Below are 288,358 nucleotides of genomic sequence, written 5' to 3' on the forward strand. Positions count from 1 at the left end.
TCACAGGGGTGTTTGTGTTGTCTTTGCTTTCACTAGCTGGGTCGGTTTGTGTTGGGAGTGACACACTTGTCTCACTAAAGGCATGACCCAGTGTATCAGCACTGACGTTAAAGAAGATGTTGATGCCCCGGGTATTTATAGTCACTAACTTGCTTGATGTGTTTAAAGCTACTTCGGCTGACGCAGGTTACCTCACTTGTTTTGCCTGTAAGGTCTGAGTGGGTTGTTAGTCGGACCTCTCTGGCAAAGAGGCAGGCTGTGAGTAGGATACATGATGAGATCTGTTTTAGTGAACTAACTGAAAGACCATCCAATTTAAACAAACGCTTGGCAGTACACACCACTGGAGCAATTACATAATTAAAAAGGTTTCGGTTTGACCTGCTGAATGGGCTCAGGCCAGAGGGCTAATACGGGAGATAAGATGAGTTAAAGCAAGAAAAAAAAATGACTGCTTCTGTTTATGTGTCAGGCAATAATGGTGCCTTTTTTAACCTGAAAGATGCTCTGTGTGAAAGAGAAAAAGCCCTAAACTGATATCTGAAGTTGAATTTGTTCCCGGCTTACAGCAGACACAAAGTTTCACTGTGTGTCTGCCAGATTTCTGACTCTGTGTATAATGCCAAACTTGCAGTATCTGATTTGGACAACACACAGGAAGTTAAGCCCAATTACAAGTCTAAGACTGGCCTGATGTAAAAATCCAGAGCAATTCATTCAGATCATGTGTTTGCAAATGATGCTACATGCAAATCAAATAAAATGTGATTATGAATGTTTGCATAGGACTGTATGAAGATAAAAAAAAAAAAGAGCAGAGATGTATGAAGTCAGAGCCCAGCACTGGCCTGACAAAGACCTTTTCACTACAGGAAAAAAAAACAAAAAAAAAAAACAGAACATGTGATTCAAAGTAGAATAGAAAAGCTACAGTAAAAGCTCCACCGGTGGCTTATAAATGCGCCTATATACGTAAAACAGCTTCAGGTGGAGATATTTAGTTTCCAGGTCCTGTGTGTTTCAGAGCCGCTGCCAGCAGCACTAATAATGAATCAGCTTGAGTTTGTTAGTCAGCTGGGCGCTGAACTGAGAGGGCTGGCACAGCGGGCTGGAAATGTGACTGACTGGGGAGGTCACTGGTTCAAATCTCAGGTTAATGAGTAACTTGTATGATGCAGATCACACACGCACGCACAGTTTTTCAGCCAGCCAAATGTTTTTCTTTGCCAGTGACTGTTTTATATATATATATATATATTTTTTGCCAGTATGTACTTTTTAAAGCACACACTGGCATAGGTGCCCCACTGAAAGCCATGCACTTCGTTCAAAGTTCCCTACTGGCTTCAACATTTTGGCCTCATTCAAATAGTCATTTTGTATCACACCTTTGTAAACAAACAATTTGCATAGCAAGGATATTACATATCACACACTGCAAATAGTGTTAGCGCTCACATGCGTTCCAGTGCTGATCCAATCATCTTGAGTGAAATCCTGCTGAAAAAATAATCTCAGGACTCTGTACACGGTAATCACGATCAATTTCAAACCCTGAGTTTATTTTGGAAGTGAAGTGCATGCGATGCATATGTCCACACTGTGTGATTCATGCTGAATATCCAGGCCGTTTTTACATGATAGTTTTTGAGGGTTAGAGAAACTCTGATTGTATATCCTCTGTGGCTTTATGTTGCCGTTTGACATCAGATCTGTTTGTCTTAAATGGTTTTAATTATGACAAGGCAGCCAATTAAAATTCTATACAGCTTCATGCAGAGTTGCACTGACTGCAATTTTCTTTGTTGATGCCGATACAGTTTTTTTTGCCAATTCTAATTTGCTTTGTAAGTATAACTGATAGCATATACAAACAAAAATCTGCTTTTCTTCAATGGAAACATTTATTTTCATAGTCAAAGAAAATATTAATCTTTACAATCCCCCCCCCCCCCCCCCCCCCCCCCCCAAACTGCAGTAAGTTACAGAATCATCTCTCACTGAAACAAGTGAAAATTATGTGCTCTGCTACTGGGGAGAGGTATAAATAATTACCTGAAAATTTTTGCTTCCCAAACAAAAGCAGATGCAGCAGATTTATATAACAAAACAAATGTCAGGTACTTGCGTCATTTTCCAGTGTGTTTATAACTTCACCCGATAACAGGACATTTACCCTTTCCTCTTTTTTCCTTTGCTCATACTGAGGCTGCTGGCTTTTGGCTGGCTCTGAGCTCTGGTGAACTTTAGTTTTAACCCCTTTGACTCTGTTAGCTTCCTTAAAATATACATGTTCAGCTGGGTGAATGTAAAACACAGTGTTGGTCCCATCATGGTTTACTTTGGGGGAAAGGTAAATGGACTAGTTCGAGCTCTCAAAGCGCTTATACAACACGTTTGCATTCATTCACACAAGCACTCATTCAAACATTCACACACATTCATACTCTGCCCAAGGATACTTTGGCATGCAGACTGGAGCAGCCAGGAATTGACCCACCAACCTTCCAATTAGTAGATGACTTGCTCTGCCTCCTGAGCTACATGATATTGCCAAAAGTATTCACTCACCAAAATAAATCAGTGAACTCAGGTGTTCCAAACACTTCCACGGCCACAGGTGTATAAACCAAGCACGCATGCAGACAGCCTCTGCAAACATTTGTGAAAGAATGAGTCGCTCTCAGGAGCTCAGTGAATTCCAGCGTGGTACCGTGATAGGATGCTACCTGTGCAACAAGTCCAGTCGTGAAATTTCCTCACTACTAAATATTCCACAGACAGCTGTTAGTGGTATTATAAAAGAAGTGGTAGTGACAGAGGTCACCAACTTTCTGCAGAGTCAATTGCTACAGACCTCCAAACATCATGTGGCCTTCAGATTAGCTCAAGAACAGTGCACAGAGAGCTTCATGGAATGGGTTTTCACGGCCATGCAGCTGCATCCAAGCCTTACATCACCAAGCACAATGCAAAGCGCTGGATGCAGTGGTGTAAAGCACGCCGCCACTGGACTCTAGAGCAGTGGAGACGTGTTCTCTGGAGTGACGAATCACAACTCTACTCCTGGAAATCTGATGGATGAGTCTGGGTTTGGTGGTTGCCAAAAGAGCAGTACTTGTTTGACTGCATTGTGTCAAGTGTAAAGTTTGGTGGAGGGGGGATTATGGTATGGGGCTGTTTTTCAGGAGTTGGGCTCGGCCCCTTAGTTCCAGTGAAAGGAATTCTCAATGCTTCAGCATACCAAGACATTTTGGACAATTTCATACTCCCAACTTTGTGGGAACAGTTTGGGGATGGCCCCTTCCTGTTCCAACATGAAAGCAAAGGTCCATAAAGACATGGATGCGCGAGTTTGGTGTGGAAGAACTTCAGCGGCCTACACAGAGTCCTGACCTCAACCTGACAGAACACCTTTGGGATGAATTAGAGCGGAGACTGTGAGCCAGGCTTTCTCGTCCAGCGTTAGTATCTGACCTCAAAAATGTGCTCCTGGAAGAATGGTCAAAAATTTCCATAAACACTCCTAAACCTTGTAGAAAGCCTTCCCAGAGGAGTTGAAGCTGTTACAGCTGCAAATTAAGAATGGGATATTACTCAAGTTCACGTGTGTGAAGCCAGACGAGCAAATATTTTTGACCAATAGCATATTTGTCTTCACTCACAGTGAGTTTCCACACTAATGGCATGTTAGCATGTGGCTGTGAGTGTGCAAATGACTATTTCCTTCTACAACTTTGCACACACTGTGCATGAGTGAAATGGATTGGCTGTAATCGGACATGTGACACTCACCATCTGGTGATCGGTCTGGGCTGAGAATGCTGGAAATCGGACATTTCTCGTCCCTGGCCAGTCAATCAGTGTGTTACAACTACCGTATTTTTCGGACTATAAGTCGCTTCGAAGTATAGGTCGCACCAGCCAAAAAATGCATAATAAAGAAGAAAAAAACATATATAAGTCGCACTGGACTATAAGTCGCATTTGGGGGGGTGTTGATAGAATCCGAGACCAAGAGCAGGCCGAATAGGGTTATGCCTACGGTATGCTAATGTAACACATTCAGCTACATGACGCACAACAAACTGAGTACATGTCTGGTATGTTAACTTAACATTAACAGTTATTCAGATAACTGTAGTATAAAGAACATGCTAACAAGTTAACCAAACCATGAATCCATTGAATTCTTCATCCTCGGTGTCACTTCTAAACAATTCCGTACACTCCGTAGACGAAGCGCCGCTTCCTCTTCTGTGTCGCTTTCGTCAGACTCGTCGTCAGCTGCAGTTCCAATTATTCCGGCCTTTCTGAATCCCGACAGGATGGTTTCGGTTGTCACTGAAGCCCATGCTTTGTTGATCCATCCAATGATTTCCAGGAAAGCTGGGTGGCGCATTCTTCCGGTTGACATGAAGCTGTGCTCTCCATCATCCACTGCACCCACAGGTTACGCAAGACTGCCTTAAAGCTCCGGTTCACGGAGATGTCAAGTGTCTGAGTATTTTGGTTAATGTGTTAATAATTTCACATATAAGTCGCTCCGGAGTATACCGTATTTTTCGGACTATACGTCGCTCCGGAGTATAGGTCGCACCAGCCAAAAAATGCATAATAAAGAAGAAAAAACATATATAGGTCGCACTGGACTATAAGTCGCACTTTTTTTTTGGGGGGGGGGGGGGGGGGGGGGGGGGGGGGGTGATAGAATCCGAGACCCAGAGCACAAATTCCATCTTGAACGGCAATTTAAAATAATAATGGATTAAAGAACAGGACGAACACGGTTACACCTACGTTATGCTAACGTAGCACATTCAGCTACATGACGCACAACGAACACGTGTTCGGTATTGTAACGTTGTAAACACACTTCCAAAGTCGGCGATATTCACAACAAAGGTCGTCTTTATTAACAGAAAAACGGCTGCTGTAGGCCACAGCCACGCCAACCACAACTACAACAGCGGAACAGCAACACACACACAGGCAAGCTCTCGGTCTTTTTCTCTCTCTCCATGCTGCCTTCACGAACCTCCCGAACAGTCCGAAATCCCACAACATCAACACGCTCTCTAACTAAGAGAATCGCTACAGTATGTTAACGTAACATTAAGTTATTCAGATAACCATAGCATAAAGAACATACTAACAAGTTAACCAAACCATCAATCCATTGAATTCTTCATCCTCGGTGTCACTTCTAAACAATTCCGTACACTCCGTAGACGAAGCGCCGCTTCCTCTTCTGTGTCGCGTTAGTCAGACTCGTCGTCAGCTGCAGTTCCAATTATTCCAGCCTTTCTGAATCCCAACCGGATGGTTTGTCACTGAAGCCCATGTTTTCTTGATCCATCCAATGACTTCCAGGAAAGTTGGGTGGCGCATTCTCCCAGTTGCCGTTAAGCTGTGCTCTCCATCCATCATCCACTGCGCCCACAGGTTACGCAAGACTGCCTTAAAGCTGCAGTTCACGGAGATGTCAAGTGGCTGGAGTATTTTGGTTCATGTGTTATAAATGTCACATATACGTCGCTCCGGAGTATAGGTCGCACCCCCAGCCAAACTATGAAAAAAAGTGCGACTTATAGTCCGGAAAATACGGTAATCTGTTTTTTCTCTGGTTTAATTAAATTCAGTTTTATTTATATAATGCCAGATCACAACAACAGTTGTCTCAAGGCACTTAAGTTAGAGCCCCTACAACACTAGAGAGAGAATCCCAACTATCAGATGATCTTTTATTAGCAAACAGTTGGCGACAGTGGGGATGAAGACCCCTACTTTTCAGTAGAGACCTCCGGCAGAAGTGGAGGGGGGGATAAGGAGCAAGAGAAGACTTGAACATGAACACAAGAGAGGCCACGAACAACAAACAAGACAAAAACACAAACTTGTGCCTCTGTAATCTGTGTATGCCTCTCATTTAAATCATGTCTGTTTACCACTGTATTTAAGTCAGACATAATTCTTGACCTGTTCTTGTCTAACTACAACCCTAACTCTGAACACAAACCCTAATCCTATGTTTTGGGGACAAAGGGACTTTTTTGGGAAAGAAATGTAAATATTTTTTGATACGTGTCAGTTAGAATGATTACTTTCTTTGTATATTCTGAAGCATTTAGGGTTAAGGATAAGGTTAGCGTTGACTGGTTTATTGTTTTGTTATCTTACTACATTCACTGGTTGAACAATCGGCCCTGTTACTTCCATAAGGAGAAAAGTGCTATATTAAGAGCCTTCCAGAATTAATCCATTATTTTTGGCAGTGGGAAGCACAGACTATTTGTTGTGGCAATTTTTGACTGGCCTAATGTAATAAGTGTTGGCACCCAGAGCTTTAGGACTGGATGAGCAGCCAGCTTTGACAGGAGGGGCATTTGGGTTTCTTCACTTTGCTGATTCATAAAAGAAATAAACCGTGACAGAGAGGGAAAATCTAAAATGTTGTGCTGCACTCGCACACGATAATTCCACAAAGATCCACGGTAGGGAACATGTTCAATTTGCATTTAAAACAGTTCTGCAGAAGGCGAGCATATGGAGTGAATAAACCTGTACACTGGGAGACCTTTAGAGGCTGCACAATACATTCAAAAACAAATGACCTATGTTAAGCTACATCATGAACTAGCATGCATGATCACAGCTACATATGTGTGCTCATGGCTTAAATAGAATAGTGTTCAAAGTAGGAGAAACATTTTCTCAAGGTGCACATTTGGACTAATGTACTCATCACACACTGGAGTCACAGAGTGTGAGTGCAGAATCTCCTCAACGTATTTCCATTTGTTTTGCAATTTTTGAGTCAGATCATGCTTTAAATCTAGTTGCGCAACTGACCTCTGTTGAGTTCATGAGGGGTCCTTCCCAATGCATGATTTGCACAGGTGGATATGTTCCAGAATGATCAGGGCTAATGTTAGCCTCTTAGCCTCGGTGGGGTCAGTGGCCTCCTCGGTCATGCTAAGCTTTAAGCCTTAACTGAATCACTAGCTTGAGCTTGGTTGTCAGTGCTGATGTGGGTGTTTGACCTCACAGTAGGGATCATTTATAAAACACAAGGTCCACAAGTGTTATTCCTCAATATTTCATGTGCTAGAAACACCACGTGATATGAGTTCGATGTGGATACGTTATGATCTTCTTTACAAAGTACTTGTATTTATATAGCACGTTTCTGGCCATATTGACAACTGAAAGCGCTTTTTATATTAGAAGTCATATTCTTTTAACTATACATTCACACACTCTCAACATGTACACAGGTACAGTAGTCTGGTAAATGTAGCTTTTATTTATGCATGTTAGCCTTTTGTATTTCGTGCATTTTTAAACAGTGTTTTAGGTCTCTGAAATCTGAGCATTTGAAAAACTAATTTCAGGATAAAGAGCTTCAAAAACATTGTTACTTATGGGCAAAGAAAACGTGTGTGCGTTTATCTCACGCAGCCTGATGCTGTTGTTTACAGGCTTCAGATTTGCCCAAATGATGTGGTTAGGGTCACATTGGCACCTGTTATTAAAAAAAAAGATATAAAAAACACATTTTCTTTTCTCCAGTTCTGATAAAGACCTGAATAGTTTAGAAGCAAATGTGACTGAGGGTTTTGATCTGAGACTTTTCTCCACTTTCAGCAGGAGTATCTGAATGTATCATTCTGTATAATTGTACGTCTGTTTTTATTCATTTGTTGATTTATTTATTAGCTTTTTTGTTGTTACCATGTGTGTTAACTTTTGGAGCAGGCAGTGCTGGTATATGCTGATGACACTAAGGAAGTGTCTACATCTATTCATGCCCCCCCCCCCCCCCCCCCCCCCCAAAAAAAAAAAAAAAAAAAAGAAAAAAAAAGAAAAGGGGGAGAAATCATCAGAATCAGAAATCTAGAAATCAGAGTATTAAATTCGGAAAGATTTATAAAGGTGACAACAAGCAGTAAGCAGTTTTCTGCCTTTGTGCATAAACAGGTGATGAATCTGCTCAGTTTTATGCATCTGGCTCTGATATTTATGTCAGTACATGCACTATTAATAAGTCTCATTTATTACTGTGAGACCTGGGTTGTTGTCTGAATATGAAATTCGCTATTTAGTTTCAATATCAATGCATAATCGAATTTGTACAGTCAGGCTAATTGAGTGTGGAAAGGCATGAAAGACTTAAATAAACTTAGATTTAATAGAGTCTGACTTTACTTTAGACTTTGTAATTGAGGTTTGTCTTTATCACTGGAGCCTTGTATCCCCAACAGATTTAATGTGTCAGAGCCGTCTTTTGTATCTCAATCTTGTGGCTGCCAAAGTTGCAGCATTTTCTGAACCATTTCTACATGCACTAATTCCTTTTCACTCAAAGATGATCTTTATCTATTTGTTTTATAGCTTCGCTGCTATTTTCTGAGCTCCAAGAAGCTTTTGGGAAATCACAGGCCCCAGGTTAGTAACTTTCCAAGCCTGGCTCAGTGCTTGTACTGCAGGGTAAGGAATGCAGTGGTTGTTTTAACATTACAATGGCCTGGCAGGACTCAGCTGTGGTAAACCACTTGGTCCCAGACACCCTCAGACATGCCCTGCAGGGTGCCTCCAACAGCGAGCCTCAGAGATTGGAGGCAATCAGAAATGTACAATAAGATATGTTTGAAAATGTTCCCGAGAGGAGGTTCTGCTGAAAGAAAATCTGAAATGCACAGCGGGGCATCCCAGAAAGTGTTATGTTGTGACAAAATATCATAGTGATACAACTGAGCAATTTATGCACTGCTTCTTGCAAAACTGAGGAAACACACTGCAGGACATTTGATAAATACTGTATTTTACAATATGCTAAACACGCAGCAAAGCTCAGGGCTATCTATCACACACTGACACGACAACAAAAAAAGCAACAGATGTTTCTGAATCGTTGTGACACAGCTGATAGAAATTATACCTCATATCTGTGAATTTATCTTGAGTCATATACAATATTATTTAGTTTTTAACCTTATTGACCAGGAATTGTGTCAAGTTGTCTCTCAATACTTACCCTACCCTATCTGTTGGTGTTTGATGAAAATTATTAATTTTAATTGTCAATTATCCACTTGTTACTTAAGCATATGGAGACCTTGCATTTATTGGGCACTACTTTTAACAGTGGAGTAATACACTTAATACATGGCAGGAGCACAGACTGTATTAAAGAAAATGGGAAAGCACCTTAAACTTGCATTCTTTCTAATGGCCTGCAGGGGGCGACTCATCTGGAAGTCTGATTGCATAGATGAACTAAGGGAAAAGCCCCAAATAATCCCATCTTTCTGCTCTATGTGTGCATCAGATCACAAGCTGTCCTGGGTAGTGGTCAATTTTCTTCTTTATTCTATATAATTCTACTTTTAACACACACCTGAATGCTCCAGATCAGCAAATTATGAAAACTTTAGCTCTCATACAGGAGGTCACACTCTCAGTTGAGCAAATGCATTTGATTAGCAGCAGCTGGCTGTGGAAGCAATGAGGGTATGAAAACTTTCTTTTTCACATCAATTTAGGTGGAGTAATCGCACAGTTGCTCAATCAATTAATAGTGGCATTGCTGTAAAAACATTAGTTTCTCTAACTCGTGCAACACAAACAGTGCTGCTCCGTGGTGTAATACACAAGTACCAAATTAATCTCAAGTACTGGAAGATTGCCCTACTGCTCACTGAAATCTACGAATAAACGCTTTCCTGATTAGTTTAGAATCACAAAAGCAGGATCTTCTTTAATGTGTTGCTACCTTGTGAGTTTGTTATCCTTGGTTATATCCAGATTCCACACACTAAGGTGTTGATACACAAAATCTTCATCTTTAGGCTTCAAATGGAACTTTACTTTACAGTGATTGTGTGCACATATGGGAGCATATTTTGTAATGTTTTGTGCAGACAATAAACGCTGTGATCTGCTCCTCATTGGTTTTGTTGACATTAAATTAATTATTGTGACAGCGCCATGCTTATCAAAATAATTCCTCTCCTTTGAAGAAGGAAACACTGTTAATAGACGAGGTTAAAAGAAAACTGACAGCTTGGCAAGTTAAAAAGAATTAAGCAATGAGTGTCATTAGCTATTTGTATTACACACATTAATGGGGCTGTTATAGGTTGTTATGCAAAGGTTTTATTGGACATGCCCACTCGACTGAGATTGAGCTATATAGTACAGTATGTGGCCCATATACTAGAATGAGTTTAACCCTCCTTCTGCTGTAGCATTTTAACAACTTTTGGATTCTAACTTTTTAAGGTTTAATATTTGGAGTTGGGGTTAGGGTGTCACCAGTGATGACTTAGATCCCAGAAAGTTAAAGAAATGGTTAAAATCTAACTCGTTTCTACGTTGGTTGTGATTGTGTATTGATAATCTTTTAGCCATGGGTGCACATGCAGAAAAATATCTTCAGTTTCTTATTTCATTCGTCTGAGTCTCTGTCACTTTTATTGCCCTTTCTTCCTCCTCCTCGTAACCTGCAGGACATTCTGCAGATAGCATCACTGCCCAGAACAGTTCCAACCTCATTTTAAAGAAGAAGAACGAGAAAGATGCAGCAAAACACAGGACAGAAAAGAGCAATAGCTGGTCTTATGAAAGTGTTTCCTCAGCAGTTTTGTCAAAGCTCCTCTTTATAAGCATTCAGTCTGAGGATGATGTTTTTTCTGTGCAGTTTTTTTGTGTTTGTTTAGCCTCCTCTGTATCCCCTCCTTCCTCCTCAAGCCATTCCTCCCCAGCCACAATACAAGCCTGTTTACTCTCCAGAGGAGTCGAAGATGTTCAGAGGTCCAATTTTCAGATTCCAGTACAAATGCTATGGTGGCTGCAAAAAAAAAAAAAAAAAGAAAGAAAAATGTTCTCTGCCTCTCTGTTCTCTCATTTTCTCTCTGCCACGATGTTGCATTTATGGTGTCAGAAACAAAATACAGAGCTGATGAATGATTGATGAAAGCCTGACTAGTGAAACATAAAATCACATTCTCGCGGGCACAAAACGAGCAAACAAAGGCAAAGCCAAAAGGAAAGGAACCAACGGACTGCTTTTTGAAACATCTCACAGAGAAATTAATGCCAGAGAGCATTCTGGGTAGACCGTGTCTCCGACAAACAAGTGTTGATATGAATTACTGGCAACAGACTGCAGCTTCAGTTATATAAACAGATGGCAGAAATAATCTCATTTTTTGAGGAAAAACAACAAAAGGCAGAGTTTCACACATTTCTAGTCTGACATGTTTTGCCAATTATATTTTCTATGATTAAGATGTGTAGTTGTTGCCTTGATTATTTTGCAGACAATAGCTGTTCAAGTCAAAAGTCATTTGTACTGCATGCAAGTTCCAGGTAGGAGTATGAAGTGCTGGGTTCTCACCATGATTTTAGTTAAATGCTGCTCCTAGCTTAGCTCCTACTGCAGAGAAGACAGAAGTCACAATACACAACAAACGTCTTTGTAGTGAAGTGAAACAAGGGTTTTACACACACACACACACACACACACATACACAAACGCTGCAGCCATTGTCTGTGCTTTTCACAGATGTCTTCTGAGCATCTTCCTGTTAAATGCTTTGGCCTTTTTAAAGCCATGCATGCAAGTGTGTTTCTATAGCGCCTGCATTGGTTGAATTCCCACAATCCTTCTCTCTGTGTAGCCAAAGAATTACATAAATAAACATCAACGTTGCACCGTGTATCTGGCATGAAAGGCTCTTGAAAGAGGTCATTATTTTATTTTTCATCTTTCCATTGTGGGTTCAAAATATGTTATACAACCACTAACGCACTTTTCGAGCTACTAGCTCACAAAAATTTATGATAAATTGATTTACCATAAAATACTTGATAACACAACATTAGGACAAATAACCATCCATCCATCCATCCATCCTCTTCTGCTTATCCTAAGAATTGTCTTTCTGTACTAAGAATGCACCAATCCGACTTTCTAAAGTTGCAATCAAATACTAATACCTTGGTTTGAGGCAGGGTTTCTCAAACTGTGGAGTGCGCCCCGCTGGTGTGGCGCAGGGTCATGAGAGGCGGGGTGCAAATGACCTGGGAGAAAAGTCATCCGGAACAAATGTTGAACACTGGATTAATTTTCATGGTGGAACAGGGAAATCATGTTAGCATACGTTAGCCAGTATGTTAGCATACCGACTAGCTTCACATCACCTTCTTTTGTGTACACAGAGCCGTCGTGCTGCTTCGCCACCATGTTAAGTTAATTAGTTGTATTCCTCTCTGTGAGAAAGTAACTTGGTAAAATAAAATGTAGCAAATGAAAACATCCAAAAGTGTCAATTTATTTATTTATTTAACTATTTATTAGCAAGATAATAAATGGCAACAGGACACAAATGAATAAAATAAAACAAAATGTTTTCATGTTATTCACCTTATGCACTCGTCTCATTTCAGCTGGGTGAGGGTCATAGGTTACTGCATACTTTGGTTATTTACAGTCACGCTAGTTTCTAATTTCCTCCACTCTTTTCCTTCTCTCCTCTGCGTTGAAGAAAGAATTTCTCACACACACTCCGTTGTGTGTGGAGTGGAGCTGACAGAGACAGATGAAGTGAAATAACATTAATGGAGTTGGCGACAACGCACTGTGTTGCCATACGTGCAGCAAAAGCTTCCAAACATATGTTACGTCTAACATAATGAGAGCGATAAAGATGGAAAGCATCACAGTCAGAGCTTTTCAGTCACGCCACCGGACCACTGCTTTAATGAAAAACTATCGCAAACATACTACATAACAAACATTCCTTTTTTTTTAATACCTTGTGTGGCACAGTGATGCAGCGGTTAGCAATGTCACTTCCCACCAAGAAGGTTCACGGTTTGAAGCCCTGCTGGGGCCTTTGCTGTGTTGAGTTTGTGTGTTCTCTCTGTGTGCATGGGTTTCCTCTGGGTACTCTGGCTTCCTCCCACAGTCCAAAGATATGTTAGGTTAATTGTTTGTTCTAAATTGGCTGTAGATAAAAGGCGTTGAGCATATAGAATAATATGGTGTTTGCATGTCTCATTGTCACTACAGATCACAGTGCTGCCTGCAAACATCATCATAGAGGCTCCTGCCTGTTTATCGCCATCGCAAACAAGAAGGGGCTCCCAGCCGATCCCTGATGTAATCCCACCCCCACCTGGATCTGCACACCTCATTTATGCGGTCCTCATACATGTACTGCACCATCCTCATATGCTTCTCTGCCACTACTGACTTACTCATATAGTGCTGCAGTAGCACCACATCAGTTCTGATCACCCGATAAATACTGTATTTGAATATGGTCTTAGTTTAAGGAGAATACAATACATAAAGCAGATTTATAAAAGAGCATTATTATAACTGTTCAAAGTTATTATATTGTCTCTTAAAACAACATCCTGTTGTTTTAAGAGACAATATAATAGAAGAACAAGACATTTAAACAATCCTGAGTAGAAAGCTATGAGAGAATTGCATGGCAGTTTCAACTGTGTGGTGGTGAATATATTTATTTTTTACTGTAACTGTAGATAATTGTAAGTAGGAGTCCTTTTTCTTGGCCTAATGTATCCATAGCATGAATTATCAGGCCATTTCTTAGTACTTTGGTGGAGTGATCCATATAACCGCTCAAAGATGCTACGAGATGGTTGCTAAATGGCAATAATCCATAACCCATAAATCTAACACTGTCTGACAGGAGTAGCTTCAGTAGTGCAGTTCTGCATTTTTGCTCATGCATCTAAGTTATGTGTATGTGGTGTGTGCGTACTATACAGTAACCACACAGCACATCTGTTAAGCTGTAACAGATACTGGTGACTGTTGAAATCAGCTGCCCACATAATCCAGGGCTCCCCAGAGGGGCTCATCTGTTGGACTGTGATCTTCTTTTCCCACTTCCTCTAGAGCACAGTTTAGGGTAAAATAACTGTACACAGGTATTTAAAGTAGTAGTTGATAGTGTACTTTAAGTCTGTCTTTAATTCCTTTTTCTTGTCTAATTCTGTTTTATTTGTTTTCCATAATTTGTCTTCAGATCTTGAGAAAATGATTGCATAAATAAGTGTGTATCCAAGCATGTATTTATATGACAGCAGCAATTCAGCACAGATCAGCAGATGGAGACAGAAAAGCTGAGAAATCTAATGATGAAAGCAACTTTTGCTCTACGATGAATTAACTATGCACAGTTTCCTTCTCTGCTTTTGCTTCTGCTTCTTCTTCTTCTTTGCGGTGGATACCAACATGGGATACAGACATTACAGTATTGTCATTCTTCTAGTCTCACACATGCACACAGACTTTATCCTCTTGTAGCCGACCATACAGAAACAAAGGCGGCAGGGAAAAGTTTCGCTGACAAGAACCACAATCACCATCTTCTCCACACGACGCAAATGGAAACCAGATGCTGAAGGTATATGGTATAATAATGGCAGGATCTCTGTATGAAAAAGGGAGGAAAAAATGTGTTGCCATCATGGCAGCATTTCAGGATGTAATTTACTGCTTCTTTCTTTTTAATTACTGGAATAGCTGGGTTTGTGTGCTGTTGCGACTGAGCCCATACTGTGTTTAGAACAAGGAGGTGATGACTTTCTAATCAGCCTCAGTCAGCACTTTACATTTTTATGTTTGTTGTTTTATGTGGTGATTCAGTTTGCTGCTCTGGAATGTTTCTAAAATCCAACAAGATGAAAACATTTAATGAAACTAGCAAGTTGTTGACAACTTTGGCTAATTATGTAAATATTGCTTTATTGTGGCTTTAGAGTAATGACTATCCATAGAGCTGCTGAAACTAAATGTAGTCTATGCAACCTTTTCATGTATTAGACTTTTTTTTTTGTTTTCGTAAATATATGAATGCATTGTATTATGGCTAAAAACCATAATCCCGCTCCAGTGCCACTAACATGCATCTGAGTGTCATTTCTCTCTTTAGCTACCAGTATCTTTGGTTCACTAATTCCAAATGCCAATAAGCAGATGGCTCCCAACAACACAGAAATTCTGTGTTGCCAACTTAGTGACAATGACTTTCGTGACTTTTGGAGAGAGCCCAGAAAACCAAGATCCTCCGCTGTCAGCGTGTTTTGTGTGCATACAGCTCCTGCTGTCCCCCTTGCTTCGGCACCGAGGGGGTCCCCCCATTAGTAATTTCTAGCAACTTTAAAGACAGCCGCCAGCAAGTTTTCTTACAGAAAAGTTGTCAACAGTGCACCGAATCTGGTGTGGTTCCCCTCGATGTCAAAGCGAGGTTGGGGGGGGGTCAGTGGCAAAGCGCTGGCCCTCAGTGGCGGAACGGATGGTGGAGAGTTTCATTAGTCGCTGTGCTAATGTACCTGCTAACGTTTTGTTGTTCCGCCGTGAGAATTAATCCAATGTACAACATTTGTTCTGCATGACTTTTCTCCTAGGTCGTTTGCACCACATCTGTCATGACCCTGCACCCCACCAGTGGGACGCGCCCCACAGTTTGAGAAACACTGCACTAGCAGGCAAGATAACATTAGCCAAAAGAAAGTCAGATTTATCTGATTAAGCCACTCTAGCCAAATGGGAATTTCACCAACATCAGAGGAAAGCATACGGTTAACATCAGCAGAGCTTTTGATAAATGGAGGGACTGCTTGGTTTTGGGGATCAGATGTTATATATACAGTAGCTGTTTGTTTTCCTGGCTAATGATAGCTAATACTAGCTTGCCTGCTAACACAGAGCTATTTCAAGCTATTTTATATAGTCAAATACTGTCTTGAGTAGATAAGATCATCTAATTTTTTCAAACTGTCAGGGATGATCTGGTAAAATAAGATATTGTTTATTTGTCACATATGCAGTTATACACAGTACAATGCACAGTGAAATGTATTTTGTACCTGCAACCATATCTACACACCAGGGTTATAATAGTTTTGGATTTTACATTATAGTTTAGTTTTAGTTAGTTTTTACTTTTTTTTCTTTAATTCAGTTAGTTTTAATTAGTTTTCAGAGTGGTTTTTCTCATTTTTATTAGTTTTTATTTTTGGTTTCATGCTTAGTTTCAGTTAGTTTCAGTATTAGTTTTACCGTATTTTCCGGAGTATAAGTCGCACTTTTTTTCATAGTTTGGCTGGGGGTGCGACCTATACTCCGGAGCGACGTATATGTGACATTTATAACACATGAACCAAAATACTCCAGCCACTTGACATCTCCGTGAACTGCAGCTTTAAGGCAGTCTTGCGTAACCTGTGGGCGCAGTGGATGATGGATGGAGAGCACAGCTTAACGGCAACTGGGAGAATGCGCCACCCAACTTTCCTGGAAGTCATTGGATGGATCAAGAAAACATGGGCTTCAGTGACAAACCATCCTGTTGGGATTCAGAAAGGCTGGAATAATTGGAACTGCAGCTGACGACGAGTCTGACTAACGCGACACAGAAGAGGAAGCGGCGCTTCGTCTACGGAGTGTACGGAATTGTTTAGAAGTGACACCGAGGATGAAGAATTCAATGGATTGATGGTTTGGTTAACTTGTTAGTATGTTCTTTATGCTATGGTTATCTGAATAACTTAATGTTACGTTAACATACTGTAGCGATTCTCTTAGTTAGAGAGCGTGTTGATGTTGTGGGATTTCGGACTGTTCGGGAGGTTCGTGAAGGCAGCATGGAGAGAGAGAAAAAGACCGAGAGCTTGCCTGTGTGTGTGTTGCTGTTCCGCTGTTGTAGTTGTGGTTGGCGTGGCTGTGGCCTACAGCAGCCGTTTTTCTGTTAATAAAGACGACCTTTGTTGTGAATATCGCGGACTTTGGAAGTCTGTTTACAACGTTACAATACCGAACACGTGTTCGTTGTGCATCATGTAGCTGAATGTGCTACGTTAGCATAACGTAGGTGTAACCGTGTTCGTCCTGTTCTTTAATCCATTATTATTTTAAATTGCCGTTCAAGATGGAATTTGTGCTCTGAGTCTCGGATTCTATCAACCCCCCCCCCCCCCAAAAAAGTGCGACTTATAGTCCAGTGCGACCTATATATGTTTTTTTCTTCTTTATTATGCATTTTTTGGCTGGTGCGACCTATACTCCGGAGCGACGTATAGTCCGAAAAATACGGTAGTATTTTCATACCTAATCAGGTGCAAGATTCAAGGAGCAAAAGTGACTATTGTGTAATGAAAACTTGACAAAAGATACCGTTTAAAGAAATATATTCAACAACCAACTGTTCACAAGACGTGCTAAATTTGTGTAATATTAAGGACACACATGAACATCAACAGGGAGAAACAAAGAAAAACATGAATTCCCAAACTCAATAAATTCTACAATAAACTCCACAATAAAGTTCAGCATCAGTGCAGCAGATTAACAACACCTACATGTGGTGTTTGACAAAAACAAACTCTTTGAAGGAGTCAAAGCTCAAATCCAGCTGCATCCTGATGTTCTCACCACCTGAAGCTGCTTCTGTTTTGGAGCTAGCTTGGTTAGATGCTGCTAATTAAACTTGCAGGGTCTTTGTACACAACCTACGGAAGTGTCCGACCTCATGTCCACATTTATGCTTGTGTAGCTGGATTGTGTGTGTTAATTACCTTGTGGTCGTGTGCAGGTGTTTTATATGCAGCGCAGGCTGGGACTTCTTTTTTGGTCCTCGCTCTTTGTGCTCAGTTTTTTGGCTGCAAACATATTTGTCCCTGTTTTTTTTTTTCACTTTCTTCATTCCTTCACGTCCATCCTGATAGTTTCAGCAGTCTCCTACCAGGAATTTGCTGACAGTTGTGAGTCCTTATATTGATGCTTTGATTATTATTCGTGATTGTTATTCTCTCACTGATAAAGTAGCCGGAAACGCACAAGGACTAAACAGTTTAGTCACAACTTTCTGGGCTGCGTGGACCCGACAAGTAGTCCCGTTTCTCAGAGGCGCAGGCCAGGTTACCTGGTAGGATCAGAGCGGTTTCTGTAGCCGCTGTGCGCTTCTCAGCTGGACTTTGATGTTGCTGGTTTTTCCTGACTGAGAAATGTTCCACACATTTTTCATCATCCACAACAAGACTTTCGATTCTATCTGTGCTCTTGTACTCAAAGAACCTCCATACGGGCTTTCTCGGCAGACCGCAGCCATTACTTTGCGGACCAGCGCGGTGAGCGCACGCACATGCGCACACACTCACACAGTTGTCCTGTGGCGCTCCAAGCTTAAACTCGGAGAGCGGAAAAAATGATTTGATATCAATCCACAAGGTTTTGAAAAAAAAAAAACAAGTAAATGAAAGTCAGTTTATCGATAATTTCAGTTAGTTTTAGTTAGTTTTGTAAACTCACAATTCAGTTTTAGTTAGTTATCGTTTTTTTCCTTTAATTATAGTTTTTATTTATTTCAGTTAACGACAATGTTTTTTCAATTTCAGTTTTCGTTATTTCGTTCGTTTTCGTTAACTATAATAACCCTGCTACACACACATATAAATAAGAATAAAAATAAGTAATTCACACTATACACTATATACTATACACACTTTACATGGAATTATAGAATATTATAATATTTACATTGTGCAATAATGGTCCAGTTAGGACTCGGAGTTGAGCAGACGGATGGCTTGTGGGTAAAAACTCTTCTTCAAACTTTCAGTCTTAGTCCTCAGGCAGCGGTAACACCGGCCTGATGGGAGCAGGGAGAAGAGAGAGTGTCCGGGGTGGCTGGGCTGTTTTAGGATCTTCATGGCCCTCAGCCTGCACTGCTTGGTGTAAATGTCCTGCAGGTTGGGGGGGTGGTTCTGATGGTCCGTTCAGCTGAACAAACCACCCTTTTTAGGTCCATGAAGTCCTGCTTAGTGCAGTTTCCCATCCAGGTGGTGATGCTCCCACGCATGATGCTTTCGATGGTGCAGGAAAGGTAAATTAGCTGTCCAGTTACAAATTACTTTATCAGCTAAATTAACAACTTAAGTGCGCAAAATTATATCAAAGGGGAAATGCTAGCCAAATTACTTCGCTAGCTAAAGCAACTAACTTAAATATGATTAAGTATTATCTAGCAATATTGAGTTTAATCAACAATAAATTACTTAATGGGGACAAAGCAAATATGTAAAACTAATATTTGTTTTGTAAGTAAACACATAGCTCCATTTAGCAAGAGAGGTTGTGAGTGAATGCAACTTACAGAGGCAAAGGGAGAGTCGTGGCAGGCAGCAGTTAAGTACTGAATGGTAGGGATGAGGGCTAATTTGCATAATCATAGATCTGTGACAGCCTTTTGTTATTTGAATGACTACTTAAGGTTTGATGCAAAAGTAAATCAGTCTCCAAAGACGCCTTTGTTAAAATGCCCATCCTTACAGCCAAAATGAATAAAGACAATAAGAAGCTGTCTGTTCAGTTTACTTTCTCAGTAAACTTTAATTTTTGATCACTGTGAATTATGGATGTACCTTGCTTACCAAGCTGGCTAGCCGGTACTGTTAAAAAAAGTCTAAAAAGTCATCCTTTAGAGAGTATAAAAAGTTAATGATATTCAGGAAGTTAAGGTATAGTTCCAAAGATATCTGTCTGTGAGAGGTCTGGTTTAGCCATGGCTAGACTAAAAGGGTAATTTTTCTCCTATTGTAACTACTACTGCAAATGATTGTTTTTCTTCATAAAGTTAGTATAGTACTTCATAATAAGAAAAGAAAGAATTTAATTATGTAACATTGTAGCTCATAAGAGTAGAATGTTGACTGTGCAATCAGAATGTCAGACAAAAACCATGTAGTCATTAAACTACACTGTACATCACACAGCCCCTTTGTAGCATTGCTCCTACTCACAACTTCACAAAATCCTCCACACCACCTTCAGCACCTTTAACTGCAGGGTGGAAATGTTTGACCAAGGCGTCAAATTCAGTCTATGAAAATCAACCTGGGAGGCTGTGTGCTGTAAACCCAGAAAGTCAACTATTAACCTGAAGAACAGAGTAGAGTGCAAATCCTGTTTGGGAATTATAGGGCACGGCAGGACATTGGTGACACATTCTGTGAGAGCTGGACCTTTACATGGGGCAAATGATATGGTCATTATTTCTGAAGATACACACAACCTCACAGAATGTCAGATTTCTACAAATCCAAACTATAGTGCTTTGTTTCCCACAATGGGCTCGTTTCTTGTAAGCATTTGGGTTTGATAATATTAGCAATGTTGTGTACAGTGTGTAGGTGTGTGCGTGCATAAATATACAGCCAAATAACTACACCACAGTGAAGTTGACTGTGGCGCCAATAACTATTTTGCTGGCATGGTTCCACCTTTTTCTACCCCCTTTTCTTGGGGGATGTTGATGCATAATGCTACTCTGGGCTGTAGCCCATGTCAGCTGCAAAGTACATAGTATATAAAAACAAGGGTTATTTTGTTTAGTGTGCTTCTAAGTTTTACAGTAAGCCCCAGAGTCTCTGTAATAAAACCTATGATAACAGCCCCAAAGCCACAAACCTTCTGTGCAAAATGTTCTGCAGTGTCTGCCTGTTTACTGTCATTCAGCTTAATCCACTGTGCAACATTTACATTATGTCCAAAAGGAACCTACAGTAAGCCATACCATTCTCAGCAACATGCTATGCACACAATGGCGCATGACCCACTGTCTGAGTAAATAATGTTTATCTATCTGTTAGACACAAATAGAAATGTATTTAAAAGACTAAAGTATATAGGAGGGACAGGGACCGTAGCAGGCTAAAGAAGTATAGTGGGACGTTTTTCACTGCAGGATCTCAGCTATTTTAGCACCACCTGTAGGAGCCATCCAATAGCTCTTCCAGTGGTGTTTTCAAGAGAGGAAAGGGTATCTTCTCCAGGGTAACTACAATTATGTCCAAAACTGTTTTAAAAATTAAATATTTTGCAATTTTTCCTCTGTACGCCACCACAGTGGATTTTAAAGCAAACAACCATGATGTGAAAATCCCAAAGCTATCAGAGAGAACAACACTTTACGGGGATGGTTGTCTAAGTCAGGAACACTTGAGGAGGTATCAACGTCAAAGTCTACAATCGGAAATGCCTTCATGAATACAGAGCGTTTACCACAAGATGCAAACCACTGGTTATACTCAAGAACTCTAAATCAGTCACCACGTTACTAAAAGAATAACATGTTTGAACAAGGGATGTGTGCGACTAGACGACTAGTTGTCGCTATGGTCACTAGCCAGTACCAGGCGTACTAGTCAGTTAGCCTAATTGTTAAGATTTTAATTGATGCCCGGTGTCGTAAATGGTTGTCCTAAATGTTACGCAGCCATCTCCCACCAGACAGAGCTGCAGCTCTGATATCATTATAGAAAAAATGCCAGAACTCTGTTAATCCTGGCCTGATGTTTTACAACATAACCTGAAGTGCACCTCCCCCATAATTTCCTTCCATGCCTTTCCGGATACTTCCCCCAAGTTACAAAGGACAATTGTGTTTTCTCCTTCAAAAAAAAATGACCCAGGAGGGGAATAAAGTCCCATTTTATGTTTTTGTTGGCCAGCACGGCATGTAAAACACTGGGGCACAACCAGATGGCGCAAGCATAAACGCAGGTAGCAACATCGGTCACTTACGTGGGTTATATCGTAGCAAGGACCCAACACTGAAATCTGAATCGGGCTTAAGCTGGAGGAGGCGGCTGGGGAGAGGGACGTATTATCTTATTATCATTTTAGATTTTAACTTTTATTACATGATGTGATACATGATGTGAATTGTAGAACAACGAGCACTGTTTGTAATACGTGGCACAATGCGACACAATTTGTGTGGTTTTTGGGTGTTATTTTCTGACATTTCAATGATGCATAACCATAATTTGCAGTTTCATGTTTTCATACAGTATATTTAAGATCAATTTATTTGAAGTTTTTTTCTTCGTTGTCTGTTTGGAGCATACTGTTCATAATGTACGGTACCACACAGTTAAGCAGCATATAAAGTACAATTCATTATTGAGGAATGCGGTTAATGGTTTCAAAGGCCTTTGTTTAGACAGTCCCTCTTGGTACCAAATGACTGCTGGCTAGTGCTAATTAATGGTCATGCCACTAGCTGTGACGATACCACTGTCAAATATGGTGGATATACAGTGGGTTCGGAAAGTATTTAGATCCCTTAAAATTTTTCACTCTTTGTTTCATTGCAGCCATTTGCTAAAATAAAAAAGTTCATTTTACTTCTCAATAATGTACACTCAGCACCCCATCTTGACAGAAAAACAAAAGAATTGTAGAAATTTTTGCAAATTTATTAAAAAGAAAAACTGAAATATCACATGGTCATAAGTATTCAGACCCTTTGCTGTGACTCTCATATTTAACTCACATGCTATCCATTTCTTCTGATCCTCCTTGAGATGGTTTTACTCCTTCATTGGAGTCCAGCTGTGTTTAATTAAACTGGTTGGACTTGATTAGGAAACGCACACATCTGTCTATATAAGACCTCACAGCTCACAGTGCACATCAGAGCAAATGAGAATCATGAGGTCGAAGGAACTGTCCAAGGAGCTCAGACAGAGTTGTGGGAAGGCACAGATCTGACCAAGGTTACAAAATAATTTCTGCTGCACTTAAGGTTCCTAAGAGCACATTGGCCTCCATAATCCTTAAATGGAAGAAGTTTGGTGACGACCAGAACTCTTCCCAGACTTGGCCGTCCAGCCAAACTGAGCAATCGTGGGAGAAGAGCCTTGGTGAGAGGGGTAAAGAAGAACCAACAGTGAAACATGGTGGTGGCAGCATCGTGATACGGGGGTGTTTTTCAGCTCCAGGGACAGGACGACTGGTTGCAATTGAAGGAAAGATGAATGCGGCCAACTACAGAGATATCCTGGAAACCTCTTCCAGAGGGCTCAGGACCTCAGACTGGGCCAAAGGTTCACCTTCCAACAAGACAATGACCCTGAGCACACAGCTAAAATAACAGAGGAGTGGCTTCAGAACAACTCTGTGACCATTCTTGACTGGCCCAGCCAGAGCCCTGAACTAAACCCAATTGAGCATCTGGAGAGACCTGAAAATGGCTGTCCACCAACGTTCACCTTCCAACCTGACAGAACTGGAGAGGATCTGTAAGGAACAATGGCAGAGGATCCCCAAATCCAGGTGTGAAAAACTTGTTGCATCATTCCCAAGAAGACTCATGGCTGCACGAGCTCAAAAAGGTGCTTCTACTCAATACTGAGCAAAGGGTCTGAATGCTTATGACCATGTGATGTTTCAGTTTTTCTTTTTTAATAAATTTGCAAAAATTTCTACATTTCTTTTTTTTTCTGTCAAGATGGGGATAAAATGAACTTTTTTGATTTTAGCAAATGGTTGCAATGACACGAAGAGTGAAAGATTTAAGGGGGTCTGAATACTTTCTGTACCCACTGTAGTACTGTGGCATGGGCATGTATGGCTGCCAGTGGCATTAGGTCTCTAGTGTTTATTGATGATGTGACTTCTGATAGGAGTATCAGGATGAAGTCTGTACAGGTCTACACTCTCTGCTCAGATTCTCAGATTGATAAGACAGAGCTTCACAGTATAAATGGATAAATCCAAAGCATACTGCAAAAGCAACCCAAGATTTTCTCAAGGCAAATAAATTACCAACTTTGGGCATACTTTGGGTTTGCTGCTGTTAAGTTTAACCCTGACCAAATCAGCAGCCTGTTTGAAACTAGAGGAAGTCCACTTTAAGTAGCAGTCTTCTCCTCTAAAACAGCACCTGGTTCTGGTTTATCACCTGGATTTTCAGTATTACATCACCTTGTGAGTGTGACAGATTCTAGAGTAGAAACCGAGAGGCTGAAAGAACAAAACGAGCCCTTCCTGTAAACATTTGTGCCGCTTCATGTTTGCCCTGACTTCCTGCAGTGGAAAAATAGCTGCGCGCATCCAAAATTATGAGGTCACATAAGATATTTGTTATATTTTCTTGTAGGCCTTGAAATAATCACAAAGTCTGAGGATTTTGAAACACAATAATTCTATGTCAGCAGCAGGGTTATAATAGTTTTGGATTTTACATTATAGTTTAGTTTTAGTTAGTTTTTACTTTTTTTTCTCTAATTCAGTTAGTTTGAATTAGTTTTCAGAGTGGTTTTTCTCGTTTTTATTAGTTTTTATTTTTGGTTTCATGCTTAGTTTTAGTTAGTTTCATTTAGTTTCAGTATTAGTTTTAGTATTTTCATACCTAATCAGGTGCAAGACTCAAGGCGCAAAAGTGACTATTGTGTAATGAAAACTTCACAAAAGATACCGTTTAAAGAAATATAGTCAACACCCAACAGTTCACAAGACATGCTAAATGTGTGTAATATTAAGGACACACATGAACATCAACAGGGAGAAACAAAGAAAAACATGAATTCCCAAACTCAATAAATTCTACAATAAACTCCACAATAAACTTCAGTGTCAGTGCAGCAGATTAACAACACCTACATGTGGTGTTTGACAAAAACAAACTCTTCGAAGGAGTCAAAGCTCAAATCCAGCTGCATCCTGATGTTCTCACCACCTGAAGCTGCTTCTGTTTTGGAGCTAGCTTGGTTAGATGCTCCTAATTAAACTTGCAGGGTCTTTGTACACAACCTACGGAAGTGTCCGACCTCATGTCCACATTTATGCTTGTGTAGCTGGATTGTGTGTGTTAATTACCTTGTGGTCGTGTGCAGGTGTTTTATATGCGGTGCAGGCTGGGACTTCTTTTTTGGTCTTCGCTCTTTGTGCTCAGTTTTTTGGCTGCAAACATATTTGTCCCTGTTTTTTTTCACTTTCTTCATTCCTTCACGTCCATCCTGATAGTTTCAACAGTCTCCTACCAGGAATTTGCTGACAGTTGTGAGTCCTTATATTGATGCTTTGATTATTATTCCTGATTGTTATATTCTCACTGATAAAGTAGCCGGAAACGCACAAGGACGCAACAGTTTGAGGTGGACTTTGATGTTGCTGGTTTTTCCTGACTGAGAAATGTTCCGCACATTTTTCATCATCCACAACAAGACTTTCGATTCTATCTGTGCTCTTGTACTCAAAGAACCTCCATACGGGACTCTGCCGCTTTCTCGGTAGACCGCAGCCATTACAGCGCGGTGAGCGCACGCACATGCGCACTCACACAGTTGTCCTGTGGCGCTCCCAGCTTAAACTCGGAGAGCGGAAAAAATGATTTGATATCAATCCACAAGGCTTAAAAAAGAAAAAAAACAAACAAGTAAATGAAAGTCAGTTTATCGATAATTTCAGTTAGTTTTAGTTAGTTTTGTAAACTCACAATTCAGTTTTAATTAGTTATCGTTTCTTCCTTTTAATTTTAGTTTTTATTTATTTCAGTTAACGACAATGTTTTTTCAATTTCAGTTTTCGTTATTTCGTTCGTTTTCGTTAACTATAATAACCCTGGTCAGCAGTCAGTGTTAAGAATCGTTTGTGGCAGTAACCAAGTTGATTCTTCACACAAAAGCTCCTTTGACTGAAGCAGCGTTCAAGTGATACTCATGGCTGGGGCTTTTGTTTTCAACAAAACATGACTTACTCAGTAGCAATATGAAAACATTTTCAGGCGTCAGTCTAAACAAAGAGGGACTTTGTCAGCATCAAATCCAAAGTTAGACTCAAGGTTTCTACCAAAGTCTTTCTCCAAGCAAATGTTGCCCCTTGGCAGCCATCTTGTTAAATGCCTCAGGGTAATTATTTGGGCAAATATTTAGAGTCATGATCTAAGTCAATTAATTTTAATGATCACTGTGATGAACATACTGTACCGTATCTATAGAATCACCAGTAAAGCTTAAAACAAGGTTTTAAAATTGAATTTTTTTTAAGAGAAAAGAGCAGAAATCCAGATATGCCTTTTAGGTGCCAGGCCACAAAGTAATATTTCAGTAATATTTTTTTCCTCTGTGGGATTATTCTACAAAGTGGAACATTGCTTTTGTAAAAAAAAAAAAACCAAAAAGAAAAAACCAGTGTGTTTATTTCCCCATTTTCCCCCTGGAAGGGGGAGCTATACTTCTACCACCTTCTGTGTCAATGCAGATTCAACCTTAGATTTCTTATAATGTTTCCAAGGGGGCAACGCATTCGCCTGACACTACATTATTTCCAGGGCATCCCATTTCCTGCGAGAAAATGTGAGAAAAGACGACTGTGGAAAACATCCCGATTTTCCCGAAACTGAAGTTCTCATGTGAAAACCACTTAAGATTCATGGCAGCTTGTGAAAGGTGTGTGTGATAAAGGGACAAAGAGATCAAATATAGAAGTGTTTTGATTACTCTGGAGTTGGTCTCCTGCACTCAGTTAACTCCACCTTGAAGAAGGAGAAGTTCCTCAGAGGTATACTCCACTCATTGGTGAAGCACTCTGTGCTGAAGGAATTACTGTGAAGCAGGACAATGAGCCCAGACCTCAGAAACTTGTCATCAGAGCTAAAAAAGAATAATCAAATACTCCCTCAAAAATATCTGCATTTTTCAGACATTTACTCACATTTCTTCTGAGTCAAAATTGTTATGCTGATTTTATCATTTGTAACAAAATAAAAAAAAAAAAAACAACAGTGTGTTAAATTCGAAACATATGCAAAATAGAAGTATCATCATTAGTGGTCTCTGACTTTGGACCCCACTGTATATATCCAAAATTCAGAGAGGCCAGCAATAATAGCTCAATTATCCCCGAGGAAAACTGTTTCCACAAGCCTGAACACAGGAAATGTTTCCAAATCTGGGAGAGCATGTGAGTTTTCAGGTGGTCTTTTGCCAGTACAGCGGTTTGATTGAAATAGTGAGCATGGCTTTTTCACTTTATGCTATTACTTTATGTTATCTTATTTTAGCCTGTTTAATTTTACATTTTCATGTCTCACAATGATTTTTATTACCTCGAATCTTAGGAACACTCGGTGCAATGAGTCAGTGTATCACCAGAGGAAGGAAACACTTGTGTGTGGTTGAAGCCACTGCCCTGTGGGTGTGTGTACTGTAGTTGTTCTGCTGTAATGCAGCATCAGTGATTTACTCACATGTTGTTTTTGAGTTCAGTTTTGGAGAATTCACTTAGTTAAGTCCAGTGTGTTTCCAATTACCTTCTGTTACAATTTACATTTACTTTGCAGTTTGAACACTGATGGATCTATGGATCAATAGATTCTTTGATCAACGTAACAACAACAAAAAATGTTGATGAGCTGAATATGACATTTTCATGATGAGATAAAAGGTTCTGAAAACACCAAAAGTCTGTATCAGTTTATAATGATAAAGTTTGTGAGCAGCAAAAACCCAAATATTTGGCCTTTTTTTGTTCATTTTCTTTTGTGAATGCATCAAATTAGTTATAAGTGAACTAATCATTTCATATGAACAAAACAGAAGCTCCAAATAGATTTTGATGCACTATATATACTAAGATATGACTTTATTGATTACCAGTAGCTACATTAAAGTTGTGGACAAATGGGTAAAATAAGATTTTGATTCAAATAATTTGTATTTTTGAGCGAAAGTCTGATTGTGGGATTATTAATCCCCACTTTCACCCCTTGCTGCTTTTTCATTCTGGCTCAGATGCGCACACCAGAGCTGATCACGCTCATAAAGGCAATTCTTATCATTCCACCAGAGGTGTCCCAGTAGCGGCTCTCCACTCCGTGTTGCTTAAAATAGCCTATGTTGCAGGAAGGGAGACAGGAAAAGGATTGAGAATCTGTTCAGTTTTCAAAATAAAGCTGTTTCTGAAACATTACAGCTGTGAGATGATGCCACGTGAAGGACAGAACAGAATCACATCAGAGACAGCATCGCACATACACATGGTGCATTCATGGAGCAGAATTGTGGTAGTCATCTGCAGCAGTGTGATACCTAAAAAAACAAGGGCAGTGTGAAAGGCATTGTGGGAAAAGGCAAAGTATTTGTAAAGTAAAATGCAGATTTTAAAAGAAAAATTCTCAGTGACTCTTTGGGGCATCCTTTAAGGTCGGATAAAATGAACTGGGACAAGGAGGGTTATAGTGCGTAAACTGATGAAAGATCATGCACATTCACATGATGGGAAATTTCCTGTAGCCCATTAAATATGATTAATATGGCCACTGTGTATACTGGCAGGCTGCTATGTGGAAATGTGAATGTGTTTTCTTTGTTTCATCAGTAACTGGCTCTATCTCTCCTGGACTGGCACGAGTGCTGCTCTGTTCCTGGCTGAATTACAGTGTCACTAACCTGGTGGAAACACAGCTGAGCCTGCCAGTCTCACACACACACACACACACACACACACACACACACACACACACACACACACACACACACACACACACACACACACACACACACACACACACGTATGGACACCTAGCAATGAGTGAATGCACATACACCACACACACAACTGTAAATCTTTAGATGACATTATTGGGCCATGTCTGCACATTTTATTTTCACAACACATAACGTTTGCTGTCTTTTCAGCATCCACACTAATCCGCTGTTTTAGGAACCCTTTAATTAGTTTTTGGGAAACTCTGATGACACAGAAACAGCAGCTTTTAGGAAAGATGACACAGGCATGTTTGCTGCTTTAGCACTTACTACATGCCCTCCCTTGATTCGTCATACCTCTATCACATGACCTTTCCATACAAAAACAAAGACATCAGCCTAGACTACCAGTGGTTAATTCAACAAGGATGGCATTGCCGACTGTGCTGTCTATGCTAACAGCACAGTCGTGCTGTTGTGTGGTAAGCTTTTATTATGCTATATTATGCTATCATGTGCACATTCCTCCAAAGTTGTACATATTGGATGTGATAAAAGCCCTGGCTGCTGCTCCAAAAAAATAAATAAAAATAATTAAAGGAACACTTTTTAATCAGAATTCAGCATCAAGATAATTAAACCTCTGGGATACCGATATGGCCATTTCAGTTCAGCTGCTTTTAACAACAGGTGCGCTAGAGGCGCAGCAATTACACAACCCACAAAGCAGGAATGGTTCCACAGGTGGAGGCCACTGACAATTTTTCCCCCCTCATCTTTTCTGTTGTTTTTTTTTTTGCTAGTTTTGTATTTGGCTAGGGTCAGTGTCACTGCTGGTAGCGTGAGGCGAGGTTGCACAAGTAGTCCAGCTCCTCCAGGAGCTTGTGCAACCTCGACTACTTGCATTGGCACATGGCACACATTGACTACACATCAATGTCACACCAAGCAGATTTTACTAAAAACGTTGAAATTCAGTAAATGTGGGCTGTACCATGTGCCAAAAGGTTTTAACACATGTTAACACTAATACAGGCACTAAACTGTATAAAACAATCAGACATCCTTTTGACTTTTTCTTCGGGCACATCATTGAGATAATACAGGAATCAGTTTCCTCCAAATCTACAGCTCACTACACCCAGAGATTCTCTGCTTCACCCTCGATTACTGTGACATGCTTTCAGCCTCCAAATGGTGTAGCTGAGCCAGTGCAGCTTACAAGAGAAAAGATTCTTGTGCTTCAAGTGGTGAATAGCTAAAAACAGCTTACACTGAAATACTTCTCATCATTTTGCCAGATTTATCCAGTGATTAGCCCAGAGTGAAGCTGCTTTGAGAGTCTTTAATTCTGTTATGTAGCCCCTTAACTGGCAAGGGCCCGGTGACGGGCCGTTTGTAGTCCCTTTTATATGGCAGGCTAGACCCTCCCATTTTTATTGACACGTCATTCGGCCAATCATGTAACTGGCTGCACCAAATCACCTGACAAAGCTACGTGACGCCCTCTGAGTATTATTGGCTCTGGGAAACCCATTTCTTAACATGATTGGCCGAATGAGGTGTCAGTCAAAATGGGCGGGTCTAGCCTGCCATATAAATGCACTTCATTCGGCCCGCGGACCAGACGCAGCCGATTAATAGGCTATGAAATGGGTTGTTCAGAGCCAATAATGACCAGAAGGCGTTATGTAGTTTTTGTCAGGTGATTTTTTTGCTGCCAGTTAAGGGGTTAATCTGTGCATCTATTGAATGTTGTACCAACGCATCTTCCACAGCAGATCTCTGAATAGAACCAAGCGCATTTACATCTGAACAGAATCAGAAACACAGCCACCGCAACATTACACTGTAAAATTTGATAAGTTAGCTTTACTCAAAAAAAAAACTTATGCAAACTTGTTTAAAAAATAAGTAAATATCAATAAATGTCAATTAATAATACATTTAAAAAAGAGTATATCAAAAGTAGCATTTAACTTGCAACTTAGGAGGGACAATCCATCCATCCGTCCTTTTCAAGTTCTTATAGAAGTCCACATTTCTTAGATCTTAGATTAGATGGACTTGTTGCCCCAGTTTCTTTTGAAAGTCAAAAAACTTTGAAAGTATGTGATGCAGAGAAACCTGTGTCATCCCAGCCTTCTGCACTGGTTCACTTTGATGCAATGCAGTAGTTCCACTTTGAGTTTCCAAAGCAACTGAATAATCACCATATAATTATGTAAAACCTGAAAATGTTGGATCTCAATCAGCATTTAAAAATCATCAGAGAAGACAGTTTTGCTTTGTTACTTACCAAATGTCCTTGTGATGCTTTCTCTCTAAAGATATTTCATTTATAATTAACAGAGAAAAGCGCAACGAGCGTTTAACTACCCCGATTAGTTAAATGCTCGTTACATCAAGATCTTCCAGGAAAAGCTGAAGAACATGGCTGGGCTGGTTTGCAAAGAATGCAGCAGTTGTAGGCCAACCCCTGATTAGTACCTGAAAATAGATAAATGAGTGTGCACATTCACAAAGTACTAAACAGGATTATTTTTATCTTAGTGTTTAAACAAGTATTTGAGTAATGTCACAGATTCCTGAGAGGACGACATGCACATGGGTGGGGTGAAAGGCAGAAAATTGAAAATAACTATCGTTCTCTGTAATCACAGTAGTGTTCATTTACCTGTCACAGTCACAGTGTGTGTATGTGGTTTTGTGTGTGTGTGTGTATTTGGGTGTAAGGGCTTGAATATACTACTGTATCTGTATATTTAGATTACTACTGTATGTGTATGTTCAGCCAGCCCGTGGTCACTAATGAGATTGAGACAGAATGTGAGATCCCAATAATGACCTCCATTATTGTAATTTCAAATAGTTCTCCTTCATTTTAGGGCAAATAGCTTCGAATAAACACCTCAATTATGGGGCGCAGCCAACCGCAGGAGTTTTCTTACAGATCTGTCTTTGGTTGCTTATGTTCGGGAAACATACTGTGAGAGAAACTGTTCAAATGTTGAATGTTAACTAAGAGGTTCAAGTCCACTCATAAAATTATCAGGCTTTCAGAATTTAAATATTTAATTAAATTAATTACATACTTTTTGTATAAATATGAAATCATACAAAAAAAGGAAATTTTTTGCTTTTGTGCATCATGAAAAGAAGTTCCACAAGAGGCTGTCTTAAACCCCTTCTTGTTCACTTACTCATCACTCTCTGAAATGGACAGTTAATTTTCACTCAGTAGTATGCAATAAATTCAGATTTCAGACACTGTTGTAATTTTGTTGAATCTTTGAGAGAACTATTAGGTAAATAAATCTATTCACTCAGAATTTGGACGCTTGGAAAAAAAAATGGCCGTAGATGTTATATGGTGTAATTATAGGATGATTCTGTACAGTCTGTAGCTCAAAACATTTTATGTTTCTCTCATATGTTTAACTCACATACTTATCATACACATAATCACCACATAACTTAGTGCCATCTGCAACTAATTGTCTAGGTTTTCTGACTGCAGTTGTGTCTGTGACCAGTGAAAAAAAAAGAGTACACCAAATAGCAGGAAGACAGATAACGTTAGCCACTAGCTGTTAAAGTTTTTGGAGCATAGAAGCTCAAGAGCCAAGGATTTTACTCAGAAGTTGGTGGGTACAAATAATGGTGCTAAATATTGGTCTTACATTCATTAGCAGCATATCTTTTCAGTTGATATTAAAAAAAAAAAAAATCTCATGATTAGTCATCAACTAAGACCAGTCCACCTACTGTCACAAGCCATGGCTTTGGTGTGTGTGAAGAGGGCAAACAAATGAATAACAAAAATCTGACGTGGTTTTGATTATTTTGATGTAAAGTGTGACAAAGTGGTTGCTCAAGTGTATTTTCACTTCTCTCCCTCATTTTTTTTTTTTCTTATTCCAGAAGTAGCTGTTGGCTGCTCAGCCGCTTGTATTGTAAAGACGATGCTTTCCGAAGTCCTTCATATCAGTTTCAATCACACCTATTTTGCCTTTGATCTCTTATTACATGTAATCTTCATGCTGTGTTCACTCCGATGTAAATCAGCCCAATCTGAATTTGTGTGTTTATATTCAGTTGTTGCCCATGTCAGCCTTGATAAAGACATTTTTTATCTCAATGACATTTACACCAGGATAAACAAGTGATTATGTAATAAATTAGTAATATAACTTTTTAGCGCAAGTTTTAGCACGTTAACATTTATATTTATCAGGTGATAATAAAAATATTATTTTTGGTGCCTATCAGTTTCCCAATATATATTAGTGCATATTTGAATGTGTGAATGAGACCCATTAACTTAAAGAACTTTGTAGAAACGTGCTTTATGAAGTACAGTGGATTTACTTGTATTTGTTTACATCTGCCACATCCAGTATGGCAGACGCGCTGACGTATCACAGCAACGGGCCAATCCTGCTCAACGCGCCATTTACGTATATATGTCTATGGTGTTTGCTGCTGTATTTGTACGTAATTGTACTATGTTCCAGTTTTGATGGGTGAAATTTTAGGATTTATTCATATAAATATTCACTTAGCACCAATTAATAGTAATCAGCATCTGTTTTATGCACTCAGCTTGCTTGCTGCTTAACTTCACTCTCTACTCACTCATTTAAAAAAAAAAATTCATATCTGGCTACCAAAAACACCAAATTCCAAACACTCCAAACACAGTCGCTTAGGCCTCAGTCACACAGGACCAATCAGCAGACCCCTGAAAACCTCCCATCACAAGGGAAAAATGTTTTTATTGCCTGAGCAGTTGGTGAGTAGTAGTCGCAAAGCAGTATATGGTGCTGCACCAAAAACCTCTTTACAGTTACTTTGGTTACTAGCAGTTTGGCGCAGTTGCCCGTAGTTTATGTGGAAGTCACCAACTTGTCTGCAAACACTCACCAACTGCTCACTCAAGGCTTGAAGCCAGCCCCCACTGTGACACAGGTGTCACAGTTTCACGTGTTCTGGAAATTTTCTTGAATACGTTTTTAATTTAAAGGATTTTTGAAATTCTGAATAAATTTTCCTTCAAGGAGAAATGAGTGTGGGCTCTTATGGGTTAAGTGGTAATTTGAAGAAGATACATTTTTGACTCTTATTTATGGGCTTAGTTGTTCAGCACTGCTACCTGCTTTCATTTGTTTCCACTGACACCAAGTGGCCAGTAAATAAATAAATAATAGAAATTATGTTTCCTCACAGATATAAATGAACCTCGTTTATTGTTTTTCTTGTGAAAACAAAAGCCTTCTGTGTGCAAGCAGAAAGGCATTTTTTTTCCTTCTGTAGTTGTCAATAGAAAGAAAATCAGTAGAGAAAATCATTTATAGAAATATTCATCAAAGATAAACCAGCTTACCCAACTCAGATGGAAACTTCACTTCAAGCCAGTGACTAGTAGTAATCTTTTTAACACAGACCAGAAGAAATACATAATCCAGAGGGGAGAAGGAAATACATGCTGTAGCAGCACAAGCTGCTGAAAGCAAGAAAGAGGCTTTCAGCAATCCCATGCCACCGATGCTGATTTGATGAAAACGAAATGCTAGCATGTGTGTGGATCAGTATGACTCATCCTTCACATGTTGTTTTTGCCCTGGGCTGTTTCAAACGTTTCTCACAAATAAGAAGTATTCACCTGTGAAAGTCTGGCGTTCTGCTTTGGCAGCGCATGTGTAACTGTGGTACTAGTTACTGAATAAATTTGCAGTAATGAATAAAAACAAACTAAAAATTCAGTCGGGCTTGACAAAGTGACAGCATTCATTGTGTATTTTTCTCAGTCCACAGAGACGCGTGTAACCCTCGCTTTCATGTTAAGACATGAAAATCACTGAAAGTGGTTTCACAAAGAGAAAGGGAGCGCATCAGTGATGTAAGACAGTCCATATTAAACTGCTCAATTAGCCTCATGCTGCTACCCACAGGCAATATTTGGAGCCAAAACATTACATTACATAGCAGCAAACGATTTAGCAGAGTTTCCATTTGCTTTATTTCTTGGAGCCCCACTGATTTCAGAATAAAGACTCCTGCTGATCAGTTCTGGAGTCACATACTGTACATTTTCATCCTTTTGTTACTTCTAGTGCTAGCATATCTGATGTCTCAGTAAAGACTTCTTATTTCTTTATCTTCACTAGGTCAGTAGAGTAAAGTCACCCAGATGTGATTAAGGTTAACATGCTTCCTTTTTTTTTTTTTTTCACACAAGTGAAAGTGTGTCTGTACATATTATTTCAAACTGCCTGCTGAGAACTTTGCCCACCACCACACATGCATGAAGACACAGCTCTCTGTCTTTGTTGCAAAAACACACAAACATGTAAGAAAAGTAAACTTCCCAGGGTGTTCTGTGAAAGAGGCTTGTGTTCTCACTTAATTTTCCACCACACTCGGGTTCAGTGAACACAAGCCAGCACTCATGGAAACAAGTACAGCTGGAATTCAAGGGGGAAAAACTACCCCTAAACCTGATTTTGTTGTACTGCATTGACCTTTGTGGGGTAATTAAACCCCCCCAAAGGATATCAGAGGGCAGCTACAGAAGGGGAATTTAAATGTCTCATCAGTAGATCTTATGACTGACTTCTTATACTACATTTCTTCACGCTGACACACCGTAAAGGAGTCCATTTTTGGTCCTCTTTGCTGGACGAAGCTTTGATTATTCACTGTGGATTAGCACCAAAGCTCAAAAATTGGTATCCGGGACAGCCCTACACTAAACCAGAGCCAAAGCTAAGTTGATTTTCTTCTTCACTGGTTGCAAATTTTTAACGAATTTACAGTTAATCAAACGAATCTAAAAAATAGCTTTTTTGGGCAGATGGGGTGGAACCACTGGATAGACTCCCGCTTTGCCTTGCTGGTAATCCAGCTCTAAGAATCAGCCCTGTTCCCGGCCCTTGGTTGTCATTCAAGTTCTGTCTTTGAATCACTCCCAAGTTATTCATCCACAAAACCTAACAACAACTTTGGTTTGCACAAATCACAGGGGGACTATATTTTCAACGAAAATAACAAATTTTGACAAAAGACAAGAGGATGTAATCACTGCCAAATCCAAACTATGCAAATAATTGGTTGCAGGTTAAGGACTAAAATCATTTTTAAAATAACGTTAACATGGCCCGACTGAAGCGTTGCCTGATGGCAGTTGCCTTTTGTTAGAAAGTGCCAGATGAAACCAGATGATGAGAAGCTGTTAAAGGTTTACTTGAAAGCTCTCCTGCTTTATGTGGGTGTGTGTTCTTCTGCATATTTGGACATTATTTGCACACATTTTTTGCTTTGTCTGCGTTTGCACGCACTGATGAATCAAGTGTGTGCATGCGTGTGTGTGTGTGTGTGTGTTTGGTTCAAAAGCCTCCTGCCGGCTGCACGTGCGTGTGTGTGACTTTGTATTGCACATCCCTCCATCTGCACAACAGCAGACGCAGCACTAGCAAACAGCTTTTTTTTTTTTCCCTCCACCCCTCACTGTGAATTCCTTACATTCACAAGACCTGAGGGCAAATGGGAGTGAGAGCACAAGTGTGTTGTGTTTCTCCTGCTCTCCTTTTTTACAACACTCTCCTGTGCCTTTCAGAAGTGTGTGAGTGTGTGTGCCGGCCTCTAATTCATGCCTTCTTTTCTCAGAGTGCTGGTAGAGTGAGTGTAAATAAGTATAATGTAGCCGCAGAGCTTCTATGTAGCCATAAATAACGTGTGGTAAAAAAGTTACAAGGGCGGGAGGGCGGTGAATGTATTGCTTTTTATATGGCTCCCAAGTGTAGGAATATGCACACTGCGCACGCACACAGGCACTGCACATGAGCTTTACATACACGTGGTTACATAAGACAGAGACTGTGTGTATGTCAAGGGGAGGGGTCACTGCTCTAACTGTGACTTTTAGCTGTTTGACACACTGCAGGTACAAGGTGACAAACTTTAATATCTTCTTTTTTCTTAACCCTGTGAGGTCATCACTGGTGATGACTCGAGCCCTAACCCGGTGGTTTTGGAGAAAAGCAAAACAGATCTTTCAGGTAAAAATGTGAATAGTTTTTGTGCATGTCAGTCGGAATGCTCATTTAATTCAAAGCTTTTGTTTCCAAGACTTGGGAAATCTTTTTTTTCTTCTTTTAAACATAAAAAACTGTCATATTCTGGTTGCCTAGAGTTTAGGATTAGGACCATCACCGATAATAACTTACATCTCACAGAGTTAACAGAACTTAATTTTTCTCTTTGCGGTCCCTAGCATTACAATGTAATTTCTCCCCTTACTGTTACTTAAACCTTTAATCCCTTAGCTGCGTCACACTAGAGTAAAAATAGGACGGCGGCTTCTTTGCAACTAGGAAAAATGAGCTTTTTCACGGTGATTGCATTGAATTCTTTTGCATTTGGTGACTGATTGCAAATAGTTGTGGTAACCAAGTGGCTGCCAGAGGTTGACTGTTCAACACTCTTAACCTCTGGGCAAACGGTTTCAATCACAAGGTGACTGTACCAGTGTCTTTGTGGGAGGCAACCTGTCAACTGTGGTCTGATTGCAATCACTCTCTGACAGATAGGTGAACGTTTGCAACCAATCAATAGTGCCTTGAGGTGACTGTTGTGATTTGGCGCTATATAAATAAAATTGAATTGATTTGAATCTGAGTCAGTTTGTGACTTGACTTAACTGGTTGTCAGCTGATTGTTCATCCATCCATCCATCCATCCATCCATCCATCCAATCATGTCCAATGAATGCATTTTGACCTTACACTCCTCGTATTAACATTGAGGTGGATGTAAGCCTAATTCTAAAGCTCTGGTGGATGTTAAAAATTTAAACATGCCTTTAGCCTGCTAAGCTAACTACACAGTATCCAGCATTCATCTGTGTATTTCTCTTTTATTAAGCTCATACTCTTATTATGTTAGAGAATGGCATATGAGCATTTTTCTGCTAGATTGTGTTGTTCTCATGAGCTCAGTTTTTGTAGTTATATTATTAACCTGACATGTTCCTATTTCTGGGTAATTATAAGCATCTTTGTGAAAAGAAACAAAAACAACAGCAAGGAAACGTTTGGCATTAATCAACAACAACCAAAGGCTTTTCTCTCTCGCTCTCTCTCTTTCTTTTCTTTTTTCCTGGCTGTAAAGGTGCTAGAATTTTTATATAACAAATAAGACAAAAGTGGCTCCATAGAATAGTGGTTTATAAATTTGCCGAACAAGTCAAAGATCCCTGGTTTGAGAATGCTTTAGGGGTTTTTTTTGTCAGGATGTGGAGCTACCTGCTGTGGTAGAAGTACCTAAAATAACAAGCAAGTTTTTTAAAATGTAATTTCTGATTCCATGTCTTTCTTTAACCTTCACTTATCAAATATGTAGTCAAATCAGTTTCTGTCTGTCAACTGATTAATTGACTAAGGACACTCAGCTTTACACAATGAATAATTGTCTAATAGAATTCTGAAACATCTCTTAAACTAAGCAAATAAGACTTTGCTGAACCCGATGCCCGATGTTGGACAGGGAAAAATGAACATTTTGACTTTTCCTCAATGCTTTGCCTGGGGAATAGATAGTTACTATCAGATGTGCCCACTAATGGATTCAGCATGCTCTAAACAAATTACTTCCTATGAAGTAGCATCTGAACACCTCTAAAGACGAGCATGCTTATAGCCTCCTGTCCTGGTGCCAAGATCTGATGAATCCTAGGTACAATGGGGCAGATGTGTGGAGAGGCTTCCCTCAAAGGCATTCATGGAAGAAGCTGAGTGAGAAATAAAGAATAACAGCCTGACAGTGAAATTCAAATCACCCCACCCCACCCCCACATGGCAAGTTGCTGCATGAAGTGTTAAAATAAACTTAATGGATGCAGTCTGTCAATTCCGAATGTTGGAAAGACCAGAGGGGGTCTGCTGTACTGACACTTTAACAGCAGTGACATTTTGAAAATGCTGGAATCATTGAATCCAGAGAAAACATTCAGTATGGTTAATGTTTATTTTTGTGGCTTTGACTAAAACACACAAAAAGTGTCTCTTTCTTTTTTGGAAATCCAAATGTAAAGGCTTTTAATGACCTCTGGCAACCAGCTCCAGGCTAAAGCTCACATCTTACCTCAGATTCGTTTTCGTGCGTCATTGGTTTAATTAGGCTTTTCAATCAACGGCCCTTAGGCCAAATTCGGCTTTTCAAAACATTCTTATTTGCTCCTCCAAAGGGTTTATGAGAGTGATAAGGCTTTCCCTTCGTCTGTGTATAACATTTTTAAATTATATTGTGGAATGACATCACTTAACTTAATCTAGTTACACAAAGGCACAAAGAAGTCACTTTGAGGACGATGAGAAGTGGAATGGATACTACATAAAAAATAATATTTTTTCCTTGAGTGGGAACAAAGAAACAGTCTTTGCTTTTCAGAAATGATGCTTCCACGGGCAGTCAGTTATATTTGATGGAAAATGTTGCAGCAAGACCCGGCACAGAACAGAGCAGGCATCAGTGACAGCAGATATGACATGAGTCCGAGAGAGCATGAAGAAAGGCCAGGTAGAGGTGGCTTTCTAAGCAGTTCACAGATGTGCAGCAACTGTGGGCAGGCTAAGGCAGCTTAAATAGTACACCCCAAATGAGATAACCAATTGGATGTGCAGAAAGATATCAGCTGAGCCTTCAGCTGATGTGGGTTGCACTGAGATAAGCTTGCTGGTATTGTAGCAGAGCCTGATGTTGTACCTGATCAAACTCTACTCTTGTTTGATGTTCTCACGAGTAAACAAGGACACACCCTCCAAAAACTTTAGATATGTAAACATTTCCCCGTTTTTGGATGCGATCAGGGGTATAGAGCATAGTTTTTTCAAATACTTCTCAGTTTTTGGTTATGATCAGTAAATGGTTTTGCTGTGTGGATCTCCTTTTTTTGTTATGTCCTAAATGGACTGTTCAGACCATTCACCATTCTTGGTCTGCTGCTAGAGTTTCTCTCCACAACTGTCTACAACAACACTGACACACGAAAGAGATACTGTTCAAGGTCTGTTTATTATTAAATATTTTTTGTTTGATTCTTAGTTTGCTTATTATTCATAAGTTTCCTTAGTCTAGTTCTTTGTTAGTTTATTTTTTCCCTTTGTGTTTCCTGTCTAATCCTATTGTGTCAATTTCCCTACATTAAGTGTGTGCATGTGTCTATTTTTCACTATATGTTATGGTTTTCACTTCCTGTCTTATTACAGGAGTTAGTTTTCTTTTGTACCTTGTTTATATGCTGATAAAAAAATGTTTAAAAATAAAAAAAAACACTTTTTAATCAGAGTATAGCATCCACTTCTGAGATATTGATCTGGTCAGTAAGTAGCAGATGAGTTTGTTAATCAGTTTCAGCTGCTTTGGTGTTCATGAAATTAACAACAGGTGCACTAGAGGGGCAACAATGAGACAACCCCCAGAACAGGAATGGTTTTACAGGTGGAGGCTAGACGTGAAAGGGTCTGGAGAAGCCGTGTGGACCAGTTTGGTGGTGGGTCAGTGATGGTCTGGTCCAGATCTGGGAGGAGATCACCACCCTTCGTCTCATTAGGAGCATGCCCTGATGATGTCTGGCATGCATACAAGCATGTGGGGGCCATACTTACCTTAGTCTCCATTTTCCCTCCCAGAGTGTTACAAGCCAGTCTTAGAGTTTGTTGTTTTTCTCTGAGTAAACTGAATACACTTTAGTTCTATTCTGTTACCTTCTGCTAACCAACCTACCCTCATATGCTCCCTGACTTCCTGGATTCTGTTGGCTTTCTTTTGTGGACTTTTTTTGGACTGTTTCAGCTACCTTAAGTTTCACCTTGCCTGCCTCCGATGGGTCTGCATTTCTGTATGTGTTATTCCTCAACAAATGGCAGAATGCTCTGACCAAACCATGGACCCCACAGATTCTAACATGGAGAAGCAAGTGGAGCATTTTGAGTGTGAGTTAATCATTTATTTCAAGAGACTTTAATGGACTTTTGCCCTGAATACACTGACACAGCATTAAGGAGGACATGAACAGTAGCCACAGAAAAATCCTGGCTTGTTGACTTTCTTCCACACTGGCTAAGGGACTCGGTTATTTCAACCATCCATCCTCCAACAACAACTCAGAAATCCAGACCCCAGTGTCTCGCTTCACCTGTTATCTCCAGCTCTACATCACTACAGCGTCTCAGGTCCCCATCAGCACTGTAGCAGCCCAGGACCCAAGCCTTGCCACTGCATCTGCCCTGCTCGACCTCTGCCCGTCCTCTGGCTGAGGCTTCAGTAATGAGGGTCACCTATTCTCCGGCCCTACCTCCAGCTAATTCCTCACTGCTGCAGCCAGCTTCCCACACTAGGAAGCACGGTTCTTGGCAAAAGAATTGATGTTAACAGCCAGTGACCTCAATCACCTAAGATGAGCCAGCATGTGCCCTGTTAGTCTTGGTTCTGGGGCTCATGGACTCTCTTCTGCCCAGCCTTCCAGTCTCTACAATGCTGCTGCCCAGCCCATCAGGTCACGTGAAGCCCAGCCTCTTCACCGGCAGGACTATAGGTAGAGGATGAAGAGCCTGCAGCCTTTGTAACGCATGCTCCCTCTTCATGGAGGAAATGGGGCTCCTGTCATCACCTCTCCTTAACCCAGCCAGGGCCAGCTTCTCATGCCACGTCTGTGGACACTGGACCCTTCTACCGACATTTGCGTTGCGTAAGCTTGAACTAATCGCCTGTGACAGAAAAAGCCACCAATAAAATTGAATCACTGCTAGCTGATCAGCTCAGACTGGAATTTAAAAGAGTTGTGTTATTTTTTCTGAGTTGGCAGATCATAAGACTGTGTGTTCTGTTCCCAAGCCTGACAGTATTGAGACTGCATCATTTGTTTTTGAATTACTAAACATGAGTTAACAAACTCTAAGGCTGTGTCACTTGTGGTGAAAGCCAGTCAAACTGTTGCTCTGCCTGGGGGCTGACATTGTCGGCACCACGTGAGTCTATGCAGGCCACCTCAGAAACTGTGCCTCAGCTGGTGGCCCCTGTGTATCCTGAGCCTGAGCTGCCAGGTCCTGGGACAGTGCTGGCTACATGCCCTGCTGAACAGCCCCAGTCAGAAGAGACTGCATGCTCTGCTGCACAGCCGCAACCCCCAGAGCCTTCAGTAGGTTTTGCACAGCCCCATCCACCAGAGTGTCCAATGGGTCCTGTGCAGCCCATGCCTGACCCTGAGCCTGTGTGTCCTGCTGAGCAGCCCCAGTCACTGGAGACAGAGCCTGAGTCTGTTGGGCAGCTTCCAGGAGGGGTCACAGGACTCTCCTTTGTCACCATCGTCGACCTCCAGCCAAGCCACCGGATGAGTCCCACTCCGCTCACTATTGCCAGCCTTTAGCCAGGCCTCCTGAGGTATCCCACAACCTCTGCTGTCACTGGCGTCCAGGCTGGCCCCCAGAACAGCTCCATCGCCATCATTCCCCAGCTAAGACTCCAGGAAGACTTCGTCACCACTTTTGGCCTCCAGTCTGGTCACTGTACAGTCTTCGCTGCATCCGCTGCTGGCCTCCTCTTTGACCTCCAGAGAAGTTCTTCCAACGTTGCTCCTGTGCTTTGTTCCATGGCTGGGTCAACCTCCACAAGTGTACTATTTTTCTCCTTTTTCACCTCTGGACCTCTTCCGGTGCTGCTCTTTGGAAGTCCTGTTCTTACCTTTGCAAATGTGTCTGCTATGAGTGTTGGAGCTCCTCCACTTTTTCTAAACCTAGACTGCTTTAAGATTTGGAAACTGCAGGTTCTTCTTCTGACTACCAGATTTTGTTCACCAAAAACAGTTCCTTGACAGGAACATTATTCAAATATATGAGGGGTGATCAATTTAAGGAATATACCTGATTTCAGTTTCCCCTTCAACATCATCTTGTATCAAAGTGACTCAACCTTTATAACGTGGATCATCATTAGTGATAGCTGGTTCCCCGGCTATGGCAGAGACCAAACAGCTTACAGTGGAAAAACATGCAGATTCCAAGCCCAAAGGCAGTGCATCTGATCAAAAGCATGACCAGGAACATTCACAGGGTGGTGCACTGTGAATACATCTCCCATGGTCAGACTGTCACTGTAGAGATGTACTGGAAAGTCCTGCGGCATCTGAGGGAGAACATTTTGGGCAAATTACCTCAAACATGGTGCCTGCCAATGTTTGAGCATACCAAAGTGCCCATATTTTCCCTGGCACCTCCTTTACTCCTCTGCTCCAAAACAAAGCCAAGTTGAATAGTTGTCATTTTGACACAATGAAATGTGAACATCAAAGAAGCAAAGGTGCAAGTAGTAAGAAATGGACTTTTAGAGGGTGATGCAATTTTCATAGCTTGTACTCTGCCACGGTAAGTTAGAATGAAATGATCACAGTGTAACTGAAGTGAAACTTTACGGGTTACAGACGTCTGTCAAATAGAGGTCTGCAAACAGAAGATGCACTAGCTACATCTAATGTTACACTGCATTCAGCACAATTGTGAGATATGGAGTTATCTACAAAATAAAAAAAAAAAAAAGACTGTGTAAAATTAAATACAAACAATGCAATGATTTGCAAATCCCATATTTTATTCACATTAGAACATAGAAAAATATCAATTGTTTAAACTAAGAAGACGTACAATTTTCCAAAGACAAAAAAAAAAAACAAAAAAACAGTTTATTTTAAATTTTATGCCAGAAAAATATCTCAAAGAAACACAGCAATGTTTACCCCTGTGTAACACCCCCTCTTCTTTTAACAACTGTAAACGTCTGGGAACTGAGGAGACCATTTGCTGGATGTTTGGGGGAGGAATGTTCTCCCATTTTTGTCAGATAGAGGAGTCTATCTGCTCAGCAGTCCTGGGTCATATTTTTTGTTTTGTGATGAGTCAAATGTTTTCAGTTGGTGAAAGGTCATGACTGCACGCAGGCCAGTTCAGCACCCAGACTCTTCTATTCTAAGTCACGCTCTTGTAATAGGGGCAATATGTAGACAGAAGCAACTGCTGCTCTAAAAACGGTATATACTTGTTAGCATCAGAGGTGGGAAGTAATGTAGTACAAATACTTCATTACTGTACTTAAGCTGAATTTTTCAGGTATCTGTACTTTACTTGAGTATTTATTTTTTTCTGACAACTTCTTACTTTTACTCCCTAAATTTTTATACAAATATCTGTTCTTTATACTCCTTACATTTTCAAAAAGGGCTCATTAATTTCAATTCAATTCAATTCAATTTAAGTTATATAGTGCCAAATAACAACAAGCAGTCGCCTCAAGGCGCTTTATATTGTTAGGTAAAAACCCTACAATAATTAGAGAGAAAACCCAACAGTCAAAATGACCCCTATGAGCAGCACTTGGTGACAGTGGGAAGGAAAAACTCCCTTTTAACAGGAAGAAACCTCCAGCAGAACCAGGCTCAGGGAGGGGCTTTAGCTTTAACATATGAGGAAAGGTTTTATTTCCAATCACTGAAACAAACATGAAACTGATCTGAGCCTAAATGGAGGAACAATAACACATAATGGACAATTGTACTGGCGTATCCATCCCCAGGGCTTATCACATACAAATATGAAAGAGTAAAAACCATACAATGTATGCATCATTTATAGCGCTGTACTCAGGGGTTATTACAGCGGGCTGGAACGACGTCTTTGGTCTGTAAGTTGTGGCCGCAGTACCAGAGTAACGTGTTGCAGATCATTTCAAATGCAACATTTCTAAACACACAAAAAATGTCTGCAGTTTGTCACACAGTGTGTCTGCTAGCTAAAAGGACAGCTGCTGTATTTCCAGGAAGAGAAAAAAAAGTTCACTCAGAGATGGAGGAAGATTTAAAGGTAAGGACTGCTCAGTGACATCTGATAAACTGGAAATTTAAAGCTTACATTTTTAAAATCAGATATTGGATCTGTACATAATGTGAAGGTATGATTTTTCATATTGTGAAACGTCCTACAAAACAAACTGAAGTACACTAACTTTGTGTTATTCAAAGGTTGCATGAAAATACTGCACTTTATTTACAGTAAAACTGAGCCGCTACAACTGATCTTAAGGTTCCCCCTCCTGCTGTATTCCACTGCACCCCCTGACTGTACTCATTTCTTTTTGTTTAGGTGATGAGTCCCCCTCTACAATGCAGATTACAGCAAATGGAGCTTTTTTCTCTGCTCATGTTCTATATAACAGTGTTCAAGCTGAGTGCATTCATTAGAATTAGAATTTAGATTGGAATAACTTTTGTATTCTCATGTTTTATTGTTACATTAACATAACAGGTTCAGTTAGCTTTGCACAGAAATAGGTGGCAGAAATGTCCTCCAAAGAGCTACTTTTCCTTTCTTCCTTTGAGTACATTTCAGAGTCTTTTACTTGAGTAAAGAAGTTGAATCATTACTTCAACTTTTAGACACAGGTTTGGCTGTTTTTTTTGGCAGATTGGTGAACATCTGCCCATCTTTCTGAGAAACTCTGCCTCTCAAATTTGTTCTTTTTATACCCATTCATCTTACTGACATGTTGCCAGATGACCTAACTAGTTGTTCCTCCAGCTGTTTCTTTTTAGCACCACTTACCTTTTCAGCCTTTTGTATCTGTTGTGAATAAAATCACATTTGCAAATCACTGAATTTGGTTTTCATTTACATTTTCCAAGGGTTACAGCACTGGAGCAACCTTATAGGTAGAGATACTGGATGATAATAATAACATTCTGTGTGAAGACTTTTAAGTAAACTTCTAAAATATCCCATCTTATATGATTACGTTAATTGTGATTTGATTGAAATTACACAACTTCAAGCAACCCACCTCGCCTAAACTGAGGATTAGTGGAAAACCTGCCCATCCATCACCGTAACACCTTCCCCAATTAAGCTTTTGCTTTCTCTTCTGTAAATAAAAGCATGCGGCTTCCTACACTGGCAATGAGCACGGCAGCCCAGGTTGCCAGAATGAGCATTAGTGCTTTCGTCTTTTACCCCCACAATTACTTTTTTTTCTTTTTTTTTTGTCATCCATCCCACGTTGGCCATGAACTCAGCAAGTCACATTTGAAACACATCAAAACTTTTGGACCTGCTGCTTTTGAAATCTCAGAGGTACTTTTGTGAACCACTTTGCAATATTTGACCACTTGTTCCAAAGAGGCGCTGTATGAATAAATGGACGTGCAACAGAGAGAAAAGTGTCAGTGCTAAAGTGCCAATTGCGACTTAATTACTGCAAACACATACGCAATGTTTTAAATTGGGTTAAGACTGGAGGTGAGGACTTTTGCTCCGTCAGTCACAGTAATGCTTTGTGTAATGTTACAGCTGATAATACTATGCAGGCGTCCTGGCACACTAACACATCTGTACATGCTCATATACATATATATTATAAAAGTACATACCCCACCCACATGAGCGCACAAACACAGACACACACTCCGTTCAGACAGAATGAGTGTCTTTGCAGATGCTGTCAAGGATAGACTGTGGTCATTATGGCCTTCCCTCAGGGGATATGACTCATTAGACAAACACATGAAGAAACCAGAGCTCACTTTGACACCTGACATCACAGTCTGTTCTGCATTTTCCCACAGTGGATAGTACAGCGCTCACAGATAATGATTTTCTGACTAGCGCACCAGTCTTCTTTAAAGGTCCTTTTAACTACTCCACTTGCTCATGTTTTCGATAGCACATAATGACCTGGAGTTTGCTGTTGGCAGATTTCATCCTTTCAGACAGCCAAGGATAAAAAGAAAATCTGACGGTTTGAAAATGTTAATACATTTATTCACACAGAACACATTTGTTTACAGTGTCAGATCAACTGGGTAAATCTACATTAAATCAGCTGTGTACAAAACGACTGTAGTCAGTCCATTCCCCTAATGCATATTCTCCAACATGTTGCTCAACAGTGTATAAATCATTTACTGTGGTGCTCTGCCACTGTGTCATTCATTCCAGTCATGGAAAAGAAAAAAAAAATGCTTTAAAGTGTGTTATCCTTAGAATCGCTTGTTGAAGATATTCTGTTTTAAATATCCAGCGTTCACCCCCTGTGGGCTTAAAAAGGTGGCTTTTAAAAGTTTATAGATGTCTCTTTCACAGAAAACAGCAGCTGGCGCTGGCTTTATTCACAGCAGGTACAGTGGATTCCAACTGTGGCCAGCTTTAATGGCAGGAAAAAAATGTGTCAAAACGTCAACAGGACCCACTCAACCCACTCCGGCTGCATAATAAGGCTTTTTCACTGCAGACATTTTGACATGGCGCAGTAGGAAAAGCACACATGTAATGTGTGTATATGTATATGGCTGGATGATGCATTTAGTTGCTTTGGTTTTGGGGTCCCAGTGTGCATGTGGCTCATTGTCACATCCTCACGTCCTGCAGTGACATTTGAATGGAGACATTAGTTAAATTTAACTCAAATCCCAGAAATTTGTCCAATGAAAATTCTTAATTGATGCACATCTCAGCCGGACCTCCCATAATACCATAAGGCCCATATGTTGGTTCATCTAGATAATCAGCTGCTAAGATTTGAGCTGGGTGCCATTAAAATATTGCAGAGGAAGATGGTATGACAAATTATGACTCCAAACAGCAAACGTGTTTAGTCCTCAAGTAAGTCAGGTGACGCTTCACTGGACAATCAAGATTCATTTATTCACATATCAATTAATTTTATATATATATATATATATATTTATATATATATATATATATATATATTATTTTTTTTCAAATATGATGAAGTAAAAAGCTTGAGTGTGGCTGCAGAAACAGTTGTGACCATGTCTAAAAATGATGCTCAGCTACATCATGCAAATAACATTAGGGGCACATCAGTTTACTTTTTTTATTTTTTTAAATAAATAATCAATATTTCTATGAATATGGGCATAGGCACACTAGTCCTACAGACACAGGTGGGTATGGACCACCAATGACTGTGCACCAGATGTTGGACAGATAAATGTTGAGGCAGCAGATTATCTGTGAATCCTTAATTATCCTGAATAAATGTTTATATAACAGCTATTCTTCATGTCATCACTGTTAGAAATTTAAAGTAAGGAGACCAAGCTGGTCTGCAAATCCTTACATTCCTGCATCTGAGGGACAAAAGTACTGCAGCCATCTAGCTGCTGGCTGCAGAAGCTGTAAGGTTGCTTGCAAGCTGCAAGTTGAAGACCCACAGATACTAGTCATGTTAGAAGATGGTTCTCAGTGGTACCAAGTATGGCACCAGCAAGTGCTCAGACCAGTCTGGCCCTCCCAAATAATCCCAAACAGAAAAATGTTTCCCCAAATTATGTTTAATGTTTATATTAAATTCATACATTTTAGACTTCTGATATTTTCTATTCTCAGTTGCCAAACAGACAAAGTTAAAACTGCAATTTATGCTCCCCCATGATGCCACTACAAAATGTAACACCAGTTAAAAATGCTTTTGAAAGTCTTTAGACGAGGTCTGGCGGTCACGCTCCGATCCCAACCTCATGAGCCCCTGGCCTCTCTGGCCCTTTGCCCAACTCTTAGACAGCTAGGGGTGATTTTAATGGAGCAGAACAAACTGGCAAAGAGAGAAATAGGAAAGGAAGGGCAGGAAGAAAAATGGTTTCTCTCCTCTACTCTGCCTTCACTGTGAGTCACTACAAATGCCCACAATATAAAACATATGTTGATGGTGACAGATAGGGGGAAAAAAGAGAATAGAATATAAAGAGACTGTGACAGGTGTTGTCTCGAAAAATTTGTATCATATTGTGCAGAGACTGTGATATAGCCAAGAGTTTACCATTCAGTAGATGGGGGTTTATGTGTGGGGATGACCCTTCATAAAAGAGCTCATAACATATATTTCTTTGTTTTACTTCTTTGTCAAGCCCAAAGAGTTATAGGTTGGAAAAGGAATAAGTGCGGATGAAAAGAAAAAAATGTAAAGGAGATTTCAAGAAAACAATTCCCTCCTTCTATATTTCCTCCTCTCCTCCCTTTCCATGTAAATTAGGCACAGATAGTCAGGGGTGGATGGAAACAGTAATTCGTGCTGCCATGCCACACACTGCTGCTAACTCTATGTGCTGATAGGTCTGGAGGAATATCAGTTTTTCTCAATATCTTTATCCTGACCAGAAGAATTCACCTTAATAATATCATTGCGATATTTACGATAAAATTTTTGTCAGTCAAACTCACAATGAATGTGTGTTTTTTCCCTCTTTATTGTCAAATGAATTTCCCCTCGGGTCGCTGAAAAGTGTCGTATTTCTCCTGGTGGGCAGGCAAGCAGCACGCTACCTCATAGCCTTACTGCACAGACACAGGGTCCTGCATTCAAATCCAGAAAAGTTCCTCATATGTGGAGTTTGCATGTTTTCTCCAGGAGCAAAAATGCTAAGTTAGCACTTAAATAAAGGGCTAAAAACAGTGCTTTAACTGGATTGTATTTATATGCTAAACTGCAGCAATGCAGTAATGTTTCTTAAAGCATAATTTTATCTCTAGCAGCATCGAGCCACTGTGATCTATTTAGAAAACCACCTGCATGTTGATTATCTGCATTAATTTACAGGTAGTACTGAATTAGAGGTTCTGTTGAACAATCAGTGCTCTGGCATTTGATGCTAGTATTAGAAATTGAATTGAAAAGTTATTTTCTTTGGAAGAATTCATCTGAAACATTCACAGAGGTCTAATGGTTGTGTGGATCCTGAAAATAACTGGAACCCTCTACCCTCGGGAAATTTTCCATGTCTTTACTGCATGTTTTTGACTGTGATCATTAGTTATACAAACAAGCACATAATTCTTGATAAGCCATGCCTGACCTCATGCTGCAATGACTTACTTGTGTGAATATAAAATGTGTGTTTTAGCACCAGAGCCAAACCTATGTGTCCAGCAGATCTTTCCTGTGGCGTAAAAAGATCAACAGAGGGACGAGGTGCTGACTGTTGTGTTAGGATGATCTATATAAACATTAGCGATGACTTTGCCAAATACTGTCAGGATCTTCCTCATGAAAAAGGCAAAAGCAGCGCTGAAGTCAGCTATGACAAAAAACTCCAGACCGCTGGTTTCATGATTAGGAAGGTACTTTGTGTCCACCCACTGCTTGGCGTCCTGTGTGTGTGTGTGTGTGTGTGTGTGTGTGTGTGTGTGGTGGTGGGGGTATGAATACCCAAATTACTTGAGAATGGACTCCATCCCCTCCTGCTGTCATAAACTGGGCATAATGGTGGCTTGTCAGCTTGCCTTTGTTGACATGTACAAGAATTCTCCACTCCTGCGTGTGTGTGTGTGTGTCACACACTTTGTGACCTGTCTGTGTCTATGTCTGGTGTACAGCGTGTGTGTCAGTCTGTGCTGCTTTTCTTAAGTGTGTCTTGGCATGTAATTGTGTTTGAATGGCTTTTTCATGTGGTCACATAGAGTGTACCTTTCAGTTCAGTTGTTAGAGTAAATATAATGAAATGAAACGCTGGTATTGTGGGATCCATCTAGGCACATTGTGCGGTTGTATGCGTGCTTATGTGTATGCACTAATCAAAGAGACTTGAGATGTGGTTACAAACATGCAGACGTTGGTCTGTAAAAAGTCCAAACAGCTTCTTTAGCCCAAAAAGCAAATATCAGCATGTTAACATGCTGTGCTTAAATAGGGGCTCCATAGTGAAGTGGTTTTCACATTTACCTAACACAGGGGTGCCCACACTTTTTCAGCTTGTGAGCTACTTAAAAGATGACCAAGCCAAAAGGATCTACCCACAATAAAAATGCAAAATGCATATTTATTTTATATTATTTAAATTATTATTATTGCATATTTTGTGCTTTTAGAATAAAGTATATTTTAATTGAATTTAGATTTCATCTATAACACATATTAGTTTGTCTTGCATAACTGCATTAAACCCACATTGCACAATTCAACTGTGTACATTCATTTTTGTTACCTTGGTCCGATGAGGAAAGCCACATGCGTAGAGTGCCGAGCGATCTACATTTTTTCCCCAACTTCACTGGGAGTTCCATGCGATCTACCTGCACTCGTCTTGCGATCAACCAGTAGATCGCGATCGACGTGTTGGGCACCCCTGACCTAACAAATGAGAGATTCCCAGTTCATTCCCAGCAGTTGACACAAATCCCTTTGGGATTGTGTAATGAGTACAGGCACCCAGTGTAAAAAAAAAAAAAACCTTTAAAAACAACCCAAAAAATTTTTTGTAATATGCTATATTTAAATGAATATGGTCTTTACCTTTTTAATATAACTGGTGTTGTGATTATCTGGTATAATTTTAGACTTGCTTCTACAAAAACATGCAGCTTTCATTTAGATATTCACGCACTTCATGCAAAGTCCCTGTTAGTTAGAGGCCACAGTGTTTGAGCTAAATGGCAACAGCATTCGAACATGATCAAAAAGTCAGTGCTAATGTTATGCATGACAGCACGCTCGCATCAAGCTACACTGACACTAGGAAAAATGGTTTGGAACATGACTAAAATCATTGGGACTGTATGCAATGAACTTGCAATCTTGCTGCCTTTGAAATGGTTGCTTGCAAGGTGGGGACCAGGTCTGCAACCACTTGCAGTCAGTTTCCATCAGTCAAAGACTCTGGAGCCGAAATGGTAAGAAAGTGACAAGAACGTGGAGTCGGTCTGCTATCAGTTTGCAACTGAATGGGGTCAGTTTGGCAATCATGTGCAATCTGTGACAACACATGATTAACTGTGAGAAACTGTCAAAAACCACAAACATGTTGCAATCTACAGACACAGAAATATGCATTAAACAGAACTTCACATTAACTACTTACATTCAGAGTACAGCCAGAACCTCATAGATTTGAAACAGAAACTTAGAAATTCCTCCACAAATAGTGAAGTAGTTGCTGAAGTACAGTGATTAGGTGCTTGGCAGCCTTTATCTTTAATAGGAATATAACCAGAATCAAACCAGCTGGCAGCCAGTTGTGTCAAGTTCTCTATTGCAACGAGACTCATTGCACTCATTGCTGCTGACAGACTTACTGTCAGTATGAGAAATACTAGTCCAAACCAAACTATTTACCACAATTAGGAAATCAAGAGAAAGTTCAACACAACTTCTAAAGGCTTTTCAAATAAGTCCACTAGCACACTGAGAAATTTAACCTGCACACAAGTTTCAAATGTTGAGTAGTACAAACAACACATGCAGTAAATACTGAAAGCACATAAGGACGGTTTGATGACAGGATCAGACAAACTCATTTCACTGATAGTGCTGCATGTGTGTTACATGTACTCCTCTGTTTGTTTCACATTTTATTTAGTCCACACACTGACTCTGCGCTTGGCAGAGTCATAAGCAGTTACATAACAGTTATCATCTGATCTCACATGTCAAATCAGCACATGGGCTGCAGTTTGCTATGGGGTGACGTGCCTCTGACCTTCAGATGTGTGTACAGTATCTGTTTCCCTGCTCCCTTAAACAAAGTGAGACAGTGTCACGAGTGAAGTTTTTAGGAAGTGACAAAAAAAATTTACAGTACACATTTTTTTTTACATTTAAATGTAATTTAATTAAAAAAAATGTAAACATGATAAATGCATTGATACTCAAAGGTGTTCTTTATTTTAATTAATTGATGTTTGCTGAGAAAAAAGGACAATACTAATTTACATTTTCATGCTTAATTATGAAAAACTAGAAAAACAAACAAACAACAACAACAAAAGAAAGACATTAAAGCTGCATTAATCTATTCTTGTCCACTAGGGGGCAGAATACAAAGCCATGATCCCATCCCAAGCATGCTGTTACAGCTAACCTGTACAACTCAACTCAAATTTATGTATAAAGCACATTTAAAAACAACTTGCACTGACCAAAGCGCTGTACAAAAGACAGAATGGATACAAATCAATAAGAGAATAGATAAGAAAAATACATAAACATACAAAAATACATACACAGTCATGGCAGACAAAGGTACAGGACACAGAATGAACAAATCAGACAAATTCAAATTCCAATGAATGAAAATAAGATTTACGCCTAGTTTCAAAAGCGGGAGGATGAGCTTGAAATCAATCCTAAACCTCAATGGCAGCCAATGGAGAGAAGCTAAAACAGGTGTGATATGATCTCTTTTTCAGGTGCCAGTGGGGAGCCTAGCAGCAGCATTTTGGACAAGCTGGAGACGGGACAAAGAGGACTGACTGAGACCAGTGCAAAGTGAATTGGAGTAGTCCAAACTAGAGGAAATGAGGCCATGAATGACAACCTTGAGATCTCTCACAGAAAAAAAAAAATGCTTAATTTTTGATATGGAGCAGAGATGGGAAAAATTGTTTTTAACCATTGAATTCATTTCCTTGTTGAACATAAAGCCAGACTGCTGGTTATTACAAGTGTGCGTCTCAGGTCCTGATGGATGCTATTGAAATATTCGCTCTTGTTTAAGCTCTCCTGGTTAGGTTTTCATAAAGTCGAAACGGAAGCGGCTGAGCAACCAGATGCACCACTCACTTAATCAACATACATAAAACTTCTGAAATTACAAAACATACTGGGGCATTTCCTCTGCCATTAGCTTAGCTGGAGTTTTAGGATGGGTATAAACCCTTGCTCTAAGTCAGATGATCGCTTAATTAAACCATCCAGAGGCACAATTTAATCCTTGCCTGTGGCTTAGTTTGAACCCCCTGCTATTCTGGACTTAACGTGCTACAGACCTGTGTTATCTGGGACACATTTACGTTTTACTGTAATGTTAAACTGAAAACTAGTGTCAGTCCTTTAAAACTGTGCTGTCACTTGGATGAAAATGATTTTATGATTCCAAAAAAGGTTTCATTTATATTCAGCAAACACAACTAATAATGCACTGCTCATGCTGTGTGACTAAGGAGAGCCATTAGTGACTATATCAACAAAACATATAATTGTCAGACCAGTTCTAACAGCAGTGATAATTGTTACAGTGTAAGTTAAGATGTATTAATTACTTTGCAAAAGTACAACATCGTGTAGATTTAAACTGTATCTATTCTACTTTTCCTGATTTTCTGCCACATAAATATTGTGACAACGATGAATGGATTACACATGGCCAAAGTTTAAAATAATGAAATCAGGGTATGTACGAGAAACCTTTATGAGCCATCTGCTCGTACTTCAAAGAGTTTTTCTGCTCTTGGCTCTGTATGATATCAGTAGGAGCAGAGCGCACACAGCTCTGCTTGTGATGTTCATTTTCCATAATCTGGATCAGGGAATGTGCTCCTGCAAGAGATTTACTGTAAACATATGTAATTTATTAAAACTGACATAAAATCAAACAAAGGGGGAATGTTGTTCAGCACCGTCACCACTGGATATAGTGCTGTGTGGATGATGGGGGTGCTGAATGTGCAAACTAAAAGAGACTAGATGCTAAAAGAGCGCCTATGTGCCTGTTTGCCCAGAGACGAGATGAGCTCACTAGATGAGCTGACAACACTCTACTGCCAATTGTCTGCTGTACTTGTCCAGAACAGCCCATTGAGCAAACCACACCAGCCATAAAGAAGACACTCTTTCAGATCATGCCACATCAAATATAGTTTTTCTTCACTTTGTTGGTACGTCCATGGTTACAGCACAAACAGGAGCTGGCATTAGCTGATGTGTGGCCCTCAGCTAACTCACACGCTACACATGTTGCGTGGACGGCAGTAACTGTACACACGAATCACAAATAAAAATACCTAAATTGAAAACCTGTGAATAATTAGGTTTTAAGTTTGTTGACATTACTCAGAGTGTCTCATGAATATTGTTTACAGCTGGCAAACTAAATTATGAATTTCTGGGTAGTCCAGCTTATCCTGAAAATAACAATATATGACATGCTTAAGCCTGTAATCGAAGGAAGTGGAAGCCTAAAGGTGGCCCGAGGCTCGAAGGGTTAATCTGGGCTACAAGGTTTTGTGAAAGTGACTCAGCCGCAGGCCCACATTCCTGTTGCTCATTACAAATTGTGCATAAATTAGATTTTCAGCTCTGAAATTTTCATGTGGCTAGCTCCTGTACTTATGAATTCACCAAAGGCAGAAAATAAGATGAGTGAAAAACTATTTCAACTCACCCAGTTAGACAACAGCAATATATAATGTTTGAGAATCTTTTAACTGGGAAAATATTATTCTATTAATATTAATTCATATTTTTAATAGATATTCTATCAAATTTTACATGTCTTCATTAGCTATACTAAATTTATTGCACATAAAATCCAGCTGATTCTGAGAGGAGTCAAGTTGAAACATTTTCAGTTTTGATTGATTTTAAGTGGAATGGCCCTTTTTGGTCATCTCTGTAGACTGCCTTTGTCTGCTTGCTTTGTAAATTCACTACTAGATTGTTTATGTTCTTTTCTTTTCTCATCTGAGCTCTGAAGTAACTTGTGTCTAATATTAGTTAATAACAGGACCCTTTGAAGAATGTGATTTATTCAAATCAATCTAAATTCAACTTAAGAAATCCAAATTCTCAGTATCAATGAGCGTGCGCAGCAATGTGTTCTTATTCTTTTTCTTGCTTTTGTACATTTTGTTTTGATACAGTATCCCGTGTTAACATCATTGTCTTAAGTTATCGGGTGAGGCAGTTCGTACATCCTCAGGGTTGCATTTTAAAGCAATCTGTGTTTGAGCATAGCCTACCTGACATGCAGTAACTTAACTAGCCTCCCAGTTTTTTCTTCTCTTCTTTCAGAAAAATGTTGGAGCCATCAACAGAAATGGGAGCCTCGGTGCTAAATCTCAGCAGACGAGCAGCCAGGGCCTAGTTCAGCTCCAGATGTGTTGAATTAAATCCTCCTGCTGCATCCCAGAATGCCTCTGAGACTGCACCAGCTCATAAATCAACACAATCTATATCTAGAACAGACACGACACAGACACAGCTTGTTTTGCTGCCTTTTTTTTTAGCACCTATATCTTTGCTTTTCACGCAGTGACTCAGCAAACATGCCAGAAAACATCCATTCTATAAAGTGTTGTGAAGAAGGAGGGGGGTGCATGGGAGGGAGTAAAGGAAAGAGTCTGGCTATACGAGCAGAGGATGGGGGTATAATTTCCATGTAAATTTGCCATGTGGTACAAATCTTAAACTGACATACCTCACGTTTCCCAGCTTTAGGTTTCTTATGCAACTTTCCGGGAAACGTTTTTTTTTTTTTTTTTTTGGATCTCTCTTTCTGAGCTACATGTGGGTAAAAACACATCTATAAACTATATATGTGAATAATACCTTCACACAGCCGTCGGAATGATGTCAAAGCATGACATTAAATGTTTGTGAATTTTATCCTTGCTATGTGGGATCCTATTTAAACTTTTAAAACAAGAATTGTCACAGTCCTGCACTTTTCTGACAGAAGTCAGGGACAGACACACAGACACACACACACACACACACATATATATATATATATATATACATATATGTAGGTACATTAAAAAGCAAAATAGGGCATAGCTTCACAGCAGCTAACAGAGCATATTTTATCAAGACATTATCCTGCTAATTTGATACATAATCATAACCAGTGGCGCCGGCAGGACAAAATTTCATTTAACGCACGTACAGTAACCACTCCGCTCAGGGGGAGTGAAATTTAACTTTGTTAAAGTGGTGATTAAGAACCAGAAACATGCCATGGCCTGCAGTCAGTGATGTTAACATTAATTATCTATAATATTTTTGTCATTAGTGCCATTAGTGATGAGATGCAAGCACAAACGCATTTTAAGCACATTAATCAATTAAAGAATCTAATGATTATATATAAAATTCTGGCACGAATTAGAGAATAATTTAATCAAACTATTATTGCTTATTTATGTGGACTTCTGGCACACCTAAATATTTGTAAATATTCTGTCTGATTTTATCTCTGTAAATAATTAGCTTTTCAGCTACCAGATGCTTCATACTTAGCTCACTGTCATTGCCTATCATTTGGTTTTTGGCAGATTGTGTATCACCTGTGCTCAATAAAACCAGGAAAATAAGCTGAACAGAACAGTTTGACATTTTGGGGAAAAACCTTGTTCGCTTTGTTCTATAATCTGTCTGATGTTCATTTGAACTGTTCATTTACGATCCATAAACTTGTACTATGGCTTAACCATTGTACAGAAATGTGCAGAAAGATATATGAGACAAATATAGGCCGCTATAGCGATGGTTGAATATGTGTGGTTCAGTGCCTATCCACTGCCAGACATGTAATCCAAGGCTGTGCTGTTTCCAGTATATATAGTGTATCCCTGTGTTAATGTTAGACTAACATAATGTAATATTTTGTTGTTTTTTAAGTGTCAGAAATGGCTGTTTGCTATTATATGCTCCTGTAATTCTGAGCTCCTCCTTAGTTGCTCTAAGGTTGGATTAGCTGAAGTGGCTGTATGGTCTGTATTCAGAGTAATTAGCTCAGTGTAATAACTAGCCCACATTATGTTAACCGTCAGTTAACATTTAGTTCCTTTGAGCGTTTTCGATCTATGTTTCACTGGATCTTCTTTTAAAAAAAGGTAAAATATTTTCTATAAAGGCATACATTAAAGCAAGTCTCTGTAAGTTTTGGAAGAAGCCACAACGCATCCATTTGATTGCAAATGAAATAATTTCATTCATAAATTGCAATTTGAATAAGTCAGTAACCCGAGCAAGCCTTGGGCTGGAACAACCAGTTACACATGGTAGCTAATGTTAGCTAAAATTAGCGGCCTTGAGATAGAGACTAGATCAGTCTTTGGACTTAAGGTCCAAAAATAAAAATATCGCTTTCTGGAATTACACTTATTTATAAATGAGATTAGTGAGTCAGTTAGGCTCTTGCTACTTGCGCTTGGTTATTGCATTTATTACACTTAATTAATCTGCCCTAAATCTGACACTTTTATCATCAGAGTGACTAAAATGTATCAGAGGAAACACCAGGAAAGCAACATACTATAATAAATCGAAAGCAACTATTTATTGGCTGATAAACAATAAAAACAAATCCTTTTTTTTGTTATTTTTATTGTAAATGTTTTACATTGTAGAACAAAAGCAAAAAAATAACATTTTTGGCTCTTCTTTTTTGTGTTGGGTATGTACAGAACACATTTGTAACTGACGTGTTTCATAACACATTATCTGACACTCTTATTTTTCAGCTCGCTCAGATGTTATTTTATTTTCAACACCAAAACAAGTGCAGGTAAATAAATTGTTGCTCAAATGTATTTTTTGACTTTTTACAAAATCACAGCCGCATCATGAAACATTTGATAATTTTATAATGTGTTATGTACACACCTCACAAAAACTAAGTTACCTAATTTTTAAACAATATATTTGAATTATCATGTTATGTACACTTTCTTTACAATCTTAAAAATCTTTCACAATCACAGAAATCACTAGAAGAATATTTCAGTTCTCTTTTAGATGAATATACAGTATTTACATACATTCACGGGCTCATGTATGACACCCATTCAGTAAAGTGTTTCTTCTAATTGCATGGAAGGAATGGCTGACTGAGTTAATACACTTCTTTCATGTAGTGTCAGGGGCGGCGCACCAAACACTCAGAAGAATTTGACAATCATTTCTGCAAATCATTCATTTCTAAAGTCACAAAGCATCTATTTCTTAATACCCGATTGTAAATCGGTTTGAATACTGAATTTTGTCAAATGATTCTCAAATTTATGGCACAGAAATTTGCTCTGAACTCAGCAGCCGTGCAGCATCTGCTTTTCCTACCACGATGTTTGGTTTGATTCAACTGAAACGCAGAATAAGAGATTAAAGCAATCTATGCAGGTAGGTGAGATATGAAAAAAGCTTAACAGTCACTGTTCCTTTACAGTGCAATATCTCTATTAGAACAACCAGTATGTTCAAAACCAAGGACAGACAATAATGTTTCTTGGATACTTTTGAATGTGATATTCACTGTGAAAAATGTGCTGTAACAAATCACATTTAGGTAAGATCACGGTAAGAGAAATTATTCATAAAGATTCCCTTTAGATGAGTTATTTAATGTTGCAATGACACCAAACCTCTACTCTCAGTGGATAACAAGTGCAAAAAACGTCCAATTAAATCAGCTTTTTAAAGTTTTGATCTGTGGAGGAAAGTGGAAAAAAATGGCTGTTTGGTACCTCTTTAAGCTAGGCACAAAATATTTCATATGTTAAAACAAGTCATTGCAACTTTTGAGAGCGGCAATACATTTATTCTCTTATAAATAAAATCTTAAATTCTTCAGCGATACAGCGCTCTTTTTTAAAAATGCAATACTATGGGTATTTTGCCTCCAATTATACTTTATTCATTAGCTAATATAAGTTAGCTAACACTAGCTTTGGTGGCTGACTAACTTCTTGCTAACTTTTTACAATCCTGTAACTTATGACAACTTTGGCCAATTCTTTAGCAAAAGTTACACAGTCTGTCATTAATGCATTTGCTTTGGTGCTCTTTGTTCTAGTCTCATCAACTGGCTACCAAATAGAAAAACTATTTGATATTTTATATGCAAATCATTTCATGTAATTTCAAAAGTTTTTAAAAAAATCAAGATGTAAGATTCACATTGATACCAGCATTTTGTATCATATGACAGCAGTGACATAAAGTAAATAAAGTCACATTAAGTAATAATTGATATGCTGTAACAAGATCATTAAAGAGAAGTTGTGACATATGAGATGAACAAAGACACAGTTTTAAAGCTTGGCTTTGAAATATTATCAGGCTCATCAGTGGATGTAGCTGAACTGCTCTGATTTTTTTTTAAAAAGACATAAAGTTTATAATTATTAGGATTAGCAATGTTTTGACAAGATGAATCAAAAAGAGTCAGACAACAGAAAATTCTCCAAATCCTCAGTATGAGAAGAAAAACAAAAAATGTCATGTGTATCAGTGCAAATTACATGATATTTTTTCGTGAGTCGCAATTCAGCATGAACTTGGGCTTTGTTCTTATGTTCAAGGTCACTACAGACCCCTAAGGCAACAAAGCGACTGATTCAAAAATAATGGAATGTTGATGTCTTTTTTTTCTATTGAGAAAGAATTAAACAGGACCTTAATAGTCCCCATTACTTCCTACTATGCCCAGTAAGCTCTTGTTGCCGTGCAACAAATTAAATTCAAGCCGTTAAGCAGTAAGTTTTTGCTAATATTACTTTTCAAAATATTTGGCTCCGGGACGAGTATAGAAAAATGGAGATTTTTAAACAGGGATGTATGCGACTAGTTGACCAGGCATTTAAATGTTACTGCTCTTGCTAAACAACTTGTTGATACAGAAAATGAAGGGTTGTATGTCAGCGCTGCTAGCATGCAAGAAGGGAGGGCTGCTGGTGCTAGCGCTAGCTAATGTTAGCTACACTTGCAAACTAATCATTGTGTGTGTGTGTGTGTGCAACATTATGCACAGCACAAAGTGCCACACATATCACACATTTAAAGCATGATTTGATTACGGAGGAATGTGATTAACAGTTTATACAATATTTGTATAGCCAATGTTAAACTTGTCCATTAGACTGGGCTCAGTTTTGAGTGTTCTGCCTTTTAGACTAGTCAACTAGTCTGATTCCTTTTTTCTCGTTTAAACAACTAGTAAACTCGTCGCCATAGCATCCGCAGTTTTAAATAGTAGCCAACCCCCCAGTGTACCTTTCTATTGATATAAGGCTTTTGATTGAACATTAGCAATAGCACACACCTCAAAGTGTAAAAAATAGCAATTCTTTCTTCAAATTAGATTAGCTAAAATATCTGAGAATAAAGTTGTAATATACAAGAAGCTTATTCCACCTGTGAGGGTGCTTTGTCAAGTAACAGTTTTCTGTTTTAGTTTTTTACAGTCTTTTCCTTGTCACCCAATAAATTATCACAGTACCATGAGTGTACGTCACGCACACGCGTTTGAACATAAACACATCTGGGCAAAAAAGGAGTCCTGTACAAACTCCTTTAAAGGGCATCTGGACTGTCACCCTTCCACCCCGCCCCTCCTCTGTCATTCCCTCCCCTTCCCTCAGCTCCATCAGCCTGCCAGAGCGGGGTCAGAGGGGTCCATTTGCAGAGCGTCCTGTCCTGCTGCTTCGTGGAAAGCGGTGGACTTTGAGGTGTTTCGACAGGTGATCACTGCGAGCGAACTTCTTCTCACAGACTATACACTGGTACGGTTTCACCCCTGAGTGGGAGCGACGGTGTCGGGACAGCTCATCTGATCGAGAAAATCTGTTGAAAGGAAACCGAGGACGTGATTAATGAATTGATCAAGTTTTACTGAACATTAAACACATTCTACTACAATAATTCCCCACTAATTACTTCCAAATGTTATACTTTATTACTGTCAGCGATGTGATCTGTTTGTGTATATATATATATATATATATATATATATATATATATATATATATATATATATATATATATATATATATATATATATATAAAAAACAAAAAAAAAGCAACAAAAAATGTATGTAGTCACGCTTTAAGCTGCCAATAATATGAAAGCCATGCCAGGCTGTTTTATCTGAGGGCAACCTGATAGGTGTGAGTATGCCCTGCGACTTCTCTGTGAAGTTAAAGAGCCATCCCATATTTAGCTTAACACATGAGCACTGTAAATCGAAGCCCAGTCTATTCCTGGCCTGCTCTGCTGTGGTCTCTATGGGATTCAGCCAGCTTGGGTATCATGTCAGCAAAGGGTTAAGTGGATGATAGAGCATTACCTGTATACTTTGATTTGGTTCTGTATATATTAGCAAAGCCGTTAAGATCTGAATGATCTGTAACACAGATTGATTTTCTAGCACATTTTCCAGTAGCAGCAGCAGGCTGTAGATATGAAGGTGATAATTCAGAGATGTAAAGCTGTCACTCACAGTTATTTCAAAACATTTCCACTCCAGACATGTATTACACAACTGGCCTATTCATCATTTTAATAGGCAAGTCATAAAAAGAAGATAACTGACAGAGCTTATAAAGCTAAGCTGTGACATCTGAAAAAGCAAGAATCTTAAATAAAGACGTCTCATGTCGTTGGTGCTGAGCTCCTTCTCAGTTGTAAGTCTCACATAATCGCTCATAAACTGATCATCGGCAAGTGTGAGCACCTCTATGAAGGCAGAAGTTTTGGAAGTTTGCTAGTCTGCAGCATTCAGGTGTGCGTTAACACAAGGAGGAAAGACATCAGCAATTATCTTAAAAAAGGAATTTTTGCTCCCTATGAATCCAGGAGTTATAAGGTCATTTCTAAACTTTCTGACGCCTATCATTGTAAAGAGATAAAGACTGTGTAAACATTCAAGACAGCTGCCAATCTTCCCAGGAGTGAACTTCCCAGCAAATTCACCCCAAGGTCAGACAGTGCAATGCTGAAAGAAACAGCTAAAAGAGCTACATCACCGTCTTTAGAGGCCTCAGTTAGCATGTTAAATGTCAACGTTCATGAGGGTACAATTAGAAAAAGACAGGACAAGTATGGCTTGTTTGGAAGGGTTGCCAGAAGAAAGCCTCTTCTCTATAAAAAGAACATGGCAGCACAGCTTAGGTTTGCAAAGTTGCATCTGAGTAAACCAGAAGACTTCTGGAACAATGTACTGACAGACGAGCCCAAAGTGAAGATGTCTGACCATAATGCACAGCGCCATGTTTGGCGAGAAAACAAACAAACAAAAAAGCAGCATTTATGCCCTCATACCAACTGCCGAGCATGGCGGTTCGGGCTTCTGGTATTCTAGAGTCAAATGTGATGCCATCTGTGTGACAGCTGAAGCTTGGCCCAAATTCGATCATGCAACATGCAGCAGCAAATCTACAACAGAACTGCTGAAAAGGAAAAGAACCAAGGTGCTACAATAGCTCGGTCAAAGCGCAGACCTCAACAGGACTGAAATGCGGAGGCTGGACCTTAAGAGAGCTCTGCAGGAACGAACACCCGCAAACCTCAATGAACTGAAGCAACGAAGCGTGGGCCCCAAATTCCTCCACGATGATCTGACACACTGACGCGTTAAGTCTGAAGAAGGGCAGCTGTGCCCGAAACATTACTTTTTTCAAGGCTTTTGTATTCAAATTTCATTCAGGAGCTCTTTAGGTGTGCGTACCGCCTTTTCACATTGTTTTATTTTTGTGTTCCTGCACCCTATTTGATTTTTTCAGATGTGCGTGTCTTCATCATCTTGACACTGATAAAGTCACACATTATTTTAGATTGCTGTTAAAGGTCTTTCTACATGCTGCTGAGTGATAGGGTGTACCTTCTTTTTCATGACTGTACACAGTGTAATAGTCACAAGCTAAAACTCAACACATATAATTCATTACTTTTTGGTCTCTTGAGGGCAGCATATCAGATTGACACTAAAAGTTATCATATTCACCAGTTATTATGTGTTGACATCATGAAGTAACTTTAGGTTAAACAAATGTAGATGTTGATGTCAACATAAAGGCGTTGATGCAACCTTCTCAAAACGTCTGAGCTACAGCTCGCTCTTCGACGGGTTAACTGAGTGACAGAAAAAAGGCAAATGAAAGACAAACAGGGATGTTTTACTCCTTTTAATCTATTTGTAGCCGTGAATGTAGCTATAAAATGTACTTTTGTAAAACTAAAAAGCTTTGATGTTTGTTACACATCTAGAAGACACAAGAAAAACATTCTGAGTTGTAGTTTTGATAATGAGCCAAGGGAAACTGTAGCTGGATAATAGTTCTTTTCATTTGCCACTTCCCTTTACCCTTGAGTTACATTAATTTTGTGATACTGTCCTCTTATGTCTTTTGAAGTCTTTTGCAAATATTAAAGCGATTAGCAGTTTTTTTAATCTGTTTTTTTTTTTAACCCTACCTCAAGAACATTTCATATAAATGGAAGAAGAGATTCATCAATGTCTGTAAGTTCTCTTCTTTATGTGACTGCACGCTTGGTAATCAGTGGATGACGTGCATGCGAGCATTAAACCCTAAAGCTATACTATATCGGCTGCAAGTTTGGGCACAGTAGAACCCATGCATGTGTATTCTTCTGACTAAACCTGGGCCTGAGCCTAACTATGACATATTGCACCCAGGGAGATTTTTCAACAGAACATACATGCAGGAGTTATGAAATTAGATAGCCTCACTGTTCTTCAAATCCACATTTTTTGGCATGAAATTAATCACATGTCCTTTCTCTTTTGCCACCCCACCATCTGTCTCCCTCCACCTCATGCCCCCTCCTGCTTTAATTCTTTTTCTCTAGTTTATTCCTCGTAGTAATCTCACTAGTTTCTCAGCTTTCTATACATGCCAGAGATTGTGGACTCTTGAGTGTCCACAATCTGAGTTCAGAGAGTTCATAACTGCAAGGGTTAGGATTAGAGGCAATTTTGTTGATTTCTCGAGTTTGTGTTTTTCTCTGAGGGTTGTGGCTTTTGCACCTCATTGGGGCAGCTTGACATGGAGCAGCACAACACATAATATACATACTAGCGTGGGCCCTGTGGGAAACACATATGCAGGTTTTGTTCTAGCTTGTCCCTGAACTTAGATCTGCGTCAAAGCAGCATTTAAAAACAGCCCGAAAGGTGTGGCAGTCAGGCTGGTTACAAACCCGGAAAAATACAATAACACAGATACTGGTAGGCACACATACTGTAAACACTTTTATAGATCATCCTTTATTTCGCCACTCTTTTTTGAGTGTACGCTGTCCCTTTAAAGCCCTGCGTGTTCCCATGTTTATGTATATGAGATGAAAAAAATCACCCAAGTATGCCTCCTGCATATAAACCAATACAAAGGCCATGAATCTCTTCTGAATGATTTTTACAAAATAGATATTATCTCTTTATCTAGCCAAACAGCAGCGGCTCTCTCTTCATGGTGGTCCCCGAGAGATCAACAACACATCATGAGTGAGGGATCATAAATTAAGTGCCCTCTCTTCTTTTTCCTTTGTCTCACTTTTGAGCTCTAAGTGTCCACATCTAAGGCTAAATTCAACTGTGACAGCTCCGTCACCACCCAACATTGTTTTGTTGTAATGATGAATGCATCAGCTGACAAAGAAAACAAGCCACAGCCCCGATGACAGATGCCGAGTCCACACATGCTGGAGTGTTTTTACAGCAAACCTTGGGTTCCAGCCCAGCCGCTCAACACAACCTTCACATGAGAGTCACCATGCAGGCCTGAGATGAAAATACTCTGTGTGTGTGTGTGTGTGTGTGTTGCTTGTATGCGTTCATTAAAGTGTTTACATGTGACCAGATGGTCACAAGAGGGGAATAGAATTCCAAAAGCCTTTAAAAAGGAAAGCAGTTTGGCAAAGGAAGGAATATAACTTTGAGTTATATGTGGGAATCCAGCCAATGAAATACCACTCCTGTCTACTTCAGAGGAGCCAACACATGGATCTACTCTAGGTTACAGAGGGTACAAGGAGCCTGACTCCTTACACTTCCATTTCCCGACTCAGGGGGGGAGGAGTGGGGAGGAGGTAACTTTATAATACAGTGAATTGCTGCTGTTGCTGCTGCTGCTGCTGTCACTACAGAGAAGAACTTGGGATACTGTTTGTTTTAGGACACTTAAAGAAAAGCTTCATCTAACATCTAGCTGTTCCTGAGTTGTAGCGCCTGCATCATTCTCCTCTTCAGTGGACCTCACCACTGGTGTCCTACTTTGAAAAGTGCTGAGCTGCTCCATGATTGGAAATTTAGAATTTTTTTTTGTTACAAGAAGCAAAATGTGGGAAAAATGACCTCATAGGTCATTTTTTTGTAGGCACGTTTTATGACCAGTGCCTACGTTTTAAAATAAGATGAAGCCTGTAGCAGTCAAACACAAAAGTGCGTGTGAATAACGTGTTTGGTTTTCTCTGGGAAATCCTGAGGAAGTACGTAAATATGGATTTTCTCAGATTTTTGAAAAGTCTGTGGGGACTAAATAGCCTTAGATGCCACAAAGCTTAAACATTAAATAAATATACTAGTTCTTATAGTGTTTTTCTACTGTACTTAAATACAACATGCCTCATTCACACGCATTCATACAAACACTTCAGCATTTTACCCAAGGATACTTCAGCATGCAGACTAGAAGAAGAGCCTGGGATTAAACCGCCAACCTTCTGATCAGTATGTGACCTGCTCTACCTCCTGAGCTGCAGCCACATTACACACTGAGGTGAGCAACATAACACGTGAAGCTACATGGAGAAGCTCATTTTGGAAATGCTGATATTGGTCATTTTGGAGCAAACGACCGACACTGTCGTTCGAATTGGAGGACATGTTGAAATGTGGGGAAATTTTAACAGCATCACACTGATTATTCAAAAGAGTAACTAAATAACTGATTACTTGAACTGCAAAACAAACACGTTGGTATCCCCAGTTCTAAGCAATGTACGCTTTCAGTGACATTTTTATCTAAGATACATACATTATGTCCATGTATCTGCTAATTAAAAAATAATCTTATTGTAGCTTTCTCGAAGATGGCCCATTTCCAATACAAATTCATTTTAGGCTGCAGATCAGAGCACAGGCTTAATTAGCTTAGCATTATGATTGGAAAAGAGGGTAACAGCTAGCCAAAAGCTCCTTTTCATTCCATTTCAAGCTCACTAATAAAAGCTTTGTTGACCTCATCTATTTGATCTGAGGAAAAGCAGAAAGCTAACATCAATAAGCTGCAACCGTTCCTTTCCAATGAGCGGCCGGGTGCAGTGACTTCATCAAATTTCAGCTGGATGTTTGGAAACCTCACCGTAAAGCCAAGACATGAGAGTGGTATCACTCAGCTCGTCTGTCCTTCGTCAGCTAGCTTGATGGAACGATACGGACTTCCAAAGGACAACTGAAACTGCAAATGCATTTAGCACATTATTTCTCTACAGAACATGGGGAAAAAAGCGTGTCTCAGACCCCAAAAAGGGATTATGAGGATAATGAGCGATAGATCACAATAACTTGATATTAGATAATATCTGTGTAAATACTTGGATGTATATCCACCCATAATGTTCAGCATATTGTTAAAAAATGTCAGGCCTTGTTTTGCAATGGTTGTAAGTGTAGCACAGCCTCCTCAGAGTGTGTTGATTGTAAGTACAAGTCTGCACTGGACAACTCTGCGGAGCTGGACCAACATGTAAATCCCTGTCAGAATTATTTAAACTTAACCAGTGCTTGCTCTAATGTAACCTGGCCTTTGTCCATATGTAGAAAGGTATACACCAGCATGCACACACAAGAACACACATCTATAAGACTCTATATGCATCCTTGGGCAATGACTGAAAAAGCTGACATTTGAACTTTGTATCTAAGAGTTCAAACCAGGATTTTCGCTATTCAAATGAAGGCAATGATTTAAGCGTGGAAAAGCTAACCAATTTGTGGCAACTTTTAGTTGGTATCACAGACCGATAACGTTAAACTTGATTCTGTAATGATCCTCTGCTATGAACAAGAGTGAAGTGGCTGCAGACAGAGAGCAAACAAACGGAATAACTAACAGGGGACAAAGTCTGCATGCAGACAGCTTCAAAAGGCACTCTATCTAATCTGCAATTTTACCACAGTAGAAAAACACACAGATAGCAGGGATACAGCCAACATGCAGAAAAGAACAAATTGCAACCCTTTAAAAAAAGCCTTGAGTGTAGCTTCCCTGAAGAGGATCTATTCCTCCATCCACTCCCATCCATAAACTACTCAAACGGAGCCTCCTGAATCGTCTCTCAGGATGTTTAACACATATTTACACCCTCATTAAAGTTTTCTCTCGCTTGTAAAACAATATCTTTGGTTCTTTTAAATGTAATGGTGACATCAAACATGGAACAATCTCTTCTTTCTGTGAGAAGCATGAAACCCGTCCAACATGTTTCAGTCTGCACAAAGAAGTAAAGTAATACAACAAGACAGCTTCATGCTGTTGCACTTGATGGATTACATTTCCTAGAGTTTCACTTCTTATGTGTAATAACGTGACAATAGAGCATTATTCATTACATGGCACACTAATGTGTAGCACCGTGGTGCCTCATCAAAGCCTGCACACATTATTCATGTGTATATGGACTCATAGAGTGGAAGTTGATAACCCTGGGTTAGTGCAATCTCTGTAGCATAGATTTGGATATATACAACGGTGCATGCCACAGGTGTATTTAACCTCCTAACATCCACCAGGTAACTGAGTAAGGGGTTGAGCTAGGTTTTATTTTACCCCCATGCTAAACAGGCAAATTCACCTTTCAAATGAAATCTCACACATTGATTTTGACATCACACCTTTTAATTTTTTTCCATTTAGGTGCTCCAAACAGATTCAGATTCTTTAAAATGGGGCGGACTTTAACTCAGTCCCTACCCCTATCTCTAGATGGGTTGCTGGTGACCTGGTGGATGTTATAAAAAGTTAACACAACTGACCTCATCTAAGGTGTGCTGTGTGTAACTCAAGAGGAGCACACATTTTGCCATATAGCTTCAGTTTATCTTCCTCTCTCAAAGTAATGGCTAACTTTTGACATTATTTGAACTATCAGATATACTATAAAGACATTTGGTTGTGCTCACCTCCATCCACAGCCAGGCCATGTGCAAGCAAATGGCTTCTCCCCCGTATGCCTCCTGAGATGAGCTTTAAGGTGGCTGCTCTTGGAGTACATCTTATTACAGCCAGGAAAAGAGCACTTGTGCATTTTAATAAGGTCTGCGACTGCACTCTTCTGGTACCTCTGACCTCCTGTGAACACGCCTGCAGTTGAACCGCCACCTAACCCACCTTCCACAAGCCCTGAAGGTTTAGCTGCAATGGGCACCGGCGCAATCCGGACAAATTTGGATGAAGCTGTGACTCCGGCTTTGCTTGAGTTTGCAGCGTTAGCTGGAGAAAGCAGCTGAGGCACTAAGGCAAAGGTCTGCCCCTGAATGTTAACCAGGAGCTGAGCTATTTTGATATCGGTTGGGGCCAGGGTTTGTTGGGACTGAGATTTCTGGGGATTCTGGGTGTCAGACTCTGATATGGCACCGGAGTTTGGTTCTTGTTTGATCTGTATGGGCTGGATTTGTAAGATGACAGGCACCGAAGAAGCAGAGCTGGAACTTTCTGATGAGGAAGGCTGTGATCCACAGTCCTCCTGTTTGATCCCATCTGCAGGACTGTTAGCACAGCTAGCTACACAGCTAGCATCTACTGATGACGATGAGCTGTCCATGTCTAATGCACATGGTGCATGTTTGGTCTCTGTGTGGGAGGAGAGTGGAGAATGAGCCACAGGCACAGTTTGATCTGAGTTCTGCAACACTAACTCAAGTTCTTCTGCTAATGTCCTTGAATTTTCTGCCTCTGACGTTGGGGACATCACCTCCTCGCACCCTTCTTCTTTTTCCATTGCCACAACCATGTTCTCCTCTAAAAACTCCTCAATCTCCTCCAGAGTGGGCTGAAATAGGAACGCTGCAGGATCCTGAAGCTCATCAAGGAAGACTGGGAACTCATAAGAATCCTCTTTGGCCTGCTGCTGGAGTAGACTCAGCTGCTGCTCCCAAGCCAGTCCTGTGGGTAAAAGGGGGGCAGTAGGAGACGAAGAGGTGGAAGAAGGTGGAGAGGACAGGCAGAGAGAGGATGAAAGAGGAGATGAGAGAGTACTGCTGTTGGTGTTAGAACTTAATGAGGTGGTATGGGAGGCCTGAGACAGCAGGAGGTCCAGCAGGCTGTCTTGACTCTCTCCTCCCGAGGAGCTCCCACTGCTCCTGCTGCTCCTGCTTTCATAGCTGGAGCTGAGAACATGTCGTGCCACCGGGGGTGAGGACTCGGGGCTAGAGCAGAGGGACGAACGAGGGCTAGAGGAGTCACTGAGGTCATCCTCAGAGAGCCGAGGAGAGGAGGAGAGAGTCACTCCTTGGTACGGGTGGTGGTGGTGGTGGTGGTGGTGGTAGGTACATGCATCAGTCACCATGATGCCACCATTAGTGTGGCAACAGAGGCAGCTATAGTCAGACTTTGGGGAGCCGGTATAATACAGGAAGGTCTCCTCACCAAGTGGTAAGTGATCCACCATTCCTGTGCGGATGACTGGCAGTTGGCTCTGCTTTACTCTGCTGTGAAGATCAGGCTGTGGTGAACCTTAATGAAAGCTTCTTTCTTGTTCCTGCAAAACACAAATGGTTCTGTTCATTAAGAATGACACTGGAAGAGATTTAAGCCAAAACTCCTCTCCTCTGACTGTGTACAACTTTAATGAAATGCAACTTTTTACAGGCTTGTCTTCTTGGGTGATAGTTAATCCAAAAAATCCAGCATGACGCTAGCACAGCAACACTGTCTGCGGTCTCTCTAACTCACACATAAGTTAATTTTTTAACAAGCAAGTCCCTGTTTTTTTTCTCTACAAATAAGTAAACCAGCAAACACCTTTTTTGGGGAGGGGTGGGGGTGTCTTTACCTGTTGTCTGTTCAAGAGATTTGCAGCTGATGGTACTTCAAAAGGAAAGTCAATCATGTGTGAAGGAAGTGGAATTTAAAAACTGTGCACGTGTGTGGGTGTGTGGATGCTGCAGCTGCTGGTTCGGACTTCGAGTTGACCATATGGAGTTTGGGTTTCCCATTTCTCCCCGCTTCTAACATTAAAGCCACGTGCTCATTTAACATGTTTTTCTACTTGTCTTTTATAGAGCTTTTTCTGGATGACTAAACTAAGTGAATGTTTGTATCAAAAAGTTCCTCATCATTGCAGATATTTAAGATTAAAGGCACAGCACAAACGCAGTTTTGGAGTCATTCAGTGTCACTGGAAGAAGAGGGATTTAGTGTCTATTTTTAATGCCAAACAAAACAAAACAAAGCACCACATCTACATTTACATGGATTAAAAAAAAATGCTAGACATTATCAAATGCCCTTACATGCAGTGAGTGGCTTATGATGATTAAATGTGACTCTAAAATCCCCCTTTAAAAGCTTAAAAGGCTGCATGCATACTGGATGAAGAGACAAAATGATGGTGCGCCCTCTTCTGTAAAAAAAAGAAAACAGTTTCCATTGTGAAGTGCGAGGAGCTCCAGGTGGTCCTGAGTAAAAATAAATAAATAATTGAATATATATATATTTTTTAATCTGTTCTTACTTAATGGCTCGATAGTTTTGAGTTTCCAAGTACACGTCTTTAAAGACAATTCTTCCTTCAATCTTATGTAATTTATGATCTTTTGCCAGAATTCACTCTGATACGGTTTCATTTGAGGTAACATCATATGACATTGAGGGTCTGGTGGTCTGCAGCTGCTCCATCTATGTGATACCTTATGGGAGGGTGGGGGTTGGTGGGGGGGGGGGGGGGGGGGGGGGGTGTAATAGAGTTTGGGATAGGTTTGGCCACGTCTCAAACCATTTGAACTGCAGTAACCCTGCAGCCATTAAACATCAAAAAAGAGGGAGAGATTTTGACAGCTTTGTGCTCTCTTGCTCTTTAACCACACTGCGTGATTAGTCAGGTGTGGAGGTTGACTCGGAATTCACGGCATGTTTAGCGCTGCAGGCTGTGACAGCTTGTCCGATCACACTCACGAGATTACCTTTTTTTTTTTGGTAAATACGGGATTTAGTCAATGCTGCTGCAAACACAGCGTGCGCCTAAGTGGGGATTTCGCAAATATTATATATGCATTATCAGGTAGCAACTTTAGCGCGCATATATGTCAGATGTCTTTCACTCGTCAGAGCCACACTACACTGCACCGCAATAAGATACACAGAAAGCTTACAGTCACGCATGAACAGGTATTTTTTAGTAAACCACGCCGCCTACGCGCTCACCTGTGTGTGCAAGGAATCCGAATCCCGCTCCTTTAAAGCTGAGCGATCTTCTCCTGAAAGTCCGTGCGTAATAGCGCGTAATGGCAATATAACTCCACCGCACGGTCTTTGCACACTCGCTCGCTCTCTCATACACAGCTCTCGCAAAATCTCTCCCTCTCTCTCTCTCCAGCGTAGCTGTTAGCTCGCTTAACCGTCACGTGATCGGAGTTCGGCATGTTATACCAGTGAAATCAGGGCTCACGAAGGCTCGTCCGCTTGGCGCGCCGTAATTGGCTCTCGGTGACGGGAGGCCGGCCTCAGGGCCTGGCGTCAGTGAAAAGAAGGTGTGAGTAAAGCAAAAGGCGAGGATGTGTGCCAGTGAGCCTCGATCATAAAATCACTTTCATATCCCAACACCAACTCTTCTGATGGCTCGTGTAGTTGTCAACATTGTGCTGATATGCTTCATTTACGTCTGGCAACTTGTTTCCATCCCCCTCCTGGTGGTTTATTGAAACCATGCTAAAAGAGGTTTCTGTAATATTCTCAGTCAGGGTTGCAGTTATTTTCTTGTCTGTATCATTCATTCATGTAGAAATAAATGTCTTTTACATAACATTACCATAGAAACCAGTATATTTGAGACTGAAACATGTTAAATCACACCGGGCCGTCATACATCACAGCATGTGAGCTGCTAAAATTTAAAAGCACAATTTTCCATGAAAGAAAAAAGCATCAGTATCCGCTACCTAGAAAGCACACTGAGCTTTTTTACAGATGATCATGTCTGGATATGTGGCCGAGTGACTGAGGGAATGAGGGAGCTATTGAATAGGCATTGAGCGTGTTTACATGCTGCCTAATGACATCAGTAATAGAAGTTTTGCTTTCTCTCCAGCTGAGCAGACCTATAAACACCTCCGCAGGGCTAAAGGAACTTCACTGGCTCCAACCTAATTTGATTTGCCTGCGTAGGTTAGATTACCGTTCAGTGTTTGGATAAATGATCCACTTTCAGGCTGCTTGTAAACATTAGAAGTGTTTCAGTGTGTACTTGCAGCACACTCAGTGGCTATCATGATGTATAAAAAACACACACAATGCCACCCTGAGGAGGTTTGTTGTGTACACGGCTCTTATTGAACACTTCTACTGCCACTGCTGCTAAAATTGCTACTGACACTTGTGGCACTCCTGTTTTGTTCTACTACTGGAGTGTTACTGTTTAGTTAGATTTATTAGTTTATTTGCCGGGGATCATGTACAGTACAACACAACTGCTGAGTCAGAGTCAGAGCTATTTTGCAGTCATGGGGCAGGAAAATGTTAGAAACAGCTGAATAAAAGCAGTGCAATCATCAAAGTTTGTAGACAGTATGTCACATGGAAGCGAACTTCACATAATGTTCCATGTTGTAAACAGTTTTTCTCAAAGAATATTTTCATTGTATGACACCGTTTATACTGCTACTAATGGTAGAATTCACTCTCATTCCTGCAGCTTTCACTAACAGTGCTACTGCTGTTATTACTGCTACCAGTACTATTGCTGTAAGAGCTAGCACAGCATTTAGGCTACTGTAATTACAACTGCTACTACTTCAACTACAACTAGTACCATTATTAGATCACTACTCTCATTACTGATATCACACATGCAGAGGGTTGGTGTGACAGAAGAGGATCTCAGGGATAGGGTGAGATGGAGGCAGATGACCCACCGTGGGAACCCTTAAAAGGACCGGCCATAAGGAGAAGACTCTCGTTACTAATATCCGGATTGCCAACTTGCAGCCACCACTAAGTGACGGTGGTGACGATTGCAGTGAAAGCACTTCATATTTCAGTGTTAGCAGAGAGTTGAGTGCAATCATTGTTTTGGCATTAAAAAAATGGGGATTCTGTGACTGCAGCTGAGACACACTGAGCTGAATTTACCAATGACAACAAACAAAGAGAAAAAAGAAAAAGAGAAGCAGAGTGTTTACTGTAGCTGCTGTGTACCGCTGTTGTTCCCTCACCCTGACCTGTAACAGACTCACAGTCTTGATTACAGTGAATGTATTTTTATACACATTGCAATCTGCAATAAATGTGAAATTGTAGAACAAAACTCAACACCCATAAAACTAATGATTTTGAGAGACCATCAGTGTGTGCATGTTTTCCTCAACTTGATGTGTGCAGAATCTGTCTTTTGTGCTCTCTGTGAAGTTAATGTACCAGTTTTGGTGCTGAAATGTGGTGAGAAAAAACCTGTTTAATCTATAACTGTTTTGTTTGTTTTGTTTTGTTTTTGTTTTTTTTTACAGAGGAGAGGTCCTGAGGCGTCCTCTCAGACTTGTTTGGGTAGCATGTGAACATAAGGCAGAGCCTGAGAGCGAGCGCTTTATATCAAAACTGTGGGAGCTGGCAACCCAGCTAATATTACCATCACTACAGTTAATGTTACCACATACTGCATACTGCATTCTTTGTTACTGCTACTAATATTACTGCTAGTGCTGCAACATCTGCGAAGACTGTTAGGTTAACACTTCCACTGCTTTTGTCGGTAATGTAATCGCTAATGCTACGACTACTCTTGCTGTACTCACAGAATGCATATAAAGCATGGACATAAAGCACGGACGCAGCTACTGTGACGTCACCTGCGTGTTTACACAAAAAGACATGTCGATCAAAATGTAGGCCGCTTTAAATTATATCCTTTTTGACTTTAAATGCATAATTGGAACTATAATTCAGAAAATAAAAGTCATAAACTCATGTTTAATTCAGATTCAAGGACAGGAGTGATTTATAACATAAACTCACGAGAAAAAAATGTTTACTGAGGTGACAGTGAGCGGTCACCTTGTTTTCTCATAAATCTCTTTATAAATGCACTTTTTTAACCAGTCAGAGGAGTTGCCCCGGCTGGCCATTAAAGAGGATAAAACACTTTGGCAATGCTAATGCTAATGCTACCCTTTTTCTGCTGTATTTCTACTTCTAATGCTACCGTTATTACCTCTGTGACTACAGCAGGTGCAGTGACAGTTGGGATCAGTGTTATTATGGATATTTCCACAACTCCAACCGCTGGTGCTTCTACTGCTTACAACTAGCAACACTACAGTTCTTGTAGTACAACTGCTGCTGCAACTACTACTATTACAACAACTATAACATCAGAGCAGGAAAGTGTAGTAGTAAATGATGCCATAAATCATGATTAAATTCCATTTAGCTGCTTCACTTTCACATTAAAGACATAATGGGACATTTGAGTAGAACAGAGCCTTTCTGTTATTAGTATTTTTTTGCTGTGACAAATCAAGACCTGCTCTTTGAAAGGTAGTTTGTTTCCTGCTGCTGCTGCATACAGTAAATACTTGATGTGAGTTTGACAGGGATCACAGTTTGAGTTTAAACATTCTTTTCCCACTAAATGAATGGACCACGGCTCATTTACCAAAGTTAGTTACTGGAGTTTGTGAGTAATTTAGATATTTTTCAAGCATAATTTTGCTGGAAATCATACTGGAAGAACTCTAGTGCGGCTAACGTTTGAGGAAATGCAGAGTTCAGAGTGGTTACTCACTGCAACAGACTCATGAAGTCTACAGAGGTTCTTTTCTTTGCCCCACAAACTAATTGGTTTCGGCTGCTACATTCAAACTCACAAACACCTACACATATGCATATTATGTAAGCTCCAGATGTACTTAATGAATCAAAATGATTTATTTCCTCTGGTGATGCGAGCAATCTGCCAAAACTGAAATGGGTAAAATGTGTGCTTCTTTGAACACAGGCAATACCCTCAAACGTGCTGGTATTCCCACTGAAGAACCAGGGACCTAGATAAATACTTCCTGTGCATCATAAGTTTCTTTTGCATGTGGAGTAGTAGAAGTACTCACATGTAAATGTAAAATGTTTGAGACTTTGGTCTTAGTTGGGCATCAGTTGTGTCTTTGGTATGATTGCTAACTGGATATTTTAGATAGAGTGTGTGTACCCTTTCTGAACTGTTTGCTATCATGGGTTTAGCATTCTTGCTGTAACCGGATTTAGCGTTACCAGCTGACCAACAGACCCCTGCAGCTTTAAATCCTGCCGTGTAAATAGTCGGCTGGGTGATCTGAGCTTGTTTTCCTTCACCTTTCATGATACCCACCTGGCACTGCCATTTTCCATGCCTAGATTGCCATAAAATGATCAGATCTATGACTAAACAACAAAAACACACACAATAAAAGAGCCTTAATTCATCTGTGACCTGTTTTGTTTTTAATCTCTGAAATGTTGAAAATTCGTTTCCAAGAACAGTTTCCATGGGCAGCTGACCCCCCCCCCCCCCCCCCCCCCCACACACACACACACACACATACACTCTCACTGAAAAACCATCCTAAGCCACTACTATTCCTGTAAACTTATCCTTTACCCTAAACTTAGTCTAGCCCAGACCTTCGACTAACCTTAAACCAGATTTTCAGACTTTGATTTGTGGGTCCCCACAATGTAAGTGTATGATCATGTCCCCACAATACGAGTAAAGCAAGTATAGACACACTCACTTCTATTATTAGACACTCTCCTGAGATGCTAACAATACCAACAGCAACTTGTGTTTGTTTTAAGAAAGTGTATTTGGGAACAAAGACTCCCTCCGAGAATTACGCAATGGGGTTTTAATAAAACTGCAAAGAACCTCAGCTCTTCCAACTCCCCCATCCAGCCGCTACTACTGCCACCAACACAAACAGTCACATTGGTACAAACACCCTTGTTGACTCTAATTCACTTCTTAGACAGCTTAGTTGGCTTTTAGTTAACCTGGCAAGTCTCAGCCTATTTGATGGATTAAGTGCTTTGCCTTATGCCTCATACTGACTCTCACTCGGGGCCTTACAGATACTTGGCAAACAAACTGCTTTGCATGCTGATTTATTTATTTTTTTTTAACATACTATGGTTGGTGATGACCCTAACCCTACTTTCAAACCTTAACCTTAGCCTTATGTTTCGGAGAAAGGCAAGAAGGACTCTTATTTTTGTTAAAAATGTAGATCCTCTTTTACGCATGTTAGTTACAGGTAGAAGGATTATTTCTTAGCTTCCTGATTGCTAAGACTTGGCAGAACTTAATAGACTGTGGGTTAGTGTTAGACTCATCACTGATCATGACTCAGGCCTCACAAAGTTAAAGTTAGTTAAGTGTAAGCATAGCTTTCAACTAGGCCCTATCTGCTAGCCCGTTTAGTTTATTACAAACATACAACACACGTTGGCTGACAAGTGTCAAGACTGGAAAGCCAAAGTCAGCCAACCCCTTATTTCTTGCTACTTACCGCAGCCACATCCTACCTCTTCCTGGGGGATTTGCAGACCAGATGGAATATAAAATCCCACCAGAACACTGTGCCCAAAACAAATGTGAGTGGCAATACTAATTTAGTTTTGGCAGATGTGGGTGCCATCTTTGAAACCCATATCCAGTTCCTCACAGTATCTCTATAGAGGAGGGTGCCGTAGGCATCAAAATTAGATTCTGTAACTATTAAGTGACCTTGTTAATGTTTCCATTTTTATACAGCAGTATATATACAGTACTTGTTGCTGTAACTTACAGTAAAACTGTGCACAGTGTAGTTGAAATGAGTCTCAGTTTGAAGATTAAAAGTAGAGAGGTTAATGAACCTTGACTCATGACAGAATGACGTTCATATCTAAGAATTTACTTTGTACAGATTAAGAAGACTGGGACATGACTGTGACTATGCCCTAATATTTACATTAAAGAAAAATGTCATTGTATTTGCGTCTGCACTGTCACTCTGAGATCACAAGAAAAAGAAAGACAGAAACAAAAAGACAGACTGACCTAAATCCCCCCAGGGTCCATACATCCTGCTGTTGTTTGCTCTTCTTCCACTGTTATTTGTTTAACCAATCAAAACACGATCAGGCCAGAGTTCATAACCTGCCTTTCAAGGTCGCCAACCAATTCTGTCGTCAACAAACGTCAGTCTTTATCTGTCTGCTTTTGCCTACACGCGGTTGTTTACAGGCAGTGATTTTTGGAAACATTTGCCATATTGTATACCCTCAGTCATCTCCTATTTTCTCTCATTATTAACAATTTGTTGTCTGAAGTGTGTGTTGTGCAAACAGCTTAGTCGTATTTAAACCTTATATTGGAAATCGAGTATTCCATTTCAGGAACTAATGGAACAGCATCATCTCACTCTGTGAGGGGGTGTTTGATAAATACATGCCGTTAATGTGGAGGAAAGGCGGTATATCAGACACAAGCGCACTGATGGCATCACATTATGCAAAATGCCTGCTGTGAGATTTATGTCCCCACTTTGTTGAATTTCATGATGTTTTATACCGGATAGTGACAAAGTAGATTCGGTGTTTAAAAGATTGTTTTCCTTTTTATTTGATTCAGTAAACAAGTATGATTCAAGGTTTTCCATTAATGCTGCTGTAATCTCTTCAAACTTGCATTCTATCTTTAAAATAGCAGTTTAATTTCCTTTTTTATGACCAATAATTTGATTATTCTTCCTGTAAAGCAGAGCAGAAAAAATAAGACATTTTTATGGTGGTGAAAAAGCTAAGAGATGAGGCTCATGGAATAAATGGGATTGCACAAAGCAGTAGATAACTCAGAGTCACCACTGTAATCAACAGCAGAGGAGAGAAATACCAAAGATTTAAATAAAAAAAAAAAAAAACTGCAATACTGTCATGGTTTGTGGTAGTAGTGGAGATGTTTTAATGTTTTAATTGTAGAATTTCTGATTTTAATTCAAACTTCCAAAATTCCAGACACTTGTTTTTACCACTGGGGACAGTGCAGCCAAACAAACATGAACTTAGGATTATTTGTGTCTTTTGATTTTAATATGACCAACTGTAAAATGTCTGTTGTAGTGGAGTCTAAATGGAGACTTCTTAAGTAGCTCTTTAACCATTGTGCTATATTAGTACTTATTTGTACAGATATAGCACAATGTATTCATTTTTATATCTTTTTAACTTTTTAAAGCCTTATGACACATTAAAAAAAAAAAGAGAAAACAAACAAAAAATAAACAAAAAGCAAATCTATTCAGTAAAAACTGCAATACTGTGATGCCAGGAGGAACAATCATAACACTTGGTAGAAATGTGAAATACAACTGTTAATAAGCATTAGGAGACTTGTTAACAAGTCTCCTAATGCTTATTAACAGTCCACAGTAAGATCTAAAATTCTCCATCTGGATCATCTCTGTATGGAAAACGTTATCTCTGCCTATTCAAAAGTGTAACTTAGAGAATAAAAAACAGCCCAATAACAATACCAACAGTTTTTGAATCTGTTAAATATGCAATTGCATGAAATTTGATACAATAGAAACAAAGCGCAACCAATGTTAGATCCACTGTAGTCATAACAGAACTATGCGGCGCCGTGATCTGCAACCTTAAAAAAATCGTATAGGTTTGATTTTTATAGAAGACAGCATTTATACCTGATACCAGGGAGGAAGATGCCAACCATTTTCCCAATTATCTTCTGAATGAACATTACAAATGGCATTTAAAATGTTAAAAAGGCTAAAGTTGAGAATGAATGTGTCGAAAATTAGGTCAGATATAATGAAAACCTTAAGGATTTTACCTTAAAGGTTTGACCCTTTGCTTCTGGGATGTACTATGCTGTAATAGGTAATAATAAATAAAGTCATCCGCACCATTGTTTTCCAAGACTCCTCAGGTCCCAGATACTGTTTTTCCAGGACAGAGGCTGCAGTGTTTAGCACTGCTGTCATGGCTATTGCCATGCTCCGCTGAGAATATTATGCCTCCAAGTCTTGCATCTGTAGTCCTAATCCAAACCGTTTACAGACACAGAGAACAAAGCGTTGCCTTTATTCAAAGTCCAAAAACAGGGGTATTATGTATCCCTTTCTTCCTCAGTCTGTTCTGATCTAAAAATGGTTAGTTTCACTATATAGTGGCCAAGTCATGATTTAATGGCTTTAAATTATGCCTTTGCCTATTCACAGAATCCAGTGATGGGGAAAGATGCAGAGATTATATGATGAGGAAGAGAAGTATTGTCAGCTACTTTTGGACTGGATATCCTGCTCACACTGAGATCATCAGATTTGATTGGATTTAACAGAACTGACTGAAATGAGAGAAAATGCAATGTGTAGTAAGCAAAGTCTTCCAAGTATGCTGTTAATATAATTGTCATGGCAGAACATACTAGGAATTTAGTGGATGATTTGATCCAAAATACCAGCTTAAATTACAGCAAGTTCTCTGAAAATGTCCAGCCTGAGCTGGATCCTTTTTCTTCAGTATTAAACAAATGATGGTGATCATAACAAAATAGACCTTTCAATTACAGAGGGTTTCACATTTTGAATGATACACTTACTATTTTCTTGTTGGGTCAGAGGTTTACTACTGCATGTCTTCATGGTTGCTACAACGCACCTGGTTAATTTAGCATTAACAGGCAATAAAAACAAAAAACAGCTAGCCTGGCTAGGTAACAAAGTCCAAATCTGAAGATTTTACTTCACAAAGGAAAAATTATAGTATCAGATCATCATGTTGCTTTGGTTCCACAGATATAAAAGCGAACCAAAAGGGAAAAGTTAAAGGAACAGGGTGTAAAATTTTCACCACTATATGTCAGTAGATTGCAGTCAACTGAATTCTGTTTTCTTACCTCTCCCAATTCAACTGGATAATCCTAGCTATGGTGGCCACTGTAGGACAAACATATTTTAATCAGCATTGAGATATCACAGATGTATCTCTTACTATTTATCTCAGCTGTTAATGGCAGGTGAGAAGCCCACCTTTATTTACTCTGGAAGACGATTTGTGAAATGAGACTGATACGAGTTGATGAGTCAGCAAAGCTCAATGACTGCAATATCGAGGTGAGTTCTTGAAGATATGCTGCACTTTTCTGTCAGTAGGGCTGCTGGTTTTGCCTCTGTTAGCTGCTCTTTGAACCAGCATGAGTCAAACTGTCTTTGAAGTGGATCTAACATTGTTGGACTCTGATGCTTAGGGATCATTCACAATTATCAACATTTTCCAAAGTGTACAAATCCTACGCCAGGGGAGAGGGGGTTAACACCGAACGTACACTTTTCAAATAGTTCGAAAATGTCGGGCAGAACTATGTAAAATGAGCACTGCTGCCTGACCACCAATGCCCGTGGCATCCACTCACTTGTATACCACTGCACTATTGGGTGGTCTGCAGCAATAGGGCCTCCGGTCTGGCAGATCAATTCGAAGGCCTCATTGAAGTGGAAGCATTGTTCCAAAAAGCCTAATCAAAAATGGAAACTGTACGCAGTAAACCACAGAAAATGATGATGGATTTTATTCAGTAGGTAGGTACATGAATTCGACATGTTCCTGGCATGTTTTCATCTATGCTGGCCCATATATTTGTGTCTAATCTGGTAATTGGCGGCCGGCACTGTTGCCAATTTTTGTGTAAGAAAACTCACTGTTGACTGTCTCAAAAATTGCTAAAGGACGACTCAAGGTCCGGGGGGGTGTCCCCCTCGGTGCCGAAGCGAGGTCTGGGTGATGCCATAGCTTATGAAAGGACAGAGTACGAGTGCTGTATGTACACAAAACACGGTGACAGCGGAGCTTTCAGGTTTCTGGTGTTGTGCCAAAATGGTATTTCAGATTTTTTTTTTTTTTGCTTATATCAGTAAATAGTGCATGTCTTTGGCATGTGGGAGGAAACCCACGCAAGCATGGGGAGAACATGCAAACTCCACACAGAGAGAGGGAGAGGCCTGGGCCAAGGTGGAATCGAACCCAGGCCCTCCAGATGGTATTCTAACTGTGAGGCAGCAGTGCTAACCACTACGCCACCGTGCTGCATGCACTTACTGGGGTTAGGTTAATTGGCTAATCTAAATTGCCCATAGGTGTGAATGTGAGTGTGAAAGGTCGTCTGTCCCTCTGTGTTGGCCCTGCAACAGGCTGGCGACCTGTTCAGGGTGTACCCTGCCTCTCGCCCTATGACAGCTGGGATAGGCTCCAGCCCCCCCCGCGACCCTTAACAGGATGTGCGGAAGCGAATGGATGGATGGATGGATGGATCAGTAAATAGACTGTGGTGCACAGGATTTATGAAGAAATGACTTGTTTTGCAAATATATTTATGACTGCATTATTGTATCTACATTATAATCAATCCAGTCCTTTTTGGCTACTCTTTATAGAACTGTTATATTTGTTGAAATTTCTGCATCCCTCTTGGCCTGATCTCTTGGGAAAAAAGACATTTTTAATGACAATGATTGTTTTTACCCTCATTAACAAAGAATATATGAAAGTCACTTTGCCAAGAAGTGATTGCAGCTTCTACCTTGTGACAAGAGTATTGTTTCTTGCTCAAAATGACATAATATCATTCATGAGAGATATGTTTGACACATTTTATAGATTTTAGGCCAAAAATTAATCTACAGCAATTTAAATACGACCAATGATTTTTTTGGCAAAAACCGGAAATCACCTTTTGGTAGACAATCACTTTTTGGCACAACACTGGCATATCTCCAAAACTCTCCAAAAGTTGCTGATGTCACCAGAAAAAGTTACTAAATTTGTTGCTAGTCGCTTTTTGGAAAAAAAAAAAGTCACTGGGGGTCTGAAGAGGCCTAGCGACAAAGTCACTAAGTTGGCAACACCGGTGGCCAGTGTTGCCAAAAACTGATTGCAGCTTCTACCACGTGACAGGATTGTTCTTTATGACTCAACATAATGCAAATCACTTTTTGGCAGACGATCACAGAAGACCAGCTATTCAGATGACAAATTGCGCCACTGCCACTGTGTACAGTGTGGCGGCATGTACATTTTGTGTACATGCAGTGCAGTACAATGCTTTAATAGATAAGAAAGAGTGTATATTTGATACCAAGATTTTCAGGATTTTTCAACACCAGGATGTGTTTTCAGGACTGCCTATTACATTAAAATACCAAAGAACCAGGTGAAATTAAATGTCATGAAAAAACATCAACATTTTCTTTGTACACTTTTGGGGAGGGGGGTCTGAAAAAGAGTACTCTTTGTACACTTTGGAAAATGTTTTTAATTGTGAATGACCCCTTAGTAAATAAATTTTCCTATGATGGGAGAATGTAATTAAACTGTTTATCAATGGGAAAGTGGGATTTTTAGAAGCCTAACATTAGCTGGTATAATGTTAGCTTATAACCAGCAATTGTTGTTTAGCTTACACTTATGAGCTGTCCAGAGACGGGAGGGTTGCATGTCTTATCTGCTGATAATAAGTAACTGCAACAATCTCAGGAATAAATGAGCATTTTTATGCACGTTTGCATGTGCTAGAGCCCTGAATTAAGTTCAGGAGATGAGGCTTGAGGTGAGGAGGAAGAGGATGACATTTTATTAAGATGCGGCTTGTGTTATCTCTCTTCTTCATGCTTTTGCTTCTTTGATGAAGGGGACCACTTCTCTGGCAATAAAACAGGAATGATGCTTCATATCTTTTGCCTGTTGTGCAGGCATGAATTTAAATGGCAAACAGGCAAACACCTATGAGTTCTTTTCTCCTCCACCTTCGATGTACTATGTATGTAGCTGGTCTCTAGCCACATACCACTGCACGAAAAGAAGCATATTCGTCCCCGTATACTGACGCGGGCGCTGCTAGTAAACGGCAGCTTTCGTCAGCATACGGGGATCCGCATTTTCGTTCGCCTGAGACGGATATGGTCGTTTACGTACCACCAGAAGCAGCGGGGGGTAAAGGTACGGGGGGAGCCGGCCAGCGGGAGGTGTTAACGACTCCACTTTACATATGAATAGCAGCGCTGCAAGCCGAAGCAGCGGCAACAGACCCACGTGGCTTCTCTGTCATTGGATGAAAAAAATGCCATCACAATTCAGCACTCACATGTGATTGGTTGGTAGATCTGTCCCCCATTGGCCTTTATAAAGACAGGCCTGGGTAAGCCCCTCCCTAATAAATAATAACCCGGTAATAAAAATTATTTTTAATTATTATTTCTGTGATATACCTTGTATGTTATGTTGTATTCATGCCATGCTAATAACCTCAACTAAAAGGAATTCAATTAAGAGAAACAAATTGTGAGGCACAAGTTTGAATTTCTTTTTTTTTTTATTTATAAAGCAATATGCACATACACACATCATATAATCCATATATATATATATATAAATAAATAAAACAAAAACATTATGACATATAATGCTTTGCTACTTCTGGGCCATGTGGTGGTGGCTTTCTCTCAGAGCATGGTCCAGCATACAAACACTTATGGTGCATCGTTGTATTTAGGATGAGCTTCTAGTCTGTCTTGCAGTTTGGCTCAGAGGTCACTGAGCTCCTGGCTGGGGAAGCTTGGGGGTCTTAATCCAGCCCGATAAGCGCTCTGAGACGCCATCCTCATCCAACATGAGGTCAGTGGTGACACCGTCCAAGAAGGCAACCTCCTTCACTGCCAGGACACTCGTCCTCGCCTCCAGCAGCTGTTGACACAGAGCACACATTAAGTCATTATGAAACTGTATGAAATATTGTGAAAAATCAGGAAACCACACTGAAAGTTTGAGTCTCTTGACTTTGAATGCACACATAGCAGATAAGACCCTGAATGCAAAAAAAAAAATTGATCAGCTTATCTTTGTCACCAAAAACAATGGTTATATGACAAAGTACCAACTCCTGCATCCTGTGAATAAAAGACAAATGAACAAGTACTTTGAAAAAATTTAACATTGATTAAAAGTATTTCAGTGATTTTGGTCATTAACCCTTGAGGCACCTTTAAACTGATTATACATTTTTTATCTTTAGGTCCCAAAATGTTACAGCTGCTAAAACTATAAACATTCAATGTTAATTATTTTCACCTTCACTGCATCATCTTTTTATAGACATTTTGGGTTGTTCAAAAGAAGCCAGATTTTATATAAAGTTAAAAAAAACAATAAGTAATATTTTCCAAAAATAAAACTGCATTTCCAAGCTAACTACACAAATACAGCAGACCAACAAAACAATCCAACACGTCTTACCGGCTTCCTTCTTGCACGTCACCGGGCAGGATTTTTAATGGCTGCCGCCTTTTCAGGAACGTGAGGCTGACTGTAGCAGAAGCTGCGGCGGACCGTCTGTAGGTTTAACAAGAAGCTGGAAAACATTTTTGTACATTGTAAATAAAGAGCATAAACACAGTGTATACATAAACATATCCAGGCAAAAAACACACACACAAACAACACCAATAGATACTTACACACAATTATATCACGGTCCACGCATTAGGAACACTCACACTCGCGTTGTGAGGTGAACACAGTCTGTGGAAAATAAAGGTGAAAATAAATAAGAGTAAAAACATTTGAAGTTCTTCTCTCCTCCACACATTGAATACTGCTGCTTTGTTTCTGATTCTTACCTCTGCAGAGGATCATACCGGCTTTTATTGGATTCAGAGTTGTGCAGGAACTTCTTCCTATAAGATGAAACCAAATAAAAATAAGAAACCAAATCACAATACGTCTGTCAGCTTACTGTGACCATTCCTCCACTCTTAGTATTTATGTTTTAGAAACGACCAAGTGTTTTCGGATTGTGCTGCCGTCTTTTCTTTGTTAGAGTCCAGAGCATCGAGTCTCTACACAATAGACGCCATCTTGTCTTTAAGTTGCGAAAAAACAGGAGATAACCCACTCATTGCAGCCAGCAGCGTCTTCTCGTCTGCAGCGGGGCTGGTTGAAGCTGGCCGGTAGAGAGGCCCGCTTTCACAAGGAGCTTCTGGGGTGTTGAAAATATAGACGACCTCCATTGTCGTACCAGGAAAGCAGCGTAGACAAAGAACGCCATTCAGTTTGAACGGAAGAGAACGACCGTGCTGATTTCCTTTGGTCTTGCGAGACCTTCAGCGTGATCCCGCACGTGATCTGTATTGTCCAATCACAGGCGAGGAAGTTGCCACATGGAATTCAATTCATTTCATTTCAACTCAATTCAATTTTATTTATATAGCGCCAAATCACAACAAACAGTCGCCTCAAGGCGCTTTGTATTGTGGGTAAAGACCCTACAACAATACAGAGAAAACCCAACAGTCAAAACGACCCCCTATGAGCTGGAAGACACACATCCACTGTTTGTTTTTTTTTTTGTTTTTTACATTTTTCTCATGAAGGTTTTGCTGATATCTCTTATGTACATCCATGTATAGCAAAATAAAAGTTTATATGTTTTCTTATTACATCCGCCTTGGTAGTCTTTAATGTCATTAATGCATGTGAACATTCACTGAACGTTTATAGCAGCGTTCATGGGATGTTGTCTGAATGTTCAATGCTAGCTGGGAAGCCACTGCACAGGAGAGGATGATGGTGTGACAGACTTTTTGTTACAGTGAATTAGACTGAAAACTGAGTATGCTTTTCAATGAAAATAATGTTTGTAGTGTCACCAACATCAAGTTATAGCCTTTGTTTATCTCCCTCAGTCCACTAAAGTTCAGGGTTCACAAAAAACTCCAAGACAGAAGCTCACAGACAGAAGCTCACAGACAGGAGCTCACAGACAGAAGCTCACAGACAGAAGCTCACAGCCTTATTGGAAAAAGGGACAAAAGCTGAAAACGTCCAAAAGTATATTTCTAACTAGATAATACTAATTTATAAAACAGAATGACTTCTTCTGAGTTTAGTCTTGTTTGAATGTTTCCCTGTATAATTTATGTGTAGTCACATTGTAATGGAAAAAGGCTTAAAAGATGATAATGTAAATTTGATTATATATTTCTCAAAATAAAAATATGCTGCTTACAACTGTTGGGAGGGGTAGACCTCTGGTGAGTACTGGTGACCACTGGTGAGTACTTGATTTGCATTTGTATGACTCTCAGAAACCTCCTTTACATATGAGATCCTGCCCTAGACCTGAGGAGAGGGGGGAGCTCAGGGAGCACTGACACAGAGAGTCCACGGCAGTTTCCCTACAGTTTATTGTTCTGGTCAAAGCCTCCTGCTGAGAGCCCTAAAGCTCAAGGCGCGCGTCAATATTACATACAAGAAACTGTCGAAAAAAACCCACTTTTCATGCAGTGTACATAAAATGTGATTACTCAGAAGGGAGGTGTCCACTGGTGGAGAAATATGGTATTTTTAATGGATTAATTATAGGTTTATGAGACAGCATCAATTTTTTGTAAGACATAATTACACACTAATCTATGTATATTTATGAGTACAGTGCCCTTTTTTCCTGATTACATAACCTCTAAAACAGGGGTGCCCAAACTCCCGGCCCGCTTCCGGCCCCGCCCCCTACTTCCAGTCCGCGATTTGATGTAAAAAATAACATACAATTTGGCCTTTTAAGTTACTTTTTTGTCATTGCGCCTTCCCCTCCAATTAAGAGGGTTAATAGAAATGTCAAAAAAGTAACTTAAAGGCCATGTATGTTATTTTTGATATCAATTCGCGGACCGGAAGTAGGGGGCAAGGCTGGAAACGGCCCGCGGGCCGAGTTTGGGCACCCCTGCTCTAAAAATTACTGACTGTACCTTTCAAAGTTGGATAGAAAATTATAGCCAGGCCCATTTCTCAGTCACATACAGATATTCCCTAAAATCTTTTCTCAATTTGTGTATGAATTAAATAATATCTATTAGTTATCACTGTTACCATTTGAAGCGCTTGTAAATGGTGCTTTTCTACTCAGTCTGAGCACTCAAAGCACTTATATAACACATTTTACATTTACCCACGCACACCCAATATTAACTAAACTAAGTGCTTTAATTATCTAACATTCACACTCCGACGGTTGCGTCAGAGAGCAACTTGGGGTTAAGTATCTTGCCCAAGGATACATTGGCCTGGAGTAGCCATGAATCAAACCGCTGACCTTCCAATGAGTAGGTGACCTGCTCTACCTACTGAGCTACAGCCACCCCATAAGAAGAAAACTAGCTGTTTCTTCTTGCCACTAGTTAACATTAAACACTGGGCCAGCATAGCCAGTTAGCATAGCATTAAAAACTATGCTAATGGCCTTCATATTTCGTGTACTGTCATGAAAGTAGTGTTCAAATTATCATCTAATTCCAACCTAAAAAGAAAAAGAACCTGATATCTGAAACATTTTCAAAGTGTTCTTTTAAAAGGTATTTGAGTCATCCCCTCAAGAGAGACATTACATGCATTTACGCAGCATGAGATTGTGCCAGCTTGGTCCATATTTCTCTTTTGGTTTATACCTCCATCTGCAGCACCTCTCAGCTGTGACAGCATGACAACAACAAAAAGCTGTTTTATAAAGCAGCTCGGTGGTGAGGTAAGTGGAAAAACAGAAAGGCTACATTGTTGTTATAGGTAACACTACTGGTACTTTTATAGAGTCTTTTAAAATTTGACACGATTTACGTCTCCTTGATTATTTACTCTGCATTAATTTGCAGCTTGATTCTGACACTTTGAATTAGGTGCAGTCGTTCTAGAATCTCATAAGTGATCTTAAAGTCCTGCTGAGTTGCACCCTAGTTTGGTTCTAGTTAACATTTGAGCAAACCACTCTGGAACAGGCTCAAAAACCGTACCGCCTTAGTCTGAATCTAGTACTTAAAGCAATTTTCTTGAAAAGTGTTACGCACATTCTGACAGTAGTCCGTCCAGCTCCGGTAGCCCTAAAGCAGCTTGCTGAAAACTTAACGTGTACCTCCTCTTTCTTACTCTTTTTTTTTTCTTAAGGCTTGAAAGCTTCATTTATATTTGCCCAAAGTTTCCCTGAGCTAAGCCTCTCTGACCTATTACCCAAAGTCCCACAAAACCAGGTTTGTTCAAGTCCCTTTAAAAACACACGTTTTTGCCAGATGTTGTTCCTTGTTTCTTTCCACATACTCATAAAATATTATGTTTAGAAAGGAGTGGGAAAAAAAAGAAGAACATTGTAATGACATCAAGATCTGCTTGTTGTCCAGAGCTGCAGCAGACTGAGGTGCCAGTGGATTACTGAAAATGAAATGATGTTTGGGTGACTGCTGCATGAAAAGCAGTTTATCTGTCGTAATGTTACACTTCGCTCAAAGTTAATTTCCTGACCTGTTTTCAGTCTGTCTGAATGAACTCTGTTTTCCTCGACTCCTGCCAGCCTCAAAACACCCCCTTTGGAAACATGTTTACATCCAGTCAGTCTGCCTCTTTAGGTCATTGTGTTTAATTGGCCGTCACACCAACTGGTCCAGGGTTGTCGTAGTTTGAAGAATAGTTGAACTAGGTGACCTGGGATCAAACATCCCGATACGCTCATCAGAGTGTGAATGTAGATAGAAAGTACTTAGATGTAGAAGTGTAGGAAAAAGTGTGCTGGGGTGAATAAAGACATGTTGTATTTTGAGTGCTCAAGTACAGTAGAAGAACCAGGCCTTTATCATTCTAACAATATTGGAATTAATTTAGTTACTTAAAGTGAAAGTACTCAGATACACTTACAGTATCATTGGATCATAATTACTGATTCCTGATAGCATCAGGTCAGTTAAACTTCTGGGATATTGATCTGGTCAGTTCAGTAGCAGAGGGGGTTGTTACTCAGTTACAGCTGCTTTGGTGTTAATGAAATTAACATCAGGTGCACCAGAGGGGCAACAACGAGACAACCATCAAAACAGGAATGGTTTTACAGGTGGAGGCCTCTGACATTTTTCCTTCCTCATCTTCTCTGACTGTTTTTTCACTAGTTTTGCATTTGGCTATAGGGTCAGTGTCACTACTGGTAGTATGAGGTGATACCTGGAGCCTACAGAGGTTGCACAGGTAGTCCAACTCCTCCAGGATGGCACATCAATACATGCCATCGCCAGAAGGTTTGCTGTGTCTCCCAGCACAGTCTCAAGAGCATGGAGGAGATCCCAGGAGACACAGTTACTCTAAGAGAGTGCTCAGTTGAACTGTCAAATGCACAAATGCATATGATTGTGGGATTTCTATAAAATATTTGTATACATCATATAGATGTTGGTTCTCAGTTTCCTAGGTTACGTTTATTCAAAGTTTCATCAAGAGTGATCCACTCATCTACGAGGAGATAGGGAACATACAAACAATCATATGCTACGATCAATTAAAACCACCTTTATTAGTTATTTTTAATATTACTCTTTAGCTTTTTTTATTAAGACACCCTGCAATAGACTGACAACCTGCCCAGTGTGTAACGTACCCAGTGACAGCTAGGTTAGGCTGCAGCCTCAGTGACACTGATAGTGAATGTATTGGAGGTTTTACTAAATGGATGGACAGATGTGTGATGTTTGGACACACCTGATAACTACCTGTTCAAATCTGTACTATTTATCTCATGCCTGGTCCCATAAAACCAAGGCTGTCCCAGGCTAGATAGTTCAGTTGACATGCACACACACACAAATGATTTGTAGTCATTTCCCATCTCTTTGCATTCAGTCTCACACATCTCTAACCAGACTCTTTGTAGTTTTACGTCTCATTTTATTCATTTTACATCATTGTGAGTGCTGTTTAGTCTTTTTTTAAAAAACATCTTTTTGTAGTTGCTTTAAATCTGTGCTGCCATTTGATTAACAGCTCCTTCAGAGGCAGCACGCAGCCAGTTGTATGGATTACTTAACTTATTATAAGTTAATGAATTTGAACATGTCACATGACATGATGAACTGCAGTGTGTTATTAGAAAGCACCCTTTGGCACTGCACATTGGCACTGATAAGAGTATGCAATGCAGATTAAAGCTCATAATCAACTGAAGTGGATATTACTTTCATGTTAATGTCACTGACAATCTCTCTCACTCACACACACACACACACACACACACACACACACACACACACACACACACACACACACACACACACACACACACACTGCCCTCTTCAGTTAAGCTGACACACTTAATTTAATGATAATCATTCCTGACGGCCTTTGGTCAGTAAAAAATGTATTTTTGTTGAATTTATCAGTGATTTCATTGAATCTTTTCTGACAGGCTGTAGGACAGCGACAGTGAGTCTGCGAGTGTTTGCGTGCATTAACTTTTTTCTTTATATGTGTGTTATGGTGTTGAATCCTATGAAGATATGCGTATATTTATATGTAAACAAGAGGGTGAGACATTTAGTGAAGACATTACATTTTCTTTCACATTAACATAACTTCTTTTTTTTCTTTCCTCTTTTTTTTACTGCAATCATAACGGCATTAAATCATAGCAGTATTTGCAAAAAGACTTTGACAGGTATGAAAAGGCTGGACAGCATCTGCGGCTCTTGATTCTTGATTCTCACAGTTGCTAATGTCCTTTAGCCTCTCCATGAGAGGATGAGCCTGAGACGCTTAGCAGGAGCAGCAGCAGCAAAAGGCTGGGAGAGGAGCTCATCTTCTGGGTGGGTGTGGGGTGGGATGTGGAGATTCTGTGGAGAGACTCCTTGAAGCTTCAGTACTGAAAGTTAAATAACTCAGAATGAACAATTAAAGACTTTAAGGTTTTACATCAAAAATAAACAGTGTTGCCACTAGATATTTGATAATAATAAGCAATAAGTTTTTCTTCTGTTATTATCTCATTTCCACCCTGTAAATATGACAGACTCAGTCTGTCATTCTCACCATAATCTCTCAAAACAGCTATTTGCCTTTTCATGTGGGAAAATGTTTTTGGTAAAAGACGCTTTCTGGTTTGTAGTCCCAGTGCTACTGACAAATCAATTTGAGCAGGTTTTGGTGGCATGGAGGGAAAGAGGCTTCAAAAAGTGTATAAGAGGGACTGTGTCTGCAAGAATGCAGTCTTGTCTGACAGAAATTTAGCATTTTAAAATGTATCTGTTTTCATACAAACAAACACCCCAAACTGGCAGATAGTAGTGGAAGGTTTCCAGTTACCTTACCACTGGAAGCCCCTAGAAAAGTTGTTTTGTTCTTACCACAAATGAGGGGTATAAGCCAATACTAGCTTTGGGACCTCAAAAAGTTTGCCTTTTCTCACTAGTTTGCCTCGCTTTTTGACATGTTCTCACGTAGGCTCGTTGCAGTTAAACAGGGCGCATTGCTTAGTCAATCAAAAGTAAAGAAAAATCTCATTGCATGGGCTGTGTATATCCCAAACTGTATATCCAGTGGCCAGTGCTGCACACTGCATACCCTCTTAATGTGATCAGAGATACAAATACAGAGGTAGAAAGAAATAGGCTCTTGGAGAGTGCAGAGGTATTCAACTATCAACTTGGAGCAAGACACTAAGTAAAATATACATGCATGCACAGACACACAAACAAGAGAAAGGCATAGCTATAACACATAAGAAAAATCCCACATGTCTAGGTCATCATTGTACTGTAGGTTTATTATTTATGATTCCTGTTAAGTACATTCCCTCCTCAGGCTGTGATGGAGCATTTGGTCCCTTTAAGTCCATACCAATGTTGGTGTTACGCTTATGATGTTACAAACAGAAAAAAGTAATCTGTTGATATCCTGATGTTGATATGTTAAATTGAGACATTTTAATTTATTTTATTGTGTCTGTTATTGAATGTTGTTAAGTTCAGTTTTACAGTTCTGATATTTTATAACTTTGCGTGGTTTTGGTTGGAAAATTAAAAAAAAACAAAAATCTCAGACTTAAGCTGTTAAAAGTTAAACATAGCACCAAGGAAGTAGTACTTCATCCCTACTGCACAATTATATATGGAGATTTTGGCAATAAAGCTGTCCTAAGTCTTGTAGAAACTAGAATATTGGGGAAATGCATTATGATTACACACTGGTAAGAAACTTTTGTCACTGTGGCAGAATTATTGATCTTTGTGGCACAGATAGATAACGTTAAGACTTTCTCATAAAAACAGAACATACTGTTCTAAACTTGGTGTCAAGTCTGGTTAAACATCCATTCATCCATCTTCTGCTGCTTATCTGGGGCCGGGTCACAGGGGCAACAGCCTAAGCAGAGTAGCACAGACTTCCCTCTCCACGGCCATCTCCTCCAGCAGGGAAACACCAATGCATTCCTAGGCCAACTGAGAGACTTAATCAATCCAGTTTGTCTTAAACCTACCCTGGGACATCCTAACATGTTCAGAACACCTCACCTGGCTCCTTTCAGTGTGGAGAAGTGGCGGCTCTACTCTGAGAACCTCCTGAGTAACAGCTACTGCCAGAGCCACACTCTGCCTGACCTGCCTGTACTGTACCTGTCAGCTGCCCCAGAGTCCTGCAGCCTAACCAAACCCAGTAGGACTTCTTCAGCTTGACAACTAACTTTACCTCTAGTGACAGACACTGACAGGCACCAACCACCTTGCAGCCACAGCTCTATGTGACCGCCTCAACAATGCTGGTGCAGAACATGGTCCACTCAGACTTGTCCCCAGCCTCCCTTGGAATGCTGTCAAAGTTCCGCTGGAGGTTGGAATTGAAGGGCCACCACAGCCTCCACCCTGGACTGCCACCTGACACAAATCACATCCGGCCCCTACAGCACTTCCTGCGGGTGGTGAGCCCAAAGGAGAGTAGGCCCATGTCACCTCTACAGGTTGCGCCCAGTTGGGCTCTCCCTTGAGCTCCTTCCCCAGGCCTGGCTCCAGGGTGGGGCCCTGGTAACCCTATCCCAGGCAGGGCAAACTGGTGCCTCGATTTTTTTATTTTCCATAACAGTCATCTTCCTGTGGCCACTCACCCAGGACCATTTTGCCTTGTGAAACCCTACCAGGGGTAAAAGGCCCCGACAACATAGCCCCCTGGGATCACTGGACCACGCAAACCCCTCCACTATGGTGAGATGAAGATTCACGGAGGGGCTCTGTCAAGTGCTGTTTTTATTTTCAAAACAAGATAAAAACAGATATGAGGTGATATGAATCCAAATTGGAAATGAAGCAAACACATTACCATTATGTATTAAAGCTCTTTAATTTTTTTTTTTAATGAATCAACAATTTAAAGCTGGAACTCATTCTGAACGATCTCTATAGTGCTGCTGAATGAATTACTACATACAACACACAACCAGCAAGACTGTGCTGCTTCATGTTTGGATATATTGTACTGCAGGTCATCACCTTCAGGTGATACGCGTAAACACAGATATAGTCAAACGTCATATCGAAACACGACAAGATATTTGTCAGAACAGTTAAGGGTTTCTAGGTCAAACATCTACATTCTCCTTATATGGACATTCTGAAAAACGTCAACATACAGTGTAGCTGTTCGAATACAGATGTAAAAGTTTTTTTTTGTAGATTTACTGTAAGCAATAAAAAAAATTATGTCCAATAGAACCTTATCCATCTTATTTTTTTTTTTTAAAGGGGACCTATTATGCTTTTCCTTACACTCACATGACTAAAGTCAAACTAAACTCAGGGTTCAGTCTCTTTTCAGTTTGTTCTGTCTAACCTGGGCTCTGTATGACCTACAGAGCAGAGCTCACTAATGTGGTCGTCCGAGGCCCATAGCACTGGCAGTGAGCACAGAAGCTCCACTCGCCTGCTCTTCAAACCTGGTTTTTATGTGGGGTAACCAATCAGCAGAAAATGGCTAAAACAGCTTGTTACAGACAGGGAATGAACTGACAGGCTGTACCAAGGCCAAGTATAAAGTAAATAAAGACTATTCTTGAGCTGTGAATCATGCAAAGCTACTTTAGCAGAGTACATGAATAAAAATATGAAGTTTGAAATAAGCATAATACGTTTCCTTTAAGTTCGTACAGTCATAAGACAACAGGAAGGGATGGACAGAAATCACAGCAGGGCTTCAAATACTTTGCTTCTAATACCACCAGCATCTTGCAGAGTCACTGCATTGCTCTGTTTGTTATGACCCTGCCAAAATATCAAAAGTACATGTAATTTCACATGTTTCTGCGAGATACAAGGCATATAAGTTAGTTCCAACATCTGCAAATGAAAATGGACAGTACAGATAATTTTGGACGATCACTCTGAGTGATGACACATATTTTACACACTGCAACACAATAGTTTCCCCGACATGCAACAAACATGACGTTGAAACTGATTATTTTAGAAAAAGTCAATATGCTCACACGGCAAATAAAACATCCCATATAAACCACCATCGTCACGCTTGACATTAACTTCAAAGAGTGACACATTTCATATAGACGCTTGTAGTTTTTTTTTACATGGGTGTCTGTTATTTGTTGGAATGCCTGTCAAAGATTAAGATAGTAGCTGCATCTGTTCATGCGTGTGTACTGTTTGAGTTAGTATAGGAATGTACAGTAGTCATGCATAATAAAGATACCCTGCTATACAAGGGGTGAGCACTAGGTGGCAGGCTTTGCCAACTTTGCAACACAGCTCCAGTCTGCCGGGGAATAAAATGTCAAGTCATGGCAGGGGAGAGGAAGGGACATGCATAGGGCAAACATTACATTGGAAGTCAGGTATATTGCTTTTCATAGAATGTGCGTTTATCCCTCATTGAGATTTTTTCCCCCTGGAAATATGCATACAAAGGCTTCTCACACTAAAGACAGCACTGAGCTGCAGCCTTCCTCTCTGCTGCTGTCTCCAACCCAGCTCTCATCTGCCCCACTGTTCTTTCCCTTCCCTTCAAACAAAACAGATTTCTGGATGCTTTGTTCTTCTTCCCATCCTTGTGCATCTCTTTTTCTCCTCTCTATTTTTTCCCCCTCCCTCACTCTCTTGCCCGTTCCTCCCCTCTGCTCCCTTTACTCCCACCTACAATTTCTCCTTCCGTCCTTCCTCCCTCTTCCTCCTCTCTGCAGGGCAGCCGGAGAGTCTGGCATTTCTCTAACAGCAGGGGGGGAATCTGCACCCAGCCTCGGCCCATGCTGGGCAAAGAGAGTGTGGGTGTGGCATGTCTGACAGAGGTGAATGTACGTCTAAGTCTGTGACCGTCAACATGTGAGTGGATTCCCCACATTAGATTTAACAACACTTATTTCCTACCCTATAAAAGACAAACCCAAGGAGTCTCTCTCTAATTTATCTGAATGGATTAAACTGAAGTAGTTGGCATGCTTGATTACAGTTTCAGATTTGGCTCAGCAAACAATGAGAAAGTGTAAAATGAAAATGTCTTTCATTGAGGTGATCAATCACTCCAAAGAATTACAGTCAAAACTTGGCCTTAAATAACCCCACAGCACCTCACGCAAGCTGGAGTCTATTGCTATTCAAGGGCTTTGAATTCATTCAGCTTCAGGACTCCCGCCAAATGTGACAACACTGGCGAGCACCAGTGGCAAACCTTTTGTTCCAAATGTGTTTGGTCAGGGGAATCAGACAATTAAAAAAAAAAAGAAAAAGCCATGTTCTGAACGGTCAGATGTCAGAGGGGAGCAATGGTCATGGTTCAGTCTCGAACAGTAAATGAAATCAATACCAGGGCGATTCAGAGCTACAGCAGTGGGTGAGTCAGGGATGAGCACCCGCTGCGTAGCTGCCATGTGCCTGTTTACCCCCATGGGTGATAAGAGAGGAAGATGGGTGACTGCGAGTGGATTCTTCCCTCACTATTGTTTTCAATTTAAAAACAATAGTGAGGGAGGTGAGCAAAGATAAGCAGAGAGGGAGAAACAGAGACAGAAATGCAGAGACTATGTTGAGGGTCAGATGTGTCTGTGCAGCTCTGGTAGCGGGGAGGAGGACAGGGCCGGTCGCGGTTCAATTCCTCGGCTCTTCATGAAAGACAGCAGCTGGTCAGGGATCTCGGCAAGGACGTCCTTAGCCAGTCGAGCCATGCTGAGGACCTGGTTGCCAGATCTGTCGATGTAGTCTCTGAATGGAACAAACTAGGAGTGGGAAAAAATAGTTCAGATATAATTATTAGATACATGCTGTTTATTTAGTACAAATTACTATGCACGTGGCATATCAGTATAAATTACAATGAAAATCGGAAGATCTCCCTAAACATTAAAAAGCCTGCAATAGTGCAATGTTTTGCAAGACTGATGAAAAGCACTAATATTTCACATAAACTGAAGAAATCATCAAACTGTGAAAAGATTAGTGAGTGGCTCAGAGAGCAGATAAAATCAGTGAAATAAAGGCTCATTAAGAAAAGTTTCTCTAAGACTAATGATACTGAAAGGCAGCTATAAAAAGCCACTGATATTCAAAACTGCTGGTCTCTGTGGAGTACCAAAATCCTCTGGATGCCGGGTCCTCCCAGGCCTGGCAGTTTAAGGTTTGTTTTGGTCCCAAAGCTCACAAGGAGAAACAATGGGCTCGAGGTGTGTGTGTGTGTGTGGTTACGATGGGTACAGGGGTCCCTGGGGACATAAAATAACCTCTGGAAATGTGGACTTCCTAACTGTCTATTTCATGCCATATAAAAAGTATCATTGGCTGGGAATTAAAAGACAAAGAAAACAATACATTGCGTGATGACAACCATCATCCCCTGACCTCAGTTTCAGTTTCACTAGGACAGTATATAATGTGGAAAAAAGCAACTCTGGGATACAATACTTGCAGTTTCCCAGTGAAACAGATCTTTTAAACTTTTCAAGTTTATTGCATGAGACAGTAGTTAAGGAATACCTCTTAGCATTTCTAGGAAGCTGGATTTGAAGCCTTTTCATCACTGACTGCAACGCTTTCAAACTGCACTCAGCATTATCATTTTAAACAATGAATTTTATTTCCTTTTTTCCAACAGAAAACTAATAAATCAGCTTTATTAGTTTTCTAATTTGAATACATTTGACCCACAGGCGATTTTACATTCATCTGAAAAAAGGTACACTGGTTGGTTTGGGGGTATCTGGGGACACAATAAAATGTCTTAAGTTGGGGTTGATAAGGACACTTTTTCTTTTTTTTTTGCTCCATCAGGAGGTTAATGTAGCCATTCTTTGGAGGCCTTGTACAAAAGACAAGTCCAGAACTTTTCTCGTCATCTTAATGTTCACCAAGGTCTTTTCAGACATGAATAATGGAAACACAGCTGGATTCATCTGCCTGTTGAAGACTAACAACTTGCATTTTGTACATTTCTCATGTGATATTTGGCACCTGGTGTTGCGTGACAGGGATGGGGAAAAAAATGATACCAAGTAAGACAGCGCTTTGGCTGCATCCGTGATGAATTTTAAAGCTGTTCTTGCCTCTGAAGCCTTAATTAAGGACCACTGTGAGCGTGAGAGAAACCTTTGGCCTCCTCACAGCGAATCCTCTCAGACATTTTCTCATCAGTTACAGCTTTTATTAGATAATGATTTCAGCTGCATACTTTAAAGTACTTTAAAAGTAGAAAATACAGGCAGAGGATGCTGCCATGATTAATATGGTCATACAAATCCCTCATTCTCTCTCTTTTCTCCCAGCTGCCAAGTGCTCACTTACTGAGTTTTCACATTCATTATACTAATTTCATGCCATTCTTTGAGCTTTCATGGATTCAACCACCAATTATTTTATTTTCTTGATGAATTTATGAATATAGCAATTCTGAACAAGAAACAGGACTCCATAAGCTACCGAGTCACTTCAGGTCAGTTCACACCTACTCATTTCAGTCAGTTCAGGGTGTGGTTAAAATACTGACATACAAAAGGATAAAACTGTCTCGTTACTGGAGGATAAGAAGAGGTCATAGACTGTATGTGAAAGATGGACATGGTCAATGTGCCAACATTACATGCTGGGGACTGGAATATATCTTTAGTTTTCTAACAACTTGACTTTTCCTCCCTACATTTTAACACAAATATCTGTGCTTTTTACTCCTTACATTTTCAAAACCGGCTCGTTACTTTAGGTTTAACACATCTGAGGGAAGTTTTTAGCTCCCAGCACAGCAGTACAGCAGTGAGTCAGAGGAACTGGCAGTCTGCAGACATTCTTAAACAGTACATGAAGGATTTTGGACTTTGCGATGCTTGGCGTTCACATCACCCTACTTTGAGAGATTATAGTTATTTCTCACCAGTACACAAATCTCATTCCCGCTTAGATTACTTTTTAGTTAGCAGCTCCATAATGATGGATATCACAGACACTCAGATTCACCCTATCACTATTAGCGATCATGCACCGGTGTCTATGTCTCTGACACAGAAAAGAGTCACACCACCAATCAGGAACTGGAGATTTAATACATCATTACTTAAAGAAGAAGATTTTATTAATTATTTCAAAAAGGAATGGTCAGCATACTTAGAATATAATGATATTCCAGGAATATCACCATGTGTTCTTTGGGAAGCAGGAAAGGCAGTAATGCGGGGCAAAATAATATCTTACTGCTCGCATAGGAAAAATAAAGAAAAAGCACTTGTGTTAGAATTAGAACAAAAAATTAAATCTTTAGAAACTGCCTATGCCGCTTCACCACAAGAACATACAATTATCAGCCTGAGGAAACTGAAACTGGAGCTAAATGAAATAATTGATAAAAGGACACAATTTATGTTGCAGAGGCTGCGTTTGGAAAACTTTGAGCATGGAAATAAATCTGGAAAATTCCTGGCCAAGCAATTAAAACTGAATAAAGAAAAAACAGCTATTTTTTCTATTAAAGACTCGACTGGTATTATTACTCATGACCCACAACAAATAAATAACTCTTTCAGAGACTTCTATGAAGCCTTATATTCACCACAGATTAACCCATCTGATACTGAAATTGAAGAATTTCTTAATAATATAAATCTACCAAAACTAAATGACAGCCAGGCTGCAGCTCTGGATTTACCTCTTTCATTGTCTGAACTTAGTGAAGCCCTACAGCATCTCCCAAATAATAAAGCCCCAGGCCCAGATGGTTTTCCAGCCGAGTTTTATAAAGAATTTTGGTCTGAGCTAGCTCCCATTTTTTTCAGAATGGTAACTCAGATTCAGAATGACCACATCTTATCTCCAACCTTAAACTCTGCTAACATTAGCCTGCTTCTTAAACCAGGCAAAGACCCCACACTCCCATCCAGCTACAGGCCAATCTCTCTCATTAATGTAGATCTTAAAATAATTTGCAAAGCCCTTGCCAAAAGATTAGAAAGTATTACTCCATTTATTGTACATCCAGATCAAACAGGCTTTATCAAGGGTCGGCACTCAGCCAATAATACACGTCGACTGATAAATATAATAGACTATTGTTCTATTAACAAATTAGAGACGACAATCGTGTCTTTAGATGCAGAGAAGGCATTTGATCGGGTAAATTGGAAATTCTTACTAGCAGTTCTGCAAAAATTTGGATTCGGTTCATCCTTTGTAAACTGGATCAGAACACTACACAGCTCTCCGAATGCGCGTGTTAGGACAAATGATCTCATTTCACAAAGTTTCAGTCTGCAGAGGGGCACTAGGCAGGGCTGCCCACTCTCTCCCTCTCTTTTTGTAATTTTCATTGAGCCGCTAGCAGCAGCAATCCGTCAAAATGCAAATATTAAAGGGATTCAAACTGAAAATATGAACCATAAACTTAGCCTTTATGCTGATGATGTATTACTTTTCCTTGGGAATTCACAAGGCTCTCTTTTGAAGACTATCACACTGATAGATAAGTTCTCATCTATATCTGATTACTCTATCAATTGGAGTAAATCAACAGTTTTGCCTCTGAATTGTAATTTCCAGAGAACCTCTAGGACCCCACTAAAGTCAGGAAATATTAGATATTTAGGCATAAATTTTTCCGCCAGGCTCTCAGACTTGGTACGATTAAATCATATCCCCTTATTAAAAACAATAGAGGATGATCTCACACGTTGGAACAGTTTACCTATATCACTCATGGGGAGAGTTGCTGCCATTAAAATGATGGTTTTACCAAAAATTAATTATCTATTTTCATTGATCCCTAATAAACCTTCTATTCCTTGGTTCAAGTCACTAGATTCAAACATCTCAAAATTTTTATGGAAAAACAAACCGTCAAAAATAAGCTTAAAAACTTTACAAAAGCCAAAACACAGTGGAGGTCTAGAATTACCAAACTTTTATTACTATTTCTTAAGCAGTAGATTGCAGTATATTTCAAAGTGGATCAAATCCAATTCATTAGACAACCCATGGCTGGATCTAGAACAGGCGTTTTGTGGAAAAATAAAAATCTCAGATTTACCTTTCATTAGTTCCAGTATTAAACATCATAACTGCTATAAAGTCCTTAGTATAAATACCTCTCTGACAGCCTGGTGGGAATTTTTAAAGATAACTAAGTCTTCACTCATCCCCTGTAAACTAACACCCATTTGGAACAATCCAGATATTTGTCAGAAAAAGAAAATGCTGAATTTTCCGTTATGGCGTGATAAGGGTATAAATAACTTAGAACATATTATCCAAGATGGAAATTTTATCACGTTCCAAGAACTTATATCAAAATATAGAATTGGCAACGGTAGATTTCTGGAATATCAACAAGTTAAGTCCGTCCTACAGGGAAGATTTAACCTTAATCAATTGAATCTAGAAATGCCTACTTGGGTAACAGAATTTCTTAACCTCTGTACCCCAAAATTGTTATCAAAATTATATAAATTATTAATAAAAACTGATGATTCAGTTTCCCTCCCAATTACAAAATGGGAGCGTGATCTTTCTGTCAACCTGGATCAAAATTTATGGACAGAAATATGTTTAAATATCTTCAAAATGACTAAAAGACCCCAAATACAACTTGTACAATATAAGATTCTCCATAGAACATACTACACTGGACAAAGGATGTTCCAAATGGGCCTTACACACTCAAACATATGCACCCACTGTACAAGCAATTCAGAGGATAATCATCTACACGCTCTGTGGTCTTGTGTACCAGTTCAGAGATTTTGGCAGAGGATTTGTGAAGATCTATCCACATGGTTTAGCTGTCATATCCCAACTTCCCCCAGACTATGCATCTTAGGTGATGTCAGTGAATTAATTATGGAGTTAAATATATCACACATAGTTCTTACTGCCTTGTGCATCGCTAAGAAGATGATCCTCATGAACTGGAAGACAAAAAATAAACTATGTATTACTCAGTACAGAAATTTATTAGTAGATCATGTTAGTTTAGAGAGAATGTCTGCTTCTTCTAAAAACAAATTGGAGGAATTTGACTCTCTTTGGTTCCCACTGCTCAGCTCCATTACTTAGTGGGGGTGGTGGGCTGCGGGCTCTGCTCCTGATGTGCTGTGTGGGGGGGTGGGGGGGGACTCCGGGGGCCTGGGTAGCTGGTAGCCTCCTGAGGCTGGGGTCCTGGGGCGACCTTCTGGTGATGTCTGTGTGCCTGTCCTGGTTGATGGTGGTGGGGGCTTGGATGGTGCTGCCTTCGGTCCTGGGGTGTGGGCGGGGTGCTTGGGGGGGTGGTGCCGGCCCTCGGTCGGTTGGCTGGTCTTCCCTGTATGGCTTGGGGGCTGGGGTCTGGGGCCCCGGCACTGGGGCCACGCCGGCTCCCGGTGGGCCCCCCCTGGCGCGGGGGGGGCCTCTGCTGTCCCGGCCGCGCCGCCGGGTGGGGTGGGTTGGCCTGACGTCGGGATGTCCGGTCTACGCTTTTGGGGCCCTGGGGTGCCTGCGTTGCAGGGGGGTGGGGTGGGGGATGGGGCCGCGGTGGGGTGGTTGGGGGGGACTGGGCACTGCATTTCCATGCCCAGGCCAGTATGTCCTGTCGCCTGTTTGTGTCTATTGTTGAGTGAATGGGCATCTAGGAGGAGCGGGCCGCCCTCTGCGGTGGGGGCGAGGGCGCCAACCTCGGGTGCTGCAGTGCTCCGGGATGCTGTCACCGCGGCCCCGGGCTCACCTCCCCCTGCCCTGTGCTGGGGTGTGGGAGGTCGGGGTGCCTATTGAGCCAGCGGACAGCTGGCTCTCTTCTTCCAGGATTTTTCCTGGTCATATGCCCCCCCCCCCCCCCCCCCCCCCCCCCCCCCTCCCCATACACAAACACACACACACACACACACAGAATACACATCACTCACAGATGTAGGATGGAGAGGCCACGTGGAGAGCTGCACCACCACTTGCCTCTCCGTTTTAATTGCACTTTAGTCATTATAACTCACAACACATACACACTTACACCCTGATACACATAGGACCTTTGGGGCAGGCATGTTACTCAGAGGTTGATGAGATGGGCCGCTGAGGCGGCCCCACTCGGATCCTCGTCACTGTCTGTCTCCAAATTTTATTTGCACTTTAGACATGGAGGGTTTTGGGGGGGCAGTGTGGGCAGGCGCTGACGACCAACAGTTGGAGCTTGTGGCATAACTGTCCCCTCAATTTTAACTGCACCCTATACACCTCATTCACTCACAAACATTAACACATAGACCTACAAGTTGGGGAGGAGGAGGGGTGGATGGGTCATCTTACACCCCGATTTCTTGCGTCTCGCCCGGGGTAGGGGTCGGGTGGTTCCTTGGGGACCGGGCTGGTGGCGTCCTGGGGTCGCTGTTGGCCCTGGGGTGGTTTCCACTTGCCCCGCCTTCAGAGGGTGGGTAGCTATGGATGAATGTGTGTCTTTGTGTATTTGTCACCGTCTCTGTGAGTATGGGTGGGTGAGTGAATGTGTATGTATGGCATATCTGTGTGTGGGTAAGTATGTATGGGCATGTATGAGTATCTGTGTATAAATGTGTACACGGGTGTGTGGGTGTGTTTGTATGTATGGCTGGACCTGGGTCTGGGCCTTGTGCCTTGCCTCCTGGCCACTCCTTGCTGGTTGCCTCCTCCCCCCTACCCCCCTGGGATGGGGGTGCCTCGGGGTTCCTGGGTGGGGCTGGGTGTTCTGGCGTGGGTACTGGCCTGCCCCCCTTGGGGGTGCGGTGCGGGGCTGCGTTGGCTTCTTCGGCGTGGGGGGGGGTCTGTGGAGGGTCGGGCGGTCCTTGGGTGCCGTGGGCCCGGGAGCCCTGCCGCCGGCCAGTGCAGGGGGCTGGCCGCTGGGGGGGGCTGGCTTCTCATCGCCTTGGGTTCCCTGGAGCCCTCGCTCCTCGACTGGGGGGGCTCCGTCTGAGACCACCCTCTCCCGTCTGCTGGGGTAGGTGTGCGGTTGTCTTTGGACTGAGTGGCCGGGGGTCTTCCTGGCTCTTGGTGGGCTGCTGGTGGCCTGGGGTTCCGGGGGCTTTCCGTACCTGCCTCTGGCTTCTGATGGGTGGAGCTGCAGCGTTTTGCCCTCATTGGTAAGTACGTTCCATGACACAGACACAAACATGACACAGACACAAACGCCCACTCAATCACAACTCAACAAAATTGTTGGTGTGCGTAACATGCTTTGTTAGTTTTGTTTTTCACACACAAATTTATTTTTGCAAGTATTGATAGTATTTTTTTATATGTTAAAGTGATGAAGTATCTGATTAATAGACTTGTGCTCTTTCCCCTTTTTTTTTTTTTTTTTTTTTTGCTCCCTTTCTCTCTCCCTTTTTCTTCTCTTTATTTTCCTCTTCTTCAGCCTGTCAGCTCTGGCTGTTACATAGTATGTGGAAAAATAACTCAGATAAATAAAATAAAGGGTTAAAACATCAACAAGAAGAGCCTATTGAGAACCTATAGAGCTCATCTTGAAATAGCAAATATGTTTGGCACAACAACGCATTCAGATCACAGTTCTGCTTGCAAGATCTACCAGACATGACAGGCTAAAAAAAAAAAAAAAAAAAAAAATACTGACATACAAAAGGATAAAACTGTCTCGTTACTGGAGGATAAGAAGAGGTCATAGACTGTATGTGAAAGATGGACATGGTCAATGTGCCAACATTACATGCTGGGGACTGGAATATATCTTTAGTTTTCTAACAACTTGACTTTTCCTCCCTACATTTTAACACAAATATCTGTGCTTTTTACTCCTTACATTTTCAAAACCGGCTCGTTACTTTAGGTTTAACACATCTGAGGGAAGTTTTTAGCTCCCAGCACTGCACGCCTTCAAACATTAAACTAATTTGAGCCTAAATGGAGGGAACAATAAAATAAAAAAGGCAATCCTATTGGTGTATTTATCACTGGGGCTTATTGCATACAAAGAAATTAAAGAGACAAAAACATATAATTTAGGCATCATTTATAGCGCTGTACTCAGGGGTTGAACTGCGGCATACTAACTTTGTGTTATTCAATGGTTGCATGAAATACTCTGCATTTTGGTGGAGGATAAAAATGTTAACTTCTCGTACTGTGGCGAATTTACAGTAAAGCTCTGTGTTGGACTGTGGCTATTCTGTCCCTCTCACATCTGACCCTTCATAGTCGGCTTTTTAAAAAAATTGTCTGATTCCCCTCAGCAGACACAAAGTGGCTGTGGTGTTCATGGCCAGACTTCATTTCTATACTGTACTTTTGCTACCTCTGGATAACCCATTATATTTTCCATCATAGAAAAGTAACATGTAGAATGCTGGAATAAATACAATCCATGCATAAAACTGCATTCTCGGTGCAACAGGACAAAAAAGAAGAAAGTTTTTATTATGTGCATTCCTTATCAGAGCCTATTGCCAACATAATCCAAAATTCTACTTCATCACAGACAGTAGATCCAGAGGTCTATTGTGTCTTATTGCAGTTGATGCTTATGTATCCTCGAGCAAATGTAACTCCTCAGTAAGGAAAGTAGCTATCGGCTGCCCTACTAGAAGTCGCTATGTGATGTTTTTATCATGCTCCTTCTGATGTTGCTGTCTGCTGTCTATCACAACTGGGGTCTTCTGCTCCTTGTAAACCACCACTATGTCTGGTTGGTTGGCAGAGGTGGGAAGTAATGAAGTACAAATACTTCATTACTGTACTTAAGTAGATTTTTCAGGTATCTGTACTTTGAGTATTTATTTTTCTGGCTACTTTTTTTTACTTTTACTTCCTACATTTTTACACAAATATCTGTATTTTCTACTCCATACAATTTCAAAACAGACTCGTTACTTTAGATTTAACGCCTATGAGAGAAGTTTGCCTTTCCGGTCACTGTGCTGTCAAACATCAAACAATCTGAGCCTAAATGGCAGAATAATAACACACACAGTAAGAGACGGTCCAACTGGCGTATCTTCCATTCCCAGGGATTATCGCATACAAAGAGATTAAAGAAGCAAAACCATATAATATATGTATCATTTATAGCTCTAGAATCAGGGCTATCACGGGGCCGGACCGAGGCCAGATGTCCGTAATTTGTGCACTGAAGAGTAGCAAAAATAAAGGGGGCGTTGCAGGTAATTTTAAATGCAATATTTCTACATGCTCAACAAATATCAGCAAACACACAAAAAGTATCTGCAGTTTGTCACACAGTGTGTCTGCTAGCTAAAAGAAGAGCTGCTGTATTTCCAGGGAGAGAAAAGAATGAGAGAGAAGTTCACTCAGAGATGGAGAAAGAGGACAGGAGAGGAAGAAGAGAGGTTGGATTTAAAGGCAAGGACTGCAAAGCAAACTGGGGTACACTAACTTTGTGCAATTCAAAGATTGTATAAAAATACAGTTTACTGCAGGACAAACAGGTCAGCTTGTTGTACTGTATTTACAGTAAAGCTCTGTGTTGGTGCACTTTGTGTTCATGGTCAGAGTTACAGGTTACATCAGTGTAGCAGAGATGAGTCTGAATCAAAGGTGCTGATGCTGAGATTCATTCACTGAATCCAACATTTCTACAGCCTGTATGCTGTCAGTGTAGGGGATGGAGATCAGCTCAGATAGCTGTGAAATACTGGGTTACATCTTTATGAATTCAGTTCATCCACACAGAGCAGTAAACCTCAGAGCAGCAGCAGCAGGTCAGCTGATCACAGCCTGCACACCAACATCATTTACTGCAGCTCACAATAGAAAGTTGTGATTCTTCTCCCCATGCAGAGCCACTACAGCTGATCTTAGTGTTCCTCCAGCTTCTGAATCCCACTGTAACCCCTGAGTATCCTCGTGTTTGTGTTTAGGTGGAGGCACAGTCACCCTCTACTATGGAGGACACAGAGAACAGAGCTGTGTTTAAATTCCCTTTCACAGTTTGTGGCCTACATAACAGATTCAAGCTGAGAGCATTCATTAGAAATAAAATTTATACTGGAATAACATTTGTGTTCTCATGTATTATTTTATATTATTACAATAATATATAATGAGGTTCAGTTAACTTTACACAAAAAATAGCAGGTAGAAACGCCCTCCAAAGAGCTACTTTTACTTTCTTTGAGTACATTTCAGAGCCTGTACTCTCGGGTCCTGTTGGCTGTGGCAGACTCCTGCCTCTATGGATCTGGTGCTTAGAGCCTGTTCTTGTGCTGCAATGATCAGAGCCTCTGTGCTGTCCTTTAAGCCAGCCTTTTCCAGCCACTGGTAGAACGCCTTGATGTCAGCCACTTCCTCTATCTGTCGATGGTGCATTCCATGCAGGGCCTTGGTCATCCATGACAATTCCTCTTCCTGTTTGTTATCACTTTGTCTTCAGCTGCCCAAGACATTCTTAGAGCAGCTCATCTCAGGGGGCCATCTTCCTGATGTGTTTGTGGATGCTCTGTATTTCATGCTGGATTGTGGCTCTTATGCTCACTAATCCTCACTCGCGTTCTCTCCATTGCTCATAGAGCCTCAGGCTGCTCAACTTTGGGTGGAGACCTCAGTTCATTGTGAGGAGCTTTTGCGCCTTGACATCAGTGGCATCTATCTCCTCCTGTGGCCAGCGTATTATTCCAACTGGGTATCTGATGACTGGTAGGGAATATGTATTAATGGCTTAGATCTTATTCCTACCATTCAGCTGGGTTCTCAGTACCTGTCTAACCTTCTGGAGGTACTTAGCAGTGGCTCACCTGATAGACTGTATCTGCACAAACTCACTCCTGCATCAGTGTCACTGAAGCCACACTTCCATACTGAGTAGTATGACATTAATTTAAGAAAGAAATAATGTTGCTGCAGTGAAGGCAGTACTCATATTGAATCAATAACAATGAGAAAGCATGAAATTTAAAGTGAGTGAACATTTTATCCCTGCTTAGTGTAACCATCCTGATTGAATTATTGTCATAATAAGGTTAAAGGCAATCAAATGATTACTGTGTGCATGCAAATGTGATTACTGCTGTTAGCAAAATAAACTCAAAGACAGTATAGCAATAGAAATACAGCTTTAGAACAACTGCATAAATTATTTGGCTATTAACCTTGTGAGGGGTCATTTTTGTTTTTCATCAATGCAGTGCTTTACAGTGATAACTTAAAAATGGCTGCAGTAAAGTGTGTGAAGACTTGTGGATGTGTTTAACAAAAAGACGTATAAAATGAAACTCTTGGCTTGACTGCAGCACGTTCATTTATGTTTTATGAAAGCAAAAAGATTTAGGATGGATTTTGGGAGCATAAAATTGCTATTCATACAAAAAAATACCCTCCAAACTATCCTATGGCAGTCTATTACAATCAAATGGGACACAGAGCTCCTCTTCCTTAAAAGTAGCTGCCCTTGAAGTGATGCCTATGAGAAACATTTTTTATTGTCACAATACAGGCCACAAAACTTCTAGAATTGAAAAATGAGGTAGACTCCCTGCTATTTTCCACTGCTGCTTTGCATGGTGGTTTACCATCCACCAAAGTATAGTAAGGACTTTTTAAATTACTTCTCTGATCTCTTGGCTGAAGTTATTCTAATTGTTGGGGATTTTAATATCCACATTTGTTGCCCCTAGGAACCTCTGGTGAGGAACTTTTTTAGATTTAGTGGACTTTTTAAATTTAATTCAGTCTGTGAATGGTCTCACTCAGGAATGTGGGCACACATTGGATCTTGTTTTGTCTAATGGGTCATCTGTTCTTAATTTGGAAATCGGTGATGCAGTGTTTTCAGACCATTTGCATATCTTAATTAGGGCCTGAGCACAACCTGTGCAAAGGCCCTATTGTTTCTGCTTTTGATTATTCAGGCAAACTAATTGCTTTTTTGAGGGTCTAAACATGCTCAAAAACTCATTAAATTTTGCACACATCAGGTCTGGTGAAAATTTGCGTATTTTAATGGTTTCAGGCATGGCCCTTCAATATGGCTCTACAGCGCCGCCTTTAGTTCAGTTCCCACTGCTGCGTTTCATGTACATGTATGAAATTTGATACACATATATAACGTGTCCAGACAAAAGAAATGCCCTAAACCCAACAGGAAGTCCGCCATTTTGAATTAAATGGGCAATTTTAGTGATTTCCTGCCCTCACATTTTGTCTAAGTACTCCTAGGATTTGGATGGGACCAATTTCATATTTGATCAGTGTAATCTACACACCAGGGGGGAATCTAAATTTAAAAACTTTAAAAAATTTTGATTGGCTCTCATTCACACCTACATAATCCAATCTGGACCAAACTTCTTCAGTAGGATGAGGGTCTGCCCCTGAACACATATGACAATATTTAATGAAATATTTAATGAAAGTCACAGCGCCACCTAGTGGGAAAATGCCATGTTTTACACTTTGAGGTACAGCTCCAAGGTGGTTGAGCAGAACCATTTCAAATTTCACCAGGAAAGACTTAAGGTGTCAAAACTGTGAGTTTTCGCCAAAAGGCGTGACCCTGGCAGGATGGCGAATTTCGATGGTACGTCATGAGGACAAAAATGGCAGTAACTCAAAGCCACATTCACAATCTGCACCAAACTTCAGTGGTTTGATAAGCCTCCTGTCCAGAACACATTGAAATGCGTAAAGTCAGCGCACCCTGGTTCACCATAAAACAAGCAGTCCTTGATGAGGGTCTTGAAAAGCTGAAAAACTCATGAAATTAGGCACAGTACTCTGTCAGCATGTAAGCTTTCAGATTTAAATGCTGTGATTACCAAATACCAAATTCCTAGAAATTTTCAAAATATCAGCCCCAGAGCGACGGTTCATCTACATATCTGAAACTGTGCAGGCTCATGTAACATCCTAAACTGTGAAAAAGTCTCTTGGAGTCATACCCAGAACCCAACAGGAAGTCAGCCCGTTTTGTCTTTTTTTACAGTATTTTTCCCAAATTTCAGGCCTTGTATTTAAATCAGCTCCTCCTAGGGCATTTGACCCAGTGAGACCAAAATCACTCCAGATCATCTAAACAAGTAGCCCATCAAAAGTTATCCAAGGTTTTATATAATATCAAATGGTGTTGCCGTAACAACACTTTGATTTTGGGATTTCAATCATATTCCACAGCACTAAATTGTCACATCTCAAATATACATTGTCCAATCTGTCCCAAACTTCACATGCTTCATGAGAGTGTGAATGAGTCTCGACACACCTACCTACCAGCTTTGCATTACACTCATAACGCCACTTAGTGGGGACAGGAAATCAGCAGTACACTGATAATCATCATCCCAATGAGCATTAAATTTTCACTGATGGATGCAGGCATTATATACAGCATCATGACATGTAATTAGCAGGCACTTGCCAATGCCACCTAGTGGACGCGAGAGATGTTTGGCTGTCGAACGACGGAAGTTACGAGTAGCCTACTGGGCTGACAGTATTCAGGCGAGACCATGACGCCCCCAGCCGCAACAATCTCCAAGTGCGGCACGGCTCGACTGTGCCACAGCTCAATGCGTGCCTGGGTGTGAGGGCCCGATCATCGCTGCTTGCAGCTTTAATTGATTTTGTCCCTCTCAGTCAGCCTGCTGGGTTGGTTGGTTGGTTGGTTGCCACAATAGGCTTACATTAGTTTATGTTAGCTAGTGAGAAAAATGATAAGAACTAAATAAAAAAAAAAATCTCTCTCCCCTCAACCCTAACCAGTTACAGCAGATGGCTGCCCCTCCCCGAGCTTGGTTCTTCTGGAGGTTTCTTCCTGTTAAAAGGAAGTTTTTCCTTCTCACTGTCGCCAAGTGCTTGTTCATAAGGGGTTGTTTTGACTGTTGGGTTTTCTCTTTATTGTAAGGGTCTTTACCTTACAATATAATGTACCTTGAGGTGACTGTTTGTTGTGATTTGGTGCTCTGCAAGTAAAACTGAATTGAATTGAATCTAAGGGGGGTCACTTTTGTACTGCCCGTGGCTGCAGAAGTGAGTTTCATGTTAAAAACAAGGATATACAGTCCACTTTCACTGTCTGTGTCTTAAGCAGTAAGTGGTTCTTTGTTGTTGTCCAGCTGCACCGAAACAGGAAAATCCACCTGTTAGCCGTAATGTTTGGGATAGTAGAGCACTTTATAAATGAGGACTGTGTAGAAGAGAGCCTGTTTATGAGAACAAGACAGAAATCATGTTGCTTAGACTCAGTGACACCAGCAGCTGTGTCGACCTTTCCCTACTGGCCCCATACGAGAAATCCACTATCACAAATTTAGGTGTGAAAATAGATTGCACTTTAAAGCTTGATATTTGTGTAAACACGGTGGTAAAATCCTGCTTGTTGCTGCCGCTAGATTTTTATCTGGTGCAAGCAAGCGAGAGCACATCACTCCAATTTTAGCTTTCCTCCATTTTAAAATCCTTTTGTTTTTAAGTCTCTTAATGGCCCATTTTATCTGTCTGAACTGCTGCACCCACCTGTCCCCTCTCGTTCTCTGAGGTCGGCAGACCAGATGCTTTTACACGTTCCAAAGCTGCACCGCAAACTCAGAGGTGACACAGCTTTCGTAGTTGTGGCTCCAAAATTGTGGAATGATTTGCCGTTGCATGTCAGCCAGGCTCCTTCACTTGCTGTTTTTAAATCTTGGTTAAAAACACACCTACTTCCTGCCCTTTGACCCAGTGTGAGATGTTGACTGATTTTAAGTTACTTTTTTGTATTCCTTTATTGTTTAACTTCGGCAGCTCTTTTGTGTTTGTGTATCTTTTACCCTCTGGCCTTTGTTTGTCTTTTATGTTTGGTGTTATTGGAGAGCACTTCGGTCAGCCCTGTTGTAAAATAAAGTGGTATGGCATTTCTATAACAGTCTGTGATTAATTTAATTTAGTTTAATTGGTCTCCAGCAGTTTGAAGCTACTGTGACATTTTACATTTGTAAAACAGAACTGAAATTGGACATGCTGGGCCACCTCTTGATCACGCTAATTAAGACTCATGATGAACTTAGTCCTGTTTTTAAATATATAAAAGAATGGATAAATAAAACTGCTTACAGAGAATAATCTTCCTGTTTTATTTCTGTTGTTCTAGAGTGCATGATTCATCTCATGGCTTCTTCTGTAGGCTTCATAGTTTTACTTTTCCTGAAGTATTATCTTTCTGATTCGTTCCATTTGTGGAACACATATTGTTAGTGTGGGGCCCTGTATGGGTTATATAATATGCCACAGGTGTTGGTAGATTGCCATCCATGGCTGGTATTTATTTTAGACTTCAAATATTTCTTTCCTTGAAGACCCAGTACATTGGTTTTACATGGTAATGCTTGGTTTGCATATCTATACTGATACCTGCACAGCTGAGAAGCATCATGCAGCTTTTCTCTCCTCCTTTATAAACTTAAATAAATAGTTATTGTCTCTTTGCTGGCTGAAACAAGTGCAGGATGTTTATTTTAGGCCATAAAGTGTGACATTAATGTTGAAATTAATACTAAATGATCTGGTATAATAAACAGCCACTGCAACTTTGTTAAAGTGAAGTAATATTTAGCATTTTTAAACATGAACACCATACTTTTAACTCTGTAAGTGCTCATCCATCAGACTACCCTCTGCTGCCTGCCTAGCCTTCTCCACTGCTATCAAAAAAAAAAATCAATAGTACATTGTTATCAGGGGCAATTGTATTTGCTTCCCATTTATGTTCTCATATCTTAAAAGGCTCTCTAAAATAACTGTTTACTGTTGCCAGATCATTCTCTCATGGGGTCACTCCCAGCTGAACAAGATTTAGAAAGAGCTGCTCTCTCTTTTTGAGTTTGGAAATGATACTGCAGGAAGTTTGTTTGCTGGGACGTGTACTCAGGAAATGCTTTTTGCATCTCTTTGGCAACTTTTTGCAGAAATAAATCAAATGTTCTTAAAAAAAACAATTGTATGTATATTATATTAAAAGCTGATGAAGGACTCATTAAAAGTAGACAGCTGAATTATTAGTTGATGGTGAAAAAAACGCTACAAGACACAATCTAAGAGGAAGAAAAATGGTGAAAAAGAAAACCCAGAGAGTCATAGCTTTGCTCACAGTGCCATGATGCTACAAACAGGCTCTCCAGCTCTGGCATAGTTTGTACGCTACATCTAACAAAACTGTGGCCTGTGTTTAGATCATCTTGCATGTGACTAACAATTTTTCTTAATTAGTAGTCTAGTCATAAAGAATCTTTATAAACTCTTCATATAAATCTTTGTAAGGGGTCTGTTATTTCGCATCAAGTTATTTTACATAAGAATGGTGACGCTCACCTTTTTCCAATTCTATATGAATCCAAGGCTTGAAAAATGGCTGTGTCTAGGGCTGCATAAAACGATTATTTTAGTAATCGAGTATTCTATCGATTATTCCAGCGATTAATCGAGTAATCGGATAAGAAATACTTTTTTTTATTAACAGTTTATCTGCATATTTTAACTTCCGTAATGCAGTTTCTCGCCATGTGAACAAACAGCGGTGAATGGAGCAGCTACAAAGTTCTCTTTTCTTCACCTTAACACTTGCTGATCAGGTGCTTGATGAAGGACCTCCAGCTGTTTCACAGATTTAATGGTGGTTACTAAAAGAAAAAGCTGCTGTTTTGGACGCTGGAAAAACGTTTCCTTTTTCACTAATTGAGCTCACCGTCACAGCTTCGCCTCTTTGCGCTTGCGCAGTTCAAACCGCTGCCTGCTATGAGTGTTTTGAAAAACTAGTGGCTGCGGGAGCCATGGCGCATGTGTGAGTAATGGTGTATTGCTTTGTATTCACAAGCATTCTCGAAAACACGTTTCTACTGCAGGTCTATATTTAGTCACTAATAAGGGATTAAAGTATAAAAAATATTTTGAAGGAGCCCCTCGGTCCTGGGGGGCGGGCCTTCCGGTACCGAACCATCGCTAGTGCTAATGGCCCGCGCTCGCTAGCAAACCAGTTCTGGTAGCTACAGCTGAAGTAAAGACAAAAATAGCAGCTGAAATTCTCAGCGAGCACAACACACACAGACACACAGAGAGCAGTGGAGGCGTGGAAATGCATGTCAGCGACAGTTGCCACCCGTCCCGTAAAGTACGGAACACGGCATGTTACGGAGCCGTATTCCACGGAGTCCCGTAACATACGGGGTTCTGTATTTTACGAGACAGGTGGTAACTCTAGTGATGATCCACTCTGTGTTAAATGAAATCCATCGCAGCGACGGAGAGCTTTTTAGAATGTGTGCTTGTGTATACGTAAGTGATTCACACTCCAGTCCAGTAGGTGGCGGTAATGCAGTTCTATGTTGGTTTGCCAGCCCCCAATAAACCCACAAAAAAACGTCAGCACAAATGCTGCTAATGCTAGTGAGGAGCGCCGCTTACACCGAGACAGCTGAGCGCTGCAGAGTTTAAACGAAGCATCGACACAGTAAATTTGTGTCGATAAATTTTTAGAATCGATTAAATCGAGTTAATCGATGAATCGTTGCAGCCCTAGCTGTGTCGCTCATTCCGATAACATATTGATCGCATGTTGCAGAGCCAGAAATACACCACAACAACTTACACACACATATATATATATATATATATATATATATATATATATATATATATATATATATATATATATATATATATATATACGAAGTTCCCAGGAAGGAAAAAAGAAATGTGCTTTAAATGTTGAAATAGATCCTGAGAATGACTGTGATACGTTCTTGCTACTTGAGTTAGCTAAAGATTACCCAGTTATATTGATATTACCATGCAAAAATTATGAGCCTCCCCTCATTTCTTAACTACACAACTTTCAGTTACTGTTAGTCTGCTGTTAGTAGGGTTTTAGGCCTGCCACGTCTTCATTTGTCCTCTACATGTCTAGCTCTACTGGTCTAGCTATCTAAAAATTTTTGAGGACACACTGCACATCGTGCCAAGATATTGCCAAGTTTTTGGCTGATAGCTCTTTGGGAATCACCTTGTTGGTGCAAAAGTGCTACTTTGTGGTCACCAAACTGTGCTATCTTTGGCATTTTTCATAGATTCAACTAAAGAAATGGAAACAAATTATATGTTTTTTGCAAAGACGGCAAATAAGATGGATGTCGCGTCCTGATCAGAAAAACTAGGCCAATGCGGAAATGTCCTAAACCTGCATTCTATCTGAAAACCACCAGATGGCAATAGCTGTGGTTACAAAAAGACTTCCAGTCCTATAGAAGTCTATGGAGAAAACGGTTTGCTTTTGAGTTCATTTCTTAGTTATCCACTCATTTTGGGTGATACTAAATAAAAACTTCAGGACTTCAAAACAGGGGTCTGCAGAGTAATGAAGCTGCAGCATTGGCCACTGCTGTTACTGGAACCATGCCTCAACTAGGCAGCTGTATTGTTCACATTGCAGCCACACTTCCTAATGCATGTATGTCTATAGAGGTAAAGGTCTATAACTCTATAACTGTGTCTAAATTCTCAAGGATTTTAAAACAGGTTTGTGTATTACAAATGTTAGAACTGGACTTAAAGGAGCTCATTCAGACTGTATTCAAAATCTGTTCAACACACTGAGTCCAGAGTGTCTTCTTTTTCCATTGTTCCATTTGAACAATGTTATGCTGCCCTTTATTCTTTCACAGTACAAAAGTGAATTTTAATATGCCATGAAACTGATTTACCACTGAGGCACACAGTTTATGTGAGTTAGAACTACTTAACACAATCACACATAGGGTTATATCGCCAACTGATAAATGTCATTTTGACATCTTTCTGAAGCATGACATTAATTAAAATGTTCATTTGTTTCTTTACCTGACATGAGTTATCTTATTTTAGTCATTTAACATTCTTGTTCTACTTTTTCTTCTTTCAGATGCTCCTTTTAGGTGTCACCACAGTGGATCATCTTCCTCCGTCACTCTGTCCCTAGCATCCTCCTCTGTCACATCAACCCTCTGCACATCCTCCTTAACTGCATCCATGAATCTCCTCTGTGGTCCTTTCCTCCTGCCTGGCAGCTCCAGATTCAACATCTTTTGTCAAATATATCCACTACCCCTGCTCTGCACATGTCCAAACATCTCAGCCGTGCCTCTCTTTGTCTCTGAACCGCTCAATCTGAGCTGTGGCTCTGATGTACTCATTTCTAATCCTGTCCACCCTGGTGAAAATCTTAACATCTTAACAACTCTGCCACCTCCAGCTCCACCTCCTGTCTTTTTGTTAGTGCTGCTGTCTCCAAACCATACATCATAGCAGGTCTGGCTGGCTTTCTGTCACAAATCACCCCTGATGCTCAGATCCACCCACTCCACCCTGCAAACACTCTTTTCTTCACCTCCTGTGCACTGCTTGTTGCTTTGGATGGTTGACCCCAGGTATTTAAACTCATCCACCTTCACTACCTCTGGTCCTTGCAGTTTCACCTTTCCACCTGTTTCTCTCTCATTCACACACATTTATTCTGCCTGGCTTCTACTGACTTTCATTCCTCTTCTCTCCAGAGCATCACAGTCCACAGAGACTCCTGCCTCCTCATCTGTCAACTGCAAACAAGAAGAGGCTGATCCCACCCCCACCTTAAACACATCTGTCACTCCTACTGCACACCTCACTACTGTTTCACTGTCCTCATACATGTCCTCCACCACCCTCACATACTTCTGCATGAATACTCTCAAAGCAAACAACACATCTGTAGTGCTCTTTCTTGGCATGGAGCCACACTGCTGCTCACCTCTCTTCTTAACCTCACTTCAGCAACTCTTTTTATCAGCTCTGCACATCACCCTTGCTCGTGAAAATCAGTACCGGTACACTTCTTCTCCATTCCTCAGGCACCCACTCACTCTCCAAAGTTTGGGTAAACAGTCTGGTCAAAAAGCCCTCAGACATCTCCATACCTCCACAGGTATGTCACCTGGACCAATAACCTTTCCATTCTTCATCCTCTTCATAGCTGCCCTCACTTCCTCCTTACTAATCCTCTGTACTTCCTGATTCATTAACTGTCCTCTCTCTCATTTTTTTATTCATGCTCTTTAATCCATCTTCTCAACACACACTCTTCACTTGTTAGCACATTTCCATCTATATCCTTAATTACTCTGACTACCTATTGGGGTCAATGGAATAAAGGTGTGAATGGGGGTTGAGATGCCTGGGGAGGGAGCTCAGGACAGCATTGTAAGTGGTGGGTTTCCCGTACTTCCTCATCCCACCACCAAGTGTCCTTGTCCTCTTTCCTCTGTCCAGAGGATGCACAAAACAACTTCTTGTCATTTTCCCTCACCACTACAGCTTACACACAAGAGTAAGGCAGCTTTGTAGCAATAAAATACAGTTTAACAGCTTATAACCTGTGGAGCATTATTCAACATTTCATTCACTGGAACTTAAAAAAACCCAACAATATAGGAACGGGTCAGAAGCCACAGTAAGCTCACACAAGCCTAGATGCAGCTTCTGTATACGCAGATACAGCCACTTAAAAATTGCTGCTCCCAGCCAGCTGTCAGCCGGTTCCCTGCCATTGGGAGTCTCCCCCGCCCTTCTCCCCCTTCTCTCCTCTACTTTCCACTGTAAACACGCCCCTTTGACTCAGTTGCAGAGTGTCACCAAGAGATGGCGCTTTAAAACTTTGACTTGAATAGTTTAAAATTGTTTTGATAGCTTTCATAATCAAATAGTGTCATTTAAAAATGTGAAATATGGATGAAACTTTACAGTTTGCATTTTTTTTTTTGCACTGGAGATCACCAAAACTATTCCCAGCAAACATTTCTTTATTCATTTCAACTTAATCTAATAAGTAGATCCAATTTAAATAAAAATTAAATAAAGAAAAAAACATTTTTGCACACAAACTTCCTCATATTACAGATCCAAAAGCAGATGTGCAGGTTATGTCTGATACTGTGAAAACTTCATTTTTAGTTTGTTTGCTGGGATGTTACTTGTTCAGACCTACATTTTTTTTTTTCTTTCAGGTTACATCTTAATATTATAACTTTAATAATGTGCAAAAGTCTTGAGCCACCCATCATTTATTTATAATTTGCTTTGCAGAAGCCAACAGGTTTTTAACAGTAATCTAAAAATCAGACAGATCTTCTGTGATTAATTATATTAAAGGACAAAACACAAAAATGTCATTCACTGAGAAACTTCTGCAGATAAGGAAAGATTGGGGTGGGGGTGGGGGGGTGCTTCTGAGAAAGGCTCTGATTTCACACCTGATAATCAAGAGTTTCACTGAGATGCAAATGATGCACGACAGCTGAACAACAAGCACTAAAGAAAAGCAGAAATCTCTCCTTTGAACATCGACCTACAGTTCTGTTTTTATGGCAGCGTTCTGTAAATACGTTCTGTCAACGATTCCTCCAAAGAGGACCGTGCACTGTGTTAAAATCACACCCAGAACATGGTGAGGGATGTTTGTGATAGGGGCTTGAAAATCGTGGTCTGTGGGGGAGACCGCAGGCTGGGGTTGAATACTAATGCCGTGCTAGTTCTCTCCTACCTGTCAGCAGATGCGGTTTTTGTGCCTATAAATAAATAAATAACTACTAGGTTGGACACTTTTTTTGCAGGACATATATCTGCTGTTATATATGGAGTGTCCCTTTCACAGCAGAGCAGAGTATTAAAATGAATCACACAAAGGTGACAGACTAGGATCAGCAGCAGACAACGTAGTGCATTGAGTAATGCCGAAAGTAATGCATGACTGTGATAGTTACTGTAGTAGTCCCTGTAGTCGTAATCATTGTACAATCCCAGTACTCTCTATCAGACTTGCCCTTTTGTATCGCATCTAAAACGGACCCTTCTCTGACAGGACACAGTAATAATCAACTCACATTTAAATTTTAATTTTAGTTTAAAAACATTTGCAGGGCAGTTAAATATTGTTTTATGCTTTTATGTTCATAAACATTAGTCACCAATAACCAGAGGGTGCAAACATCACTTTCTGCTTTCTATTGTGCTTGTTCAGTGTGCACAACCTCTACTTTATTTGCGGCAAGCAAATATCTATGTTAGTGTTTCACAGAAAGGTTCAACATTATGATTCTGTTATAATTACAGAACCCCTGTGCAAATTTAAAATGTATGAATATATGGCGTAGCAGGCTGTAAATGCATGCGTTTCCATTGTCACTGCACCACCAATTTTTCTAAACGCTGCTGAAGGGCGTTACCACTCGTGGTCACATTGGCCACATCGCAAGCAGAGGATCTCATTATGGTCAAGGACCAGCCAAGGATCTGCCATTGTCCTGTCAAGCACCAGCCAGTCTGGCGACTTATCAGGACGGACACCGCCTTTTGGTCTATGACAGCTGGCGAAAGGTCTCGAGCCTCCCTGTAACCCTGAATTGGATAAATGCTTAAGAAAATGGAATCTAAAATACTCCTCTGCCGAGGCAAAAAAAAATGTATTTATGTAAAAAATATATCAGCACAAATATACAAAATCTACAAATATATATACCACAAAAAAAGGGCTGATGGACAGGAAAGAAAGGAAGAAGCCATTCAAATTTTTTTATGGATCCAAGTCTCTTGATGGTGAATGTAAATGCAGTTATTTCACAGTTAAAAACTGTTTAAAATAATTCATTATAAATAAAAATGTAAACCAAACATTAGCATTTATAATGTCTGCCTATGTCATCAGTTTGTGCAATAAAAAATATTTTATGAATTCTATATAGTGATATGAATGGCACTATAGCTGACGAGAATCAGTAACAATTACAGTCTGATGACATTAGCAGATATAATATTTTTAATCTATGTACTGCATCTGTTAATGGATACAAATGGTGTTTTTAATAAAGGTTTTTGCAATGACTGATAAGTGAGATCAAGTACTGCCTTTTTTTCCCCCAAAGCTGCTGTATTGTCAGAAATAAGCAAAAGGCATGGATGAGCGATTTCAGCATCACATTATTTTGTATACTTGAGTAATACAAATGTATACTGTATGAGGAAGTCCCCAGTGAGTGTCTGTGTATGTGTTATAAATGCAAGCCACCCTCTTCCGGAGGATATAAACCCCATGCTGATGTTATTGACAGAAACAGGCTCAAGTCTAACCTGCGGAGTTAACAGAATTTTGAGGAGTACCTGAACAATGTCTCTCTCAGCAAGACGTCCTCTTGAGGATACTCTCACCTCATCTCCATCCAGCTCCTCCATAGCTGAAAGGAGAGAAAGAGACAGAGGGTACATGACTCAACGACAGAACCACAGGGGGAGAATATAAAGAAGGCACAAGATGTTCTTTTGTATTTTCATTGTATAATTGCTGAGGCAGAACAAAGCGTGAGGGCTAAGAACGAGCCCTCAGCAGAGAACTGAGGAATGTTTTATGCAGCAAAACTTTAATTCCTCAAGCAAAAATATGGAAATGAAAATAACAACGGAAAGTAATTCCGGCCACTCGTGACCAGGACTGAGGAGCTTAAGAACAGAGGAGTGTTTAGACAGCCAGTTTAATTACGACCAAATACAGAAGGAAATTATGCCTGGTTGGAGATGTTCCCATTAAAGGTCTTCATAAATAACACCTGCACATTTTATATCTTGCACCTGACCGAGACACAAAAAAGTAATGTACGTAATGCACAACTTGAGGCAGCAAAAACTTCTGCACAGAATCAGAGAGTATTTAGAGGGCAAAACCTCTGGCAAATGATGAAAAGCCTTGGCTGACATCTTTTCTTGATATCTAATCTGTTTTATAAAAGTTCACAAAGGAAGTTGTGCCAGCATCAGAGACATTACCTCACTGTCTGTTGGATGCCCTTTTTAATTATCCCCTGGGTGTCACTGTTAGACTTGCCAGCAAGAGGAAACTTGTGCACAAATTATTCAATTCAATTCAATTTCAGTTCAGTTTTATTTATATACCGCCAGTTAACAATTGTCGAAAGTTGCCAATATTAGAGAGAACTCCAATGATCAGACGATCCCCTCTGAGCAGCACTTAGTGGGAACGTAGAACTCCCTTTTAAACAGGAAGAGACCTCCAGCAGAATCGGGCCATCTGCTGCATCCAGTTTGTGGGTGAGGTGAAGCAAAGAGAGACAGCCAACAACAAACAGGTTAAAAAATACTGAAGAGAGCAGACGAAAGTTAATGGCATGCAATAAAAACACATGGGGAGCGAAAAGAGGGGAGTGGAGGAGAAATGGTCAGTGTATTATGCATCTCCCAGCAGCCTGAAGCCATTGCAGCATAATTAGGGGACAGCTCAGGGTCTTCTGATTCAGCCTAAACTATAATCTTTATCAAAAAGCTCCCGAATCTTCTGGAATCCAAACTGGAAGCTGCTGGTGACAAGCTTGCCATTTGGAAGCACTTTTACCCTGCGCTCTAAGAGCAAAATACTCTGTTGGGCAAATATGATCAGGAATTCAAGATACAGTATAATAATCCAGGAATTTTTATGTGAGAAGAAGGATTTTTAAAATCTTTGTTAAATGTTATCAACAAATATAACCTCACTTTAGAAAGGAGTAAAAAAATCTGAAGAACAGTTTGTAATGGTCCCTAACTGGACCATTATTGCACAATGTAAATATTATAATTTATAAAAGTGTGTATAGTGTATAGTATATAGAGTATAGTGTGAATTACTTTTTTTTTTTTTTTATTCTTCTTATTTATATGTGTGTGTATATATGGTTGCAGGTACAAAATACATTTCACTGTGCATTGTACTGTGTATAACTGTGCATGTGACAAATAAACACTATCTTATCTTAATCTTAATCTTAATCTACTGAGATAACTGCCGAAGGCATCAGAATAATTCCACAAGAGTTATAATTGGTGGAGGTCTTATTTGTGACAGCCTGAAAAAGAAAGTTAACTATGCAACACACAGCATGCAGACAGAGCAAATAGCACATACACACTCTGAGGTACTGTTAAGCCAGTTTGACCTTGCCACCTCCCAACACGCCTGAGCGCTTTCACTACCAATCCCAGCATTCGATTCCTTAAACAAGCAGGAAATGATGGGCCATCCAACACAATGAGGAGACTTTAAGTTGTCCAAGTAACACACTCACACACGAACAGTTCCCAGTGAAAAGTCAGTCACTGATCTGTGGGCTGTAAGCTGCTTCAACACTTGAGCCCACTGACTTTCCTCGGCTCCTCTCAGGAGGGAGTGCCGAGAGCCGCTGTACATAAAGAACCAATTATGATACAGCTGCTACAGAGGTTTCCTGTTTGAGGTCCATCAAGACGAGCAAAATTCAAGTGTTGCCTGTCAGACAAAACACCACGTTTGTGCTTTTGCAAAGTCAGGGTTGTTGAATTTAATTAAACGTGTTTATATTTCAAATGTATTCAGTGCACACTGCTTGTGGGCTGATTCTGCTCAGCTGTATTCTTACTAGCTTACTGGACTGTACACTGTGGACAATTTGACCACACGTACCGTTCGTGTCATTTTTACTTTCAATAACATACAGTGCTCTGAAAAAGTATTTGCCTGATTTTTAAGTTTTTTACATATTTGTCACACTTAAATGTTCCAGATCATCAAACTAATTTTAACATTAGACAAACATAACCCGAGTAAATACAACAGGCAGTTTTTAAATGAAGATTTCATTTATTAAAGGAAAAAAGCTGTCCAAACTTACCTGAATGAACTGTGATTAACCACATTTTTTTGAAAACTGAGTTTAATTTCACTGCCCACACACAGGCCTGATTATTGCCAGACCTGCTGAAACAAGAAACCAATTAAATAGAACCTGTCTGACAAAGTGAAGCAGGCTAAAAGAGCTCAAAAAGCAACACATCATGTCACAATCTAAACTAACTCAAGATCAGAGTTCATGATTCACAATAAAAAAGAAACTCATGGCATCCATGGGAGAGTTCCAAGGAGAAAACCAGTGCTGAACAAAAAGACACAAAAAAATCTCACATTTATCAAAAAAACATGTTGATGATCCCCGAGACTTTTGGGAAAATATTCTGTGGACTGATGAGACAAAAGCTGAACTCTTTGGAAGGTTTGAGTCCCGTTACATCTGACATAAATCTAACACAGCATTTCATAAAAAGAACATCAAACCAACAGTCAAACACGGTGATGGTAGTGTGATGGTCTGGGGCTGCTTTGCTGCTTCAGGACGACTTGCTGTAATTGAAGGAACCATGAATTCTGCTCTCTACCAGAAGACCTTGAAAGAACCTTTAGTTCATGCGCTGAAACTCAAGCGCACTTGGGTTATGCAGTAGAACAATGATCCAAAAAAACACCAGCAAGTCCACCTCTGAATGGCTTAAAAAAAGGTTCAGCAGTGGCCTCGTCAAAGTCTGGACTCAATTCAGATTGAGAGGCTTTGGCATGACTTTAAACAGGATGTTTAATTTTGAAAACCGTCCAGTGCTCCTGAATTAAAAATAATTCCACAAAGAAAAGTGGGCCAAAATTCCTCCATAATGATGTGAAAGACTCATTGGCAGTTATCACAATACTTGATTGTCGTTATTGCTGCCAAGAATGGTTGTTAGGTTTAGGGCCAGCTAGGTTTGAATAACTTTTTTCACTTAAGAAATGAATTCATCATTTAAAAACTGCATTTTATTTTTACTCGGGTTATCTTTGTAACTGTATGTTTAAATCATTATGGTTGACGCTCCCTGCTCGCTCAAACATTAATTAAGAATTATTCAGACATTTAATTATGTCAGATGAGTTATTTCTACTTTCTAAATCGATCTTTGGTTCAGAATTCAGTACAGACGCTTATTATTAGAGAATTTTTATACCTATTTCACAGGGATACATCATACCTTTACTCTGCATTATTTTAGGGTCTTTACCTTACAACATGCCTTAAGGCAACTGTTGTGATTTGGATCTATATAAATAAAACTGAATCGAATCATTCAAACTGCTGATCTATTAAACACAACCTGCCACAGGTGCACCATACAAGAGAGAGAAAGAAAGGAGAAAGCACTAGAGCACTGTGTGGTAGCTTAAGCTAGAAAGTAATTTTTTTAAGAAAGAGAAGGCAGAGAAGAAGTTATATTGTGTTGCTGTAGCATCAGCTTTATATCCAAGCTCAAACCTGTGAAGGTAAGGGCTCTTTAGCTCATTATAAATGAGACCAGAGCTTGATTTATAGTCCTGTATTGAATCCTTATGGGCAATGTTTTCATTTATGTGTGCTGGTGTTTCTGCATTGCTCTATTGTTAAGAGTAAAACTGAGCTCATTATGTTGGACTTGGAACTGACAAATATTTGATAATAGTTACTTTTACTGACATGCAAGAGAGTGAGAGTGAAAACACAGCAGAAGTGACTAAATCTATACACACACTGTCAGACAGTTTGTCTACATTGGCTATATGTTCCAACACAATAATATGTCAGCACCGGAGAATTGCATGCTATTTTGTTTCCCTGAGGCATTGTTGTGCTGTGGTCTGTGTTGGTGCACGTGAGGCTAAGGTACTGGCTACTTCATAGCTTATGGCATTATGACATATAGCAATGTAGCTCACCCCCTCCTCAGGCACATTTTAGCCCATATGGAATGGGAAAGTGTCTTCATGCTGTATTTATAGAAAATCTGATTTATGTGTCCTATTCGATGTGTGACAATAATTGGACACATTTATATATAATTGTGCATATTGCCTCTTTAAATTACAGCACAGGAGAGAGGAGAAAAGAAAGAGAGTCTCTCTCACACACACACACACACACACACACACACACACACACACACACACACACACACACACACACACACACACACACACACACACACACACACACACACGAGACTCAATAATAGCTACTGGAGAGGTATAGAAGGGAACTATTGAAGGCTAACTCCCCAGTGTTTCAAGAGCCAGGATCCCATATATGAGTGAATATGCATATATTAGTATGCAGTATTGAGTGTGGCGGTGCTTTTGGGATATCACTCCTGCATATCTGTATATGAGGCTGGGAGAGAAAAGTATACCCGCTAGAATTAACAGCACAACAAAACTGAGTGTGTGAAAGACTTTTGAAAGATTACGTGATCGCAGGTGCAGCTTCTCTAATCTCTACAAACAGATGCTACAGGATGGAGGTCCATGTGAACTACCAGGCATCGTACCATTCAGTAAGCCAAAGCAGTTACTGTTATGCTGTTATCTGTAAGAAAGGTTCAAAACAACAGCAGCTGGTACAGTGCCTGGAGTAAAGACAGCTGTATGAAACGTGTTAAATACACCTGCTCTGGCCATAATGAATGCTATTTCTTTCACATAGGCCTATGTTATGTAATGTTTCACACAATGGCAAGGTCACTAATTATAGAACAGCTTGTGTAGATAATGGCTTCAGTAACAGTACTTCTAAAAACAAGACAATGCCAGACTTGGAAATTAATGTAAGAGTGTAATGATGTTAGCTTTTAAATTTGGGAGAGACATTCTTCTGAGTTTGAAGCAACCAGATGAGAAGTTGTTGAGATAGAGGAAGAACAAAGGGACGGACTGATGCAGATTTCAGAAATTATTATTTTTCATCTGCTCAGTGACACAGAAGCTTCACCGGCGGTTGAAGTCCCACGCTTATAATTGGTAAACACAGACAGGAAATATTGGGAAAGAGAAGAGCGGAATGTCCGGGGCTCAGCTGCTGAGGGCCTCGTCACCCGTCACGTAACAACTCAGCGTTCAAGCAACCCCGCCGACTTTTCCACCTCAGTGAAGCACAAAAAATTCTTTGCAATTTTTATGGGCAAATTGAAAATGTGCATAAAAACAGCTGGATGGAAGTCCCTTACTGGGACTGAAGCAGGCAGGACCACACTTGCTTTCTGTGTTCTGAGTGTGACTCTCCTTTTCCACAGTCACTTTTTGTCACAAGATAAATAATGGACCCTGTTAGTATACCCAAACACTTACCATCAAACTCAGCCGGCCCAACACCTACGATGATAATGGAAAGAGGGAGTGATGCTGCCTGTTCAGACAAACGGAAAGATGATGCACATTAAGTTCAGCAGACTCATAAAGCTTTGGGTGAAAAGCAGAGAATTAAATGTTGATTCACAGTTTAACATTTTATCTTGTTTTAAGCAAGGCTATTAACCTCATGCAGCAGCCTATATTTTGTCATTTTAAAGTGATGATCTGAGAAGTTTACTTTGGACTGCATGATAGGTAATTAGGATGGAGACAATATAAAAACATTATTCTCACTCCCCACACAAAAAGGCAGTAGGATGTTGACATTCAGCAAAGTCACAGGGGTCACTGAGGACTGTTATCCATCAGTCTGCCTGTGGACATATTTTTTAACACATGCATGCAAGTGAGTTGTATGCATGTGGTGTTTATTTACTCACATTGACCACAGCCTCTTTGGTCTGGACCATGTCAGATATCACTCCATCTGTGATCATCAACAGGACAAAGTACTGAGAGCCATCTGTAATCTCTGCTGCACAGCTGGGGAATGCGCGTGCACGCACACACACACACACACACACACACACACACACAGAAAATCACAGGTTAAAGCTAATATCTTCCTGTGCAAAGAAAATACAAGAACACCTGCCTGTTCTCTGTCCCAGGAGGTGCATATGAGGTTGACTCAAGCTTTGGCAAATAAACATAGCTAAAATTATTCAAATCTAATATTGAATTATAAAACAGTTTGCGGCTGTAAACCAGCGGTGTTCCGTCAGGACAAAAATCAATTAAAACATACCAAAGTGAAAGCAGTCTCTTTCCTTTCATCTCAAACTTCGTTCTGTCATAAAACGTCTTGCCTATTTGCATCCATCCATCCATACATACTGTAGCATGTCTCCATTTCATGGGCATATCCATCTGGCTGGAACTCATCAACCTGAGAGGCCAGCAGCTTTTTCTGGTTGCTTGCGCATGCACATTATGGTTAAACCACAGGTCTTTCCCCCTGTAGATATCGATCGTTAATCATGTCACACAGTGTTGAAGCCTTTTAAATTATCTGTGATTTATTTGTTTTATTAATCTAATCAAGATGTATACTTGTTTTTTCCGGGCTCATTGTCAGCTGGGGTTTTTCTTCAGAGATTTGTGGTCCTACAGCACAGCCACACATATACAGTGGGTTCAGAAAGTATTCAGACCCCCTTCACTTTTTTCAATTTTTGCAGCCTTTAATCTACATTCAGAACCCCATAAATAAACTGAAAACAGAATTCTAGGATTTTTACACACCTGTGGTGCCCAGGTTTGCGTCCGACCTGTGGCCCTTTACTGTGGCAGCATGGTGGTTAGCGCTGCTGCCTCACAACAAGAAGGTCCTCGGTTTGAATCCACCTTAGCTGTGGCCTTTCTCTGTGGAGTTTGCATGTTCTCCCCGTGTTTGCATGGGTTTTCTCTGGGCACTCCAGTTTCCTCCCATAGTCCAAAGACGTGCACTTGGTGGGGTTATCACTTAACTTTTGGCAAAATGGACTAGCCTACAGTATAATTTTTTTCATTTTGCTTTTTGGAGTGTCTTTGAATTCAGCCTTCTGTAGGTTAATAATTTTCATGTCCATCAAATGATATGGAATCCTTTCATTCCTAAAGCATTACTCAGTCCATATCAGTAAAGTTATCCAGCATATTTTCTGCTTTCTGCTGCCTAGATTCAGAAATTTAAATAACTCTACAAATCTGCTGTATTTTTATTCAAAGACAGTATCTAATCATCTCAGGGCTTTAAAAAGTCATATATTGAGAAAGATTAAAAGATTACAGCCTCTCATAGATACGCCTTTCCCAAACAGTAAGTAATGTTTTACATTTCTAGAAGTTAAAGGTGACTTATTATGCTCATTTCCACCATCATATTTTTTTCTTGAACTATACTGGATTAGCTTTTCATCTTTTCAGTGAAGCAGAAGCTTAATTGGCTGTGGAAGTCACATGCATTTTTTTGCTTAATGATTCACAATTCAAATAAACTTTATTTATCTAATGCTGGGCCTGAGTGCAACCCCTCAATTCATCCTCTGTCTAAAAGAAGGCATTTTAGGTCCTATTATAGCACCCTGCATTATTTCTGTTAAAATACATGCTAACGTAGGCTAGGCCATTTAAAAGGGGGTAAAATGATAAATTATTTGTCTGTTTATAATTGAAAAGTTGAATTAATAAGCAATAAAATGTGTCTTAAGGTTTTACTGCCACCTTTTTGTGGCCTAATATGACTAGATCCTTATGAATAGAAATCATTGTATTTGTTCCACAACGGGGACATTTCAGAAAAGTTACAGCTGCGTTGGCCGGGAATCGAACCCGGGTCAACTGCTTGGAAGGCAGCTATGCTAACCACTATACCACCAACGCCACTTTTATGCTAACGTTTATGGTGGACAAAGACAATGGCCCCTAATTATCATACGCAATGCTATGACACAGTATCTTAAGTACTACAATAAAATGTGGATTTGATATGTTCAATAGAGCATAGTGACCAATGCTTCAAAAACAAAACAAATTAAAACCACAACCTTGACCCAGAAACCGTTCGTTAATAACAAGCACCCCAAAATGAAGATAAAATGCTACAACCCAGCTTCTTCTATTTCCACAGCACTTCATTCATTACCTTCCCTTCATTCCAAAGCATGAGGCTTGACAAGAAAAACAGAGGAATGTATTCACAGTGCTAAATATCAGCTTTGACTTGATATGAAGCTAAATGGGTTTTGAGGGTTGTTCTAAGCTGTAGGTGCTTAAACGTGTGTTCTTTAACTGCTTTTTGTGACTTTATTATAGGAGGGCAGACTCTAACACCAGTGACTTACCTGTTCTGTGTTGCTGAAAACAGTATTGATCTGTGTCAGTCAGTGTTTCAGTCCCTGTGTGTGTAATGGTGTATGGGTGCAGTGTTAAAAAAAAAAAAAAAAGGGATTGTAGCATACTGTTAGTTTTATTTATTAGAGCCACTTTAACGCCTTCTGCTGCTGTGTCCGGCACACGGTGGGATCCATGATGACTGATCATTCAGTGCACGTAAGTTTTAATGTCCAACATTCTGTTCTGTTCTAACAACAAAGTTAAACCACATTTTTCAAGCCAAAAACAGAATTTACTGTGACCGTAATATTTTTTCTTTTTTTTAGTAGCACTTAATCTGCATATATTCTGATGGCCCTATGCACAGACTACTTTTAAAATGATGCAGGATATAAAATGGCTTATATCTTGCATCTAGATCAGGCTCAACCTCTACCATGAAATTCTGGAGTAATGAAAAGATTTCCACATTCCACAGGGTACGAGATATTGTAAACTGTTCTCAGAGAGAGCTTGAAGGTTTGTTGTGAGCCTTGGTTCTTGGTCTTCCTGGTTTGCTATTTCCTGACTGTTTTATTTAAGCATAGGAGGCATAATTCCTTGTCTCCTGTGCTTTTACTTTGAAAATGTGTTTGCCTACTTTGTGACCTATCCACCTACATCTCATCTCCAATCAGCCCTGTGTGGATACAAACAATATTGCCAAAATTATTCACTCACCCATCCAAATCATTGAATTCAGGTGTTCCAATTACTTCCACGATCACAGGTGTATAAACCATGCAGACTGCTTCTACAAACATTATTGAAAAAATGGGTCGCTCTCAGGAGCTCAGTCAATTCCAGCGTAGGACTGTGATAGGATGCCACCTGTGCAACAAGTCCAGTCCTGAAATTTCCTCACTACTAAACATTCCACAGACAGCTGTTAGTGGTATTCAGTGTTAATTTTGACAGCAAATTTTGATTTAGTTTTAGTCATAGTCTTTTGATAAAAATGTAATTTAGTTTTAGTCATAATTTTGTCATCTGAATAGTTTTAGTTTTAGTCCAGTTTTAGTCAAAGAATTATCTTAAGAATATAGTCGACTAAATCTACAGTCGATTTAGTCGACTAAAATATAAAGAGTGTAAAATGTAAATGCTTTTTCTTCGGTTCCCTTGAATTAATTATACACACTTACACAAAATTAAACATTTATTAAAAGTTATGGAATACTATTAATAACATTAACATTAGCGTTTCACCTGCTTCCCACACACCTGGTCATTAACACCACCTTACTGAGATAATACGAGTGTTTTACAGCAGGACACGCTCTGAAAGGTACAGGGCAGTGTTCAGGACTAAGATTAGGAAAGGCTGATCCACCGCGGTGTGGTGATTTACTCTAAACACAAAAGCTAAACTGGGAAAAACACTTTACCCTGCATGACATTAAAATTCTTACCTTTGCAAAGAGATCTGGGTGACTGGTTTGCAGATGTCATTTAAGATTTGCCGTGTTTTTACCTGAGATAGTCGCCCACATGGTTTACACATCGTTTTGTTTGACAAATATGTCCATACATCGGCTCTTCTCTTTCTCAGTGCTGACATTGTTTACATAACTTATTTCTATCAGAAATAAAGACAAATCACAGGCTAGTTTGGTCTTCCAGGGTTTAAAGCAAATTTGTGCAACTGTGCGTCTGATTGGATGTTTTCCTATCTTGTCCCGCCCTGTCACAAAATGTAATCAGTTCTGATTGGATGTCATCCCCACCAAGCATTTTCGTCTTGTTTTCATTCGTTGACGAAAGCGTCAATTAATTTCATCATCGTTTTTATCCTTTTAGGTAGTTTTTATTTAGTTATCGTCTCGTTTTCGTCACGAAAAAAAGGTTTGTTGACGAAACCTACGAGGAAAATATGTCGTTAACAAAATTAACACTGGTGGTATTATAACAAAGTGGAAGTGATTGGAAACAACAGCAACTCAGCCGTGACCACATAAAATCACAGAGCAGGTATGCTGTACAGTGGGCAGAGGTCACCAACTTTCTGCAGAGTCAGTCGCTACAGACCTCCAAACATCATGTGACCTTCAGATTAGCTCAAGAACAGTGCACAGAGAGCCTCATGGGATGGGTTTCCATAGCCATGCAGCTGCATCCAAGCCTTACATCACCAAGCACAATGCAAAGTCTCGGATGCAGTGGTGTAAAGCACGCTGCCTCTGGACTCTGGAGCAGTGGAGACGTGTTCTCTGGAGTGATGAATCACACTTCTCCATCTGGGAATCTGATGGATGAGTCTGGGTTTGGGGAACGTACTTGTCTGACTGCATTGCGTCAAGTGTAAAGTTTGGTGGAGGAGGGATTATGGTGTGGGGTTGTTTTTCAGGAGTTGGGTTCGGCCCCTTAGTTCCAGTGAATGAAACTCTTACTGCTTCAGCATACCAAGACATTTTGGACAATTTCATGCTCCCAGCTTTGTGGGAACAGTTTGGGGATGGCCCCTTCCTGTTCCAACATGGCTGCACACCAGTGCACAAAGCAGGTCCATAAAGACGTAGATGAGTGAGTTTGGTGTGGAAGAACTTCAACGGCCTGCACAGAGTCCTGACCTCAACCTGACAGAACACCTTTGGGATGAATTAGAGCGGAGACTGTGAGCCAGGCTTTCTCATTTAACATCAGTGTCTGACCTCAAAAATGTGCTCCTGGAAAAATGGTCAAAAATTCCAGTAAACACTCCTAAACCTTGTGGAAAGCCTTCCCAGAAGAAGACACCCTGCAAAGGGTGGTCCAACATCATATTAAACCCTATGGATTAAGAGTGGGATATTACTCAAGTTCATATATGGGTGAAGGCAGACGAGTGAAAACTTTTGGTAATATAGTGTATGTACTCCTGTCTTTCCCTTAATCTTTGACTGATTGCCTGTTTGGAGCTTGTCCATTTCTTCACTTGAAACTGTATTGTTTGTTATGTGTGGAAATATCTCTTTTTATAGAACTTCCCATTCAGTGGAAGTGTTTAAGTGATAAAAAATGTTAATACCAACAATAAATTAATCAGTGGTTGTGTAGTCTTTGCAAAAATACCCACATGCCTACTTCATCAGATTTCAGATAACACCAGGGTGTAACAATGTATCATTCATCAGATTGTTCAGTACTAGTACATACCGAGTGGTCTCTTGTTTATTCAGAAGACATCAGACTATCAGATTTTCTATTTACTCTGTGTAACAGCCTCATTTCCAACTTTATAAAATGCTATGCTGGACAAATTATACATGCTATGAACCAAAAAGGTGTACACAGAGCTGTCTACAAAGCCCACAGTTAGAATGTTTTTCTAAACTGTGTTAATCTCTGTATATTAATTGGAGTACTGGTGACAATAAAGAGGAATAACTCAAACTTAACTTTTAATGTTTGAAAACAAACCACTTCTGTTAAAAAAATATTTTGCCCTTCTTTAGCTATCAGACAATATGATCAAAACAGTCTACAGTGTTCACAGAGAAGCTCCAGTGAATCTGGCAAAATGGCAATTTTGCGTAATACACACTCGTCTTGAAATGAAACACGCAAATCCATCCATCCAAATCTATCTGGAGTCTATCCCAGCTGTCATAGGGTGAAAGGCAGGGTACACCCTGTACAGGTCACCAGCCTGTCACAGGGCTAACACAGAGAGACAGACAATACATTCACACAAATAATTCATTCATAAGGCCTATAAATGTCCAAGACATATACACAAAATTAACAAAAATATCCTTTGGGTGGAAAAAAACAAGTTGAGGAAACATCTTTAATCTTAAAGGCATTTACACACACACACACACACACACACACACACACACACACACACACACACACACACACACACACACTTTCAAACTTACTTTGCTACTTTGTTGATAACAGGTGCAAAGTTCGTAGGTCCATACAGCTGCACCGACCTCAGGCTCTGAAAATAAGCCTCCAGAACTCCTTCTATCCCCACACAGTTTGGATTATCATTGTCACCATTCTGCAACACACAGTAGGCATTACACTCATGAAGTATGCAATGCACACTCACATATCTACTGTAGATTAAACACATCTAGGATATGCTGCTATCAGCCCTGATAATATCTATCAGCATTTAATTGACCATAATCTGATATGCAGCACACAAGCAAATCGGATAGGGTGACAAATCAGGTTCAAAAGGAGAGTATGCACATTTACAACCTCACAACACTGTCAGTTTCACTCTTTGAAGTGCAATACGGCTACTTTCTCAAATAACTGGCCAGTTCTGGCACATACAGAAAGTAACCAGTATTAAAGGCTTCAAAAACACATTAAAATGGTAGGAAATGCATTTTTTTCCTCTGTCCTTGAAGCATTCACAGACCCTACTACAAACAGATAAAGCCTATTGAAGAGCAGTGAGCACAGATAGTTATTTCCTATTCAAGGTTTCCATGTTATGTCACATTATTAAAGAAATGGGCACCAGGAGGGCAAAAGAAAGCTTTCTTCCACTGCCTGCAAGTTATTTTTTTGCCAGACTTATTTAACAAAGATGCCTGATAGCTGTGAATTTGGAAGCACTCCACTCAATTTTGTCCACGGTGCAGAATATAACACGCTCCCCCAAACCTCATCATATAAGTTCAGTGTTGACTTAACCTCAGAAGACTATTAGTCTATCACTACTGCCCTGCAGCGCTGACTGCAGTGACCCCAAAACCAATGACAGACAGGTCAATATTAAACTGGTACCTAATTAGCTCTCATCCTTACTTAATTACACTTCATTTAACAGTAACATTACTCTTTTTCATTTTCTGGCATATTTGTTAACACTGCCAGCACTCTGGAAGAGAATTTGCTGTTTTCAGCGATTACAAGGGTGAAGAATGTGGAGTTTGTTTTTTGTTATTTTGATAGATGATCTAAAAATGCACTCCAGCTTAGAATCCACTGATTTTCTTTCTTTTTTTTTTTTTGGTTGGCTTTGTCCCATCGGGAGGGAGCAAGGAGGAAGCGGTGCGGATCCTGAGAGATTCCTGCTGGCAGGCAGATGAGCCTACTTCTCAACTTGTAAGACCAGCTGTTGTGGCAGCCACGTCTCCTGGTCCACCACATCCTGCCACAGATGAACTGTGCATATATGCCTTCTATGTTTAAGCTGTGTGTGTGTGTGTGTGTGTGTGTGTGTGTGTGTGTGTGTGTGTGTGTGTGTGTGTGTGTGTGTGTGTGTGTGTGTGTGTGTTTCTTACCAGCGGGAACCCGTGGGAGATTTTGCCATCAGGGGGCAGCTTAGCTCCAAAGCCATAGGCAGGAAAGAGCTTATCGCTGTCGTAGTCCTGGATAATTTCTCCCACTGCTTTCAGTGCCATGGCATATGCATTCATTTGGTAGGGACTCATATAATGGAGCGAAGTGGGTTGGGAAGGGTTACCTTACAAGAAGAAACAGACATGCACACACAGCACAATGTGAAGTGACTCATACGTGTCTCCTTCTCTGTGGTTTGTTTTCATCTGCAAAATACAAGGAACATTATATCACCAGCGGAAAACTATGAGATGATCAATGCCAAGAAAATACCATATGTTTCATCTCCTTCTTTCAGGTTTTTCCCAAAGCAGCAAACAGAGACAGGCTATGGATGTGATGAATTATGTAAAGACTTGTGGGTGTACCACTGAAATCTGATAGTTGCAGGAAAAGAAAAGAAGACACGTTTTATCTCTTGAAAATCAAAGACTTATGTAAACAGGATTTTGATGGGGAATTATCAGTTTATGCAATCATGTTAATGTCTTAAAAAATTGCTTTGGTGTTGCTAGCGCTGTAATTATTGCACATATATAAAGATAGCAGAATGTGACTAAAAGCCAGCTCTCTCTTTGCTTCTTGGGATAAGGTGGTGTGGAGTCTCCCCTCCATTCTAAGAGTGCCCTGCTTTTAAAGGGGATGAAAGGAAGAGGGGGGTGATTTGATTAGCCACAACAGATGCCTGCTCCCTACACACCCACTGATAATGTATTCCCCCTAATCCCATCAAGCTTCCAACTGCGCTGCAGGTGCACCTCTGGCCATGAAAATATCAGACACATTCTCCATTCCCAGTGCACCTTGCACGGTTGACTGCACGTTCCATCATGTGAAAATAAGAGCCTTAATATAACAGTCTATTCAATGAAGTTGAGTATACCTGCCAATGAAAGGTGAAGGGTCAAATTACATTACAGAAGGGAAAAGGGACAGGTGTTTCTCACACTGAAGTGGTATGTTGCAACAATAGAAAGCATAGTTTCAGACAGAGAAAACTAGAGTTAAGCGCACACAGTCGGCAATATATCTGGAGTGCAGGGTAATTAAGTGGCATAAAGGTGCATTTTCTATAGAGTAGATCATTTCCCCAGTAAGAGCCAATAAACCTATGTGCTGAGCCCAGGCTTCTGTTGAATATAACTGATTTGCACATTTACAACTCAAGTTTTCAAGTTTTAAACTCAGCTGTTTTAAACTGGTACAATTTTGTCAAGAGCATCTAGAGTAGCAGAAGTTTTAGTTTGAAAAAAATGAAAATATATGAATCCTCACAACATTCACACTAAAATAACAGTGTGAGAAATAGTGTGAAAATGCATTTTAACAAAAGAAGCTGCACCACGTTCAGATGCTGGGTTTGGTTTTATGGTCTCACTAATAAATCTAAGAATCCACACGTCTCATCTTTTCACATGTTCATCTGATCTACTTCAGACTTGACAGATTGATTGGTAGGGGCCTAAAAAAAACCAAATATATGTATAAAATGAATAGTTCCATATTGTGATAAGACGAGCCTCTATGAGACGGCGCTTGGTGGGAAGGAAGACCTCCGGCAGAGCCGGGCTCATGGACGGGTAGCCACCTGCCACAACTGCTTGGGGGCATGAGGGGAAAGAGGAGCATAGAACAAAATAAAGATATGAGTCGGTGACATATAAATGTATGGGGAGTGAACAGAGGGGCGTGGATGCTTGGTGCATCATGGGAAGTCCCCAGCAGCCTAAGCCTATAGCAGCATCATGAAGGGATGGTTCAGAGTTACCTGATCCATCTAACTACTATCTTATTGAAAAATAAAGTTTAAATTAATTTCAGACAGTGTCTGTCTCCTGAACCCAAATAGGAAGGTGTTTCTACAGGAGAGCAGCCTGATAGCTGAAGGTTCTCCCTCCCACTCTACTTCTGGAAAATCTAGGAATGTGATGTAGTTGCCCCATCTATAGTAAAAAATGCCTGGATTTTTTTTTAACATCACTCTGAGACAGGATGTGCCTAATTTTTACATGATTGTGTAGCTAAAAGAAGGAGGTTAGTTCTTTGTTTAATATGCAAGTTAAAGGACATGCCCTAGTCAAAAATGACTCCAAGGTTCCTCAGAGTAGTACTGAAGGTGAAGGTAATGGCATACAGCTATATTAAAAATAATAATGATGTCACCACACAGCAATATTTGCAGATAAGGAAGCTAAAGCAAGCAGGTGATTAGATTTGCTCAACATAAAGATTGGAAGCAGTGGGAAACAGCTGTCCTGGGTCAAAGCTCAGAGCTACAGGTAGCAGCACATCTTAAAGGGGACATATCTGTTACGATGCAGCATTCAATAAACACAGACACTCAACGTGAGTTTCCAGTTTTAAACGTGTATTCAGCAAAAACGATCCGACAGCTCCTACTTCCGGGGTTTTGAGCCTAACAAAATAAAAGCAGTTGACTGCAATAACCCCGTAACATCCTCCTTTACAAAATTGGAAAGACAGTAAATCATTAAAAGAAGAAAGCCTTACTGTGACCCCATAGTGCTTGAACTAAGTGAAATCTTTAGGCAGTAATAACCAAACCTGGTTAACAACTGAAACATTTCCTGAACAGAATATAGTACATTACTCTCACCCCTTTTGTCCTATCGTTTTGACTGGTTGTCTGAAATAACATACACGTACATATACTGTAAATAACCCAGCAGTACAACCATGACACATTACAGTCTATAGATTGAGTCTCTCAGGCGGTTTAGATAGTCGCCCTGCTTTGGTGTAAGTGCCGCTGTGGTGAGGTGCTTGCTTCCCAGTGTCTGAGGAAGCCTCAGGCATGGGCCTCACAGGGCTTAGCACCACTTTTGGTGCTGGGCTGTCAGTGACATTCCCCTCTGGTGTAGGTGTGTGGAGGGGTTCAGGCCCATCCCTATCCGCCGACACTGTGGGCTCTGCTACCTTGAGGTCTATTCTGTTGCGGCGGTAGAGGGTGCCATCAACATCCACCAGGTAGGAGCGGGGTGCAACCTGGCGAAGACAGGTGCCGATTTTCCAGCGGCCAGAAGTGTCTCCTGGCACAGGTTTCATCCTGATTGTCTCTCCTATCTCCAATTCTGGCAAGTCCCTAGCTGTTCGGTCATAAAAGGACTTTGCGAGCTGACGCCGATGGCGCAATTTCTCCGTGACACCCACCACCACGGATGGCTCTAGTAGCTTGTTTGTAACAGGTATAGAGGTCTTGAGCCTCCTTGACATAAGTCGTTGTGTTGGGCTGCTGTCCATGTTCTCTGTGGGTGTATTCCTCCAGTGTAAAATAGCCTTCCATGGATCAGCTCCATCTCGTGCTGCCCTACGCAGAATGTTTTTTGCTATTTTAACAGCTGACTCTGCCTTGCCATTTGCTTTTGGGTGCCTTGGTGAGGAGGTCACATGGTCAAATTCCCAGTCAGAGGCGAATCGCTTGAATTGAGAACCAAACTGTGGGCCATTATCAGATATAACTCTGTCTGGCTGCCCGTGTCGAGCAAATTGGGACTTGCAGCGTTTAATGATGGTGTCTGCTGACAAGTCTGGGAGTAGCTCAATCTCCCAGAAGTCGGAATAGTGGTCCACAATAAGCAGATAGTCCTTCTGTCTGTGAGTAAACAGGTCCATGCTAACAATCTGCCATGGTCGTGTGGGCAGTTCATGTGACAGCATGGACTCCTTTTGCTGTTTGTGTGCATATTCATTGCAGGTGGAGCATGCGCTCACAAAATCTTTGATTTCTGCTTGCATGCTGGGCCAATATAGAGTCTCTCTGGCCTGCCGGTAGCAGGCATCCCCACCTATGTGGCTTGAGTGGATACGGGCAAGCATTTCTGGGCGCATCGCTCTGGGTATGATGACCTTCTGTCCCCTGAACAGAATGCCGTTCTGCACACTGATTTCATCGCGAAAGGGCCAGTATTCTCGTATATTGAATGGCGTGCATTCCTTTGACTCTGGCCAGCCTGTGATAACTGTGGTTTTAAGAGACTGTAGGCATTCATCCCTGTCAGTGTGCTGCCTGATCTGCTCGAGTCGTCGCTCGCTCACATTCAAGTATTCCGCCTGGTTGATGTATTGCACGTCGGATTGTGCCTGTTGCAGTGAGCAGATGGCCTGACGTTCGTAGACGGTGCCGCGGCCCGAGCAGGTAGCTGTGGCTCTGCTCAGAGTGTCACTTATGAACATCTCTGATCCTGGCTTGTATACAACTTTCAGGTTGTAGTTTTGTAACGTCAAAAGCATGCTCTGAAGCCTCTTGGGTGCATTGAGAAGTGGTTTACTGAATATGGAAATCAGTGCCTTATGATCCGTCTCGACTGAAACAACATCACGTCCGTACAGGTAGTGATGAAATCTCTGGCAGGCAAAAACAATGCTGAGGCACTCTTTTTCAATTTGTGCGTAATTTCTCTCTGTAGGAGTGAGGGCTCTTGACGCGAAAGCAACTGGTTGGCCCTCTTGCATGAGGCAGCACCCGAGTCCACTCTGGCTGGAGTCACTTTGTACTGTGACAGATCGGGTCACATCGTAATAACGCAACACTGGCATAGATGTAGCCAGTGATTTCAGCTCAGACACTGCCATGTCATGCTTGGGAAGCCAGTGCCATGTGGTGTCTTTGTCTAGAAGGCGCCGTAGTGGCTCACAGACATCTGATAGGTGTGGCATGAACTTTGCTAAGTAGTTAGCAAAGCCTACCAGACGCTGTACACCTTTCACATCCGAAGGGTTTGGCATGTCTATGATGGCCTTCACCTTCTCAGGGTCGGGCTTTAAGCCAGCGGCTGACAGGATGTGCCCGTGGAAGCGGACCTCTGCTACTTTGAACTGTAGCTTTTTTAAGCTCAGCCGCAATTTCACCTTCCTGCAGCGCTCCATCAGTGCCCGCAGGTTGTTGTCATGGTCTCTTTCTGCCACGTCTTCAGTGTCCCCGCACCCCACGACCAAAATGTCGTCTGCAATCGGCTCCACCCCCTTCAGTCCAGTCAGGAGCTCATGCTGCTTGCGTTGATAGACCTCTGGGGCCACAGACACTCCAAAAGGCAGCTTAAGCCAGCGTTTCCTGCCCCAGGGGGTCCAGAAAGTGGTCATGAGGCTGCTCTCCTCATCCAGTTTGCACTGCAAAAAGGCATGCTTGGCATCCACCAGTGTAAAAACTTTAGCCTTTGGCAGTTTATACAAAACATCCTCAAGTGTGGGCATAATGTAATGCGAACGTTTCAGAGCCTTGTTCAAAAACTTTGGATCCAGACATATTCGTAGTTTGTCGAGCCTTTTTACTACAACCATGTTGCTAATCCACTCTGTTGGCTCTATGACATCTGTGATGTGTCCATCTGCCTGGTATTCATCCAGCTGCGCTTTGACGACTGCCTTCATTGCAATGGGGACATTGCGAGGGGCACACTGCACAGGGGGAACGGTTGGGTCTAGTTCAAAGTGAACCACCCCTGGCACAGATTCCACAGGTGAGTTAAAAACATCCCCATATTCTTTAATCAGCTGCTCTCTGGTCAACACTCTGAAGCTATTGTGTTCTACTGCATGTACCTCTGCTGGACTCCTGAACTGAATAAGACCGAGGCGTTCACAAGTGGAGCCCGACAGTAAAGGTTTCTGCTCCGTCTTAACCACCTCAAACTCTAGCCTGTGCTTTCGGCCATTAATCACACAGGCAGTTTCAAAGATGCCCATGGAGTGCAACATGTCACCGGAATACAGCTTTAATTTGGTGTTACTGGCCTTCAGTGGCGTATTGGGTGCCAATTTCATTTTGTCTTTGTGGCTCATCACATCACAGGTGGCACCTGAGTCAAGCTGACAACGTTGAGACTTCTTGTTGATTTTGATGCTTACAAACCACTTCTTCCCCTTTGTTTGCACTGCTCCTATAGACTCATGCATGTATATGTCACCATCATTCATTTCTGAACCCTCTGATGAACTATCTACACAGTTTAGCTTCCTTTCAGTCTTCCTGCTTTTCATGCACATCTTTGCAAAATGATTCATTGTGCCACATAATCTGCAGGATTTGCCGAATGCGGGGCAATGTTCTTTACCCCTGGAGTGTGCATTGCCACAGTATTTGCATGCAATACCAGCCACGGTGGCTGGGGTTGGAGCGCTCTGTTTCGAGGTGCTTGGTCTGAATCGTTGCCGGGCAACCGCGTGTACGGCTTCGGATCGAGGCGCGCACTCCATCATCTTCATGCGCATGTCAGTCTGCTCCGCTGCATGGCACATTTCAATTGCGCTAGCAAGTGTTAATGTCTTCTCTCTTAATAGCCTGCGTCTAGTGCTCTCATCTGTAATTCCCAGTACAATTTTATCGCGGATCATTTCATCCCTCAACTGACCATAATCACATGTGGCTGCTTTTTCTCTTAGTCTGGTGACAAAACTGTCAATCGATTCTCCGTCTTCTTGCGTGCATCGTCCGAACACATACCTCTCATAGATCACGTTCTTGGCAGGCTTGAAGTACTGCTCCAGTGCATCCAGTATAGCTTTAGGGTCATTTCGCTGCTCGGCCGTGAGGTTCAGATTGTGACGATAAACATGCCTGCACTCACTTCCCATCGCAGTTCGCAGCATTGCAGCTTGAACATCACCTGTCCTGTCAGCAAGACCGGTGACCAAGGTGTAGTCCTCAAATTCAGCCCTGAAGATTTCCCAGTTTACACTCCAGTCGCCCGCAAAGCTCATGGGAGATGGTGGTGGAATGTTGGCAGCCATGCCTGGCCGCGCGATCGGCGGGCGCTGGGTCACTCGTACAGTATCGCTGCTACCGTCCACTGACATTGCCCACGAGTTCACCGACTTCTGACACCATGTTACGATGCAGCATTCAATAAACACAGACACTCAACGTGAGTTTCCAGTTTTAAACGTGTATTCAGCAAAAACGATCCGACAGCTCCTACTTCCGGGGTTTTGAGCCTAACAAAATAAAAGCAGTTGACTGCAATAACCCCGTAACAATATCATGCAAAATCCCCTTTTTTAGCCCTTAAATAAATTTTTTTGTGTACTTTTAGTGTCTAGGAGTGCAGAAATTTTAAATGTATTCTCTCCCGGTGCTGTGTAGATATCTTTATATTCTTTTTGGGTCATATTTTCCAGTCTGTTCAGTTTTCTCTATTACCTATTACGTTTTCTTGTCTATTATATTACGTTGTGGTGGCCACATATATGCACACTTCACACCAGAATGCCCTGAGCTCTTATTGCGAAGGAAGAGACCGGAAAGGGTCTGGAATGTGGCGGAAGTGAGAAGCCTGAGCCAAAAGGGCTTGACTTTTCCATTATTCTGTCAGTCATCTTTTGAGTCCTTACTTGTTGTGTAGTTTACCGCCAATAAAGCTGAGACTCTACATACCTGCTCGTGTCTCCTTCCACCGACTCCTACAACGTGACAGTTTTTGCTGTGGAACTGCTAAACAAGATGGACTTCCGGCTTAACAATTTCGTGAATCCTTACAGCGATTTTGTAGTCCAAGTTCAATTATGCCGAAGTTGCAAGTAGTCAAAATGTTTGTTTGTTGGGTGTATTAACCCACATAATTCCTTACACACACGCACGTACGCACGCACGCACGCACACACACACACACACACACACACACACACACACACACACATCAGAGCCTCTTCGAAGTGCCTGTTTCTCTGCCGGTGGATAATCGTATCGCTGCTATCAAACTACAAAAATGGCCGAACGGGGTGGAGTGGAATGCTCTGTGACCTGGAGGGGGGCGGAGCATGAAATGTCTCATTCACATTTAAAGAGACCGCACCAAAACGAGCTGCTCTAAGACGTGCCTCAGAACAGGTGTAAACGAGCGGTCTGTGGAGCTACAATAATGAGGAATTCAGACCAAAGCATTGCAGTTCTACTTTATATAGACCACAAGTGAATGATTTACATATGAAAAGCATGATATGTCCCCTTTAAGGTTAATATTGATAGAATAACACAGTTTGCTCACAACACACTGTGAAGTATTACTTTTAAGTAAATGCAAACAAGACCATGTTAGTGCACTAACAATGGCAAAACCAAAATATTAGGCATGTTTCTTATCTTAGTTTAGCATGCTAGCATGCTAATAAATGCTATTTAGAGCTAAACACAAAGTACAGAAGAGGATAATGGGAGTGTCATTAGTTTTGCAGTTAGAACCAAAGTACGACACAAACTGGAATTTTCACCTCCTGGAGGTGCTAGACGAGATGTCAAAGGGTAAGTCAAGTTCTTGCTGTCAGTTCACAAAAATCCATCCAGTGAGAGAGATGTTTCATTCAGGACCAACTGTCAGCCTCACTGAAGAAGAAACACGGGATGATAACCCAATAATAATCATCAGATTTCATCCTCTGGAGATCATTAACATCCAATTTTTTTACTAGTCCCTCCAGTAGCTGTTAAGACCAAAAAACTCTGACCTTCCCGTAGTGCATGCACATAAGTCTGTTATTTTCTGTGGTACAAAAATGTCACGGCAATAACTAAGTGCATAGCAGTCGGGGCACACTGCTATCCCCTGAGCTCCACCAAGAACAGTCTGTGGTTTTATGAGTGCCTGGTAAATGGAGGCCATCAACTCACATCTACTTCAAACAAGAATATCTTCCATATATCTTCCAATATCTTTGGAAGGCCACAAAATGAATCTCACACACACACATCACAATAAAAGAAAATGGTTGCACGGCCGTGGCTTACCATTGGACGCGGTGAAGTCTATAGCCACTGTGAAGTTCAGTTGTGTCCTGTTATAAATAAAGTGGGAAACATGAAAGAGCAACACACCCTTTAGCACACTTGACAAACATTACACACATATCTACCAACACAATAAACTGTAACCCAGTGTGGTTAACTAGCTAATCAGTATGGAAGGACAATACTCCCTTCACCATCTTGAAGGTCTAATTAGGTAAAACAAATTGAGCTGCTAATTAAAAGTGAATGAACTGAATAAATTAGTTATTTACAAATAAGATTTACAAATGCCAACTTCCTCAAAGCTTTCAAAGCCAATATGAGCTCAGTATGACGCTCAGCATGGTGCATCTGGGAAATTTTATCTTGAGAGATACACACACTCGCACTAAGACACAAACAACCAAAATGGTGGCTGCTGAGACTCACTGTGAGCGCAGGCTAATTATTATTCTACTCACCCTCCTCGGATGAAATCCACAAAGGTATACTCAGACTCCACTTTGAAGGACAGCAGTGTTACCTGGCAAACACACACATATCAAAATATATAAAGCAATAAACAGAGAAGGACAGTGGGAGAGGGACCGGGGCCAGGTGGACAGGAAGGCAAAAAAAACTAAACAGGTGGCCAGCCAGTGAAAAGAGTCAGTGAGGGAGAAACAGATGTAAGAGGTGATGATACCTATACTATATAATTATATAAGACATCACTAAATACCAATGCAGAGGAAATGACAGGCAGATATGGGTGATGTGGGTGCACTCACAGTCCCAGAATTGATGTATTTCTTTTTTTTGCCTTTCTTCTTGGGATTTAAAACCTGCCGGTGATAGAAAGAGCACATTAGTGATCATGAGTACCTTCATAAAATCACCTCATACCTCACACTGATGAGTAAAAATGAACATGAATAATTCACAGGATTCCTGATAATAGTGGCAGCCTACAAACTGAAACCGATCATCTGATTTGTGGATGGAGAAAGGAGATAAAATCCATCCATCCATCCATCCATCCATCACTCATGAATGAACTTTGTGTTCTCTCTTTCAGCAGATCATATTTTAAAGACTTTAGTATACATGTTTGCTTGGAACAAAGTACATCTTTACTGAGGAGCTTTGAATAAGCTGAGGGCAATAATAGATTTGACAGTTCAAGCTTAACAGCTATTGGTTGATTCATGTTTGGAGCTTTTTCAAGCGTAATAATAATGCAACATATTCTTGTCCTTTACTTTTCTAATGTGTTCTATTCTAGCACGTAGGGGTCTTGATTGTGCAGTAAAGATTTAGGCCCTCTTGTTTTCTATGTTTACAACTTTTTTCTAAATTTTGTAATTTCTTGTCTGATGACTGATGTTATTTATTTCATGAAGCATACTAACAATGGTTCGATCAAAATCTGATGGTACTTTTCTGCAGTACATCACCTTTGACAGGATCCAGACAGAAGCCTCCACAGTGTTTTACAGATGGTTGTAGACACTCACTGTTGCACCTCTCCTGACCTCCTCCATACTGACAACAACTTGAACCAAAACTTTCAGATTTGGATGTTGTCACTCATTTTCAGTCCAGTTTTTGTGTAATTTGGCATACCTCATCCTTTTCTCCCTGTTTCCTTTCCTTAAAAATAGCTTCTTGGCATGCACCCTTCCACTGAGGCCATTTCTAACGAGGATTCGGTGAACAGTAGATGGATCGGCTGAAGGGCCAGATGCATCTCTCAGGTCTTTGCTGGATTTTTTCCTGTTTCTTAAGGACATGACTTTCAGATAGATACTGTTTTATGTGCTGTAGACAGTTTTTTAGCCCTGCCACTTTTTCTTTTGCCCAGTTTTCTCAAAATTTTTAAGGACACACTGCACACCATGCCAAGATATGCCAAGTTTTCCACAAATAACTCTTTGGGAAGCACATTGTCGGTGCAAAAATACTATTATATACCTGTCAGCCTGTGTTATCTTTTGCATTTTTCATGGTTTCAACTAAAGAAATGTGTTTATGAGAGGCTGCTAGTAACAAGGCCTATAGACATAATTTTAAATTGGTTCTTTGCCAAGTTGTCTGTTATGTCTAGACACAATAATGGTGCATCCCTTGAGTTAGGTGCCTTTTTTATGCTTGAATGATTCATTGGTCAGTATTAAGTAACTTAACAAACAAATAAGCACAAAACTTTCTCTGAAAAGAGTCAGGTAAGATTAAAGGATTAAAGGGCAGGACTAAACTGATATAATTTAACCCAACTAAGAAAGGAGCAATTTCTGCCATTTTGAGACTGATTTCCCATTTGCATTTCACTCCCATCCCTGCAGTAAAATTAGCTTGGGAACAAGATTTACAAATCACTATCAGTGAGACAATTTGGGCTAAAGTTTTAAAGAGAATCCACTCCTCTTCCACATGTGCAAGACACTCCCTTATTCAATTTAAAGTTGTTCATCAGGTGCACCTTCACAAATCCAAATTGGCTAAGATGTATCCAGAAGTAGATCCAACCTGTGAAGGAAGCCACTCTAATTCACAAGTTCTGGCTTTGTCCTAAAATACAGGGCTTTTTGGGAGGTGTTTGTGAAGCCCTTTCTACAGTTCTTACAGTTAAAATGACCTTAGATCCAACTGTGTTGCTTTTTGGGATTGTCCCTGAGAGGTTGGGATTACTTGTTGGGGGACAGAAAGCGATTGGCTTTTCAACTTTGCTGGCGCGCTGCCTGATCCTTCTGAGGTGGAGGGACGCTGCCCCACCCACAGTAACACACTGGATTAGGGATGTGTTATCCAATTTAAAACTGGAGTGTAGCTGTGTAATGGGAGGCTCAGAAATTTTTTTTTACCAGACTTGGAAATCTTTCCTTCTTTTCTTTAATCAACCTTCGATGCAGGTTCAGGAATAGATGGTTTTGCATTTTTTGCACAACACTTATATAACAGTGAGGACTGGGTTTATTTATTACTATGGGGTGGGTTTTTCTTTTTTCCTTTATTATTATTATTATTATTATTATAACTATTATTACTACTTTTTTTTTCTTTTCTCATGGGTAATTTCTAACACTAAAGGACAGGACTACAAATGAGTGAAAAACTAACCAATGGGGCCCCATTATAGCTCAGTGGGTTGAGCCAGTGACCCATATGCTAAAGGGCTAATATAAGAGCCCATGCCCGCCAATGCCTGGGCCATTTCCTGTGTGTCATTCCCCTTGCTCTCCGTCTCTCATTTCTGCTCTACTGTGAAGTCCTAAGAATAACAAAAAAACCCAAAAACAATAATAATAAAAAACAAACAAAAAAAACAAAACAGCCAGTGTCTAAAGAAAGACGTTCAGAAAGCCTGGAGAGCTATTGGGCAAAACCACAAAATTCAAAGGAAATCTAGCTCACTGGAAGCGAAATATAAACAAGTGAGGGGTTGTTTAAACCTTTTGCACAACATTAACTGTTGCATACTTGAGGATATCACTGTTGCTAATGCTAGCTCAACCCCCCTTCTCTCTGCAATGCTTTAAAATCAAAGTACAAATATGAGCGAGCTTATTACATGTATGAAAAGTACCCTTTAGTGAGAATCAATACTAATGTTGATAAGGCTGGGAAACATTACTTACAGCTTAACACTATGTAACCACATCTTATGGTCCTGGGCCTGGGTACTCTGTTTTTGGACTTTCTAGCTGTGTTTATTTAATTACTATATGAGATTTCAGGGTTGTGTAATGTTTGTATTATTGCTTGTATTCCTCCTCTTAGTGTGTTTAGTCTTGCACTCTGTTCCAAATTGCTCTAGAGTTGAATTCCTCCCTCAGTGTTCGTCCCTCCTGTGTCAAGTCCCCTGTGAATTTGTGCCTTTCTGTGTACAGTGAACCCTCGTTATAATGCGCTTCACCTCTCACGGCCTCGCTGTTTCACGGATTTTTTTGGTGCAGTTTTTTATGCTTTTTTTTTTTTTTTTTTTAACAGTGTATGAATGCGCATCGTGTTCTGTGTCCTGATTGGCTGTCAATCAATCTCCTCCGTCCCTCGTCTCTGTCCAGCACAGAATGTGTTCGGCTTGAAAACAAGTTTTGATCTTTGGTTTCCTTCTATAGTGCTGTATAATAATTGTAAAAAATAAAGCTGACTACTTCGCAGATTTCGCCTATCGCGGGTTATTTTTGGAACGTAACCCCGGCGATAAACGAGGGTTCACTGTATACCTTCCTGGGAGAATTAGAACTTAGACTATTGGAAATAGTTTATGTTGATGCACATGCTGTTTTTTTTTTTCAAGTTGTGCACACTGGGTATTTTATTTTTGTTTATAAAAATTAATTTATCACAAAATTGAAGTTATGAACACACTCAAAATAAATTTTCTGTAATTTGAAAGGCTTTTGTGCAACTTTTTCTCATTTAAAATTTTGAGGGATACAGCTATGACATTTCTTTATCTACAAAAATATGTGTAAAAATTATTTTTAATTTCTCTGTGGTTTATTTCAATTTGTAGCCTTTTTTAAAGCTACTATGGACTTTTTATATACATATTATTAAAATTTGGGATATAAAGCTTTTATTGAGTTGAGAAGTTGAAATTCTCCAAAAAATGGCCCTATGGTATGTGAACTTGTAAAGATGAGCTCTTGTTCTATGGCAGGTAATAAAGGGTGAAGTTCATTCTTTTGTCTGTCTTCCTTGTTTAGTTATCACTTCCTGTTTTACTTTGAGAGTTTGTGTTCCTGGTGCTTTACTTTTAGTTTTTCGTCCCGTGTTTCGTATTCTGTGTCTCATCCTCCACGGCTGTCTCTACTTCCCCTAATTACCTTATTGTTGCTGTCTCCCTGTGTCCTTTGTCAGATCACCTGTTTCTCTTTTCCGAGCCCCAGTGTTCCTGTGCACCTGTGTGTTTCCTTGGCTTTAGGTTTTAGTTGTTTGGAGTTTCCGAGTTACTCCTTTTGCACTTTGTGTTCTGCTGGATTTTCTGCACTCACTCAATAAACGACTCATTGTCAGTTCACCTCCGCCTGCCTCTGAACACTTTCTAGTCTTTCACTTTAGAAAAAGTTGTGCAAGCCATTGTGTTCAAGGGTTTTTCTGAGCATTTAGAGATTAAAATCACCTAAATTGGAATTACAAGGTCTTCACATGATGACAGCAGTATGAAATAACAAGCCACCTCCATGTGTCGTCTCACCTCATAGACATTGAACTGGTTCTGCCCCCGAGACAGCTCTCTGTAGCTAGTGGTGAACTCGCCAATGAAGTCATGGCTGCAGACAAACAACACCCACACAGAAAGGCAAGCAGGAACACAATTTTTTTAATATATATAAATATTTAAAATTTTTTTTTTTTTTAATATGAGACACTTTGCTATGTCTTTTTCTTTCCCCATAACTCTTTTAAAGATGGATGTTGTTCCTATTAATCTTCCAGTCAGTCCTCTCTGTCCTTGCAGCACATTTGGTCAAAACTCATCATGCTCCTCATCCCTAATTTTGACCCACAGACTGTACACAAGACTTCTGATATTTGTGAAGTATAGTGTGGAGCTGTAGTGAGTACTCATCTCCAAATGCTTTTACCTTCCATCTCGATCCCAGTCATAGACGTCTACCTTCACAGTTCTGAAACAGACAGACATGTTGTGTTTGAGGGTTTGTTTGTTTCTTGTATTTGATCAAAGAAACAATCTTTTTCATGCCAACATATCAGGAGCAGATAAACCTGGTGGGAATTTCACTTTCACATGCCACAGAGAAAAATGAATATAAATTTGTATGCATTACACTAGTACAATTTCAGCTACACGAACAACCATATATATTATATGTTGTTGGTCTTTGTTATGGGACTGATACTATCTGATTAAAATATGACAGATTTCTGAATGTTATTATCACAGCTGGCAGAGTTGCTTACACATGATATCACCCCAACAGAGCACTTTGCTCTCAGACTGCTGGCTTACTTGTGGTTCCTGGGATACTTAAGAGTAGAATGGGAGGCAGAGCTTTCAGCTTTCAGGGCCCTCTTCTGTGGAACCAGCTCCCAATTTGGATTCAGAAAACAAACGCCCGCTCTGTTTTTAAGGTGAGGCTTAAAACTTTCCTTTTTGATCAAGCTTATAGTCAGGTCACCCTGAACAATCCCTTAGCTCTGCCGCAATAGGCCTAGGTAGTTGGGGAGGGTCCCATAATGCACTGTTTCTTTTCATTCATCTCTTTTTACTCTGCTTAGACACCACTCTGCATTTAATCACTAGTTGTTCTTAATCTCTGGCTCATGTCTTTTGTCCTGTCTCTCTCCCCTCAGCCCAACCACTCCCAGCAGATGACTGCCCCTCCCTGAGCCTGGTTCTGCTGGAGGTTTCGTCCTGTTAAAAGGGAGTTTGTCCTTCCCACTGTCTCCAAGTGGTGGTCATAGGGCTCATTTTGAGTGTTGGAAAATCAGGAAAATCAGCAGCTGCCCGGAGATTGTAGGGAATTTTTTTCACATTCAACAAATAATTGGAACTAGTAAAAGAGGTTGAGGGTCTTGGTTTCGATTGCAACATGACTGCCCAGGTCCCCTTTTGTAATTCAACCTGTCAACAAACAATTATTTATAAATAACTGTTGTCTAATTTATAAACTCTGACAGATTACCAGCACAATACCAATTTCACCTCATTCATCACAAACTGAGAGCAGAGTGATAGCAGATGAGTCCATCTAATTGCTGTCAGTTGAAGATGGCAGACCTGGTCCCTGTCTTTGAAGCAATCATTTCAAAGGCAACAAGATTGCAAGTTCATTGCAGTCTTCTTTAATGTGACTACGTTTAAGTGTTTTTGGCTATGAAATATGAATATGAATGAACATATATCACAAAACATTATATATAAATCTTCTGTGGTGAAAGTCTAAAATGTGATGAATTCACAAAAACCTGTAAAATTTAGGACAGGAGTTCCTATTATTGCAAGGTTGGCACTGTGCATTTCTGTATTCAGTGGCCTTTCAAATGCTCAGCATGGTCCAGCCTGACTCTGAATATGTAACACAGGGCTGTATTCAAACTGGGTCAGTCTCAATAACACCAGTGCTGGTCCCTGGGACACAATGACCGACTGCTGGCATTATTCTGACCGCCCCAGCAACGGGTGATGTCATCCATCTAAAAGTCTAACAGTGCCCCATTGATTCACCAGTGCTCGCTTTCTTAGTTTACTAACAGAAATCAGGTACCTACATCATGGTATGTGTCTATAGTTATCTAAGTAGTAAGAAATATAAAATTATCTTCATGTTTTCTGACCTGTCATAGTCACCATTGCAGAGAGCTCTAACAGGGATGGTGAAGGGCTGCCACACTGGGTTCAGTGTGTTCTTGATCACCTCTGTCTTGTGGCAGATGGTGAACCTGCAAGCAAAATATGAGCCATGAGGAACATTCATAATGCTCACTTTGTACCTGTGAGGATCATCCCCCCCTGACTAATGTTGTCTTCCTTCCTCTGCAATTGAGCAAAAGTAGTTGTAGGCTGTTGTAATTTTTTTGATTTTTTATGTCAGCTTAAGTATATCTGGAGGATATGAAAGAATTCCAGATGGAGTTCTATTGCTACAAAAATCTCTCCAAGGCACAGCAGCTGAAGCAATCGAAAACTTCCAACAACTGTGACTTGTGGTGGAACCTGAATCAGAAAAATACGTGCAACAAAGTTGATTTGTGTGGAGAACAAGTGAGGTGTGAACTGGATGTGACAACTGGTATTACTGAATGGGTATGCGATCTTTATATGAAACATACTCACAAAACAACTTTCATAACCTTTCTTTTACTAATAATGTGTTCGCACACAGTTTCACAGTTTAAAATAGCACTTATTGAGTGCTTTCTGCTACACAGCACCACTTGGGGATAAGTACTGGAAGTGGTTTGTAGCAACAGTCATTACTTCGCAGCCCCCAAGGCTGAAGAGCGTTACATTTTGTAAATAAAATAATCCAAGATCATTGCTGATGTCTTTACACCTTGCCATACCATTAACACAAACTTGAATGCTCCAGACCTCCAAACTGACAAAACTTCAGCTTTAATAGAGCTGCTCACACTTGCTGATGATGGCTTAGATTTGTCAGTAAAAAATATAAACCATGGTGGATGTACTGTTGTTCACTGAGGTGAGTATTTATCTAATATTAAGACCTGCTAAAGATCAAATGATGTTTAATATGTCCTGACATGTAAAAGCTTAGGATTTGAATTTGAGGGTGTACTTTGCTTTTCATGTGACTGTATGTATAATATCTAGTAATCAAATAGCCCTGTTGCTATTTGACGAGTTCAGATGTGCACCTGTCTTGGATAACCAAGTTGGCTCGACTCAACTCAACTCAGCTCTGCTCATATTCAGTCATTTTCCATTACAATTTAGTACTGCTTCAAGGTGGGTGGGAGTCATTATAGGAAGGCGGCCAGAAAGCCCTGTGATGTCACTTGTATGCAAAACAAACACAAACAGTCACTCCGTCTAGCTCCCTCTGTCGTCAGCCACCAAGCACAAAAACATCTGCGCCTCATCACCGGACCACGGTGCTGGTTGGTGTGTACCCATGTCCCTCGCTGCCGGGTTTCAAAAGCAACAGGTTTGATGCTTGTGAAGGAGTCGCTCTCATGACTCATCTGGTGACGTCACTCCCTGGCCAATCAGTGGCACGCAGTCTCTTGACATCACATTTTATGCTTGACTCGGCTTGCTTGGAACCCAGCGGAATAGGTATTAAAAAAATACCTGCTAATACCTGGTACTTGGCACTACCACCTAATGGAAAACTCTAAAAATTGAGCCAAGTAGGTACTAGTGGAAAAGAGAAAATGGAAAAAAATGGACAGATGGATGGATGGAAAAGAGGCGATAGTGTCACTCTACTAACAGACATTTTACTGTGAGCAACATTTTGGATAAAGTAATCCATATAAACATTCATTTTTATTTGACCCCTAACCTCAAAACAGATAAAAGTCTAAAAATTTAGTTTAAATATAAATGTGACTGACAGAAATACAACTTATAGAAGTATGAATCAGAATTCACATGTGACCATATTGCATACAGACCATATAAACTGGAGTTTATGTCTAAATGGAAGGAACTCAGTAAAACAATGCAACTGTCTAGATGTGCCTATGTGAAAAAAGGAAAGCTATTAAAAAAGGTGAAACAATCTCTTAACCATTTTATCTGTCAATGAATGTTACTGCTCTGGTTTCATGGGTGTAACAGCACCCGGGTTAATGTATATAAGATCTGAGCCCACCCCAAATGCCCACACTCACGTTCCATCCTCATTACTGCGGTAGAACACCAGGAAGGGGTCAGACTTGCCAAAAAAGTCTTTCTTATCCAGCTTGTTGGCACACAACTGCATGGTAGCAATATCCTGACAGAGAGGAAGAGCAGCTGTCAGTATAATCATTCTGATGCAATTTCAATTTTAAGTCAGCAGCTTTGTTTTCTCACTTCTTGGCCACAAAGGTGAAGGTTTGTGTGGGATTTCTTTGCATTCACAATAGTTTTCATAACAGAGATTCCCCCTGAATGCAAAATAAGTGAAGTAAAAACCCATGCATAATGATAACGCAAACGGGAGCAGAATGCAAACCAGCGGCACACCAACGGTTTTTTATGCTTTAATAACTGAATGCATGCATAGATTTCAGTGGTTAGAATCCATTGTTTCATTAAAATTACAAATTTTATTAGGGAAAAGAAACTTATTTTATTATGGGATGGCTGCAATACAGTCAGAGTAGCAGAGGGAATGCTTCATACATATGTATGCACAGTTATGGCAGTTAATAAGGAGCAGTGCTATTTCTGCTTCTGCGTTCAGAGAAGGATGGATGGATGGATGGATGGATGGATGGATGGATAGATGGATAGATAGATAGATAGATAGATAGATAGATAGATAGATAGATAGATAGATAGATAGATAGATAGATAGATAGATAGATAGATAGATAGATAGATAGATTTTTAGTGGTATTCTCCTGTAGGAAGATATTAGGGGAAAGTGAAGCTTGTCATTGACAGTTAGGGGTTGTCAGCCTACACATTGACAGACACACACACACACACACACACACACACACACACACACACACACACACACACACACACACACACACACACTTATCAAAATTTCTGAAAAACATTTGGATCTTGTCAGGGGCAAAAACCTCCCAGAGCAACAATAGTAAATATGACCAAGATAAGCCTGTTCACATAATGTTATCTGGAGCACACAAACACATCGAAATTCTGTTAGCATCGGACTGCCTGTTTGGTATTAATATATTACTGTGGCAGGGGGATGGCAAAACTGAAGAAGAAAATCACATAGTTCATAGCAGGAAGCCACCCTGACAGTTAATCTTAAATATAAGTTTTAGAGAACAGTGGAGAAGAGTGGCAAGCAGAATATCACATTTTCACTGGCACTGCACTTCCAAAACTAAATGTAAGGGGGTGGACTGTTAATATGAAGTGATTAAGTGGACAAACTCTTGCACATTTATTACCCGTGATGATGCAATTTCATCATGTTTAAATTATTTATGTGTATGAGTGCAATTTACAATGCATTGCATGTTCTAAGGGGTGGGGGTGGGGGGGTAATGTGACTGCAAGCTACTACAACTACTACAAAACTTAACAGTGTAATATTGTTCCAGTGGTGTGTGTGTGTGTGTGTGTGTGTGTGTGTGTGTGTGTGTGTGTGTGTGTGTGTGTGTGTGTGTACTGACCCTGCAGTTACTGAGCTCCTCTGCAGTTAAGATAATGACTCCACATTTCTTCCCTGGAATCCCGCTGAGAGCGTAAAGAGAAGGGGCGAGAAACAGAAGGAAAGATTGCAAAATAGGGTCATTGTAGCATCGCATAAATAATACAACTGAGAGTAGATGTCATTCATAGCTTTAGATTGTTATTATGCTTAAGTGACAGACCAACATGCAGACTTATATGGTCAAGAAAGCTCACACAGTGACTTACTTTCTGAATGGCAAGCCATTTTCAGAAACAGGCTTAGTGGCAATTACAACAAGTAAAAACTGTAACTGTAGTTTTTAAAAATCGGTAGTGTGTTGAAAACAAAATAAAGACAAGGCACATTTCAATGCATGTTACATTCTACTTGTGTTCTTGCAGACTTGTGAAATATCATCAGTCATGGTACATGTGTACAGGACCCATCAATTCCAATCTATGCCATGTAAATCACTCTGGTAATGTACCAAGGATACATGCTCAACTCAAATATTTGCAGAAATACAATTTGCTGCTTTTTTTCCCCCCTTTCTTTTTCTTCCTATAATATACATAAATACATAAAGTTTGCAAGCAAGCTGCTTTGTTGTTTAAAATTGTCGAAACACTCAATCAATCTGGTGCAGCTTATTGTTTGTGCAGCTGAACCTGTAATTCATCCATCATCACCCATCAAGCATCCAGTGCTTTGAAACGGCACGATACCTGGCTTTAAAAAAAAACACCTCTGTGGACACACACCATCACACTCCTTTGCCTTTGAGTAGTGTTCCCGCTCACTATTAGCCAGTACCTATGCTTTGCTTTTTGCATTGTTTTTTTTGTGGTTTTTGTCTAGTTTGAAATTCCAGCATGGGGCACCCTGGTGGCTCAGTGGCGGAGTAGGTCACCAGATAGATATGCCGCTTTGCGGTGTGGGCGGCGCAGGTCTGAGTCCCTTTCCCTGTATCTTTCCCCCATTTCCTGTCTCCCTCTACTGTAGACCAAAGCTGCTGTGGCCAAAAACACACACACAAAAAAAAAGAAATCCCAGCATGAAAGCAAAACTAACTAGTAGCATAGGCTGATATTTTGTCATGCACAAAACTAATATGATTTTAACCAACAAATAGTGTCATTTCATACAATTCTGACAGGATTACTTTCTTCAAGGAAGAATTATTATTCCATATGCAGTGATTTATATTTGGCGGGATGGCTCTGTTCAACCACCTCCCCGCATACACAGAAACAGGAGCTGCACTCAGAAAACAGAGCATGCATCAGTGACAACAGAGAAGACACCAATTAAGCCAGAAATAACATGAATAGCACGACTTAGAGGAGCTGGGGTGGAGATGGGTTGGAGAGGCAGCATGAAGTGTATGCTGGCTGAAGCTTCTTTAAAAGTCCATCCCATATGAGATTCTCCAAGAAGGAATTCAGCTGATCCATCAGCCGTTATGGCATTATCTAAGAATTTCCTGTTCAGGTGAACAGTAAATCTTCCTATAATGATCATACTGTAGCATATACATGTTTGTTCCCTAACTCCTTATGCACAAATTAATCAATCTGGATTAAACTTATTTACTTAAACTGCGTAGACTACCAGGATTATTAACATCTATATAGCTTTAAGGAATTCTTTTTTACACTCAAAATCTTTTAAATTACATGCATAGTAGCTGAAGTCAAAACAAATGGAGACATTACACCTACGTTATGTGTTCATTGTTGCTTGTAAATACATTTCGCAAAACAATCTTTACTGTAGTGGCATATCTTCAAATAACTGCTCATCAAACAGTGACTCTAATAGTGCCTGTAATTGATTACTTTGTCTCATACAATGAATAAGCAGCTTACAAAGAAAAAATTATAAATATATGTGTAGATGATTGATAACTGTCAGAGTAAAATTAGCAGAGAGGAGGAATCATCCTAATTTCATCCTAATTTGAAAATATTTCCATTGCAGAACATCGCTGGCTATGTGCAGGTCCCATAAGATTGAGGCCGAGGACTTTCTATATTTTCTGTATTGATAACAAATAACATGAAAATGCCATAAGCAGCAATGTATTAACAGGTATTGCCTGTGTTTCCAAACATTGTCATTGAGCCCCATTGTTGTACAGTGGATCTTTGGATAGGATTTGTTGACTTGAAGAATACAGCAAACCAGCAGCCCTGTAACCCCAGGATAGAGGACGGCAACTGAGTAACTGTGTCAGAGTGAAGTGGATCCCATTGTCAATGTATTAACTTTTTAGAAACAGTAAAATACTGTCAGCAGATTGAAATGTTGCTTGATATGGTAATGCAAATGTATCGTTGGGTATTGTAACACAGGCAGTTGGTGGGAAAGCTAACATTCCAGGATGTGTAAATATGCAGTTGTTGCTGACAGGAAGCACAGGAATATCTCCCATAAAAATGCTGATGATTGCTTACAGTTAGTAGACTGGACAATAGAAGGATTATTTAATAAAAGTGAGGAAAGTTTATTGCTACACTGTATTTACAGTATTTCTATGGGGATTCACACTTGAAACATTTGATACATATGAAAAGAGAACATCTCTGATCATCATTCATCTTTTGACTGCCTGATTCATTTTAATAAAAGATTTTCACTATTGGTCTCTTAGTTTGGAATGTCCAGCCTGTTCTTTAATCTGACATCATAAAGAGACAACACAGGCCCAAATGGAACCTTGGACATCAAAGGCACCACAAAGAACCTAAGAACATTCAGTTCACTTTCACAGTCATTCTGCAGAGATATCAGACCAGCTGGATTCAACTCTTGAATATTCACAGTATTTTTGGCAAATTTACACGTTTCCAAAAAAAAAATGTCCTTTGAGATGAGAAACGTCGATTATCCTGTAGCCTCTGAGCAAAATTCAGGTAATTTATTTTTGTATGATTTATTTATTTTAGATTTTTAAAATGTTGAACATTGAAACTTGGTGACACTGAACATCACCCCGACTTTTTGGACACAATTTAATGATAGAACTAAGGAATGACTGCAGTACATGCAGCTTGATAATAACTGGCTTTATCGTATTTGTAGAGAGCTGTGGCACCACCACCCAAAAAAAGAGGAAGGCCAGCACAGGACCAGAGTCCCCCAGAAAAAGGCAGAGGTGTGCCCGTGGACCCGCTCAGCTGGCATCCGAGGCTGCGCCAGCAAAGCGTGGCAAAAGGAAGGCCAGCACCGAAAGGGGGACACCTGAAAAGAAGCTAAAGTGTGAACCCAGCCACACAAACTCCAGTGAAGCCATCAGGGGGGCTAACTGGACGGAGCAGGACAACGCTGAGAAGCTGCTGGCCTCAGAGACTCCCGGGTCAACAAACAGGGAGCGTGCCTGTGACCCTTCCCCAGACTGCAGCACTCCATCAGCCTCCATACCAGACAGTGGGAGCGCATTCCTCCCATTCACACAAGACAGAGGTAAACTCAAAGTGTGATAGACACTAACAGTGAGCTTAAGCTTGTACTGTTTAGTCAGGGTTGCAAATTCTCTATTAGCATGCAGGTTTTAAGCCTTTTTCCACCAACACTTGCCACATTTACCCTTACTGAATTTCTTTCACTAACAGTAATCATAATAATTTGATGCAAACAGACGACAGTTTCAGGGCTCAAAGTGTTGCCATCAAATGGTCAGTCAAAATGCTGAGTATTTACATGATGGCCGCCCTCTTTAACATCACTCTAGCCAGCGCTAACATACACAGACACAAACGTGTAGGATTAGATACATTCCACGATACAGCTGTGTGCAAAGGAGTCGGAAGGTGACGGGCATATTGTGGAAGCATCTGGGATTTTCTTTTAGTTTAAGCAAAGTTATGTTAACAATAACAGCGAGCCGACGCGATAATTCACAGCTAGCGATTGGGGACCTTTGGTGCTTCCTTCTGCACGCTCTTTCCTGTCAGCTCCTTCAAATAAACCACACACAGTATTTCTAGTTGTACAAACATGTCTGTCGCAAAGTTCATATGTAAAAACAGATTATTAATCTCAAGATAAAACCATTACATATTCAGATGTAGGTAAGTGAGGGGGATTAGAAGTGAGGCATGTGGTATAAAATGCTTTGAGTGCTCAAGTAGAGCAGAAAAACACTCTATAAGCTCCAACTTATTTACAACTGTATCTGTGTTTGTGTAGCTCGATTTGAGGCGACATACAAGGAGCTTCACAAGCTCGGAGAAGGAGGCTTCGGCTCAGTTTATGCTGGGTTGATGATGGACAGCTTCCCAGTGAGTATGACGCATATGTTCTTATATCTCATGCACTTTGCCACCATTCCCTGCACTAACCAACATACTCCTGTCTGATCTGTAGGTGGCGATCAAACACATCGCAAAGGAAGATGTGGAATATGAAGAAATGGTGAGTGATTCAAACATTTTTAAATGTTTCACCTTCCTGTACCTTTGCTGTTTATGAGGAAACCAGATACTCATTCACTTTTCTCCTCTTTAGGTCTTTAATGGGAAGACATACAAGATCCCACTGGAGGTTCTCCTAATGCAGAAAGTGGGTGGTGAACCCCTGTCAGTAGGCACTTCTCCAGCTATCTCAATGCTAGATTACTTTGAGCTAGAGGAGGAGGTCCTTCTGATCATGGAGAGACCAGTGCCATGTGAGAGCCTGTATAGCTATCTAGAGAACAATGGTGGACCCCTGGACGTGCATGTTGCTAAGGTATATAGTCCAGCCCAGAGAAGCTCCACAGAGCTTGTTTGATAGTTGCCACACTGACAGGAATCAGTCCCTTCTTCACTTCTGACTGCTCTCTTTGTGTTTCAGAACATCATGAAGCAGCTGGTTGACGCAGCCATAATGATGCACAACAAAGGGGTCTTCCACCGGGATCTCAAGACAGAAAACCTGCTCCTGGAAACCGGCTCCAGTGACCTGCGAGTGCGGATCATAGACTTTGGTTGTGGCTGCTGGGTACAGGAAGAGCCACAATGCGTCTTCTCTGGTATGACATCTGGCTTGTGCTCTTCATTCAGCCATTGCTCTGATGATTTTGATTTCAGTCTGAACCTGTTCCTCATCCTTCCTTTCTGTCTGTGCATTGCAGGAACCTCAGCGTACGCCCCTCCAGAGTTTTTCACACGAGGGACGTATGAGGCTATCCCCACCACAGTCTGGCAGCTGGGCGCGCTGCTGTACGAAATGCTGTATGGAGTGCATCAATTTCGTACCACTAGATTCGTCCGCAAGAAAAGACCTTTTAACAAAGTCCTACACAAAGGTGAGACATTGGTAGAATCTCTGTGTTTTGGTGCTGATACTGTATAAACATTTTGCTTACAAGTTCCAAAAGATTGCTGCCGTTTCCATCCTGATCTTTGCTTTGTTTTCTGTCCTCTCTCTATTCAGACTGCCGGAACTTTTTGAAGCAGTGTTTAACTCGAAGCCCACAACATCGGGCCACCTTGGAGCAGATTCAGCAGCACCCCTGGCTGCAGGATCAAACTCAAGTCACACCTTAAACACTCGCTAAGATGCCTGGACTTTGATCTCCCTTTCATTTCTTTATTTACTTATTTCTTCTTTGTTTATTTACTTTTTTCAATTAATTACTTTATAATTACCAGTCGCGGCAGATGACTGCCCCTCCCTGAGCCTGGTTCTGCCGGAGGTTTCTTCCTGTTTAAAGGGAGTTTTTCCTTCCCACAGTCGCCAAGTGCTTGCTCATAGGGGGTCGTTTTGACAGTTATTATTAGTTATTCTTCTTTATATTCTTTTCATTGTTACTGTTATTTTTTTTGTTATTATCATTATTATTAACCTGGGCCAAACACTACATAAATCGGCCCAAAATTGGACTAGAAAAAAAATGAATAAAAACAAATTGGATCAAACTTACTTGAAATGAGTTTTGTTAAATTATTTCCACCTGTTAAGGTCAGTAGCCTTGACAACAATTATTTCAAACAATACACGTGTAAACAAATGTTACCTGTTCCCCTCTCTAAAGCTGCATTTGCTCATGTTATTTCCCATGTTGCTGAGCTTTGTCTTTAGTGTTTTTGCTCTTATTGGTCTGATTGATTCCACCTGTTAAGGTCAGTGGCCTTGACAGCTTTTATTTAAAACAGCACAAATGTAAATGAATACATTAGTTTTAGCACAGAATGGACCACAGACCACAGTGAGGTTGAAGTTTGGTGTAACAGTAACGTGTTGGCAAGACAGGGGTAGAAATGCTCAACATAATGTCACTTAATCTGAGGCCTCAACAGTCACTAGTTACCTGCAGCTAAGGTAACTGGTGCTGTCCTAGATTAAACCTGTAGGGCAGGGGTATTCAAATAAAATTTAAAGAGGTCCAGTCAGACAAAATTTCATGAGGCCAAGGTCCGGAAGTCCAACTATTTAATGTGAGATATATATATATATATATATATATATATATATATATATATATATATATACTCAGTTTTAGTTTAGTTTTCGTTAGTTTTAGTTTTTCATACTTTGTCAGGTGCAAGAGTGACTATTGTGTAATAATAACTCGACAAAAGATACTGTTTAAAAAATTGCATTAAACAACCAACTGTTCACAAAATAGCAGCATTACGTGTTTAATGTGTGTAATATTATGGACACACATGAACATCAACAGGGAGAAACATAAATAAAAACATGAACTCCAAAACTGATTAAATTCTACAACAAACTTCATCGTCAGTGCAGAACATGTGGTGTAAAACATCAGAACGCAGCGAATGTGGGACAAAAACAAACTGAACTCTTTGAAGGAATCAAAGCTCAAATCCAGCTGCATCCTGAAGTTCTCACCACATGAAGCTGCTTCTGTTTTGGAGCTGCTCGGAGAGCTAGCTTTGCAGCCTCTGTACACAACCTACTTAAGTGGGCAAACATTTATGCTTGTTTAGCTGGATTGTGTGTGTTAATTACCTTGTGGTCGCGTGCAGGTGTTTTTATATGCGGTGCCAGCTGGGACTTTTTTGGTCCTCGCTCTTTGTGCTCAGTTTTTTTGGCTGCAAACATATTTGTCCCTGTTTGTCCATTTTCATCCATTCCGATAGGTCCAGCAGTCTCCCTCCAGGAATTTGCTGACATTTGTGAGTCCTTATATTGATGCTTTGATTATTATTCCTGATTGAATTTATCAGTGAGAGAATAACAAACACTGCTGCAAAAAGTAGCCAGAAACGCACAAGGACTGAGCAGGTTAATCACAACCTTGTCGGCTGTGTGGACCCGACACGTAGTTCGATTTCTCCAGAGGCGCATGTCAGATTACGTTGAAGGATCAGTGCAGTTTCTCGGCAGACCGCTGCCATTACTTTGTGGTGAGCACGCACACGCACGCACACAGTTGCCCGATGGCGCTCCCAGCTTAAACTGTTAGAGCGGGAAAAAAATGATTTCATATCAATCCACAAGGGTTTTTTTAAAATAAAATTATGAAAACAAAGGTTATTTTATCTATAATTTCTCTTAGTTTTAGTTAGTTTTGTAAACTCACAATACTGTCTTTTGCTTTTAATTATAGATTTTATTTATTTCAGTTAATGACAATGTTTTTTTCAGTTTCAGTTTTCATTATTTAATTAGTTTTCGTTAACTACAATAATACAAAGTTTACCAGCCGGCAGGGACCAGCTTGGTGGTATCACGTGGTATAGCCAAACTCGCATGCAATTGGTCAGTGGGTTTCCTTGGACGCTTCACTACTACCATAAGGACTGTAAAAGTTGCGCCGGTGAACCAGAAAGAGCTCAAGAAGATTTTTATTAAGTGGTTATTTCTATTTTGGTATTAGGTTCGGGGCCGCTTGAGACATCATTTTGGTCCGGATCTGGACCGAGGTCCACCTATTGGTGATGGCTGCTGTAGGGTTGCAGTGCCATGAGACAGGATTTGTTAATTGGTGCTATATGAACAAAACTGAAAAGATCTAAAGAAGGAGTTCCTGGAATTTGGGTTTATTAGAACAGGACAAATAGATGTCCACAGCCTTCTCAGGCTGATGGGACTTTGACACCTTGTGCATATCTGACACACCAGCAGCATCTGACAGAAGAGCATTTAATGAGCAGCAATTTGACAAACTTAAAGATAAAAGTGCATTTGCTGCATTTGTTTTGTTAGCTCTTCCTTTTCACAGACAATGAGGAGCAAACAATGTGCAAAGCACCAGAAGAAGTGTGTGTTCTGATGAAGACTTTAACCAGCTGCTGAGTGAATCTGTGCCCATGCCTGAAGGTCTTGTGTCCATTTTCTATGTAGATAAAAAAGTAACATCATAAAGTAACAGACATGCCTGTGTTTTAACATGAGCGAAGAAAACAAGTGTCACAGGCGCTAAAGTTAAAAGTTAATCACAAAGCATCGTTGCCCTTTAGAGTTTCTAAAGTTAAAACCTGCTCGGAGTGAGGAGGAGAACTTTTTAAAGGCTTAAACGTTTCTTTAGAAAAGAAAAGCCAAAAATGTTAGAAAGACAGAGCGCAGAAATGATGCTCTGCCAGTTTTTAACCTTCAACTGTGGCAATAAAACATCTACAGTTCACATTATCCAGTTAATTCATATCCATCATTTTAAGCAGGATCCAATAATCACAATATACAACAGAATCACAGTGAACGTTCAGAGCTGTCAGTGTGATTTAAGGTGCTGCCAGTTGGCTTTGAGAGAACAATGAGTTCAATCTTTTTTAAAGACTAATTTTATACATTCAGTGGCTGAATGGATGGTCAGTGAGGATATACATCTCCCACCCTGTGTGAAAACACTCCTGCAGAAACTGATGTTTCCTGACTGGAAAAAGGTGAACAGGGATGACTTTAGTCTGATTTAACCATCTAGGAGCTGCGAGATCACACAGACAAATAGAGCACTTTCACTCTCATATTGTGATGCATTTCATTTCATTTCCACTGATTTTTAAAAGTATTTTTAACATTCACCTTTTTAATGGCTAACAGGGATAAAAATAGGTTGTTGGAAAGCACTGGAAACCACACAATCCTGACACAATGGAGTCTTATTGTTACGGATAACAACTGTGATTTTCCTACTTAGACAAAAGAAAATATATTCTGTGATAACAACTATTGCCTTAAACTGTTAGCAACAAGCCCATAACACTTTCATCTTTGGGACATCATTTTGGATATTTTGGATATTTTGGATATTTTCTAGCAATGACTCACACAGGGGAAAGGTCATGTGCAGATGTGAGCATGCATGAATCCCTTCCAGCCGACCCTTTCCTTTTCTACAAAGTGTTCAGGGTTGCAGATTATAAAGTTATTTCTTTCCCCCCTTTTCTTCTGCCCCACCTTTTAATCTTGAATTAAATGTGAAGCCTTGAGAATGAGCTGCTTTCAGTTTGTCTTATGTGACAAATGAAACGTTCCAAAAGAGGGTGTAACTGAAAAAAATAAAATTAAATAAAATAGTTGGATGTCTTTAGAAGAAAATGAGAAAGGAGAAACAGATTGGAGGGAGAGCAGAAAAATGAGGGGTAACTTTTGTGATCACAAAAATGCCAAGCCTGACTGCTGCTTCATGATGATGTTTTGTTTTGTTTTGTTTTTTAAGTTGAAAATGAGGAGAAGGAAAAGGGGCTGGGGTCTGCATGGAGATGGGATTCTGGGTTAAAAGAAAGATGAGAGATTAATTTTTGTCTCAGTTTGAGCTCAGCAAATTCAACTCTGTAATGCTCAGCCCGTAACCAACATGTAGCCTGCAGTCACATGCACATTTTAATGCATTGGAAATTTCTGGTATGCCACATATTGTATGGGATCTCATTACACCCGTGGTAATGATGACAGTTGACTGTCATCGTTATCATCTTGGTGTGACATGCAGCAGAAGCCGCTCCGTGCTTGCAGTCCTTTCATGTGCTGAGCTCTGACATCTGAGATCTGAGCAACATGCATCTAAGACTGGGACTGCTGATTGTGACAGATAATTACAATCAAAGCATAAAACTCAAAGCTATCTTTGGAAACTGGGTATCAGTTTACCTTAATATTTTTTTGTGGCCTGAAAAAAAATCCTGAAACAATCGACTGGTTTAATTTACCAATCTTATTGTAATGAATCATGTTAACACAGTTTTGTCAAAGGTACTGTCTTTTGGGGCAGAGTTTGATGCACTGGGTTACGGCATCAGTAAGATGGGTTGCTTTTTTTCAAGGTGTGTATTTTACCCTAAAATATGATCATTTTTATGGTCCTTTTTAATGTGACTTTGTAGTTTTTTTTGGACCCAACCAGCAAGCAGCAATTTTTGTAGGTCTTTAAAATGGGACTGGTAAATCTCAGCTAATGATTCAAATCAATTCAAATGTATTTATGTATATTGGCCCTATAGCGCCAAATCACAACAGTCACGCAAGGTAAAGTCCCCCCCAAGCAGCCTAGGCCTACTGCATCATAACTAAGGGATGCTTCGGGGTCACCTGATCCAGGCCTAACTATAAGATTGGTTAAAAAAAGGAAAGTTTTAAGCCTAATCTTAAAAATAGAGAAGGTGTCTGTCTCCCAAATCCAAACTGGGAGCTGGTTCCACAGAAGAGGGGCCTGAAAGCTGAAGCCTCCCATTCTACTCCTATGTCTCCTAGGTATGACAAGTAAGCCAGCAGTCTGAGAGTGAACTGCTCTACTGGGGTGATATGGTACTACGAGGTCTTTAAGATGGGGCCTGATTATTCAAAGTCATGTATGTGATACAGCCATGGTGGGTGTATCAAAGGACAGATGCATGACGGAGAAGACGCAAGGAAAAATGGCAGAATATTACACCGTGGGATGAGATGCCAAACATCAAAACACCTGAATTCAGCAATTTGTGTTTGGAGCAGAATAAAATTTAGCCTTGGACTTTCAATAATTAAGTAATAAACAGTAGAAACAGAAGCTCTGGTATGATGTTCTAATGACTTATCATTAGTATCTGTGGCCATAACCCTAACTGTAACCCTGGGCAATCAGAATATCCGGAAACAATAAAATAATCATACTAACTCACACACATCAGACATTATTCTTTCATTCAGAAACTGGTGCATTGTGGCCACAGAGGGATACACACAGTCAGTACCAACATTCAGATAGGCTGTGGCATTCAAACCATAATTGAGTGATCATAAAGAGCACAGAGAGTGCCAAGAAAGACATTTGTCCACACTACCACTGGGAGTCTGGACTAGACAAAGCAGGTTGGGTTTATTGAATCATTCCATTTACCCCAGACTCTGACTATCAGCAGGGTCGATAGAAACGGAGACTCAGACCTGGCCTACAAGTGTTTAACTCTACAATGATGATTAAACCTAGTCCCACTGCAGGCTCAGATCTCGATAAAACTCAGCCAACTTTGAACACGTTCCATGTTGCTTTTCTCCAAAGTTGTGACACGTTGTTACTTGGAGCCTTGGTGTGATTTTAGGTAAGCTGGAGCTGAGCTGATGTTTTTCCAAAGACTGTTGTGCTTAAATCCCCGGAAATGAGCAGATTCAGAAAAACTCTGTCCAGCACCATAAATCATGCTTCTGTCAAAATCACTAATATTTGATGTGATCATTAAATGGAAGCTTCAGATTTCATGCTGATTGGTTGATTGAATAAATGGATGAATAAACAGGTGCACAGATGCTGTTTCTATAGTGGCAGGTAATGGGTCCCTCTGGGCAAAATGCATATATTTTTGTAGAAAGAAAATCTCTGCAACAAAGCAAAGAAAAAAAAACAAAAACTGTTTTTGTTCATACTTTGTAGCTTAGAGACAAAAACCACTATAATTAGCTTATCTCAGTAGCCATGCAAGTTCTAATTCTACAAACAATTTTTCCCACAAACCTACAGTACAGTGATCATGCTTGGTGCAATGATGCATCAGACATATAATTTCCCCCCTTTCAAGTACTTTCAGTACTTTATGTTGTAAGCTTGTAGCTTATGTGACTGAACGCCCTCACTTTCCATCAGCACTGGTTTCACTCAGTGGGCAAGATGTCTGAAATCTAGGTTGAAGCACAAAAAACAAAGCAAAAAAAAAAAAGTAGAACAATTTGAGCTTTTGAAAATTATACTGAGGGACATCCATTGTTTCCATAGCTGACAGCTTCACTGGCAGCTAATTTAAATTGTGTGGTTACAGTCACAAGGTGTTTGCATTGATATCGACACCCTTTTCAAATCATTTTCCTTACACCCCCCCCCCCCCCCCCTCCAAACACACACACACACACACACACACACACACACACACACACACACACACGTACACACACGTACACACAATTCACACATTTCTGAAAAATACAAATTATGTCTGCAGAAAATGTTACATGATAATATAAATGTGCTAAAGATGCAGCCATAATCTTGATTTGTAAGTCAGTTCAGCTGAATTTGAATCATGGTTTGGTTATGAAAGTATGAATGAATAAGTCCACAGCCTCTGCAAAATTTTTATTGTTTATTTATTTTATGGTTTGTTTGTTTTTTGTTTTGTTTTTTGGCAGGACAGGGCTGCTGTGTGCCATAGTTGAGTCCAAATCCCACTTTTTGGAAATGAGGAGCCTTAGGCCAAAGCTGTGTGGCAGAGCTGATGTCCACTGACCCTGAATATTTCAGCTGTGTCCCAGTTCAGTGTGACCATAAAGCAGAATGCAGAATAACAGCCACATCAAGACACAGATTACACAGACTTATTTAGCTGTGATATTAAAGAATAAGAAGTGAGGGAAGATGAGAGAAAAGAGACAAATATGTGATCATATGACCAAAGTTGATTTAAGGACATCCGGTACCAGTGTGTCCAAACTTTGGACTGGTGCTGTAGATAGAAACACTTTGTCTCATAAATCCAGAGCCTGTTATGACACAGTTTTCAAGCCAATGGATTCTCTAGCTCGTGCTGCCTGCCAGCTGAAGCTATACAATGAGAGAATTATTTATGAATTTATCTACGCAGGGTGTCCAACTGTATGCCCGCCAGCTAGCCCACCAGATACAAGAACTGCCTGGACTCTGGAGTATCTGTCCAAGCCTTAATAACTCCCTAACTTCAGAATAACAATGAGCTGCTCTTCCTACCCCAGATTTTACAAGTATTTACTCGCTCTGTTTCTTTTTATGAGATGCATTTGAGACCACAGAGACTCGTTAGTCGTCAGTGTTGTGGGTACTGCTGTGAGCTTGAGGTATATGATTGCAAAAGCACTACTGTAACCCCCAGTTTATACATACTCATTTAGATTTTCTACAGTTTTCCACCGCTCTCATTCAAAGTAAGGCAGCTGTGAACTATTTCACAAGTAGTAAACAGCTCAAAGGAAACACAACAGACTAGGCTCCCATCTGTTGGTAATGAAGTGATATCAAGTATAGGTTCCTGACAAAAGACCTTAAGGTCTGCCGTTTAAAGAGTACACAGAATGCCATGCATGGGGAGCGCATATTAAACTGCAGCAGCACCTGTCTTTGTCTTTAAGTGAAACTCAACACTACATCTACATCAAAAATTACGGCAAGATTACAGACAATGTGCGTAACATCAGGGACATTAAGCATTTAAAAGTGAGCAGGCGAGGCGACTGTCTGGTTTGTCAGTATTACTGGATTTACAGTTTTTCTCAATTGCCAAGACACATTTCTTGAAACCATCCCTCCATGTCTCTAAACTGTAAACACAAAACTCAATTTTCAAACTACATTCACAAAACCTCTGACTCTTCCTGCAAAACCAAACTACTGGCTCAAAGCAGTTCAAACATTGCTCAAAAGCAAACAATGTTGTCAGATCAGACCCCGAGTCAATCAAAATGAACAACACCACTGAACAGTCATTACACACAACATAGAAAAAAGGAAAACACAACAATCACATCATTGTATTGTATACTGCAAATATTTACCCCGCCCCCAGAGGGAGAACGGGGTCTTGTTTTTGGTATGTTTGTTTGTTTGTGCAAAACTGCAGGAAAACTACCAGTCCAATTCATACAAAAGATAGCCAGTAACCCCTAAATTGCCTGATTAAATATTTGCCATAACTGGGTTAAGGTATAAAAAAAAAAAAAAAAGAAAGAAATCTAGAAAAACTGAAGAAAATCTCTATCACTGGCCCTCTGGAGTCAACAGATGAGTTTTAGTGTGTGGTGTAGTGTGTTTAATGTGTTGTGTAGTCATGGATGAGACAGCTGTTGCTAAAATGCCACCAAAAGCAGACGCAAATGTAAACACTGTCTCCAGGTGTACAACAGCAGAAAGGACACACCTGCAACTGTCAGGCTTGTGACGGGCCCCTCTGTCTGTGGACAGGGACTGTTTGTTTGGAGTGGCACAAATACTTTGTGTGGCATCTTATTGTGACACCTGTATGTCAAAATGAAAAAATAACTGTACAGTCACACACATGAGGCTGTGCTGAAAATATGATGCCACACAAGGCAAAGTAAACAGTTGTTAAGGTGACATATAAAAGGTAAAATCAAAAATATTCAAAAAAGGCCAAATACACCCCTGACTCCAGATATGGCAAAATTTCAAAGAATCTTATCGATATACGGTATTGATATTCGATATACAATTGTGGCGTTCCAAGAACTAGTGGCAAACCGAACACCATCTGATCTATATTCTGGATTTGCAGACTACTTGAATTTAACATGGGAAACTCCATTTAACACATATTTTTGGCCTTATCTCAGCTGAATGACAGCATCCTGTTGCAGTAAAGAGTATCACTATTGTCCATGGACATGTAACATTTGATACATGGATACATGAAAATATGACGCAACTTTTGACTATCAATCTGGTCACTCAATTCCATTATTGAGTGAATCAAATCACTTATTTTCTATAAGAGATAAAGTTTATAGAAAAAAAACTGAAATTGACCATAATATATACTTCATGTCACACTGCAGATGACCATCAAGTTTTCTAATACCCCCTGATTGCAGTGTGTATTATGATTGTAAGTCAAATATGAAAATCATGAACTGGTTCATATCTAAATAAATCCTTATATGTCTGTGACACACGCTGCATAAAATCAATATTGTAATCAATATTGTATTGCCTTATCATACTCTATTTTTGAAGGTATAACTAATTGTAATACTGTACATTTTACAGGTTTATTACACTAGTTAAGATTACTGCAGCTAGATAATCAAAGCTGTTACTGTACACAAGTTACTAAAAAAAGCTGTTCTCAAACAGCAGGAAGCTGAGCTCACCTTGGAACGCTTTATTTTTCTCCTTTCAGTCAGTGCACTCAATATTCTTCTTGTGTTTAATGCCCTAACCACTAAAGTAATCTCTTATGCATTTTATTCAGTCAACCCAATTCCCTCTTTGTGTGTGGTTACTCCCAAATCAGTTAACCCGTCTGGCTGTTGCCTTCTCCAAGGCCACTCTTAAACAAATTATAAACTCCACATCAGAAAGTATCAGAACTATGAAACCATGTTTATGTGCTGAATGCTCTTTTGTGTATTTTTTTTTGGGATACAGACAAATGGATTCTTACTAGATTAGGCTTAAAGTAAGAAATGCATGACCTGTGGTATGAAAGAAGCTTGTACATACAAATATTCTTCTCCCACCATCACCAATATTATTAATAATAATAATCATAATGTAGCTGGATGGGGCTGGTTTAGCATTTTTTAATCTTAATTTTTTGTTCATGTGTATAGCCACAGTCCACCAATCTTAAAAATGATCAGCCTGTGGCTATGTACCACAGACATTCAAGGTGGCTGTAATTAAACCATTACTTAAAAAGCCATCACTGACCCAGCTGTCTTAGCTAATTATAGGCCGATCTCCAACCTTCCTTTACTCTCAAAGATTCTTGAAAGAGTAGTTGTAAAACAGCTAACTGATCATCTGCAGAGGAACGGTTTATCTGAAGAGTTTCAGTCAGGTTTCAGAATTCATCACAGTACAGAAACAGCATTAGTGAAGGTTACAAATGATCTTCTTACAGCCTCTGACAGTGGACTCATCTCTGTTCTTGTCCTGTTGGACCTCAGTGCAGCTTTTGATACTGTTGACCAAAACATTTTATTACAGAGATTTAAAACAGGGAAATGAGCTATAAAGATACTAATCTGGCATTTTTATTTTTATGTTTGTTTGTTTTTTGTTATTGTTTTGGTGTGGCATTCATACTTAAGCAAAAAATAATAAAGACTAAAAAAAACTGATTAAATATACTTCTAAATGCAGCAACCAAATGTTGTATTTGTGTTGCTCTCTTTGCGAAAGCTACATCTTCCTACATTGAATTCTTTGTTGTCTCAACAAGTGGTATTGCTAGCAGATTAGAGGTGTTGTCCATATCGCACACTGTCATATTATTTGCCAAGATGCTCAAAGCTGGCAAGCATGAAACTAGCTCAAAACTAATTTATGCCTGCTCAAACAGAGCCATGTACAAACATGTCTCTGGTTTACAAGATAAAGTAGCAGCTAATTCTTGCCAGTTGGGAGATAACACTGTTGTAAATCTGTGTTGATTCATCTGCTGGTGATGGTCCGGCAGATTTTTTTCTTTTTTTTTTTCAATGAGAAATTGGAGCCGATAAAAACATTTCCACCACACTTGTAATCACGCAGCGAGCGTCACGGGTGATATTTGGGTGATATCTGTGTGATGTTTGCTGAGTTTGAACTTTGACATTAAAATAAAAGGGATGTCTGCACTTTTGCTTCATCACATCTTCAGGACAGACAGAAGGTATTTGATTTCAAGCCTAATCAAGTTAATATTCCCTACAGAAGAAGAGCAGCAGCAGAAGTGTTTTGTCTTCTTGCTTGTCACAGCAGAGCAGGCCAGATGAGGCCTGAACTGCCACGCCAGATGGCAGGTGACGGCTCTGCAGGACGAGGACCACGGGGGACATATAATGGCACAGTGGTGTGTGTGTGTGTGTTGTGCTCGTTGTGCTGAGGATTTCAGCTTTTAGATTTAAGAATGGAAACCACAGTTTGCTTGCAGGCGCCGCCATCAGCACTACGGAAACCCCCCGGTCACCCATTCGGTACTGAGGGGCTGCATCGAAACATTTTTTATGCTTTAATCCCTGATTAGCGACTAAAGACAGACCTGCAATACCAAGTGCTTTCTCATAGGGAATTGTCTTATTGTTGGGGGCTTCTCTTTAATTCAGTTCAGTTTCATGTACAGTACCAGTCAAAAGTTTGGACACACCCATTTGGGTTAAACATTTGACTGTTGCTGTAAATAAAATTGAATTGAATTAAAGGTGACTTTGAGGAGACTGAGTCAGGGAATTATAACATCTTATAAAAAAATGACCAGCAAATAACAAAATTAAAAAATGGCTTTAAAATTAAAAATATGAATTGCGAAGAATTAAAAAAAAAAAAAAAAAAAAAGCATTTCAAATGTCAAATTACAGCAACTTAACAGCAGAAATAAATATGTTTACAGCCTGGCTAAAAATGTTTTCTTACTCTGTGGACGGTTGCATTTGTGTTGTTGAGTGTGTTGTTGTGTTGTGCCTTTTGTAGTATTTTTAATAGAATTACTGATCAAATAATATATGCAGCCAATCCCGCTTTTCTGACTGCAAAGTGCCCAGGTCCTGTGGCTTCAAAATAAGCCCATGTCATCACCCCGCCACGACCGTGCTGACAGTTGGTATGAGGTGTTTCCCTCTTTGTGCTGATCTGCTGTGTTTGGTTTCACCAAATGTGGTGCTGTGCATTATGGACAAACATCTGCACTTTGCTCTCCTCCGTCCAAAAGACATTGTTCCAGAAGTCTTGTGGTTTCTCCTGGCTAGGGTGGGCCCAAGCCTTGAAGAGGCCCTAAGCAAAATTTGATATGGGGCCCCCCTCATACCACTTAATTGTCCCCTGAACCTAACCGTTATTAATGCTGGGGGGTTGAAGTCAAAAATCAATTTTTTGGGATGCATTGCTGTTTCAACCTCATGTACATAATCCCACTGAAAAACAATGTATTTCAGGAAGATACACATTGTAAAGCTATGACATGTCCATGACATCGAGGAGGGTGGGACAAGTATCAACGCATGCCATATCCAATCTAGAGGGATTTTTAGGAAATATGTGATTTAGGCTGTTTGGACATGTTGGACATCATGTTTTCATCCAAAAGATGTATATTTTTGCATAACTGTGCAAATGCACCTAATAACAGACTAGTAAATAAGCTGTTTGTAATATGCAAATAATAATTATTCAGCATACACAATTGCTCAGCATCAATGGAATAATTTTGAACGCAAGTGGTCAACAATTGGGCCCAGTGCTACAAGAAGTGTTATTATGCTGCTATACCACAAAATGGTGTGTGGCAGTACCCCAAGAGCACAAATGAGACATAAAAGTGCAGTCCGCTAGTCTATCCAAGCAGCCTGACCACAGTGTGAAAACAACAAAACACTGTCACCACAGGAACAGTGAGTAAACCAGTCGGATTAAACCACCGCAGCTCACAAATGCAGTTATGTCTGAACATGTATGTATGAATAAAGCCAAGATATGCCCAGCTAGCATGTCCCGTCCACTGAACCTAGTAAATATTCAACAACCCTGACATATAAGTGTCATCATTCAGCAGCGCGGCAGGCAGCATAAGGACTCAAACACAGGACTTAGGAGGGAAAGCATGAACTCAGAAATACAGTTTTATTGCTGGATGCACATCATGTACAAGGAAACTAGGAAAGCTCAACTAAAGCTAATAAGTCAACAACCAGGAATGCACAGGGAAACTCTGAACCAGGAAACACTACCTGAGTGAAACTACATGCCAAAAACAGGAGAACACAGACACACACACACACACACACACACACACACACACACACACACACACACACACACACACACACACCACACACACACACACACACACACACGAGGTAATCAGGGAGATAGGACACACCAGGGGGCACAGCTGAGCAGGACCAAGAGAGTAAAAGTGAATACAACGATACAAAGGACTGCTAAAGTAAAACAGGAAGTAGACATGAAAACAGAAATGCTGATTTGACACAACACAGGGAAGCAGACACACTTTGGGACACCTGCACTAGAGGAACTAGATCATAACAGGTAACTAGACACAAGAGGAGGACTTAAATTACAGCACAAGGAACAGAGACCAGGGGCCTATTCCAGGAAGCAGGTTTTGCTAACAACTCTGGGTTTGTTAACCCTAAAATGAGGGAAACTCTGGTTTTCAGTTCCAGAAAGAGAGCTAACTGCAACTCTGAGTCAGTTACCACGATAACAGACTCTGTGAACCTAACCTGCTCGCTGCCAGGTTTTTATCCAACAAACTCTGAGTGTCTATCTGACTCCTCCCCTCCTGCTGCACCTGAACCACCTGTCTGACACGCCGATCCATTTCCTCACTCAAAAAGTGGCTGCAAAGGATCAGAGGAGTGAAGTCATCTGCAGACGTTTATGTTTCTACAAGCACTGAAATCCCAGTTAGACGTTAGTTCATTATTTTTGTATGTAACATGAAGCTTTTACAGTCGTTCACTCGTCAGCAGGCTGTAAGGACGGAGACAGCGATGATGTCATTGATTTATAATGAGCACAGCTGCAGCTGGCAGACTGTCAGTCTGTTCCTCTGTAGCATTTACTGTAGTTACCGTAGCATCACTGTTACATCACACTGATCTGGATTAAGCTTTAGACACAGAGCACACTTTGAATGGAAAAATGTCCAGATCAGAAGATGTGAATGTCTGAGTGAAGTTGTCTGTAATTCAGAGTATGAGTCTCGACATTATTTTCCATTGAAAATCACCTAAATCGGTGATCATCAGTGTTAATTTTGACAGCAAATTTTGATTTAGTTTTAGTCATAGTCTTTTGACGAAAATGTAATTTAGTTTTAGTCATAATTTAGTCATCTGAATAGTTTTAGTTCTAGTCAACGAATTATCTTAAGAATATAGTCGACTAAATCTACAGTCGATTTAGTCGACTAAAATATAAAGAGTGCAAAATGTAAATGCTTTTTCTTCAGTTCCCTTGAATTAGTCATTATACACACTTACACAAAATAAAACGTGTTAAAAGTTATGGAATATTATTAATAATATTAACATTAGCGTTTCACCTGCTTCCCACACACCTGATCATTAACACCACCTTACTGGGATAATAGAGTGTTTTACAGCAGGACACGCTCTGAAAGGTACAGGGCAGTGTTCAGGACTAAGATTAGGAAAGGCTAATCCACCGTGTGGTGATTTACTCTAAACACAAAAGCTAAACTGGGAAAAACACTTTACCCTGCATGACAGTAAAATGCTTACCTTTGCATGGAGATCTGGGTGACTGGTTTGCAGATGTCGTTTAAAATCTGTCCTGTTTTTTACCCGAGATAGTCGCCCACATGGTTTACACATCGTTTTGTTTGACAAATGTGTCCATACATCGGCTCTTCTCTTTCTCAGTGCTGACATTGTTTACATAACTTAGTTCTATTGGAAATAAAGACAAATCACCGGCTAGTTTGGTCTTTCCGGGTTTAGAGCAAATTTGTGCAACTGTGCGTCTGATTGGATGTTTTCCTAACTTGTCCCGCCCTGTCACAAAATTTAATCAGTTCTGATTGGATGTCGATCCCGCCAAGAAATTTCGTCTCGTTTTCATTCGCTGACGAAAGTGTCAATTAATTTCGTCATCGTTTTTAATCTGATTAGGAAGTTTTTTCGTTATCGTCTCGTTTTCGTCATGAAAAAAAGGGTCGCTGACGAAAACTATGATGAAAATTAACGAAATTAACACTGAAATGAATAAAGTGAAGGTGATGTTCCATCAATAGATTCCATTTTTACTGTATTATTGTTTAAACAATTAAATGGGCTGAACTGTCATAAACTGCAGCAAAAACAGTTTTTATTAAATAAAAACTGACCTGAGGTCAGCTCCGCCCCAGGAGTCTGCTGTCCTGTCTCAGTCTCTAACACACAAGTCAGTAAACTCAGTCTGAGCTGTTTCTCCACATTTTTATCTTCACTTTCCGTCTTCTGCATTTTGTCTCTCAGGCTGCAGCTGAATAATTTAATTTTATAAATTAAATGTGAAATTAGGATTCAGCTTCATCTGATGGAGATTCAAGTTGTGTAAATGATGAGCGCAGATATTATAAAAGAAATGATATATTTTATAACAAATTTTATTCTGTCTAAGATGACGACAGAGTGGGTCAGGCTGATTAAAGTGACTATAAATATATAAATATATACAATATATAAATACATCAAAACACTATATACATTTGTAGCAGGTAATTTGTATAAAGCATACACAGTATGAATTATGGGTGGGATGTAATAATTAAAATGTATATATAAAAAATGAAAATTTTACAAATTAAAATAAGACACTGCAACAGACACTGATCTACTTAATTTTCATTTAGCAATGAAACTGTATACTAAAATTATAGATCCATGTTTTATTGTATAGGATAAATTTTTATGATTAAAAAAACATAAAAAGAGCTCTTTCCATGTTTTGTGAAGGGCTTTATAAATAATATTATAAATGTATTATTATTTAATGTATTATTATTATTACTAAACAAAAAACAGGGGTCAAGAAGTACAAATGCCAAAATAGACTCGTGAGCAGACAGCAGCAAACAGAAGGTCTGGAAGATCAATCAGGCTCTATTTGTATCAGAGTAGTTAGTTTGGGCCAATGCAGTTAAGTAAGACTGTCATTGTTTGGAGGCTTGTTTCACTGCAGAACTACATAATATGTGTGTGTGTGTGTGTGTGTGTGTGTGTGTGTGTGTGTGTGTGTGTGTGTGTGTGTGTGTGTGTGTGTGTGTGTGTGTGTGTGTGTAAAATCTTGCTCAGATTGCAATTTTAGGTTGACTCGTTCACTGGGTACTTGGGAAATGTTTTGGCAAATAAAAACTGGAATCAAACTGAAACCACAGCCTCTAGTCGTGGTGGGTTTATCTGATTAACAGGTTAAAAAATATATTTAACCTATGACACAAACATTGATTACAACTAAAAATTTGGATAAATCCGTTACTGCCATTATTCCAAAGTTTGCTTCAAAGGACTGTTTCCCGCATGATACAAATGGTAAGAAGGCTTTTGATTTTAGACAGAATGCCCTTTAGTTCCACATTTTTCAGTGGGTGCGTGATAAACGTTACATTACCAGAAATTACATTGTAATAATTAAAAATTCGAATACATAGACTGATAGAAAAGCTTTATGGTCTGTTAGGCTACATTTCTGTAAAGCAGCGCTTTGACGTAAATGTTAAAATTAGCATCCTCATATTGATAATGCTAACATGCTAAAGCTAAACAAGCCTTTTGTTTACCATTTGCTTTTTAAAAAAACGATAATTTCCTATACATTTATTATTTGTCAGTTTACATGCTTTGGTCAAGTTACTTGTTTCCGACTGAAAAACAAGAGAAATGTGATCTGATGTTTATGTTTGAGGTCACGTTAAAAGGTCATCAAACCAATTCTGAAAGAAACACAAATGGCAAATTTTTGGTGAATCACAAAACACTTCAACTATAAATGTTAATCTATATACTGGATATAGTCTAATTTTTGTGGCTAACTGAAGAGATGCTACTGATATGCTAGCAGGCCATGGTGAGCTGTTAACACCTATCTTGGTTTGGTGAAAGCTTTAACATTTAAAGGTCATTCGACAAACTTGAACATTTTTTTCTTTTTTTTCTTAATTCATCCCCTCTTTCAAAAGACTGAATCAAAACTGACACATGCACACTGGAATTCCACCAGAATTAGATGAACAATTTAGGGAGAATAGCCATCTGAAAATTATCAGCCACCCCCATTTGGACCAGTTTTGCTCAAATTCAGGGTACAAAATTTATTGGAGTAATTTCTGGTTCAAATAAAAGCTTGTGGTGTTAGAACTGACCAAGTAACCAACCAAGGATTTTAAGCAACAGTAAACCCAAGCATCGCATTGAGGTGACTGTTGTTGTGATTTGGCACTTTATAAATAAAATTTAATTGACACTAAATTGAATTTTCAGTTTTTGTGATTCAAAATTTCTGAAGTTCAACTCCATTTATTTTGGAAGCATTTTGCCTACAGAATGGTGGCATCAGCATACAACCAAATCCATGAAAAGTCCATAATAATAATGATAATAATGGAACGGACACCTCTGTTAAGTGACGTCTGTGGTAAATCAGTAAATCTCGACCTGACAGTGCTTTCCAACAGTGCATTCCTGCCTGTCTGTCTGTATTACAGTATGCTGAAACAGGATTAGAAAATGTGCAGATGCCTCTTCCACCAGCAGTATTTCAGTAACAATAACATAATACTGCCTGCAATCTGTCACTGTTTGCTACCACACACAGAGCAGAAAATGTGTTATTTTGTCTGCCTGACAATGTCTGTTTTTTGGGGGCTTTTTTTGCCAAAACTTTGCGGTGCTGCATGTGTGTGTCGGTCTTTGTCAGCATGACATCAGCCACAGAGCACAAGGCATCCCACCAACTGCCCCCAATTACCCATCATGAACTCTGACACTGCAGCGACAGACTGACCACAGTTTCACAGGGAGGAAAAAAAAAAAAACTAGACAGGTGGAATTTCATGACACTGGCTGGTTTGCTGTCCTAAATGCAGCAGCTTAACCATCCCTCTGGACAGCTTATTTAGTGCACCATCCACCTCATCAATCTACATCTGGGCGGGTGGCAGTGTGTGGGATTGTTAATAGATCCGCCTCATTTTTTCTGATTACAGTCACCAGTGGGTAATTTGTCTGGTTGCTTTCTTGCTTGTCAGCCATAAATGATGATGATATGGTGAAGCTGAAAAAGTTTTCTGCTTCATATACAGATGAATTCATATATTATATATTGCATGTGGGTGTGTGGGGTTCCATTGGTCTTGACTAACATTAGCACCAGTTTAAAAATACCTCTAGTATGTGGTCATACTGTATGGGTGTCCATATAACACGTACTGCTCAGCTCCCCATTTATTTGCTCAAAAGGGTGTATTTTGGATCATTGTGATACTTTTACCGCCTCGGCTAATAGCCCCCTCGGTTACCATGGCAACACACAGGTAAGTGGAAAGGAGTGCTTAGTTTGCCACGCAGCATGAAAACCCGTTTCTAAAACTGTTGACCTATAAAAATGTACACCCACCAACACAAGGAGGCTACCACAATCATATATGTCCTGGAGTTGTTCTGGGTTTGTGTGAGTGTTTGATGACAGCAGTTCCAGGAAAAAAAAAAAAAAAAATCAATAACCTTTGATGCTTTTCATATACAGCATCTGTGCATTTGTCTTTGTCCAAGCTAAGTGTGTGTTCGTGTGTGTGTCTGTGTAGTTTCTCCCAGCTTGCTCCACAAGTGCAGTGAATCTTCTAAATGACAGCACATATAGAGAGGACTCTGCACTTTGGAAAGTAAACACAAATCTGTCTCTTTCTGCCTCTCACAGGAAATTTGTCCTGCCCTACATCTATCTTCCTTTTTCTACTGCCCCAGCTCCTTCATCCCAACTTTATTTCTTTCCTCTCTCCTTTTTTTCTGTCCTGTCTTTTCACCTTTTTCAGTGTCCTCTGCCCAGTTTGTTCGTTTTCCTTTTGGTGTATCACTTTCCCTTCCCTTCCCTCCTCTCCCTTCCTTCCGTCTCCGCGGTCTACTGAGTTGTCAGTCACCCTTCACATACCACTTTTCTATCACCCTTTTACCTCCCTCTCCCCCTTCGTCTCTCCCCGTTTCACCCCCTGGGCTTTAGTGGTGTCTGATCTATCAGAAGCTCCAGACACCTGTCTATTCCCTGCAGGCAGCCATCAGAGGCGCTGACCATATGGGAGGAATTGTGATAGTGCTCCGCTGGTCTCGTATTGTTTCATATCCCTTTTTCAGCCTCAGTATTCTTCTAAAAAATTCTTCTTGTATTGCCGTTTCCTTTTGGTTCCTTTCCCTTTGTTTCTTAGGAAATCTTTCAGGCTGTCAAGAGTGGCTTGTGGTGTAGTGGGAGAGTGGGAGAGTGGTGTTGAGGTAGAGCAGGCATTGGACAGGAAGTGTTTCAAGGGACCATTAGAGAATAATCTGACAGTTGTGGATGCTTGCTGCATTGCTTTGCTTGTTTTAAGCAGTTTTTTAAAATTCAAAACATTTCTCTTTAAAGGGAATTGAGGCCACCAGGTATTTTTGTCTCAGGTATTTTAGGATTTTGTATTCATGGCATAAAACAACTGAGATAAAAAGGCTAAAAGTATTCACTGAGATTATGGAAAATAAAATGTCAGCCTTGGTTATATATTTGTTACTGTATGGTTAAGCACAGGCCATCATTCATACAGTACATGTCACAATATATTATGATTTCTTTTAGACTTGGATCGCCCACAGTGATGAACCCACATTATCTGCTTAGCCTTTCACCTCAGCTCAGAAAAGGTTTGATGAACTCTGGCTTTAGATAGCTTAGCAGCCAATAGATAACTATTATTGGAGAGGGTGGTGAGAGCAAAAACCTTTATGGTATACATGTCCCAATATAAAACTATTATTAATATATAATAAGCCAAAACTAATGTTTAGACTCAAAGCCTAAAGTTTTAAACAAAAAAACGGTGGCAAAATACCCTAAAGGGCCCTTCACACACCATGCAACAATATGCATAATAATGTGATTTGCAGCTGCATCACGCAAAGCGCAACACAAGTTCATGTGCTGTCTGGGGAACACTCAGTTGAAGTTTCAGCACAGTTGAACTATGTAGCTGTTTAAATGTGTTGCCAGCATTCATACCTGTGCATGGTTTGTCTGCGTTACTCTGCAATTCCACCAACACAACACTTGTTCGCAGTCTTCAAGTTGATCAATTCCAGCCAATTCAACAAAAGAAGAAGTAGTAGCCTGAAATGCGCATGAGGAAACGACGGTACTGAAAGGGTCGATCTCAATCGTTGTGGGCTATGTTGGTAAAGGATTTCAGAAGGGTTTGCGGTTACAGCATAACTAGATGTGTAGATTTAACACAGAAGCATAAATCCACTGTGAGGAAGCCTAACCACAGGATAACAATGTTGAATAAGAAAGCTGTCATTAGTCATAAAGAGCAAAGAAAACATGCAATATGGAGTGTAACAAAATATCCCCACGGAAATTTATCATATTGCTTCCCCTTGTGATGTAATTATCAATACACTAGCAAGAAATATCCATAACTTTACCAAAATATGCTGACACTAAAAATTAATTTCCTCCAAAATTTGACTTATAAAAGTTTATGGCCCCTGGTAGTAGCATTTATCAAATGAAGGAGCATAAAGCAAACAGTATAAATTGCAGTGAAGAACAAAGAGGGGGGTGACTGCACTGCAATGTATCAGATATCACAGAAGTGCTGTATTATGATACCCTTGTTATTGTGGGAAACATATAATGAAATTATAGGAATTATTTTCTGAATCCACCACCTATTAAATTTTAATAACCATGTAAGTGATGAATATGAATCCTGAAAGGCAGTCACTGCTTCAGGTAGAGAATATTAGACACTTAGTCTTTTCTAAATTTAAAAAAGAACTCTTGTGATTAATTAGTGTTTAATAGGGGAAAAAAAAAATCAAAGCAAACTGAGGATGAGTTGGAGCCGAGGTGGAGCGTGGAGCATATAAAATTGTGCCATCTGCAAAGAAACGGACACTGAAGAACTGAGCAAGAAGAAGGAAGTTATTTGTGTGTAATGAAATCAGTAATGGACCAAAAATAAAGTCCCGTGGAAATCCATTACTGGTGCTAAGAGGGCTTGAGTGATCATCAGTATGACATACCTATGAGAGGTCAATGAAAAAAGCAGCACAAAACTGTTTCCATCCACAGTGGAGGAGAAATGTTACCAATTAGTGAAAACGCAGCAGTTATTGTGCTGTGACCCAGGGGAGAAGCAGACTACTGTGGCTGCACATTAAGTGAGCTGTTTAAAGCGTGTAGGATCTTTGCTAAAAGTGGACGTATTAAGCTCTTCCTTATTTGCTGTCATACAAATATACATATAAATTACAGTGGTGGATTCTTATATTAAACATGGCCACAATTTTAACTAACAGGCTAAGTGTATGTAGAAGTAAAACTAATCAGAAGCTCAAGCTTCAGACTTCATTTGTGGATGAACTGAGGAGCTGAGAATCCAAGGATGAAAGCTTTATGCTGGAAATTAATATCATGTGTCCTGTTTAAATGTTTACATAAAAATTTGGGAAGACTTGGATAAAGAAGCTGTGGGTTTTACAAGTTTCTAATGTTTCATGAACATTTCCACCAGTCACCAAACAGAAGATTGAGACTTTAGTGACTTTCCCTACTGGACAGTCTGTCTGCAGCTCAATGCGCAGAACTGATGGTTAAAAGCTTCAGCCCCGGATGATCTGTTAGAAATGTGACCAGATTCTAGTTTGATTTGCAGCAGGAGATGTGACCTTTCATCTACTCACAAGATGATATTTCTGTTATCACATGAAGACTGTAATGACTGATAGTAATTTGATTTAGCCTTCTTAATCAAGTGGGTGCAGATGTTTCTTTATTGCAGAAAGGACAAGCAGTCCCCTGGAGTGCCCCCACCTGTAACAGTGGACCAAACTTTGTCTCTATTGTTGCTGGCATGCAACAGTTCTTGAGGGAACCAGGAGTTATGCATGTTGTTAATTGTGTTTTGTTTGGAATGTTGCCAATTCTAGTGTTAAGGTGCACCCGCACAAGAAGCAACTAGCAGCAACGTGGCAATCAGAGACCACAGAAAGTCAATGACACCCTTCAGAGGAGGCTCATTTCTGCCACTTGTGTCTGCAATCTTTTTCTTTCAGTCACTACCCACCGCTCATGGCTATATGTAGGTGAGGGTAGGAACGTAGCCCGACCTGTAAATTGACACCTTCACTTCACACCCAGTTCTCTTCATCACAACAGACAGGTGCAGCATCTGTATTACAGCAGGCACTGCACCAATCTGTCTGCCAATCTGCCCCTCCACTCCCTCTCACTTGTAAACAAGCCCCTGAGATACATAAACTCATCCACCCGGGGGAGCAACTCATTCCCGACCCAGAGTGGACACTCCACCATTTTCTGGCTGAGAACCAGGGCCTCAGACTTGGAGGTGCTAATTTTCATTCCTGATGCTTCACGCTCAGCTGCAAACCAGCCCAGAGCACGCTGGAGGTCACTGCCTGATGAAGAGTTAGGGAAAGTGAGAGCAAGAGAAAGAACCACATCATCTGAAAAAAGAAGAGATGAAATCCTGAGATCACCAAACCCGACACATCCTTAGCTGCACCTATAGATTCTGTCCATAAATATTATGAACAGAATTTTTGACAAAGGTGGTGGAGACCAGCACCGGCTGGGAATGATTCAGACTTATTCCTGGCAATGTGAATCAAGCTCATACTATTGTTGTACAGGAAATAACTAAAAACAGCTAAAGCTAAACACAATTTACATGCAGTTGTAGCACACAGTTTGCCACATGTTATGCTCGGGGCATGGTGGCATGTGACAGGAGGAACAAACGGTTTCCACCTTTCCACCTTCCTGTCATGGCAAAGGCATACCACTGTGGTCCCTCTTTAAGCCACAGGTTCTCAAATTATCAGGAACAAAAACAGCAGCAGTCTCTTATGTTGACTAAATAGATAAAAAGAAGCCCGTTCCTGCGTAAATATCTTTTCAAATGTCCCAAGAAAAAGTTTCAGCAAATGAGGCCGCTGCCCCTGACTGTCACCCAGTCCACATGGTTATCCCAGTTTCAGGCAGGTCTACCTGGGAGGAGGCCCTGGGGCCAGTCCAGGACACTCTGGAGACACTACATCTCTCAGCTGGCTTAAGAAGACCTAGGGTGCCCCTGGAACAGTTGGAGGAGGTGGTCCAGGAGAGGGAGGACTGAGCATCTCTGCTTAGACTGCTGCCTCAGCAGATGGACGGATGAATAGATGTCTTCTTAAATGTTTACACAGTCTTAATATTTTGCTATGCTGACATTCACAAGTTTGAATGAACATTTAATGAAGAAATGAAAATCTAATAAATACCCCCTGTGAGCTGGAAGCATGTGGACAAATGGGATTTTTCCACATTCATACCATCTCCAAGCTCCGTTATCCCCCATCAATCACAGAATCAGTGATTAATAACAATCCTTCAATCAGTCTTAATGTATGTAACCTTTCACTTATGTCACTTTTCTCATTTCTCTCCTCAAGGTGAATTGCATTAATGGATACAGTGAAAAGATGATTAATGGCATGGAACTTCCAACAGGCATGTGATGAGTTTGAGTAATTGTCCCCATCATTAAAAGTCCATTTCATTTAAAAGAAAAATAGGGGTGGTGAGTGTGTGCTGCACAGTTAAAAGAAGACAAATCAAATGAGCAGTGAAATTAAAGTTATTTTATTATAATGCTGCATCTACTTCCTTCCTGATTTTCCTTTCTGCCAGTACCGTGGCATCTGGGCAGAAAGCGGACAAAAGCAGGCTCGTTGTTTGGTCTGTCTGAGCAGGATAAACCTTCTAAAACATGTCAATAAGGCTACTGGCAAGGGACAGTTGCAGGGGGACATAAGCTGGCCCCTAGCCAGCTTGCCTCACCACAGCCAGCCAAAGTCAGAGGCAGTGATTCATACACTGTACTACCACTCCAGTCAGAAAAAACCAAAAACTTTACAAACCCACACAGACTTGCTATCAATAGGCTGGGAATTGTATTTGTTTAGAAGCTGAACTGTTGCTGTTTGTTGAGCTAAACCACCATGAGCAACGCCAGAGAGGCATTTGGGAGTGCAAATGAACTAACTGGTAAACTGAGACAACAGCAAAGAAATTCTGCTGAGAAGATGAAAAATAAATGAGTGAAAAGGTTAGAGGTTTTTTTTGTCTTTGTTTTTAACATTTTTAGCTAACTTAGAATTACCAACACTTATCTTTTTGGCTGAAATACATCCCCTTGGATTCTGGGTAAACAGTGGACAACCTTCCATTTTAAACGCCAGAAACTATCAGCAAATTAATTAATGCAAAAATAGACATTAGTGCAGTGCTAGAAGGTATGGTGTAGTCAAAATCATGCATGTGGGAATCAAATACGTTGTGAGCTTACTCAGACTAGCTTACTTGTGTGGTTTCAAATTGTGGTGACTACCAGGTGATGCACGTCACCACCATGAAATACTTGCAGAAGATGCAGTCAAGGTTAACTAATAAACATTACATCTTTGTATTTCTGTTGAACTTTGACAAATGGGACTATTGCTGCCACAGAGTTCAACCTGCAGTCACTCGTGCATCAGCTCATTCACAGTCAGTAACAGTTTGTCATAAAGTGAGTCCACTGATCATTTATATTAGACATTAAAGCCAGGGATGAATTTGATTTTATTTGGTACAAGCTAAACTGCTATTAACAACCAATCAAACTGCTTCTTGTGACTTATGCAGACAATAATGCAGCAACTATGCTCACTCAGCTCATGTTATACTGCTTCTAATTCATATGCTGCTCTACAGAGGGGCTACTGTGAGGGCCACTGAGAAAAAGAATTGTTTACCTGCACCCTTTTAGATAAACTCTGCACTGTATAGGCAGAAAAAGCAAGATACCTTGTCCTTGCAATAAAATAGGTTCAAATCTGGCCCGTTATGACTCTGACCTCACATCTCTCTCTGTCTCCAAGCATTTCTTTCCCTCCTCAGAATACTGGGTGTTATCTAACACTGCAGAGATGCAGTGAAAAACAGGGGGGTTGAGCTCACAAAGAATGCACGCTAACCCACCTTTTATTATCTGAAAAAAAAAGCATATGTTCCTACTATGAACATCTTGCCTAGCAGAAAATATGACCACATTCTGTATATCTGTCAACATCCAACGTTATATTGACTTCTATTGCACATCACACTTTTGTTCAACACAACAAAACTCAATATGACTTCAGTAGCAACGGCTCAGAGTGCAGTGATACAGCCGGCTTGCCTGGCCTCTTCTACTCTGATCTAACAATATAATAGATGAGGCTGTTTAACTGAGCGAGTCTATACACACTGCATCAGTGAGACGGCTCATATATTGTTGTTTTCGCCAGCAGCCATCAATAAAAATGAAACAAAAGATGGAGGGGGACTCGTTTCATTCTGCCCAGCTGAAGAAATTATTTATGTGCATAATTTCTATTTATGATTCACTGCTTAAACAAAAAAAAAAAAAAAAAAATTTAAAAGTAGGGAAGTAATTTCACAATGAGACAATAACAAGGATGTGAGGGACTTACGAGAGGGTCTTCTCCAGCCGTCCCCCTGTGGAACCGATGATTTCTCCAAGTGTGCAGAAGGTCTGGCCTAGAAAGTCCTTAGAGGAGAAAAGGGTAGAAAGAATTAATTGCATGAGGGGGCTGAGAGGTAGATTAAAGCTCAAAACTCTAATACATAGAGTAATTCAGTTGAATTACATTTTTTATATAATGCCAAATCACAACACACAGTTGCCTCAAAACGCTTTATAAGGTAAAGACCCTACAATAATTACAGAGAAAACCCAACAGTCAAAACGACGCCCTATGAGCAGCACTTGGCGACAGCGGGAAGGAAAAACTCCCTTTTAACAGGAAGAAACCTCCAGCAGAACCAGGCTCAGGGGGGGGGGTCATCTGCTGTGACTGGTTGGGCTGAGAGGAGAGAAAAAAAAAGACATGCTGTAGAAGAGAGCCAAAGATTAATAATAACTATTAATTAAATGCAAAGTCGTGAAGAAGAGGTGAATGAAAAGAAACACTCATCATCATCATGAGAACCCCCCTCCAGCAGCCTAGGCCTATTGCACCATAATTAGGGATGGTTCAGGGTCACCTGATCCAGCTCTAACTATAAACTTCATCAAAACTGAAAGTTTTAAGCCTAATCTTAAAAACAGAGAGGGTGTCTGTCTCCTGAATCCAAGCTGGGAGCTGGTTCCATAGAAGAGGGGCCTGAAAGCTGAAGGCTCTGCCTCCCATTCTACTCTTAAGTATCCTAGGAACCACAAGTAAGCCGGCAGTCTGAGAGCAAAGTGCTCTGTTGGAGTGATACGGTACTATTAGGTCTTTGAGATAAGATGGGGCCTGATTATTCAAGACCTTGTATGTGAGGAAGAATTCTATTCTAGATTTAACAGGGAGCCAATGAAGAGAAGCCAATAAGGGAGAAATCTGCTCTCTCTTTCTAGTCCCTGTCAGCACTCTAGCTGCAGCATTTTGGATCAGCTGAAAGCTTTTCAGGGAGCTTTTAGGAGAGCCTGATAATAATGAGTTACAATAGTCCAGCCTAGAAGTAATAAATGCATGAATTAGCTTTTCGGCATCACTCTGAGAAAGGATGTTTCTAATTTTAGAAATATTGCACAAATGCAAAAAAGTGGTCCTACATATTTGTTTATATGTGCATTGAAGGACATATCCTGCTCAAAAATGACTCCAAGGTTTCTCACAGTATTACTGAAGGCCAAGATAATGCCATCCAGACTAAGTATCTGGTTTGACACCATGTTTCTAAGATTTGTGGGGCCGAGTACAAGAATTTCAGTTTTATCTGAATTTAGAAGCAAATTGTTTTATCTGTTATGGCCAGAAATAAAACAGAACCAAGTTAAAGAGAAGTTAAGTCAAAGGAAAACATTGCATAAAAATGACATAAGACAGTAAAGAAAAACATACACTACGAATATTTAAGGACTAAAAAGAGAGACAAAAGAGAGAGAGAGACATTACATAAAAGCAAGTTTATAAAAATGTCACAAATTTTGTGAGTCTCATCTCTTCAGGCAGGTTATTCCAAATCTGAGGGGTCCTGATGGTAAAGGAACGGTCACCCGTGACTTAAGCCTTGACTTTGAAATAGTCAGCAGGGCAGCTTTTGATGATCTAAGGCTGCAATATGTGATAACACAATGATAACTCCAGGCCTCCCCTTTATTGTCGCCCCTGCTCTGGTCTCCCCTTAACTTGTGTTTTCTAGAACTTCAGCTGTGGCTCACTGGGAGTTTTGCAGTGTCCTTTAAGCCTGCGTCGTGACACCACATCCCCATTTAATTTAGCAGCGCTTCAGCTTTATCCACCAGAGCTACAAAAGTTTGCAACGGGGGAACGAGACCAATAAACTCTATTAACATGAAACATCTTACTCTAGACATCTCTGGCTCTTTAGTGCTTTAACATGAAGGGTTAACACTAGAGATAATAGTCTAGCAATTGTGAAAGACTATAAAATCAATAGGGATCATATCAAAGATATTAAAAGTTATTAAAGTTCCATTAAAGTTTTATCTCATCTTATTGAAGTACCATTTTAAATTAAACATTAACTTCATAGTTTAAATCCATGATTTACATAAGCATTCATTAACTCAACTAGGTCAAACCCAGGAAGTCCTGGAGGGCTGCATTATTCAGCTGCTTGTTGACCGATTGATTATTCTTAAAAGGACCACACTGTGCACAGGACAAATGTCCTCCGAGTACAAATAAAGGTTTCCCCTTCGTTCAGCATTTTCTTTGAACAACAGATTTGGAAGTTTACAACCTTCCCGACTACTACAGAGAAAGACATATGGCAAGATAAAAAAAGAAGAGATGACACAACATAATGAAACTCCTGCACAGCAACAAGGGCAGAGTGTTGATGTTTGCGGTGCGTGGGCGCAAGCAGGTGTAGGTGTGAGTCCTGCTAACTGAGTATGTGTGTAGCTCCTGTAAATGCCCCGACATGCACAATCTGCTGCTGTATCCTGCCTGGAACAACAACGACAGCTGCTTTCGCTTTGAAGTGGAGTTGTGAAAGTTGCTTCTACCTGAGTTAATGATAAAACGCAGACAGACAAAATGAGGAACAACACCACGGGGTGGGGGCTTTCCAGGTGGGAGCTGTTGGTGTTTGTCCTTGATGAAATGAGATGAAAGAATGGGAGAAAAAAATATGATGAAATTAAAGGGAATGAATCACAAGCACCAAAAAATAAATAAATAAATAAATCATAAGATTCTTCTGGGGATGTTGAAATATACCAGAACATAAAAAAATGAAATGAATAAAGGATATAATAATACATGGCCTCATGAGACCAACAATCTTCAGCTGAAGCCACTCACCTTCTGTTCTCCAATGTGATTTATTTTGATAGGGAAGAAGAGAATAAAAGACACTGTCACAGGATGGAATTCCACATATTAAAGACAGACTTTATTCATGCTGAATCATCATCAGCTCCTGCACTCATTCACTGTAAATGAGCTTTTACAGTGTGAGTAATGCTGAATAACGTGATGCATTTGAATGCTGACAGGAGCCTTCAGCTCTGAGTCAAAACTGTCATTTGAGGTTGACATACTGTACTTACGTGTTTGGATATGTTACAGCTTCTGGAGTCCACATTGTACCTGTGAGAAACAAATAGATGAACAAATGGACGAACTCGTGAGTTTTCATTTGAGGAGATTTTGGACAAGTATGTATATGGGCTTCCTTGTCGTTAGTCTGGTAACAATGGGGCTGTTTATTTAGAAAGCAGCAGTTCTAACTTACAGAGATTATGCTCAATCACAGGTTCATAATTTTACAAGAGGTAAAAACTATAAATTAAAAAACAAAACCCTGGAGTTCAAGCACACAGGTTTGAACCACAATCAGAGCAATAAGAAGAAACTCCAGCGAGATTTATTTCACATTACACAAAGGCATTACCAGTTCCGAAATGAAACAGAATATATAGAGCTCGGGTCCTCGACCAGAGGCCTGGAAGCTTTGAGGGCCCTGCGCAGTATCTTAGCTGTTCCTAGAACTGCGATCTTCTGGACAGAGATCTAGGATGTCGTTACTGGAATCAGCTGGAGCCATTTTCCCAGTTTGGGGGTCACTGCCCTGAGTGTTCCGATTACCAAGGGCACCACTGGTACCTTCACCTTCCGTATCCTGCCTAGCTCTTCTCTCAGTGCTTGGTATTCCTTGAGCTTCTTGTATTCCTTCTTTCTGATGTTGACATCTATTCTTTCTCTGCTTGTCCACCACTCCTATGTCCGGTTGGTTAGCCATCACCAGTTTGTCCGTGTGTATCTGGAAGTCCCACAGGATCTTAGGTTGGTCATTCTCAACCACCTTTAAGGCCGTATCTCATTTTGACCTCGGGATTTCCAGGCCATACTCGGCACAGACGTTCCTGGATATTATGCTGACCACTAGGTTATGGCATTCCATATATGCCCCGCCCACTAGCATTCTAGCATCTGACTTTAATCTGCTTTTTTGTCTCAATGGGGCAAAATGAATTGGTCAATAAAGTGAGGGTCTACATGGGCAAGAAATTATTCAAGTGTAATCAAAGGCATTACTAATTTTGATTGTTTAGATCTGTTTACCTATTTCAGTGTTAACATAGTGTGCCTGTGTTTAAATGACTTTAGATTTATTCAGAACAAGCAAAGTCAAAGTCTACTTACACATCAAACCTTAGATTTTGTTTCTCTTCGAAGAAGAAGTCCAGGACAAACTTCCTGACGAAATCGGGATTCCGAGTGTTATCGATGACCTCTGTCCTGCCAAACTGCAAAAAATAAAAAGTGATAATTGGTGGTAACACTTGCATTGATTCCAGAGTCAATATATGCTATAAAGCTTACATAAAGAAAAAATATCCCAGCGTAACAACTGAATAAAATTCATGAGGTTTAGCTGCAGCTCATTAACATCATTTCCCACAGAACTGGATTCCATAGACACAAATTCTCCTTTAGAAAACTTAACATCCCTGTCTGCCACTGAGCTGCATTGTGCTTTGCTGAATCTTGTTTCCCTAGAGAAATCAGAGTGTTACTTTGGAGGAGGCACTCCACCCTGCAAACCCACAGAGACCAAGTCCCAGCCTCTCTCCTGGGCCAGACTGTCTCTCCATCACACTGACAATCACACCAATAATCCCCCGGTGGACTGCCGGCCGCAGGGCTGTAGCATGGCCTGACAGCACTGTGTAATGAGCTATTGATTTTGGCACTGCCTCACCGCAGCCACAATACCTCTACTCATGTCCTTAGTGCCCAGCGCACATAATCCGAGCTATCAAGGTGTCCCCAGCCTATCCATTACCAAGGCCTCGCAGGTTACTATATTAGACCTCACAACTGACCCGCCATATCAGCCCACAGGGAAAAGCCCCTGATATTTTCCTGTGGTGTTACTATTTTCAGTGCTGGAGGCCTTTGGTTTATAATCTGAATCTGGAATGATTGGTTAATAGATGTTAGAGCATTGTGGGCAAAGGTTAGGAATGACTTTGTCAGTGATGTTTTTTGTTATCCTTGGGTAAGGAAGGAGTTTTAAAGACAGTGTCAGCATAGGCTGTAGGACTATAAAATGAGTTGGTTACAGATGTAATGCTAATGCACATGTGTTTTTATCAACATTCCACCCCTTTCATCTATTGTTTTGTTTTTTTTTTTCACTAAAGTACTGGAACATTTATTCACTGTCAGAAACATGCTGGGTCACAGAAAAACTGACTCAAGGCTACAAAACTGTTAAATAACAACAACACTGGTGCACAAAAGAAAGACCTGTGCTTCAATTTGTTTTCTGTGTATGCAGTTATGCGAACAGTTCATACAGATCGCAATACAGAAGCTGCATAAGGGATTTTTGATCCATTTGCAGCAGAGCGTTTAAAGAGATTTTTTCACTGGAAACCTGCAGTTCTCAAGCTGGTGAACAGACGTCTTAAAGCATATTTAACAGGGATTATAGTAAGAATTCAGCTGCAACCTAAGTGGTGTAATTCAGCAGTAATCCCCTTAGCTTGTGTCAATGTCAAACATAACATGGCTGTATATTTGCCCTAGAGTAAGCTGACCTTAGATTTAGTGCTCAGAGCCCTGATTAAAATGTATACAAGCCAGAATTCAAACAGTTCAGAAAGAGGCAAAAATTTTTCCATTTTAAATGCAACCTTAAAGGCTTTCAAATCCAACAGTTCTTTCAAATCAAATCATTTTAGTAGCATTAAATAGTCACAATTAAATAAGCCAAAATCAGATTTAAAGGTAGGAGTTCAGCTATCAAGCTAATCTGCTTCACCAGGACTGTGTGGGTGTGTTTTGAACAAATTTATGAGCAGTGGCTTGACATCTTAAGAAGGCAACCCCATAATTGTCATCATATTTTGATTCAAAGGTTGCTAAATCCTGATTGCTGCAGGGTGATGAACTCCCACCCACTTTAAGCAAGTGAGAGGAACTCTCATTAAATACAAACACAGAAATATTTCACGTCTGTGTCCTATAAGGCAAACGATTTAGTCAAAGTGTAAAGTCGTATTGCTGACATCCTGGCTGCAGGGCATGTCCATTTTTTGGGGTGTGTTTGTTTTTAATCAGAAATAAATACCAAATCAAAAAAGAAACTTGAAAAGTGGTTAAAACTCATTGAGGTTTAGTGATTTTAATGGGTACAACCTCCTGCCTCCATAAACATGCAATGGGAGCTGTCCCATAACAATATTGGGGCTGACAGGGAGCGCAAGACTCAACTGCGAGGTAATGGAGCTAACAAACTGCCAATCGTGTTGCAACCATAAGTATGCTTTATTCTGTTAAGTAAAGAGCAATGTCTCAGGCATGCTTTGTTCACCAGTGCAGGGAATGGTAGACAATGGACCAAATATCATGATGCCTATGAGGAGAAAATAAAAAATTATATCTTTTTAGTTATATTGATAAGCAGCTAACAGATGGCCGTGGTCACCCATAGTTTGCATGGATGATGCAGACTTGTCTGCAAACACTTGTTAACTAACCACTTAGAAATTTGTGCATTACTAATTTTTCCCTAGCAGCTGGTGGTTTCCAGGCAGTCACCAACTGGTCTCTATACCTGTGTCACTGGGGCCTAAGGTTTTTATCGTTTACTCTCTACTATGCTATGTTTTCAGTGGCAGAAACACTGAAAAGAAATTCAACAAACTGGTCTATTCTTAAAAAGAAGGAATGCATTGGCCACCTCAGCAACACCAAGAGGCCTGAAAGACCACAGATGACTTTAAAAAAATAACTTCACAACATCTAACCAAGTCCAGAACACTTGGGAGGTAGGCCTATGATTGTCAAAGTCTACAATTAAGAGACATCTTGTTTTAAAGATGCCTTTATAACAAGGTGGAACCACTGGTTACACTTAAGAGCATCCATCCATCCATCCTCTTCGGCTTATCCCGTTCAGGGTCACGGGGGGGCTGGAGCCTATCCCAGCTGTCATAGGGCGAGAGGCAGGCTCCACCCTGTGCAGGTTGCCAGCCTGTCGCAGGGCTAACACAGAGAGACAGACAACCATTCACACTCACAACTACGAGCAATTTAAAGTGATCAGTTAACCAAAACCCAGTAACTGCATGTTTTTGGACTGTGGGACTGTGGGAAACCGGCGTACCCAGAGAAAACCCACACAGACACGGGGAGAACATGCAAACTCCACACAGAAAGGTCCGAGCCAAATTATACTTTGCCAGAAAACATCTAAAAGAGCCTGTGCAGTTTTAATAAGAAGTCTTTGGACAGATGAAACTAAGATTAACTTGTACCAGAATGATGGGAAGAGAAAAGTATGGAGTTGCCAGTGGAACAGGCCCACTTGTGTTTGACGACGTGCCTGCTGATAGAAGTTGCAGGATGAATTCTGGAAACAAAAAAAGCATCACTGTCCAAAAATACATATTGGACTATATATTGGACCAAAGGGATAAAAGTCTGTTACACTCTGAAAAATGTAGGCACTACAGTGACTGAGGGAAAAAAATGCCTTTTTGGATCTGAGTTCAGTGTGTGATGACTGCAGTTACAGGAACACAGTTTGGGAATTATTTTACTTCTTGCATTTTGTTTCCCAGAGAACTGTCATTAGTTTAATTCTATAAAGACTTTTATTAAAGACAGAAAAACATTCATCTTTTTTGTGGGGAGGAAGCTAAATAAAAATACCAGCTAATAAACTACAATAGCTTCACAAAGTTTAGGCTGTTCAGTAAATGATTTGATGAAATTACAGTTTACATCACTGCTGGTGAGGCTGTACCTCCATCTGTGTCATACACACAGACAGAACACAGACAGAGTCTGCAGTCATCTATGGGCTACCACTGCTGATTTGTGTTGACCTTTAAGTGGAGGATCATAGCTATTCACTGGGGAAAATTGAGCCACTTGTGATCATAAAACAAATCAGTAAAGTCTGATCCCACTGGAGCAGCAGGGCAGGTAGGAAAGAGCCACAAAATGGCAAAAGCCCTACAGGAGTGTTAAATATGCAGGGAACATGAATTTACAGTAAAACATATGCCACTTCTACGGTGCATCCAAAGTCCTGCAAGGGGATGTTTTTTAATCTTATGCAAACAAGATCATTTTCAATAAATTCATTTGCATCTCTCAAAACTTGAGAATCACATCACTCCCACATATTGGCAAAAGCTCAAGTAATCAAGTGTTAGCATCATCTTTGGAACACAGAATGAGATTCTTGCTGCTGCTGCATGTAGATGCGAGATTGTCATTAGCAGGGAACATCTTCAGCACAGGCTACGCAATATTAGTCTTCTATACAGTCGTTCATTTTGCATAAGAAATGCTGCAGCAAGAATTTCATTCTGTGACACTCCACTCTCAAGATAAAACTTCATTAGCTCAGTTCTTCCCATTATATGGTTACTGTGTGCATCTAAAGTTGTCATAAATGACATGATATACACATTTATTGCACCTTATCTTAGGTGCACAAGGTCTCTATCCTGTGCTCGCATAATAGCTGACATGTTCCCACAAGATAAAAAATATCACCCTACACGCTCTACACGCTCTTAGGCTTTTGCATGTAAATGGATAATTTCTGTATAAATTGCACTTACAAATACTATATTGGGCATTTACATAATGCATAATGATGTCAAAAGCACACAAAGGATTTGTCAGGTTCCCATCCATGCACAATTATCTGCTCAAGGTGTCACTATGTAAGGCTGGCGGCGAGATGTTTACTCTGCTGATTGCAGTGCAATTCATGCAGTGTTTTTTGATTAAACCCTGCCACATGGAAAGAAAAGGTGTGAGGTGTGTTAAAATGAGGGGATCAGCGGTAGCCAAATAGTGTGACTAAAGTACATAAAGTGACTAGAGGCAACATGTAGGCAAACTAGATGAGGGAATATTGGGCCAAGAGATGAGTCATGAACTGCATGAGAGACCTACTGAAAAAAAGAAAAGAAAAAAAAAACTGAGTTTATTCAAAAAGTTAATAATCAATGGGATGTCACGTGACCTTGCTTTTAAAACAGTGACAGTGGATGAGACAGCAAGAAGTCAAGGGGAGCAGATGGTGCATTTATGATGAGGTGGAAAAAGAATTGACCTTCTTTTTCTCCCTGCCCTGAGTCATGATGAGAATCCATTTCATTCAACATCATAAAATTATGAGAGCCTTTTAATTTATTTATTCCTTCACCTCTACTATTAATTCACCAGTTTGGTTTGAGTCTGATATGTGGAGCCCCCCGGGGTTCATTTCAAGCTGTGGTTGCACTTTGTGGGCAAGTGAAGAGGTTGACACTTCCAATTTTCTACAACAATGTTCTCAGGGGTTTTGTTGTGAGTTGCCTCTGGAATAAACCCCATTTTAAGCCCTGATTGAAAATCACTAGCACTGGAGAAAACTCATTTATATCATTCCCTAAATGTAGACAAAAATATTGGATATTGTTATTGGGAACAAAAAGGTTGCTTAACTTACCTCCCTCCATTCTTTGGTTCCCACAGCCTGCAGATACAACACGACCACTGGAAGGGAAAGTGGAGGAGGAGAGGCCAAAAAGGAAACATGAAGAAAAGGAGAAAAAAAAAAGAGCTTTTTAATCTTAGTCACTAGTGTAATGGGTTCTACATGTTGCCACCTACATATTAACACACTCAGATATATTTCTGTTAGAGCTGATGTAGCCAGAAGCAGAGCCAACAATTTCATTTTAATAAAACACTAAAATACCTTTTTAAAAACTGTGGGATTTTCCATTTCAAATGAAAACCTTTACACTAAATTAATAAAACAGCGTACCATAAGGACAATGATAATTGTATATTGTATAATTTTCTCAGATTCTCACTCTTCTGCCTGGTACACCTGTGTAACTGTGCAGTAGTAATCATTCTCTGCATTTTTCTGCCTTGCAGATTTGCTGTCACCACCTTCAGCCAGGCCTCTCGCTGCCTATTCATTTGCATGATTATTACAAAAAAATGCAGAACTGCTACAAGGCATGAGTCTAAAGACCAAACGGGGAGGGTGTCACTGCAAACTCCCCTCTCATGGAAAATAACAGAATCAATTCAGAATCAGACCAAACACACAAATTTAATGGCAATCCCGTCAGCCTCACCTGTACTTAGTATTCAGTGTTTGATTGCAATGTTGGCAAATTCTCATGCAAACAGGCTTGATTAAAATACTATAATATGAAGAATACTATTCTTCCCTGGAAAAAGGCCAAGAGGTGTATTTTTTTAAAGAAGATAAGATAAGATAGTGTTTATTTGTCACATGCACAGTTATACACAGTACAATGCACAGTGAAATGTATTTTGTACCTGCAACCATATATACACACACATATAAATAAGAAGAATAAAAATAAAAAAAGTAATTAACACTATACACTATACTCTATATACTATACACTATACACACTTTTTAAATTATAATATTTACATTGTGCAATAATGGTCCAGTTAGGGCTCAGAGTTGAGCAGACGGATGGCTTGTGGGTAAAAACTCTTCTTCAACCTTTCAGTCTTAGCCCTCAGGCAGCGGTAACGCCGGCCTGATGGGAGCAGGGAGAAGAGAGAGTGTCCGGGGTGGCTGGGCTGTTTTAGGATCTTCATGGCCCTCAGCCTGCACTGCTTGGTGTAAATGTCCTGCAGGTTGGGGAGGGTGGTTCTGATGGTCCGTTCAGCTGAACGAACCACCCTTTTTAGGGCCATGAAGTCCTGCTTGGTGCAGTTTCCCATCCAGGTGGTGATGCTCCCACGCATGATGCTCTCGATGGTGCAGGTGTAAAAGTTCCTGAGCACCTTGAGTGGGAGCTTGAAGTCTCTCAGCCGCCTGAGGAGGTAGAGACGCTGTCTGGCCTTCTTCACAGTGATGTTTATGTGATGAGTCCAGGACAGGTCCTGTGAGATGGTCACTCCCAGGTATTTGAAAGTGTCCACTCTTTCCACCTCAGCACCACTGATGACAAGTGGATGGTAGTCCCTCTGCTGCTTCCTGCTGAAGTCCACAATCAGTTCCTTTGTTTTGCTGACGTTGAGCAGGAGGTGGTTCTCCTGGCACCAGTTCTCCAGGCGGGAGACCTCTCTCCTGTAGGCTGTCTCCTCATTGTGAGAGATTAGTCCCACAACAGCAGTGTCGTCAGCAAACTTGATGATGACGTTGGACTCTGACGTGGCCTCGCAGTCATGGGTGTACAGTGAGTACAGCAGAGGGCTGAGCACACAGCCTTGGGGGGATCCAGTGTTGAGGGTGAGGGAGGATGAGGTGAGGTGACCCACTCGTACCACCTGTGGTCTGCTGGTCAGGAAGCTCTGAACCCACCTGCACAGGGATGGGCCCAGGCCCAGGTCCAGCAGCTTAGAGACCAGCCTGGAGGGAACTATGGTGTTGAATGCTGAGCTGTAATCTACAAACAGCACTCTCACATAGTTCCCCTTACCAGTGTCTATGTGTGAAAGGGTCTTGTGGAGGAGGAAGGATATGGCGTCATCTGTGGATCTGTCTGGCCGGTATGCAAACTGTAGTGGGTCGAGGGTGGTGGGCAGTGAGGAGGTGATGAATGTCTTGATGAGTCTCTCAAAACACTTCATCACCACAGAGGTGAGCGCTATGGGCCTGAAGTCATTGGGGCTGCTGGGGTGTGGTTTCTTTGGGACAGGGACTATGATGGACTTTTTAAAGCAGGTGGGAATCACACACAGTTTCAGTGAGAGGTTGAATATCAGTGTAAACACAGGTGCCAGCTGGTCAGCGCAGGTCTTAAGGACACGTCCGCTAATACCGTCTGGTCCAGCCGCTTTCCTGGTGTTTACACGTCTAAACGCCCTCCTCACGTCGCGCTCCGTCACAGTGAGTGTCTCCGCCCCTCCGGCCGGGAGCGCAGCGGGCTGTCGGCTTCCCGACTCAAAGCGCGCAAAGAAGATGTTGAGTTCATCAGCCAGAGAAGCGTCGGCACTCACCGGGTGTGTGTGTGGTGCTTTGTAGTCCGTGATGGTGCGTAGTCCCTGCCACAGTCCCCTGGGGTCAGACTGTTGTAGTTGCTGTTCCAGTCTGCGGCCGTAGCGATGTTTTGCCTCTTTCACCGCTCTGCGGACGTTGTATGATGCAACCTTGTAGTCCTCCATGTTCCCAGAGGCGAGGCCGGAGTTGTAGGCAACGGTGCGGGACCTCAGGGCGTCGCGGACAGATTTATCCACCCACGGCTTCTGGTTGGGAAAAGTCCTGATGGTCCTCCTAAGTGAAGTGTCTTCAACAACTTTCCCAATAAATCCCACAACAGTTTCCGTAAACTCCTCGATGTCTCCGCCCGCGCTGCTGCGAAACATGTCCCAGTCGGTTGAATCCAACGCACCCTGCAGAGCGGCCTCTGTTTGATCAGACCACCGTGTCACTTCTCTCACAGCAGGGGGTTCCTGCCTGAGCCGTTGTTTGTATTTCGGCATGAGAAGGACAGCGATGTGGTCAGACTTCCTAAAAGGCGGAAGAGGCTTTGCTTTGTAGCCCTCTTTGAATGGAGAATAGCAGTGGTCTAGGGTCCTCTCTCCTCTGGTGGGGCAGTCGATGTGTTGAATCAATTCCGGTATCACCTTTTTCAAGTTTGCACTGTTAAAGTCCCCGGCTACGATGAGAGCCGCATCACGCTGGTTAGCCTGATAGGTGGAAATAGCCTCATGTAGCTCGGATAGTGCAGTGTTTGTGTCCGCCTGAGGTGGAATATAGACGGCGCTGAAGATGACCGAAGTGAACTCGCGGGGCAGGTAGTGGGGACGGCATTTCAGGGTTAGGAGCTCCAGGTTAGGTGAACATGATTGTTTCAGAAGGACAACATTCCTACTGTCACACCAGTTGTTATTAATCATTAGGCACACACCTCCTCCTCTTGATTTTCCAGACTCACTCGTTCTGTCCGTGCGATGAACACTGAAGAACTCCGACGGCTGTACGGCGTGGTCCGGTATGAGGGGAGTCAGCCATGTCTCCGTGAGACAGATGATGTTGCAGTCCCTTATGTCCCTCTGAAACTGTATCCTGGCCCTGAGTTCCTCCAGCTTGTTATCCAGTGACTGGACATTAGCCAACAGGATGCTCGGCAGTGGCGTTTGGTGCGCTCTGCGCCTCAGCCTCTCTCTTACGCCGGCTCTTTTCCCTCGGGGCCTTGTCCGTGACCTGGGTCCTTTGTTTGAGCTGGCCCACTGGAAACGCTGGATCTCCCGAGGCCAAGTCGGGTCGGGAGAAAAAGGTGTCAGAATACAGCCAGAGTGCTGTATTCTGATATTAAAAAGAGTCTGTCTGTCATACGTGATATGACACAGAGCAGGCGGAGTTATAAAGTCCAAAATTAGAGCTAAGCCTAATATATACAAACAAAGCGTAGGAGCAGGTACGACGGCTGCTGACCTCACCAGCGCCATCTTGGATGAAAAATTAAAGAGTCTCAACGCAGAAACCTTTTATCCAGTTTTTTAAGACGTCGGTCTCACACGTCTTTACTGGCATTACTGAAATTTTACTTCTTGCTGTAACCCTGTAAGAGTGAACCAAGATACATTTTTACATTTAAGCTCTATTTTGCCTTATATTACATGTAACTACACTGTTTATGTAGTGAGCAGTGAGTGCTTCCAAAGCCTACACCTAACAGTGATCATAAACTGTAAATATCAAAAAAGACAGCGAGAGTGAAGCCAGTGCAGAAGTGCCTCTAATGGCCAGCGGGGGGGGGGGGGGGGGGGGGGGGGGGTCTTCCAGCTGAAAAAAAAAAAAATTATCCTAAAGGAATCACGTATCTGCTGTTCAGTGAAATATTTCCATTAATGCGAGAGAAAGTTGAGAAATCGCCAAAGTTTTTTGGATCCATCCCATGTGGACCATGAATTTCACAGCAGTCCCAGTCTACCCAGTAACTGCTGAGGTCGTTCACTCAGACCAAAGTGGCAGATTAACTTTACCGTACCAAAAGCCTTAGATGGTCTTTTAAAGCCTAGCATGGCTGCATCTTCCTAAGGCTACGATAGAAATTGTTTATTTTAGAAGACTTATTCAAACTAGAATTGGTAACTCAAACAGTTTCTCCTGACAGTTAAGCATTTACCACTATTTACAATAACAAATAATAATGCCACTATCATCTGGTCAATTCTTACAAAAACTCACTGAGCCTCAAACACAAAGTTTGGTTTTTGTCAAATTGGTTTCCTTTAGAGCGAGCATCACAACCTTCACAAAGTTGCTTTTTCATGGTTATATGCTGTTAGGATTTTATTAATAGTTAGTCTATAAGTTCTCCAACTAGTTAGAATTCATTCTTTAATATTTACTGTGCCCTGCTGTGCTCTCTCCAACATTACATCTGTGTTCTGAGGGCAAAAGTTGCTGTACGACAGCATAAATATGCAATAACACAGGGGCATGCCAATTATAACCCACAGATTTATTATGTTTATCATGTTAGGCTCAAACACAAACATGTTCATGCATAAGCTAACAACCAACACTCACTAAAAGCCCTTATGGGATGTATTAATAATTGGCCAAGTGTTGCTGTTTGTGTCTAGACAGACACCATCAGCCACTTTGTGCCTCTGTGAAGTTTAGACATTAGCTCTAATGAACTTCAGACTGTCTGGACCGACAGACGATTAAAACCACATTTTCCCTCCTAATGAGCAATTAACAGAGGCGAGATAAGACAGAGAAAGGAGCAGACAGCAAGCAGTTTGGGCAGAGGGTTTTGAATAAAACAATCTTTTCATTGTCTGACTATTAGCCATAAAGGGAGGAATATTGCTGCTTAAATGGGTTTTATAAATCTGATTAATCCACGTTAATCAGTCACTGAATTAGCCTTCAATTGAATAACAGAAAATAAAACAGTGAAGGCAAATGAACACCAGGGGTTCAATCTGTCTGTCTCAAAGTCATGCCCCCTTAACTGAAATAATGATGTTTGAGAGAGTATGCTGCTTTGACTGAGATCAGAGTCACAGCACCTTAATGTTCCCCGAAGGCCGCAGAGTTAAAGCAGGCCAGACTCCACCTAATCCGCGGTAAAGCCATTTGAGTGTCGTCCGTGTCGGAAGAACCTGACTGATTGCCTGCTTTATGGAAAGTGACTGACAAAGGAAAGAGCCCATCTGGCCAGCCACACAGCGGCCAAATCACAAGGCAATTCCATATCCCTCCTCCCGTGACTCCTGACAACAGTCTGGCTGCAGGATGGGCACACAGGGGACGCTAAACATGAATGATTCAGAACTGAGCACAAATCACATCAAGCTCTAATCTGAATTCACAGCTTAGCAGTACACGGATCATGTTAAAGAAGTGCAACAGAATCAGAATCAGAATCTTTATTGTCATTGTACACAGAAGTTGCACAACGAAATTTAAAATGCATTCCTTTCTAGGTGCCTCAGACAATAAATAATAAAATAATAAAAATACGAGTGATAAAAATGATTACTAAAATACAGTGCACAATAGTAAATTAAGATGAATCTAGCCCCAATACACACACCAACGCACGCACACAGTCAGCACTACCACCCCACATCACTGTCCAAACCACACAGAGTTCAGTTCAATGATAGCCCTGGCATAAAAGCTGTTCCTCAGTCTGTTTGTTCTGGCCTTCATTGTCCTGAAACGTCTGCCTGATGGCAGTAGCTGAAACAAGGAGTGTCCAGGGTGTGAGGGGTCCTGGAGGATGTTCTGTGCCCTCCTCTGGCAGCGGGCATTGAACAGTTCCTGGAGGGAGGGCAGGGGACAGCCTATGATCTTTTGAGCCGTGTTGATGATTCGCTGGAGTGTTTTCCTGTCTGCTGCTGTGCAGCTGTTGAACCACACGCACAGACAGTAGGTCAGGATGCTCTCTACACAGCAACGGTAGAAGGACACCAGCAGATTCTGGGTCAGATAGTTGCTCCTAAGAACCCTCAGGAAATGCAGTCTCTGTTGGGCCTTCCTGTAAATGCTGGTCGTATTGATACTCCAGGTCAAATCATCCTGCAGATGTACTCCCAGACCTCCAGCAAACAGGAATATGCATGTTTTTGTTTTTCCAGTGTTTGTTGTCCCAATGCCTCCTTCAGATGTTGGTACATTCGTACCAGAATCATTTGTCCAAACACACAATATGACATGCATGCAGGAGAAAAAAATCGTACCATTATTATATCATTACTATACTCATAGCATAGCTAAAGTTAAAGCCTATAAACAGAGGATCTTGTACATTTCAGTAAAGGTTCACGTGGGCACCTGATGTTTTGAAACCTGGTTTCCAAAAAAAGAAAACCCAAAAACTTCCCTTTGCTGTTTCTCTCAGCTCTTTCTCCCTCTGTGCCTGTCACCTCTGTGAAAAGGGCATTTTTACTTCAGCACTAGCACCAGTTACATTTGTAAAACTGCCAGCTTGTTTTCAGGAGACTATCAAATAGCAGAGCTCAGCTTCATTAGCCATATCATAAAGATCCACATATAAATAAATCACTACAATTCACTACAGACCAGCAGCGGGTGACTCCACTGGCTGCAAAAGGATGGAAGTATACAAGAGAACAGCTGTTGGCCACCCTAAGGAAGCACCTTCCTCATGGGCTCAGTCAATTTTATGTCACGTGTTTCTTCTGGATATTTTGTTGATATTCTGTTTCTCACTGTTGAAATGAAACTACCATAAAATTCTAAGGTCAAATTGTTCTTCCTGGTATTAAACCTGATGCTGACAATAAGATGGTATTGGTATATCCGTAGATTTACTGGTGTTGCGAGTCTTTAGTCAACATATTGAGTATTCCAAGGATTTGGTGGTTGCACCTTTCCGGTGCTGAGGATGCAGCACATGCTAATATGACAGATGAGTATGTAGTGACTGCACTGCCATTAATGCTTCATGCTGTAAGTTGTAAACTTAGTTATTAAAATATCACTAAATTATTGCCAAATAAATGTTTCACTTTATCATAATTTAAAATGTCAAGCAGTACACTAGACATTTAGCACTGTATTGTCTAAGCAGTTGTGATCCGTTTTGCATAACAGACCAACGTCTTTCTGTGATTAATTTAATATTTAGAGCTTGGCACTCTCTCTGCACAGCCTGCATGTCATTTTCTTGGGTTCTCCCTCCTTGAATATTTTCTGCAGCACATCAAAGGTGTATTTGAGCTCACTTGGATAGCTCAGGTTTAGAGCTAGATGAGGGCAAATTCATGAAGTGGCTGTACAGGATCCTCGCTCCTCTCTGATGACAATTCCTATTCTGTGTTTCCATTTCAGTTCCTTCTGATCTAAACTGTGACTAAATATGGAAACATAGGGTTCTTGTGGATAATGTAACAGAGCTATAGGATTATGCATAGTTAATGCAGAGTAGCTTTGCTGCTTTCTTTGTGGTAAATCATGTTTGAGCCTTTGTTTTGATGTGGTGGACAGTTCTAAATAGAACAGCAGAAATCAGCAGAAGCAGCAGTAGTAGATGTATTATTAAGAACTGCAACAAATATTATGTCGAGTAAAGGGAAAAGGGGGCAGTGACTTGAACTACTTTATCTATGTGTGAATGTGCCCTCCAGCAATGCACTTTTCACATCTAAACTACTGTGCATTTGATTTTTTTCTACAGTTTTCTTAAAGACATACGGATCAAATATCTTCCAGGATATACTCCTGCTACTGTATATGCCCACCACCTGCGGGACGTGTCGTGGGGGTTGTGTGCAGTGTGTGTGTGAGGCAGTGGCCGAGAGCGGAGGCCCTGGCAGACCGATCCCTGGCTATCGAGGCTGGCTATTGGGACAGCTAGTGTTCGAGATTGAGAGATACTGGCTAGATATAGTCGGGCTCACCTCAACACAGGACATACTTGCGTACAAAATAAGACAAATTTGTCCTTCAGTATCAACGTGTCTGTCCTACAAGTATGTTGAGAGTAGCCGAAAAAAAATGGCAGAGTATACTTTCAGTGAGCAACAGTTACAGCAACAGTCACCTGTGTGAAGGTTTTATTTTTTTGCTGGGGATTTCTTGCTGCCTGCCTCCAGGATTTGCACTGCGGGAGAATTTCATAAGAGAAAAGGCAGAAACACATAAGATTCCACAGGTTTAGTTACAGGCTGGGGACACAAGCTGCTCACTGTGAGGTGAAAGACAAAGGTGCTCAGGTAGATGGAGTGTAGGGCTGTGGGGGATGGAGCTAGAAAGGGATGACTGATAGAGATCTAGCTGGCACATTAAAAGGTGAGGACAGGGAGGGAATGGGGAGTAAGGATATTACACAGGCTGGGTGGGAGTAGGAAAACAGAGGAGATAAAGACGGAGAGATGAGATGGATAGATGATTGTTTGGCAAATAGAAGTGGAGTGGTGTCCAGCACAGTCAGGTGAAAATGAGTAGATTTAAGACCGTGGCTGTCAGAAATCCTTCACAGACGCACCTCTCACACTGTCATTTACCAGAGGTTAGCTAGGTTGGTGATCTGATCTACTGATGCTTCAGAGACTGAATTCTCAGTGACGCAGCTATGAAAAGGTTACACAGGTGGGAGCGTTTGAGGAGCAATACCTTTCACCTGTTTAGTTTTTTCTGTGAATATTCAGGTCACAGATGACCCAAATCATCACCTTTAACTGATTCCTCAGTTCTCAAATGAAAGTTGTGTGAGCACAATGGGTAAAAATTCCCAAACTGGTATAATAATGATGTGTTGTCATATGCATCCTGTGTCTTCCCATTTGCAAGGAAGGAGACACAAAGCCCTGTGAGGGTTGTTTCCAGAAGGATTCAAATGTTTGGATCCATCTGCTGTGGTGACCTCTTGTAAATAAGGAAGCAGCTGGAAGAAGAAATATTAAACTAAGTATCATTTATTACAAATAATAAAGCTAAATCATGTAATAAGAGCATACCTAATGCTAATATCCTATCCTACCTAATGTGTTTATATCACCTTCTCTTTCTTTTTTTTTGAAAGCTTGCTCCTTTTAGGTTGTCGTGGTTAATGGATGTGGGTGTGGAATGGTGACCGTGGATGTCTGACTCAACGGGGGCTGCTCCCTCTTTCCTCAGAACTCATTAGGAGACCTCGGGGGTAATTAGAGACCAGTGACCTTTAGTTTCAAGGTATGACTCAGGCCTTGCATTTACTCACCTCACTGAGCTTTTATTGAACTATAATTGACCAGCCTAAGGAAAGAAAGCTCGTCAACATGATGTGTAAACAATAGATGACAAAAATACTGAGTAAAATTCCTTCTCTGTCATCTTGTCATAAGAGACATTCAGCTTTATTTTGTCGTGCTGTTTTCACACACGTTTAACTCAAATTCTTACAGTAAGAACCTCCAAACAGAGAAATTGTAGCTTAAAACAGAAACTAAAGTTATGTAAAGCCAAAAGCAACTCCATATTTATTGATATAATTTATCCATATAAACTGAAAACAGCAGCCCGATCTTTAGGAGAGGACAGGCTCTCCAAACTATAACCACACCTGCTGTGTTAGAACAAAACATTAACTCCTACCTGCTGATGAGTCACAATCCTCAAGCAGCTACAGCGAAATGAATGTGAAGGAAATACCATGTAATGTACTGAATTTGATAAACATGACTCACTAACTTGCAAAGAGAGACTACAAAGAGTAATCATAATTGATACAATAATTGATTTTACTTTTATATACTCCGGGACCGATGGGAGCAGGGAGCTGCCTCTCCTACGGATTTTAATGGAGTGAAACACCCATGCATGTGGATGGAAACTGTCAGTACTCCACCAGCAAATGATGTTACATAAGAGAAGTGGGATGTTTTCATATGGGAGCCTGAGAGCAGTTTAGATGGTGGTGGATAGAAATAAAAGAGCCAGATAATTCTTGAGTGAGTAGCTTCGGGAGCTGCTGGATGAGAGCGTGAAGCAGCTGTAAGATTGCCTCTACTTTTAAAGTGTCTTCTCTTAAACTTTCAAAGTTGTAGCAATCCAGTATCATCAGTAATTTTCTGTGTAATTGAGCTCTGCAACCATTACGGTGAAATATCAAATCTGGATAGGAATTAAAGCTGTAAATTATGCTCTTTGAAGTTTAAAAAGGTCACTTCAGCGCTGTGCCCAAAAGCACAAAGAGGTACAGTCAAAGTTATTGGGAATGAGAAGAAAAATATCTCATGAATTTCATTATTTTTTATCTGGGCCCATTGCAGGGTATCAGACAGATGTGTTTGTCTAGTTCACTAAATGACAGAAATTTCTTCTATTTCTCTCAGCCCGTAATCTCTTCAGGAAGCCGCGCTTGGAGGGGAAATGCACGAGAACGGTTTGCATCTGTGCAAGGGCGATGTCTGTGTGGTCAAGGTCACGCATGCCTAGAATGAGTTCAAACCGAGTCAAGACAAGACTGAATAACATGCATATCCAACTGCCTAACAGCAAGGCAGAGCATGTAATATTAATTATGAAAGGAGTTATGTTTCAAAATTAAACATCCATCATCATTTAAAGAAGTGACACCTCCTTTAAGACACTGACTGACAGATTGGTACACAGCATGCCTGAGTTCTTTTCAAAGGAGCTTACATAACTTCATTCCTTGGTGGAGAAAATGGTGGTGTAGTGTACTACAGAGTGATGGATTTGATTTTTGTATATGGTCCAAATTTGACCAGTTTCTGTGACTATGCAAACTGGTTTCACACCTGCATATAAGTGTGCTGCTGTGTTACAGTACAGACAACAATACTTAATGGTTCTAGGCTCTCTAATTGGCTACTCTCCTCTCTTAGGGTTCTTTGTGGGTCTCCTGGTACGGCCAGCTCGACACTTCCTGATCCATCCATTATATCCATTAATGCGGATATATGTAATCTAAGCTAAATCATCATCAGATGATTGATGAGCCAGTGTCTCGAGATTGAATTTTGTCAAATACAAGCTTTCTTTGGTTCTCCCAATGGAGTGTTTACCTGCGAGCAGTTATCACCTTCTCAAAGACGACAAGTCAATAGTACTCAGAAAACAGCTTAAGGTGAAAAATCCTCAGTTAATATCTGCAGTTTTACAACTTCTTTATTTTCCTGGCCTAATTGAGTTTTTTTTTTACTGGGGGGGTTGTTTGGGGAATGTTACAGATTTAGCTCAAGACTCTCAATAAATATGAGCGTAAACACGTCATTAATCTGCTTGATTAACTGATTATCATCATCAGTGAGACCACCTCTATAAAAACTGTTTTCTGGTCTGGAGCATTCAGGTCTGTTTTAACACGATGACACAATCTTCCCAGGAGTGGACGTCCCAGCAAATCCAGCCCAAGGTCGGACTGTGCAGTGCTCAGAGAAAAAAAAACCCCACGAGCCCCAGCTCAGAATCTACAGGCCTCAGTTAGCATGTTAAATGTTAAAGTTCATGACAGCATTATTAGAAAAAGATGGAACAATTATGGCCTGTTTGGAAGGGTTGAAGATGTTTGGTTTTGGCCAAACGTGGCGCTGTGTATTCTGACCAAACACACAAATATCTCACATTCAAGCATGAAAGTAAAAGAGCAACAAACGTATTCTTTGTAAAGACAGAAAATGAACAGAAAATAGGTCATCACCTGTAGGCTAGCCTACTGCTTTCAAAGCTTCATGTTTATTCACATCCACCTAAAAAAAAAAAAAAAAAAGCCGTAACAGTTCTTTACTTCGCACAGCTGAGCACGTGGATAGAAAAGGTATACAGTACATCCTTCATCCTTGTGTGGGCGGTGAGAGAAAGACATCAGCTAATTTAATGGCGGAGTAAGAGAAACTCAAATTAAATTTACACAATGACCAGGCAACATCTCCAAGGACAAACGCTGAGTCATCAATAAATTAGATAAGTAGAAGTGCCTGAAGAGATGAGTCCTGCTTTGGCATCTTTGGCATCTAACACATTCTTGTAGAAAGCTGTGACAGACAAGTACATGAAAACAGCAGACGGATACACAGACACAAACAGACACTCACACACACACACACTCACATACAAAGACACGCTTTTATCTCAAAGCTGTTGACATGGAAAACTAAAATTCTCAGAAAGAGAATTCAGGAGAACAGATATTATATTTTTTTCTGTCATGTTCTTGAGAAAAATCCAATCAGTACCAAAGCCCTAGTATATAAAAAAAAACTCAATACAGCACTAGAATGATAGTGAATATCAATAACTGGATCACTGGGTTTCATCAAGTATCATTTGATATGAAGTGCCATCAAAGTTTAGAAGCTTTTGGGTTCTATCTCTGATTTACTCTATTTTTACCCCAAATATGCAGCTCTGTGCTCTCATGCTTGTGTTGTTGTCTCTTTTGTAATCATTGTACAATAAATATGTCACTGATCCTTGACTTAAATACTTTATATTAATTTGAAGCACACTTCATAATTTGTGTCTCTACCTTCGTACAGATGTCCAATCAGAGACTGATTAAAAATTTGAAAAATGTGTTTTTTTAATAGATTGTTTTACAAAATGTAATCTGGTCAGTTCATTCAAAAGCTGTTTCACAGATCAGTGTGGGCCATTTCTACAACTACATTTGTAAAGGATCTGGAGGTGATTCCCAAAACAAAACAAAAAAATCTGTCACCGAGATGCAAGAATTCAATTCAATTTAATTTCTATAGCGCCAAATCACAACAAACACTCGCCTCAAGGTGCTTTGTATTGTAAAGTAAAGACCCTACAATAATTACAGAGAAGATCCAACAGTCAAACAAAACACTGTGAGCAAGCACTTGGTGACAGTGGGAAGGAAAAACTCCCTTTTAACAGGAAGAAACCTCCGGCAGAACCAGGCTCATCTGCTGTGTCCAGTTGGGGTTGAGGGGAGAGAGACAGGACAAAAGACACACTGTGGAAGAGAGACAGAGCCGTCATGCTGACAAATTAATCTGTTGTCAATCAGATGCTTTCCAGATGGTACTGCATGGTGGATAAAAATCTGACTGTATTTTTCTGTGTTCTTAATTCCATTGATTTTGGCAAGATCCCGAACACAGCAGTGTAGTGTACTATGGAGTGATGGATTTGGAGGAAATTTGAAACTGCTGGCTAAGGCTAAAGGTAGATTCGGTAAGATTATAATTCATGTCGGCAGTAACGCCAATCGCAGGTCACTAAAATTATTATTGACTCGGTGTGTAACTTTGCAAAAACAATGTCGGACCCTGTAGTTTTCTCTGGGCCCCGCCCCAATCAGACCAGGAGCGACATGTTTAGCTGCATGTTCTCCTTGAATCGCTGGCTGTCTGAGTGGTGTCCAAAAAAAATGACGTGGGCTTCATAGATAATTGGCAAAGTTTCTGGGGAAAACCTGGGCTTGTTAGGAGAGACTGAATCCATCCCACTTTGGATCTGGCCAACACCTATGACTGAAATGCAGCCCGAAACCAGACAGAGCCTCCACTGTTTTTACAGATGGCTGTAGACACTCACTGTCATCCTGACCTCCTCTGCTCATACTGATATACAACTTGAACCAAAAATTGCTAATTTGGATTCATCACTCCATAAAACTTGTCACAACTGATTTTCCCTCCAGTTTTTGTATAGTTTGGCATACCTCAGCCTTTCCTTCCTGTTTCCCTTCCTTAAGAATGGCTTCTTGACAGCCACCCTTTCCACTGAGAACATTTCTGATGAGGCTTCTTAAGGACATGACTTTCAGGTATTTTTCATCTGCTGTAAGTAGTTTTTTCTTCTTTTTTCCTTCACGTGTCCAGTTATGTCCAGAAATGTCACGTTTTCAGCTAATAGCTCTTTGGGAATTACCTTGTTGGTGCACCTTTTGTCTGTCAAACTTTGGCATTTTTCATGGATTCAACTAAAGAAATGGGATCAAGTCATGGCTCATGACTTTTGCACAGTACTGTAGAAGGGACACTGGCAGAGACCAAATCACTAGTTTGGCTCAGTGTGGTGAGCTCAGCAACATCAAAAGCTCTGGATTTACAATGAAGACAACAGTGGTCGATGGTTAAAAATATGGCACAACCAGAGATTTTATTGTCCTTACTTTTGACAGACAGGGTTGTAAAAATTCTGTCATAATATAATTTAGCCTGTCATTTTAATCTATTTTTATTTTAAATCATATTGAGACACATTTAATAGTGTTGCATTTTCTAAAACAACTCACAACAACTTATATAAAGAACAGAGTATGAATTGAGCAGGGCATGAAGAGAAAAGGTAAACAGAAACACCAACTGTGCTTCACTTCACCAAGAAGTAGATGAATGAGCCTAAACAAGCAGATATGAATTCAGGTCCTAGTGAATAAAACATGAAGTTAATTATGCAAACTGCAGTCCCTATCAGAGTTGGAGGGGCATATAAACCAGGACATACTCATTTGCTAATGTCTCGTAAATCACAAGCTGTTAGCCAATGAAAATGCAGTGTCCATCAGATTCTCAGTTCTTCACTAACCAACGGGTGACATGACTGTCCATCTTTGAAATACAGTCTTTGTCTGGGGTGACTTGTTTCTCAGAGTATGACACGTAGTTCTCTACACACCCAGACAGGGATGGCGTACAATCACTGGATTACTTTGAGATTAAAAAAAAATATATGATGATTCTCTGGTAATGTCTGTCTTCTTTTTTAGATGTCTAAGTGAATTTATGATTATTTCATTACATTTATCTACTTTAGATTTTGGTTTATCCTACTAAATATGCCTTACAGAATAAATCCTGTAATTGTGCAAGGTTTAAAATCCTATCTGGAACACTGTGTTGAATAACCAGGAAACACATGGTGTATTTGACACCCCCCACCACCACCCCCAACACACGCACACACACACACACACACACACACACACACACACACATCCCTCCATTATGTAAAGCCAACCCAAGAGGACCAGAGTGATCAAACAATTAAGATTTTTACTGATCACTGACTTACTTGAACTGAGCAATTTGGGCACTTTAATGTATTTTTAATGAAGACAGCAGGTTCTGATGTCTGTGTAAGTGTATGCCTTGCTTTAGCCACTCTCATCTTCTGTGAAATGATTATAATAAGTTAGGATATGTGTTGAAATATGGGCCGCAATATTAAAGAATATCTTCCTGACTCTTCGCATGCCTTCATGATGGAAGTGACCCACTTGCCGAGTCCCACCTGCCACATTATCTCTGAATGATATTAAGAGTAATTAAATCACCTGCAGTTTTGTGATGGCAAGACACTCTTTTTGACCTGATTGCATTTTGTGTTATTTTTGCTCTCTCATCTAAAGTTACTATATTTAGCAATCATAGAGTCTATGATGCAATACATGTAGCTCTGATTGGGCGCATATACTTTGATTAAAACATTCACACGTGAAGTGGAAAACGACTGTCTGACTGATTAAATGGGCCAGTATCCTCTCTCTTCTTACACAGCCACACTCTTTCTGTTTTTAAACTTCCTTCCTGTCGCACGCTGCAGACTGCCATAGCATTTACTCCTGTAACTGCTGTAACAGCTGACTCTCTACAGTCATAAAACCTGGATACATGCATCAGGGGGCAGCTGTCAGCAGAAACTAAATCACTGAACTGGTCTGACTTATGAAAACACCTGTAGACAAGTATATACAGATACATGCCTGTATAACAGCTCTCAGTATATTAAAATGGATTGAGAATGACAGGGTAGAGGTATTATTACATTGTGATCAGTTCAGTAGCTGCAATTTCCCGGAGATTACTGAACATGTTATCAAATAAGAGGTTATTAAGCCTGTCAGTCATTTTTGCTTCCTTTGACAATGATCTCCTCCAACTAGCATTGATTGGCAGGGAGTGAGGACTTGTTTTTCCACCTTGTTAGATGAGGGGGAGTTACAGAGCGTTCAGACCACAGCAGTCGAGCATTGCAAGGGTTGGTGCTGGTGTTCTGTGTTGTTCCAGGTACCAGTGAGATATTATCTGGGAAAACTATGAATCTGCAAGCTTATCTGATGCCAGAACTTACACGCAGCTTTTTAGTTGAGCAATTTCACAACTTAGCTAACACAGCAGGAATCATTTTATCATTGCTTCTGAGAATTGTGAATTAAACTGCAAAAGTGCACCATTCACTAAATATTCCCTTGCATGCAAGATTAGCCAGTGGAGATACCTATTTGATCAGTTTCTACCACAAATGAAAGTACAGAGCTTATGCAAACCTGGAAAAACCTTGCTGCCACTACACCCAGAGACAGACCACTAAGACAGTATATAAACTATCACAGAAATCCATAAGGAAAACATGTATTCTTGATAATTACAGTATAAGAAAGGTGTTTCAGGTGGCAAGGACTGAGGAAATCTTGCTGCAGTACAAATATATCTTTCTTTAGCCACCTGTGGAGGTGCTAATTGGCAGTTGTGGATGCCTAGGCGCCAGAGGGAAATGCTTCCTAAAAACATTTGGAAAGAATATTTTTATTAATTATTAGAACATGCATGTATCTGTTTGCCTATTTCATCTGGATCCAGTGGTGAATGTGTGAACCATTTTTTTTTCTTTTTTTTTTTTGTCTTTGGTGACGGATTGCAAGCTGTTGCCGCAGTCACCCAGTGGTCACCCAGAGGTTGACTGTGCATACCCTCAATTCCTGGGTGACCATATTAAGACGACTGCACAAATCACCTGATAGGAAGCAACCTGTCTCCAAACAATTCAGATTCAGATTCACTTTATTGTCATTCAGACACCACATCAAGTAGTGCACAAATAAAAACACCAAATAAATAAATAGAAACACCATGATCTATGGCAGGGATCCTCAAGTCCAGGCCTTGAGTGTCCTGCAGGTTTCAGATGTGTCCCTGATTCAACACACCTGAATCAAATAGCTGAATTATCTCCTCAGTATGCAGTCAAGTTCTCCAGAGTTCTGCTAATGACTTCTATATTTGACTCAGGTGAAGCAGAGACACATCTAAAACCTGCAGGACACCGGCCCTCGAGGCCTGGAGTTGAGGATCCCTGATCTATGGCATTACACTATATTGCACTATATTACATTGCAGATTGCACTGTATTGCATTGTAGCTGTATACAAATACTGTACAGTAATTAGCAGATAATGTATAATAGATTGTCTTAAGGATCACAAATTCATTGCACACAGTTGCAATAATTTTGTTTGTGCTATTGTTTTCCTAATGTGACAGTAGCATTAATGTGCTGAATGCATTGCTACTGATGCATCACACTACATAATTCTTCTTTCAAGCTAAAATGAAAGGATTACTAGCAATGCTGATGTTACATTAAGCCTACTCTCTGGGAAAGAAAGAGCTTTACATTTGTATTAAAGTAACATTTTTCTGGTGTGCATTCATTCACTCTAAGAAAACTACATGATTAATTTTACAGATGTGATGTCCTTTAGAACTTAACTGTAATTAATTGATTAATTAATACATTTGTCGTAAATTTTTAAGCTAAAAAGTGAACTGAAAATTCAACAACCTATTATTTTACTCTAGTCCCGTCTGGAGTTGCCCTCAGTGAGAGGTGGCCGGTTGCATTTTCTCAGCTTGCTGCCTGTTTGCTGGAGTTATTACTGGTGGACAAGAGGGTTGTTTCCCTGTACCTTTGGGCTAGGGTATCGGTTCTGACCATCATTTGCACTTATGCGCCAAACAACGGTTCAGAGTACCCAGCCTTCTTGGAGTCGCTGAGTGGGGTTCTCCAGGGTGCTCCAGCCGGTGATGCCGTTGTCATACTGGGAGACTTCAACGCTCACTTGGGTGATGACAGTGAGACCTAGAGGGGTGTGATTGGGAGGAATGGCCTGCCTGATCTGAACCCGAAGGGTGTTCTGTTATTGGACTTCTGTGCAAACCAGATTGTCCATAACGAACACCATGTTCGAACATGAGGATGTCCATACTGTAAGTGCACATGGCACAAGGACACTCTAGGTCTCAGATGTTTGATTTTGCAATTGTATCATCAGATCTGCAGCCCTATGTTCTGGACACTTGGGTGAGGAGAGGAGCTGAGCTGTCAACTGATCACCACCTGGTGGTGAGTTGGATCAGGTGGTGGGGGAAGATGCTGGGCAGACCCGGCACACCTGAGCATATCGTGAGGGTGTACTAAGAACACCTGGCAGTGGCCCCAGTACATGAGATCTTCAGCAGTACTTTGACAGCATTCTGAGGGAGGTTGAGGACACTCAGTCAGAATGGACCACCTCCATTGTTGAGGCTGCTGCACAGAGTTGTGGCTGCAAGATGGTTGGTGGTAATCGTTGAACCAGATGGTGAAGGGAACCATCAAGCTGAAGGAGTCCTGTTGGATTTGGTTAGCCTGTGGGACTTCAGAAGCAGCTGATAGGTACTGCTAGGCCAAGTGGAACGCGGCTCGGGCAGTGGCCGAAACAAAAACTTGGGTGTGGGAGGAGTTTGGTGAGGTCATGGACGAAGACTTGGGACTGCCTTGAAGCAATTCTGGCAAACTGTCAGGCAATTCAGGAGGGGAAGGTGGTGCTCTACTCACATGGAGTATCGTGTGGGTAGGGCGCTGCTGACATCAATTAAGGATATAATCGGACAGTAGCAGGAGTACTTTGAGGACGTCCTTAATCCCACTGACACGTCTTCTGTAGAGAAAGCAGTGTCTGTGGATGAGGAGGATGACTCACTCAACAGTGGGGGTAAAGTCACTGAGGTGGTTAACCAACTCCTTGGTGGCAGGGCCACGGGGTGGATGAGATTTGCCATGTCTTGGTTGACATGCCTCTGTAACATTGCATAGAAATCTAGGGCCGTGCCACTGGATTGGCAACTAGGGTGGTGGTTCACATTTTCAAGAAAGGGGGACTGGAGAGTTTACTCCAAATATATGGGGAGTGTTGATCCGTTAGTAGAACTTCAGATTCATGGGGAACCCTGCAGTTTTCATCCTGGTCATGGAATGCTGGGCCAGTTTTTTATCCTCTCAAGAAAATTTAAGTGTACGTGGGAGTCTGCCCATCCAGTCTACATGTGTTTTGTGGACCTTTAGAAAGCATTCAACCACGTCCCTCAGGGCTTCCTGTGGGGGTTGCTGAGGGAGTATGGGGCGTCTGGTCCATTGTTATGGGTTATTCAGTCCCTGTACAGCTGCAGCGAGCGCTTGGTCCGCATTGCTGGCAATCAGTCTGACTCGTTTGACTCGTTGGTCCTGTTGACTTCATCGGGTGGTGGCCTCTAGCTCACACTGGAACATTTTGCAACCAAATGTGAAGTGGCAGGTATGAGAATTAGCACCTCCAAGTCTGAAGTCATGGTTCTCAGTCAGAAAAGGGTGGAGTACTCACTCCAGGTCAGGGACAAGTTGCTGCCCCATGTGGAGGAAGTATCTTGGGGTCTTATTCACGAGTGATGGGAGTGGAGAGCAGGAGATTGATAGATGGGGCTGCATCTGCAGTAATGCGGATGCTACACTGGTCCGTTGTGGTGAAGACAGAGCTGAGCATAAAACTGAAGCTGTAAATTTTCTGGTTGATCTATATCCCTACCCTCATCTATGGTCTCGAACTTTGGTAGTGAGTGAAAGAATGAGACTGCGGATACAAGCGGTGAAAATGAGCTTTCTCCAAAGGGTGGCTGCCCTCTTCCTAAGAGATAGGGTGAGGAGTGCAGGCATTCAAGAGGGGCTCAGAGTAGAGCCACTACATTGAAAGAAGCCAGTTGAGGTGGTTCAGGCATCTGACTAGGATGCCTCCTGGGTGCCTTCTGGGTGAGGTGTTCCCGGCATGTTCTACTTGGAGAATTCCCCGCGGCAGACACGGGACACACTGGAGAGATTTTATCTTCTGGCCTGGTAAGGCCGGAAGAGGTGGCTGGGGAGAGGGCGCTCTGGGTTTCTCTGCTTAGGCTGCTGCCCCCGTGACCCGGCCCCAGATAAGCAAATGAAAATGGACGGATAAAAAAATACTTAAGGGATAACATTTCATAGAAAGTTTTAATGATCTGATTTGATAATGATGACTGATTTTATTTATATATAAACTGCACTTATTTTTTAATGATTTATTAATTTCAGAGTGTTTTGTTAACTGAAAGTCATCAATACAAAATATTTTCAATAGATTTATTTAAAAACTGCATTATAGCCTAGTATGCTATTTTTGTCAAGCCAGGCTGCGTTTCTGTTTTTAATATCAAATCACATCTTTGTAAGAAAGTGTTGATATACAGCAAGCTAGCACATCAGGAACGAGTGCAGTAAATATAATACTGCTTACATATTCCCTTAATTAGTGTGTACATGAATGCACTGAATCTACTTAGAATTATTACTGATGTATATCATAAGACTTGCATTTCTTCTGAAATGAATTAAGATCATTTGTCTTGTTAAGAAACATTTTAATCCTCTTTCACATTACTTTTAATCTTGCACATTCCACCTAGTGTGTCTTCTGCACATCTAATTGCTCCTCCTAAATACTGTACTACTGCTGCACATCAGACTTATGGAAGTGTTTACACTTTTTTATTATTGCTGTGCATTAAACGTATGCTGTGCAATTTCCTGGAATCTAATTCTTCCCCTCACTTTTTAAAAATGAATTTTCTGTGTATCTGAGAGAGCAGAAAAATATAAGGTTTTCATTTTAAAATGCAATTTCCAGTCACTGATTGAACAAAAAAAACATTTAAATCTTAAATCTTCCCTTTTGTCTGTGTTACTTGATTGATAAAGGTGTCACCACAAATTACATCTTCCAGATGTAATGCATGCAGCAACAGGCAATCAGCTCCCCACTCTGTTCACACATCTGCTTGTGTGCACTGGACTGAAGGAGAACCTCATGCGCTGCATCACCCTGTCTGTACTGGTTGGAGCCCGGTCACTCCTCAAGCAGCCCTCACGTCTGTGATCAGTCACACGCATCATTGCCCAAGCCTCAAGACTGGTGGTTGCACAGCTGTGCTCTCCAGCTGTGATTTGTGTAATTCATTTAAAGCCTGACTGTCAGACTTTCCTAGAGTATCATTTCTTGTCTGAGATAGTTAAGCCCTATGGCCTCTCAAGCTTGCCACACTGATCTATTTAGTCCGTAAAAAGCTTTGGTGTCAGGAGGACCTTGGCAGTAAACACCTAAAACTGCTGCAGAGTAGTTTTGATTGTCAGATGTAATCCTTTTATCTTTATACTGCTATTTCACTTTTGTAATCATGTCTCAATCTAAAATACAGTACACTGCTCAGAAAAATTGAATCAGAGTATAGCATCAAGTCAGTTAAACTTGATCTGGTCAGTTAAGTAGCAGAGATAGAATACCACAGAATACCAGAATTGGCAGCTCCACCACTGGCATCCTGTGTTTTTCATAGATGAGAGCAGGTTCACCCTGAGCACGTGTGACAGATGTGAAAGGGTCTGGAGAAGCCGTGGAGATTGTTATGCTGCCTGTAACATCGGTCACCATGAGCAGTTTGATGGTGGGTCAGTGATGGTCTGGGGAGACATATCCATGGAGGGACACACAGACCTCTACAGGCTAGGCAACGGCACCCTGACTGCCATTATTTATCAGATTCAAATCCTTGGACCCACTGGCAGACCTTACACTAGTGCAGTGGGTCCTGGGTTCCTCTTGGTGCATGACAATGCCCGGCCTCATGTGGCGAGAGTATGCAGGCAGCTCCTGGAGGATGAAGGAATTGATACCATTGACTGGGGCCTACACTCGCCTAAATCCAATAGAACACCTCTCACTTTATCAGTTGGGACCTGTATGAACTAGTATCCTGGCAACCAAGGCTGACTATACCATCTTATCATGAACTGCTGGTCTGGAAGCTGTGTGGCCATCACAGTATCCTGCTCGTCTCCGCTGGCAACCCCTCCCCTACCCACCCTAGTGCTCTCCAGGCTTTAAATGTGCTGCTGCTTTGCTGAGGTGTTTTTTTGGAACCTCGTAATGTGTTCATGATGAACACAGTACGAGATGATTTTTTTAACCTACCTATCCCAGTGTATCTCTTTCTGTTTTCCTGCTAAAGGTAGCGCCAGTAAAACGGCTGCATGACCTCAGACACCTGTCCCCCCTGTTTGTGTTTGTCTCTATGTTTGTATTTCTTGGATGGGTGTTCTGGTAACTGTAATTTCCCCATTGTGGGACTAATAAAGGTATTCGTATTCGGAACATTATGTTTTGGTCCATCCTACACTACCAGGTTGCACCACAGACTGTCCAGGTGCTCAGTGATGCCCTGGTCCAGATCTGGGAGGGGATCCCCCAGAATACCATCCATCATCAAGCACATGGGGACCGTACAAACTACTGAATACCATTTTGACTTACTCTGTGTGTTCCTTTAAGTTTTTTGAGCAGTGTCTAATGTAGCAGGTAGCTCCTTCTTAAGAAAAACTCTTGATAGATGCACCAATTGAATTTGAGTTCACTGACTGCATTACACCAACATCTCCTGCTGCACTTTCATATTCTGGCCAGCTTTTATGTAGAAAAGGATTCTGTTGATTTCCTTTCATTCGCAAGATTGCTAATTTCTCTCCTATTCTGCACATCATGTTTATTTTTTTTTTTAACTGCCTTCTTCTGGCCTGCATGTTTTAGTCCCTTATTTTAATCACTTGTGCTTGGAAAATAAAATGAAAATAAAAGACAGCCAGCCTTCCTCCTGCAGAGATGATTGGTTGTGAAATATTCACTACATGACTTGGCTATTGACAGCACAGAATCAAGCCGCTCATGCACCCCCCACCAAAAAAAAGAGACTCAAAAAAAGAGATATTACCTTAATTTATACATGGGTTTGTGAAATCAAGATGTGTGAGCGCAGCAGTGGGGGTGGAAAACATCCTGTCATAGTGTCATGGGGGCTTAATTATGGCCAATTTTGGCATTTAGAAATGGAGCAGCTTGATGGAAACCACTCAAAAATAATGTTTGAAGGTACATCTGTATGCAGCACTTGTATTTTCAAAACTTTTTAGCTCTGGCTGGTGCATTTAAAATCCACTCTGACATGCAGCTAAAGTGGCAATGGCAATACAGTGTTTTGGGACACACTATTTCAAGTGACCACACCATTTCTTACAATCATAATATATACAACAACATTTATTAAGGGGAAAGCAAAGGAACAGTAGGAGCATGAGCGCTTTCTTCAAAAACTTGCTTTCTGTCACAATTTTCCTCAGCTATCCACCACCTCTGAGGCTACTTTGTACCATATAAAACGTATGATCTGTCAAAAGTGCTGGATAAAACTGATCATGTTTGCATATACAGATATGTGCATGCACAGCTTCCACACACGCACACACCTGTCAAATCGAGAATCTGACACTTGCACACTGCACATATCACCCTGGATCTCACTGACACCAAGGCTGTGTCCACATGTACACGGGTATATTAGTATACGTAGCTTTTTTCTGTGTTCTGGCCTTTCATCCACACACACACACACACACACACACACACTGGGCTTTTGATTGGTCAACATTTATTCCATATTAGGGTTATATCGCCACCTGTGGCTGCAGCATGCTCTTGACAGAGCTTGAGATCATTTTTTGCATTTTCATATAATTTTTCAAAAGGAATCCTGAAAATTGTAACAACATTGTAACAACAAAAACCCCCATGTACGCGTGGACGTAGCTTAAGAGGACACCATTTCACTCGTACGGTAACGTGATAACTACCAACAGAACCTATAAACTCAAGTGTCACCCAATTATGATCCTCAAACTTATTTAGCATAAGCTCTTATTCAGGTGATGTGAGTTATTAAAAAATAGGGATGGGCGGCTCAATCCAAATATCAGTAGTGTGATGTTGGTATTGGTACTGGATCGATATTAGCATGATATTAGGGATCCATATTTAAGTTTCAGTTTCTCTCCTCTATGTTCAGTAAATTGCCCCCAATTAATCAAAAAGTAGACATTTCTGTGCAAACACCACTCCTCTCACATCTTGCACATTTCACTCCTCCTGCTCCTCTGCCCTGCTGCGTTTTGCTGCCCTGCTCTCACGTGACTCACCGGCGCCGCGCAGACACATGTAGGCTGCAGTGAGTGAGAGCGAGACCGCAGAGAGAGAGAGAGGAGCATTGTGTGGAGGTACTTTATGGCTGTAAATCAAAACATTGCAAACTGTGATGTGTGGAAGCTATTTGCTACTTTGGCAACGCCACCAATTTACACTCACATGAAAAAAGCATATGTGAAAAAGAGAACTCTAATTTCAGAGAGGCAAAGAATATCCGGGTAGCTCACACTGTGGTGAAAGTAATGTCAGATCCTCAGCATTAGTTAATGTTCTTTTTCAAAGTGTAATTGTCATCATAGTTGTTACTTTAGCAGGCTGATTACCTATAGACTACATTCAAGTACTCAAATTATATATTCAGCCCATTGAAACGTGTTAAATGAATAAATTAACTGGAACTGGAAAAAAATATACCTCAATCAGGAAGTACGAAAATGTCTGAATATAACCCACTTGTGTTGACTGTCAAGTCAATTTTATTTAAATGGCACATTTGAAACAACAGAAGTTGATTCAAATTGCTTTCCATGCTTTAACATTGAAGGTCTCCAAAAAAAAAAAAAAAACTGTGGAAGGCGCATTTTGTGACATTAACTAATATGACAGTCGAAAGCAAAAAGCACAGTCATTTAAAATGTCTTCAGATTTAATATTCTGATGATGCATTCACCGAATAAATCATAACACTGCCCCTAAGTAAGCTGCCTTTACAAGCATTACTTAGTATTACTTGGCAGTACTGGCCTTGTATTTACTTGGTATCAGATTAATAGCAAAGTTTGAAGTATTGCACAACATTGAAAAAGTACTTTGTCTTTGCTGTACCTTATTTTCATGATTTATTGTATTTTGGGTCTAACAGTCCACAAAAAGTTTTTATTTTCTTCTTTTTTACTCTACACCCATTTTTTTTTCCAACCAGCATTTCTTGGCAAATACTGATGTATTAGTTTTATTTTAAATTTAATCACCAGTACTAGCATTTCAGACTGTAGATGGGTCATACATACCAGGATCTGACTTGGAGAATGTATCCACATCCAGTAGACTCCTGTGGAAACAGTAAAAACAATGTATTCATTCATGTTTCCTACATCCTATTTTTATCATGTAAGCCCTTAAAGTTGGGTCACGGGCAGGTTTAAAGTGCTCCCCAAATTATCCTGTGAAAATAAACACTGCAAACACCCTTTCCTTGAAATAACAGTTATCCAGATGATAAAACGGTGACTGGTGAAGGGCTGATCAGGAAGATGAAGTGTTTTGTCAGGTGCTTTGGCACACTTCTTGAAGCATTTCTCAGAACCGAAGGTTCATTTCCCAAAACAACTGACAGCTACAAGCAGCAAAAACAAACCTGTAGCTCGCCAAAACCTTTAAGTTTGTGTGTCAAAATGAAGTTTTAATGTGAGTTAATGAGTAAGTGCCAACAAAATAACCAGACCCTTTGATACTGTGTGAACCAGGCTGGTGAAAAAGCTCAGATAGTGACTGATTGATTCTAACATTTCTAGTCTTGTCATAGATTTTTTTCTCCCACAGCGATGGTTTGATGTGTCAGACTGTTATTCTTCAGAGGATAACTCCTATTATGTATCACAGTGAATACTCTTAAGATGATGATTTGAAGAGCATGAGGTTTTACATTTACTTTGTGGAGTAAGAGCACTTACATTTGCATCTAATGTGAGGAAAAATAACAAGTTCTCAAATGTAAAAGAAACTGAACATTTCTACTGTGTGCAGTAGTGCTCTGCAAGGACAAAATATCGCTGGGGAGTCACCGCTAATCCTTTTGCTTTCTTTGGCGACAGGTTGTCATCAGCTTCTAACCTTAACAATGAATATAGAACTAACAATTGTTTAAATCATAGGCAGTAACGGTCAGTCACTTGGCAAACAGAAAATGAAGATGATGCTTTATGTTGATAACAAAATGCAGTGAAAGGTTTCACATAGGTATTTAGACGAGTGTCACCTCAGAACTGAATCAAACCAACAGAAAAATATTGTAATATCAGGAGATGCTAAAGTCCTTATTGTAACCGATACTTGCCAGTGACCCAGTGCTGGTGATGTGATACCAGCTCTTGTATTACAATATACTCTATTGTGTTTTACACACTAGAGTCCAAAATATTATGTAATATGTGTCTACCTTTACACCATTTGGCTGCATTTCAACATATCCGCATAGTCTTTTTCAAACATGACTTCCCCACAGATTACAGAGGAGCAGTGTTCACCGTGTTGTACAAAGATTGACGTCTGGTGAGCACTCGACCTTTTAGAGAAGCTTTAGGAGTTTATTCTGTAACTTTTACAGAGGTCATTTCAAGGTGCAACTGCATATCATGTAAAACCACTCTGAAAACGTCAGGGATGAGATGCACAGCCATGTGAAAAAGAAATTACACACCTTTTCAATTCTGAAGTTTTAGGCTGTAGTTAGTTTCAGGATGTAATTTTTTTTTAAAATCATCAGGTCCTGAGCAGGTCTTAACATTAGGTAAATACAATGTGAGATATGCTACAAAAATATGATAGATTACACCTTATCTTTATTTAAAAAACAAAATTTAGGTAAAATGCAGAAGCAGTGTGTGAAAAAGTACATCCTTACTGCTTCTGTGCTGCTCATCAAATTCTGTTGATTAAGTGATCAGCAAGGGTCAAAATCCATTTTCATACAATTTGAAGTCCATCATTCTACTGCATGAAAAATTTTTCACAAGTGGAAATTATTCAGGACTGTTGCCAATCTTCCAAACTCTCGCCCCAAAGTCAGACATGTAATGCTCAGAGAAATTATAAAAACCCCAAGAGCTCCATCTCAGACTCTACAGGCCGCAGTTAGCATGTTAACTGCTGAAGTTCATGATGGTACAATCAGAAAAAGACTGAACAGGTGTAGCTTGTTTGGAAGGGTTGCCAGGAGGGAGTCTCTCTAAAAATAATGGCTGCATGGCTTAGATTTGCAAAGTAACATGAACAAACTACAACAGTCCTGGAACAGTTTCCTGTGGACAAAACCAGAGTGGAGATGTTTGGCTATAATGCACAGCAACACGTTTTGCAAAAACCAAACACAGCATATCAGCACAAAGCACTCATACCAAGTGTCAAGCTCACATCTGTCAAATGGCTAAAGCTTTGCCTAAACTGGGCCATGCCACAGGACAATGATCCCAAGCACAGCAGTAAATATACAACAGAAAATAAATCAAAGGTTTTGCAATGATCCAGATTAACCTGACTGAAATGCTGTGGTGGGAACTTAAGAGAGGTCAGTGTTTTGTGTTTCATCTGTGAGTTGTGTTTTTAAATTTGCTTATGATGTACGACATTAGTTTGTCATAGTTTTCTGTTATAGTTATTTATATTTAGTTCCTGTTTCCCTCGTGTTGTCTTCCCCGTGGTCTTGTGTTCAGGTGTCTGTTGTCCCTCCCATGTCTAGCCTTCGGTGTTGTCTTTCCCATTTGGTTACTTCCTTGTCTGGTTCTGGTGTCATTGTCTTGATGTCTGTTTTGGTGTTTCCTTGTGGACCCTTGTTATGTCAAGTCTGCGTTGTGTTATGTTTGTTCACTTCCTGTTTTATTTTGACAATCCCTTGTCCTGTGTGCTTTATGTTTGGTTTTGCTTCCTGTGTCTCGTTAGTGTGTTCTGTCACCTGTTCTCGCTGATGTTTCCACTTCCCTCATTATCCCGCTGTGTATATATGGTCTGTTTTCTCTTGTTCCTTGTCATGTCCTCGTCATTGTAGTCATCGTCGCTGTTGTGGTGACTTCCCTGCTGTGTGCTGTTGTTTAGTTCATAGTTATTAGTTCTTCGTTTAGGTTTTTGTTTATGTTCTTAGTTCCGCGCTTAGTGCTCGCGAGTTTTCAGTTTTGCTGACCAGCTCCGCTTTATTTTGTCACTCGCAAATAAAGTCAAAGCTTAATTTCAGCCCTCGCCTCCGAGTCCTGCTTTGGGCTCCTCTGCCTTGCCTGCCAGAGCACATTATGACAGAAAGAGGATGTACTTTCTTATTGACATGATTATACACTTTTTAGACATGTAACTATACCATAGACATTACAGAGTAATCATGATGTTTATATCATGACACCACAAAATTGCATTTTGTACAACCATGACCCTCGCTGTATTGATATCATCCTGTTTTTTTCTGTTAATAGCAGGTTGTTCTTATAAAAAAGAAAAGTATATATATATATATATATATATATATATATATATATATATTAGGGGTGGGACTTGATTAAAAAAATTAATCGAATTAATTAGGAGCTTTGTAATTAATTAATCGAAATTAATCACATTTTAATCACATTTCAATTTTTGACATGAGAAATATTAATTTAAGTTTGGTTGATGAATGAATCAATATACATAAGGTTAAACTTCAAAATTTTGTTCATTTTCCCACCAGTCTACTACACAGACCAATGAAGGGTGGAAGTGCTCCTGTGATAATCAAACTCCTGAAATTAAAGTTAAGCATCATAACTGGATAGTTTTATTCAACATTAATGTCTCACTTGTTATAGTTGGAAATTAATCATTCTCTCAGCTGTATTCCTTGATGTTGAAATGTGTCATGCTTGTTTTAACAGCTTATTTTGAATAAAGACTTAAAATTAAACCGCAAAAAGGAGAAAAAGTTCGTTCTCCGTTTAACAGCTGCTTTTACACAGCTGTGCTTCACACTCACGTTGCTAGGCGACACAAGCTACGCAGAGGTGAGGGCAGGTGACGCTGATATGAAGGCTAGCCGCTCACTTCCGGCCTTTGTGGTGTTCGTGGGCTGCGAAGGACGTGGGCCGGGTCCTTCAAACGATGCGGCCCCTGAATTTGAACATTGTGCGTCGATATAATCTGTATGCCGGGAATTCGTGCACTGAGAAACGTTCCACGGTGCAAAGTGCGATTAAAATGCGTTAAAATTTTTAATTCGTTATTTTCCCCGTAATTAATTAATCGAAATTAATGCGTTAAAGTCCTAATATATATATATATATATATATATATATATATATATATATATATATATATATATATATTAGGGGTGGGACTCGATTAAAAAAATTAATCGAATTAATTACAAGCTTTGTAATTAATTAATCGAAATTAATCGCATTTTAATCGCATTTCAGTATTTGACATGAGAAATATTAATTTAAGTTTGGTTGATGAATGAATCAATATACATAAGCTTAAACTTCAAAATGTTGTTTATTTTCCCACCAGTCTACTACACAGACCAACGAAGGGTGGCAGTGGTCCTGTGATAAGCAAACACCTGAAAATAAAGTTAAGCATCATAACTGGATAGTTTTATTCAACATTAATGGCTCACTTGTTATAGTTGGAAATTAATCATTCTCTCAGCTGTATTCCTTGATGTTGAAATGTGTTATGCTTGTTTTAACAGCTTATTTTGAATTTTGAAAGAATTAAAATTAAACCACAAAAAGGAGAAAAAGTTCATTCTCCGTTTAACCAGCTGTTTTTACACAGCTGTGCTTCGCACTCACGTTTGCTAGGCGACACAAGCTACGCAGAGGTGACGGCAGCTGATATGAAGGCTAGCCGCTCACTTCCGGCCTTTGTGGGCTGCGAAAGACGTGGGCCGGGTCCTTCGCAGGATGCGGCCCCTAATTTGGACATTGTGCGTTGATATAATCTGTATGCCGGGAACTCGCGCACTGAGAAACGTTCCACGGTGCAAAGTGCGATTAAAATGCGTTAAAATTTTTAACGCGTTAATTTCCCCGTAATTAATTAATCGAAATTAACGCGTTAAAGTCCCACCCCTAATATATATATATATATATATATATATATATATATATACACTATTAGTTGCAGGTACAGAATACATTCACTGTGCATTGTACTGTGTATAGCTGTGCATGTGACAAATAAACCTTATCCTATCCTATCTTAACAAGAATAATCTAAACAGTGGCTACATTATAAAATTGATGGATGGGTAAGTTAAGTTCTTTTGTTATCTTGAATTATCAGTTGTTTTGTTCAGTGCTGTTTTTAAATGCAGCCGTGTGCAGGATAATTCAATCTTTAGGAGAATAGAGATCATAAAAATGCAATGCAATTTTGAAATGCCCTTGTCTACGTGCTTACCAGAACCTGTAATACTCATTAAAGGGGGTTATATGCAGGTCTGTTCAGTCTGTGCAGCCCCCTGTTGTATCAGTTCATGTTTCATCCTGCACTCAATGCTCATAAATTCATGTTACGTTGATGTTGCTTTTCAGTTTCTGTATAGACTAAGAAAACAGGATATAAAATTGCAATGAGCTGTAAAGGTGACGCTGGGCTTTAAACAGAGCCAGGCTTGCTGTTTCCCCCTGCTTCCACTCTTTATATTAAGTGGTCAGCCATTCCATTTGTCATTATGTCACACAAAAATTAAACAATTCAAGGCAAAAAAATAAGGCAATCAATTCATAACATGTGGGAATACAAACCCAAGGTTAAAAAAAAAACAAAGAACTCCATCATCTATCTCCTCATCTGAGCTCACCTTTATCTCCAGGGTTAGTCTAAGTCAGGTGTCTAGCCACTTCAGGTCTGGCTGATCTCAGAAGGGACAACACAGAAGCAACAGCCATTCATTATTCAGGAGTGAATCGGAAAGAGTGTCAGCAGACTCAGGTAGGCAGGTTGACTGAGAATCTGGAAAAACCCCTGACTGAGCTTCTCCGCTTGGTCAGTCACTTAGTCATTCACCTAAGGCATCCAGGCAAACCGTGAATCCAGGTGCATCACCGCTCTTTTTTATGGTTTATGGATTAAATATGACAAATTAAATAGCTATCATCGGTGTATTTATTTGCACTGTTTCTACATTTTGTAACTGCAGTTACACAGTTACTATTGCACAGTGCTACACATACAACTCACCACCGAAATGAGTGATGAAGGCATGTCTGTGAATACCACTGGGACACTACTGGGGAACTGGTCAGACTTCATGCAAAAATCTGAATATTTTAAAGGATTTTTAAACTGCTTTAATGCATACTGGAGTCAACCATTAAGCATCAGAGATGCAAAGGGCATCTGAAAGCAAAAGGTCATAGATAGATAGATAGATAGATAGATAGATAGATAGATAGATAGATAGATAGATAGATAGATAGATAGATAGATAGATAGATAGATAGATAGATAGATAGATAGATAGATAGATAGATAGATAGATAGATAGATAGAAAAAAAGAATATTTATTTTGGAATAAAATTAGACATTAACCTCAACAGAAAATATCGGTGTTAGAAAAAAGAAAGAAAAATCCTCATACACATCGGATGAACTAATTTCTGAACAGAAATATTTTATGCCAAGTAGGTGAAATTACAGACTGTATGGGAGTTTGCCCTTACCTGCAAGACACGGTAACTTCTATTTTAGTTGCGGGGACTCTGGTGTTGAGAGGATCGAATTCCCCTATTGATGCCATCATCTCGACTCGCGAAGCTAATGAGCATCCGCAAAGAAATAAGAAAAAGAGAGGGAGGGAAAAAAAATCTATTTAATCACTACTGGATCGTGATTGCGGTAAATCCATTGTAGAGATCTTCCTCTGGGGGGGTTTTCGTTCGTGGAACAGCGAGCAGCGGGGGAGGGGGAGAGAAACTGACAGGTCGGGAGAGAGAGAGTGAAAGTTGTGAGGCAGATTTAAAGTTCATTCATCCTTCGTGCGTTCGCGGTGCGCTCCCGGTGTCTGTCCGGCGCTGAGGAGGAGAGGAGGGAGGAGAGCGCAGCCAACCGGAGGCACCGGCAACAGCAAGGTGCTCTCTCTCTCTCTCTCTCGCTCTCTCTCCCTTTGTGAAATATGTTCCTAAGCTTAAGTATCTGTAAAATAAACGAGGATTAGTAAATCCCAGTGTTCCCAAAATTAACCCTCCTCAGATCCTTTCCTGCGCCAGATTACCTCCTTGCCTGTTTTGTGGCACCAGTAAAAAAAAAAACAAAAAAAAAAACCTTTTTAAGTTGCGTAAGATTTTCTTTATAGCTGAGATTAAGTTATATGCAACAAGAGGGTGTTGCATGCGTTACTTTAGCTCTGTTTTTTAGGGGGGTTTGCTGTACACTGAAAACAAAATACATAAACACTTTTTCATTATAAAGGCCACAAACCATCTCTATAGGTAAGTAAAACAACAATGCTTGAATTGATGTGGGGTTGTATCATGAATTTCTGTTATATAAATAATGAACTCATGATGATTTTATGTGATTAGTTGAAAGGTCACATATTAGTCATCTGAATGTTGCTGCATGACCCAATGTTCCTCTTCGCCTTTACAAGCTGGGGGATGTAACAGGAGAATATTACGGTTGCTGTACTGTTGTCAGAGAATGGACAGGCATGTTTTGGTTAGCCGAAGCACCCTGAGTGTAACTGAGTGTAGATAAGTGTCCATCATTTTGTTGTTTGTAGATTCTTTTTTAATTCCATCTCAGATTCATTGTTATCAGTCCCACTGTTCTGACTGTCAGAAGGGATTTCACTAACCTGCCAGACCTGCCCTCTTCATCCATGTAATGAACTTGTCTTCATTTTGGATGCTGTCAAAATGTGCTAAAAGTAGTAAAAATAGTAGTAAAGTAGCCTGCATTGTGCACAGAGCCGGCCCAAGCCTTGAAGGGGCCCTAAGCAAAATTTGATTTGGGGGCCCCCATTGTCCCCTGAGCCTAACTGTTATTAATGTTGGAAGGTTGAAGTTGAATATTAATATTTTGTGATGCACTGCTGTTTCAGTCTCAGCCCAGTGAAAAACAATGTATTTCAATATGATAAAAATTGTAAACCTATGTCCATGACATTGAGGAGGGTGGGACAAGTATCAGTCATGCCATATCCAATCTTCAGGCCATAGGCTTTTTAGGAAATATGTGATTTAGGGTGTTTGACCTACTTTTGGACATGTTAGACATGCTCTTTTCAGCCAAAAGATGCATATTTTTGCATAACTGTGCAAATGCACCTAATTACAGACTACTAAATGAGCCATTTGTAATTATATAAATAATTTTGCAGCATACAGAATTGCCAAGCATCAATAGAATAATATCAAACACAAGTGTCAGCAATTGGGCCCAGTACTGTAAATGTTATTACGCTGCTATACCACAAAATGGCATGGTGGCAGTACCCCAAGAGCACAAAAAAGGCATAAAAATGAGGTCTACTAGTCCATGCAACCTGACCACAGTGTCAAAACAACAAAGCGCTGTCACCACAGGTACAGTGAGTAAACCAGTCAGATTAAACCGCCACGGCTCACAAATGTAGTTCTGTCTGAATATGCATGAATAAAACCAAGGTATGCCCTGCTAGCTTGTCCTGTCCACTGAACTTTGTAAATACTGAACAACTCTGACATATAAGAGTCATGATTCTGCAGTGTCGCAGGCAGGATAAGCACCCAAACACAGGACTCAGGAGGGAAAGCATGAACTCAGAAATACACAACTTTGTTTCTGGATGCACATCAGGTACAAGGAAACCAGAAAGCTCACCTGGAACTACTACATCAACAACTAGGAATACTCAGGGAAACTCTGAACCAGTAAACACACTGCCTGAGTGAGACAATGTGACAAAGAACAGAAGGACACAGACAATACACACACAATGTGATCAGGGAGATAAGACACACCAGGGAGCACAGCAGAACAAGAAAAGAGAAGTAAAACTGAATAAAGGACTGCCACAGTAAAACAGGAAGTAGACATGGAAACAAATGCTGACTTGACACAACACAGGGACACAGACACACAGAGGGAATATAACAACTACATTAGAGCACCAAGATCATAGACAAAAGAGGAGGACTTAAACTACAACACATGGAACAGAGACCAGGACTAAATCCAGTAAACAGGAGACCAACCAGAAACAATGAAACACCAAACAGAGCTGAGAACACAGGAAGCCTGAGAACTGAAACAGGATTAAATAGAAAGTGAACAACAGCCACGAACAGAACTCAGAAAACTAAACTAAGAGGCCTAAAAATATAAACAATGACACCAACCGGGATTTACCAGAATAAGACAAAAATTCAAAACTGCAAAAACACAAGACACTAGGAATCAAACTTTAACAATACAAAAAGTCCTAAAATTAAAAACCATCATAAACCCAGGACGAGGACAATAAGATCCAAGCAAAAATGTATATTAACTATAAACACACCGAGGGCGCTGACCCAAGCTGACAGCTTGTTTTTTGGCTACGTTCACACTGCAGCCTGAAGTGACCCAATTCTGATTTTTTTGTGAAATATGATTTTTTTTTTTTTTTTTGGCGTCATCGTTCACATTTCCAAATATGTGCGACTTAGATGTGATCTGTGTGTGAACAGCAGACGAACCTGAAAGTGTCCCGCATGCGCAGCAGAGGACGCGATAATGTCACATGTAGCAAGCGTGCTCAATGTTTGCGGAAGTCACACGTTTTCCTTCCCGCGTCCGCGTAACGGGACGCAGAATAGTAAATGGTAAATGGACTAGTTCTTATATAGCGCTTTTCTACTCAGTCAGAGCACTCAAAGCGCTTATACAACACGTTTTTTACATTTACCCATGCACACCCATTCATACAAGCACTTCCATGTTAACTAAGCTAAGTGCTTTTTAATTATATAACATCCACACACATTCACACTCCTACGGAACGGTCGGAGAGCAACTTGGCGTTAAGTATCTTGCCCAAGGATACATTGGCATGTAGCCTGGAGTAGCCAGGAATCGAACCACTGACCTTCCGATCAGTAGGTGACCTGCTCTACCTACTGAGCTACAGCCACCCCTATAGTGACGTTTGTCGAGTATCAATCATATGCAGGGGTCTCAAACTCGCAATCCCAAACGAGGCATTCGCCAGGGTTGCCCTATTTCCCCAAAATTGTTCATCCTCACTACTCAATTGCTAGCCCTAAAAATTTATAATAAACATTTTTGATAGAGAATTTAAGATTAGCCAGTTTGAGGATGATACAGCTTTGTTTCTTAAAAACTATTCAATGGTTGAAAAAGCCCTCAATGTCATTTCAAAATTTTCCAAGACTTCAGGGTTAGGACTTAACATCAAAAAATGTGAGATTTTACCCATTCATAACTGTACACATAAAAACATTTCATCAATTAGGGTCAAAAATGAAGTGAAATATTTGGGCATATTATTATCAAAAAATCTAATAAGAAGAGATGATGTTAACATCTCAGATTGCCTAATAAAAATGTAAAAAAAATCTTAGCCATTGGTTGACAAGGGATTTGACTATTTTTGGGAGAAGTTTGTTAGTTAAAGCAGATGGCATTTCCAGGGTTATTTATCAGTGTAATTCTATGTATACATCACCTCAAAATATGAGAAAAGCTAACTCCATTATTTTTCATTTTTTGTGGAAAAATAAAACGCATTATATTAGAAGATCCCAGTTAGTTAAAAAATATGAGAATGGTGGCATTAATGCATTAGACTTTGAAGCCATGGTTGGTGCATCTAGGATCAAATGGCTTAAAACATTTATTCTGCATTAAAATTCAATGTGGTTTCATATTCCAAATTCTCTTTTTAAGCAACTTGGAGGAATTGAATTTCTTTTAAAATGTGAGTTTGAGATTAATAAAATCCCAGTCAAGCTATCTAACTATCATAAACAAACTCTCCACTTCTGGAAAATGATATTTCAGCATAACCTTTCACCTCACGGATGCATTTTATGGAATAATAGGACAATTACTGTTGGTAGGAAATCATTGTTTAGGAAAGACTAGCATGAAAAAGGAGTCATCTTTGTAAACGATATGTTAGATTGTTATGGAGAGCCAATAGACTACTTATCTTTTGTTATGAAATTTAATCTTGCTTGCCATTACAAAGATTTTGAAAAGGTGTGTAAAGCGATTCCTTTAGCGTTGATTCAGTTAATCCAAAATGTTATTAGGTATTCAAAAGTGACTTTTTCGATGCCCACATTAAAAATAAATGAACATAACCTAGTTGACTTTAAATGTAATAAGAAGGTTATTAATGATGGTATCAGACAAAAGATTTATTTTGACTATAATAGAGGTTCCTACAAGATGCATCTTACGGCAAATGAAAAAAAAAACAGGATTTTTGCTCATTCCAGGTTTGTTAAATGGCCTATAGCCCCTAAAGTGAAAGAAACCCATTTTAAAATCCTTAATAAAATATATCCTGTATCTATGTTTCTTGAAAGAAGATTTAAATTTGATGTTGATTTATGCGTTTTTTTGTAAATCAGCAGATGAATCTCTTGAACATTTGCTTTTTTTCATGTGAATATTAAAGGAGTTTTTGGACGGACATTGGGGACTGGATTAATCTCAAACTTAATGTTCCTTGATTCGATGTTGATTCCGTTTTATTTTATGTGGAAAACTTAAATCCAGCCTTCTCTGATACCACATTCACTGCAATAAGTGGAAAGGTAATAAGCCTTCCTTTTCCTGTTTCATGAACGAATTTAAATTATATGATTCATCGTTATGTAAGATTAAAAAATGGAAAACTGCGAGAATCATCTCACAACAGATAGCTAAAAATTTTCTTTTCTAAGTCTGTATTTGTATGGTTCTGTTCCTCAGTTTCAGTATTCATTTCATTATTATTGCATACCCCCTAGCTTGTTATCCTCCATGAGAGTTTGTATTCTAAAGTTGTTTTTATACTGTTATTGTACTGTTTTTTAATTCTGTTTAATAAAAAAAAACAAAAAAAAACTCGCGATCCGCGGGCCGCATCCGGCCACGCCCCCTACTTCCGGTCCGCGATTTGATGCCAAAAAACATGACAATTTGGCCCTTTAAGTTACTTTTTTGACATTTCGCTTTCCCCTCCAATTGAGAGGAGTTAGCGAAATGTCAAAAAAGTAACTTAAAGGGCCAAACTGTCATGTTTTTGGCATGAAATCGCGGACCGGAAGTAGGGGGCGGCCCGCGAGTTTGAGACCCCTGATATACAGCGTAGCTTTGCCTCCTCCAATATAGCGGACACACAGTCACGTAACATCAGCGGGCCAACCCAGTCAACGAGGCGTCGGTATATATATATGTCTATGATGTCTATGGTATCAATGTCGTGCAGGGCGGATAAATGCGACCTGACCGTGTACACACACAGGTCGTATTTGAAAAGATCGTATCTGTGTTGTTCAGACTGGCATGAAAAGATCGGACTCGAAGGGCGAAAAAATCGGATTTGGGTCACTCCAGGCTGCAGACAGTGTGAACGTAACCTTAGACTGAGACACAGCGACATGACCCTTTTGAAAATCCACTATGGTTTCCTATGGTTTTTATGCAGTAACCATGGTTTTACCATGGTACCTCATGGTGATTACAAGTACTATGGTCCTACCCATAGTAATACTATGGTTTATTCATAGCACTTAATGGTACCTGTGGTATTACTGTGGTTGTTTAACATAGTAAAACCATGGTTAATTTTCATAAGGGGATAAATACCATACCTAACCAGCTAGCGATACCTAAGTACGTTTGGAGCTACAAACTAAACTTGTAATTACTTATGGAAACATACCTTTGTCTTTTTTCTTCCTCTAATCTTCTCCTTTCCCTCCTCTCTGCCTCAGAGGTACAGGTCCTTTCTGTCACATTTCTGTTTCGTAGCTTCATCCAAAACTGACCGAAACTGATGGACCATCAGGTCACCTGGAGCACTGCAGATGCGCATGCCTGCCCAAACTACCTGAATTCACCCTGACACAGCAGTCAGCAACTCATTAAATTAGTGTTGTTACAACTGTACAAATATGAAGAGGTGGAAGTTTCTTCTTTCTTTTAGGACACTGGCATGTTAAAAAAACAAAACAAAGTTTCATCACAAATGTGGGTGAGCTTGGGGGCCCCCTGGTGGTCAGGGGGCCCTATGCAGCCGCATATGTCGCACACACCTCGGGCCGGCTCTGATTGTGCGGATAAATGTGATATGTGATAACATTCAACCACAATGAAAGCACACACAAAATTTACCCATTACCATTGCCCAGAGGCCATAAAAAAAGAGAATATATATATATATATATATATATATATATATATATATATACACACACATATATATATACACACACACATATATATATATATATATATATATATATATATATACACACACATATATATATATACACACACACATATATATATATATATATATATATATATATATATATATATACACACACACATATATATATATATATATATATATATATATATATATATATATATATATATATATATATATATATATATATATATATATATATATATACAGGGGCGGAGCTTCTGGAGGGGCTGGGAGGGCGGCACGCCCCCGGCCCGGGGCTAGAGGGGGCCCGGATGGAGAGAGGAGAGGAGAAAAAGATTTCAGGTAGCCAGGCCTCTGTCACGTCCGAGGTGAGGTGGAGAAGGACGGCCCTGTCTTGATTATATCGCAATATGCATGGCTCAATGTGCACAGTATACAACCCACTATACATCACCCATCATTCATGTTTTACACGGGGGTTTTAAAGGTTGCCACAGTCAGGACTGAGTCATGGTTGCTCAAAACTTTACAAGACCGACTGACTTTAGTGATGTAGTAGTTGTAAAATATTGAATAAGATGTTGGACTGCATGACTGGCTTTATTTTCACTCTAAAGGCCGTTTCACACCGGACGCGCTGCGTTTTTGCGAATAAATCGCCCTCATAAAACGCACTGTGAAAGAAAGGAAGTCGACATCAAACGATGATGTAATGAGGTTGTGATGTTTCTAAACAAGAGAAGGAAGAAACAGATTCTGGGTTCCTCCAACTCATAAGAAAGCAGCAGCAGGGAGAGTTTGATGGTTTGATCCAGGAGTTGAAGCTGCATCGCGGCCGCTTTGGCGCATACTTCAGGATGTCAGTGGGCAGTTGTTGATGTCAGAGTTGGGATCACATGTGAGGAGGCAGAGAATAATTTCAGAAAGCCGACTGACTCAGAACAGCGTGTAGCTGTGTGTCTGAGGTAAAATAGTATGAGTTTACTGTTCCCAGCTGTATATTCAGTACATTAGTGCGCGTTTTGAGCTATGAACTCACATGTTGCTAAATGCAGCGCTCTGATTGGTCAGATCTGTTTGTGCGTCTGGTGTGTAAAGGACCGGACGCATAAATTCCGTGCGAATGTTTCGTGCGTTAAAAACATTTTTCGGACTCGCCTGTTCTTGATGCAGCCGTTCACACCAACCTCGTCATTTCACAGGACGAATTTGCAGCATTTATTTTTCGGTTCAAGTTCGATTTTTCTGAACAAACAGGTCTGACCAATCAGAGCGCTGCATTTAGCAGCATGTGAGGTCATAGCTCAAAACGCGCACCGATGTACTGAATATACAGTGATATGGGACAATAAAATCATAATATTTTACCTCAGACACACAGCTACATGCTGCTCCGGGTCAGTCGGCTCTCTGATATTATCCTCTGCCTCCTCACATGTGATCCCAACTCTGCCAACAAGAGCTCAAACTGTCCCACTGACATCCTGAAATATGCGCGAAAGCATCCGTGATGCAGCTTCAACTCCTGGATCAAGCCATGAAACTCTCCCTGCTGCTGCTTTCTTATGAGCTGGATGAACACATAAACTCTCTTTCTTCCTTCTCTTGTTTAGAAACATCAGGGCCTCATTACATCATCGCTTGATGTCGACTTACTTTCTTTCCCAGTGCGTTTAATGAGGGCGATTTATTCGCAAAAACAGCGCGTCCGGTGTGTATGTAGGTTACACGACAAGTTCACATCCGAAAGATTCGGAATTTCATGTCGTTTTTACGCAACGCACCCGGTGTGAAACGGCCTTAAAGGCCTTAAGTGGAGCATTTTTACGGACTAAGCTAAGATGAGTGGCACTTCATAACATACACATTCCCACTGTTCTGGGCATGTGTATGTTGTAAATTGATGTTTATTATTTGGGTATAAAGGGCCCGGTCATTTGCCCCGCCCCCGGCCCGGCTCTGATTTGTTCCGCTAGTGTATATATATATATATATATATATATATATATATATATATATATATATATATATATATATATATATTGAAGTAAGCTAAGTAAACAAAAAGAAAGTCATTGTGCTAGACTCACAACGTGTGACGGTGGAGACCAAACTGTACACCACAGATAATTTGTGAAAATGGGCTAGTTATTCTGAAAAGTGACTGACATCATGCTTTTGTTACAATACATCGTTTTTACTCTTTTCAGAGGTACTCAGTGAATTTAAGAATTATTTAAGAGGCCTGATAGGTTTGTGTTCATGCAAATCAGGGCTGTGTTTAGTAGACTTTGTTTAAATTCAATTTTGATAAACAAAATTACAATATTCACTATCTGTCACGTAAACAAATAATTTAAAATGTATAATAATCTTTACTTTTCTCTTTATTGTTCATTAGGTTCCCAGCACAATTAGACAGTTTACCTTCTGTGGCTCAGTCTTTCTCCACAGAGGTGATTCTCTTGCCAGACCATCAACTACACATGTGCCATGACAGAAAAGCCTGGCTTTTTGAAAATGGACATATCAAATCTGCACTGGAGTTTTGCTGTGACTAGGACAAAGTTATGCAGGCAACAAGGGCTGCCTTCCAGCCAGCTGTGGAAGGATGCAGGTAAGCTGTAAAAGTGAGAACATGTAAAAAGTAATACACTGTGAGAAGTCAACTTTGGTTGATGCCATTAATTATCTGAGAATAGCCAAACTGGAAGTTGTGTTTTCAGAGGTGTCTCCCACTGAAAACCCTGTAGTATGTCCAGATGAACAGATTCAACTTCCTTCCATTTTTTTTTTGGATGATTAAGCATGCATCAAGAGTTTGGGTGGTATTTAAAATGTATTTTTGCTGCTGCTCATTTTTGACAAGCTAGTCGGGATATTTAGTTTCCTTGCAGGGTTACTGTAGGATATATTATGATTTTACATGTATAATGCAAAACTGACTGAATGTATTTTTATTTCAGTTTTTCTGCTCACAAAAGATTTATCAAAAATCTTTGCATTATGCACCTTAAATCAAACTGACAGCTCTGAACATTCACCGTGATTCTGTTGTATATTGTGATTATCGGATCCTGCTTAAAATGATGGATATGAATTAACTGGATAATGTGAACTGTAGATGATTTATTGCCACAGTTGAAGGTTAAAAACTGGCAGAGCATCATTTCTGCGCTCTGTCTTTCTAACATTTTTGGCTTTTCTTTTCCAAAGAAATGTTTAAGCCTTTAAAAAGTTCTCCTCCTCACTCTGAGCAGGTTTTAACTTTAGAAACTCTAAAGGGCAACGATGCTTTGTGATTAAAATTTTAACTTTAGCGCCTGTGACACTTGTTTTCTTCGCTCATGTGTTAAAACACAAGCATATCTGTTACTTTATGATGTTATTTTTTTATCTTCATAGAAAATGGACACAAGACCTTCAGGCATGGGCACAGATTCACTCAGCAGCTGGTTAAAGTCTTCATCAGAACACACACTTCTTATGGTGCTTTGCACATTGTTTGCTCCTCATTGTCTGTGAAAAGGAAGAGCTAACAAAACAAATGCAGCAAATGCACTTTTATCTTTAAGTTTGTCAAATCCCTGCTCATTAAATGCTCTTCTGTCAGATGCTGCTGGTGTGTCAGATACGCACAAGGTGTCAAAGTCTCATCAGCCTGAGAGGGCTGTGGACATCTATTTGTCCTGTTCTAATAAACCCAAATTCCAGGAACTCCTTCTTTAGATCTTTTCAGTTTTATTCATATAGCACCAGTCAACAAATCCTGTCTCATGGCACTGCATACTGTAAGGTAGAAACCCTACAGGTTTAATCTAGGACAGCACCAGTTACCTTAGCTGCAGGTAACTAGTGACTGTTGAGGCCTCAGATTAAGTGACATTATGTTGAGCATTTCTACCCCTGTCTTGCCAACACGTTACTGTTACGCCAAACTCCAACCTCACTGTGGTCTGTGGTCCATTCTGTGCTAAAACTAATGTATTCATTTACATTTGTGCTGTTTTAAATAAAAGCTGTCAAGGCCACTGACCATAACAGGTGGAATCAATCAGACCAATAAGAGCAAAAACACTAAAGACAAAGCTCAGCAACATGGGAAATAACATGAGCAAATGCAGCTTTAGAGAGGGGAACAGGTAACATTTGTTTACACGTGTATTGTTTGAAATAATTGTTGTCAAGGCTACTGACCTTAACAGGTGGAAATAATTTAACAAAACTCATTTCAAGTAAGTTTGATCCAATTTGTTTTTATTCATTTTTTTTCAAGTCCAATTTTGGGCCAAGTTATGTAGTGTTTGGCCCAGGTTAATAATAATGATAATAACAAAAAGAATAACAGTAACAATGAAAAGAATATAAAGAAGAATAACTAATAATAACTGTCAAAACAACCCCCTATGAGCAAGCACTTGGCGACTGTGGGAAGGAAAAACTCCCTTTAAACAGGAAGAAACCTCCGGCAGAACCAGGCTCAGGGAGGGGCAGTCATCTGCCGCGACTGGTAATTATAAAGTAATTAATTGAACAAAAGTAAATAAACAAAGAAGAAATAAGTAAATAAAGAAATGAAAGGGAGATCAAAGTCCAGGCATCTTAGCAAGTGTTTAAGGTGTGACTTGAGTTTGATCCTGCAGCCAGGGGTGCTGCTGAATCTGCTCCAAGGTGGCCCGATGTTGTGGGCTTCGAGTTAAACACTGCTTCAAAAAGTTCCGGCAGTCTGAATAGAGAGAGGACAGAAAACAAAGCAAAGATCAGGATGGAAACGGCAGCAATCTTTTGGAACTTGTAAGCAAAATGTTTATACAGTATCAGCACCAAAACACAGAGATTCTACCAATGTCTCACCTTTGTGTAGGACTTTGTTAAAAGGTCTTTTCTTGCGGACGAATCTAGTGGTACGAAATTGATGCACTCCATACAGCATTTCGTACAGCAGCGCGCCCAGCTGCCAGACTGTGGTGGGGATAGCCTCATACGTCCCTCGTGTGAAAAACTCTGGAGGGGCGTACGCTGAGGTTCCTGCAATGCACAGACAGAAAGGAAGGATGAGGAACAGGTTCAGACTGAAATCAAAATCATCAGAGCAATGGCTGAATGAAGAGCACAAGCCAGATGTCATACCAGAGAAGACGCATTGTGGCTCTTCCTGTACCCAGCAGCCACAACCAAAGTCTATGATCCGCACTCGCAGGTCACTGGAGCCGGTTTCCAGGAGCAAGTTTTCTGTCTTGAGATCCCGGTGGAAGACCCCTTTGTTGTGCATCATTATGGCTGCGTCAACCAGCTGCTTCATGATGTTCTGAAACACAAAGAGAGCAGTCAGAAGTGAAGAAGGGACTGATTCCTGTCAGTGTGGCAACTATCAAACAAGCTCTGTGGAGCTTCTCTGGGCTGGACTATATACCTTAGCAACATGCACGTCCAGGGGTCCACCATTGTTCTCTAGATAGCTATACAGGCTCTCACATGGCACTGGTCTCTCCATGATCAGAAGGACCTCCTCCTCTAGCTCAAAGTAATCTAGCATTGAGATAGCTGGAGAAGTGCCTACTGACAGGGGTTCACCGCCCACTTTCTGCATTAGGAGAACCTCCAGTGGGATCTTGTATGTCTTCCCATTAAAGACCTAAAGAGGAGAAAAGTGAATGAGTATCTGGTTTCCTCATAAACAGCAAAGGTACAGGAAGGTGAAACATTTAAAAATGTTTGAATCACTCACCATTTCTTCATATTCCACATCTTCCTTTGCGATGTGTTTGATCGCCACCTACAGATCAGACAGGAGTATGTTGGTTAGTGCAGGGAATGGTGGCAAAGTGCATGAGATATAAGAACATATGCGTCATACTCACTGGGAAGCTGTCCATCATCAACCCAGCATAAACTGAGCCGAAGCCTCCTTCTCCGAGCTTGTGAAGCTCCTTGTACGTCGCCTCAAATCGAGCTACACAAACACAGATACAGTTGTAAATAAGTTGGAGCTTATAGAGTGTTTTTCTGCTCTACTTGAGCACTCAAAGCATTTTATACCACATGCCTCACTTCTAATCCCCCTCACTTACCTACATCTGAATATGTAATGGTTTTATCTTGAGATTAATAAACTGTTTTCACATATGAACTTTGCGACAGACATGTTTGTACAACTAGAAATACTGTGTGTGGTTTATTTGAAGGAGCTGACAGGAAAGAGCGTGCAGAAGCAAGCACCAAAGGTCCCCAATCGCTAGCTGTGAATTATCGCGTCGGCTCGCTGTTATTGTTAACATAACTTTGCTTAAACTAAAAGAAAATCCCAGATGCTTCCACAATATTCCCGTCACCTTCCGACTTCTTTGCACACAGCTGTATCGTGGAATGTATCTAATCCTACACGTTTGTGTCTGTGTATGTTAGCGCTGGCTAGAGTGATGTTAAAGAGGGCGGCCATCATGTAAATACTCAGCATTTTGACTGACCATTTGATGGCAACACTTTGAGCCCTGAAACTGTCGTCTGTTTGCATCAAATTATTATGATTACTGTTAGTGAAAGAAATTCAGTAAGGGTAAATGTGGCAAGTGTTGGTGGAAAAAGGCTTAAAACCTGCATGCTAATAGAGAATTTGCAACCCTGACTAAACAGCACAAGCTTAAGCTCACTGTTAGTGTCTATCACACTTTGAGTTTACCTCTGTCTTGTGTGAATGGGAGGAATGCGCTCCCACTGTCTGGTATGGAGGCTGATGGAGTGCTGCAGTCTGGGGAAGGGTCACAGGCACGCTCCCTGTTTGTTGACCCGGGAGTCTCTGAGGCCAGCAGCTTCTCAGCGTTGTCCTGCTCCGTCCAGTTAGCCCCCCTGATGGCTTCACTGGAGTTTGTGTGGCTGGGTTCACACTTTAGCTTCTTTTCAGGTGTCCCCCTTTCGGTGCTGGCCTTCCTTTTGCCACGCTTTGCTGGCGCAGCCTCGGATGCCAGCTGAGCGGGTCCACGGGCACACCTCTGCCTTTTTCTGGGGGACTCTGGTCCTGTGCTGGCCTTCCTCTTTTTTTGGGTGGTGGTGCCACAGCTCTCTAAAATTACGATAAAGCCAGTTATTATCAAGCTGCATGTACTGCAGTCATTCCTTAGTTCTATCATTAAATTGTGTCCAAAAAGTCGGGGTGATGTTCAGTGTCACCAAGTTTCAATGTTCAACATTTTAAAAATCTAAAATAAATAAGTCATACAAAAATAAATTACCTGAATTTAGCTCAGAGGCTACAGGATAATCTACGTTTCTCATCTCAAAGGACATTTTTTTGGGGGGAAACGTGTAAATTTGCCAAAAATACTGTGAATATTCAAGAGTTGAATCCAGCTGGTCTGATATCTCTGCAGAATGACTGTGAAAGTGAACTGAATGTTCTTAGGTTCTTTGTGGTGCCTTTGATGTCCAAGGTTCCATTTGGGCCTGTGTTGTCTCTTTATGATGTCAGATTAAAGAACAGGCTGGACATTCCAAACTAAGAGACCAACAGTGAAAATCTTTTATTAAAATGAATCAGGCAGTCAAAAGATGAATGATGATCAGAGATGTTCTCTTTTCAAATGTATCAAATGTTTCAAGTGTGAATCCCCATAGAAATACTGTAAATACAGTGTACCAATAAACTTTCCTCACTTTTATTAAATAAACCTTCTATTGTCCAGTCTACTAACTGTAAGCAATCATCAGCATTTTTATGGGAGATATTCCTGTGCTTCCTGTCAGCAACAACTGCATATTTACACATCCTGGAATGTTAGCTTTCCCACCAACTGCCTGTGTTACAATACCCAACGATACATTTGCATTACCATATCAAGCAACATTTCAATCTGCTGACAGTATTTTACTGTTTCTAAAAAGTTAATACATTGAAAATGGGACCCACTTCACTCTGACACAGTTACTCAGTTGCCGTCCTCTATCCTGGGGTTACAGGGCTGCTGGTTTGCTGTATTCTTCAAGTCAACAAATCCTATCCAAAGATCCACTGTACAACAATGGGGCTCAGTGACAATGTTTGGAAACACAGGCAATACCTGTTAATACATTGCTGCTTATGGCATTTTCATGTTATTTGTTATCAATACAGAAAATATAGAAAGTCCTCGGCCTCACAGTTCAACTGTATGACAACCGTCAGCTGAAATCCCACAGATAAAATGGTACATACACAATTAATACTGTTCATTCCTAAAACTGATCTGAGGAAGCATTTCTCAACATCTGTCATTTCTATGTCCCAGTGTCAAAATAAAAATTTAAAATGTTATTCTTAATTTAAGAATTCAAAAGCACATTAGATAGCAATCTTATGGGACCTGCACATAGCCAGCGATGTTCTGCAATGGAAATATTTTCAAACTAGAAGCACTCAGAGAGCGCAAACCTCCACCAAGGCCATAGGGTCCCTGAAGCTGTAATACGTGTATCTAAGTACTATGAAATAATCTTTCATCTTTCCCAGACAACAATAACCCCCTAACCTGCAATAGTGAAGAATCCAGATCGTAATCTGGATCAAAATTTAATCACTTCTTCCTCTTGTCATTTCCAACCACTCCACAAAATTTCATCGAAATCCGTTCTTAACTTTTGGAGTAATCCTGCTGACAAACAAACAAACAGACAGACAAACCAACGCGACCTCCTTGGCGGAGGTAATAATTAGGATGAAGTGAAGAAATAGCTACCCAAGGGGTGAACACACATTATTACACTACACAGGCGTCCTCCTCTCTGCTAATTTTACTCTGACAGTTATCAATCATCTATACTTCTAGCTGAGCCATTATTTACATCCAAACAGACTTTGAATGGAGACCTTTTGAAAAAAACTGTTTCATTAAAAGTCTGTTTATGTCAGACCTGACAAGATCATTTTAAATGAGGACAAAGAATCTGTAAGTAATGTTGAGCATTTTAAGAAATGTAATGCATGCTCATGAAATGGCAGTGAAAAAGACAACGCTGGATTTTAAACTGCCTTTAAACTATATCGCTGGTAGTATGTTTTATCATAATATTAAAGTTTATTATGTCATTTGTTGTTAGTCTAGTGTAAGCGAAGTTTGTTTTATTAGCTATTTTAATTGACAGCCAAATTCTGATGAAGAGAGTAGCCATACAAGCAGGCATGATTTCACAGAAACATCAGACTCTGACAAATGTAGCAAATATTCTTCTGTAAAATCAGATACAAATAAACATGAAGTCAAGTTAGTTGAATCTCTGTGATTTAGTATAATCTTTAGTTAAATATCAAGTCTTCTTTAAAATAATATTCAAATGTATTTAAGATTTTGTGCAGAAAAAAATTAAATCTGTTACAAACTAGATGAAAAGTTCAAACTCAATATATGTCTTGGTGCTCATTATTGTAAAAATGAAATTCTTTTGAAAAACTAAACCACTGTTCGTTTCGTTCTTACAGCTGAAATTTCTAAATAAGTTGTCTCAGCCATCTCCACTGTTAAGACACAGTCCGTATTTGTACTGTTGAACTTCCCATCTCTGCCGGCGCCCTCACAGTGTCCACCGATCCTGCTGTTGTCACTGTTGATGAGAACGAGCCTTTCTTCAGTGTCAATGCCAGTGACAACACACATGGTTTGTCAGTTGGTTCCCCTGCCAATGTTACTGGTGACACACATGTCTTCTCTGCTAATAAGACCTCCAGTGTGTCTAATGCTCCCACCCAGCCCAGTTTTTTTTTTTTAGCTACATGATTCTGAAAAAGTCACAATCCACCTCTCCTTTTTTATATTTTGCTGTGAAAATCGGTGCCGTGATTTATTGAAACATGCACAAACATACATGTATTTTTAGCAAGAACAAAAAATGTACAGTTCTAATGACTGTACTTTATTCTTCAGCACAGCCTGAACTCTCTTAGGCAGCTTTCTTGTAATTTCTTTGAGCAGTCTTCAGGAAAAGTTCTCCAGACTTCTTGAAGAATATTCAATACTCTTCTTTGGATGTTCCTGTCTTTTCTGTTCTCTTTCACGATGATCCCACATTGGTTCAATAATGTTGAGATCTAGGCTCCATTGTGTTTTTTTCTGTCCAGGTATCCTTTTACTGCACTGGCAATGTGTTTGGGATCATTGTCATGAAACTTGAATAACTGAAAAATGAAGCTTTTACCAATCAGATGTGTTCCAGGTGGTATTGCATGATAGATCAAAATCTGATGTTACATTTCTGTTCATCATTCCATCAATTCTCACCAGATCTCCAACACCACTGGCTGAAATGCAGCTCCAAACCATGACTGAGCCTGCTATAATTTTTATAGATGACTCTTGACACTCGCTGTTGTACCTCACTTCTGTACCTTCTCCATACATATTGACAATTTGAACCAAAGATATCAGAGTTGGATTCATCACTCTATAAGACCTGTTGAAAGATGAAAGCCTGGAGAACTACTGTTCCAAGACCACTTTAAAAAAATTACAAGAAAATCTCCTTGGAAGCAAAATTTCAAGAGATGAAGGGTGTCTCAATAATTTTCCACAATAGTGTATATAAAAGTTGTCCTTTTGTAAAATTAGATTACTCTCAAGTATTAGTTGATTATTTTGTCCTTAATTTCAACTGACTTGAAATCCATTGCAAAACATTCAGGTTAATAAACCATAAATGAATTTCTAAGTCCTGTAGTAATGTGATTATATCAGCATCATGTATATGTAATACATGTCATTTACACAATATTCTGGGTTTACAGTACATATCTTGGCATGTTTGAAGAAGAATACCCGTCTGATGACCCTGACCTTCAAGAAGCCATTTCAAAGTCTCTAGATCAGGGATCCTCACATCCAGGCCTCGAGGGCCGGTGCCCTGCAGGTTTTAGATATGTCCCTGATCCAACACACCTGAATCAAATGGCTGAATTACCTCCTCAGTATGCAGTCAAGTTCTCTAGAGTCCTGCTAATGACTTCTATATTTGACTCAGGTTTGTTGAAGCAGAGACACATCTAAAACCTGCAGGACACCGGCCCTCGAGGCCTGGATGTGAGGATCCCTGCTCTAGATTCAAGTGCAATTGAGAGGTCAGTACAGCATATCATATAAATTGTAGTATTTGAATTGTAATTCTGAATAGAAGTCACTTGCTGTCTAGTTTTGTATAAACTGAATTGGCAAACTGCAACCAAAATAATATGTCTTACATTTATGTATACACAATATCCTTTTATGGCATCCAGTCATTTCTATAGTCAGTTGAACATTCATTTTTCTTTTTTTATTGACATTTGGTTTATTGTTTACTTAAATGGAGGATGACTGTCAGTGTTTAAAATCTTTTGCTTGTTCTTCTTCTATTCATGTAGCCTATGAGCTGGTTGGCTACACTGAAAAAAAAAGTCTGTTGGATTTATATAATTGAAACATGTACATCGGTTGCACGCAATTAGATTATGTTTTCATTTTATAACTTCATTATATAATCCCAGCATAATATATACATGTTAAATGACTGTGAATATTTCATGTTGAAAACTTCTAATCATTTCATGTTGTAAACTTTTAATCATTTCATGTTGAAATATCCTAATCCAAGTGTGTTTATATCATGCATTTCTGTCACATTTTATGTATATGAATCTTTTATACTTGTAACATAAATTTACTTCATGTTGAATATATTATGGAGTTTTTTATCTAGACATTACAATAAATTTAAATGTTTCACTTACAATGTAGTTATGTGGTAACAACCTAAAATGTATCACAATATAGATTTGGTGTTAATCTATCAAATCCATCTTACATAGCCTAAACCTTTTGAAAGTAGTACACTGTAGCAAGAAAAAAACAAATACAGCTGATAACATTTTCCAATAAGCCAAACATTTTAATACAAAATAGTCAACATTCAGATGAGTCTACATCCTAACAGTATACAGCAGGGTTTTCAGACAAACCAAGGATCACTGACATAAAGTAGAAAAACAAAGTGCATGCCACATAACCTCTCTGTTCAGATACCGATACAAAAGTGAGTCTGACAAAAATAAATAAATAAAAATTTCAAATGGACTTACACAAACGATTGACCCGCAAATCAAAGTTATGTCTATCTTTTATAAAGGGCCAACTTTCTGGGGTGTTATATGGAACACCATACCCCTTACTGCACAATTTCTTACAAACGTTTTCAGTTGGTAAAATGTGAAAATTATATCGAGTGCAGCTAAACACATCTTAAACAATGAAAATCCTTCTTTCTACAGAAAGAAGTAACTAAGCATATTTAAAAGTTTGTTTACAACAACATGAGAACAATGAAAAGCAACTTAAATGGACAAGTCCTCAAATAAGCTGGTCATGCTCACTGGCCAGCATTACTCATTGAGTCTATTCTTCAGGACCTGGACTTTCTTTGAAAGTGTGCCACCATCTAGCTCCATGATCAGTTTCTGGATCACTTCAAAGGTATACCTGAGTTGATGAGGATAATCCATATGTAGAGCATACAGGAGGCCAAACAGTAGTGCAACAGCCAGAGGAACATTGTCTAAATCCTGGATAACAATTTGGCCTTCCAGGATAATTCCTACATCGTCTGGAGTAGGCTGCGCCTCCTGTTGTTTCACCGTGAAGATCCCCACAGTAGTTTCCTCAACTGATTCTTCAAAGGCTGTATCACTTACTCCCTGACAAAAAAAAAAAAAGATTTAAAGAAAATTTAAAGCTTCCAGACCATGAGCTAAATGCAAAATTCACTCATTCACATAAACATTACTAGCTTAAAAGGCAATATTTAACTTTTTCAGATTTAGTTGGCATTGATAAAAATTACTTTATCCAATAATTAGTCAAATTTTAAGAAAAGCTAAAAGTATGTAAACTACTTAAAATTGATCTAGATGATAAATCACAAAAACTTGTGCCAGCAGAAACTGAATTTGAATTGCTCAGATTAAATCTGCATGTGCATAATTTGAAATTGAATGCACTGGTTTGAAACTGAATTTAACGATTTAATAGACTACTTTCACTTTCAGTTCAATAATTCAACTTCAGTTACAAAATTCAGATTTTTGTGCCACACATCCGGGTTCTTGAGAAAGCCAGAGTTATCAAACACATATTGACAGATTTACGTTTTCACATTAGATAAGCTTCCTTTCGGCAATATATGCAGTCTATAGGAAGCAGTAATCAGTGTTGCCAGATATGATAATTATCATATGTATAATAAATAATTAAAAAGGTCATGCAACTATTAGAAATGTAAAAAATTCTATCAGTTTCATAATACTCACTACATGCTGTCGTATCAGATGTTCGGGGTCTTCATTGAGGTACACACAAAGGCCCTTCAGAACACTTTCACGCCCATGGTCGACATCTTCCTAGAGGATGTGTGGACAGATTTGAAATTACTACATTTCCTAATCAAAAAATGAATGAATTTTTTTTTTTTTTCATCTTACTTCAGTCATTTGGTCCATTATACTTTTTAGGCGTTTGCCTATTAGTCCACCTCTTTTTTTATAGAGAGCAATAAGTTTGGAAGACAGAATGTCTAGCTGCGAGAGGAACCGGGACTGCAGTGGCAGAGTGGTGATTCTCTTGAATTCAGCGTTTATCTGAAAAAATAGACAACAAATATTTTTTTTGGCTGAACCAACTTCAGTTCAGTACATTTCATCACCATTTTACAAACCTCAAACACATCAAAGAGCGCAGGCCACCGTTCCTGGAAATCTTGTACCATGGGTGTTTCCCGAACTACCTCTAATCTTCTGTATGAGAACGTCTTGTCCATTTTTCGATGCACTGTTTCTTTGCCGTTCCTCTTTTTTACATCCATTTTAAGTTCCACTCGAAGTGTTTCTAAAGTTTCCTCAGTCTCTCCTGTGGGATAGGGGGGGCAATAGTTCACTTCAGAGCGCCTTGGCTTTTTAATGGCAAAAGCAGGGCCTTTGCCTTGTGGCTTGTGGCTCAAAGCATTGACAGTTACTTCGTGACAACCAAGTTTTCGTAACTGAGTTCGGTAAATTGAAAGCTTGTGTTTTAAGCGATGTTTCCAACCAGCATACCCACTTACTGAGCCTCGCTCTGACAGACAGGGATGCTTTAGTATGAGCGCCTCACCCACACTGTTGAACTGGTTGTCGGTTATATAAAGTCCATAATGAACAATTTCTTGCACAAGTCCATCGAGAATGTTTGACAAAACTTTGTTATCTGGAGTCAGAAGTGTCCCATTTTCTTTATATTCTGCATTGGCTCGGTCAAGTTTTAATTCAGAGTCAAAGGAAAACTGAGGAACACAAAACTTGTCTGGCCACAATGACCTTGAAGTGGATGGCTCAGACTGAGACTCAGTTGAAGAATGTCTGTATCAGGACAGCTCACACCAGAAAAACTTGAAGTTGACGGTGAACGACAACCAGCAGATGAAACAGGTGACTGTAAAATGGTTGGATCTGACAGATTTACCACCTTAATAGTGCCTCTGTTTTGTATTTCAGATACTGAGGTCAGATTCATGAAGTCATCATTAAAGAGTGGATCCATAAACTGTAGGTTGAAGGTGTAGGTCAGTCCACACTGGCGCTGTACTTCTTCCATAAGCTCACTCACAGATTGAGGAAGTCCACATGGTAGTGTTAGCCTCTGGCAGGTGTTGTCCACCAATATGACTTTCAGTATGCAGGGTGAAGCCATTATTCTCAGTCTGAAAAAGCACAAACCATAAAACAAAGTGTTAAATACAATCTTAAAAAAAGGGAGGGGAGAAAAAAAAAAAAAAAAAAAAAAGAAAAAAAAAAAAAAAAAAAAAAATATATATATATATATATATATATATATATATATATATATATATATATATATATATATATATATATATATATATATATATATATATATATATCAGGATTTTTATATAATTTTTTTTTTAGTGTTTAGAGATTTTCAAAAGATCTGATCTGCTGATAAATTCACATTATTCTCAAAAACATATCTGGAGAGAAAAATATGCCAAGAACCAATCCAATTCATGTCACTGCTGTGTGCCTGCAGTGAACAGAGTCGTGCAGATTTTATAGTATTTGATTAAAGTTTTCAATGGTGCTAAGTGCAAGGAGTTAACAATGCCTTGACTTAAGCCTTGATGTAGTAATTATCATAACATACCTACATGTTAAATACAATGTAACAAACCTTTAACAAAAATATGCCTTTTCAAGGTCACCATTCGGCTTGCTCCAACAATATAATCTGCCAGTGGATAGATGTCTCCCAGATCAGTTAAATGCACAAGCTTTGTCTCTCTGGTTGGTGATGGGGTTATTTCAAAGGCTCTGTAATGGTCAGTGTACCATCCGCATAGCATTCTCACAATAAGGAGCAATTCATTTTTAATGACACACATGTGCACAATCTCAGTAAAGTCTGGCATGCCGCTAGTTGACCCCTGAACAACTATCATGCCTGTGCTGTACTGTATGCCATTCACAGATGCATTCTTAGTCAGATCGACTTCAGTTATATCGGGATATTTTGATGTTAAAGCCAAAGCAATATTTGGATTCAAAAGATCCACTGGAAATGAGGACACACTAGGTACATCAAGAGAGGTTTTACCATAGGAGGGCGAGTTAAGGTGAAATGCTATCATGAATTGGTGCCTTGAAGCTAGAGTCAGCGGAATGTTTTTAAAACAACTAGTATGTTTCACAACTTTTTTAAAGTAACTATGTTTAGCTTCAAACCTAAGTGTCCAGAGTGTAACCAAAGGACCAAAACACTTTATTAAATAAGGGTAGTGTTCAAGAAAGTGGTGCTTTGGTAAAAGTCTGGCAGCTGGAAACAAGTCTTTGTATCTTTGCCTGTGTTCAGTTATCTTGCTTTCAAGATATGAAATGGATTCATCAGTATGTGTTGGGGCAACAAGAAGTTCAATAATCTCTTTTAAATCCAGTAACACCAACCATGAAGGTTCATTTTCAGGTACTAAATGTCCAATCAAAAAAGGGAGAAACCTCAACAAACTCCAATTTTCGTGGGCGTTTCCCCCCACAGTTTTGCGAGCAGACAAATTTTGTGGCACAATATGAGGTTTATTTGTCTTATCTGACCACTTGTATGGAAAGGCCAATATTGCTTTATTTAGATTATCAATAGTAAAAAACTTTTTTGAAATTAATGCTGACAAGCAGTAAGCCAACTCCACTGGCACAACACCCTCTAATGCATCATGAGCTACATCAGGAGGAAAACCGGTCAGAACGTGGAAATGTGTGAGGTGTTTGGTAAAAATGCACTCTCTTTTAACTCCGAAACAATGATTATTTGTTTCCAGAGCTATTTTTATATGTTCATTGTGCAGTTCTTTAGTCCGCAGATTAAAAGCACCACAAGCAACTGTGTCAGATTCAACATCACATCTCTTAGCTGTACAAAATCGACAAAAGAACTCACCTGAAAAACTTTCAACAAAGCCTGCGATAGTGTGCGCACCTAAGTTATCAGAAACAATACACTGAACTGTACCTTTAAAAGATGTGCCCAACAAAGGGACAAACACACCATAAGTCTCCAAGGTTTTAAGATCTTGCAGGAGTGGCTGTAACACTTGCTCAAAACCATAGACTTTTGCGTCAACACTTTTGAAAAGGACAGCAAGATAAATGGAGGACAAAGCTGAATGAGATCCTGGTGGCAGGTTACCCAAAACCCAATAAACACCACAGAGTTTTTGCTTTTTTCTAGAAGTGCCTAAAGGGTTGCAAATCTCAAATTCATCCACATACAGGCGAATAGAAATCCTGATTTCATCTGCATTCAATAACCCGTTTTCAATTAAATATTTGCCATCCTCTGGAGATTTAAATTCATAGGAGGAGTCAACAATAAACTCACGCTTCCCTCTATGATTTGAAATAACCTTATCTAGAATAGCTTGGCAATTTAAAATTTGTTGTAATAATTTTAATATTGGAACATACTGAAAGGTTGCTTTTTTATTATCAAGAAGGTAAGTGACTGGTTCAACAACACAAAATTTTTCTCTGTAGTATTTTAACCTTCTATGCACAGTGCTAAGAGATCCCCCTTTTTCAATGGCTCTGCAAACTGGATTGGATGCACAAAGAGCTGATATAATATCCTTAACTAAATCATCTGTAAATTGGACCTTATGACGCTCAAGTATATCTCTTACAACACCAGTGGGAACTGAGGCAGAGTTGAGTAAATAATTAAGTTCCTGTAAAAACTCATCAACTGCAATACCTGGCACTTGTACCAAAAACTCCAGCTGTAATAAAGCTGTGGCTAGTTGCTGCTCAGTGTGGTCTTTAGGTAGCCTTTTTCCCTCTTGTGTGTCAAACGTGTCCACTTCCACACACTGAGCACCTTCTACACATTGATCCTCCTCCTGGAAATCAGATATTTCTGGAAATGAAGGTGTAGCTAAACGAGTGCTTTTTACAACACCTGGAATAAAATCCTCAAGTGTGTGTGGGGTGTGATGGCGACTTTTGTGAGACTTAAAAGTACCATAAATGCATGTTTGGAAACTAAAACCATTAAACATACATTTTACATTTTCGTGTTTTTTTAAATGTGTGTTGATGTGACTAAAATATTCTATTTCGTTTGCCACATTCTTACAATCACAAAGTTGACAGGTAAAAGTTGAGTGATTTTTTTGTGTTACATTTCTGTGTAGTCTACTTTGGTGGCAAATTAATGCATTCCATGTTTTAAATGTGCATGGACAAGAAAAGTATGTACATGGAAATCTAGCAGTGCGCCCAAAGTGAGGATGTTTAACTTTGTAGTGTCTTAGAAGTTCAGACCTACTTGATACTTCTACCCGGCACCCCTTACACTGCCACTGTGGAGAGAGAGAAAAACAATGAAGAATCATTAAAGGCTTGTTGTTGTTACAAATTAACATTGTTCTCAAAAAGAGGCTAAACTAAAGTTTAATCTAAGGTGGTGTTTACCTTTCTTCTTTAATAAACAGAACAAAACTAGTTAAAATGTGCGTTAATGATAGCTAATTGAGTCACAAACCAGTATAAATCCATTTGTTTTCCTATTCATTAAAGAAAATTATTGTGTTTGACTTTTTTAAAACCAGCTACTCATACGTACCATACACTACAGAGCCTTTGAAACAGGCAAGCTTGCCATTCATTGCATTATTCTAGCAGAGCACCTGGAACAAAAAAATATTTGCACTTATTTATTCTATAGGAAATTAAAAGAGGGCGCAATCTACCATGTGTTAATCGTTCATCTTCATGCGACAAGAGCACACCGTGATGGGCCAGAGCGAGCACGTGTGGGTGCAACCTCCACGGTGGGAAAAAAGTCCCAGTATGGCATATTTAAAGTGCTGGTATAGTAATGGTGATTACCAACCAACTTAAAGCACTGCTTAAATTCAGATACAACTGATTTACACACACACAAGGTGGGTCAAAGCAGGGCGGAATGATAAAAGTGAATTAGGCATTCTTGAAATTAATTGTGAGGCGCCATGTAACGCTAATATAGAGTCTAGCCATAGCCTAGCTTACATGCTAACGCTAACGAATAAACGTGTGGTGGGGTGCACCACACCACACGTTTATTCGTTAGCGTGTGGTGTGGTGGGGTGCACCTTTCGCTGTAAACACAGCATCGACTTTAATAGTCTACATACTATAAACTATAAAATAAAACAATGAAAAAAACAAGACTCACCTTGCCTCCTTAAAGTTCCAGGCAGCACTGATAAAATCGGGCCTTCTTCTTCTGCAGTATAATTGCTTTTCCCGGGCAAAGGATTGGGAGGGGTAATTTAGTATCAAAAAAGTAGGAGGAGCTTTTCCATACATTGCAACTATTTCATGTAATGTGGTCATGATTGAAACATGTCCATCTAACAACAAGACTATTTACAAGGATGTTTCATGATTGAATCATGTTTAGGGAAACAGCACAATAAAAACATAATACTTTAACATAAATTTGTTTTACAAAATGAACAACCCCCCTTTTCCCATTTTTTCAGTGTATATCTGGAAATGCAAGATTAAAAAGTAAAACTTCTCATCTTTCCAAACTATCTTCTGTGCAAAAAGATTTTAAGATCCATAAACATATATGTATGTGTGTGTGTATATGCATGTGTTTTAATCTTTAAATGTAATGAAAAAATAAGTGGGTCAACTGTACACATAAACTAGTATTACATTTTGTTTAATTTTGGCCAGGTTCAGAGATGACTTGAGGTCACTAGGTTTCCTCTTCAGATGAAGTGCCTTTATGTGAAAGCTGGAAAGGCTCTGAAAGCGACTGATATGGAGAATCTTTTCAAGATCACTCACTCCAAGTGAGGAAGTAATGCATTCCAAGATGAGTGCCAAACCCTGGCTTTCTGGCAAAACTATCTACTAACACAAGTTGTCAGTTATAATCATCAAAATTAAAAGAAACAAACATTTGAAATATATCAGTCTGTGTGTAATGAATTAATATAATATACATGTTTCACTTTTTAAATGGAATTACTGAAATAAATCAACTTTTTCACGATATTCTAATTTTATGACCCATAGTAACATAAGATTATTTAACAGCCCTGCAGGCAGCAAGAGAAAATGTCACAACTTCACTGTTGCTTCTGCAACACATTATCAGCCCGTGTTGCACTACTTCATATATATTAACCTTTTAGCAGTGGTAAAAAAAATATGTAACCACTGGATGCAATTCTTCAATCAATTCTTTGATTGTGAACACTACTCCCAACCATAAAGCTTCCTATGTTTGGCCCGTGCTGTTCAATCATAAACCGTGCAATATCCATATTCTCACTGCCAGCATCACTCCTGACATGATGTGGGAGTCCAAAGATATCGACACCACTCTGGAAAAGTTGCATAGCAGTTGATGCTCTGTTGTCTGTGCAACATCTGCGGTAGGTAATGCAGCGACTATAGCTGTCAACTCCTCCAATTCCCATGGATTTAACTTGTGGTTTGTGTCAATATGCCTGGAATAAGAAGAACAGATAAAAGATTAAGAGATTGTTATGATGACACTGGATGTACATCAAAATAAAGGTTTAGGAATTTGACGTACTTCCTCTTCTATCAAGTAACCCATTTGTAGGGATAAAAAAATATTGCGTCCCAGAGACTGTAAATAATTGTTCATTATAACACAAATAAAATGTTATAACATTACGGCAAAGATGAAGAAAACTAACACTTTTTAAATTTATCATATTTTGTTTTCATAACTGTTTTTTAAATTCTTTTTTGTTTACATCTTATACAGTAGTATGATTATTATTTAGTTAACATTACTTTGATCATCTTGAATCATTACATGAACCTAGGGAGTATTAGCTAACATTAATCAAATAAACAAAAAAACAAACAAAAACACATACCACACTTGATTTGGGACAGTGACATTGTAGACCCTCCTCTGAATTGCCCTCTGTCCTCTCAAGGTTCCTCCCACTGGATCAGCTACTCTTAAATGCTCTCGCAACTAATGAAATATTTCACCTGCTATTATTTTATAAAGGCAGGGAATGCAGAGAAACCTCAGTTACACGTGAGGTTTTTTCAGTCAGTATATTCAGACTTTCATTCAATATATTCAAGTTTCATTCAATAGATTTACTCTTATTTTAATATATTTATATAATAATTTTTTAAATGGCATTTCATTTCTTATATATATGCATTTCTTAACAACTATCTTCTTCACATGTGCACCTGTGAACTTACTAGTGACTCCCAAACCTTACTGGACTGTTCATTAAACATTCACACACACACACACACACACACACACACACACACACACACACACACACACACACACACACACACACACACACACACACACACACACACACACAAAGATTTCTTGAGCTTCCATTTCTTGCGGACCCCACTGTGCAGTAGTGGGTTAATATTTCTGTGAAATAGTGCAATTTCCCTGCATTTATGGCCTTTTTCTGGTCTTCCTGATGATTCAAAGTGGTTTAGACTGCAAGTTAAACCATATATCCATGCAGTCTTTACAGGGATTTATCTGCCTCATATCCAAGGTCAATTTAGAATCACCAATTAAACTAACAAACATGTCTTTGGACTGTGGGAAGAAGCCTCAGCACCTGGAGGAAACCCACCCAGGAGAACATACAAACTCCAAAACTAAGCACCTACCGTCTTGCCAAATGGCATTTCCTCCTGTAGCAGAAATTATTTCTTGTCAGTATTTTGTATAACTGTGCAGCAATCTGACACTGGCTTGGCTAAACTCCCTGTGCTGAAAAATGTTCAAGGGTTTCCTTACATGTCCTGCCCATTTCAAGTCCCCCTACATCATTTCAAAAGGATTCAAATCTAAGCCTCTTTTAAACTAAAACACTTCATAACCCTCCATTTCTTCCTTCTAAGCTATTCCTTGGTGGATTTGCACGTTTGCTTAGGACTGTTATCCAACTGAAAAGTCCCTCTCTAGTATAAATTCAAATTTTGAACAGATGGCTTCACATTACCTTCAAAGTGCACGATGTGGAATCCATAGTTAAATCAATGAGTTTAGGCTTCCCAGTCTCCGAGGGCGCAAAGCAACTCCAAACTATGACATTTCCACCAACATGGATGTGAGATTTTTTATTTTTTTTTTCTTGGACATGAATCCCATGCTGTTCAGATTTGTGGAATCGCTCTCCTTTGACACCAACTGTTGCAATAGTTGCCTGCAGATGATGCAATGAATTTTGGGGTTTATCGAAGACTTCTTTCACATCAAACAGTCTGCTCTTGGGCTGACTCTGTTATACAGAGAAATGACGTATTTCAAATAATTTTGAGATCTTTTTAAATTCCATGCCAGACTCTTAGGACTCATGGACTTAACAAGACATTTCTGAAGGCTGCAAAGAGTTCTTAAGATCTTGGCTTAATAACTGCACACACTTCAATAGCAAAAAGAATATGAGAGTTTAGATGTCAAAGCTTTAAATTAGACATCTGTTGCTCTCTAAGGAGGCTCCCAGCAAACTTGATTGATGTTATTGCTTCAGTGTGACGGCAAAAACTGCACTGTAGATGAGCCGATGTTGACATTGTTTCCACCAGTTGGAACCTCTGTTGCAAAGTAAGACATATTGCTGCAAAAAACAAACAAGTGCTCATGTGAAATTAGATAACAGCTGATTTTGGCCATGAAATGGTTGGGATCAGACAACCAACATTCACCCCACAGACGCAGACTTCTATGACTGCCCAGCAATATAAACAACAATTTTCTGAGCTTTCTTATCCCCTTTGCCCCCCCCCCCCCCCCCCCTCCCCACACACACACACACAGACACACACACACACACACACACACACACACACACACACACACACACACACCCCAGATTGTGATGTTATGCCTTCATCATCTACAGCTTCAATTTTAAAACTATTTTTCAAACAAGACCCTGAGAAAAATGATCATCGGACAGTTACCCAAATATTTGCTGGGTTGTCATCACTGGCACCTAATCTGTAACTTTTGAAACCAATTTTATGGCTTTGTAAGTATAAGTGAAGGCATGAAATTACGTTTTTTATGTTACCAATTGTTAATTTTATCTGTGATTTGTTTGAGTAAGCTGCATTTATAAGCAGGCGTTGTTTCAAAAAAGCTCCAACTTTTGTCAAACTTGTCCAGATATAATGGAAAAGCATCCAGAAATCCATGATTTCAACTTTATATAGTATCAGTCCTTTCAGAAAAATTGCATACATTATGTTTACATAACTGATAAAACAGAAGACCTGTTGAAGTCCAGTTCTTGTGTAATGCGGCATATCCCAGCCTTTTCTCCAGGTTTCCTTTCCTTAAGAATGGCTTCTCGACAGCTTCCCTTCCACTGAGACCATTTCTGATGAGGCTTCAGTGAACAGTAGATGAATCACCTGAAGGGCCAGATGCATCAGGTCCTGTGTCAGGTCTTTGCTGGACTTTATTCTTTTTGTTAAGGACATGACTTTCGGAGCCTGTTCATCTGAAGTAGATAGTTTTTAAAACTGCCACTTTTGTCCTCCACTGGTCCAGTTTCCTCAAATTTTTAAGGACACACTGTACATGCCAAGATATGCCAAGTTTTCAGCTAATAGTTGGGAATCAACTTGTGCAAAAATACTCTTTAAGTCTACAATAAGGAGACACCCTCATGAATGGAAATACAGAGGGTTTACAACAAGGTGCAACATGCTGGTTACACTCGAGAACAGAAAGGTCAAATTGGAGTTTGCCAGAAAACATCTAAATGAGCATGCACAGTTCTTAAAAAATCTTTTGACTGATGAAACTAAGATTAACCTGGACCAAAATGATGGGAAGAGACAAATATGGAGAAGGAAAGAGCTGGTGAGCCACAGCAAACCACATCGTTTGTCAAACGTTGTGGAGTCAATGTGTTTACTGATGATGCGACTGCTAAAAGAAGCAGGAGGATGAATTGTGAAGTGTACAGAGCTATAATCTCTGCTCAGGTTTATACAACACTTCACAATACAAATGAATAATGACCCAAAGCATACTGCAAAAGCAACCCAAGAGTTTCCCAAGGCAAAGAAATGGATATTTTTCATTGGCCAAGTCAATCACTTGATCTCAACCCAACTGAGCAGCTTTTCCATTATTAAATACAAAAGTGAATAAAGCAGGCAAGCACCCACAAACATCGAGCAACTGAACATTTGGTGATGTTCATGGGTTCTAGGCTTCAGGCAGACATTAAAAAACAGTCTTTAAATTCATGTTAGTTTGTGCCATTAATTTTGAACCCCTGACAATGAGGGACTGTGTGTAAAAATGACTGTAATTCTTAAACAGCTCATGCAAAATATTTGTAAAACCCCTTGAATTAAAACTAAAAGTCTGCACTTCAATCACATGTTGTTTTATTTACAATCCCATGTGGTGGTGTACAGAGGCAAAAGCGCATAAATTGTGTTTTTGTCCCAAAAATCATGGAGGGCACTGTGTATGGCTACATGAGTCAGAGGGTTCATTGCAGATGCTGGGCATACAATAAATCTGTATAACCTTTAAATTGCACTAGATTGTTGAAAAAAAAATTTTTTTTTTAATGCAAAAAGTAAAAAGTGTCCTAGTGTTGGACATGCATGGAAACTGTCCTGACTCATTGAGCCAATATTAACAAAATCTGTTTTTATCCCTTAATAATGTAATACTTTCAAGGCAATGCAAGGCAAGAGCACCAAGAGCCTCTTAGTGATGGCAAACCTGAGGAGGACACAGCATCCCAATCTAATGTATGGGACCCTCCTCCCCTCCTCACAATCGTACTCACCTAGTTACAGCAAGACGGGAAAGTTACATCATATATATGATGTAACTTTCCCGTCTTGCTGTATATTATACTGTGTGTATTATACTGTGTGGTGATCCAGCAGTCGAGCACGTACACCCGTGCCCAATTAGCGTAACAGAAGAAACAAGCTGCCGTCTTCTGATGAGATGTCTGCACTTCTAAATCTAGAGGGGCTTCTTAGTCATTTATCCATTTATCAGTTCTCCTGAAAGCAATATGACACACTCTTTGAAGCTCCCCACTGTGACCTCATCATCTCATCTTTTGCAAAACAAAGAGCAGCGTTCTGAAATACTGTATTTTTGGAAAACAAAGCCACAGAGGTCTTTGAGCATCGCTCTGGGGACAAAAGGAATGAAGGTGTCTGAATCTGTGGTGAAGACAAAAGGAAACAGACAACAAATAAAAGGAAATGTAAACATTTATATATGATTAAAGGTGGTGGAAGGGGTCTAATATAAAGAGTGTCAGGGACATTCACTGAAACAAGTAGATGGAAACACAGTCTGCTTTAGAACACACAGTCTGAATCATTATCTCTCCAAGATCGACTCATCTATGGATTGGTTCACATTTAATGGACAGTGAGTGTGACTGTATCAGTGTGTCACTCTCCACTGGCATTGTCACAGACAGGTAATGACAAATAGATGTTATTCTCAGCTATCTGTCCATGTGTGTGTGTGTGCTTCCCTGTGTGCATGTGTGTCTGCAGATCCACTCAATTTTGCAGCTGATCAGGTAGAAATTGAAATTTTTCACGGGCTGAAGAAAACAGCGCTGAGAAAAAATGGGGAGAAATAAAGACAGAGAAAGATAGAGGAGAAAATGGGAGTTGGATGATGAGTAGAGAGAGAAAAGAAAGTCTAGTTATTTACCCAATTTCCACTCTCCTGTCTCTAGATGATCTCTAGCAGAAGGTGTAATCGGACGTCAAAGGGGTTACTGGCCTGAGGGGTGTGTGTTTGTGTGTGTGTGTGTGTGTGTGTGTGTGGAAGCTAATTATCCAAGGAGGAGAAATCCCGCTTAGTTTCCATTTCATCGTGCAGAGTAAAGCAGGTGTCTGAAAAACAGCAAATGCATGATGCAATAGTATAAACAGAAAAAGATTGCTATTTTTCTCATTTGTTGATGCTTGAGTGTGTTGGTGTGTTTTTCTTCCATTTCTAAATGCACTATATTGCCAAAAGTATTGACTCACCCATCCTAGGTGTTCCAATCATTTTAATGGCCACAGGTGATTAAAACCAAGCACCTAGGCATGCAGACTGCTTCCATAAGGTGTAATGTTTGGTGGAGGGGGGATTATAGTGTGGGGTTGTTCTTCGGGAGTTGGGCTCGGTTCCTTAGTTCCAGTGAAAGGAACTCTTAATGCTTCAGCATACCAAGACATTTTGAGAATTTTGGGGATGGCCTCTTCCTGTTCCAACATGACTGCACACCAGTGCACAAAGCAAAGTCCATGAAGACATGGATGAGTGAGTTTGATGTGGAAGAACTTGACTGGCCTGCACAGAGTCCTGACCTCAACCTGATAGAACACCTCTGGAATGAATTTGAGCGGAGACTGTGAGCCAGGCCTTCTCATCCAACATCAGTGCCTAACCTCACAAATGTGCTTCTGGAAGAATGGTCAAAAATTCCATGAACACTCCTAAACCTTGTGGAAAGCCTCCCCAGTAGAGTTGAAGCTGTTATAGCTGCAAAGGGTGGGCTGACATAATTTCAATAAGGAGAGATCATTAGGAAAAGTTAAACATTATTTATTGATATACAGAATTCAGTTAATCTAGGAAGAATGATGGGTAAGCAGTGAGATTTAAAGTATGCAAAGTGGAGACTGATTGGCTTGAAGTATGCGGGCAGAAAGATGACTGGACACGAGCGATGATGTCAAGAAGTGATGTGAAGAATAAACTAGCAGCAAAATACTGAGGAAAGCAGATAGAGGAGTGAATAAGGATCTTCCTTACTGAAGTTATACCTAAGTTTCACATTAAACCCTATGGATTAAGAATGGGATGTCACTCAAGTTCATTTGTGTGTGAAGGCGGATGAATACTTTTGGCAGTATAGTGTACATCTGCTGTCCAGCCTGAGGTCACAGTGGTTTTAAGCTTTCAGTGTACACTGTAGTTCTTTTTTGAGAAAGGGGGTGATAAATAGCATCAATAGCTATATAAGAGTTAGAAGTGCTGGTTACTGGGGGATTGATTTCTCTTTCCAGTTAAAATTATGTAAGCAACAGTTTTTTTCCAAGAATGCTTGAATTTAGGCAGTTTCACAGACTCCACATGACTGAGATCTTGGCTTTGTGGGTGCCAAACCATCAGTTTCTTGTTGGACTCTGGCTTTATGTTTGGGCTTGTTATTGTTCTGCTGCAGGAGGAACTGGGGACCAATCAGATGTGTCCCAAGCTTATTGACTTTTCTGACTCCCGCTGTAGAGTAACCAGCAGGTTGACATTTTAGATTGAAATGTCTCCACAGCTATTTAATGTGCCATGATATCCATGAGTCTCATTTCATGGACTGTTTTGTAAATTCTAAGCTTGAACAACATGATTTCTTTAGGATTCTCAGGACTTCTATTTATTGTCTGCTATTGAATCAAATATAATAATTCCCTAACTGGCTCTGCTGTTTGCATGTATGTGGATTAGGAATTTAGATCAAACTTGCACATAGTTGAGAACTTCTACTTTAGTCAGACTAATTTTGTGGCCACCGTGGTGACGTGGTGGTTAGCACTACTACCTCTAGAAGGTCTGGGTTCAATTCCACCTTGGCTTTCTGTGTGGAGTTTACATGTTCTCCCGTCATCTGATGGGTTTCCTCCCACAGACCAAAGACATGCAGTTACTGGGGTTAGGTTAATTGGTCACTCTAAATTGCCCATGGGTGTGAATGGTTGTCTGTCTCTCTGTGTCAGCCCTGCGACAGGCTGGCGACCTGTACAGGATGTACCCTGCCTCTCACCCTATGTCAGGTGGGATATCCCCCTGCAACCCTGAAAGGATAAGCGGAAGAGGATGGATGGAAATGAGTGAATGAATGAATTTCCACTGCAAAAACAAATAACACTTTCTGTTCTTCTGTCTCTGCATCATGTAATCCAGCTTTAATGTCAATTTGGAGCAAGTACAACATAATTTTTACTCATTTTTACTGAATTCTTATAATTATGTTGCATCAGGAAAAAAATTTTGCATTGTTTTTTTTTTCTGTGTATTTTGATACATTTTCTCTATTTGTAGTCTGTTAGTATTTAGTTGTGGTTTTTCACTTTGAGGGGTTTTGTTTGTTTGTTTGTTTGAAATGCCACATTTTTGTCAGGCATCCTGTCCAACTCAGACTGACTGCAACCTCTGACGGACTGGCAAAGATTTGCAAATGATTGCTGTCGAAATTATAGATTGCCAATGTGTTGCAATCGATCCTAGTCAGTCTGAGCCACTTGTCTGTGTCTCTTTGCAGTAGGAGACTCAACTCAACTGGTTGCCAAATGGTTGTGTTCTGGTCATAAAAGCAAGGTTGCCAACTGCCTCTTTACTGTTAATTTGCCAACCTGTCAGTATTTGTGGAGGAGCTTCTAAACTTTGTAAGTAGTTCATGTGAATTTCTGTATATGTAAATGGCAACAGATTTGCATTTTTTGCTGCTTTATCACAGTTAATAACTATATTATAACAAATAGAAAATAGCAATGTTACCTGATTCAGAGTGATAGCAGACTGACTCCATTTTATTTTCAGCATATCGTGTGTGTGTGTGTGTGTGTGGGTGTGTGTGTGTATGTGTGTGTGTGTGTGTGTGTATGTGTGTGTGTGTGTGTGTGTGTGTGTGTGTGTGTGTGTGTGTGTGTGTGAGACTGCACCATTAGGAAAAGTGATGTTCAAGGTTCCAGTTTCTTGTTTGAAAACATGTGTTTAAACTGACAAACACAACTTTATTTCTTTTCTTTTTTTTCTTTATTTTTTAAATTTTCATGGATTTCTACACTGCACTCATTACTGAGCAAGGAAAAAACACCTTTTTATGTACTGGTTCCTTTTTCCTTCTTATTTCACATCCTAAATATTAATCACCATCTCATAATCCTCTTAAGTAGAAATATGGCTTCATTATTATTTTTTTAATGATCAGTCTTACACCCATAACACAGAAGAGAGCAGTATATGCATTTTCCCTGTCTTTAAGCAATTTGTATGGGGCAATAATTGCACACTACAACTCATTTGGTTTTAAAAGATCATTAACAGTAACAGTAATGGGGGTGATTTAGGCATTTTTAGTCTATGCTTAGAGACATTTCTATACCTTGTAGTACTTTAAATCAAGCTTACCCGAGCCATCGTGGTACTTTACAGAAGAGAGTTATGAAATCTTGTAGATCACAGTCAGTCTCATTCCTTCTACAGTCGCAGTTCTCATTGATTAGGATATGATGAGCCTGTTGAAGGACGCTAAATGAGATACTTTGTGCTTCCACCATATAGCTACTCATGAATACACACAAGTCTGATTATAGCAAAGGCAAGCAGTTACACATCATCCATGACTGGGTGACTGAGTTAAGAGGAACTGAGGCAGTGATGCAAGTAGCTAAAATATATAAAAAGCAATGGCATTAAAAACAAAAAAAACAAAAAACGTGCATAGCCAGAGAAGGGATGGCGGGTGTGTGTGTGTGTGTATGTGTGTGTGTTGGGGGGGGGGGGGGGGGGGTAGACAAGTGAAAGGACCTCTGCTTTGGCTGTTTTTTTTTTGTTTTTTGTTTTTTTTTTACATGTATCTTGCTTTGTAAAATGCAATGATTTCCCATTTCTGGTTCAAATCACAGTTTGAAACGTCTTTTGATGATGTGACAGCATATTTGATTTGCAAAGCTTTTTTCCCAGTGTCCCAAACTCAGCACAGTCACTGCCAACAGGCACACTGTGATCATCTAAGCAGCCTTGTGCAGAGGAGACAAGTGAAACAGCAGCCTGCGCTGGATGTTCAATAAACCATCTGAAACAAACACACAAACAGAATCATCTAGCTGAGGAGATTCACGGCACATTCTTAGACGTGTTTCGGTGTCAAGGCTCAGTGAACTGTGAACCTTAATGATCTTAGTCCAAAGACACAGATGGATACTATGAAACACGGATACTTTATGTGTGGAGTATCTCTTGATATCAGAGAGAAGGGAACACACTGGTGATCCAGTTTTAAAAAGCAAAAGATGTGAAGTGTAAGACTAAACAAGTGTGGGACCTCATTAAAAATGCCGCTACTAAACAAAATAACTTTTCTGGGGAAAAATATGATTAAAATGTTTATTTACACCCAGATTACCATGACTTGAGAAAACAAAGGTAACACATTGTTACATCAGTAACAATCATTTAGACCTCACAGGGTAAACACTAAAATCTTACTGAGTCTTTACATTTTCAGATGCAAATATGACAGTGGAATTGTTATGAGGAGCTGGATGGCCTGTGATAGTAAAGTGGAGAGTGGAGGGCAGCTTGGAGTTCGGAAGAAATTCATCTGGAGAAATTCTGAGCATCAGTCACTTCATTTCCTGCACTCGTGGGAATTTTTGTTCTGTACCAATTTGTGCCTTTTTTATTTTTATTTTTTGCATAAAATTTCAATATTCTTTTTAGCTTCTGTAAAGTAAAACGCAAAATTCAGCAGCAGGTAACACTTCAGCACAAACTGAGAAATAATGCAGTGAGTCTCTCAGTGAGGCAGAGCCTCAGTATTCCTTTAAAATCATTATTTTCTCATTAAATATACTCACTGCTGAGTCAGCACACATACACACATGCTTTACTTGTCTGTCCTCTTTTGTGTGTGCCTGCGTCCAGACTGAGAGTCAGAGAGCAGCAGGTTGACAAGGATGTTTCACATCAGGCTGATTTTGTGTCATTTTCTTTGGTCACATCAAGAGTAAATTCATTTATTCTGTTCAAGTCTGATTTTCAGGAATTATGTTTATCACAGCTCTACTGTTGAGTGACTGAAGAACCAAAAGTCAGGCAGCATCACTTTAAGATTATGTGGCAAACTGTTAATAACACCTCTGAACTCTAGTGCACAACACTATCAGTGCTTTTGTGTGGTGTTGGAATTTAAGTTCATCACAAAAGATTCAGTGGTGTATGAATTCATAATTCATATTCATTTTTGGGGGGAATAAAAAGACCTGCTGTTGAAGAAAAAACACCGTCTCACATCAGAAGCATTACTGCCTTAGTGAGTGTTTGAAATCGATACAATCTCTGGGCTCATGTTACATATTTTTTTGTATCTGTACTGTAGGTGGACTGGGTTTACAGTAGGCAAGTCATCCATTCCCACAGTCACATTTTTCCAAATGGCCCAGATAACAGATAAACATAATACAACAGAGTGCAGAAAGATTTGCTTGCACTTCATCCGAGATATAAAAGATTTGTTCATCTAAGCGATGGCTGATGGAGCAAAACTATTTTTAAACAGTGTTGTTCTCCTCTTTGGGACCATAAACTTTCATCCTGAAGGAAGAAACTGAAACCATGCAAATGGTGCAAGTTGTCAAGGAACATCAAACTGCCTGATGTACACGGATGTTGGTTTCAGCTGTGGCTCAAGACTATTTGACTGAGTGAGCTTCTGTATCCAAACCGTGACACCAAAGAAAAGGACAAAACAGACCCATTAAAAACACAATAAGGAGACTACACACAATCCACTGTGTAGCCCTTAATGGACATGACGTCTTGTGTATGAGGGTGTCTTCTAAAATCAATAACCATACCCTTTGTCTTGATTAATTGAAGATAGGACTCCTCACATCATTTCGCAATTAGACCGTGCTTGGTCTAATTGTCCTGGAGCTGACTAACAATAACCGCGTCATCTTCAAATGGTCCCGTTTCCAAGATGCCCATCAGTTCAAATGCCAAGAATTTTGCCAACATGACCACAAATAGGAGAAAACTGTTATAAATACTCACTTTTTAAAGTACACCACTTAGTTATGTTTAAAGCCAAGAGGGGAAAAATCAGTCTAGCATGATACAACATTTTCCTTGACCTCAGTGTGGCCTGTAAACAAACTGCATGCATTCATTCCTTTCTTAAGGAATTTCATCAGCAACTGGTCTGAAATCATTTAGCACTTTGGGGTACACAGATTCTTGGTTTTTCAAATCTAAAAGACCTTTAGATATAAAAAACCAAGAGGGAAAAGTCTTCTGCAACGAAAAGCATTCTGTCCTGTTACCATCATGTTCCTATGTTTGATAAAATGCTGCCATCTCGTGCTCAGTGTGTGACATTGCAGTTCAAATACATTAATTTGATTATTGTGTATTTTTAGCCATGGGTGAAACATATATTCAGTTTCAAGACTATGTGGAAAAAATAACAAAACATTATTGATGAGTTTAAATCATTATGAAGATCAAAAATGCTAAACATAAATAATGGGTTTGGGTTCGAATCCACTTTGGCCTGGGCCTTTCTGTGTGGAGTTCTCCCCGTGGGTTTTCTCCGGGTACTCCCACAGTCCAAAGACATGCAGTTACTGGGGTTGGGTTAATTGGTGCTTCCAAATTGCCCATAGGTGAATGGTTGTCTGTCTCTCTGTGTTGGCCCTACAACAGGCTGGCGACCTGTACAGGGTGTACCCTGCCTCTCACCCTATGGACATCTGAGATAGGTTCCACCCCCCTGCAACCCTGAACAGGTTATCTTCAAAAGCATACACTTTGGAAGTAAATCAAGTGCTTCATATAAAAATAAATCAAACTGAGGACTAAGTTATGAATCAAGAAAATAAGCCTCTTCTGCTTCAGCCTCTGACGGGGACGGTCGCATTCTATCTCTCTCCCTGCCCTCCCTATCTTTCCTGCTTGCTGCTTGCTGTGAGAGCGTCTCTTGCACACTGTTCGAATAAGAATAAGATTGAGAGCAATATGGATTTGGCAAACTGGGCCTTCACGACCATTGATCGAATTTTTTCCACTATGAGATCTGGGAAAGGGGAGCCTGCGTGTCCGAGTGGAACAGACCCGGTTGGATACGTCATCGATTCTTGGAGCTCGTGGAGACCTGTGTGCTTCTCGGCCCTCGAGGTGGAAGACGTGGAAGACGCTTAACTATTTGGCTATCTGGTAGCGGTATCTTTTCTGTTTGGGCTCGGAGGATACCTGATTTACCGAGAAATCAAGAAAACCTGGACGGCAGTTCGACATCTGCAGAGGCTGCCGACCCAGGTGGATGGGCTGACCAGAATGGTACAGACTCAGACTCAAAGCCTGATGAACCTGAGCCGTAGACTTGGAGAGTAGCAGGTGAGAGGGGTTCGATCTGGAGATAAGGTACGGTTCTGCACAGTGAGGACGGTAACTAATGAATTTGGATTATTGGATTTATTGAATGGTTTCCCAGTGAGACTGAAGGCTGTTGAAAAAAACAAGCAGCCTGTTCCAAAACAACATCTGCATTATCAGAATTCGGCTCCCTAGCCGGCCTTGGCTGGCAATCATATCTCTCCAGAGCTATGCGTGACGGCCGCCCTCCCCCTCAGCCCTCTCTGTGATTTGTGAAGCTGGATCTGGTGTACCAAGGCCGCTGATGAACTTCCATCACTATCAGCGAACTGTTTGGCTAGGAGCTGGCATCTGGGCTCCACAATGCCCCCCACCCTCTCGTCTCCGTCTGCATCCCCTCCTGACCCTGACCCTACCCACCATACTGCTATCCCGGCTTTATATGTGCAATATGCTTTTGCTGAGGTGTTTTTTGGAACCTCGTAAGGTGTTCTTTATGAACACAGTATGAGATGATTTTTTTTAACCTAACTATCCCAGTGTATCTCTTTCTGTCTTTCTGCTAAAGGTAGCGCTGTTGAGAAACGGCTGCATGACCTCAGACATCTGTCCCCCCTGTCTGTGTTATGTTTATGCTTGTTTTGGATGGATGTTCTGTTAACTGCAATTTCCCCATTTGTGGGACTAATAAAGGCATTCTTGATTCTTGATTCTTGATTCATATAATGCAAAAAAGTGTATTGCATTCCTTGTGTCTTTTTCCATCGTTTAGGTGAATAATGGGAGGAGCTTCATCTCGAGTTGAATATATATTATTATTATTATTATTATCATTATTATCATTTTTATGGAGTGCATGCAAATACATTATTTATTTTTGTGTGGCTGAAATGGTAATTTGTGGTATGGAGGGAATCTTATGAAACTCTGTAGCTCCCGTTTCAGGAGGTGGCAGGAAAAACAAAAACGCTTTGTGGTGTCACACACAGTAGAAACAGCGACATCTGGTGGCTTTCAAATCATACTGCAAACCTTCAATAGTGAAATTAAAACGGTAAAATGTTTTTAACTGAATTTGTGTTACATTTCAAATCAGATTCTTTTTTGTGTTACTATTATGCCATTGTTGTTATTATGGTATCTGTTGATTTTTTTAAAACCAGAATTGCAGCTACAAAATGTAATGACTCATTCATATATTATAGGAGATGCAGTAAGAGAGCAGTTTTGACTGTTACTGTTGACAGTTACTTTTTTACAGTTTGACAGTTCTGTGTATTTACAATTTATCTGGGTGATGTTTCTAATCTTACTGCACAGCTTAAAGAACGCAGTCCTGAATATTTAACATACACACTGAACATGTTCTGGTCAAAAATGACTCCAAGATTTGTCATAGTCTTAATTTATCATATATATATATAATGTAATGTATCTGGGTATACACCATGTTTCTAAGATGTTTAGGGCTGAGTACAATAACCTCAGCTTTGCTTGAGTTTAGGAGGAGAAAATTATGGGACATCCAGGCCTTTATCTAGGAAGTGAGCTGAGACGAATCAAACTACAGGGATGTCTTGAAGACACAAATATAACTGGTATTGTATGCATAACAATGAAAGTGTGTGCTACGTCTTCTAATAATACTGCCAACTGGAAGCACATATAATTTAAGTGCTGATCCCAGCACTGAAACTCCTGGAATTCTCGCATGAAGAAGACTTCCTGTTTCCTTTATACTATAATATTATAAACTGGAATTACATATGCTGCACTGAAGTTCAGGAGTACAAGTACAGAGTTGAGTCCTGTCATGAACGGAACCTGATATGAACTCAGACACACAGAATAAGAGCAGATTTATTTTACACACAATTAAGGTCGAACTGCAACAAGAGAATCATTTGAATGTCTTCTTTCTGGGCGGGCAGATAAATAACAGCCTTTTTTCAAAACAACTTTCCCTCTCGAGTCTAGTCCCCTCCACAGGTTTCCTTTTTCCAAACAGGTTTCTCTCCACAGACCCGCGATGGCTGGAAGCATCTGTGCAGAAGAGATTCAGGTAAGCCCACAGCGAAAACAGAGTTTCTCACTAACGAAAACACATGCGGCACCAAACAACACTGCCACAGTAGGTGCAACAGTCTGGCGGTGAGTGAGGGAGAGCATTAGCCTTAAGTAGTGGGTGAGTAATCATCCGATTGCACACAGGTGAGTGATTATTGAACTGCTTTCAGGTGTGCAGGCAGAACAAGCGCTGGAGCCAGGAGAAGGCTCCGCCTCTGAAAAACACACATAGAATTACACACACACACACACACACACAGGAAAAAGGCAAGAAAGAGAGAGCAAAGAGCAGAGAGACAGATAGAATGGCAGGTCTGCATTGGAGGACAAGGACACCATGACGAGCCCACAGTCACAGTCAGAGGCCATAAAAAGAAATACAATAATAAATAACAGGGGGGCAGAATGAAATACATATAACAGAATATATTAGTTAAAATAACAAAAGAGCTTTAACTTTCACTGTGAAAGATTTCATATATTTAAAGCACAATGGCTAGCACTGTTACCTCACAGCAAGAGGGTCCCGGGTTTGATTCCACCTCTGAGGCCTTTCTGTGTGGAGTCTGCGTGTTCTCCCTGTGTCTGTGTCTCCGGTTTCCTCCCACAGTCCAGAGACATGCAGTTAGTGGGGTTAGGTTAATTGGAGATTCTAAATTTCCCTTTGTGTGGATGTGAGTGTGAATAATCGTCTGTCTCTCTGTGTTAGCCCTGTGACAGGCTGGTGACCTTTACAGGGTGTAGCGGAAGAAAATGGATGGATGGATGAATGTTACTTGGTAGAGTTTTTATAGAGTCACCATGCTAGTAACTCTATTACTTATTGTCTTATTGTTGGATATATCTAAAAAGAGATTCTGGGGCTAGACTGTTTACACATCTACAGCAGACTAAAGACATTCGAGGTGACAAGAACACACACATCCCAGATGTAAAAGGGTGCAGGAACAAAAAACATCAATGAGGAAAAAATGTCTGCACAACCAAAGCTCCTGGACCTAAATTTAATCCAAAAAAAAAAAAAAAGCCCCAAAGCAGTAACGTTTCGGGAAAGGCTGCCCTTCTTCACACTTAAAATTAAGACATTGCAAAGAAATTAAACTCTCAAAGCTGAGTAGGAAGTTACCAAGTTAGTAAAAAAAATGTAGCTACAGCCATTTTCTTCCTTCCCACCACCCAAACTAATACGTTTGGGACAGACTAATACACTGTTTGTTTGTTTTTTGTTTGTTTGTTGAGACTAACAAAATAAATTATATTGCCAGCGCAAAGCTGTCAATATTCAGGATATTAATTCAACTCACATGCATTTGTTTAAAAGGAAAATAATAAAAAAACAAAAGGAATTTTCACACCGCCCACTTGCAATTCACTATAATTGCAACAGATGGCAACCTAATACAAGATCATGTGAACACTCGTGGAGTCCTGTGCAGTGAAATGGAACCATGCATGAAAAAGCTCTGTGTTAAATATATCGATGGTGAGGTCTAAAGATGTATGTATAATTAATATAAAATTGTCACAAGACAAAACAAAAACACACTTAAAGACTCAAAGTGGTCTTCTTCCTCAGAGGTGTTTCACAAGGCTGACTCTTTCAACACGACACTTCCTGCCACACAAAGATTTAGACACAACATTCGCAAACTCTCTGCTGCCCTCCTTGAAAATGCCTCTCATTCCTCAAGAGGCATCCCCTAGCTGTGTACAAGTCTATTTCCTACCACTGACATGTCCTCACTTCAGCAGTTACACTGCACCTTTTGCTCTCACTCTGCCATTTTTAGCACGCAAGTGCACATACTAGTGGTACACATACTTGCACATGAAATACACGCACGCACGCACACAGCTTGTCAACTCCCTGCTGCTGCTAACAGATGACAGGAGGCCTCGGGATGAAGAAAGATAGTCAGTGCTGTGCTGTGGAAGCAGAGGGCAAAAATGCATGTTTGTTTAGACAGCATCCAGATGTGCTGTGTGTGTTCTAAGCAGCCAGAAGATGTGAAAGGAAGAATGAATCGGGTGCATTGTTAATCCAGTTGCTATGAAAATTATTAGGCATGCCTAAACATAAAAGGATGTGCTTTTTGTTTCTCCAAGTTCCTCTTAGTGGGTTTATTTTATAACAGTATTCTAACTCAAGATTCAGATTCCTTGAAGGCCTTATTTTGGCCTTTCAGCAATCGTTGTATGTAAAAGTCTTTGTTTGCTCCCTCCTCTAAAGCATGATCTCACAGACCTCTGTCTTGGCCTAGTTTTACATGAATGTGCAAGCTTGAGGGCAGATGCGTTTCTCCCCCCAGTGAGTAACAGAGCTTTTTATGGACATGAGAAAGAAGGCTTCAATAGTTAAAGCAACATCTGGCTCTGGAGAAACAGGACCGCTGAATAAAGAAAACACAACAAGTGAGTGATAATGGCAGTGATTCTATTATAGAGGAGTAATATTATGCTGTTTCATGTGGAGATATGTGGCAGTGGTAACCCATTACCTATTGCACAATGATCACTACGCGTGTTATATAAAGATGAAGAGATTTATTTATTTTTCCAGATCTTTTATGATAGTCTGGTGCATTGTGAGAGATTTCATCACCTGCTCGATGAAATGCCATTAAACAATCAGTACTTCCCTGAGGAACTTCCAGAGACACCAATAAAACTTTACTCTGTGAAGATGACTCAAGTTCAAAGATCTGATGGTCGTGACCTCCTCAGTACATGTTGCTTTGCTTCAGTGCTTATTTAAATATTTCATTATATGGCTTTTATCGGCTGGTATGAAGCAGCAACTTCTGGCTCCCAAAAGCGCTGCATTTCCTCGGAGTGGCCACTGCAGGCCGGCTCCAAAACGCAGTCAATCCCCGTGAACTCCCATGTTAACAGGCCCAACTTAACGCTATTAAAACACATGTTTACAACCTGGTACAAAAATGGTTTTGGGCTCTGTGGATGGATTTGCTCTTGATGACAACTGTGCAGGAGGTGTTTTTCTTTCATTACCCAATTTGCATTCTGCTGAGGCTTAAAGCTCAGGAAGTGGCTCCTTTAACTGACAAGTGTGCTGATAATTAGCTGTGGCTGATGGCATGCTGTGTGGTTCAGACCCTCCAAGAAGTCTGTACTCCAGTTCTGGTGAGTGAAAATCTAGTATTTTATTAATCTGTTATTTAGCACTAATTAGCAGGTATTTGCATCTGTGCGTTCTACCCACATGGTTTACTAATTACTGATGTTGTTTTTTTGGAGTTTCAAAATGCATAGTCTAGAAACCAGTGGGTGACGTCACAGTTGTTGTGTCCATCTTTTATATACAGTTTACTGTATGGTTGTTCTCATTCCTGTCCTACTGAACAGATAGAAGAGGTGGAGCTTTTCCTGCTGTTCGGTTGCCTGATAACAACCAACCCCCTAGAGTTAACATTATTAGCTGATTGGTAAACAGCCAAAGATTCAGATGGCAAAAATGATGAATAACAAAGCAAACAAACAAAAATGATCTTGGACCAGCTTGTCAGATGTGCTATTAAACGAACTACTGTTGTCATGTATGCATAGGTGCGTTTGAGAGACGTGATATGACAAATGTTGCGTAACATTTAAAAGAAAGAAAAAAAAATGCTGGCAATTCATATTTAGATTTTGCAAATTAGTACGATCATGATAGGACCGGAGCGTTTTGATTTCATTTGTGACACCATCCACTCGAACAAACCTCTCCTCTCCTCCTTTTTTTTGGGGGGTGGGGGGGGGGGGTGGGGGGGGGGGGGGGGGGGGGATGGAAACTGCTCATCCAAACGTAAGAGAACGTTTTTCCCCACCCCTCCTCCCCCATGCTGCTGCTGCTGCTGCTGCGCCCGCGTACGTGAACGCGCTCCATCGCTGTCATCAGTACAACATCAGCATCTTCCGGGGGGCGCGCAGAGAGACTGGAGGAGGAGGACGGAGAACGCGAGAGAGAGAGAGGGAGCGAGAGAGAGCGAGCGAGAGAGAGAGAGAGGGTTGAGACATACTGGATAAAGGCTACGACAAAAACCATGATGATAATGGAGTCGAGGCGGTGGAGGATGTCGGATTTACGAGAAAGGACTGTTGAAATTTGACAGAGGGCTCGCGTTAAAGGCTGGTCTCCTTTTTTTTTTTTTTATTTTTTGTTTCACCGCGTTTGATTTCCACATGCTGCGTGGACAGTAGAGGCGAGCAGAGGAAGGGGAGCACCCCGCGGATGCCTGGGAAGGTAAAAACGGGGTCCACCGCTGGCGCTACAGGCATCTCATCTCACGGATGGTAATAAAGGATATCCTGAAGAAAGCTCTGGACAGATGGATGAGGATGGAAGAACAGCTTTAACCCCATTCACCCGGCGACTGTGAAATAAACGGGGAAAAAAATCCCATTGTGATAAATTTTGTTAATCATTTATAGTGTAGCCCCAAGGAAACGAGCCTTAGACAGCAATGTTGAATCACTGGTGTTGGTAAATTATTCATTAGGAGTATAGGCAGGCTATGATTTTGTATTGCTTCAATGTAGCATTCTCATTATTCTTTTTTACTATGTTTAGCCTTGTAACACCATACACATATTTTCAGGTTCCGTTGTAATCGTGTGGTTATGTAGGCCCATTTAACAGCCAAGAAACAGCCAAAGCGAGGAAAACATTAGCTTTCGTATAGAGGAAAAAATATCTGGATAGTGAGGTGTGTCGAGCTGTGCGGGGTTCTTACATATATACATCATTTTTTTTTATATACATATAAGAGTGTAAAGAAGAAACAGGACGGGGGTGTAAACAAACAAACAAACAAAAAAGATCTAAGAAGAGGGAGAGGGGAAAAAACGACCAAACATGTTGCCTTCCCAAGAAGCCTCCAAGATCTACCATGACAATTATATGCGCAACTCCCGAGCCATTGGGGTGCTGTGGGCCATCTTCACCATCTGCTTCGCCATCGTCAACGTGGTGGTGTTCATCCAGCCCTACTGGATCGGCGACAGCGTCAACACGCCGCAGGCCGGCTACTTCGGCCTCTTCCACTACTGCGTGGGCACCGGGCCGTCGCCCAGCCGGGAGCTCACCTGCGTGGGCAGCTTCTCCGACTTCAGCTCCATCCCGTCCGGAGCCTTCAAGGCGGCCTCCGTGTTCGTGCTGCTGTCCATGGTGCTGATCCTCAGCTGCATCGCCTGCATGGCGCTATTCTTCTTCTGCAACACCTCCACCGTTTACAAGACCTGCGCCTGGATGCAGCTGCTGTGCGGTAGGCATCCCTCACCTCTTTGATCCTTTTTTTTTTTTTTTTTTTTGGTTGCTTATAGCTTAGAATGTAAGGTGTGTTTGAAGTCACGGAGACGCAGCAACCAAAGCAATGCAATGAGGTAAAAACACCACAAACCAAACTGACAGCTTTGTTTTAGTTGCACGAGTAGCCACCTTTACGCAGCCAGCATCACAGTGTTGGTGTTGCTGTGTACAAGAATGTATTCAGGCTTTGATCGTTAAATATTAAAAAAAAGAAAAAAAATGATAATGCCCATCTGAAGCTGGATTGCCACTAAAATCCACTGGTCTGTTTTAGAAAATAGACGGTAATGATAATGCAGCCACATACAAAGTGTAAAATTGCTCGAAAACATTACAGAACAGAAGGGATTTCTGAGGTCAGTGTACTGAATGTCACTGGTTCAAGCTTCCGTGGAATCGGGAATATCTTGTCCCTTCTCGAATGAGTGGTGTTAACAGGTGAAAGGTGTAGTTTTAGGTGTGTGTATAGGCCCTGGCTTGCTGCAGCTAATTAGGAGTGTTATACAGATTTAAAAAAAAATCCTGCAATGACAGCAATGAGACAGTAGGAATACATTTTAGCGAAACGCACTGGAAGCAATAAGAGAGCTGGAGCTCCCACGACGTAACCATTGATATTCTGAGGATACACCACTGCATCTGTAAAGAAGGAAAAAAGCAGCAGAAGCAGCAGGATCCCTGCTTCATGCTGATGAAATGCAAATGTCACTCATTCATTCATTCCACCCGTTTATAGAGGATGCGATGTGGGGCGGTGTGATATATGCGATGCAACGGAGATGTGAGCTCCTGTGACCGAGGGCTTATAACGGGCCCTGTTGCTATTTTCAGGGATGATTCCAGGTCGATTGGATTACTGTGTTCAGGGGAGTGATGTTTTGTCCCTGCTCTTGTGGGTAGATTACACTTTGTAGAAATGATTAGGGGCCAGTGGTGGCTTTTCCAAACACATGCAGGACACACTGAGTTCTGCTGTCTTCTTAGGATGTGGGAGCAAAGAGGGCATGTAACATTTACACATGGTAGTTTGGATGGTTTGGTTAAGATCTGTGTCGATGCCAGACTTTCAAAGATATGATGTGCTAGAAAATGGGATTTTGTAATTGCTTAAATATTACTTTCTCTGTAAGGCAGATTAATATGGCACTGATTAAAGGTTCATATCCAGGAATTATTATATGCTTCCTGGCATTTAATGACATTAAGTTAGCCTATAGAATGATTTTTAAATGAACCTACCAATTATTTGGGTTTACAACGAAAGGTGCACAGAAAACGATTTACCAAGGACCAGTGGTGTCCAAAGCACAGTATGAAACAACCCAAAATAAAGACTTACATGTGAGCAGCTGGAATCAAAACATTAATAATGCAATAAAATACAAAAATAAGGGAAACCAAAGTGTCCTAACAAACTGATATTTATTACTATTTGTAATAAATATTTATTACTATTCCATTGCCATCACTGTGTTTTAGATAACATTTTAAATTTTGTTGATATGGGCTTTTAGCTAAAAAAATAAATAAATAAAAAAAATAACTCAATCACTTTGTTGCCAATTGTTGTCTTTTAGCTATATGAATTTAGAAAATTCATTGGATTTTTGTTTGTTTGTTTTGTTTTTTGGTAAATTTTTTGCTCATTTTCAGTGCTGGCACTGCAACAAACTGCAGGACTGCTGTGTAAGAAAAGGCTAGTACATTTATGATGAAATGAGCACGTTAGCAAGATTGGAGCAATGAGTAAAGAGAGCTCCGTGCAGTGTATCACAGAGGGTGCTAAAAAAAAAAAAAAAAATCATGATCCTTCTCATATGAGCACTTCTCTAGCAAGCCTCCTGTGTATATCTGATTTCTTTATAAGCTGATCAATGTGATAAATAGGCCAGGCAGAATAGCGTGGGAGTCAGTTTTCTGTACAGAAACAGTCAGCATACTGAATGAGAGGGAGGGAGGAAGACAGGGAGGCAGAGAGAGAGAGATCAGCACTTTTTTTTCCTCCTGTATTGTTCTATTCCTCATCCTCATCTGCCCACTCTGTCCTCTGTTGTGCCGAGTGTGTTGAAATCAGCACGAATCAGACACAACAGCGGAGGCACAGAATTTGCTTTCTTTATCAAAATCTTTGTGACCTCATAGAAATTGAACCTAGGTCTTCCTGCACACCATTAATCAAGCACAACAACAGCAGGCAGTACGGAGGAAGTATTAAGACCTTTTACATAAGATCATGTTTAAAAGGAAATCTCCTTTTCTTAGTTGTTTTCATGTAAAGGTTTAATTACTAATCAGTGATTACCAAGGTATCGAACACTGCTTTTAGTCAGTGCTGCTGGTGTCTCCTAAACATGTGGCAGAACTGTGGTCCTACTCTTAAGTCATGAAATTTTAAAACCAACCACAATCTTTTTATGAACTTACAGTATATTACACCTACAGGAGCTGCTTGGCCATGGAAAGCCGTGCTGTGAAGCTCCCGGCACAGGCTTTGTGCTGATGTTAATGCCAGAGAAGGTTTGTAACTGCAGTTATTGAGTCCACAGAGCTTTGGTGGCTTTCATGAATTATGTCACAGTGTATAAAGAATTTAATCAAGTTGTTTATCAGAGGGAAAGTGTGAGTTTTAGGACACTTGAGCCTAACATTAGCTTGCATAATGTTAGCTTATAAGCAGTTGTTGTTTAGCCGACTCATCAGGTGTCTAGGGATGGGAGGGTTGCATGTCTAATCTGCTGACAATAAGTAATGGTCACAATATCTGGAATAAATGAGCATGTTTATGCATATTTGCATGTGTTAGAGCCCTGACTTCAGTTCAGGAGGTGAGACTTGCGGTGAGGAGGAAGACATGTTACTAAGATGCCAGTCATGTTGTCTCTTTCCTTCATGTTTTCGCTTCTTTGGTGAAGGGGACCACTTCTCCCACAATAAATAATAGATCTAGAGTCTGAAAGTGTAGACACAAATTTAAATGTCCCTCCACACCAGGCAAATGCCTACAACTTCTCTTCTCCTCCGCATTTGGCGTACTACGCATGTGGCTGGTATCTAGCCACATGGTGGGGGAACACGGTGGCTTCCACAAACCAGTGCCTGTGCCTGTGTATTTGTAATGGATTAAATATTAGTAATAATAGTTTATGAGAATGGCTCAGTTTGTTGGAAGAGTTACACACTAATCAGTGTATATTCATGAGTGCAATGTCCTTTTTTCTATTAAATAACCTAAAATATTTCTGACTGTACCTTAACAGAAAAAGAGATGTGGTCAAATACATTTGTCCATATAGTTTGTGCTCTTCAGATACAACTTTATAATAGCCAGTCAATTAATGTTTGTGCAATAGACCTTATTTATTAAGCATTTTCATAGTTTAATCAACATCAGTTAAAAAAATTACCTTCCAAATACTGTTCATAGATGTTTTACAAACCACATTAACCTATTAGTAAAACCCAATAACCATCATTTCATTGTTTAACAGTAAAAATCAGCCCAATTTTAATCAGATCTCAACTTATCATTGATTTATGGTGGTTATTATAAAGCAACACAAAGCATGTTCATGTAACACATTAATATACAGTCACCAGACACTTTTTTAATTACATGTTATTAGTACTGGGTTGGAACCCCTTTTTACCTTCAGAAGTGTCTTATTTCTTCATAGCACAGATTCAACAAGGTGCTTTAAACATTCCTCAGAGATTTTGGTCCTTATTGACATGATAGCATCACACAGTTGCTATGAATCTCTGTGAATCTCTGGATCTTCCACATCCCAAAGGTGCTCTACTGGGTTGAGATCTGGTGACTGTGGAGGTCATTTGAGCACAGTGAACTCTCTGTCATGTTCAAGGAACTGGTTTGAGCTTTGTGACATGGCACATTATCCTGCTAGAAGCACATGCGTACACTGTGGTCATGAAGGGATGGACATGATCAATAACAGCACTCAGGTAAGCTGTGGCATTTAAACAATGCTCAGCTGGTACTGAGGGGCACAGAGTGTGCCAAAAAAATATAAAGTTGTAAAGCCCTTCTCCTTCAGGTCTTACCACGTTGCTCATTCAGAGATGCTCTTCTGCATACGATGGTTGTAACAAGGGGTTATTTGAATAACTGTTACCTTCCTGTCAGCTTGAAGCATTCTGGCCATTCTCCCGTGACCTCTGACAGCAACAAGGCCTTTTTGACCAGACAAGTGTCACACACTGGATATTTTCTCTTTTTTTGACCATCGTCTGTTAACCCTGGAGATGGTTGTGTGGGAAAATCCCAGTAGATTAGCAGTCTCTAAAATACTCAGACCAGCCCATCTGACACCAACAACCATGGCATGTTCACTCTCACTATAATCACCTTTCTTCCCCATTCTATATACTGCATATATTCTATAGTCCCCATTTCATATATATATATATATATACAGAATATATATTCAGAATTACAAATTAACAAAAAAAGATGGAGCTACACAGGAAAAGTACTAATATTACACATTGCTATTGTATTTGTAATTGTTATAAGTTACTTACAACCACAGGTGAACAGGATACACAAACAAAACTCACTAGTTAAAATTTTGAAAAGCACTCCCACTGACAAATATGAGGGGTTAAAATATACACTGTTTTGCCAAAAGTTTGCACTCGTCTGCCTTCACACACATATGAACTTGAGATATATCCCGTTCATAATCCATAGGGTTTAATATGATGTTGGCCCACCCTTTGCAGCCACAACAGCTTCAACTCTTCTGGGAAGGCTTTCCACAAGGATTAGGAGTGTTTATGGGAATTTTTGACCATTCTTCCAGAAGCACATTGGCGAGGTCAGACACTGATGTTGGATGAGCAGGTCTGGCTCTAATTTATCCCAAAGGTGTGCTGAAGCATTAAGAGTTCCTTTCACGGGAACTAAGGGGCTGAGCCCAACTCCTGAAAAACACCCCCACACCATAACCCCCCCCCCCACCAAATTTTACACTTAGCACAATGCAGTCAGACAAGCACCGTTCTCCTGGCAACCACCAAACCCAAACTCATCCATCAGATTGCCAGATGGAAAAGCATGATTCATCATTCCAGAGGACACGTCTCCACTGCTCTAGAGTCTAGTGGCAGCAAGCTTTACACCACTGCATCCAACACTTTGTATTGCCTTGGTGATGTAAGGCTTGGATGCAGCTGCTCAGCCATGGAAACCCATTCCACAAAGCTCTCTGTGCACTGTTCTTGAGCTAATCTGAAGGCCACATGAAGTTTGGAGGTCTGTAGTGACTGACTGTGCTGAAAGTTGGCAACCGCTACACACTGTGCGCCTCAGCATCAGCTGACCCCACTCTGTGATTCTGCATGACCTTCCACTTCATAGTTAAGTTGCTGTTGTTCTCAATTCACTTCCAATTTGTTGTAATACCACTAACAGCTGACTGTGGAATAATTAGCAGTGAAGAAATTTCACAAATGGACTTGTTGCACAGGTGGCATCCTATTATCATACCAAACTGGAATTCTCTGAGCTCCTGAGAGCTACCCATTCTTTCCCCAATGTTTGTAGAAGCAGTCTGCATGCCTAGTTGCTTGGTTTATACACCTGTGACCACGGAAGTGATTGGAACACCTGGATTCAATGATTTGGATGGGTGAATGAATACTTTTGGCAATATAGAGTACATAGGGATGAAGCATGATGAGCAGTGATGTGTTAAATCAAGTCACTGTGACCGTCATGAGTCTACTGTAACAACAAATCAACACCCCCTCATCTCCACCATCCATTACCACCTGCAAGGTCACATTTTGATTTCCCTCATGCTTGGAGTTACCTTTTAATGATTTAAACCTGAGTCTTTTTTCAAGAAAATTTAGAATAACTGGAGGTTATTCTAAATTATTCTATTCTACAGAAAGCTGTATTTTGTATGGGAACAAGGTTGTATCTCATTCTCAGAAGATTCTAAATAAATTAGTTTTGTAAATCCTATAAAAAAGAGAAAATGTCAGTTTTATTCTCTCGTTGTTATTTTGCTTTTAATTTGTGAGCACATATCAAAGTTTGTGAAGCTTCCATTTTTTTCTATGCTTCCTCTGGACTCATACCATTTGTGGTGGATGTAAGTTGTCTGGCAGGCTTGGCAAAAAGCCGAGTGCTGTCCACCACCTTGGAAATGATCATTTAATCAGCCCCTCTGCCCTGCTGGTTGCAGCAGCAGGTCTGCTGGCACAGCACAGTGACAGAATGTACCAAAGCAAATACAGTAAGGGCCAAGCTGAACCATTGGTGGCTCAGATTTGGGCTAAACGGACCAAAAGTGTCAATTAGAGTGCAGTTTGAGCCAGAGTTGGGGTGGTCACCTATAGAGTGTGATATAGGAACAAGAAAATTAAATCAAAACACTCACCCAGTGAAAATGTTGTCATCTTCTCACATTTCTGTCAGCAGAAACTGTAGACGCATTTGTACATCTACACAGACCAGCAATTTTCTTGCTGTGTAAATGGTAAATGGACTAGTTCTTATATAGCGCTTTTCTACTCAATCAGAGCACTTATACAACCTGTTTGCATTCACCCATGCACTCCCATTCATACAAGCACTTCCATCATTAATTAAGCTAAGTGCTTTTTTAATTAACTAGCATTCACACGCATTCATACTCCGACTGAACGGTCGGAGAGCAACTTAGGGTTAAGTATCTTGCCCAAGGATACATTGGCACGTAGCCTGGAGTAGCCAGGATTCGAACCGCTGACCTTCCGATCAGTAGGTGACCTGCTCTACCTACTGAGCTACAGCCCCACCCTGTGTCTTCGTGCTTTATTCTGGGTGAGTCTTTAGTCCAATTCAGGAGACTAGTGGGACTCATTGGTTAAGTAATGGTTAAATTGAAGATAAGAGGAGAAACTGAAACATAGTTCAAAACACTGGGATGCGGGAATCTTGGCAGAGCACACCGACAGAGTGTGTCCTGGCATCTATAAGCTGCAAATAGGCCAGAGTCGTCTTTTATGTATCCTGAACTGACCAAATGTGAATAAGGTTAATGTACTTGAAGAGAACTTTAAGATGACGCTCATAACATAACGCTCATTAAGCAATACAGCGTGACTGTGTGTACCAATACACCTAAATGAACTGGAAAAAGGTTAACTGCTGATTATAGAACTGCTGGCGAGGCTGCAGTGCAACAAAGAAGACAACTCCTCCTTCTCTGGATGGAACTAAATCACAAAGTATCTCAAAAAGTAGCTTTAGTTTTTACATGCAAATGTGCTAAAGCAGGGGCTTGGATCATGAAGTAAAATTATGTTACATCAGATTGCTATTCAGTTATCTTTAGGCTTAACTCAGTATTACAAAGCTGGCCCATTTAATTGTGTTACATTGTGTATGTATGCATAAGTATTAATTATTCTGACAGTGTAGAGGCTTTTAAACTGGCATAAAAAGAGAACTGGAAATATAAAGTATGTCCACACACTGTTGATGGTCTTGCACACTTCAATAGATGCACTTCTCAGATTGTTGAACAATTTCTAAAACCTCCTCCACTGCATACCTGTCTGATGCTGCATTTAGCATGGGAGACAGTTGCTGTAACATTCTTGAAAAGCACTGCAGTTAGTGTTTGGTCAACTGAGTGCAACACATTGAAAAAGGGTCCCACTTGTGAACAGTTACAGCTATTTGGAAGAGCTCTGAATGCACTGCTCAAAAAATTAAAGGAACACTTTTTAATCAGAGTATAGCATCAAGTCAGTTAAACGTCTGAGATATTGATCAGGTCAAAGGGGGCTTTTAATCAGGTTTAGCTGCTGTGGAGAACGTTATGCTGCCTGTAACATTGTTCAGCATTACCGGACTGGTCAGTGATGGTCTGGGGAGGCATTTCCATGGAGGGAACACAGACCTCTACAGTCTAGACAATGGCACCCTGACTGCTATTAGGTATCAGGATGAAATCTATGGGCCCACTGTCAGACCCAGTGCTGGGGCAGTGGGTCCTGGGTTCCTCCTGGTGCACATCTATGCCAGGCTTCATGTGGTGAGAGTATGCAGGCAGTTCCTGGAGTATAAAGGAAGTGATACCACTGACTGGTTCCCACACTCACCTCTGGGACATTATGTTTAAGTGTTTAGGAGTTTATTCATCATGTATCAAAAAAATACTTTTACTATGGAATAGGAATATATTATTTGTTTATGTTCATTAAGATCCCCATTAGCATCAGCAGCATGCTGCATCAGCTATTCTTCCTGGGGTCAGGAAGAATCAAATACTATATATAAAACGTGTGTCTCCCCTCAAGGTCTGAAAAGTGAAACCAATGTGAGATCCTAAACCTGCAGTCTTTCTAATGGCCAGCAGGTGGCGACTCCTCTGGTTGCAAAAGCAAGTCAGGTTTTAGACATAAAATAGAAGCAACACTCATGGTCATATGATCTGTGGTCTCAATGAACACTTCTGACGAATTTATATTGTGAGTCATAGATTTTAGATCTTATCAAATACAGCATGATGTTCATTCAATAACATATGGCTCCATTTACGATAGTCCATCCCTTGCTGTGGTGCGGTGGCTTGTGTGCTTCTGTGACCTGATGAGCTATGCCTGCAGAGTATACGCTCCTGGTAGGGACACTCATGCTAGACAGGTCTAAGGGTGGAGACCAGACATATTTGGACCACCTCTCCCCAAGGCTAAGGGGTTGGGATCATGCTAACACCTGTAGACCATAAAAAAAAAAACTATTACAGAAACACTGATGGCAAATTGAGTAGATCAGCAGTTTCTAAACTACTCAGACCAAACACCTTTCTTCCCTATTCTGATGCTTCAGCAGGTCATCTTGACCAAGCGCTGAGTTGCTGCCATGCATTTGGCCAATTAGATACTTGTATTAATGTCCACTTAAACATGTTTACCTAATGAAGTGGCCGGTGACTGTATCTTTTATCTTTTGATTATACAGCATTGACTATATGTCATCTATATCACATTTTGCTTCTGGTAACCTTAACTGAAAATAAGAACTACTCTTATTCCACAAAAATATGCATATAACTGGATTAGAAATTCCAGAGCACTGGCTGACTTGCTTTGGGAATCATGTTATTCAGGATCCACAATTGTCACTGAATCCAGTTACCTAACGAATGCCACGCTGACCATTACCATTAAAAACTTTAAGGAGAGAAGTGGAGGCTAAAATATTTCCAATTTAAAGGTGTCGGAGAACTCAAGATGTAATTAAAAAAATTATTACAATGTGTTCTTCAGACTAGACTGAAATCATTTACCATCACAAGTAATATTAAAATTGCTCAATTGCCCCTAGAGAAATAAATCAAACCTGAATGGGGTCTTAGTTTCACTTGCCTTGTTACACAGGCCACACTGACTATTGATCAGGGACCACGCTTCAACAATGACATGTTCAGTTTACAATACAAACCAAAAACTCTAAAAGTGGGTTACGTTAAGGCCATTACAGAATCAACAGCAACCAGCTAACAGGTGACTTTCCTCCCATCTTCCCCCAATTATGTCACACCTGTATGGGAATGTGAGTAATGGGATCATTTTACACTTAGAATTTAGACTAAACTGCATCTTTTTTTCTTCTTCACACAAAAGGAACAAGTGGAGGGCTAGATTTCCCCAAAGCACCTCAGGTCTGTGAAGAGCTCCGCTGCTCACACCTTTGCTTGGATTTTGATTAATTTACTGGGAAATGCTCCTGGGAAAATGGCTGGTGCTTTAGTTTTAATTCACCTTACTCGAACAAAGATGAATTTGGTCTAAGAACCTCTGAGGAAATTCAAGCAAGATTTCAGTTTTTTAGTTCTAATAGAGATCGCAAGGTTGCTTCCCCCCATCATCTATCTTCTCACCCATCCGTCTCCTGTTTTCCTCCATCCCTCCTGCAATGAGGTACCATAGGAATGTAACAAGCTAACCATTCAGCTCGACTGCTCCCTTTCTCATTCCCATCTCCATCAGTTCATTCCGCCATCATTCCGTCATATCTGACCCTGTCTGTTGCAATATTAAACAGAACTAAGCAGGACATGGACTGAGGCACAGGGGAGGAGCTGTCCTGGGAGAAACAACCTGTCAGGGACGCTGTGTGTGTATCTAAATGGACTAGTTCATATTTTTTTTTCTACTCTAGCTGAGCACTCAAAGCGCTGTCTATACAACACATTTGCATTTACCTATTCACACACATTCATACAAGCACTGTTTTCTGTTTCAAAGTGCTTTCTATCTAATATTCACACACATTCATACACCAACGGTTGCATCAGAGAGCAACTTGGGGTTCAATATCTTGCCCAAGAATACTTTGGCATGCAGACTGGAACAGCCAGGAATCGAACTACCAACCTTCTGATTAGTAGATGACCCGCTCTACACCTCCACCGTGTGTGTGTGTGTGTGTGTGTGTGTGTGTGTGTGTGTGTGTGTGTGTGTGTGTGTGTGTGTGTTTTGGGATTATAAAGGACTCAGTGCTGAAGTTAAGATCCTGTTATTGGGGTATCAGTTTGCTTCTAGGAACGAGGACTAAAACCAATCTGAATGTCATGGAAATATGTGACATGCAGAATTAGTCTAACTGATTCAGATGCAAAACACAGACCTGCGTGGAGGCGGAGTGAAGTAAAGCTACTCTTAAGAGGTGGAGCCACAGAGCAAATAGCATTACACTTTTACTTTTTTCTTTGTTAATCCTGCACTAAAAGAATGTGACAGAATGTCTGACATCATATATTAAAACTGCAGTTAATGACTCCACTTGGAGGAGGCAGCAGAACAAACTGAAAACACATCACAGTGTTTATATAAGCAGACGTAAGTGTGTAGTAATGTGTTTGTGAACTGTAACTCCTCCTGTGAGAACCTATAACCAGAGGCTGCTGTATAAATAGATAATGAATGACAGCATAGGAAACCGCAGTGGATATCTGAAATACATTTTCATAGGAGTTATAATTCTTGACAAATAATGTAGACTAATTACATTGATTGCCCACTGCAATGCTTATGCACTGGGTGTAAATCATGAAATTTGAACCTGTCCAATATTCCTTCACTTCTGCTCATAAATATTAGATTAATACTGGAAATTCATTCAACTCAGGAAGTGTGATCATAAATGCAGATGTTTTTGGTGAGTGCTGGTCTGGAGCATTCAGGTGTGCATTACCACAATGCCAAAGAGGAAACATCTGCAATGATCTTAGAGAAGAAATTGTTGCTGCCCATCAATCTGGACAGGGTTATCGGGCCGAACAAGTATAGAAAGCTGAACAAGTATGGCGTGTGTGGAAGGGTTGCCAAGAGAAGGCCTCTTCTCTCGAAAAAGAGCATGGCAGCACAGCTTAGGCTTGCAAAGTGGCATCTGAGCAAACCACAAGACTTCTGGAACAATGTCCTTTGGACAGATGAGACCAAAGTGGAGATGTTTGGAGAAAATCGGTACAAGCATCTCATACCAACTGTCAGCACGGTGGTGGAGGGGTCATGAGACTCCTTTGGCACTTGCAGAATTAGGCAGATGATGATCTTCATATCTCATGGGCCGTCACAGCAGCAGAAACAATAAATGTTTGCTTCACTACAAGCAGAAAACAGCACATTGCAAATCATTTTTAGCACTGGATGTGAATCTGTGGTAGAGTTCAAGGTTGTAGTAACATCACCCTATGTGCCATCGGTCCTGACAGACAGCAGCTGTAATCTGCACAGCCATGAGATGCCTTTTTAAGGGAAAACGTTTTTGTACAAATAGTGAATACAGCTGTTTTTCTGGTGAGGCAGCTTGCATTTTCTCAGTTTCTCTTCGTTTTTCCTTCTTGTCCGTTTTTGTTCTTACAAGAATGCTGAAGGAAAGCAGCAGAAAGAGTGCGTAACAGTGTGTGCATGTGATGTAAGGAGAGGCAAAATGCGAGGGAGCGAAACAGTGAATTCATTTGCATGTGCATGCTGACGATATGCTTTGTGTGTATCTTTTGCCCCCCCCCAAACACACACACACACACACACACACACACACACACACACACACACACACACACACACACACACTGTTCTCATGAGCATGTGAGACAATGGGTAAATGTGTACATGATGGTGTGAGATTTGAATTATTAATGAGAACGTTTTCTTTTTTCTTCTCTTGAGGCAGTGTGGTGGTTTTTATGTATTTATTTTTTGTGTGCACAGTAGATAAATGCCTGCATGCATGGGTTTCTAACAGGAGTTAAATAAATGCTGCAATGGTCCAGTTTTATGTATATATGTGTGTGTATGTGTATGTGTGTGTGTGTGTGTGCGCGCGTGCGCGCATGTGTGTGTGTGTGTGAGTGAGTGAGAAAGAGGGAGGGAGAAGGTCACCCCAGGGGATATCCCTGCCTCTTGTTCGCTCTCTCACTCTCTGAGATTTCTGGTTGGCTTTCCCAACCAAATGTACATGTTTTAATTATCAGGCACTTAATAAATAATTCCAAAGTCACTGGGGTGTTTCTAAAAATATCCTGACAGCTGAATAATGGATTCCTTTGACCCTTCTCATCATTGTTGCTTTGTGTGTGTGTGTGTGTGTGTGTGTGTGTGTGTGTGTGTGTGTGTGTGTGTGTGTGTGTGTGTGCGTGCGCAGGAGTGAAAAACAAAGTCCTAAATCTCACTGATACAATGTGTAGGTACAGTATGAGCACCAAAATGGAAATGTCTCATTATGTATCAGCCACACTTATTAAATTGTAATCTGTAATGAATTACATCTACAGTTTGTTTTCCCTCTTTAGATGAGGCCATTTTTTTTGCTTCTTTTTATAAATTTTTTGGTTTGTTTAAATGATGATTTGCTGCATGTATTTACTTAAGATACAGTAGGTGGTGCTGGCACGTGTTGTGTAGCTCTGAAACACAATCAAAGGACATTTGGACTTTGAAAGACAAATTGATCCTGTTATTGTCTTCACTTAGCAATTAAAGTATTTGCTGACCCAGAAATAAAACTACTATAGAGGCACTGGATATAAATCTTCCAGTATGGAAGTCATTCTCAAGGATTCTGGGTTGACATACACACTATATTGCCAAAAGTATTCACTCACCCTAATAAATCATTGAATTCAGGTGTTCCAGTCACTTCCATGGTCACAGGTGTGTAAACAGAGCACCTAAGCATGCAGACTACTTCTCCAAACATTTGTGAAAAATTGGGTCGGTCTCAGGAGCTCAGTGAATTCCAGCATGGTACTGTGACAGGATGCCGCTAGTGCAATAAGTCCAGTCGTGAAATTTCCTCACTGCTAAATATTCCACAGTCAGCTGTTAGTGGTATTATAACAAAGTAGAAGTGATTGGGAATGACGGCAACTCAGCCACAGAGTGGGGTCAACAGATGCTGAGGCGCATAGTGCACAGAGGTCATCAACTTTCTGCAGAGTCAATCGCTACAGACCTCCAAACTTCATGCGGCCTTCAGATTAGCTCAAGAATAGTGCACAGAGAACCTCATGGAACGGGTGAGCTGCTGCATCCAAGCCTTACATCACCAAGCACAATGCAAAGTTTCGGATGAAGCTGTGTAAAACACACTGCCACTGGACTCTAGAGCAGTGGAGATGTGAACTCTGGAGTGATGAATAACAATTTTCCGTCTGAGTGTGAAGGGTCAAAGGAATCCATTATGTCCGAATCTGGGTTTGGTGGTTGCCAGGAGAACAGTACTTGTCTGCCTGCATTGGGGTGGCTGTAGGTCAGGATGTAGAGTAGGTCACCGGTTCGATTCCTGGCTACTACAGGCTGCATGCCAATGTATCCTTGGGCAAGATATTTAACCCCAAGTTGCTCTCCGACACAAGCGTTGGAGTGTGAATGTTAGATAACAAAAAAAAAGCATTTAGCTTAGTTAATCATCTTAGTTAATAGTGCTTGTATGAATGGGGTAAATGCAAACATGTTGTATAAGCGCTTTGAGTGCTCAGACAGAGTAGAAAAGCGCTATATAAGAACTAGTCCATTTACTATTGTGCCAAGTGTAAAGTTTGGTGGAGGGGGATTATGGTGTGGGGTTATTCTTCAGGAGCTGGGCTCGGCCCCTTAGTTCCAGCAAAATGAACTCTTAATGCTTCAGCATACCAAGACATTTTGGACAAGTTAATGCTCCCAGCTTTGTGGGATGGCCCCTTCCTGTTCCAACATGACTGCACACCAGTGCACAAAGCAAAGACATGGATAAGTGAGTTTGATGTGGCATGCACAGAGTCATGACTTCAACCTGATAGAACACCTATGGGATGAATTAGAACAGAGACTGTGAGTCAGGCCTTCTCATCCAATATTAGTGTCTGACCTCACAAATGTGCTTCTGGAAGAATGGTCAAAAATTCCCATAAACACTCCTAAACCTTGTGGAAAGCCTTCCCAGAAGAGTTGAAGCAGCAAAGGGTGGGCCAACATCATACTAAACCCTATGGATTAAGAATGGGATGTATCTCAAGTTCACATGCATGTGAAGGCAGACAAGCCTTTTGGCAATATATGAGATTTTAGGTTGGGAAATAAGGTGGGAAAATAAACAGCTGTGGAGGACCTGGACTCATGCACATCAAAATAAAGCATTTCGTGATTTAATAATGAATTGTGCAATAAAATATGCATTAGCAAATTCATTTATAAATTAATGTTTAATTTCTTTTATTTAAAAAAAATTCCAAGGGCAAATGAGTTATGGAAATGCTAAATAGAGAAGCTAAACCAGCAGCTAATAGGAAAAGGAAATGGAACTGAAATAGAGGAGGGTCGGCCGACATCATATTAAACCCTATGGATTAGGAATGGGATGTCATTCAAGTTCATATGTGTGTGAAGGCAGATCAGTGAATACTTTTGGCAATATAGTGTAAATATATGGTAAATGGTAAATGGACTAGTTCTTATATAGCGCTTTTCTACTCAGATATGAGCACTCAAAGCGCTTACACAACACGTTTTTACATTTACCCATGCACACCCATTCATACAAGCACTTCCATGATTAATTAATTAAGCTAAGTGCTTTAATTATGTAACATTCACTCACATTCATACTCCGACAGAACGGTCGGAGAGCAACTTGGGGTTAAGTATCTTGCCCAAGGATGCACTGGCATGCAGCCAGCAGTAGCCAGGAATTGAACCACTGACATTCCGATCAGTAGGTGACCTGCTCTACCTACTGAGCTACAGCCACCCCATATACAGAGGTCAGTCACAACATTTAAATTACTAACAGATAGCTCATCTGGGAAACTTGGGCCTGGAATTCATGTGTATATTAGTTTGAAACATCCCACAACCTAAACATTGTTTCAGTCCAAGCACACCCACCATCACAAAAAAAAACTTCCCAAAGGCCTCTGCTAGCCCTACCAAACCATAAAACTGCTCAGGAAAAGTTCATGGTACTCCTAAAAAACTCATCGAACTCTCCAGTTCCTGATCCATTCTGAATAAGTCTGATCTACAGGACCCAACAGATCCCCTGCC

General features: G+C 40.3%; 6 protein-coding genes and 1 non-coding gene across 10 annotated transcripts in view; 2 read left to right on the forward strand and 5 right to left on the reverse strand.

Annotated features, from left to right (window-relative positions):
• Positions 1-57,501: 57,501 nt before the first annotated feature.
• LOC115782524 (Krueppel-like factor 15) lies at positions 57,502-71,447 on the reverse strand. Its single transcript, XM_030732727.1, has 3 exons — positions 71,311-71,447; positions 68,070-69,646; positions 57,502-60,711 (listed from the first exon to the last, which is right to left on the reverse strand). The coding sequence occupies exons 2-3, from the start codon at positions 69,554-69,556 to the stop codon at positions 60,534-60,536; spliced, it is 1,665 nt and encodes a 554-aa protein (XP_030588587.1). The 5' UTR covers positions 69,557-69,646; positions 71,311-71,447; the 3' UTR covers positions 57,502-60,533.
• Positions 71,448-93,290: 21,843 nt separating this feature from the next.
• On the reverse strand, positions 93,291-226,098 carry LOC115782561 (copine-9-like). Its single transcript, XM_030732784.1, has 20 exons — positions 225,999-226,098; positions 219,596-219,636; positions 194,003-194,049; positions 188,680-188,783; positions 187,584-187,623; positions 184,489-184,568; positions 153,092-153,155; positions 151,619-151,722; positions 149,594-149,698; positions 147,880-147,921; positions 147,489-147,564; positions 143,077-143,130; positions 142,768-142,829; positions 142,307-142,353; positions 133,512-133,693; positions 132,141-132,268; positions 125,802-125,904; positions 125,359-125,416; positions 119,538-119,611; positions 93,291-96,187 (listed from the first exon to the last, which is right to left on the reverse strand). Exons 1-20 carry the CDS (start codon positions 226,076-226,078, stop codon positions 96,005-96,007), a joined length of 1,674 nt encoding a protein of 557 aa, XP_030588644.1. The 5' UTR covers positions 226,079-226,098; the 3' UTR covers positions 93,291-96,004.
• On the reverse strand, positions 127,714-127,785 carry trnag-ucc (transfer RNA glycine (anticodon UCC)). The gene has a single exon. It is a non-coding gene; the product is annotated as a tRNA-Gly (tRNA).
• On the forward strand, positions 155,875-158,647 carry LOC115782562 (serine/threonine-protein kinase pim-2-like). 2 transcript variants are annotated; one of them, XM_030732787.1, is made up of 8 exons: positions 155,875-156,008; positions 156,178-156,558; positions 157,285-157,376; positions 157,462-157,509; positions 157,603-157,824; positions 157,930-158,107; positions 158,210-158,383; positions 158,512-158,647. In XM_030732787.1, exons 1-8 carry the CDS (start codon positions 155,954-155,956, stop codon positions 158,622-158,624), a joined length of 1,263 nt encoding a protein of 420 aa, XP_030588647.1. In that variant the 5' UTR covers positions 155,875-155,953; the 3' UTR covers positions 158,625-158,647. The 2 variants fall into 2 exon arrangements, with proteins under 2 accessions (XP_030588647.1, XP_030588646.1); XM_030732786.1 differs by having other exon boundaries at positions 157,930-158,383.
• Positions 226,099-237,293: 11,195 nt separating the features above from the next.
• LOC115782563 (serine/threonine-protein kinase pim-2-like) lies at positions 237,294-240,071 on the reverse strand. The gene is made up of 8 exons (XM_030732788.1): positions 239,941-240,071; positions 239,391-239,771; positions 238,573-238,664; positions 238,440-238,487; positions 238,125-238,346; positions 237,842-238,019; positions 237,566-237,739; positions 237,294-237,437 (listed from the first exon to the last, which is right to left on the reverse strand). Exons 1-8 carry the CDS (start codon positions 239,993-239,995, stop codon positions 237,325-237,327), a joined length of 1,263 nt encoding a protein of 420 aa, XP_030588648.1. The 5' UTR covers positions 239,996-240,071; the 3' UTR covers positions 237,294-237,324.
• A 4,906-nt stretch (positions 240,072-244,977) lies between these two features.
• LOC115782565 (uncharacterized) lies at positions 244,978-251,689 on the reverse strand. Of its 3 annotated transcripts, XM_030732790.1 has the most exons (7): positions 251,455-251,472; positions 250,861-250,924; positions 250,564-250,597; positions 246,413-247,429; positions 246,180-246,335; positions 246,009-246,098; positions 244,978-245,396 (listed from the first exon to the last, which is right to left on the reverse strand). In XM_030732790.1, exons 4-7 carry the CDS (start codon positions 246,557-246,559, stop codon positions 245,085-245,087), a joined length of 705 nt encoding a protein of 234 aa, XP_030588650.1. In that variant the 5' UTR covers positions 246,560-247,429; positions 250,564-250,597; positions 250,861-250,924; positions 251,455-251,472; the 3' UTR covers positions 244,978-245,084. The 3 variants fall into 3 exon arrangements, with proteins under 3 accessions (XP_030588650.1, XP_030588652.1, XP_030588651.1); XM_030732792.1 differs by lacking the exon at positions 250,861-250,924 and having other exon boundaries at positions 251,455-251,689; XM_030732791.1 differs by lacking the exons at positions 250,564-250,597; positions 250,861-250,924; positions 251,455-251,472 and having other exon boundaries at positions 246,413-247,484.
• Positions 251,690-271,575: 19,886 nt separating this feature from the next.
• The window catches only part of LOC115782564 (LHFPL tetraspan subfamily member 4 protein-like), a 33,047-nt gene continuing 16,264 nt past the window's right edge, over positions 271,576-288,358 (forward strand). Inside the window, exon 1 of the mRNA XM_030732789.1 lies at positions 271,576-272,762. Coding sequence (XP_030588649.1) covers positions 272,354-272,762 — 409 coding nt within the window. The 5' untranslated portion in view covers positions 271,576-272,353. The remainder of the gene's footprint in view (positions 272,763-288,358) is intronic.

Source organism: Archocentrus centrarchus, chromosome 7 (assembly GCF_007364275.1).
Source record: "Archocentrus centrarchus isolate MPI-CPG fArcCen1 chromosome 7, fArcCen1, whole genome shotgun sequence".
NCBI classification, from domain to species: Eukaryota; Metazoa; Chordata; class Actinopteri; order Cichliformes; family Cichlidae; genus Archocentrus; species Archocentrus centrarchus.

What these genes read in the sequence shown, in the direction of transcription:
- LOC115782524 (XM_030732727.1), bottom strand. Translation starts at nt 69,556, where the DNA reads ATGGTGGATCACTTACCACTTGGTGAGGAGACCTTCCTGTATTATACC. An exon ending in TGGCCTGGCTGTGGATGGAG is followed by an intron (nt 60,712 to 68,069) that starts GTGAGCACAACC and finishes TCCTTTCAACAG; the next exon opens with ATTTTCTCGATCAGATGAGC.
- LOC115782562 (XM_030732786.1), top strand. Translation starts at nt 155,954, where the DNA reads ATGTCCTTTGAGATGAGAAACGTCGATTATCCTGTAGCCTCTGAGCAA. An exon ending in TGGACGTGCATGTTGCTAAG is followed by an intron (nt 157,825 to 157,929) that starts GTATATAGTCCA and finishes TTTGTGTTTCAG; the next exon opens with AACATCATGAAGCAGCTGGT. An exon ending in TAACAAAGTCCTACACAAAG is followed by an intron (nt 158,384 to 158,511) that starts GTGAGACATTGG and finishes CTCTCTATTCAG; the next exon opens with ACTGCCGGAACTTTTTGAAG.
- LOC115782561 (XM_030732784.1), bottom strand. Translation starts at nt 226,078, where the DNA reads ATGATGGCATCAATAGGGGAATTCGATCCTCTCAACACCAGAGTCCCC. An exon ending in TGCAATGGTGACTATGACAG is followed by an intron (nt 147,922 to 149,593) that starts GTCAGAAAACAT and finishes TGTCTGTTTCAG; the next exon opens with AACTGTGAAGGTAGACGTCT. An exon ending in GTTATCAACAAAGTAGCAAA is followed by an intron (nt 125,905 to 132,140) that starts GTAAGTTTGAAA and finishes CGCATTCCCCAG; the next exon opens with CTGTGCAGCAGAGATTACAG.
- LOC115782563 (XM_030732788.1), bottom strand. Translation starts at nt 239,995, where the DNA reads ATGTCCTTTGAGATGAGAAACGTAGATTATCCTGTAGCCTCTGAGCTA. An exon ending in CCCATTCACACAAGACAGAG is followed by an intron (nt 238,665 to 239,390) that starts GTAAACTCAAAG and finishes GTGTTTGTGTAG; the next exon opens with CTCGATTTGAGGCGACGTAC. An exon ending in TGATGATGGACAGCTTCCCA is followed by an intron (nt 238,488 to 238,572) that starts GTGAGTATGACG and finishes TCTGATCTGTAG; the next exon opens with GTGGCGATCAAACACATCGC.
- LOC115782565 (XM_030732792.1), bottom strand. Translation starts at nt 246,559, where the DNA reads ATGGATGTAAAAAAGAGGAACGGCAAAGAAACAGTGCATCGAAAAATG. An exon ending in TAATGGACCAAATGACTGAA is followed by an intron (nt 246,099 to 246,179) that starts GTAAGATGAAAA and finishes CACATCCTCTAG; the next exon opens with GAAGATGTCGACCATGGGCG. An exon ending in ATCTGATACGACAGCATGTA is followed by an intron (nt 245,397 to 246,008) that starts GTGAGTATTATG and finishes TTTTTTTGTCAG; the next exon opens with GGAGTAAGTGATACAGCCTT.